The sequence below is a fragment of the Camelus dromedarius genome, chromosome 1, assembly GCF_036321535.1.
Source record: "Camelus dromedarius isolate mCamDro1 chromosome 1, mCamDro1.pat, whole genome shotgun sequence".
NCBI classification, from domain to species: domain Eukaryota; kingdom Metazoa; phylum Chordata; class Mammalia; order Artiodactyla; family Camelidae; genus Camelus; species Camelus dromedarius.
The window spans coordinates 105,065,773-105,317,914 of NC_087436.1; the positions used below are offsets into that span (position 1 = coordinate 105,065,773).

The window sequence follows — 252,142 nt, forward strand, 5'->3', positions numbered from 1 at the left end:
AAAATTAAGAAATGGAGCCCAGGAGTTCCAGTTTTCAACCTTTGGACCAAGCTGCATGACCACAATCAAGGTCAATGAGTTCTTGGAACTGCCTTACTGGTCAGATGGCAAGACCTTCAGATGTCTCTGCCAACTAAGATTTTTTTTCAGATTGGCAGCAGAAATATTGAAAGAGCTCTCTTCCCTCTGTTTCTAAGACCCTTCAGAATATCTTAGCAAATGTTTTGACTTAGATGATTTGCCAAGAAGGACTCTTTCCTTGCGATTTCCCCAACACTAAATATTTGAATCGAACCTGAAGAGAAATTGAGATGTTTAGGAAGTTAGGAGAAAACTTGAGATGTCTTGTTTCCGCTTAAATTCTCTTGAGGGTCAACTCTTTGACTTATAAAGCAAATAAATCTGTATTTTGTAATGTATTATTCTTATGTAACCTCTCTAGACTTCCAAACTTTAAGAAAAAACGCTGGAGATAAGTTAAACGGTTTCTATTTACTGTAATTTAGAAATACAAAGTTTGACTAGAAAGAAATGAGAATGACTTTCAAACACTCCAAAGCTTTCATAATGGAATGAGTGTTAGCTTCAGAGCAGTTACCTTCAAAGAATATATTTCAATTTCAAAAGTGTTGTTATAGCTCAAAACACGTTCGGTAATTCCTCTTTGATGACTGTCTTCAAGGCCAATTTATAAGATATAAAAACCTGCTTTTGACCTCAAGTAGCATTATACAACTTGTCCACTCTGTATTAGTCTTCAGACTTGACCACAAATGGTTTCTGTCTATTTCTAAAACTCAAATCTACCTTTAAAAGATTAAGATTTGCCATCCCCAAGGATATATTGAAACTAAAAATGCACTCCAAACTTGAAGATAATTCCCAAGAAAGGGTTTCTAAAATGGGAATAAGAGAAGCATTGTTTGAAAATAAGGCTTTCTATAGCTGTGACTTTCAAGACCACATACCTCATTTGTATGCACCGAGTCACAAAACACCAGACCTAGAAGAGGCCATGAGGACAAGGCTGGGATTAGGGTAACAAATCCCCAGTGAGCACCCCCTTGGAGTCTGTATGTACGCCAGGTACCTCACTCTCCTCACCCAAGTCGCGTCCCGGGGATCAAGGTATCTAGCGTAAGGTTAGGCTGCCTCCCTCTGCCCCATGACTTTGTTAAAAGCATCAATCATGTTACTTTATACTCGCATCTTGTGACTAGGGTTCTGAACAATGATAATAGAAACTGAAGCAGAAAACCACTGTGCAGGCTTCTGTTGGATTTAGTGCCTCCCACAACCTGGTAGATGCTCAATAATGTTGACTGAAATGAACTGGACTCAAGATGCAACTCTAAGAAATGTATTTTGACTAAGAAATACACTATCCCTCTTATCATTGCCAGTGTTAACCACCGGTCTCACCGTTCTGCATTGCCAGCTGTGCTGAGAATTGCAAATGCAATGCTGTGAAACTGTCACAACTGTGTGCTTTGTGAATTTTTTTCAGACTTAAAATGTCACTAGTATTGATTTTTCTGAACCCTGGACCATAATCAAACACTGTAAAGTACTCTGCTCAGTAGATTACCATTGAAATCCAATCCCTGCCAAGTCACAGGGAGAAGAAACAAGAAACTGTGCTTTGCCAGAGACTAGTGGAAGTCAGGGGAGGGAAGAGTTTGGGGCAAATCTTAGAGTTGAACGGACCAGTAGCAAAATTGTCAACTTTATGTTGGCAGTGAGTTGGCCGTCCTGGGAGTATTCAAGTGGAGGTGGGATGACCCCTTTAGGGGGAGGGCAGAGGGCCTCTGCAATGAGCTCCAGAGCCCCCTGGCCCCTCATAGTAATTGGGTTTCTGGAATTCTATGACAGCAGCTTGTCGGATGAAGATCTTCATAATATACATTCCTTGAATAAGTCATTATACTCTGCCTTTTTCCTGTTTTGATAAAGTAAATTTTCTTTGGCTTTTTTTTCAAATCAGAACTCTAAGCCCTCTTGCTGTAAGGAGTCATCCTGATTTGCCAAGGAAGGCATTGACTTCATATCCATTTCCCGCCTCAGTCGGGACAGTCTTTGCCTTCACATCAGGATTTCTGAGCAGCGGGAGGCATTGCTAGGGCAAGGAACTAGCATCCTGGAAAATCTTCACAAGTATTCTGTGAAGCAAAAATTCCAATTTGTGTTTTATAAATGGGGAGACGGGGGCCCCCGGGGGGTCTGGTGGTCTGCTCAAGGTCTCACAGCTGGCAGAAGGCAAGGTGGGCATTCCTATCCAGGTTGACTGGCCCCAAAGCATACGTTCTTTCCATTAGACCAGGGTATACACTGTGTAGGTGTGCGTATAAATACTGCATTGAGTCATCAGTCCATGTATTGTTATTTCACTTTCCGCGGCCACATCACCAGTCTTCACAATACGTTTCAATAAAAACAACTAAAGCTTATCAAGTGGTAGCCATGTGCCAGGCATAATCGTGGGAGCTTACCCTTAATAGACTCACGTTACCCTAGGGAGAAGGTGCTATAATTATCCCATTTCTTCGATAAAGAAACTGAAGTATAGGGAGTTGAAGTGCCTTGTACAAGTCACACAGCCTGTAAACAGCAAAACCAGGTTTTTAAACCCAGAATTTCTGTCGTCAGTAAACATCTCCCGCCCCCCAACCCTTAAGCGCTCTGATCTACTGAAGGGTAAAGAGTTCTTTAAATCATCCAGAGCTGTGCGCATACTTCTATGTTCACAGTAGGAAATTCGTAAACATTGTATGAACTGGTAAATATGGGAGGGGTTATGAGAGGGGAGGAAATGACCAGTGTCTAAATGGGCAGTTAACTAGAATGGCCTTGCAGATGGTCAGAGATGGGCGATGTTTCAGGGCCATTCAAAACCAATGGAGGGTCAACATCCTTTGAGAAAAAGCTGTAGTTATCCAAATGCAGTGCTGCCTTCTCATGTCCAGAAACCCGGGCTCAGGGCCTGGAAAGAGGGAAGGTCCCTTAGCAAACCCACCATCTGAAAAACTGGTCCTGCCTGTTGGTTCTGATGCCTTTGAGACATTGAAGCTGTGTCTTTGTGTTTTTTCAAGCATTCATTCAATAAATATTTACTGAGAGATAACTCCAAGGCAGGCACTGGGGACAAGCAAAGGCCCTGTCCTAATGGAGCTTACATTTTGGTAGGGAGAATCAGAGGAGTAATGAGCAATATATAATATGTTAGGTGGGGTTAAATGCTATGAAGGAAAATAAAGCCATTTTAAGTGGAGTAGTCAGAGAAAGTATCTCTGATAAGGAGAGCTTTCAGCAGAACCTGAATGAAGTGAGGCAGCAAGTGATGCTAATACTTGGGAGAAGGGTGTTCAGGAAGCTGTGCAAAGGCCCTGGGGTTTGTTCAAGCAAGAGTAAGGAAGCCTGTGAATCTGCAGCATGAACACTGATTATTTTGCTGAGACCAAATCAGAGTCAAAAGAAATTTGAAAGTTCCTGTGTGGCTCTCCAAACTTCATCAGGGCAGACCCAGTCAATTTTTCTGCCTTATTGGGAGAGAAACATATACATGATTAAGAACAGCTTATATCTATATAATATTTATAGTCTTAAAGTGCTTCTGCATACACAATCTCATGAGTCCTCACAACCTGATAAAGCAAGCATCGTGCTCTTTTAGAATATTAAAGACACTGAGGTGACTAAAGTTTAAGTGGCTTGCCCAAGGTCACACAGGTATGCAGCAGGTCCTAAGCCAGTGCTCTTGCCCGCAGTATCTTCCCTCTTCAAAGCCAGAGTGCACCTTCTCTCTACTGACTGTAACCACCATCCAACCTAGAGCCTGTCAGAGCCACCCAGATTCACAGTAAATGCCTCTTTATGCTGTTGCTGAAGACTGTCGCAAAGGGGGCCAAGGGGGGCTTCCTAGAAGAGACGAGGTGGCTAGAGCAACCAGAAAATGGCCCAGACGAAGCAGGGTTTTGAGTCTATTCTTGGCATCACATGGATGGAAATTCTAAGACCCAAAGGGAAAAATGACCTGTCCAATTTCCCAGAATGAACAGAGGTCTCAACAGTTGAAGCCCAGTTCCTCTGTTCATCTTCCTCGGAAAAGAATATAGATATAGATATATAGATTTATATACACACACATATATGTATGCTTACATATATAACACATTTCACATTTATATATGTATTTCACTTACTTGAAAAGGCATGAAGCAAAGCAATTAAGAATTTAGGAGCTTGATCCCAGAGTCAGGCAGCTAACCCTTCATCTGAAAACAGGCTACTTTCTCTCTGTGGCTCAAGCAGAAACACGCTGTTTTAAGACTTAGTTTTTTTGTGTTTTTTTTTTTTGGTGTTGGGGGGTTTTGGTTTGTTTGTTTGCTTGTTTGTTTGTTTGTTTGTTTATTATTCCCTTCCGCTTTAGCCTAGCTGAATGACTGCTTCTACACATGTTCCATTCTGGGATCCAAATGTGTGTGGAAGGCGTTCTTCATCTACCTTGTTTGGAACACGGTGTTTCTGTGTTTGGGAAGACAGGCCTACAGATATATATATATATACATGTATGTATATATATATGTGTGTTTGTATGTATATATATATATATACACGTATATATATGGGAAGGCATTCACCCAAACTCCGTTTTATAAGGCAAAATTCCTTGACCTTGAAACTGGCTCTAGGAAACAGGCTGAGAAATGGGGGTAAGTGTTTCTAGAGATTACCTTTCACTTGAGCCTAGCTGAATAACTGCTTCTGCACCTGTTCCGTTCTGGGATCATAATGTGTGTGAAAGTTGTTTTTCATCTACATTATTTTTTTAACATTTTTTATTGAGTTATAGTCATTTTAAATTCCAGTGTAGAGACATACTGCTTTAAGACTTAGTTGTTGCTTGGGTTTTTTCTTTCGGTGCTGTGGGGGAGGGGGGTTATTTATTTATTTATTTTGAAAGGAGGTACTGGGGATTGAACCCAGGGGATCGAACCCAGGACCTCCTGCATGCTAAGCACACGCTCTATCACTTGAGCTATACCCTCTCCCCAAGGTTCAGTTTTATTTTTTAAGAATTTTTTTTAAGAGCAGTTTTAGCTTTACAGAAAAATTGAGAAGGAACAGAAAGTTCCCACATCCCCCCTGCCTCCACACATGCATGGCCTCTCCCAGTATCAGCATCACTTACCAGAATGATACATTTTTTACCAAGGATGATCCTACGGTGACACATCGTAAACACCCAAAGTCCATAGTTTACCAAAGGGTCACTCTTGCAATTATGCATTCCGCGGTTTGGATAAATGTATAATGACGTGTGTGCATCATTATAGTACTATGCAGAATAGTTTCAGTGCTCTGAGAATCCTCAGTGCTCTACCTGCTCATCTCTCTCCCACCACCTCACCCCTGGAAACCACTAATCTTTCTACTGTCTCCATAGTTTTGCCTTTTCCATAATGTCATATAGTTGGAATCATATGGTTTGTTTAGCCTATTCAGATTGGCTTCTTTCACTTAGGACTATACACTTAAGTTTCCTCCATCTCTCTCTCTCTCTTCTTTAAATTTTTTTTTTATTGTAGTGTAGTCAGTTTACAATGTTGTGTCAACCTCCATGTCTCTTTATGGCTTGATAGCTCATATCTTTTTAGCGCTGAGCAATGCTCCATTATCTGGATGTACCATAGTTTATATCCATTCACTTACTGAAGGGTATCTTGGTTGCTTCCAGGTTTTGGCAATTATGAGTAAAGCTGCTATAAGCGTCCATATGTAAGTTTTTGTGTGGATATAAGTTTTCAACTCTGAATAAACACCAAGGAATGCAATTGCTGGATTTTATAGTAAGAGTATGCTTAAGTTTTGTAAAAAACTGCCAAACTGTCATCCAAAGTAACTATATCATTTTGTATTCCCACCAGCAATAAATGAGAGTTCCTCTTGTTCCACGTTCTTGCCAGTGTTTGATGTTGTCAGATGTTCTGGATTTGGGCTATATTCTAGTAGGTTAAGACTCAGTTTTCACATCTGTAAAATAGAACTAACAACAGTGGCTAATTTTTATATCCATTCATCCATCGATGGATACTAGATTTGCTTCCACCTTTTGGTTATTGTGAAAAATGCTGCAATGAACATGGGTCTACAAATATCTCAATTCTTTTGGCTATGTACACCCGGAAGTGGAATTACTGGGTCATATGGTGATTCTAATTTTAATTTTTTGAGGAACTCCCATAATGTTTGCCATAGAAGCTGCTCCATTTTACATTCCCTCTAGCAGTGCACAAGGGTTCAATCTTTCCACACCCTTTCTAATACTTACTATTTTCTGCTTTTGACAACCATCCTCACAAATATGAGGTAGTTCTAGGGTATTCTTGTTTTTAATTTTAAGGCTTTTTTTTAAGAGCAATTTTTAGAGCAGGTTCATAGCAAAATTGAGAGGAATGTACAGAAAGGCTGTAGGAAATTAGTCAAGAATAAAGGAGACTAAAGAGATAAGACAAGAAAATGCAATGGCTGATCCTTCATTGGCCTGGATTTAAAATGTTTTTAAAAATCTACAGTTTAAAAGATATCACTGGGACAATTGGAGAAATGTGATCATGGAATATCTATTAATGTTAATTTCATGAAGTGTAACCATTGTATTGTGCTTATGAGGGAGAATGCCTCTGTTGTTGGGAAATGCTTCCTGGAGCATTTCGGGTGATGTTGTCATGAGGTCTACAAGTAACTCTCAAATGGTTCAGCAAAAAACAAACAAACAAATAAACCAGGGTGTATACACATATGGAAAGAGAGCATAAATGCATGGGGAAGTGTTAACTCTTGGTAAGGCTAAGTGAAGTGCATAGGGGTGCTCATTGTCCTATTCTTGCAATTTATTTGAAGATTTAAACTTTTTTTTTAATGGAAGGTAGGAGAATCTCTGCCTATAAGTCCTTGCAGTGATGTCTCTCACTGTGTGACTTTATTGCCATCTTATATCCTTTTTGGAATAAAGAGTGTGGAGTGTAAATAATTTTTAAATAGCAGCTTCTTTCCAGACATTTTTAGTAGAGACAGTGGAAAGTGTGATTAAAAAATACAACAAAACAAAAACAAAGACCACAGCTGCCTTGTCATTTAAAAATAAATGTACCTAACTTTGTTATTTTTGATGCAATAGAAATGTTTATGCCAGTTACAAAATTCTGGTTTCTGAAGTGGGAAAAAAAAAGTGAATGAAGGGCCACCAATGGCAAAATGTCCTTTTTTCTTGTGGGTGAGCTGTGTTCCATCGCATATATGTGCTGCATCTTCTTTGTCCATCCAGCTATTGATGTGCACTTGCGGCGCTTCATGTCTCGGCAATTATAAATAATGTTGCTGTTAATAGTGGGGTGTATGTAGCTCTTCAAATTGATTCTTATTTTGTGGTTGGCTTTATTCCTTTGATAACTATGTAAGTTTAAAAAGCTAAAGCTCTAACATTCTTAGAAACAAGGAACAGTACATGCATGTAATTTTTTTAAATGTGCGCAGTATATTGTGCATATGTATTTAAATGGAATATACTGTGTATGTGAAGTCAAACTGTAACAATTCTACCTAATAAAACTGAAAAATGAAAAACAAAGTACCTATTCTAAAAAAAGACAAAGCTAAAATAAGGTAAAAATCTGAACAGTGGTTGCCAGGGCCAGGGGGCAGAAAGAAGACTACTCACAAAGGGGCAGGAGGGGACTTTGGGGGATGATGAAAATATTCTATACCTTAATTGTGGTGATTGTGGTCCAGCTGTACACATTTGTCAAAGTCCTAGAACCACAGACCTAAAAGGTGTGAATATTGCTGTGTACAAACTATACCTCAATAAGCATGACTTGGGAAAAAGAAAACACTCTGGTTTTTTAGCATCCTGCTCATATTCCTACTGGCTTGAAGGGAATTTTTCCTGCCCAGAGGTTTGTCTACTTGCCCCAAGCAAGAGAGAAAGCTGAGATTAGTGCAAATCAAGAAAGGTATCCTCCAAGGCTCCATGAGCCACAAACTTCTGCTCCAACAACCTCCCTTTGGGCCATCCTCCCCCCTCACCTGGGCTTCTGTCCCACCATTGGTCATGGTTTTGAACTGGACACAGAAAAGAGGATCCACTGTCAGAAGCCATCAGTGGGAGTGTTTATGCTTTCAGTGGAAGAGAGCTTCTTGCCTTTTTTCTCGTACATAGTCAATAAACATTTACCAAGTAACCTCCAGGCGCTGGGCAGTACACTCAGCATGGGAGGATAATGTGCAGAAACCCATCATAATAGACTACGATTTAGGAGAATCAGAGCATTTTAGAGTTACAGCCCTTTAGGAATCACCATTTGATACCTTCATTTCACAAGTTGGAAGACTGAGTGTTATGAACCGAATGCTTATGTCCCCTCAAAATTCATGTGTTGAAATCCTAACCCTCAAAGTGATGTTATTAGGAGGTGGGGAGTTTGGGAGGTGATTAGGTCATGAGGGTGGGGCCCCTGAGAATAGAATTAGTCCCATTCATGGGGTTAGACTCATGAATGGGTTTTATTGTCCCTTCATAAGAGACACAAGAGAGATGCTCTTTCTCTTTGTGTAGCAGGACACAGTGAGGCGACAGACATCTATAAACTAGCAAGAGGCTCCTCACCAGAACCCAGCCATGCTGGCACCCTGATCCCAGACTTCTAGCCTCCAGAACTGTGAGAAATAAATGTTTGTTTTTCAAGCCACCCCAATCTATACGATTCTGTTACAGCAACCAGAATAGACTAAGACACTGAGGCCCAGAGCAATGTAGGGATAAACTCAAAGTCGTGCAGAAGTCAGTGAGCCTCTCACAAATTTACGAATACCTTCACACACTCAGCAGTGAGAGGCAGAACCAGCTCAAGGCAAGAGCTGGAGCTTTCAAGCTGGATGCATTTAGACCCAAGCTCAGCCTCTTAGATTTTGGCATGGTAGCTGGCCTCAGCTCCTCACCTGTACAATGAGCATGACAGTCCCCTCATTGCAGGGTCTCCTGCAGAAACTGGTATAGTTTATGTAGAGTCCCTGGTGTAGAGTAAACCATTGTGGGAGACATGGGGACTATGGACCAGCCAAAGGACAACAGTCCTCTTTAAGATTCTGATAAGGAGATGGGGTAAGGAGGCACAGAGATGTCTGATGAATTCACCAGTGTCACAGCTCTGCTTGGAGCCGGTCATTGATCAAATTAACTCAATGTGTTGAGATGACTCTGTATTAGAAACATGTTCTAAATGATGTTTTACAACTAATACCCTTCTCAGAAAGGCAGAGGAGAGAAAACAGGGGGTTCTGATAGCAAAAGCATTTTCTGAATATTTGAAAAATGCACGCAGCCTAAATGGTACTTTATATCTGGAAATCGAAATTATTGGAAGGCTCAAATTCTTACTACATGACACAGGCAAGAAGGCGTTTTCAGATCCCTAGAGTCATTCAAATTGGACTCCACTGTCAAGGTGAGATCCTTTAGGGATCTGCTATAAGGAAGAAACAGGGTTATTTTATTTACCAAATCCATATGTTTGAGGGTAAATGAGTGCCCCTGGGGGGGCCAAAACCAGATTATTCTCCAAAGGAGCATAAAATTCATTTGCAGCCTCCTTCAGACAGTCTGGCATTGCACACCTCCTTCAGGGTTAGGCAAAATAGGTGATGAAAAATAGGTACTCTTTACTCTGGAGACTGTGTCCCGAATGGACAAAGGCTTACTCTCAGTTTAGCACATCCTCCCTGGCGATCCCTAGCCAGGTTCTATGGACCAGCTTAGCAGGTCTGGTCCTGGCATCTCTGAGCAAGTATCTGGACCCTGCATCCTCCACGCCTCTGCAAAGACCTCGCCCCAACTTCACTAGCCAGGGAAGTTGGTACCATGCCTGCCTCTTTACATCTAGGTGACAGGTACCTCTTCTAGTGGTTTGGGACTTGATCCTTAGGTAACGTTTCCAAAAATGCGGAAGGTATACAACATCATGGGTTAGAGGCTCAGCTCCAGACTCAGTGTCTGGGTTTGAGTCTTGGCTTAGCCTCCCACCAGCTTGGGTCCCTGTGCGCAAGCTAATGTTCCTATGCCTGCCTCTATTTCCCCGGCTACAAAACGGAGATAATGATAATAATAATAGCAAACATGTGCATATGTCTTCTCCCCAGCAGACGCCGTTCTGAACGCTTTACGTAGATCAACCAGCTAATCCTCTCACAGCAATAGTAGAAGTCAGTACTGCGGTTACCCTCCTCCTCCCTACCTCACCATGAGGATTAAATAAATTCATACCCAGGAAGGAAGGCACTGAGACAGTTCCTGACTCAGCACTCAATAAATCCTAGCTATTATTACATGAGATGATTTTAAAGGTCACATGGATAGCATGTTTAAGTTCACAGTGTGCATTTATAAAATTAAAAGTGTATTAGAAGGAAACTATATACTTTGCCTATGATTTCATTCTTATTATTTCCTAAATTAAGGATGAGGATAGTATTTAAGTAAAACATATACAGTCAATTTAAAAAGAGATTAAGTGAACAATCGCATAGACTTTAAAGAGATTACAGCAAAAATCATTAAGGTCGACCATAAATGCCCAAACACTGGGAAACACTGCTCTAGACTCAAAACAGCCAAAACACTGCCTGTTATTAGCAGGTGTCTTCTCTGTTCTTTCTTCCAAATGTCCACCTCTACCTGGTTCTGCAGTCAAGAAAGGAGTCCCATTCCCTCCCTGAAACCAGCCTGTCCTTTTCGGCTCATGCTGTTTCTCGGGTCAAGTCCATGGTCTCAAGAAGAGGCAAAGGGTGTGTTTCCCACTCTCTAATCTAGAGGTGGGCTGGGGGGAGCTCCCCCTAGACCACACGTCAGGCAGGTGATGATAACAGCATGGGTGAGGAGACACCACCTGTCCCACTAATGACAGGATCCCGCGCCCCTGGCAGCGCTAATTACTCCCCTAGTCTTTTAAGATCACTCCCTACCTAACTGTTAACAAGTCCTTTCTCCAGAAACTTGGAAACCACTTGAGCTGTTTGACTACAGCTCTTGGAGACAGAGAGAAGGGCTTGGCTGGGCTGGCTATACCTGCCTTTGGAGATATTTACAAATAGGTAACTCTTTAGCTTTTCAGTGAGATCTTGAATCAAGAGGGAGCTGCTGAGGCTCCGAAAGGTCTATGGAAACCTTGGTCACGGGTTTTGTTTTCCCCTGAAGAAAAGCCCGGGGCCGTCCCAGTCTGCCCAGACTTCCCGGTGAGCTTACCTGGGACGCAAGGCAGCTGGGTTTCCCAGAACCCTTCTCGCCGTGGAGCTGCCAGGCTGCTCTCTTTCAAACTCACATTCAGCATCACCTTCACAGGTTTAATTTCATTCCCAGAGGAAAACATGCATAGAGAAACAGAAATAACTTCTTTTTGGAGGTTACCAAACATAGTGCCACTGAGAACTGGAATTCCCAGTCTCTCTGGTTTGCGGTCTCCCCACGCCTTGTTATTGTTTTACCTTCTTCCAGGGACACTAACGTGATTCCCCAGAGTAATTATTCTGCCTTCACTAGTCCCTGCTGCCTCGAAATTCAGACCCATTTCTTGGCAGCTTACGAGGTACCAAAGACTCTGCTAAGAACTTTTCAAACATCATCTCATGCAAACCTCACAATGACCTTGTGAGTTTAGGTTTATTTTCTTCTGCGGGAAGCCACTTAGTAAGAAGTCTGGAGTCAAAGTCAGGGCTGGATCAATGGCTCCATCTGTCATCAGTCTTTCTAGGTTTCCATCTTTCCTCATTGCCATCTTTCTCCAGGGAAACAGAGGTTCAAAGGGCTTAAGCAACTTGCCACAAATCACAAAGCTAGTTAAAAGAAGGGATGGGATTTGAACCCAATCCTGCCTACCTCCAAAACTTCCTGCCATGCTGGATGGAATCTTTCTGCGGATGGAATAAAGGGAGAGGGGTGACAGGCAGGGATATGCCAGCCCAGCCCCAGGGGCACTAGTACTACCTTCCAGTACATCCCCAGCTCAAGTCCCAAACACAGGGAGGACTTGGACCAGTAACTAGGAGCTGGTGGATGTGGGAGGAAAAAGGTCTGGGACCCTCATCTCCTGGGCTTTGGCTCACACCTCTGCCTGATGCAGCTCCTGGTCCTTTCAACTCCTACAAACCTCCCTACCCTGGACTACAAATGCCAGACCTCCTCACACAGGGTTGCCAGACTTAAGGAAAAAACAAGACAAAATAGAACTCTCAATTAAATTTGAATTTCAGACACAAAAGAAATAATTTTTTAGTTTAAGTATGGATATCCATTCAACAGAAAAGCAGGAAGGTTAGCAGAGATGATTCATTAAAATAATATTATCACAGTTCTTTGGTCTCCCAAGAAAAACTATGTAAGCATAAAACTTTATGACCTTAGTATACTATTATTATTTTATGTTTACATTTGAGATCAACTTAATCTTAATATACTAAAATGATATAGGTGTTAACCAAAGACATTAATAAACATAGAAGGTAAGATCTTAAAGACAGATAACACAGATAAGTTATTTTGCCATGCAGCACTAAGAAGCGATGTCAAAGTCCAGGACTGGACGGCTTCACTGGGGAATTTTACCAAATATACAAAAAAGAACTCATACTGGTCCTTCTCAAACTCTTCCAGAAGATTGAAAAGGATGGAGTACTCCCAAACTCATTCTATGAAGCCACCATCTCCCTAATACCAAAACCAGACAAAGAAACTACCAAAAAAGAAAATTATAGAACAATATCACTGATGAACATATATGCAAAAATCCTCAACAAAATATTAGCAAACAGAATCCAATAGCACATAAAAAAGATCATACATACACCATGATGAAGTTGAGTTCATCCCAGGAACACGAGGATGGTTCAACATATGTAAATTAGTCAATGTGATACACCACATCCACAAAAGAAAGGACAAAAACCACATAATCATCTCAATAGATGCAGAAAAAGCAACTGATAAAATTCAACACCGATTTATGATAAAAACCCTTACCAAAGTGGGTATAGAGGGAACATGTCTCAACATAATAAAAGCTATTTATGACAAACCTATAGCCAGCATAGTACTCAATGGTGAAAAACTGAAAACCTTCCCACTAAAATCTGGGACAAGACAAGGTTGTCCACTCTCACCACTTCTATTCAACATAGTCTTGGAAGTCCTAGCCACAGCAATCAGGCAAGGGAAAGAAATAAAAGGGATACAAATTGGAAAGGAAGAGGTAAAATTGTCACTATGTGCAGACAACATGATACTACATATAGAAAATCCTAAAAACTCCACACAAAAACTACTAGAATGAATAAAAGAATTTGGAAGCTAGCAGGATACAAGACTAATGTACAAAAATCAATCGCACTTATTTACACTAACAATGAATCAACAGGAAAAGAAAGTAAAGAAACAGTCCCTTTTAAAATAGCACCCAAAGTAATAAAATACCTAGGAGTAAATCTAGAAAGACTTCTACATGAGAACTACAAAACATTGATTAAGGAAATTAAAGAAGACTTAAAGAAATGGAAAGATATCCCATGCTCCTGGATTGGAAGAATCAATATTGTTAAAATGGCCATACTGCCCAAGGCAATCTACAGATTTAATGCAATCCCTATCAAATTACCAAGGATATTTTTCACAGAACTAGAACAAATCATATTAAAATTTATATGGAACCACAAAAGACCCAGAATTGCCAAAGCATTACTGAAGAAAAAGAATGAGGCTGGAGGAATAACCCTCCCAGACTTCAAACATTACTACAGAGCTACAGTAATCAAAGCAGCATGATATTGGTACAAAAACAGACATATGGATCAATGGAACAGAATAGAGAGCCCAGAAATGAACCCACAAATTTTGGTCAATTAATCTTTGACAAAGGAGGCAAGAACATACAATGGAATAAAGATAATCTCTTCAGCAAATGGTGTTGGGAAAACTGGAAAGCTGCATGTAAGTAAATTAAGTTAGAATGCTCCCTCACATCATACACAAAAATAAACTCAAGATGGTTTAAAGGCTTAAACACAAGACAAGACACAATAAATCTCCTAGAAGAAAATATAGGCAAAACATTATCTCACATGCATCTCAGCAATGTTCTCCTAGAGCAGTCTACCCAAGCAATAGAAATAAAAGCAAAAATGAACAAATGGGACCTAATTAAACTTACAAACTTTTGCACAGCAAAGGAAACCATAAGCAAAACAAACAACCTACGGAATGGGAGAAAATTTTTGCAAAAGATAAGACTGACAAGGGCTTGACTTCTAGAATACATAAACAGTTCATATGACTTAATAAGAAAAAAACAAACAACCCAATCCAAAAGTGGGCAGAAGACCTAAACAAGCAATTCTCCAGTGAAGACATACAAATGGCCAATAGACACATGAAAAAATGCTCAATATCACTAATTATCAGAGAAATGCAAATCAAAACTACAATATAGTATCACCTCACACCAGTCAGAATGGCCATCATTCAAAAGTCCACAAATGACAAATGCTGGAGAGGGTGTGGAAAACAGGGAATCCTCCTACACTGTTGGTGGCAATGCAGTTTGGTGCAGCCACTGTGGAAAACAGTATGGAGATTCCTCAAAAGACTAAAAATAGATTTACCATATGACCCAGCAATCCCACTCCTGGGCATACATCCAGAGGGAACCTTACTTCAAATAGACACCTGCACCCCAATGTTCATAGCAGCACTATTTACAATAGCCAAGACATGGAAATAACCTAAGTGTCCATCAACAGATGACTGGATAAAGAAGATGTGGTATATTTATACAATGGAATACTACTCAGCCATAAAAAATGATAAAATAATGCCATTTGCAGCAACATGGATGGCCTTGGAGAATGTCATTCTAAGTGAAGTAAGCCAGAAAGAGAAAGAAACATACTATATGATATCACTCATATGTGGAATCTAATTTTAAAAAAGACAAATGAACTTTTATATATAAAACAGAGACAGATTCAGAGACACAGAATACAGACTTGTGGTTTCCAGGAGGGAGGAGGGTGGGAAGGGATAAACTGGGAGTTCGAGATTTGCAGATACTCACTGGTATATATAAAATAGATAAACAAGTTTATACTATATGGCACAGGGAAATATATTCAATATCTTGTAGTAGCTTATGGTGAAAATAATGTGAAAATGAATATATATATATCCATGTATGACTGAAGCATTGTGCCGTATACCAGAAATTGACACAACATTGTAAACTGACTATACCTCAATAAAAAAAAAAGAAGTGATGTCAGCATATAGCATATTATTAATTCTTTTTCTCATATGATTTACTGGAGCTAGAAGGATGAAACTAAGTGTTTGGAGCTATCTAATAAAACTTTCATAAATACCAAAAACTGAACAAAAAGATGTTAAAAGTGATCCACCTCGCTAGTAACAAAGAAATTAGAACAATAAAATATTACTTTCACTTATTAGATGTATCCATACATTAATCAGTTGAATAAACAATGCTGACAACAGCTAATGATGTGATACAGGTGGGTAGAAATATGACAGGGTACTCACATTTAATACAAGAAGGAGTAAAAATCTCTACCTTTCTCAAGAGCAATTGAGTAAATTAGATCAAAAGTCTTAGAAATGGGCATCTGTTCTGACTCAAAGGTACTTCTTGGAATTTGTCCTAAGAAAATAACTTGGGATAGGGGCAAGATTTCATTACAAAGATGTTTACTGCTGCATTGTTAGTGTATATATAACACTATGATATGTATCATTATGGTAATTATTAATATATATCATTATGGCATATATATTATGATATATGTCATTGTAATTATGATATATAATTATTAGTAATATAGACGCACATATATGTGGTGTATATACACGTCATACATCATATATACACCATATAAATATAAAATACACACACATCAATGGGGAAAGTAATAAATTTTGGCACACCTATTCAAAGGCAAGCATTTTTTTTAATTGAAGTATAGTTGATTTACAATGTTGTGTTAGTTTCTGGTGTATAGCAGAGTGATTCAGTCATATATATATATATATATTCTTTTTCATGTTTTTCCATTATAGGTTACTACAAGATGTTGAGTATAGTTCCCTGTGTTGTACAGTAGGACCTTGTTGTTTATTTTATATATAGTAGTTTGTATCTGCTAATCCTAAACTCCAAATTTATCCCTCCCCCCACATCCCCTTTGGTATCCATAAGTTTGTTTTCTATGTCTGTGAGTTTGTTTCTGTTTTGTAAATAAGTTCATTTGTGTCATTTTTTTAGATTCCACCTATAAGTGATATGATGTGATATTTGTCTTTCTCTGTCTGACTTACTTCACTTAGTATGACAACCTCTAGATCCATCCATGTTGCTGCAGATGGTATTGTTTCATTCTTTTTTATGGCTGGCTGGGTATACCCACCATGTATATATACCACAGCTTCTTTACCCTGTCATCTGTTGATGGACATTTAGATTGCTACCATGTCTTGACTGTTGTAAATACTGCTTCTACGAACACTGGGGTGCATGTATCTTTTCACATTAGGGTTTTCTTGGGATAGACGCCCAAGAGTAGGACTGCTGGATCAAATGGTAAATGTATTTTTAGTTTAGAAGAGCAGCCACTAGAATTTCTCTATTTTGCCAGATAATACCAAACTGTTACTCAAAGTGATTGTACTAATTAACACTCCCACCAGCAATGTATGGGAGTCCACTGATACCCCACATTCTTGCCAACGCTTGGTATTATCAGACTGTTGCCAGAATTTTTGCCATCCATATGAGACCAAAATGATATTCTCCCTTGGTTCTATTTTGAATGTCCCTGACTATAAATGAAGTTGAGAACCTCTTTGTAAGATACATTTATCTTTTCCTTTTCTTTTTCCTTCGTTCAACATTATCAGACCTTACTTGCACCCAGCAACCTCTGTTTTCTTCATTCATATGGATTAGCAAAGGAACAGGCATGCAAGCAATTCAAAAATAACTTTAATGGAATTTTGGAATTATCAGTGTTTTGTCTCCACACTTCCCCTTTTAAATCAATTTTGCTTAGTCGGTCATTAAATCTGATTTGGAATCAGATTTGAGAAGTGGAATTAGGAATAGTTAACCTTTGTTGAGTGTTTACTATGTGCTAGTCCCACAGCTGGGGGTTTTATGTATATAAAAGAACAAAAAACTTGCTATTTAAAATAACAGCTTCTTTATAAGGAGAAACTATGTCTTATCTGGGAAGCCCTGTTCTTCTGAGCACTTTGGCTTAGTTACACAAAGTGAGTGTGGAAATAAGTTTGGTGCTCAAGGCTAGAGAGAGCCCAGTGCCCTGCCTCATGAAGTGAGAGAATTCTGGGGTGATCGCTGGGAGACCCGATGAGGCAGAGAGGTGGGATGGCACGGAGGAGAGAGGGAGGTCAGTCAGTATGCAGGGTGGGTGAGTCTCTAGTTGCTGAAATGATCAAAGGATTCTCCAGTTTGGGGTTTGATGATGTCTTTCATTGTGTCTGTTATTCAACATGCAGTGCCTTATGAGTGGCTTATGTTTCTCGTCTGTGAAATTTTCTCATATGGAGTAACACAGTGTGGGAGGTAACACAGCACGCTCAGGATATAAAGGCAGTTCTCAAACAGAACAAATTCACCAGACACCGAAATTTTTTTAATACGTGGCCAAGCTTGAAAACAAGAAAAGAATATCCACAGGTTCCGGAGCAGGTACTAAAAGGAAACAGTCCACCTGGTGTATATTGCAGAGACTGGTGATAACACAAGTACCCAGGACCTCAGCCCATGAGAGGTGGGGAACCCGAACTGAGCCCCCTCCCAAGAAAAGCTGGAAGCCAGGAAGCCTCTCTGTCTTTGAAACAGACAACAGAAAAAAATGCGTTTATTGGCCAGGGATGCCAAAAGGAAGTTGACTATCTTTTAGGTCCACAGAAAGTCAAAGAACCACTGTAAAGAAAGCAGAGCACCAAGCTGCATTGGGCACAGGCGTCCGACCTGAAGCCAAACTACCAATGAGACAGAGGAACCCTTTCTGCACAACTACCCTAAAACTGGTCCAGAATCGGCAAAATCCCAACGTAGTTCACGTGTTTCATGGAAAGTCACTCCTACTGAAAAAAATGACTGATCACATGAACTAAACAGCTGCTGTGAGAGAAAATCAACCAACACAACAAATGCAACAATATCCAGAACCAAGAGCTACAGATACGAAGCAATCTCAGGGAGACCTTAAAATCATGCCATTCAAACAGACAATAACATAAATGAATTAAATGCAAGAAAGTAAGAAAGAAAATAGATGAAAGAACATGACAGTAAGGGAGGGACTGTGAAATTTTAAAAAGAATTCAACTGAACTTACAGAAATTAAAAAATAGTTATTAAAATTAAATATTCAATGGACACTCATCTGAAGAGAGAACTAATTACCTGAATGGTAGATTTGAGGAAAGTATCCGTAATGCAGCTGTAGCAATAAGAGGTGGGAAGAATGAAAGGAATTAAGAGATGCATAATATAAAATGAAAAGATTCAGCATAAATTTAATAGGAGTTCCAGAGAAGAGAGAGAGAGACAATAGGAGATACTGTTAGGAGTCCAGACCAAATCATTATGCAGGAGGGAGTAGATAAAGATATTTTAAGACATAAAAAGTCAAAGATAATTTACTGTAACATCCCCTTTACTAAGAGCAATATCAAAGGTGGTACCACAGCAAGAAAGAAACTCAGCCCAAAAGAAAGATGTGAGATGTGAGATGTGAAAATGGTACGACAAGAAATTGATGAAAAGGTTAATAAAAATAATACTGACTGTAAAATTATAACAACAGTGATGATGATCAACTGGGAGTTTTTTTTTTTTAAAGGTGGAATTAAAATATTACCCAACAATAACATAGAAGATGGGGAGAGGGGAGTTGGGAGTTAAAGCATTCTGAGTTCTTTGTGTTGTTTGAAAAAATGATAGGGATAGTAGATCTAAATCTTGAATCATGCTTGCTAACAATGAACCACCAAATGAATAGAAATCATATGTTTAACTTCTAAACAGTTGAAGGGGAAAGAGGTGGGTGGAGACACAAAGAAAAAACATGGTGAATAGAAACAAAACCATAAAATGAGCTAGTAAAAACAAGTCCACACATACCATTAATCATAACAAATACAAATGATTGCTGAGAAACTCTCCCACATATGCCCAAGAAAAAATAGACTAGAAGGTTCATCATAGTATTGTTTGTAATAGAAAAAGAATTAGAAACAACCCAAATGTACCATCTTTCAGAGACTAGATAGATACACTGTGATTTGTTTATAGACTGAAACTCTCTATTAGAGTTAAAAATGAATGAAATTTGATTTATATGTGAAACTGATTTTTATATATCAACATGGATAGGGCTGAAAAGTTGAAATAAGCAAGTTTCAGAATGGTATATACAGTGTAATGCCATTTATTTAAGTTGTTTAAATACAAACAATGCTCCAAAGTGTTGATAAATACTTAAACTATAAAAACATGGATGGGAGGGATACACACGCTTTTGGCAATGGAGGGAGAGGGGAAGGCTTCAAAGAAAACTTCAGTTGTACCTTTAATATTTTATTTCTGTAAAAATATCTGAAGCACATACAGCAAAAGTTTAACTACTATGTGTATATTCCAGTTGTTGATTTATAAAGCCTTCTGTGTTTTTCTGAATATTTAAGGATATTTCATAGTATAAAATGTATTTTTGACTCAAAAAGCTATAGAGCTGGGTTTTCCAATAATTAAATTAAATTTGCATTTAAATTTTAATTTAATTAAAAATTCAGTTCCTCGGTCACACTAGCCATGTTTCAAGAACTCAGGAGACACAGGGACTGTACTAGACAGTGCAATTTAGAACTTTTCCATCATTAGAGGAAATTCTGTTGGGAAGTGATAGAGCCTTAAGACCATCCTGGTTCATATTGCTTCTCATTATTTAATACTGTCAGTAGATATTGATGATATTAATATGCAAAATGTAGCCCTGAGCATAGAGCATAGCTCTACACCCCTATGGGAATTTGGTGAAGTTTTACTGTTGTGTTGTGTTTCATCAAATTACTTGAAGTTCCAGGAAGGCTGATGTCCAGTTAACTGAGATGTTCCTATAGTATTTCAGTTGAAAATAACGACAATAATTTAGAGCTGGTAATAATTACAAGGTGGTTTCAGACACTATATATTTGATTCCCCAACTATTCCAATTCCAACCAGTGCCTTTCCAAGATATAAATCTGGTAAAATTAGCACAAAAAGGGACACTTCTTGGATTTTCTCATTTAACAAAGTAAGTGCTTAAAACAGTTATCTGAGTGGCCAGTATTTCACTAGGAATTTCAGCATTAACAACAACAACAAAAACAGATTACAAAAGCATTGAGAAGGTTGGGAAAGCAAGAATTGGCTTCAGAAAGGGAGAGACTTGAGACTTTGCCCTCAGATCTCAGAATTACTGCAGGTCAATAAATGTTTTTCACTGGGGCTTTAAATGACTTTCTCATGGGCACAAATTTTCCCACATCTCCTCTATGTGTCTTACCAAGGGTGACCGGTGAAATACACCAAAGCAGAAATGAACTAGGTCCTGAATGTAGAAGGCTCCCAAAATATAGTAGTTTCACCAGCCATCATTAGGTTAACACATGGAAAATTCTTTGAGCTTACCGAAGGCTTTGGGGACTATAAAATCACTGATGACTCACAACCAAGGAAAAAGCCAAGTTCAATAATATGATTCCATGAATGAGTGAAATCTATTCAATCGTTCATTTTGACAGTTGTATTTTGAATACCTACTAGGCGTCAGGCACTGTCATACCAAATATAGAGACAGACGTGGTCTCTGTCCTCATGTTGCTGATAATCCACAGGGGAGAGCTACCATCCTGGCCTATGGCACTGGGTAACTCATGAGTTAATCCTAGTCAACCCAAATGCTAACACAGTGCTTTGAGGCTTGGCGAATTGCGGAGTCAGTCTCTCTCTGTAAAGAGAATTGGGGTGTTTATAAAAGGTGAAGCTGAACTTCTCCCCAAATTCCAAGTCTCAGTGAAGAAAATCTCTCCTTGGCCCTGTCACCCTTTGAGCCGTATGCATGGTTTTTATTAAACACCATAATCTCCCTAATCCCGCTGGGATGAATATGCAGTTAGCACCCTAGGGATTTTCTGAGAAGGACTCAAACTTTACTCAAGGGATATAACTAAAAGGAGAAATGAGATGTTTCACTGTGGTCCAAGGTTGAAGTTGACACTTCTGGAGCAGGACAGAAGAAAGCACAGTATATGTGTGTCCCTGTGGAGAGGGGGCTACCCTTTATTGAGCATCTCTTTGGTTTCAGAGGCCATTCAGTCATCACTCATTCAATCCTCCCAGCAACTCTGAAAAGTGGTCATTCACACTCCTATCTTTCCAGTGAAGAAAACAAGGTTCAGAGAGGCATAGGGTCCTCTCCAAGGCCATCAGCTAATGAACTGAGGTCAGAACCCGGGTGAAGTAGCTTCACTTTTGTGTACTTTAACCCACCTGTTCTGATTCACAGGTGAGGACAACCTCTAAGGTTCTTTCCAGTGTCTCCAGATCAATGACTGCACCCTGTCATTCAGCGAGAAGTTGAAGGAGTTCAAGAAAAGCAATTAAGCTGCAGATAATTTAGGCACTAGAATTGTAAACCACATTGAGCACTGTTTCATGAGTCTCTTTTTATTACTTTCAAGTTTTATTCACTTGATAAGGTAATAGGAGAGTAAGACCGATCCTGAAGGCCTTTGATTGCCCTCAGTACCCAGGAAGCAGCGAGATCTTCATCATTGTGTGTTGTGGACAGATTAAGTATTAAATTATGAAACTCAACTGCTCTGATATCAGGATTAATGTCAACTTTGATAAAGCTATGAGCTCTATGAAGATTGCTTTCAAAATGCCCTGATCTGATTCAATGAATAATTTAAGAATTGATTTTCTGGCAGAGATGCTTAAGAATAAAAGACACTGTCTCCCAAGATAATCTTGGGAGGAAAGATTTCCTTCTTCCTGAGACCTTAATTTCACCTTAGCTTTGATGGGGCAGATTCCACCATTTGGCTCCATCAGTGGCTGGTGGACCAGAGATTTACAGCTTTTCAAGTAAATGCGGTTTATTTCAGTGTGAAGATACATGTCCAGATCCCTGCCCTGGGCCTCAAGGGAGGGGATGCTTCAAACCTGAGCCAGGCACTAGGACCACAGAGGCCAAAAGTATATGGTCTTTCCCTTGGTAGAACTTAAGATCTAGGAACAGAGGCAGCAAATTGAGAATCCAATGCAGGGTAAGAAGTGGTTTCAGAGCCCAGAGGGACTCTTAGTTCACACTGGGGTGTCAGGGACACTTCTCAGAGAAATAGGGAGGCCTAAGGAGTGCAAAGTCCGGGCGGAGAGAGACAGCCTGGCACCTTCAAGGAATTTCCTGCATCTGCGCCAGCCCGGGGTACGGGCTAGTGAAGAGGTCAGCAGAGGCCACATCGTACAGGGACATCTAAGCATAGGCAGAGTCCTGGTCTTTCTCCTGAGGACTTTGGTTCGGCCCTCCTGGGATAGAGCCTAGGAATCTGAATTTTTAACAATCACCCTGTGGGAGAGGACTCCATTTTCCTGACCTCATGCTTCCAAGGGCATCTTCCACTAGGCCGACATCAGACGCAATGCCTCATTTTCAGAAGAAACATTTTGTAGCACTGCTTTTGCTGTCCTGATACAGAATGCACAGGTAATAAAACCAATTTAAGAAAAAAATATTTTAAAAAATTACCCTAACTGTAATGTAAGGGAGAAGAAGAGGGTAGTTTTAATATAAATGAATAAATAACTAAATAATAAATAAATAAAATTTAATAAAATGCATTTCAATATGTAAATATTTGGGCACAAAGTACTAGAAGCTGAAAGGGAGCCATCAGGTGTTTGTCCCTATACATGGAAACACAGAGACTGCATCAGCCACAGATACTGGCCGACACAATGATGACAATGACAATGTTGTATCAATAATGAAAACACTAAAAGAGTCATGGTCATCAGTAACATCATTTTCTGAAACATTAACAACCCTCATAAAAGTTCTCAATCCACCAAAGTGTAGTCAACACTCAATTCCCATCATAGTTGCTTCTTTGGAACATTTAGTGTAAAATGTATATCAAAACTCCACAAAAAGGACTTCCATCATGTAAGAACAGAGTTTTGTTCCAGATGTGGTTAACTAGAATCATCATTCACTTCTAAGAATGCCTGGGGCACATGGGAGTGCATGCAGAATTAAAAAGAGTTCTTTAATGCGCAGAATTGTTCCATGTATTGCCACGCCTAGCACCTCCGGCCCCCATCCACTAAATGTCTTAGCACCCCACAAATTACAGAGCACCCCACGGAATGGAACCACCCTTTTGGTGGTGGGTAATGTGCCTGGTAATATGCCTGTAATGTGCGGGTGATGTGTCTGTCCCCACCCCTGCCTGCCTCTTCCCCTTGGGAGGAGGTGACATTTTCTTCGGTGCCTTTGGGAGAATGTCATCCCTTCTAGCTTCTCTGGTGGAGTAGGCATACTGGAGGAAATGCATCCTGGACTGCTTTCAGCCAGGCAGAAATGCTTGCAAATGTCCAGCATAGCCCAGGAACGGTGGGTGAGTTAATTCTGCAAGCCCATTTGGCTACAAATTTAAAGCCATGTCCTCAAACCATCCTTGTCAGTAATAAAGCTGACTTTTTGTTCTCTGACTCCTGTATCTCATTTCTCAATTGCTTGAAAGAGGCACTAATGTGCTCTTTATTGGCACACACTACATTTGGAGAAGGAGAATAACTTCCTTCTGGGAAGGATGAGCCCATCCAAAGAGAGTAAGCAGAAGGAGCTGTGACGAGGCCAAGCCAGAGGCCTGGAGAACCTAGCATTCATGGCTGCGGTTTGCACACTGCGCTTCCCAGAGCCCCAGGGTCTGGAGAGTTGCCCTCGGGGCTTCCGAGAGAGGAGCCGGGGAAGGGAGTATCACCAGCCCCCAAGAACCACCGCCACCTCTGTTAAATCAGAGCAGTTGTGATTTTCCGCTTTTCATATGAGGCTCAGATATACATAAAATTTCATTTGTAAAGTTTTAAAAGTTTCCACTGGGGGAAAAAAATTGAAAACCACTGATATAAAGAACTGGCAGAGAGGGTGGGAAGGGATAGATGGGATTTCAAAATTGTAGAATAGATAAACAAGATTATACTGTATAGCACAGGGGAATATACACAAGATCTTATGGTAGCTCACAGAGAAAAATATGTGACAATGAATATATATATGTTCATGTATAACTGAAAAATCATGCTCTACACTGGAATTTGACACAACATTGTAAAATGATTATAAATCAATAAAAAATGTTATATTGTTAAAAAAAAAAAAAAAAAGAAAAGAACAACTCACAAAGGGGAGTGAGAAGGATCTGCCAAAAACGCAAGTGGAAGGAGGAACGCTTGCTGACCAAGAAGTCTCAGGAATGGAACTTTTCAAGAGGGAGGGAGGGGTGGCTGAAGGCACCAAAGGCCAGAGGGACGGTGGGTGGAATGGGGACAGAAGAGTGACCAGCGGGTCAGCTGACACTGTGATCCTGGCACGAACATGCTCAGGGAGGGCCAAGCACCAAGCCCAAATGGCAGTGGGGGAAGAGCTGAGTTAGGAGGTGAAGAAGGTGAGACAGGCTGGAGCACCCTGTGCAGCAGGGATGGAGATTGCAGGTAGCAGTCTCCCAGGGCTTGAGTTGTCAGAAGGATCCCAGCATGAAGGAATTTCAATCTCTGCGACATGCTGGACAATAGAGTATTATTCGTGGTGAAAATGGAGAAATCTCTCTTCAAATAAAGTGGCAGGAGGGGAGGGGCTCAGGGTCAAGGGGGAGTGAGTACACGGGCACATCCTGGGCTTCTTTCCTGGAAGGGGGCGCGGAGGGGGCAGTTATTTGTTTTTTCATGTTAAAGAGAACACTCATCTTTCTAGGAAGTGCAGGTGCGGTGGGAGCTGCAGTTAACAAAGCCTCCTCAGTTTCTAGCACATTAACGACTGTCAGACCAGCAGGAGAGAACGGCCCCTCCTCTCCCATATTCGATGTCCTGCTGGTAGCAAGGACATAAATGTTGGCAACTTGCTGCCTAATGGCCCATGGAAGTCACGGAGGTGACATCATTAGTGTTGGGGGCCTCAAAAGGGCCTCTCCCTTCCTTCTTAGAGAAAAGTACTGGAAAGAATTAGAAAGCAACAGATAGACAGGATGAAAACTCCTGAAGTGAAGAAACATGGCAAAAATGACATCTGAAGTGTCACTTTGCTAAATGCAGCTCTGACATTCGAATTATGTTTGGCCTCCCCCACACAAGGGCATGGTAAGGAGTCAGAAATATTTGCACGGCCTTCTGAACTCCACAAGACAAACTTCAGACCACTGGAAGGAATCAGGACCCGTGTTCTTCTAGTTTCAGCTCTGATCTTATGAGTGACCCTGCTTTTCCCACCACTCTCATTCTCTGCATCTTCCTCCATTCATCAGCAAAACTGCCCTTCTAGACCTCTGTGTGGATAACTCATTACAGCCCGCCACAGTGCTCGGCCGCTCAAGTGGCAATGGGAAAAAGTGCTTGTTACTTAATTAGGTTTAGTCCTTACAACAATCCATTTTATAGATGGAAAAATAGAGGCCAGGAGAATACAGGTCACTGGCATATGGTCTCTCAGCTGTTAAGTGGCAGAGCCAAGTCAAGAACAGAGATATACCTGGCTCTAAAAAATATGGAATGGTGAATGAGTGAGAGGAAATTGAATGGATGATACAGGAATAATGACATAACATTATTATATATTGTAGAAAAGTAAAGTCCCCCCTTGGGACTTTTGTTTCTTTCCCTGTTTACTTTCAGAGTCGCTTCTCTGTCCATAAACAACCATAAGCCAGACAGTCCTATTAATGGTGGGAGATTTAATCTTCAAAAACTGGGCCAGTTCTGGCACCTTCTTCCTGGCACACAATAAGCTGTGTAAGACTGGTAAATCTTAAGGTATCCAGAAAAAATTAAGTGGGAGGCAGGTGAAAAACATCATCTTGTGGTTAAATAAAATTTTATACATCCACAGAATGGAACGCAATGCAACCATTAAAAATATGATATTAAGGAGTTATGAGTGGCATATTACATACAATACAAAGTGGGAACAGATGTGTTCATGTATAGTATTAACAATAATTGACTTTCAGAAATGGGATTGTGGTTAATTTTCTTCTTCTTTTTCATACTTTCTAGTGTTTCCCAGATTTCCTTCAATTAGCATTTCTGATTTTTAGAATTAAAAAAATAAATCAGACTTTCCATTGTTATTCAGCACTTGCCAAAATCAGTCCACCAGAGTTCATCTTTGCAGGGCGCAGTGTGTTCAGAAACCTCAGGTCATCATCTCCTCCCACTCTCCATGGACACCCTGATTCTGTGGGGCATGGTTTTCCATCAAACCATTTTGCTTGTCCCTTAACTGGCCTTGGCTAGAGGCTCGAGGCTTCCAGGCAGCACCATGGATGTCAGATTTCTTCCTGCCTTGGTAATTTCCATCATCAGCGTTTAGAACTAGGAGATGAAGGCTCATTACACAAAACCAAGTTAAGAATCTCCCAGGATGCACTGGTTTCCTGAGGAAGCCTTGAGAGCCTGCCCCAGCATCCCCGAGGGGATGGCTGCCTCCATCTGCTGACCCCCACAGAACTGACTTAGAATTACCATCTATCCACAGTTTTACAGTGGTTTTTCTCCATGCCTCATTGGGGCTCCTCAACATTTCTTACTCTACTTAATTCAGAGCAAATTGAAGATTTGAAGGTTACGTGACCTCCCAAAGTCCTATGGCTAAAAAATGGCAGAAGTAAAACCTGAACCTTGGGTCATCTGCTTCTAAATCCCTTGTGCCTTCCGGGGAAGCACTCTATTGCCTGGGGGTTCCTTTCCTTCCAGAATCACATCCTGAGGCAATTCATGGGCCACCAGGAGCCACCTTAGGTTGGCCTTAAGGATCTGTCGCTCTGGTCACAAACTACCCCTCTGGTGAGAGCCAAGGTGTTAACAAATGCTCTACTCCTTGCAAGGAATCTAAATCGTAGAGGAGAGGCCAGTGCCTGCAAAGCTGTATAAGATCACCAGTAATTCCAGGAACAGTTTCTAAAAATGAATGTATTCCTCTCAGAGGAATAAACAACAGTCAAAACCCAGTAACAACTCAACATCATTACTTATCAGGGAAATGTAAATTAAAATCCTTATGAGGTTATTAATCCTTACACATCTATTGGAATGGCTAAAACTTTAAAGACTGACTGTACCAAATATTGACAAGGAAGTGGAGCAAGGGAACCCTCGAATATTGCAGATGGAAGGGTAAACTGGTTCAACCACTTGGGAAAACTATTTGACATCATCTATTAAAGACAAACAGGCATGCCTATCTAAGACCCAGCAAATCCAGTCCTAGGTATATATCCAAGAGGAATGAGCCCACATGTCCCTTAAAATAGATGTACATGAGTGATCATAGCAGCGTTACTAATTAGTAGCAGAAAAACAGGAAATTAACCCAATGACCATCCACAGGGAAGTGAATAAACTGTGGTATATTTGTGCAATGAAATACTATACAGCAATCCAAAAAGAAAAAAAAAAGACTGATACACAGAGTGACAGGAGTAAAACTCACAGGACATGAGGTTGAATGAAAGAAGCCGGATACAAAGATTGGTAAGTAGGAATGTGCCAGAGACATCTCATAATAGCTCATGAGAACTGATTGTTACATTTTCAGGAATTTTGCAAGCCAACTGTTAAATGTAGTCTTTATTAAAAATTAAATTATTCAAACATACAACTAAGTAAATTATATTTAAGACAAAGGTAATGAATACTCCAAACTCTTGGCTTCCTAATTCTTTTACTACATTTTTCCTGTTATCTATGTGACCGAGGCTATTTATATATATTGTATCAGTATGGTGGAAACACTGTAGAACTGCGTTCTACTGCACATCAGTTCCTATCTCTCTGTTCAGTGACCTCACCTTAATGGCTTCAAACCAGTGGTGGTGATTGCCAGGGAAATAGGCTACAAAGCAGGCTTTTTTCTTTTCTTTTTTTTTTTTTCTTTTAAATTTTGGAGAGCCTGTTGTCAAACATTTACCAGCACACCACAGGTATGATTCCATTTTTATGAAGCTCAAGAATAGGAAAAACTGATACATGGTTATTACAAGTCAGAAAAGAGGTTACCTGGAGGAGAAGCCCCCTGCCTGGGATGAGGCATGTGGGAAAACTTACAGGGTGATGGTCATGTTCTACATTTTGATCACAGTGTGTGGTTCCCTGGGTGTAAATGTATGCATGCATTTTATGTAGGTGATACCTCAGCTTAAAAATAGGGGGTGGAGGGCACAGCTCAGTGGTAGAGTGTGTGCTTAGCCATGGGTATTGGGTTCAGTCCCCAGGACCTCCATTAAAATAAAAAATTTTAATAAAATAAAATAATTTTCTAAAACAGCTATGCTCCTGGCAGCCTCTGCTGTAGGAAAGGAGGGTGGGTTTGGCATTCCCACAGTATCTCCTGTTCTATCTCCGTGAGACAACCTGAGTTAAGAGAGATCCTGGAAGAAGAAAGAGGCTCAGTAACTATCTCCTGTGACATCTGGAGAACAAGATCTGAACTGGGCTAATCTTTATAATTGGCCACAAGTCCCCCCAGAGTACAGATGATCACAATGGCTAATGTTTATTGAGCACTGTTCTAAGTGCCTTACCTGGGTTCACTCATTTAATTCCCTCAAAACCTGAGGGGATTTTATGATTCCTATTTTTCAGAGAGGTCAAAGAGGTTAAGGACCAGCTCCAGGTCACGCAGCTGGGAAGTGGCAAAGTCAGGATCTCCAAGGAACCTGTCTCCAAGTGCCTATGTTAATCACTCCACCCTCCTAATAATAAATTATCAAGATAATCTGTTATGTTTTTAAATAGTTAGCATCCAGATAACATGGCATGGTGCCCATTTCTACATCTCCATTATCTGTACCTGTGGGAAGAGATGGGAGACGGTCCAAACATTTGGCCTCAGTAACCTGCTTCCCTGCCCTTTTGGATGTGATAAGCGCCTTGCGGAACTTGTCTGATGTGAAATTAAACTCAAGGGCAATAAAGGTGGTCAGCTGAAAATAATCCAAAAGGGGAACCTTGACTGGCAGTTTCAGGAGTGCAACTGGGTTACCTGTGCCCAGTAAGGGCACTTGTTCCATCACAGAAATGGAAACTCAGAGATAACATATTATCACTGAACCTGCTAAGTTGAGTCCAGCCTCTCCAGCAAGAGAAATAGCGAAATCCTACCGTGCAGCCTGTTGCTTCTGGAAATTAATCATCCCAACTCCACCCTGTCTGAGCATGCAACTCTCCTCACACACAAATCTGCAGCACAACCCGTGCATCAGGAAATCCACTCACTTCTGAATGACTCTGGGTGGCTTGTGGGTTCATGGGTGGGCTGAGCTGGGAGCAGCTTTCTAAATCATAGAGCCCTTGCTTTTGTGGGTGGGAAGCCCGAGCTGCAGAGAGAGGTTGTGTACAGGGACCCCATGAAATAGGTGAGAGAATTCGTCTCTAGCCCATCATCTAGCCTGCTGCACGTCCAATGCATTTGGTGCCAAGAAATATTTCTCCGGTATCTCAGATCCCACCCTCTGTGTCGGGACATCTAGCCTCCCCAGTGGCCGGCTCCACCATGATCATTCTGTCCCAGCCATGATATTCATTGAGTGCCTATTTTCTGCCAGCATGGTGCCTGACTGGCTTGTCAGTTGCTGAATCTTACAAGTAAAAGAGCCCTGTGTAGTGCCAGACACAAAGCGGGGTGTGGAGAGAAAAATGGCCACGGGGAAGATTGCATGCATCCAGCTCCTGGAGCTTGAGCCAGGGCTGAGTAGAGGCAGGGCAGAGCCCAGGAGGAGCCAGGGTGAAAATCTCACCTCCTCTTAGCCTTTTTCGACACTCTTGTCGTCTTGGATCCTGCCTCTCCTCTTCTCTCTCTCTCCTAGTCCCCTCTCTCTTCCTGACAGAACAGAAATAAATCGGAGTGCCAAGGTACAAAAGGGGTGGGTGTTACACATACCTGCAGACATACACCTAAGACCCTGATCAGCTTCCCTCTTAGTCTCTAAGTGAGCCTAATCTACAAAATGAAGGGAGTTTCACAGGGCTCTCAAAGGGTTTGGAAGAGGCTATAAACATGCAAGTATATATACACACATACATTATTTGTTTTACTGTGATAGGCACACTAACAAAAAAAATGAAATGTTCCCTTTTATTATCTCCATACTCAACCTTCCCCCACCCCTAGAAAGAGAGATCAGGCTTTTAATTATGGAATTTTGCTCCTAAATCCAAATGAAAGGCATTTTGGACTTTTGGGGCCCTTGATCTCCCAGCCTTTACGTAAGATGGATCTTCAGCCTAGAACTACTGTCTCCTCCTCCTTCTTCACTTGGTCAATTCCTAATAATACATAAGACTTAGATCAAGGGTTCCTTCTTCCTAGAAGCCATTCCTTATCTCCCCAAAATATGTTCCCTTTCTCAGGGTTCCTGAGCTGACCTCTTTCTAGTCATGCCCGTAACCCTCAGGACACAGCCTCAGAACTGGGAGTTTCTGCTTTGTGGTCCTTTTCTGGGCCACATTAATCACTGCATCCAAGGTCTACACAGAGCAGGTGCCCAGGAAAGAATTCCCTCAAGTCAGTAGTGGGGTAATAAAATGCACTGATTCACACTAAAGTGTTGGTGACTTAAAATCACCTTTCCCAGGTGACTTTGCTTAGAGGAGGACAAAGAAAGGGGGACATAGAAAGATAAACTGCTAGTAGTGAAATTTCAGGAGGTTGGGGGTCTTTCCTAAAGCTCTTGAGAGAAGATGCAAAACTTTTCCAATGGAAAGGAACCTAGAAGTAAGTAAGTTTTGCTTATTTTCCAACTGTGCTCTGTGCCTGCCTCGAGGTTCCTGGAAAGTGGGGATGGAGTGGTGAGAAAAGATAAGGATTGGGGGATATGGCCTCAGATCCCCCTCCCCCAGTCAGGAAAGGAAGTCTGGCTAGTACGTTTTCCATGCTAGGTTTATGTGCAAGATTTTATTTAAAGAACACCTTCTACTGCAGGGGTAAAAAATTGATCTAGTCCAACTCACCCATTTTATAGATGAGGACAATGATGCTCAGAAAGTTAATGTCAGTTGCCCAGAAAAAAAACATCATGGGGACCCAGATCTTTTGATTCTCCCACCAGTGCTTATTTCAGTAGCTGCACTGGTCTCCAAAGCAGACTGTGCACCCAGCTGGCTGCGCCTTGGCAGGAAGGGGGCTCCCTGCATACTCTTGATTCCCTCCACCCCTTCCCAAACCACGCTCCCTTAAAGGAGGGGAACAGCTGACATGGTGAAATCACTCCATCTTACTATTCCCTTTTTCAGATGATAAAACCAGGGCTCAGATTCTATAGTTCATCCTTGGTGGACCCCAAGCTGATCCAAAGAAGGAGAAACATGACAGCCTTAATGAGCTCCAGAATCACAACAGCTCTTTCCTGAGACTCTGGGGGGAAAAAAGTCTGTGACCACTCGTTCCTACTGCTAGGACCGACCGTTTAGAATAATTCTCCTAAGTGTTAAGATCCTTCCGGATCCTTATATCAAATTAAATACTGCCTCCTCACTCAGGGCTGGCCGAGAGTGAGCCGAAGAGGCAACTCAAATAAAAGGTACAAAGGGTCCTGTCATCCTGGGAGATGTTTTCTTTATTTGTGTCTTCTGGAAACCAGCAGGCAGAAGACAATAGTCCTTTAAGGATTTACCACCAACTGGAACTGCAAATTACTGTAGGTGCCTCTTGAAAGCCCAAGACAAAACACACCACAGGGAGAAAACAAGAGCTATTTCATTTTATGTGGATTCCAACTCTTAAAGTGCCCTTCCCTCCTAATAAGATTTTTTACATTTTTTTTTCTGTGCCTCTAATTTGTCTGCCTTATTGTTACTGTGGGAAATGCAGCTCTGTGAACCAAACTCAAATCAGGAGCCAACCTAGACACGCGCAGGGAAAAACAGTATTAACAGCTAGAATGTATCTAATCTACACAATCATCGTGATCCCCATTTTACCGGGGAGGAGACGGGCACAGAGAGGTTAAAAGCAACTTGCCCAAGGACACACAGCTTGGGAGACGTAGAGCTAGACTTCCAAACCCAGGCAGCCTGGGTCGAAACCCACAGCCTTAGCTACTGTACTACAGAATCTTGACATCTTGCAAAACTATAGATCAAGGTCTCTCTGCTGGAACTCCGAAGGACACACAAAACAGCAAGACATCTGGGCATCAGGAACTTGGCTGGCCTGATTGAGAAAGGTAAGCAAACATTCCTCTAGGCAGGATCCTATATCATCTACATCATAGGACAGAGCCCCTGGGGTGAGTCAGAGACCAGTTGGGAGCACGGCAGGAGCCGTGCAGTCCAGCCACCGCCACGTGACAGCAGAAGGCAGAGACAGAGCAGGACTTTGCACTCAGGCAGATGGAATCTTGTTTCTCCTCTCACCAGTTGTTAACTTTTGGTAGAGTGTCTTATTCTCCGACTCAATTTTCTCATTTGCAAAATGGGGAAATCATTATTAAACTCCAAGGGCTGCCATAAGAACGAGAGGAGAAAACACAGGTCGTCACCCAGGTGCCAGCCTGGAGGTACTCAGAAGGCAGGACTATCTTTCCTTGCCCACCCAGGGACACACCTGCCACCCACCTTACACCACCTGGAGCCACTGCTCATCGCTTTTGGTTTGATGAGCTCATCCTCATCCTTACCATGCACTTTGTCCTGCTGTCTCCCAGACTCAGCTGGGTTTTGTAGAAAGGACGTGGACTCTTTAAAATCAAACCAGTACAAATGTGAAGCCTGGCTCTGATGTTTACGAGTTTGAGCAAATGGCTTTCTCTTGTTGAGCCTCCCTTTTTCTAATGAGCAAGCAGAGATGCCAGTAACACCTGTTCCCAGGGCCCTTGTGAGACTGAATGTGTGAGCGCACTGGGGGCCGTGGGATCCAGGAATCTCCCCTTTACTCCCAGCCCTCATTAAACCAAAAGCTGCTTCCTTAAGTCCCCACTGTTTGAGCCTACCTATACCCTGTGTTCACTTCCTAGGGCTGCCAGCACCTAGTCCCGCAGACCGGGCGGCTTACGCAGCACAAGTGTATTGTCTCACAGCTCTGGAGGCTGGAAGTGCGGGATCAGGGTGTTGGTGCAGTGAATTCCTTCCGAGGGCTTTGAGGAACAATCTGTTCCAGGCTCTTTTCCTAGTTTCTGGGTGGCCTCAGGCCTTCCTTGTGGATGGCCGTCTTCTCCCTGTGTGCTCACAGCATCTTCCCTCCACATTATCTGTCTTGGTGCCCAAATGTCCCCTTTTTATAAGAATACCAGTCATCTTGGATTAGGGTTCATCCTAATGACCTCGTCTTAACTCAGTCACCTGCAAAGACTCTATTTCCAAATAAGGCCACATTTACAGGTGGTGAGAGTTGGCACTTCAACCTTTATAGAGGGACACAACTCAGCCCATGGCACGCTCTATGGAATTATGCCGAAGTAGTCATCCCCCTGCTCCAGATCTCAGTACTTGGAGCACGTGGGCTCAGCATTCCTGTCTCCTCTGAGTCTCCCCTCCTCCTGTCCAGGCAGAACTGCTTCTTGGGCACAATTTCCAGATCATTCAGAATCTGCCCTCTGCTCCGGGCATTTTCAACTTTGATAGGATTTTTTGGTAGGATGCTTTTTAATGTGTTTACAAGGCCAAGCAACCATCACCACAATCCAATTTTAGAACAGCTTCTTCCTCCCAAAAGAAGCCTGTTGCTCATTCGAAGTCACTCCCTGCTCCCCACCCCACCCCTCAGGCAACCACTCATCTACTTTCTGTCTCTCCGGATTTGCCAAGGCCATTCCCAGAACAGAACAGGTTTCTCCATAGGCAATATATCTACACAGAACACAGTGAACCCATCACTTCCCAAGAAAGAGAAACTCCCAGTCAGTGCAGCCTGTCAAGCTGGTTTCCCTTTCTTGTTGGTCCACTTGAACTTTTGAACCTGGGTACAAGAGTTTATATTTAAAACTAATTGGTGAGAATCGAATGATTCTAAACAGCTCTGAATCTGGATTTTGTCTTCTGTTTTAGCCCCCACCTTCAACAGCATCACCTCATCTGAGTCTCACTAGCACGCCTTTCCTGCCCTTCTCTCCAAGTCATCAATAAGAACGCTGAGAGCCTGCATTCTCAAAGAGGATGACATCACCCCAAAGGGGCAAAATCATTACACTTTCTATGTATAAATCATAGACACGCATACAGTATGTAAACAAGTATATAGTATATCATCTGTGACGTTAAAATTTCATAAAAGGAGTGGGTGTTCAGGAAAGAGTGTCTAGTGAGCATCCTTAAAGGAATAATAATGAAAAAGTGGCTGAGAAACACTAGTCCAGAGGCTCAGGCTCAGAGCAAAGCAGCACCTGAGTTCCCTGGAGGTCCCGCCAGAGCTGTCAACATCCATCAGTATAATTAACCAACTGCAACAGAGCCCCTCCACACCAGTCGTGGCCCAATGGCCATTCTCAGACAGGCAGGAATCCAAAAGTTTCAATATGTTCTAATACGTGGTGCAATGATACTTTCTGTAGCTAACAAAGAGGCACGTATATTAACAAATCCCTCAGCTCTAAATGGTCATTAAATCATCCATCAATTCATTCATTTAACAAATATCCACTGAGTGCCTACAATATGGCAGGCAATGGCCTAGGAGCTGGGGATAGACCAAAATAGATAAAAATCTCCATTTTCATGGAGCTTCCAAACTAGAAAGGGTTGGCATGAGGGGAACATAGATAATGAACTAAAAAGTAATTAAACTATAGAGTTATGTCAGGTGGAGATAAAGTGCCAGGGAGAAAAAAAGCCTCGTAAAAGCTATGGTCTAAGGGTATTGTCAGGTTACTGAAACTATTCCATATGAAACGGCAATGATGGATACATGTCATACTGCATTTGTCAAAACCCATAGAAGTATACAACACAAAGACTGAACTTTAATGTAAAGTATGGACAGTAGTTAATAATAACATATCAGTATTTGTTCATTAATTGTAACAAATGTACCTCACTAAGATGCTAATAATAGGGGAAGTGTGGGGATGGAGGTAGAGTGGGTATAGTGAACACTATATACTATCTGCTCAATAATTCTGTAGATTTAACACTGCACTAAATAAATAAAGTCTACTTTTTAAAAATAAAGCTGCACTCTGAACCCATGCAAAAACACAGAGAAAAAGAAGAGGTCAACCCTAGGATGTTTGTAATTAGAAACCTTGACAAGAAGAAAGAGTGGAAAGGAAGATGAGGAGCAGAGAAGCTGACTTCTGTCGAGTGAAATGAATCCAGGTGCCGACAGGAGTCGGGTGAAATAGTACAACCAGGAAGAAGCAGGAGGGAATCGATTCCAAGAGATGATGCGGGACAATGGGAGCAGAGGAGCTCAAAGAAGCCACTCACAGCAGTTTTGAAAAGAGCTTTAATCATAAAATAGAAAAACCATAACTCTACTAGGAGAAGGAAAGGAAGCCAAGCTGTGATCAATTTTAAAGGGTAGTTCAGGGCCAGAAACAAGGGAGATGGTAATCTGTTCACACAGTAGAATTTAGGAAGCAGGAGTGGAAAAGAAATTGCATGCAATTTTTAATACCCTTCTCCTAGACACAATTTCCAGTTTCAAGCTAATTAGAATTAATTTTATGAGTTTTCCCAGCTACATTGAACTATGAAGAATAAAAATGAAAACGAGGAACATTTTATTATACTTAGATTAATTCATTACAGGAGTCCAAACATCTGATAAGTTTCTCACATAGGGACTTTAAAAACCACAAGCTTGCAATAAACAGACGTGTGAGGAAAGGAATCAGACTTTGTGGATAAGCTGACAGCGGAGCGTGATTTCATCAGCCCATGAGTCACACAAGTGAACATCGAGTCTACTATTTATACCTCTGGAAAATCACGGGGATTGTCTGATAGGCAAAAGAGGTGCACACCCCCTGCCCCTCTCCTTAGGGAGATTAAAGTCTTATTGTAAAAGCTAGACTTACACAAAATAAAAAGAGAATAAAGGTGAATAAAATACAGATCTGCGGAACAAAATAGAGAATGAGTGCTGTAGACTAAATGTGTCTCCCCAGAATTCATCTGTTGAAGCCCTAATCCTCAAGGTCATGGTATTTGGAAGTGGGACCTTTGGGAGGTAATTAGGTTTAAATGAAGTCATGAGGGTGGAGTCCCATGATGGGATTAGTGCCCTTCTAAGAAGTAGAAAAGATTAGTGCTTTCTCTCTTAGCTGTATGAGAACAGCAAGAACGTGACTGTTGGCAAATCAGGAAGTGGGCTCTCACCAAATCAGCTGGCACCTTGATCTTGGACTTCTAGCCTTCAGAGCTGTGAGGAATAAATGTCTATAGTTTAAGTCAGCCAGCCTACAGTATTTTTCTTATAGCAGTCCAAACAGAGTAAGACAGGGAGGAAAAAGGGAGGTCAGATTAGGTGGGCTCAGCTAGGCTCTAGTTTTCTCTTTATCAAAAGGAAGTTTGTACATTGAGCCAGGAATGGACACATCTCGGGGAGTTAGGACTGTGGCAGCAATCAAGGGACCCAGGGAGGTCACCAAGACAAGGACACTAGCCAGATTAGTAGTTCTCAAATGAGAGGCACCCTCGCATCACACACCCCAGACACAGAATAATGTGGTATGTATTCTTCTCTTCGTGTCCTTATTCCAAGTCTTCCCTTCTGCCCAGGGGCTCTCATCCTTCCTCTGCCCTTTAAGGCCAAGTTCAAATTCCATCTCTGCTTAGCCTAACATTGATCTCATTTTTCTTAGAATTCCATGGATACACATGATCCATATGGTTTCCTCAGTATCCTCATATGCAATATGGTGTGGTGGGCAACACTGAATTGGCAGTGATTGAGTTTCAGTGGAGACCCACCTCTCACTAGAGGTTATCATGGGTGGATTATTTAGCAACCCAGAGCCTCAGTTTCCTCATTTACAAATCAGGGGAAATGAGAGGATTCAAAGCATCTATCCTTGAGGATGTGGGGCAACAGGAACTCCTGTTCATTGTGGGTTTTGTGCAAACTGATTCAAGCCCTTTGGAAAACTCTGCCAGTGTTTCCTAAAGTTAAATCTATGCCTCCCCTCTGAGCTAGCAATGCCACTCCTAGGTATAAAGCCAATAGAAATGGGTGCTTATGTTCACCAGAAGATAGGAACAGCAATATTCACAGCAATTGGAATCACAATAGCCCAAAGCTGAAATAACCCCAAGTGCCCAACAGTCTCAGCCCCATAGAATAGGAGGCCTTCCTCCTCTACCCTTAACCCACTGTCATGTTCCCTTGTTGTAATTTTCTTTATCGCACTTACTAACAGAACTGGAAATTATTGCATTTTCCATTTATTTATTGGTTTAATGTTTGTCCCCACCCTTATGGGATGGCAGCATCTGTCTGAGTGATCCAAGCCCAGCAATGAGCCCTAATTAGTTGGATGGATGCAAGAATGGATGGCAATGTGAAGGAATGCATGTCTGATACTGTGCTAGAAAACTAGGAATACAAAGATTAATGACACATTTCTCTCCCACAAGGAGATCACGGTGATCAGTTCTGTTGATTCTGCCTTACGAAGGTACCCAACACTCCCCTCTATCTGATCCCCATCATCGTTCTTCTGGCCTGTTCAGCATTTCCCCACCTGGTCTCCCTGTCTGTGGGCTCTCCCACCCCACACACCTACACACACACCTACACACACACACAGTCCCTGTATCACCATCAGCTGACTTACTGATTAATCAGAATTAATTCTGATCCTCATGTCCCACTGCTTCCAACCTCCTTTGGCTTCTCTCTCCAAGTCTGAACTGCTCAGAATGCCCAGCACCTGCCACCACTCACCTCCCAGCCCTGAGCATCCCTCTCTCCATCTTGTCTCCAAACCTCTCCGCACTCCATTCTCTACCCTTTCATGCCATTCATTCTCCGAACCACCCTCTTGTCCTCCTGGGCCTCTGGCCTCTTCTTCAGTCTCCCAAATGCCCTGGGTGATGCCTCTCTGACCCAGGAGTCTATAGCTTGAGGGCTAGAATCACTGGAGGGAGGCTGAAAACCACAGGACGCTCTCCTCAATTTGTTTCATTAATTTTTATTGTTTCTCTCCTAATTTTTCTCAAAATACACATGCATACTTTAGATTATTGAGAGAAGCAAAGAAAAGGAATCAGAAGTTGTATTTTCTATCCAGACATCACCTTTGGGTAACTAGAATGAACAAGTGACCCAAAGTCGCTGTCTCCGTGGCTGTGGTTTCTTCTGGGCAACTTGTCAATCTTTTTTGCCTCTGGGTGTTTATTTCATTTTGTTTTACCCCACAAAAGAAAAAGAACTGATTCCTGAAATCTTGTTTTGTAAACTGCTTTTTCTCCAAAACTTACAGTAGGATGTTTGATTTGAGGGTAGAAGTGTGCATAGCAGATATACAGCCCAGCCAGATCTTTGAACCTCAAGCCATTAAAATCTACATCAAGGTGGAAGATTCTACATGAAAATACTTTTCAGGGGCACTTCAAGAAGAATTAGTATTTTCTCAAAACATGGAGGAGGGGGCGAGATGGAATTTATTTATGGTTTTACTCTTTAGTCTTTATTCCTTCAGTATCTATCCCGAGAATTGAGTTCACAGCGTCAGGGTAACAGACGTTCTCCTTCCATCATCACTGTGACCCCCTCAGACTGACACAAGGCTGTCACAGAGCAGAGATAAAAATCAATATTGAGCTGAATAGGGTCGAATTAAACACAACTTCTGGCTAAAAGTCCCTGATCCTTCTCTTCTCCAGCTACTCAAACTAGAAAACTTTTTGACTCATCCCTTTCCATCACCATCCAGTCCCCTGAGGCCTGGTGATTTTCCTCCCTGTGTCTTCTTGCTCACCTTCTCTTCTGTGTTCCCATCACCGTGGCACACTCTTGTGAACCCAAGCCCAGATTTCCGCTCCTGCTCATGCCTGGCCTTTGGGGTCTCCTGACTCCAGTCCACAATGTATATTATGGCCACATAACCTTCCCAAACTGAGTTCTTCCCAGCACCCTCTGCAAAAGTCCGTGAGTGACCCCTTTGCCCAAGATACAGGTCAAATTCCTTAGGCTGTTATTCAGAGTACTACATAATCTGGATTCATAACCCTCTAGGATGGGAGCCACCAGCCACATGTGGCTGCTGAGCAATTCCAATGGGTCTGGTGAGACTGATGGGTGGTTTCACTAGAGGGAGAAACACTCCTTTTCCCACCAACACAGTTACTGTCTTGCTCAAACTACATTTCACTTAGCCATTGTATCGCACAAGATATGACTGCTGTCGTGCACATGAAACCCAGTAGGACTCTGCAGGGTGTTCCAGGGGACAGACACCGCCCCCCACCCCCCGCCCCCCACCTCTTCTGTGAAGAAAAGCTTTAGCTTCCTAAGCTTTCCTTGAGTTCTGATGAGTAAATTTAATCAGGGAAGTGAAAAAATACAGAAACAAAGAAAAACAATCAAGCAAGACAAAATAGTAATAGTTTAGCCATAAAACAAAGTCAAGGACATTTAGTTCCTCCTCAAGGGCTAGTATATCCTGAGCCATATTCTTGAGTTGTAAACCCCAGGTGGAAGAGGTCAACTGCCTGCGGACCACCAGCACATAGATCCCAAAGTGGTTGGAACCAGAAAACTGATAACTGAATTTTCCACAATACCACCCTGTTACTTCACCATCAACCAACCAGAGAATTGTGCAGAAGCTGACCCTTCACCCTGCGACCTTCTCCCTCACACTGTCTTTAAAAACGCTTCCCTAAAAGCCATCAGGGAGTTCAAGTCTTTTAAGCATGAGCTGCCCCTTCTTGCTTGATGCCCTGCAATAAATGCTGTCTACACTCTCCTTCACCACAACCAGCCAGTAGATTGGCTTCGCTGCACATCAGATGAGCAGACCTCAGTTTGCTTCGGCAACACGTGTAGGGCACAGATGTCATTTTTACCTGTAAACTGAATTGCTTCAGTTCAATTTTTTTTCCCTCTATGCACCTATGTAACATTGCAGTGTGTCTACCCAAATATTTTCTGCAGATAATAGGAAGTCCAAAGATATCTGTGTCAATGATAATTGGTAATTAAATCAAAACACTTATTTTGTAAAACTATAATGTAATTAAGTTTTTCTAGTTTAAAAAACTATGGGCAAATTTTAAAATTTTAAATGAAGCTATACTAATGATGCAGAATCAAGTGAAGACGCAGAAGCTAGAACTATAATCAGATGAGTAAAGCAAAAAAAAAAGATAATGAAATGGAATTGCAATTTCCTGTAGCAGATCAATGTGTAAAAAAAAATTTTTAAGATGATAAAGTGGATGATATTGAGACATTTTTCTGCAAATACATAATGGATTTAATAAGAAGTTTCCTTTCAGTGGTCAAAAAGTTTAATAAAATTAGGTGCCTAAAAACAAGATTAAATGTTCAAAAAGAAATTTGTAATTATTTTTCAATTTTTAAAAAATTTTAAATAAATGTAAATAAGATCTGTGCTTATAAATTTGGCCAGCTATAAAAAAGCTTGGATTCTTTCACAAAAGAAAAACATTTTTAGATAAAGAAATTGTAAAGGAAAGTATTTTTCAGTAATGGAAATATTTTTAGAAAATACTGAGGAAAAGACTGAAAACAAGATATTTTACAAAGAGTGAAAGCTCTTTAATTAAGTCACTAAATAATTGCCCATAAAATACAAGCCTTTTCTAACAATAGCAAAGACCAATCAATAAATTTGAAAAACTGAAAGTACTTTTCCCTAGCTTTAGATGTGTCCTGTGCTGTAACAGACACTGCCCGAATAATACTTTGGAGACATTTCATCTCAAAGGACCTCGAATTTACAAAGAAATATCGTCAATTTATAGCCTAAAAAAACTAACATATGGCAAAGATAGTTTTTAATCTTTTATATATGTCAAAGAAGAATTCCAGCTAGGTAAGAAAAAATTAGTTTCTATCACTACAAATGGTAGTTTGGCAATGCTAGGTCAAAAATTTGAATTTAGGAATTTTCAAATTAAAAAATCATAATTTTCCTTTTTGCTTAGTCCATTGTATAATACTTATCAAAAATATTTGTACTTAGTTTTCTGCAGCAGACTCTATGAAAAGCATCATGGGTATAGTTGTCAGAATTGTTCATCATATATATTCAAATGCTGTGAATTATCTCCAGTTTATGGAAAGAAATAGAAGATGATGGCTTTAATGACCTTGTGATCTTTGCCAGTGCTCTTTGTTTGAATCATGGAAGAGTTTTATAAAGACTTATTGCATTTTTAACTTCAAGATTTTCTTGAAACAAAGGGAATACTTGCCAAGTATTCAGTAATCAGAGACAGAAAGTGGCAGTGTGTCTTATGTTGTCATTAAAATCATACTGCACACAAATGAGCTAATTGTGAAACTCCGAGGTAAGAACAGCTTATCTGTTACCCAGCTAGACAGGTGTGAGGATTCGTGTTGAGACTGAAAGTTTTATTGTATAAATCAATAATAATAATTTTACACCTTTTTCTACCATAAATCAATATGCAGATTATTTTCATCCCAACTGACAGGTGCTGTGTAAATTGGCTATAGAGACAAAAAAAAAAAAAAAGGAAAGAACGTTTCATTATCACTGACCAATTTTAGGTTGCTCTTCAGTTTATGCAACATGCTTCTGAGCTGACCCAAGGGTTGGCAAATTTACTTAGCTTGGAAAGATGTAGTTTTGAAACTCATATGCTTTTGCTCCAAAGTCAAATAAATTCTAGAAAAGATGAACAAGTTTTGTCAATATGTATGCATATATTAAAGAAAAATTATTTAGGGGTACTTTTTTAGATTAGTGGAAAACTTTTAAGAATGTTTGAACTATATTAGGTATGAAAAATTGCTTTTTTAGCTGTAAATTTTATCCAATGAAAGTTTTGTGTTTAAATAAAGATGCACTGTAAGTAAAAACAAAAGACTGAATTTCCAAGACCTAGTATGAAAAAGTATGTAAAATAGCTCATTAAAAATTGTTTATATTAATCACATGTTGAAATAAGAATATTTTGAATACATTAGGTTAAGTAAAATATATTACTAAAGTTAATTTCACCTATTTTTGTTACTTCTTTATAATGTGGATACCAGAAATTTTAAAACTACTTATGTTCACATTATGTTTCTATTGGATTGCTCCACTCTAGAATGTAATTGCCGTGATAATATGAGAAAAGTGACATGGCCTTTGTCTTGTTCATTGTTGTATTTCCAGAGCCTAAAACCAGTGCCTGGCACATACTAGGTGTTCAGAAAACATCGACTAAATAAATGAATCTAGGTGTACCTCCACAGTATCAGTAAGGGTTTGAGGCAGGAAATAGAAACCACTCCAACTATTGCAAAAAGAAAGGGATTTTAAATGAAGAATTTAGAATTTACAGCAAAGAAGACATATAAATGGCCAACAGGCACATAAAAAGGTGCTCAGCATCACAAATCATCAGGGAAAAGCAAATCAAAACCATAAGTAGATATCAGCTCACACCTGTTAGAGTGACTGGTCTCACAAACACAAGAACAAACAAGTGTTGGTGAGGATGTGGAGAAAAGGAAACCCTCGTGTACTGTTGGTAAGAATGCAAATTGGTGCAGCCACTATGGAAAACAATGTAGAGATTCCTCAAAAAATTAAAAATAAAACTACCATATGATCCAGCAATTCCACTCCTGGCTATATATGCAAAGAAAATGAAAACATTAACTTAAAAAGATATCTGCACCCCTGTATTCACTGCAGCATTATTTATAATATCCAAGACATGGAAGCAACCTAAGTGTCCACTGATGGATAAATGGATAAAGAAAATGCGATACACACACACACACACACACACACACACACATATACGTATATATAATCATACACACACACACACACAATGGGATATTATTCAGCCACTGAGGAAATAAAAGGAAATCCTGCTATTTGCAACAACATGGATAGACCTTGAGGGCATTATGCTAAATGAAATAAGACAGATACAGAAGGACAGATATCATATAATCTCATTTGTATGTGGAACATACAAATTTTTTAATTAAAAAATTAAAAAAATAAAACTGAGCCCATCAATAGAACAGATTGGTGGTTGCTAGAAGAAGGAAATGGAGGCTGAGCAAATGGGTGAAGGGGATCAAAGGGAATAATTCCCAGTTATAAAATAAATAAGTCATGGAGTGTAATGTACAGTGTGGTGACTATAGTTAATAATACTGTATTGTATATTTGAAAGTTGCTAAGAGAGTAGATCTTAAAAGTTCTCATCATGAGAAAAAAATTATAACTATGTGTGATAATGGATATTAACATCATTTACTGAGGTGATTATTTCATAATACATACAAATATTGAATCACTATGTTGTATACCTGAAGCTAATACAATATTACATGTCAATTATATCTCAATTAGAAAAGAAAAAAACCTTCTAAATCTATATTTTAAAAAAAGATACAAATATCATTAGACAGGCTGGAGCAGTGAGCTCTGGACCAGACCCCCAGGAATGGTGCCAGGACAACACTGCAGAACCAGCCTGCCAGGGAGCTGCCACCTCTGCCTCCATCAGGAAGGGAGGGCTACAGAAGGCAGTCCTAAAGCTACTGCCTCCAGCAACACACCTCTTCAAGCATCAAGTGTTAGATTTAGAGCCACATCACATCTGAGAGATCCAGTCTAGTGAGAAATACATGGCCTGTGCCCTGCCTCCAGACTCCCAAGTAGCTGGTGCCTGGACACTGGAACACACTGCAGAAAAACCAGCAATGCTATTCCATGCATGACACTGTGCAGATGCCTTTGAATTCTCATGCAAGTGCATCTAAGCTATGAAATCTAAATCACAACCAAACGCCACTACAAGGAAGTCTCTCCTATCTCTTCACTGTCCTTACCAGGTAAACTCCTTCAAATTAAACATCCCTTCCACCAGGAAGCCTTCCCTGACTTCCCCAAGACTATGCTAAGTCAACTCTCCATGTATTTTGTATGCATTCTTGGCTCACTTCACTAAATTTTTTACTCTAAGTGTTTAATTGTCTTTCTCCTCTGATAGACTGCTAGCTCCATAGATAGGGATATGTCAGCGTATTTACCATCATGTTCTCCCCACCTAGTGGTAGATGCTTAATTCACATGTGTTGAATGAGTGAATGAACAACCAGGGATAGGATTTTAACCCATCTTTCCCCACTCTACAAGCACTCTCATAACACATCCTTGTGCCCCAGTGGATGTCCAGCACCTGCCAGAGGAAGACTGTGGTTGGCTCACCATCACCAGGATGCACACTTGCCCACTCAAGGAGGATGGCCTGGGGCTGTTTCTAAGAAACCAGGAGGAACTGTTGTCTGTGCAATGACTTTCAAGGAAATGCTGCAGGCTCTGGGATGCTGGGCCCCAAGCCCAGGCTCCAGAACAGCCAAGGGAAGATCTGGCCAAGGGGTTATGCTGGACACTGCACAAAACACTCCCAGCCACTCTCCTGTCATCAAGGAAGACATGTGAACAATTAAGTGAAGGGCCCAGAATAGGATCCAGGTCATGCAAACAATGAGACTTTACACAAAAAAAGCATTTTCAGCTTATGAACCTGCTTCATGAACATTGTGTTTATTATTACCCCCTCCCCCATTTTACAGATGAGGAAACTGACACACAGCAAGATGAGCAATGTTTCCAAAGGCAAGTGTCAAATCCAGGTCTCGGGTCCAAGCAGCGCAGCACTGTGGTTACAACACACACTTTGGAATCAGAAAGAGCCAAGTTCAAAGTCATCTTGTGCCACACACCAGCCAGGTTCTTTGGGCAAATCAGTTTCTGAGCCTCCATTTTCTCATACATAAAATGAAGGTGATACCATCTAACTCATGGGGTTTTTGTGAAAATTAAATAAAACTCTTATGCAAAGAACCTAGTTCAGCACCTCGTGCAGAGTAAGGATTCAGTCATTTGTACCTGTTTGTTATTACTATTCTAAGTTTGACTCTTTCCACTATTTCAGATTGATTTTTAATTGTACAAATCTTATTGTTAGTAATTTACTTTAAAAAATGCCAGCAAAGCCAGAGAGATATGAATGAGAGAGGAGTGTTATTGGGTATTCATAAGGGGCAATCGGTCACCTTGATTAGGTATACACACTCCAGGCCTGGTGCGCTATTATTACGTCCCAAAGACCCCACCCCAGAAGGCACGACTATAAGCACTTAGTCTACTTTTACGTCCATCAAGACATTGCAATATTTGGCTCTACTGATCCACTTAATAAAACGTTAGAAAAGAGTTTCTATTGGGGGGAACTTAGTGATTTCTTAGCATAAAGAAAGGATGTATATCAAGTGGGCTCTATCAATAAAAGCAGAGGTATTCAATATACGGAGTGATGACAGTCAAGATAAAGTATTTCAGCATAGAATATTTCAGCAACACTTCTTGCCTTTATTTGATCTTTCACCCTTAACCCTCAGGGATGGTAACAGAGGTTTGATCCCTAAAATATCCTGTGCCCCATCCCTGGTACAGAGTGTTGTGGTCTCATCAAGAGAACACTCGTGAAGGTGCTTTGGGATCCCCAAAAGAGACGGAGGGCTGGGGCTTCACAGAGCTTACGGAACTGCTGTAAGATCATTCTGTGAGCTTCCTCTAAGCCCATAGGCTAATACATATCTATCCCTATAGTAATTTTGGTTCTGATACTGACTTCCTTTACTCCCTTTTAGTATCAAATTTTCACTTACGTCTGACTCCTAAGGGCTCTCCAAGACTTACCAAAAAGAGCCTAATATCTGAGAATGGCCAATCTGGCTTAGGCCATTTGCAACAATGGTTCTACTGAGTTTCTCTCAGGATATCTACAAAGCTCAAATAACTAAATGTCAAAGTCCCTACTGAATTTTAAAGAGCCATAGAGACGAGAATAATAACAGAACTGCACGTATCATTTGATCAGTTTCCTCCCCTGGTTCTTCTCTAGGACCCAGTCTTTAACCCAGTCTTGTTCTTTCTAGGTGGTCTGGTCTAGTCCTCCAGCCCTAAATATCCATCATATGTTGAGGACTCAGACATGCTTGTCTCCAGCCTTGGCCTCTCGACTGAGCTCCAGATTATGTACATCCAACTGTCCACCAGACACCTCCAGTTGAAGACTCTGAACAGATACCTTAAGTCGCCATAGCCAAAACACAACTCTTGATGCCTTCTCTCTCAACATCCCCTTCACCACCACCTTGAGCTTTACCCATCTCAGAGGATGGTGCTGCTCAGATCAAAGACCTAGGAGTCATCTCCAGTTCTTCTCTTTCTGGCACAGCCCCACCCCCTCTCCCCATCTAATTCATCAGTGCCCTTCTACCTGTCTCTGAGGATACCACCCTAATCACCATCATCTCACATGCTCCCTCCAGAAGCCTCCTAACTGAACTCACTGACACCCCTCCCTCACCCTGGACAGAATGGCCTTTTTAAAATGAAAATGGGACAATGTGACTCCCTGTTTCAACCTTCCAGTGGCCTTCCATCACTCCTAGAATAAAACCCCAAATCCTTTTCCACCACATCTGCTTCTACCCTCCTCCTTTCTCTCTGTCTCCTACCACCTCTGCCCTTAATAACTTTATTCTAGTCTCACTGGCTTGTTGCTGTTTCTTCAACACTGATGTGTCCCTTTCAGTCCCTTTTATGGTCTTTTCACCAACTGTTCCCTCAGCCTAAACACTCCTCTTTTGGGTCTTCGCCTGGTCATGACCTTTGTATCGCCCCAAGGTCATCCAAGTCACCCCCTCAGAGGGGTCTTTCCCAGCCCCCCAGTCTAAAGAAGACCCAGTGTCCTTACATACCACTTTCATGCCATCACTCAGATTTACTACAATTCACAGCATTTCTCACTAATATCTTGTTCATTTCTTTGCTTATATATTGTTTGTCTCCCCACTAGAATAAAAGCCCTGTGAGGGCAGGGGCTTCATTTTATTCCCCAAAGCCTCTCAGCACCTCCAACAGTGGCTGGCATAGAGAAAGTTCTAGAAAACATTTGCCCAATGAATAAATGAGTGATTTATTTATTACTGCCTCTACATGACTTGTAGAAGTAAAGTTTGTGAGGAGGATGGATAAGCAAACTGTGGTGCATTTATATAACAGAATACTACTCAGTAATGAAAAAGAATAAACTGCGGATACACGAACAACAACATGATGGGACCTCGAACATGTTCTGTTGAGCAAAAGAGAACATATTGTGTGATTCTGCTCCTACAAGACGCGAAGAACAGATAAAATAAATTTACAATATTAGAAGTCAGAACAGTGGTTAGTTATCTATAAGGATGGGGACTGACCCAAAGGGGTGTGGGCAAACATCCTGTAGTGATGGTGCTACTTTGATCAGCGTATAAGATACACATGTTTATACATTTGCCAAAACTCACCAAACTGTACACTTTGTATTTGTGCATTTCCCAGTATGGAAATTTGTCCTCAAATTAAAAACAAAACCAAACAAAACCTACTCTTGCAAGTAGAATAACCAACTTCCTATTATCAATCCATTTAAATGAAATGTCAATTTGATTTAGTTCTAGTTCAGAGACTATTTTGGAATCCTAGGTTTCAGTCATTTTAGAATATCTACCTAAGCTTCTTTAAGCTTCTTTTATTGTTTTGATGAGAGGAAACAATTTGGCCCTGTTTATCCTTCCATAAAAAAATAACAGTAACATTTAGTGTGGTTCTGTTCAGGGACAGGCCTCTTTTGGTTTTGATTGTTTGCTTTGTTTCTTCCTGTGCAAAGTAGACTTAGCCTTACATCCTTGCTCCTGACATGCCTTTTTCAGGCAAGCAACAAATGATGCCAAAGATATGCCTATCACCCCACACTTCTAAGTGTCACTCTTCAGGATCAAAACCTAAAGGAAGTGATTATCTTGAAAATGTCCATCAGTTTGGACCATAGAAATGAATCTGCTTTAGTCAACAGTTACCACACTTTATCCTTGTCAGGGTCACCTTTATCTCAAACTCTTCCATTGGTTGCCCCTTCACCACCACCATGGGAGGTAAAACCTCTCACCCCACAGCTGGCTTTATAGACAGGCAAACGGAACTTCAGGGGAGCTGGTGGCTGCTGTGAGTTAGTACCAAACAGCGTTCTGGGATTGGTTCACTGTTCTAGTCCAGGAAGAGTATGCTGGGCAGAGCTGACGTGAATTTTCCAACAAGTACTGCACCCCAAAAGGAAAAGTCCACAGTCTAACATCCTCATCTGATTACTGATTTCCTTATGCATGACCTTAAGCTCCAATCTTCAAAGCACTTCCATATCTCACATTCAGTTGAAAAGAACCTGCTTCCACCCTTTACAACTCCGGCTAAAATAAGAACTATCTCAGACATTGAGAGGCAGGTGGTTGGGTGTATGCGTGGTGGGGCTGGCAGGATTTTTGTGGGTGACAACCTGATGTCCCTTTCGACTCAATTCAGGAAAGCTTTCATCAGGGCGGCTGGGCGGGGGGTGGAGAAGGAGTATCTGTCTGAGAAGTCACACAGGCCCACCCAGCTCCACAGCCTCCATGCTAGAAGCATGGCTGCCCCAGGGCAGAAACTGCTGCTCCAAAGCCAGGGAGGCGCTTTCTCAGTGAGATTCACCCAGGAGCCACTCCACAGGGAAATGAGTGGCAGGTGGCCCCAGTTTGTCAGGGAGAACAGGGAGAGGACAGGAGGGGATTCTACACTGGTCTTATGCCAAGCCAGCAAGCAGCTCAAGAGCTGTAAAGTCAACTTTTCAAAGGAGGGTTGGAGCAGGATGCGAATGAGGAAGATGTAAAGTTTTCCCTGAAGGAAGTTCAAAACTCTCCTGCGGAGTCTGATGAGGATGAGGTAAACTTTGGGCATCCATTCTGTGTCCCAGAGCATTTAGCTCTTGCCTGAATAGGAAAAATTCCAAAGGCAAAGGGAGATAAGTCAATAATTAAGAGGAACCAGCTGCAAGTCCTCTTTTCCCCTCCATTATATAAACCACCAGCTCGGGAGACAATGCCACGGTTATGGACATGTCGACTCTGGAGTCAGACGGACCTGAGCCCAAATGCCAATGTGCCACTTGCTGGCTGAATGAACTCGGGCACTTTCTTAACCTCTCTGAGCCTCGATTTCCTCACCTGTTAAATGCAAATAGCACCAGCAGTAATCTCGTAGAATTTGTTGTAAAGAACTAAGTGCCTGCAAATCATTTAGCACAGCAACTGGCACATAAAAAAGGCTCTATGAATGTTATGCTTACACTAAGTAAATCTTTTAGCAAGTAGCTCCCATAGCACTGGTGACTAATTTAAATAAGTGATTTAATTAACTAGAGCCAAAATGGCTCTTCCTGAATTACTAACCCTGGAATCTGCCTCTCCGATTTTGCTGGAATATAGCCATGCCTATGGTGATTTTTGGGGACCTTGCTTATTCATAAAGGGACTTTCTCAGTAGACAGTGTGTAAAGAAGCCTGGAGTTGAGGTGTGGAGGAGGGTGGAAAAGAGTATGATTATCTGAAATTATTCAAAGGGCTGGTCTGCTGATTAGGGATTAAATCTAACCTGTGGGCTCCCAAAGAGAGGAATTAAATCCAATAGGAGAAAATTGCAGAGAACAGATTTCTGTTCAGAGTAAGGAAGTTCTTTTCGCTTTATTCTGTTTTGTTTTCATGATTCAGCCAGAATTTATGGAGCTTCAACTGTGTACCAGGCACTGTTCCAGGTACTAGGGACACAAGTAGTGAACACAGTCCCTAACCCGATGGAGCCTGCATCCTAATAGGAGGTGGATACTGAGCCAGTAAACAAGGAAATAAATAAGATAAATTTAGATACTGAAAAATACTGTGAATAACATAAAACTAAGTGACCTACACTGTTGGTGGGAAAGTAAATTGGTGCAGCCACTACAGAGAACAGTATGGAGGTTCCTTAAAAAACTAGAAATTGAGTTGCCATATGACCCAACAATCCCACTCCTGGGTATATATCCAGACAAAACTCTAATTCGAAAAGATACATGCGTCCTAATGTTCATAGCCACTCTATTTACAATAGCCAAGGCATGGAAACAACATAAATGTCCATCAATAGATAACTGGATAAAGAAGAGTGGTATAACTATACAATGGAATACTACTCAGCCATAAAAAAGAATGAAATAATGCCATTTACAGCAATATGGATGGAGCTAGAGATTATTATACTAAGTGAAGAAAGAAAGAGACAGATGGGCAGGAGGGTATAGCTCAGTGGTAGAGTGCGTGCTTAGCATGCATGAGGTCCTGAGTTAAATCCCCAGTATCTCCATTAAATAAATAAACCTAATTCTTAATTACCTTCCCCCCAAAACAGCAACAATGAACAAACAAGGAAGAATTACTAAAAAAAGACTAAATTTTTTAAAAAGCAAAAAAAACATTGCTCTAAAAAAAAAGAAAGACAAATACTATATAATATCACTTATATGTAGAATCTAAAAGGACACAAATGAACTTATTTACAAAACAGAAGCGGACTCACAGACATGAATACCAAACTTATGAATACCAAAGGGGGAAGTGGAGGAGAGGGACAAATTAGGAGTTTGGGATTAGCAGATACAACTACTATATACAAAATAGATAAACAATGAGGTCCTACTGTATAGCACAGGGAACTATATTCAATATCTTGTAATAATTTATAATGAAAATGAATATGAAAAAGAATATATATATTTGTATAATGAGTCACTGTACTATATACCAGAAACTAACACAACATTGTAAATCAACCCTACTTCAATAAAAAAAGAAACCTGAGTGATAAGGAGGTTTATTGGAGATTGGAATACACTTCTGTCTTTTTTTATTGAGGTATAATTGACATATAACATTACATTAGTTTCAGGTGTACAAAATAATGATTCAACATTTTTATATATTTTGAAATGATCACCACAATAAGTCTAGCTAACATCTGTCACCACATATAGTTATAAAATTTTTTTTTGTGATGAGAAATTTTAAGACTTACTCTCTTAGCAATTTTCAGATATGCAATACAGTATTATTCGTTATGGTCACCATGAGAGCCCCTTCACCCATTTCTCCTACCCTCCACCTTCACCTTCGCAACCACCAATCCATTCTCTGTATCTGTAAGCTTGGTTTTTTAATTTGTTTGGTTTGGTTTTTTGTTTCTTAGACTCCACATATACGTAAGATCATGTGGTGTTTGTCTTTCTCTGTCTGACTTATTTCACTTAGCATAATGCCCTCAAGGTCCATCCATGTTGCTGCAAATGGCATGATTTCCTTCTGTTTTATGGCAGAAAAATATTCCACTGTGTACATACACCACATTCTCTTTATCCATTCATCCATCAGTGGATACTTAGCTTGCTTCTGCATCTTGGCTATTGTAAATAATGCTGCTATAAATATGGGGGTGTATATATCTTCAAGTTAGTGTTTTCATTTTCCTCAGATAGATACCAAAGAACAGATTTCTGCTCAAAGTAAAGAAGGACCTTTGGTCTCTCAGAGCTTCCCAAAGTAAAAATGCTTGTCTCTAGAAATAATGAGCTCCCTGTTGCTGGAGATGACCAACCCTAGGCCAGATGAGCCATCAGCATGAGTCTTTGAGACCTATGTCTGTGTAGCATTTTACAAGTTCACAGGCACAAGATCAGGGGAGTTCATTGTCCTTATTCCCTTTTTGCAGATGAGGAAACTGAGGCTCAGAGACGATACGTCCCTTGCCCAACACCACACAGGTGGGAGGTGGCACCGCCAGCATTGGACCTCTGGTCTTTTGGCTCTAACTCCAGTGGCCAGGCCACTCAGGCGTATCTCAGTGCTAACAGGCGTCATCCATTCCAGCCCATCACCGGAGGTACTTTCTAAAACTACGGATTCCTGAACTTTATCCCTGACCTACTGGGGCCAAAGCTTCAGAGATGGTTTTTATTTTTAAAATTTTCCCTAATTATAATGATAATCACCAAATTCAGGATAAAGTTGCCTCAGAGTTGAGGGAGAGGGAAATCCACTTGGGGAAGGAGCCCCCACTGATCCCGTAAGCAGCCAGGCTTGGGATCCAAAAGATGATCTGTAGGGCCTTTCCAGCTGTCAAATTATCTGACCTAAAGCAGCTAGAACTGGGGGGGCAACTTCCGTAGACCCACTGAGATCCCTTGTCAGTGACTAGACCCAGTCCCCACGAGGTTTACTCATCACAGCTCTTCTTGCAGTGCCCACCAGCCTTTCCCTGGGCAGAGTCAAAGGTTTCACTCCCCATGTGCCAATCCATCAACCAGTCCTGATGAAGCCAGCTGCTTTCAGCATTTCCAAGGCCATCAGCTCCCTGGCTGCTGGAGCATCTGTGGGGACCTTACCAAGTCTCGGGGTTGGCCCTGTGTCAAGAAGAGTGGCCGCTGGCAGCAGGGGACTCAGTGTGTGCCTGCTACAGACCTGTCTTTAGGCAGTTCTGCTTTAATCAGCTGTTATCACATTTGGTTTAAATGATGGCTGGTTTCACAGCACAGACTGACAAGCCACTGTCCCCATGGGCCATTGTTTCCCTGGCTTTGAGCTGATTGCAAGTTTCTTAAGCTGAGAGTGGCACATGGAAATCCAGGCGCAAAGCCCAGGCACTGCTCCATCCAGACTATGATTAGGCAGGACTGGCCAGGAGGCCAAAGGCGCCCCAGCCCCCATCATCCTGACCTGATTACTGTTTACAAGAGCAAAGCCAGGAGGTTTGCATAGAAATGAGAGCGCACATAATCCAGGTGTGGGGAAATCCACCCACAGTCCTCCGAGCTCTACAAGGTCCCTCCAGATTCACAATACTTAGGGACATGGTGTGTTCTTTTCATTGCCAAAGCCAGCAGTCTCCAAAGTGGTAGTGAACACATCCCAAGGTTCACATGACTGTTAAGGGACATATTAGACCTTTTTGTATCTATTTATTTTTACCTTGATCTTAACATTTCTTTATATTTTAGAATATATCTATTTTATTGCAAAGTTGTCATGATAAATAGATGTTATTGAGTTCTTATTCCATGCCAGGCAATATTCTAAGAGCTTACATATGTCGTCTCATTTAACCTCTACAACAAACCTGTGAGATAGGTATTATTATTTGTGCTTTACAAGCACAGACAGGTCAAGTGATCCAGTCAATGTCACACAGCTGACAAGTGGCAGAGCTGGGATTTGAACCCTAAAGTCTGGCTACAGCATTTACATTTATAACTACACTATTCTATCTCTCCTATATAAATATAATTTACAAATTTTAAACAAACTTATAGTGGAGTTGCGTGCATAAGTATTTGTTTTGTTTTTAACTGAAGAAGGTATTCACTCAAAAAAAAAAAGAACCTTTGGAGAAAATGTTGATAAATTCAGATAAAAAATTAAACTATTTCCATGGGAACTTCTGGGGCAGAAGGGACAAAGTCTTAGGGTGTCACCATGAGCTCAAAACTGACTAGAACTCTGTCTTGCAAGACCAGTCCTTTGTACACCAACTTCACAAGTTTTGCCACGTCTTCCAGCACTTTTGTCTGATTCACATTTTTCTTTAAGTCAGCTTCCTTCTTCAAACTTAAAAAATACATTTTCAAAATAAACACTGTGTCACCACTACAAATAGAGAATCAGTAGCCCTTGTAGAGATACCACCATCTCATTATAAAATATTACGAAAATTCTACTCAAAAGGTCTTGCTTTTAGGAAGATAAAAATAGCTAACATTTTATAGTGCCGGGTATTTTAGAGGGCTAGGGGCTGTTCCGAGTGTTGGAAATGTACTAACTTTACAATAGCCCTACTAGGCAGGCATCAGTATTATCCCCATTTTACAAATGTAGGACAGGGATTTCCAGTGACTCGTGCGAGTTGACACGCCATTGAGGCAGAGGATTTGAACCCAGGCGCCCCACCGCAGGCTCGGGTGCTTGCCTGTTATAAACGCAGTGAGGCTGCTCATAGCACTTCATGCACCAGGGAAGGGAGGGCCCTCCTACCCCCGACCTGGTTAGGGACCTGCAGCTGGGTCTCCACGACTGCCCAGCTCCCTATGGCCAGGTCAGAGAAGTCGCTGCACCCTCCCCCTCCCATGGTGGGTCAAACGTGGGAGCGCACGCCCCTCTAACACCAGCACCGGGCATGAACTTGCAGTAAGAATCTGGCCTGGGTCTTGGTTGGTTTAGAAGGGTCTTCCCAAGTTGGCAACCTACAGACAGAGAGGACCTGCATGTTAAGAGGCTGTAGCGGGAACCTCTGAGGGTAGAGACCGAGGCTGGGTGGGGAGCTGCCAGGTGCAGGAGAAGCACTCCCAGCCGCCCCAAATTGTCGTTGAGCAGGCCAAGCACAGGAGTCCCGAAAAACCCACAGAAGTGCCCACAAAGACAGATAATTTCAATAATCTCCCAGGTCTGGAGCGCACAGGGTTAAATTATTCCAAACCCAGCCAAGTTAGATGTGCCCATCCCTTAACGCTCCTCCCACATCCTGCTTCCAGCCCTGGGAGAGGGGTGATCACAGAGAGAGGAGCTGGCCACCAGCCTCCTCCCAGACCAGAGGTCTGGAGACAATGGGGAGAAATGTCAGTCCTTCTTCTTTCAGAGAACAGGGGAAGGAGAATCCCACAACACATTTTTAAAAGAGACTTTTATGATTATAACCTAAATGTCCTGCTTGTTCCATTTTCAAGAATCCTTTCTCAGCTACATTCTGTAGGATGGGAGGGAAGGAGCTTGGAAATCCATCCATGTAACCAGACTCATGGAAAGTATTTCCAATAAACTGAAAGTGTGTCTTCCTCTCTTAGCCCCTCCATATTCCGCATTCCCCACCCAGAGCATGATTCAGGAAACCATGGACAGAAGGACCAAGTAGGGGCCCTAGAGACAATCACTATATTAGATACATATCACCAAAGCTGATTTTTTCTCAATTTTTTGAAATACAAAGAATATATAAAGAATAAATAAAGTCTAACATTTCCTTCCTAGTCCCCAATATAACATCATTTTGAAAACTCACTGGGTTACTATTACAAGTGCTTAAGCAAGAGAGCAATGTGATAAGATCTGTGCTTATAGAAGTTGAACTTGACCTTGTCGTGGCAGGGGACTAGGAGTAAGAAGGCACTGGAAATTTGAGGGGAAGGGGAAGAGACCATGACTGAGATAGATTTGCTAAACCCCTGATTCAGCTCTCTCGAGTCAAAGGGGAGATTTACCAACCCAAGGGAATTGGGTTCCCTACTCACTTCTGAGCCATGAGGTTTGGGCAAAATGCTTAACTTCCCTCTTTCTCAGTTTCTTCACCTGTAAGATGGAATCAGTCATAGCTACCTCAGAGACTTGATTTGAAGGTTGAATGAGATGACGTAAGTGAAAGTATGCAACCCAGGTTCTCACACATAATGAGTTCTCAAGATCTTAAATACTATTATCCAGTGTCCCTGATGTAGTATTTTCTCTGTTTGTTTGTCATACAAAAGTTTTAAATGCGCTCAAATCTATCAATCTTTTCCTTTATGGTTTTGGGATTTTATGTCTTGCTTTAAAACACACTTTCCCAAATCCATAATATGAAGTCATTCTCTTATAAATTCTTCAAATATTTTTTATATCTTGTGTGTGTGTGTGTGTGTGTGTGTGTGTGTGTGTGTGTGTGTGTGTGTGTGTTGGTGTATGCTGTGAAATAGTAATCTGACTTTATTTTTTCTAAATAGATTGTTAGTTGTCTCAACATCATTGGTCCAATAGGTCAGCTATTTCCCACTGACTTAAATTACGCTTTTATTTACACATATTTCCATACATGCCTACGTGTATTTCCAGATTCTCTATTCAGGTCCAATTAACCTATTTGATCATCCCTGTAACAATACCACGATGCTATAATTACAATAACCTTGGAGAAGGTTTTGATATATCCAGGGCAAGTTTTCCACCCTCTCATGATACTTCTTTTCCAGTAATTTACTCGAATTCTTCTGTATGTCCCCTTCTAGATGAATTTTTGAACCCATTTATTGAATTCCATAAAAATTGCATTGGCTTTTTTTATTGAGAGGATAGTAAGTTTATATATTATTTATGGAGTGCTGGTTTATTCACAGTATTGAATATTCCCATACTGGAGCATATGAAGTGTGTCTATTTATCCAAACGTCCTTTTGTGTACTTGTACATTTCTTGAGCTTTGTTCCTTGGTTTTTTGTTTTGGTTTGGTTTGGACACTTTTGTGGTTGGGATTTTTTCATAGCATTTTATAACTGATTATTGGTGGAATATAGGAAAATCCATCAATAATTTTAACATTGATGTTATATCTAGCAACCTTATTGAATTTTCATTAGTTTTAATAGGCTTTTTAAAATTACCTGGGATTCTCATCAAATAATCATATCATCTGCAAATAATGACAGTTCTGTTTCTTTGTTTGAAATATTTTAATTTTTCTGGTTTTATTATAAGGGCAAGAAACTGTCTTCCTTCGGCTAGACTGTAGAATGTTGAATAGATGCAGCAGTAGTGGGCATTCTTATCTTATTCCTGAATTTAACAGGAATGCTAACAGGTTTTCACCATCAATGTGATATTTGGTGTAGGCTTATGGAAGGAAGATCCTTTATCAAGTCAAGGTAGATTCTTTCATTTCCAGACTTTCTAAGGTTTTTAACCAGGTATTGGTCTTAAATTTGGTTGAATACTTTCTTTTTCAGCTTTATTAGGGTATAATTGATAAGAATTGTATATACTTGAGGTAGATATGTTTTGATATATGTATACATTAAAGTGATCACCACAATCAAACTAATTAACATATCCATTACCTTTCATAGTTTCTATATTTTGTTTGTGTGTGTGTATTGAGAAGACTTAAGATACACTCTCTTAGAAAACTTGTTACACAATACAGTAATACAGTATTATTAGCTGTAGTCACTATGCTATATATTAGCTCTCTAGAACTCATTCACCTTGTATAACCAAAATTTTGTACCTTAGATGTTAAATACTTTTCAAAAATTTTTCAGATGATCACAAGTTTTTCTCCATACACTGATTACTGGAAAGAATTTCTTAATAGATTCCCTAATGTTGAGTCATGCTTGAAACCTTAGAATAAACTCTACTGGTTTTTGGTACACAGAGGATTCAATTTGTTAATGTCTTGTTTAGGATATTTGCATATCTGCTCATAAAAATACCAGTTCCATAGTATAGACAATGTTCTCTATATGTTCTCTGTCCTTTTTCTTTTGTGCTATCATCATCCTGTTTTACTATGTTATCAAGTAATGCTAGCAAAGTCAAATGAGTTGAGAAGTTTCCCATCTTTCCCTATGCTCTGAAATAATTTATATGATATATGGAATAGCTTAAAGGTTTGCTATAACTCAATTCTAAAATTGTCTGAACTTAATATCTTTTTGTCAGACTGAAGGGAACAGAATGAAGGTGAGATAAATTTTCAAATAACTTTTAAATTTCTTCAAGGATTATTCAACTATTATTATTCTTCAGGTTTTCCATTTTTTTCATGAGTCAAATTAAGTTTTCCTGGAAAACCACCTATTTCATACTTTTTATAAAACTGCCTTATAGAATATAATTCACATACTACACAATTCACACATAGGAAGTGTACAGTGTGATGGTTTTTAGAATATTCAGAGTTGTGAAACCATCACCACAATTTTAGAACATTTTCATCATCCCCCAAAGAAACCCATACCCTTAGCAGTCATACTCCATTTCCTTCCTTCTCTAAACAACCCTAGCCCTAAACAACCACTAATCAACTATCTGCAAAAAAAAAAAAAAAAATGTCATCTGTCAATAGCGATGGTTTTAATTCTTCCTTTCCAATACAGATGCTTCCTATTTCATTTTCTTACCTAATTGCCCTGGCTAGAACCTCCAGCACAATGCTGAACAGAAGTGCCAAGAGGGGATATCTTTGTCTTGCTCCTGATCTTAGGAGGACAGCATTCAGTCTTTCCCAAAGAAGTACTGAGACGCGCGTCTTCTGTAGATGCCTTTCATCTTGAGGAAGTTCTCCTTTATCCTTGGTTCACTGACTGTTTTTTCATTATGAAAGGATGTGAGATATTGTCAAATGTTTTCTCTGCATCTCCTGAGATCATCATGTTGGGTTTTTCTCTTTTATTCTATTAATATAGTCTGTTATATTGATTGATTTTCAATGTGGAGCCAACCTTGCATTTTGGGGATAGATCCCACTTGGTCACAGTGTACAATTCTTTGTATATATTGCTGGATTTGGTTTGCTAGTATTTTGTTGAGAATTTTTGTGTTTGTGTTCATAAGAGATATTGGTCTGTAGTTTTCTTTTCTTGTCATGTCTCTGTCTAGCTTTGGTATCAAGATAATACTGGCCTCAGAGTGAGTTGAGAAGTGTTCCCTTCTTTTCTACTTTTTGAAAGGGTTTGTGAAAAATTGGTATGAATTATTCTTTATAATTTGGTAGATCTTATTAGTGAAGTTACTAGTGAGCTTTTGTTTTCGGAAGTTTTTAAATTACTAGTTTAGCCTCTTGTTATAGGTCTATTCAGATTTTCTCTTCTTGAGGCAGTTTAAGCAGTTTGGGTCTTCCTAGAAATTTGTTCATTTTATCTGCATTATCTACCATGTTGACATACATTCTTCACTCATTTCATCTTGATTTTCAATTGTGAGGATTGAGCTTTTCAAAAGGTTCTCTCAGTCTTCAAATTCCTTTTAAATGTTTAAAATATTTTTCATTGAAAAGATTTATATCCTTTAATGCATTTTATATTAGGAACCATTCCTACCACCCTATTTTATGTGCTGCAATGTTTATGCTTTCTTGTTGTTTCTTTTTCTCTTTCTCTTTCTATTTCTCCTCTGGTTGAATTAAGTTTTTCATGTCCCACTCTACTCCCTTAAATGTTTAACACTCAGTTTTCCATAAATGTCTAAAAATAATATCTACATCATCACTTTGAACAGAATAGTAAAATTCACAGTTTCACATGAGCCCACTCCTGCCCACATTGTGATCACCTCCCATTAGATCTAGATTATTAACTCTTTTGCTTTTTACATTATGTATCACATTTGGATTTAACACTGACTTTACAAGCCTCTCATAACCTTCACCTTCTTGCTTCTTGTATTTGTTTTTTACTTTGCTGGGCTATATCCCCAAGTAATCCTTTCAAAGAGGATTTTCTGTTCTTATATGTCCTTACATGTCTTGAAATATCTACTTTGCCTTTCTAATTGAATGCTGGTTTACCTGAGTATAGAATTCTGGGTTCAAAATATTTTTTCTCTGAACTTTGATAATATGTCACTGTTGTCTTCTAGCCATTGGGGTCACCATTAAGAAGACTGATGCCAATTGGATTCTTGCTTATTTGTAGGAAGATTGCACTTCACTCTTGAAGCTTTAAGAATTTTCTCTTACTCTTTGGGATTTTGAAATTTTTCCAGTATGTTAACCCATTTATGCTTATACATTTTGCCCTCACCACCAGCCCAGATATTACTACTTGCATGTAAATTTTTTAAAGAAAATTATAAGTTCTCCATCCTTCTTCCATGTTATGCTACATTCCTTCTGCTTTAAGATATAAATTCCTCCTAAAGGAAAGTCGTCTGTTCTTAGGGAAGCAAAGAGATAATTAATCTAAATTTCAGCCACCTGCTTGTCACCAGCACCTAACAGGGTATCTGGCACTTAGCAGACATAAATAAATGTTTAAAGAATTAATGAGTGGGCTGTGTTGCTGCAGACTAGATATCCTGAAGCATCTCTTGCTATTAAAAAAAAAAAACACTTAAAAAATGCTAGATTAAAAAAAAATGTATATTTTAAAATGCATAACTGAGATGGAAAGAAAGGGAGATACCCAAGAGCTGAAGATGAGATGGCAGCCAGATTCCAAATAAGTCAGCAAGAGCTGGAACCAGAGGCACCTCCTGCTCCCCTGAGACCTAGAACAAGAGTTTTAACTGGTGTCATAAGGGAGAGAATGCATAATGTAGGGGTTTGGCAAGATGAAGTTCAGATTAGAGACCATTGTACAAAGCTCAGATCCCCAATATCAACATTCTCAGTGAAAAGATGGTCTATCTCTATATGTATATATTCTCTGCTAAGCAAAAGAAGTAACATACTTATCTGCCTTTGACTTGTGGATAGAGAATTTCTCTGAGAATGAATAGCCACAAGCTAGACTTTATGCATGTTTTTACAGAACAACGTACACTACTCCTGTAGTGTGTTAAAAAAAAAAAAAAAAAAAAGTTACCTTGCAAAGCAAAAGTAAATTTTCTAAAGGAGATCCCAGACTTCATAGAGTTCCAGCAAAGTTCCATCAAATATCAAAAATTACAAAATACACCAAAAAAAAACAAGATGCAAAGAAGAGCAACAACACAGTTCAAGAGAGAGTGAGTTAGAAGATAAATCTGAGGACAGAACATAGAGAGAAAAATGAAAAAATACCAGAGATTATAAAGCCTGGAGGATGAGCTAATAAGGTTTAAAGTACATTGAATTGGAGTTCCACAAGAGAAGAATAAGAAAGAACAAGGAGACACAATATGGGAAGAGATGACACCTGAGATTTTTCTGAGAAAGAAAAAATTTCAGAAGCAGATAAATGAAACGGAGTAAGTATACAGTAACAAAATGAGAGAACACCAAAAACAAAGAGAATATCTTTAAAGCAGCCAGAGAGAATAGCCAGGTTATCTTCTCTACAGCCAGAAGATAATTAAACAATATTTTCAAAATTCTGAGAGACAATAACTGTCAGTCTAGAACTGTATGTACAACAGAGTCACCTTTCAATAATGATGAAAAATAGACAGGTTCAGATCAAACAACAAATTCCTACAGAGTTTGCCATGAGACCCTTACTAAAGGAACGTCTGGGTTATACATCATATGCAAAAGTGAATGAGGAGCAAAAAGTAAATGAAAAAGTGAACGGATTGGGAAAGGAAAAAGACAACTGATTGCCATGATTATCCCCCTACAAACTTCCTCATTTCTTATTCCTTTCTTCCCTCTCCCTAGCAATGACTTCTACTGAGTGCTTCCCTAAGGATGAGACCCGGTGCTAAGCCCTTGACACACATCATCTTACTAAGCTTTAAACACTACAAGGAAAGATTATTGTCCCTATTTTACAGACAAGGAAATGGGGACTTCTTTTGCCTGAGGCCAGAGAATGTTCAGCTAATGTATAACCAGCCAGTCTAGAGAGAGAGTCAAGGCATACAAGCTTGGGCTGAAGTTGTACCCTAGTCCCAATTCACTTGGAATCAAATGCAATAAGATTTAATCCCCAAATATAAAGAAAATCCTTTATTTAAAAATTCTAAGAATTTAAGAACTAAGAGAGAATAACTGAGGATCAAGAAAAGTAACTATAGAATAACAGACATGACTTTCATTTCTGAATATAATGGAGCAGAGTGTAGCAGACCAACCTTCCCATAAAGAACAACCAGAGAAGCCAATAAAACACAAAAAAACATCTGCTTGAGGCTTTGGAAGAATATTGAGGCCCTAGGACTTACTGGGTAAAAGTTCTGGGGTGGGGGGAAAGTAGCTGCAGAAAGATGAGTTGACATTCTACAGTCTTTTTTTCCCTCAAAGTCTTTACCAATTCTAGTTACAGTTATAGGGCAGGAGGCAAAGACTCCAGGTGACACCAGTCAGGGACTTCCGTTAAGAGGTAAAAAAGGAGTAATTCTCATGGCAGTCTGTGGGGCTAGAGAGATAAAATTAAAGGCACAGGGGCCAGGACCCCAGTGAGAAAGAAGGAGAAGAGAACTGAGCCCAGCACTACCAGTCTTCCCAGAGGACACCCGCTACCTTCTGACGCTGTCTGGGCAAGAGGCTCAGGAGCCAAATAGAAAGCCTCAGAAACTAGAAGCAAGCTTTTGGCAGTCTCCCAGTGGTGAGGATGCAAGCGTAAGAGTTCAAATCCTACTAAAAGGAAAGATCACTGCTCCATACCCCAGATTCATAGCTGGGGCCCCTGGAGAGATCTACCCTAAAAGCTAGGGGGAAACAGAGCCAGGCAGAGGCTTTCCAAATCTGCAGCCCAGCCTAATGCTGTCTTGGTCTCTGATTGTCTTAAGATGATCAGTCCTCACTCTCTCTTGCCAGCTAAGGAAAGGATAACTTCCTCTGAAGGAAGACAACATCATTTACAGTCTCAACATTTTTTTCAGACACAGTGCTCACCATTCATTCAAAAATTGCCAGGCATGCAAAGAGATGTAAATAACCAAAAACCAAGAGAAGAAAAACAGCTACAGGTGACTCAGATGTTGGAGTTAATTCAGACAGCTAAAGTTTTCTTTTTATATAACAAACACAATGAGTCAACAGATAATGAGGGATAATTTCTCAGATAATGAGAAATTATAAAAAAGAGTCAAATGAAAATGTTAGGATTGAAAAATACAATAAGTAAAAACTTGAAATAGGTGGGCTTAAGAGCAGATTTAGACTCAGAAAGGATAGATTAGTGAGCTGGAAGACAATAGGAAATATCCAGACTAAAGGAAAAGAGAAAAAAGGATGGAAAATATAGAAAAGAGTATAAGAGGCAAATGGCACACAGTGAAAAGGGATAATACATGTGTAACTGAAGACATGGGAAGAGAGAAAAGGGCAGAAGCAATATTTAAAGATAATAAAAAAGAATTTCCTATAACTGATGAAATATGTTAAAACTCAGATTCAAGTTCACTGAATTCAGTCATGATGAAAATAAAGAAAACCATATTGAAGCATAACATAAAAAAAACTGCTGAGGGGGAGGGTAGAGCTCAGTGGTAGAGTGTGTGCTCAGCATGCATGAGGTCCTGGGTTCAATCCCCAGTACCTCCATTAAATTAATTAATTAATTAATTAATTAATTAATTAAACAAAATAAACCTAGTTACCCCCCCTACACACACAAACACACAAAAGAAAAAAAAGAAAAACTGCTGAAAATCAGAGATAAAAAGAACAGCATAAAAGTGGGGAAAGCATCCACAAAACCACATTACAAGATGATTTTCAACAGAAACAATAAAACTCAGAAGACAAGGCACTGAAAGAAATTAACTGCCCACCTAGGATCATATACTCTATGAAATTATCCTTTGAAATGAAAGGTCCTAAGACAAGCAAAACTGAGAGAATTCTTACCTGGTAAAATTATAGTCAAAGAAATACTGAAGGGAGTACTTCAGATAGAAGGAAAATTATCCCCATTAGAAATACAGAAATGCAGAAAACCCACAGAAAGGGTAAATAAAAATGAATATTGACTTGCAAAACAATAATAGAAATGCACATGCCTTTAAGCCAGGATTCCCATTTCTACGAATTCCCATAGATACATTGTGTATACGTTCCACTCCCTCCCCGGATCCATTTACTGTTCCTCAGTGCCCACCTTGGGGCCAGGAGGGAGGGTGATCACTCTGGTCACCTGGGACCCTTGCCTACTGGCCTCTGTGGTTGGGTTTGGCCAATGGGAGGCACTGGTAAGACTGCCGAGCAAGAAGAGAGAGTGGCGGAGGTGTTCCTTCCCTGCTCCGTCGGTCTTGATGCTGTGCTTCGGAAAACACACAGGTCCTACTAGGTGACCTCTCCCCCACATGCCGGCTTTCCCGAGGCTCCAGTGGTACCATTTTCCCCTTCAGGCCAAGGGGAGGTACCTGCTTCCTGCTGTTGTCAGCTCCTCAGTGCCTCAACATCCATCCGTGGTTTCCTTAACCCTGCCACATCTCTGTAAAGTTGCCCCTGTCATATGTCTCTTAGTTTGAACCTTCTGAGTTTCAGTGCTGTTTCCCTCCAGAACCCTGGCTGATGTAGATTCAAATTTCACTGGTGTCACTGGAGCATTGTTTGTAATAACAAAATACTGGAAACAGCCTAATATGTATGAGTTGGGAGACTGGATGCGTAAATGATGGTATTCATATAACAGAATGCCATTCCACATTTCAAAAGAATAAATTAGCTTAATAGGACCTCAGAGGGAATGTTCTCTAAAATATAATAAGTGAAAGAAAAGAAGAAGCAAAGGAAGAGTTTGTCATTCATTCTCATTCATATAGCAGAAAGTATGTATTTATTTGTATAAATATGAATATTTCTGCAAGAATATACAAAAATGTGGCATTATTAGTTGACTCTTTTTGCCCTATTTAAATTTTGTTTTACCATGTGGATGTATTAGTTTTTGAAAAATCACTTTAAACATCTTTTTAAAAAGATTCTTTATTAGACAGAATACTATTTAGCAATCAAAAGAAACATACCTCTGTTACGTGCAACACTATGTCTTGAACTTCGTATAAATGCAATAATGCAGTATGTTAGCTAACTTTAAAAAAAAAATCCTCTACTAGAGTCAAAATCACCTTTTAATCATTTGGCAAATCAGATTCCTCTTCCCATCTCACCTGGTTTCACTCTTAGAAACATACCACCAGCCAAACCAAACCTCTCACGTAAGTGGTACTTCAAAGGAGCATGAAGAAATTAAAAGAAGAGAGACAAACAGAAGATCCAGAGTTAATTGACCTTTGCAAGATTTCTTTGAAACTTTCCTCTGTGTCGGTGGAGATAAGACTTAGAGGTTGACATTAGGTGCTGGAGGGGACAGAAGGGCAGGAACCATCTATTTACATTCCTCTCCCACCCAATCATGCCCTTGGGTATCATTGGATAAATTTCTGGTCACTTCTTGGGGTGTATGAGTGAGGCTGAACACAAGACTAAGCTCCTTCCAAAACAGCTAAGGGATTACCACGGAGTCACCCCACCAAAGAGAATGAAGGCTAAAGCAGATGCTCTCAGTGTCATCTTTGTCCATAAAAAGGATCCAGGACTGCTTCTGAGAAAATGTAATGTTTTGTCTAATGAAGACTGTGGGTCTCATAGTTGGTCATGTTCCCCTTTTTACCTTGGCTGTCAGGAAGCTCAGACATGAATTTTTTTCCTATCTTGAACATTTTAGTGTACTCCTGTGGCACCCACATCTGCATACTGATTTTCTGTGCTTTCTCATCCTGTTCCATGCTCTTTTTCCTTTAGCTCTGATTCATTTCTTTTCTTTTTAAATCGTTCTATAGTGTATGTATTCCTGGAGCCACCTCCAATGCTTTTTAGAATGAAGTAAGTTTAAACCATAAATGAAAACAGAGGCTGATTGACCATATTGCCCAGTTGATATACACAGTCAGGGGGAAGGACCTCAAACTTATGTTACTTATTTATTTTTTTAATTGGTAAATATGTATCAAGCACCCCCTACTGCATACCAGACACTGTTCCAACACCAAGGATGTAGCTAAGAATAAGACAGAAGCCCTGCCCTGATGGAACTTCCATTCTAGGGGGAGAAATAGATATAAGCATATAAAAAGTAAATATATATTATGACAGACGGTACCGATGCTAAGGATGAAAATATAGGAAGTTAAGGAAAACAAGTGAGGTGGGGTATATGAGTATTTCATACAGACTTGTCAAACCAGGCCTCTCCAACAAGGGGACATTACTGATGAGGAGGACACTTTAATCCCTCTTCTCCTCTCCCTTCCCCTTGTCATCATCCTCATTTACTCTACCCTAGCCTTCCCAGGTGAACACAATAAATGTCAATAACTGTTCTCCCCATGTCCTGCTTCTTAAAGTCAATTGCAACCTCCCCACCAAGCCAGAAGGATCTGATGAGGTCAAAACCCTGATAAAGTTCACATTTGCCATTTTAGTACTTAAGATCCTTCAAGCTCTGGCTCCATCCTGCCTCACCCTGAATGCACAACTCCCCAAACATGTCCCAGACTTGCCACTTCTGTGTCTTGCTCATGCCATTTCCTCTGTCATCATTCAGGGTCCAATTCAAGCATTACCTGCTCTGAGCAGCCTCCCAGAGGATCCCAAGTGGAGTTAGTCAGCCTTTCCTTTGAAGACCTAGAACCTTGTTCACATGACCATCACAGAACTACAGACATCATCTAGTGGTCAGTTACCTATCTGCATGTATGTATGTCTGTTTCCCTCCAGGATTTTGAGTCTCTGGAAGGTCTTGAATGAAGCAGGCATTCAATAATTGTTAAAATTAATAACAAATGTTGGTGAGAATGTGGGAAAAAAAGAAACCCTGTGCACTGTTGGCAGGACTATAAATTGGTGCAGCTACTATAGAAAACAGTGTGGGGGTTCCTCAATAAAATTTTAAATAGAACTACCATATAATCCAGTAATCATCCTTCTGGGTATACGTCCAAAAGAAACAAAAACGCTAACTGGAAAAGATATTTGCACCCCTGTGTTCATTGCAGCATTACTTAAATAGCTAAGACATGAAAGCAACGTAAGTGTCCATTGACAGGTGAATGGATAAGGCAAATGTAGAATATATATATGAAATACTATTCAGTCATTTAAAAAGGAGATCCTATCATTTGCAATATCATGGCTAGACCTTGGGGGCATTATAATAAGTGAAATGTCAGAGAAAGACAAATACTGTATGATCTCACTTACATATGGAATCTTAAAACAAAGCAGAAACAAATTGATAGATACAGAGAACAGACTGGTGTTTGCCAGAGGTGAGGGGTTGAGGGTGGGCAAAATGGGTAAGGGTGGGCAAAATGGGTAAAAGTGGTCAAAATAAGTAAGTCCTCCAGATGTAATATACAACATGGTAACTATAATTAATAACATCATATTACATATTTGAAAGTTGCTAAGAGAGTAGATCACAGGAAAGATGTGTAACTCTGTATGGAGACGTATGTTAATTAGACTTCCTTTGGTGATCATTTCACAATATACACGTATTTTGAATCATTATGTTGTACACCTGAAACTTATACCTCAATAAAAAATTAATAACTTTGCAACTCACGTATATTATCATTTTTACCCCCACCTTGACCTTATGAAATAGTAAAGGCACCTATTTTTTCCTATTTGCCAGATAAGGACACAGGGTCAGAAAGGCTAAGGGATTCACGGCTAATCAATGCAGAGCTCAGTCTAGAAACTTGAATCCACTTCTGGACCACATGAACTGGCTCAGTGTAAGCAGAAACATTACCAAGAGGCAGGAACTACAAACCAAGAAGGAACTGCAAACATGGCTCCGAATAACAGTGAAAACTTCGAAGGTACCAACAAAAAAGCAAAGAGGCACGAAATCCATGTTGTCCTCCAGCAGCAATGCTAGGAGCCTGTACCCACAGGAAGGAAGCTAAGAAGAGAAACGCCCGTATTATTGAGTCACAGGAACAAGGTCAAAGTCGTGTTACCTGGAGGAATATGCCTGCCGCATACAGGGTGACCAGTCACCCTGGTTTGCCCAGGAATGCAGACTTTCAGTGCTAAAGCCGGAAAGATTCCCGGAAACCCCAGACAGGTCGGTTACCCGCAAATAAGACTATCTGTTGTTTCTGGGAAAAATCAAGGGTCACTTTGTGAAGTTTGCTTTAGAGGTTGCCTTCCAAGCCAGCTTATGATCCAGGCATAGTCTTGTTATATTAGTGACACTTTGTTTTTGAACAAAAATGGTAAGACCTCAATGAAATCTGAGTAACTTCCATGTCTTTTGAAAAACTTACATCCCCTTTAAAGGAAAAGATTCTTCACCAGAGAGGATATCTGAAAGAAGGTGCTAAAACCTAGGAAGGCAATTCTCAAAAAGATGTTCCAAAGTGTTCAGAGCATCCCTAAAGGTGTCCCAGTGGCTCTTCCAAATGGCTCATTCATTTGAATGCTTGTCTCTGGAATATTTGTTTACTAAAACTAAAAAACAAAAACAAAAACAAAAACTGCTTCATTAACTTATAGCCAATCCTCATAAATATTTAGTAGATATGAAAAGTCTTTGCAGTTACACTCAGTTATTAAAGCAACAAGCAAAGATGGCAGGCCGCCAGAGGCTCAGTCCCTTTGCTGGTGTCCTGTGAATGTCAATATTTCAATATGCATATGCATCCATTTACAATTGAGAAAGATCAGAGCTCCTGTCAGAGGCATCCCGAGAAAGGAAGATCTACAGCCAGATTCACTCACCACGACTGGTTTGTCTGACCATGGTCAAAACCAATGGCTTACGCGCTTTCACAAGTGAAGGAGTGGATCTTGATTTCAGCCCTGAGTCACAGGTAAACGGAAATGTTTGAAGAATTTGCATTTCCATTGGCAGTCTTCAGTTTCACAGATCTTGCATTTCAAAGCAGTGACTCTTAGATTTGGGCAACACTTTTATGTCTTGAAATTTGTAATTAATGCCAGAGATCTTAAGTCCTTCTTTAAGGAGCCTTCGTGTATTTGAACGCAACTTTGCCTTCCACGATAATACAAAAGCCCACGTTTGGTGTTTAGTTGTAAACTATATGTGGAGAAAGCTTCTATGATGAGCCCCCAAGTAAACGAACCCTTTGATTGGTGAATTTTAAGAATAGCTTTTTATTGAGTGCTTGCTGTGTGCCAGGCATAATTCTAACAGCTACATACCTACAGCTTCATTTATTCTCCAAGGCAATCCAATGAAATAGATTCTGGTTTTCACCCCCTTTTTAACAGAGGAGAAAACTGAGGCAAAGAGAGATTATGCAACAGCCCAAGGTAAATAAATTCCTGGTCAAGCAGTCTGACTGTGGGGCCTGTGTGCTCAAACACTGCACTCAAAGCTCTGGCTTTTTCAGGGAGTCTAGACGCTCCTTCGACTCTAGTCATCGCTACCACCCCCTCCTCCAAGTTTTTCTTTTATGTCCGTCTTCCTGACCAACATCTCAAGGCACCTTCAACTAAACACAGCCCAAAATGAACATATCACCTTTTCCTCCAGACCTACTGGTCCTCTTTGTCCCGTGCATCTGTGTTGTAGTTTATAATTCCCCATCACCCAGCCCCAAACCTGCAGTGGTTATATTGTCTTCTCTCCATGGGATATTACATCACATGGACCATCCCTCTACTGCAGCATCATTCCTATCTACCCTGCCTCCTGCTGTGTACCCCTGTCCTCCTCAGCAGTCCTTGTCCATGACCACCACAGTGACCACCAGCATTTGTCCCAGCTCCCTTGGGTCTCCACTCCAACCCAGCCTACACCCCTTTGCCTGGTTAATCTTTCCCAAAGGGACCTCTGATGGGTGAGAGCACCAAATAACAGTTTTGCAGTTTACCGAGTACTCCAGCACACAGGACTCCCCAATAGTCCGTGAAAGGTATGTTGTTCCCATTCTACAAAGAAGTCTGGTGTCATACCGGGGGCCACACCACTAATGAGACCCAGGCTTTTTCCACTGCAGTTACACTTCTCCTGTTCAGAAAAAATCCAGGCTTGTCTATTGTGCACAGAATTAGAGAGAAACTTGGTCCCAACCAACCTTTCCAGTGCCATCTCTCACTTAACCCCTGCTTAACACGTTCTAAGACAAAGGTAGAGAGAGGAGAGGGAGGTCAAAAAGACTTTAAGTGGAAAAGCTATTATTTTACCCCAACACAAGGAGATTCTGAGTCAAAACTCAGTAATATTTTTCCTCCCAGTGAAGAAATACATCTGAAAAGGGTCTTCTTTCTGTTCTGTAAGCAGGCTGAGAAAATGGAAGTTTCAGTTCTTTTCCTTCTTCCCCTTGTTTTCTCTAGAATGATTCCTTAATGAGTCCATTGAATGAGACATCCACTCCGTTCTTATGAGAAGATGCACCAAAGCTCTCTCTCCTAAAGGGGCCCCACAAAGGAAGACCTCTTGCCAGTGAACAAAGTTAAACCAGGTACTTCTGAGCCCCAGAGCTGATGTACACTCCCTCCAAGTCGGGGGCGCGGTTTGGGCAAGTGTTAGAACAAAGCTGCAGACTCCAGGGTGTAGATTACCAGTCAAGGTTGTATTTCTTCTCCATCACAGTGAAAAAGTGTTCATTATGCTTTAAATGGGTGTCAGTGTCTCTAAATTCTGTTATTCCTGGGATATAAATATCAAATGTTTGTTAAATGGAGGAAGTTTTGCACTCCATGCTCAGTCAGGGCAAACTAGCTATTGTTCTAAATTGGGCATCTCTGCCTTCAGGTAATGGTCCTTTCCCAGTGCCATCCATCACTTGCTTAATACTTTCTAGACTTCCGCTCAGCACTTGGCAAAGTTTCCTCTGTGCATTTTTTTATTATTGATAATAATAATAATAGCCACAGACCTCATCTTATATAATTCCTTAAGAACTCAAGCAGGGCTGTTATATTCCCATTTTACAGTTGAGAAAATAGAGGTTCAACAAAGGGAGGCAGCTTGCCCCAAATCCTACTGCTGCCAAGTGCTGGAGCTGGGATGGGAAGCTTGACCTGCCTGACCCCAAGTCCCTTCAATCCAAAGAGCCCTTCTTGAAGGATACTTTTTTTTTGAGTCCTGATCTTGGACTTTCCAGCCTCCAGAATGTGAGAAATTAGTTTCTGTTGTTTGAGCCACTCAGTTTGTGATTTTTTTGTTATGGCAGTAGGAGCAGACTCAGACAATGCCCAAACACCTTTTTCTTAGATATGCTTCTCAAAATGCCATGACCCCAGTCTTGAGATGCAAACCCTTCACATTCACAGTAAAGACTTTCAGAGACACTCTTAGACGTGGTGCATAGAAGCCTATAACCATTTTCCACGACACAAACTAAGCATAAATCTAGTTAACTGGCCCCCTATTGACAGAACTTGAGCCTATTCAATTGTCTCTTTATGCTCAATGGATGCTGGATATATTTTCATTCACTTTCAGCTCTCTTTATCCTCTGAGATGGGTAAATAGTGTTGAGAAGCAGGATGGCTTCTGTTAAACTGTGTTTTACTTATAGAGTAGATTTCCCTTTTATGCCAGCTTTGACGCTTGCTTAACCTAGAACTGCTAAATTTTTTTAAAAACTATTTTTGTTTGTTTGTTTGCAAACATGAGCTTTGCTTTATTTCACAATGGTTATATTTTTTCTTTTTAAACAAATCACTCATTTTTGAATAGTGTATTAGATTGAATTGTGTTCCCCCCAAATTCATGTCCACCCAAAACCTCACAATATGATGCTCTTTGAAAATAGAGTCTGCTGCTGCAGTTAGTTAAGGATCTCAAAAGGAAATCATTCTGGATTTCGAATGATCCCTAAACCCAATGACCGATGCCCTTCTAAAAGGATAGTATGTAGAAACAGAGGAGAAAATGTGAAGGAGAGTAAGAGATTGGGGTGATGTCATCTATAAGCCGGTGAACAGCTGGACGAGGCAAAGAAGTCTCCCTCCTAGAGCCTTCAGAAGGAGTGCTGCCCTGCTAGCATCGGGCCCCCAGAACTGTGAGAGAATAAATTGCAGCTGTTCTAAGGCCCCAAGTTTGTGGTCATTTGTTACAGCAGCCCTAGGAAGCTACTACAAATACATTAATACACACATGGTTAAATGATGCACGAAGGCATAAAGTGGAAATCTCCCCCAATGCCTACGGCCATGTACTTAATATCCAACCTCTGCCCCCTCCACCTCTGGGAAACCAGTGTTGTTAGTCCCTCGTGTATCTTTTCCGAATTTCTCTCTCTATGTATATGTATGTATAGACGCAAGTATATACACATATGACATGTGTTTGTATCTGCATATATGCAAATATGAACATGTATTCTTATTACTCTCATTTCCTTAACCAAAAGTTAGCATTTTCCAAAAGATATTCTTCTGCACCTTGTTTTTTCATGTAGCAATACATTTTAGAATTTTTTCCTTGTCATCCCATAGTGTTCTCATTCATTTTTTCAGCCAGACAATATTCAGTTATATGAATGAACTGTCATTTATTTTACCAGACTCTAATACACAGTTTTGTTGTTTCCACTCTCTTGAAGTTTAAACAAGGCCACAGTGAATGACCTTGTACATACGTCATTCTGTACGCTCACAAGTATCTGCAGCATAAATTCCCAGAAGTAGAGGTGGTGAGTCAGATGGTCCAAGCATCCTATTTCCACATGTCCTCACTCAGGGACTGAACCCATTTACCTTCCCAACAGCAAAGCATGAGAGTGTCTGTCCTCCCCCAACCTCACCGGCAGAGTGCATGACCAAATTTGTGATGTCTCGCCAATCTGAGAGATGAAAAATGATAGCACATTATCATTTCACTTATTTTTCTTTATTACAAGTGAGGTTGAGCATCTTTCCATTGATTTAAGAACCAACTGTCCTTTCTATGCGCTAAACTACCTGTTCTTTTGTTTAGTTAGTTTTTTGCTCATTTTTTTCAGATGAACCTTGGGTTTTTGTTGCTGTTGTCATCATCAATTTCTGGGAGGGTTTATATCCATAAGGGAGATTAGCCCTTCATTTATGCTAAAATTTTGCCTCATTCGTTGTCTTTGTTAATGATATTAATAACATTTTAAAATTAGAAATAAATGATTCCATGTTTTCTTCTACATTTTTATGATTTTATTTGTATAATAAAATCTTTGATCTCTTTGGAATTTATCCTGTCATATGGTTTTTTTCAGGTAAGTGTTTTTTGCCTGTTAACTGATTTTGCTTCTCTTTTCCAGATTTTTTTTCTCATAAGATCTTTGTATAAATGCTGTGCCAGTTCTTCTTTTTTAATACTAATTATGTAATGGGCTGCATTTTCCCAGACTACCCATTGGGAAGGGGCAGGAAGGGGTCAGGATAGCTCTGCAGGCTTCAAAACACAAAAGTTCTCTGCTGCCACAAAGACAAACTTCTTCCTGCAAAAATGGCTTCCAGCGTATTTCTACAATATTGCTTCCACTGTGTCTCTGAATATAGCTAGGTCTAGGAGAGCTGCTCCCAGCAGAGCCCAGTTCCCTCACAAGTGGTTGCAAAGAAAGGCTACGGCCTTTGCACTTTAGGGTGAGCCCCTTCCCTTCAGGAAGCATATTTTTGCTGGCACTTTCTGAGGTGTGACACCCCTGGGCCTTCTCACTAGACTGGCTGCTTCTTCTGTACTTGCTTCCAGGCAATTCTTATCTCAGTTGTTTGGGGCAGTCCTTATGGGTTAGAGTTTGCGGATTATTTCTACCTCTTGCTTTTCTGAAAACAAGAATTATGAGAGGGATTCAAGATAAAGAGAGGGGATTATTATTATTATTATTATTATTATTATTATTATTATTATTATTATTATTATTATTATTATTATTATTGCTTTTGTATAATTTCCAGGAGGAGAAAGCAAATACCCAATGATCATAGTGGAAGTCTTCCAAATTATTTTTCCTTGTCAGCCATCAAAGGGACCTTTATCCTTTGCAGCCTCATAATCTGAGCTGATGCTACAATGCTGAGCAAAGATATGAGCTGCTTGCATCAGACAGGAACAGAAAAGAATGAGGTGAAAACATTTTGGGTTCTAGCTCCAGTGCCTAAGTTCAAATCCCTCCTCTTCCCCTTCCTGTTTGTGTCAACCTGAACCAATTCATCTCTCAGAGCCTCAGTTTTCCTATGTCAAATGAGGAAGAAAATGCCCACTTCATACAATTACATATGGGAATGAATCCTATGACAGGTATAACACAGTGACTATTCAACAAAGGCTAGTGCCCTGGGACTCAATGGCTTCGGCATAATTGGTAGCTTCTGAGGGTGTGACCATCTTCAAGTCCCTTTCTAAAGAAAAGAAGGTGAAGGCAGATTGTAATAATAACAGTACTGTGCATTATGCATCGATTACTCCTCAGATAGTGTGTGAACTATTTTACACCCTTTGCCTTGTCACAATAGAATTTTAGGTCATCCAAAGCCAAAATCAACAACAAAAGGAAATTAGGATAATATGGATCCTGAGATGGCCAAGCACTGAAGGTCCACAGGGCACACCAGGCTTCCCACGCTCCCTGGAGCCCAGCATTGCCGTGGGATCTGCCTTGACATCTTGTGCAACTGCCTCAGGGCCATCCCTACCAGGAAAAGTGCCACCCACCCCTGGGGCTGGGCTGCCTGGCTAACAGATGAGGAAGGAAGGCAGACAATAACAACAATAGTCTACTCAGGCTGCTTCTGTCCCGGGTTTCCAAGCTCCCGAGCTCAGGGGGAGGGGGAAGGAGGTGAAACGGAAGGCGGGCTACTGGAGGAGCAAACCTGCAGGAAAGGGGCTGCAGGTAGAGCGAACCCAGCCTTTTGAGCTTTAAGTGAACCAACCAACCAGCACCAAACCCCATCCCAGGGTTCGGGGGTCATTGTTATGGGCTGAACTGTGTCCCACCAAAATTTCATGGGGGGTCCTAACCACCCAGCACATCAGAATACAGCCGTACTTGGAGATGGGGTCTTTAAAGAGATAAATAAATTAAAATGAAATCATATGGGTGTCCCGAATCCAATACCACTGATGTCCTTGTAAGAGGAGGAGATCTGGACACAGAGGGAAGATGATGTGAAGACGCAGGGAGAAGAAAGCCATCTACAAGCCAAGGAGAGAAGCGTGGGATAGATCCTTCTCTCGGAAGGAACCAACCCTGCTAACACCTTGATTTTGAACTTCCAGCCTCCAGAACCATGAGATGACACATTTCTGCTGTTTGAGCCCCCAGTGTGTGGCACTTGGTTATGGCAGCCCTAGCCAACAAATACAGCCCTCTCTTCGGAGGATGCTCAGGAAGTGGGTGCCCTCCCAGCAGGCTCACAAAGGCACAGGAGAGCAAGACAGCCTCAGACAACAGGAGCAGAGCATCTGAGACTGCAGTTTGCATTTATCCAACCCCAGTGATCTGTGACGGCCAACCCCATCCACCCTCAACACCAACAAAGGGATACCAGCCCTGCCCAGCCCTGCCCAGCCCCACCCACCCACCACGACCACTCAAGGGGTCTGATTTCCCTCCTCTTACTTGCCCCACTGCTACCACCAGCCCCATGGGACCACTGCAATATCTCCTACCTGGCCTCCCTGCTTCCTGTCTCATCCACCAGCCCATCCTGTACCCCACCTACCCTCCACACAGCAGTCAGAATGAGCCTTTGGCAACCTAAAGCCCTCCAGTGGCTCCTGTCCTGCTCAGAACAAACCCCAAATTCTACACATGACCTAGAAAGTGTTATGGGGTCTGAACCTCTGGCCTCACGCCTGCCCCTCTTGCTTTCCTCCCAGGCGTGCTGGCTCACTGCCTTCCTTGCTGCTCCTTGACCATGTCAAGCACATTTCCATCTCATAGCTTTTCACTTGGTGTTCTCTCTGCCCAGGAAAGAGCTTCCCCACTATCCACATGGCTCCACGATTTCACTCCACCGTTCTTCCTCCTTGTCTGACACAAGAAGCTCATCTCCTGGATACCTGGAGACATTCACATCCTCAGAGACTATCAATTCCACTAACATCATGGAGTCCCAGGGCAGCAGCACTTGCTGAGTAATTGCTGTTATATACATAAGCTGACTAGCACCCACAGGTACCTGTGCCCTGTGCATCCACGCGGCCCCCTCCATCCCTGGATTCAGGTCTCTGCTCCAGTGCCACCCACTCAGAGAAGCCTTCCCCGGCCACCCTGGCAGGATATCCTTTGCTTTCTACTCCCCTCCTCCTCCAGTATCTAGTTTTTCTTCCAAGCACTTGTCACCATCTGCAGAGTTATTTGTTTGTCTATTATCTGTCTCTTCCTTTAAAAAACAAGCTCCTTGCAGGCAGGAGCCCAGATGCCCAGGTCAGTGCCCTGCACGTAGTTAATACCCTAGTGCGTGGGCTTCCCGAGGGCACGTGGACCTTTATTCACTGACTGAGAATCTGAAATGACCTTTAGTCAGAATCCCCCTGTGTGAACACTGACTAATCCCACGCTGTGCTGCAAAATGGCTTCCTAGAAAAGTCGAGCCTAAAATTTAATGGGTTGTTGAGTGCTTAATTAATCAGTGTTTTCTGGTTAAGCTGGAATTTAATAGTAAATATACGTAAATATATCTGTAGGATGAGTGAATTTGTAAATGATTGAGGCTGGGGGTGAGACTGATTGCCAGTCCTGCACCCACTGGCTCCCCAGACCTGTTCTAGCTGAGAACGTGCCTTGCTGCAGTGGCCATGGAGATGACCCAGCTGGCACCGCCCAGCATGACCCCTGACCTCTGAACCCCAGAACCCCTCACTGAGCAACTTCCTGTGCTGCCCTGGGTTAAGGGCTTGACACTTGTGCTGCATTTAACCTGTCCTACAGCCCAGGTATTATTGTCTCCATTTTTTAGATGAAGAAGCTGAGGCTCAGAGAGATGGGGCCAGGCACCCCAGGTCACCAAGCTAAGAAGGGGCCTGCCTCCCAGCCCACGTGCTGCACCGGACGCTCCCCTGCCTTTCCTGGCACTTGCTCAGTCCAGCCACTTCTGGTTGGTTCTGCTCCTCGGCACTGCGGGCACCCAGGCGTCTTCCAGTGTGTACAGGGCTCTCCTCTCTGCAGCTGGACCAGGCTCCTTGCCTTCCATCTGCGGAAGGGGCACCAGCAAAGCCTCAGTCTTCCACTGGCTGATGGCCCGGCTGTTTGGGGGGAAAAGGATGCTGGTCTCATCACGAGCCACGATTCAACTCATTTTACAGCAAAACCGAAACATCACACGATTCCAGGAGAACATAAGCCCCTGGCAGGCAGGAACTTTGTCTGCCTTATCTCCTGCCGCATCCAGAGCTCCTGGAAAAGCATCTGTAAACTTCTTAGCGCTGACAACGTGCAGCCCAATGGTGCAGCAGCAGGAATCTGGGCCAGTGGGCTGTTCTTACAGCATGAACTGCTGATGCCTGTCTCCTCCGTTCAATGGTGAGTTTCCCCAGGTAAAGACTAAGCTTATGTGTTTTTGTGCCTCCAAAGTCCAGCATTTGTCCCTTCAATTCATTGGTTCATTCAACAAATATTTATTATGTGCCAGGCACCATTCCAGGCCTGAAGGATACAACAGGAAAACAAAACAGGCAAAAAATCCCTGCCCTCATGAGACTGGGCTTTCAGCCAAGGTTTACCAGAGGTTTCCTCTGTGCCAGGAACTGAGCTAGGCCCTGGGGACATGGCAATGAACAAGGCAAAGGGGGCCCAGCATGGAAACAAATAAACAAATGAAATCATTACTGACTATGACAATGGCTAACCCAGGGCATTAGAGAGGCTCAACCATGTTTGAAAGGGAGAGGTCTGGGGTGCTTGCTAAGAGGACAGATTCTGGGAAGAAAAAAGCCAAGGCTTGGAACCCAGCTCTGCCTTCCACCAGCTGAGTGGCCATGTGTGGCCAGCTCACCTCTCCAGGACCAAGTGTTCTCATCTGTTGTGCTTACTGCATGGGGTGGCTGTGACGATTACATGAGATGAGAATGGAGAGGGAGGCAGAGAGAGAAGGAAAGCCCCTAAGGAAGCAGGAAAGCCTGTCCTTCCTGAGTCAAGGCGGAGGGGAAGCCAGGACGGAGGCACATTAAGTGGCCAAAAGTTAACAGGGACTACTTGTGACCTACACTCATGTCCCCTCCTGGGCCTGACACCAGTCAGAGGCAACAACTCTGGGATACCCCACCCACCCCACCCCGGTCTTCATGAAACACCCAGGACTGGTTCTGCAGGAATTTTTCCTCCAACATTCAAATGTCAATTAACATTAACGTTCGGCTGAAGAAGTTTGGCCAGCCCTTCCTGCCCCAGATTCAGCTGGGCTCAGGCAACCCCAGTAGCTCCCTGGATCAGCCAAGCTCACACACAGCCCACTCTGATAACATCCAATGCAGAACTCAAGGAGCAGGGAAGACCTCACCTTGGAGAAGGAGGGAGGGAATCAGACTTCAAATCAAATCAGATTTGTGTTTGATCATTCATACATCCGACAGGTATTTATCCCAAACCTCAAGGGACATGGTGGTGTTGGACTTGGCCAGCAGGCCACTCTGCTTTTGCACATGCTGGATCCTTTCCCTGGAATGTTCTTACAGCGCCCACCACCATCACCACTTCCCCATCTGCCTACCTCCCCTTCAGCTCATGAATGTCATCCCTCAAGGCTAACTTCAGGCGCATCTCCTCTTGGCCACCTCTCCAATCCGGATGCCCCTCTGCTGTGCTCCCATAAGGCAGGGCTGTGACTAGCTCTGCCCTGCACATGGCCTGCTGTGAGGGAGCCACCCACCTACCTCCTGGTCTTCCTTTCTCATAGACTGTGACCTTCCTGAGGGCACGTATTGGCCTTTTCTCTGTGTTGACACAGGGCCAACCCAGTGCCTTAAAATGGAGTGGGAGTTTGATAAATATGTGTTGAGTGTGTATTTTCAACCCCATTTCTCCACTACAAATTTTTTTAAATGCTAAATCTGAAAAAAAATTGGCCCATAATAGATAGAAAAGAACCCTTGCTATCTGTCCGGAAATCATTCAGCCAAAACCCACCATGCGAAGCACGTGGCAGGAACTGAGTAAACAGCTGCTATTATGGTTCTATTGCTGTTACCACCCTGATGATGCCAATCATGGCCATGATAAAAGATACTTAAATCTGTCTGGAGGAGGGAACTGGTGGTCAAAAATCCATGACTTTCAACGCAGCACCCTGACCTTGAGTAAATCCTGTTGACTCCAGCAGTGTCATCATCTGTAACTTGGGAGTGAGCTCTGATTAGTCTCTGAAGCTCTTCCCAAGATTCTCTGAGTGACAAGTGACACAGTCTAAACCTATAGCTCTCATCATTCCCCCGTTGCAGGTCCAAGCACCGATTTAGCTCAGTTTTGAGCCAGGCCCCAAATCTCAGGCTGTGCAGGGCTCTCCGTGATGACATCTTGTTCCTCTTCCAGGGTATGATGTCCAGACACTTGTTTTCCTACCATGAATTTCTCGAGGCACAAGAATAAGCAAGGCTTTTGGTTCTTGAGGAGGACAGAGGCTATGTATTCCTTCCCCGGATGTCCGAGAGCCCAGCACACATCTACAGAGCACGTAGTGGGTCCTGATTGATGCTTGGTGGGTGAGATGAGGTGATGCAGATGGACCAGGGGCCTAGGATATGGCAACACAGACCACTGGCTGCCCTTGCTCTTTGGGATTCCTTCAGGCCACAGGCCAGGAGAAATGGCCGAGAGCCTTTCCATTGGTTCAATCAGCCAAGAGCCCCCGTGGACAAGCTGGTGTCTCCCACCCGGGAGCCTCTCCCCCATCTCCCCCTACCCAAGCCCTCCTGGATGAATGAGTCCAGGTTGTTGAAAGAATCTGAGGTGTTTGTATTTTTGTGTAAAGACTGTAAAAAGACGTTCCCCTTCTCCTTTTTACCCATAAGGAAACCATGAAGTTCCCTAGGGCAAGTTAAGCATGCCCTTCATTGACAAAGCCATCCCCTCCTCTCAGGATTTTTTTAAAAAGAGGGAAAAAAGGTCTTTTGAGTGAGTGGCAAGACTCAGTGTGGCGCCGTTCTTCTCAGCCTCTGTTATCCCTGCTAATAATTGTGAACACCCCGTTGAAAGCAAGTTGCAAAGTTGCGAGGATATCTGTGTCTTCCACTGACCTGCCTCAACGTAATATAATGGTTCCCATTTCTCCAAAAAAAGAAAAAAAAAAAGAGGAGAAGAAAGAAAAGGAACAGAGTCGGGGGGAAGGAAAGAGTGACTCATGCATGGGCTCAGAAACACACCTGGTGACAGTGGATCATTGGTTTCTTCTTTCTTTTTATTTGTGTTCATTTAGTTGGTTCTTTGTGTTTTCTAACTTGGTACATATAGGGGAAAAAAAACTTTGGAGTTTCATCTGTTTTGTTTTATGGCATAAACAAAGAGGGGAGGGAAACAGCAAGGAAGACCCAAGGGAAATTCACCAGAACATCAATCCTGGAGTTCGCTGGGGAGCCCGGGGGCAACCTTCTCCTGCATTTCCTCATTTATGTTTTCTACTCTGTCTGCAATGACCATTCTTTGCTTTTGTAATAACAACAAAAATCCCTATACACAAAGCAAACACCAATAAGGGTTCTGTCTTGTTTTTTTTAAAAAATGAAAGAGGCTAAACGACACGAAAATAAAAACAATGGTTATTTCTGAATGATAAGATTCGGGGTATTTTCTTCCTTTTTTCTCATCTCTGATTTCCAATGTCCACTATGAAAAGCTCTTACTTGCATAAGAAGGGGGAAAAAAGGCACTTGTGTTGCACACCCTCCCTTCCCCCACTCCATCACACACAGAATGTCCCAGCAGGGCCCCCAAATTTCAGCAGGAACTAAAAGATTCCTTAGTTTCTCTCTCTCTTCTCTCTTTCATCGTCTAGGGGGATGAAGAAACAATAAAATGACGTCTAAAGAGGACTTCACCTTTGCTCTTGGTCAGATTATAAATCGCGTTGGGGAAAACTTTCTTCCGTGGGGTTCTTAAATTCAAACCAACATATTCACTTTCCCAGTAGATTATAGTTTCTTTGAGAGAAATGACTTTTTCCTTGTCTTTTTTTTTTTTTTTTCAATTGAAGTGTAGTTGATTTACAACGTGTTAGTTTCTGGTGTACAGCACAGTGATTCAGTTATACATATATATATTCTTTTTCATTATAGGTTATTATAAGATATTGAATGTAGTTCCCTGTGCTCTGCAGTAGGACCTTGTTGTTTATCTATCCTTGTCATTTTTATGTCCCTCATAGTGTCTATTAAATCACTGGTAACAGGTAACTGGTGCTTCATTATTCATTCAACAAACCATCGATCCAGCAGTGTCCTGGGAAGTAAAGACGAGGACATGTGTCCTGCCCTAAAGGACCCCCCATCCTCATTGGGTGGAGGACAAATGTGTCCACAATACTTATAACTCAGAGTGACAATACTTATAACTCAGAGTGACAACTCTTAGCCTGCTCAGGCTCTGAAGGGTCACAGAGGAAGCCTGACATTTGTTGGCTTGAATTATTTAAAGTTGTGGGGCATGGGTGTCTGGAATGGAAAATTGACCCACCTGTTCACAACGTCTTAAGAATCCATGGATGGATGGATACCTCTTTGTCCCATTGACTTGCCTCAATCTAATCCCTGCTTCCAGAGCCCTGCTCTATACAGAGCTTCCTGCATCCACACTCCCCTTGGCTCTCTGGCCATCCATTGTTGAGGACCTTGATCAAAAGGATCCAAACGTCCAAGCTCACCTCCTTCCCTCACATTCCAGGAGGCGACTGATGGGAAAAAAGCAGAGGGGAGCAGAGAATTGCCAATCTAGCAGAAATACAAAAAGCTCCAATAACATCCTTGTTGATCTGGGGAGCCTGGTCAAAATTCTAAACAAAGCTCCACCGAATCAACATTACTCCCTCATGTGCCACGTGGGAACACTGGAGCCATGTCTCAAACACTGGGGACCCAGTTACGGGAGCGCCTCCATCATGGGCCATCCAGTCACCCATGTTTTCAACACATATTGATTTATGACTTGCTGTGGGCCAAGCCAGACCTGCCTCTGGGGGGTTCACAGGTGAAGAGCAGTGGTCTAGCAGAAACCAACAAATACAAGCAAACACTTATGCCTTATGGAAGTCCCTAGAAAGCAGGTGCATGTAACATCAAGGAGACCATCACAGAGGTGCAGAGTCCTCTGACCCACGGGGCCAGCACAGAGTCTAGCACACAGTAGGGATGCAGTAAACACCTGTGGGAGGAAAACTGTAACTGAAACTGGAAAGATGCAAAGGAGGCAGGGGAAGGAGAAGGCATCCCAGGCAGAGGAAACCATATGTGCAAGGAACAGAGATCAGAGGGGATGTGGCAAGTCAGGAAAACCACAGGGGCTGCAGAGAAGTTTAGGAGAAAGAGGAGTAGGGAGGTGATGGTTAGCAGGAGGCAGGAGCCGGATCAAGATGCAGCTGGTGTCCCAAAGGTGCTAGAGTCAATGACGAATTTTGAAAAGGGGACATATCGAAAGGGGGACGCTTCAAGTAAGAAGTGATCAAAAGAATGATCCAAATAAAGGAAGAGCTGAAAAATTCCCAAACATTGGATTTGGAAAGTTGGAGGTGATTTTGTCGTGCTGGCATCTATGGAGGAGGAAGGAGTGTTTGGAGAGGGGAAAGGCATTGGCAGGGAGAAAGTTAAAGACGATATTTAATACAATAAAGGTGAAAAGGGGCCAGGTCTGAACCAGCACTGGGGCAATGGGGATGGAGAGGAGGCAGACAGATGGGACGGAGATTTAAGGGGCAGAATTGACACAATTTGGTGGCTAACTGCACGTAGGGGAAGGCACAGTCAGGACTGAGGATGAGCCATGGGTTTGGCCATGCAGAGGTCACTGGGATCCTTGACCAGAGCAGTTTCTAGGTAGTGGTAGGAATGAAGGATAGTTTGGGGTGAGTTCAAGAGAGAAAGGGAGGACCAGAAGTGGAGACTGTTGCTTCCAGGAGTTTGGTGGGAAGGGAGCAGAGGCACAGGGCAACAGCTGGAGGCTGCTGTGGGTCAAAGCGGGGTCTTTTCTTTAAAGATGGGGAGGTGACAGCATACAGTACGCTGCTGGGAATTACCCAGGAAAGGGAGGGAAACTAGAAAAGCAGAAAAGAGAAGACTTCTATAGGGCGAGGCAAGCAGGATTGGCCCAGGGAAGTGCATGAACAGGTCACCTACCACAGTGGGAGGGGAGGCAGGAAGGACGGGTGTGCTGACACAAGCTTTGCCCAGCCCAGCCCTGGCAGAGGAAACAGGCACAAGCATCCCCCTAAAACAATAATGCACCCCCGCGCTGCAGGATGGGTGCCCCCCCAGTGCTGCAGGATGGGTGCCCCCCCCAGTGCTGCAGGATGGGTGCCCCCCCAGTGCTGCAGGATGGGTGCCCCCGCCATGCTGCAGGATGGGTGCCCCACCCCAGTGCTGCAGGATGGGTGCCCCCACCCCGTGTTGCAGGATGGGTGCCCGGTTCCTGGTTTTATCAGCAAAACCCAGGTGTCCTTTTGCTGCTTGGCCAGGTGATGAAAGCCAGGAAGAGAGTCAGTCCTGCTTTACAATCTATTGAGCGGCTTTGGAAAGAACCGTCGCTGGGTGGTTGTCTGCAGCCAACACTTAGATAAGGTTCCTCTGCTGCTGTTCTGCTAGGCTGGGCGAGGCCAACCTAGAAGAGGGTCAGAGGAGTCAGGAAGAGTGAGAGCTGAGAGGCTTGTCCTCCACGCAGCTGGACACCCAGGCTCTGCAGTGGTGGACTTGAGTTCGAGTACTCACTGTGCCACCTGTGCGACTTCGATGCTGAGCAGCGGTTTCCCAGCGTCCACAATGGGCTTGCCTGCTGCGCCCACCTACCCGCCGCTCAGGGCAGGTGTGCGGATTCCACAGCTAAAGCAAAGCAAGTTTCAGAGCCAAAGAGTGATGCTGGATAAATGCCAGTCTCCATCCCTTTCCCAAGGAGGTCTGTATTTCTGATGATTCTGAATATCGCTGATGGAACTCCAGGCCCAACTGAGCTGGAAGTAGGTTTAATATAAGGCATCTCTTGGAACATAGGAAACAGGAAAGAAGGCAATGAGCGGAACCACTCCCCAGACTCACCAGAGGGCTCCTAGCAGGCTAAGATCTGCCTGGGCCTCCTACACCCTAACTAACTAGGTTCTCCTAAACGTCTGTGTTCTTTCATACCTCTGGGCCTTTGCACATGCTGTTCCATCTGCCTAGAAAGCCCTTCCTCTTCTTCTTCATCTGGACACCCCCAACTCACTCTTCAGAACTAAGCCTTCCCGGCCCCCAGGCGGGTGGGGCTGGGTGTTCCCTCTGCATTCACTGTGAACATTTGCCCATCTCCCCACCAGACCAGGAGCCCTGGGGCCAGGGACTGGATTTCATTGATATGTTAGTATTTCCAGTGCCTGGCACCTACAAGACACCCAATACATTTTTATTCATTCATTCAACAAGTATGGACTGAGCGCCTGCTCTCTGCCTGGTGCACAGACACCATGGTTAACAACAAGTCCAACACCTGCCATCACGAAGCCAGGAGACCAATGATAAAAGAGTTAATCAAATAAGCATATTAGAAGTCAAGTGCTGAGAAAAACTAAAGCAGGGTAACAGGATGGGGACTGTGTTGGAGAGGGGACGGCTGTGTTACGCAGGATGGGGAGGGAGAGTGGGGAGGTGGGTGAGCACTCAGCAGAGCCCTGATGCCAGTGAGGATGGACTGCGTGGCTGTTTAGAGGAAGCAGACTGGCTGCATTCACCTTACAGATCTATCATTTATTGCCTGTGTAATTTTAAGAAATTCTCCTAACTTCTTTGTGCCTCTGTTTCCTCATCTGTAAGATGGGAATCATACCAACTTCAGAACATTGTCAAGAGGTTTGTTTTTTTTTTTAATTGTGACAAAATACACATCAATTACATTTATCATCTTAACTATTTTGAAGCGCCGAGAACTGCTTTCTTTTTTATTTGTGTATTTATTTTTTTATTTTTTGAGGGGGGAGGTAATTAGGTTTACTTATTTATTTATTTTTAGAAGAGGTACTGGAGTGCTTTCTTTTTTTTTTTTTTGATAGTTGCCATCCTCATAGTTGTGAAGTGGTATCTCATTGTGCTTTGGTTTGCATTCCCCTCATGATTAGTGATACTGAGCATCTTTTCATGTGGTTATTGGCCACTTGTGTATCTTCTTTGGAGATTGTCTTCAAGTCCTTTGCCCATTTTTCAATCGAGTTGTTCGATTTTTTTTTTTTTTTTTTGCTGTTGCTTTGTAGTTCTTTGAAGTTAACCCTTTATCAGATACGTAATTTGCAAATATTTTTTCCTGTTCCATGAGTTGCCTGTTCAGTATGATTGTGTCCTTTGACACACAGAAATTTTTAATTTTGATGTAGTTCAATATTTCTATTTTTTCTTTCATTGCCTGTGCTTTTGGTGTCATATCCAAGAAATCATTGCCAAATTCAATGTCGTAAATGTTTCCTCTATGTTTCCTTCTGAGAGGTTTGCAGTTTTAGCTCTCAGGTGTAGGTCTCTGATCTATATATGCAGTTATTCATCTCACACAATTTTCTGTATGATGTTATTTTCCCTTTAGGAGATCGGGTCTGCATCGCCCAGAATGTCTAGAACAGTGCGGGAAACGGAGAAGGTGCCCAGTAAAGGAAGGTGCTGATGACAGCAGTGACTATTGGCCAGAAGCCTTCCTGTCTGAAACCACCCCCCACCCCCATGCGAGGACTAGACAAACACACCCCCTTCACATCAAACCAGCCCACCCCCAAAAGTTTTTAAACCAGAGTTTCCTCTCTCAATTAATTAAAAGGCTGGGCCAGGAAGGAAGTCAAAGTCAGCTCGAGACCACTGGGTGGGCTGGCTTTTTGAGCATCTTCAGAACCACATGGGAGTTTACCATGAGGGATGTGCTTTGGTGTGTAAATGGACCAAACAGTCCCTGGGTCACCAAGCTTGCTGCTGCCATCGCTGACCAGCGGCTAGTTATGTAGCCCATCAGACCCCCACTCAGTCTCCGGCTCTGGGCAGAAACAGCCGCTCGACCTCGGCAAGAGGGATAAGGCAGAAGGGTGGTGAGCATGAGCAGACAGACACACTCCCACAAGGGAGCAAACTCACAGTAATCTTTTGGGGCAAAGCAGGAAGCCTCAGCCTCCAGACACATCAAAGAGGAAATGGCAGTCTAAAAATTGGACCTGGGAGGAGGAAGGGGGGACCAAGAGAGAGATTAGACTAAAACATCAAAAGAGAAAAGTTACACACCAGTGCAGCCCAGCCAACTGCCGGGACCCACTCCTGCGCTTTGGTTATCAAGGGAGGAACTCAAAGGAACACAGAGTCCACTCAGTCAATCACATGCAGGGCCATTACTGTTCACATAGCGTCCACTCTGCTACCAGAGTCAGGCATGTCCTAGGCCGACGGGGACTCAGAGACAAAAAGCAGCTGTCACACTCCACAAAGATTTTAAAGAGCCTATGTGATCATGAGTTCTCAGTCTCCTCGCCAATCTCCCATCACCATGGCAACCAAATCACCTGACAGAAGGGGGCAGAAGGGGGGATTCCATCTCATCCAGTGGCCTTGTCCATTGGTGGTACAAGATTTTACCACCATCAGTTATGCTGCACTGCATTTGGAAGATCTCCAAGCACCTGCACGTGTATGCCTGTCTATTCACACCCACGGGGTTCCAGAAAGAGCAACGGTGTTCTAAAGCAGTCTGCTTACTACCAACCAACGACCCTGAGGAACTCTGGCAAAGAACAAAGGAAGAGGTTGAAAAGCAACCTGGATATAGTCCTGTCCCTGCGGTTTTATTTACAAATCAAATTTTACAGTAGATCACCTTTGATGAACTTACTACCATTTCTCAACAATAATGAGCGGGAATTCAGTAACTCTTGACTCCCCCTTGCAAACACTGGAAACACTAACTCTGGACTGGAAGCGAGCCCAGAGCCAGGCTGGCCGCACGCATCCTCGACTGCGTGTTCGCCCACTGCCCTCCTCCCACTACTGAAAGCGGTTCACCCCAGGTGTCTAATAACCAGATGAAGATTAGGGCTATGACAATCAGGCTTCAGTTTCCTCATCTACAAGAGGGAAACAAATAGCATGACCTCAAAGAGTTTTGGGAGCAGAACCTGAGCTTTTATGGACACAGCTTTCATCTGTTAGCTGCCACCACGAGTATCAATACATATTCAGGTGGTCCCCCCAACCCCGCCCCATACACACCCCCACACGGCAAGACTTCCCCAGAGAAAAACAACCATCCACTCCCTGGAGTGCCTTAAGGTCATGATCTGGATGTCCCACACTTCCCCCTGGAAGGAAAGGACAGAGGGGGCGGGGGAAAGAGAGGAGGAAGGGAAATGATTCATTCTGGGAGCCCAGGAAGTCACCTCCTCCCTCCCTCACTACATTATTTCCTTGCCTCCTGATGGCAACTCAGGTGATCATGTTTTATGTTTCATTTTTCCCACTTAACAATGAGAAACTCAAGTAAACCCGAAGTCTAGAAAGTTTAAGTGGCCCAAGGTCACAGAGTTTGTGTGATCTGGACAAAGCCGGGGACCCAGCAGAGCTCTGAACCAGGACCTGTCTTTCCAGAGACCTCCAGTGCCTTGGGGATCAGTGAGAATAAACGGGGTGGGGTGGGGGCTGAATCAGCTTCTAAGAACATTCTAAGTCACCTTCCCTATGTCTTCCCCTTTCACTCTTTGGGTGCCCCGGTCCCCCAGAGCTGACACCTGAAACTCCAGGTCCTGCTTTTACCCAATGGTCATGGGGAAGGACTTCCATCAGCGGTAAAGCATTCGAATCTGTGAATAGTTACTCGGGTCTTTTTCTAAAAGCCACGTCTTAATGCTATGCTCATAAAGTGCTATTTTATGGGACTTAAGACTATTTGCTCCCCATTTGTGATTGAAGAGAAGATCCTTAGATGTGTACACATCCCAAGGAGAAGCACCAATAGGATCCCCTCTGTTAAAAGCTAAACTGTATTCATCCCCCAAAAAAGATACGCAGGAGTTCTAAGCCCTCGTCAGGGCCTGAGAATGCGACCTTATTTGGAAACAGGGTTGTTGCAGAGAAGTTCCGATGAGGTCCTACTGGAGCAGGCTGGGCACTAAATCCAACATGACCCTTTGGTTAAAGGAAGAGAGAGACGCCCAGGAGGAGGACGGCCGTGTGACGACAGAGACAGAGGTTGGAGAGAGGCGTCAGTAAGCACAGGGACTCCGAAGATTGCCAGCCAACTCCAGGAGCGAGAAGAGGCAAGGTTCTGCCCTGGAACCTTAGGAGAGAGCCTGGCCCCGCTGACACCTTCATTTTGGACCTCTAGCCTCAGAACTGTGAGAGGCTACATTTCTGTGATAGAGCCACTTTGTTTGTGGTACGCTGTTACAAGAGCCCCAAGAAATGCCCTGCATCGGTCAGCAGCCTGTCCACACGGCCACTTGGGCCAGGCCACAGCCACCGCAGTTCCGGGAAACTCCCGGCCCCACCTCCGGCCGCCTCACCCACATCCCACCGCAGCTCTGAGTTCTGCAGCGCCTCCCACGGCTCTGCCTGGAGGGGCAGCTCCCAGCCCCCCCCCCCCCCCCCCCCGCCAGAGACCTGGCCCTGTACCCGGGGGAGCCACACCAGAATCACTCCATCAGAAACATTCTCTCTCCAGCTGTGGTACCCCAGATCAGACCCACTGCAGACAACTGTATAAAATGCCCAATAAATTGACTCAGTATCTGGGGCCCAGAAATCTGAGTATTTAACAAACACCTTGCGGGCCTCTGAGGTACAGAAAGTTTGAGAAAGAATGGGTTCATAAATATTTTCTGAAGGAGCCCATCTGCCTCCCCAGAAGATACCCTGAGACCCTGTCAGCCAGGTGTCTGCCTGCAGAGAATGTGGTAAAGGAGAAAAGGGCCCCGAAGCGGGCCATCTCAGGCCTGGGGAGGGAGCAAAAGGGCAAAGGTAATGGGTGAAATGGAAACAATTTCAGAGGGTGGCCAGCAGGCCCTCAGGGCAAGAGGGTGTGAAAGTCAGCAAGAGACAGCAGAGAAAACTGGTTCAGAGAGCACATATGAGGTAAGATGGAGCAGACCTGCCTGGGGAGGAACGGACGCTGGAGTTACTACGAGGCCTCGCCATGCCCCGGGAAGAAGGGTGGAGCGCAGCCAGAGGAACTGCCTGCAGCTTCAGCTCCAGCCTTACCAGCTGTGCCACCCTGGGTACGCCCTGTCCCTCTCTGGGCCTGCATTTCCTTATCTGTAAAAAGGAGGTGATAATGGTGTCTGTGCTTCCTACTTCGCAGAGCACCAAGTGAGATGAGGGATATGAAATAATAAAGGGCTTTGGCAACTATAAGACTAGAGAGGTAATAATGGAGATGGTGGAGGTGTTTTTATCAGCGCCTGAACATAACCAGAGACCTGGGGAAACCAGAGGCCAAAAGGCCACTGGGGATATGGTCACGGGCATAGACTCTACAGCCAGACCGTGGTTTCCATCACAGTGTCTCTACATACTGGCTGTGTGTTCTCAGGCAAGTTAGTCAACCTCTCTGTGCCTTTGTTCCTTCTGTAAAATGCTGCTAACATAGTTCTTACTTCATAGGATTACTATGAGAATTAAATGGGTTACTCTGGATAAAGTACTTAGGGTCTGATGCACAGTGAATGTTTGTTAAAATATCTTGTTGGGCAGAGAAGCCTATTGGTCAAGGAAGCCGTGCCAGGCTGGGTTGGGGCCGGCTGGGTGGGGGGAGGGGGTCCCAGGAGGAGAAATAAGCCAACATTTGCAGCTCTTCCTGTATATTCCTCTACCTCTCAACTCCGTGCTCAATAAACTGCTCCAGTTTGTGCTGTTACTGTGGCTGTCCACTGGAGGGAGCCACTTCCTCCTCTCCCGTCCCCTCAACACACACTGGCTGCTTAGGAAAACCCTCATCTTTCTTCCACAAGGCTTTGATCTTTCTAATACAGTGTTCATTAAGAAACCAAGTCATCTATGTGATTACACAAGTTCGAACCAATTTTACAAAGTGTGGGGCTTCACCTTGCCCAGATGCCACAATGAATCAAACAGCTACCCAGCCAAGAGGCTGCTGACAGGTGAGGCACCGTGTGTCCTCGTGTTCTCCCAGAGTCCCAGCCCTTTCCTTCCACTGCCCTCTCTGGTGACCTTGACTGACCCCTACTCCGGGAGCAGAAGATAGAATCTGGGTACTCCACGCACCCCTGACCCCCTCACTATCTCTTCCTTCTTCCCCGAACTCTCCCTCTAGGGCAGAGGCTGAGCAGGGCCCGGGCAGGGCCCAGGCAGGGGCTGGGGAGGCCATAGGCCTCACTGAGGGGCTGAGTGGTCATTTCTTTCCAGAAGACCAAATGTCACAGTGAGACCAGCGATCCAGGGAAGCTGTTTCTCCCCTTAGACAGAGGCCTCCTCGTGAAAGACCCCTCTGTCCAGCCCAGCAGTCAGCTTCCCCCCGCCCCCGTGACCTGTAACTAACAGCCTTGGGCAGTGGGACTGAAGTCCTTGTACTGCTCTGGGCCCCCAGGCAGCACAGTTCTCCAATCCCTGCACCGAACACCGAGCACCCACCACGTCTGTGCAGCCGAGAGGCTGTTCAGAAGAGAAAGAGGAGGGAGGAGAAGGGGGAGAGAGAGGGACAGAAGGATGGGGAAGGAAGGGAGAGAAGGGAGGAAGGAGGGGAGAGGGGTGGAGAGAGGAGGACAGGAAAGCAATTTGGAGGAAGGAGCCAGACATTAAGAAGCAAAAGTCATGGTGTCAAGGCTGGTCTTGGAGTGGAAAACTGTCTTTTGGGTAATTACAGCAGGAGGATTTCAGAGGAGGAAAATCATCTCAGAACACCGGCCCCAGATGACAGCAGCCTCCTAACATAGGCGCCTCCCCAGGGGGACTCTAGATCCCACCTACAGGGCAAAGTGGGGACCACACTGATTGCAAATAAGAGTAACAGCAACTAAGTCAGAGCAATAGCACTCGGTGAGCACCTACTGTGTGCCAAACGTGGTTTTATACATATTACAGACATTTTCTCAGTTCAGTCCTCACTGCAGCTCTCCCAAGTAGAGGCTGCTTGTACACAGCTTGAATACATGAAGAGTTTAGGGGACTCATTGATGGGCCATAGAACTCCCTGGGGTGGACTAGGAGATAGACAGGACTCGAGTCTAGATCTGCCTGAATCTGGGATCCACTAGACTGTCACCGCTATCGGGTAAGGGCACTGGGTAAGGACTTCAGCAGGGCCCTAGCATACCGTTGAATCAGTTGCGGACTGCACAAAGGCTCCCCACCAGGAAGGGCTCTGCCCGCCAGACCCCCTCCCCTGCAGAGCCATGAGTGCCCAAAGGGAGGGGTACTTTTTCCTAATTCATCCAAAGGAGCTGATGAGCCACTAGCTTCTCTGCCTTTGACCCAGATGATCTCCTCTTATTCCCACAACAACCCTTTCAGGAAGGTACAGCAGCCCCCCAGAGTTCACAGACTTAACATGGACAGAAGGGCCCCCCACAACAGGTCTGTGGTGTGAAAGCATTGGTCATCTTGCTGGAGCTCAAATCTGAATGCTCGTGGGATGGTCACTTGGCAGGTGAGTGGCCTGCTAGCTCACGGCCTGATTCAGCTATCAGTGTCACCTGGTTGTATCCCAATGTTTCCCCTTTTATGGGAAAAACTAGATGGAGGACAGTATTCATAAATATTAGAACTATTTACGAAATCCAAAAGTGTATCATTTCGGGAAGGATGGAGATGGTACACTTAGTGACTGTTTATAACAGGTGGGCTGATTTAGGGAGCCAGTGAGCTGGTGCAGCCCCAGAGACCAGCGTCAGTGGGGAGGGGCGAGGTGAGGGGGAACAGCATAGCTGGAACCAGGGGGAGCCAAGGCTGGCCCAGGGGGCACTCAGACCAAAGACCTCGGTCAGGCGGGGAGTGGCCAGAACAAACACCTTGACCTCTTGCTCCTCTCATCCTCTGGTCTCCTGTCCCAGCCTCTCTCTCATGTCAAAGCCAAGGGGAAGGCAAAGGCCAGAGAACGGGGATGACTCTATCCATAGAGATCAGCCTGCCCCACACAGAGTTCCAGGGTGAAGGTGGAAAGGGCAAAGGCGAGGGAGGAAGGGACAGTATGGCCCCTGCTTCCCTCTGAGAACAGAACAAGCACTTCCCTCCCTGAACTTCTGGAAATGTTGCTGGTAGACCACCCTCTGCTGTCAGCTTGTGGGGGGCCAAGGCCTGGAACCCTCACCTCGAAGAGAGGAAACACTTGGGCAACACCAGAGTTGGTGAGGATGCAGTGTGACAGGGACTCTTGCCCTCTGCTAGTGCGCGTGTAGATCATACTGACCCGCTGGGGACCAGTCCCGCAAAAGTAAGTGAGGCTGGATATTTGCAGACCTCTTGAGTTAGCAGTTCTGTTCGTGGAAAAACACTTTAAAGAAACTCTAGTAAGAACAGGACACCGGTAAAAAAAAATGTTCATTGAAGTATCACTTGTAAGAGCAGAAACTTACAACATCCTAAATGCCCATCGACAGAAGAATGGATAAATAACTTGTGGAATGTTCCACAGACTTGAAATGACTGAGCTATGGCTCTGTGAATCAACATGGGTAAATCTCCAAGCATAGTATTGAACACAAAAAGGTACGTTGCTGAAGGCTGTACATAACCGTGTAACAGTTTATAATGTATGTCCATACATAGTATATGTTGTTATATAATAAAAACTTTATATTATAAATGATCTGTAAACTTTAACAACATATACAATAATAGAATTTTTTGTGGAGACAATATTTGTGTTAATAATATGAAAACATGCCTGGGATTAACAACCAAATTCAGAGAGGGGGGGAGGAGACGTAAGGGCTCCAATTGTGTCTATAACGTTCTGTTTTATTTTTGAAAATCTGGCAAAAGGGTAAAGTTTTATAATCCCAGTAGCAGATCCATGGCTGCTCGCTACATTACTCGCCATGCTGTTATATTTGCTGGCGTCCTGCGTACATTCTCAAGGTCTCTGATATTTAATGAATTTCATTCTGGGACCCTTGGGCTCAGTATTTCAAATCAGCCCTTTAATTAAAGAACTTCACTCACGTGTCCCTTAACACTTGGAATCTCCTCGAAAACCCTGCCCTCACGGCTCTGTGAGAGAGCTCCTGGTTCTCCCCCCAACTGCCCTGGAATATTGGAGAGTGCCCTCTCGGTAAATCCAGCACCTGCTTCCGTTTGTTTTAAGAATCACCTGGTACACAGGCTGCCTCCAAGAACACTTGACTGCTCTCTGCTTAATCAGGGAGCAGCTTCAAGCACCGCAGAAGGACTCAGGAAAACACTGTCTTCCTCCCCAGGGAACTCTGCCCAGTCCCAGGTACCAGGAATTCTGAGGACACACGTCCAGCAGGAAAGGCTTTTCCCATATTTGTCACACCCATGGGGGGCCTGGTTTCCCCTCAGAGCCCTCGGCTTACCTGCACCCTCAGGAGGTTTCTGGGGGTTGCTGCAAAAAACCATTCATAAGGTTTCAAGAATTTCACCATGGGTGCAGAGAGCAATGGCCCTCTGAGTTGTTTTCCCAAGTCCACATTCAAAGGCCTTTAAGGAAATATCTGATCAGCTTGGTCTTGTGTCCTGACAAAAACCCCAGTCACCTTCCGTTTCCCTGCATCAGAAGTCCCCCACCCCACACACATGCAGTCTCTCTGCCTCCTTTGACCCCTTCTAAATAGAAGAACTCAGCAACTCCAAGGAGACTTGGGGAGGAACCGGCAGAACCCAGGAGTACGGGGAGGTGGGCGAGTCCGTCCGGCCTTGAGACTTCATCGCCCATCACCATGCTCCCTGAGGACACCTTTGCATGGGTGCTGCTCCCCTTCTCTGCCCCTCACTGGGCACCAGTGGGGCTGCTCCATGTGCCAGGCAGGTGGCCGCAAATCTGGCCAAGAAGCGGTGCCTGGCAGAGCTTATCTGCTAGTGGGGGGAACAGGCGGTTTACAAGAAAACTAACAGTCACACAGTATAATTGCAGGTAGAGATATGTGCTAGGTGGAAAAGCAAAGTGGGAGAATGGGGTGAGGGGTAGGGGGAGTCAATGCCTCATCGGCAGGGTTGGGAAGCCTCTGTGGGAAGGTGACTTCAGAACACAGTGGACGTCGGAACGTGAGGTGGGAGCCAGGCATGGAGACATCTAGGGGCAAGTGGGTCTAAGAAGAGGGACCAGCAAGAATGTGATGGGAGGTGCAGTGCAGGTGGTGAGACAGCCAGGGCAGACCTTGTCCAGTGCTGTGAAAGAACAGTCATGGCGCTGTTTTACAGATGAAGAGACAGAGGGTCCAGAAGGTTACAAGGCTTGCCAAGACCGCACAGATAGTACTTGCTAGCTGAAGCCAGGCCATCTGACTCCAAAAGGCATTACTCCCCACTGCCTTCCTGCATTGGACACACCCAGATCCACGGCCCGTATCCAAACCCTGGGTCAGCTGTGAGTCGAAATCCAGAAGATTCCAGTTTAAGAATGTCCATGCAGTGCAGTGTGGCACGGTCTGTGATGCCCCCAGGGAGTCTGGGACAGCACACAATTAAACATATGAACATAGCATGACACAATTAGACATATTCCTATTTCTGCACCAAAACATACTCATCTTCACACTTATGGGCTAAATACGAGCTATTAATAGCCTCAGTTCAGGTGAGATTTTGCCACCAAATTCGGGTCACAATTTAATGCCAGTTTAGTTACCAAAATAAATAACAAACAACTCGTTTTTCAGAGCCTTTAGGATTTCCACTAAAAGCACTGGGGGCACAAAGTTACAGCTTCTGAAAATGACAGCTCTGTAAAGACAGGAGGTGGGGAAGCCAGCTGGAAACAAGGTCACCCATATTCCCACCTCGGCGCGGCTCAGACTGTAGGAACTGTCGCTAAGGGGGCCGAGCGCTCAGGGTGCAAACTTCCTCGATGGCAAAGGAGCCAACAGCAGCTGGAGGGCAGCTGGCAATGCAAGGGAGAAAGGTGAAGCCAGAGTCCAGATCCGGGTGAGAGAAGGCAACTGGAAAGCCCAGCTTTACCAGTAAGGGAACAAAATGAAAGTTAGCTTTTCAGCCCTTCTTTTTGTGCCCTTGCAAGACTGGGTTGGGTTTGAAAATGAGACCAGAGGCAGAGAAGTTAAAGAAGGGAGAGACAGAAAAGCATCTTTCTTTAAATTAAAAAAAAAAAGTTTACCCTGGTGCCTGAGTCTTGGTCCTCCTGCCCCATCCCTACCAAGAAGTGCAAACCCATCCTGGACCCCTTCCGGGCTCCCCCTCCTCGCTCTGCCTTAGCCCCCCTCTCCTCTGCTCAGCCCCTTAGAAGGGCCAGCACTGGAGCGAGGCCAAGGGTGCCGGGCAGAGGAGCCAGGCTGGAAGAGGTATTGGCCATCGTTCCCCACCCAACATCAGGTTGCAACTCAGTCTACATACGGTTTCCACTTCTGTCTTAACCAGCTTTAAGAGTCACTGAGAATCAAATGGCAACAGAATTAGGAAATGATACAACCCCAGGCTTTCCTTGGGAAATTGGGAAAATATTCATTCATTCAATGATTCTACAAAGTTTACTGAGCTCCTACTATGTGCCAGGGGTTGGGCTACATTAGCAAACAAAACAGCAAGAGTCCTTGCCCTCACTGGGGAGGGGAGTCAGACTTGGATCCAAAATACCATCACGTATGTTTTTCAAAAAGGTTAAGAAAGGCCTCCGACAGCTGCTACCAGCCCCTGTGGCATTGTCTCATGAATGCCCTCAGTGGAGAAAAATGTCCATCCTTTGAGAGTTTGAGGGCGTTCAAAGCCAGAGCTGATGTCTGAGGCAATACTTAAATGGGGAAATTTTCCTTGACCAGAAAGAAACATGTAACCAAAGCAATGAAGCGACGGTGATGACCATCTGGAATTAACCACATAAGCAAGGGAGAGTCACCACGGCTGAGTTCGCTGAGTGTGGGTCTGGGCCAGAATGCGTCAACCCCTTCCCGGGAACATTATCTCCTTTGCCCTCACCTGGACCCCAAGCAGGATAGGATCACTGTCCCCATTCCACAGGTAAGGAAGATGAGGCTTCGAGACGTTAAGGAGCCTGGTTATGGTCTCATGGCTACTGAGTGGCAGAGTGTGGGCTCGGAGCTGCTATGTCCGCCCCCAAGCTTGTTGTTGGGACTAGGGCAGGGAGAGGGGGAGGGACTACTCCAAGCTGGGGGGGTCTCTGTGCAGGGAGGTGAGACAATGGCAGAGGGATTGGTCCTCAGGCAGGAAGGGAGGGAGCTAGCCCCGCAGGGGTTGGTGTCCACGGGAAATCTGGGACAGGGAGCAGTGGGGATGACAGCAGTACAGAAAAGCCTCAGCACTTCAGGGCAGGGCTTGAAAAAGATGTGATTTTGCAGTGAGCCCCCAAATCGCAAATCATTAAAGGAAGACTTCATATTCTTGCTTTTGGGTGTTTCAGGATGCCGTCTCGAGGCTACATCTGCAGGCCTTGGGCTGTGAAGCCACTTTCGTGATAATTGGCTCCTGGATGGAGCATCCCTGGGTGGAATCTGAAACTGGGCCAAACAAGGGAGGGCAAGGAGAGACCAAGAAAGAGGCAGCCGCCCCAGATTGGTTGTTGGCAGGTTTAATAAGCAAAGGAACTTACAAACGAGACTTGTTTGAGGTGGCCCCCAGATCTCCACACCTGCTAGTCAATCTTAAAAGTTTATGCAGACGCCTTAAGTGGGTTCAGATGGTCTCAACGACACATTATTTCAAAGCTGCATCCTTGAAACAGCTCCTAGTGTGGTCATGGTGGGTAGAACCTAGGTTCCAAGGGCAGGGGACGGGGTGAGGAGCCTCTGATTGCCCGGGTCCAGCTCACAGGTTAACCGGTGGTCACGTCCTCTCAATGACCTCCTCTGACACATAAACAGCAAACTATGCATTGAAATTAGACTTACAAGGTTTCTCACTGGTTTTGTGTAGCAGTGCTGATTAGGTCCTTGAAATTTTTGCTCTCCACAGGTTAAATATTGCCCCCCTCCCTGCAAATGTTTTGCACAGTGTATTTGCTTAGCAAATCTCTTTGTCATAAAATATACCAACACTCCATTTTAAACGAACAGGATCCAAATAAACGAAATTTGACCCAACTTAGATGTTTGTTTCAGCCCCAGCTCACTGACACCCACACTGTCCAGAAGACCCAGGCCATACCAAGATGGGAAAAACACACAGGAAGATTTGCAGGCTTGAGAAAGACACAGACTCCTCAACAGGCCCCAAGGACGTTCTCCCGGGTGTTTGAACTGGGTTCTACCAGGAGGCCCTCAGCACCTGGGGACAGCACAATCTCAAATTTTAAATAAAACTTTGAAAACTGCAGCTAGATCATGAATGTGTCCTTGGTCATGAGTCCAAAAATGAACACAGGACTGGTTATGCCATTTGCAGGACCCAGTGTGGAATGAAAATACGGGACCCCTTGTTAAAAATTTCAAGACGGCGACAGTGAAGTGAGAGACTGAATATGCAAATGCTCAACAGCCAGACCATATATAAAAATGGCACTCTGACCCACAGCCTGCAGCCACCTACCCAGGAAACCAACTCCTTATCTACAATAGCCAGCCCAGGAGGCCAGCCTGCTTTAAGTAAGTCGTTCTTGCAGGAAGTGAGACTGCCATCTCCAGTGACAGTCCAGGAAACCAAACCAAAATCCTTGTAACAATCGGCCCCAAATGGCCAGGACTTGATCAATAACTGACAGCTTCCCTAATTTTTGTCCCTGCTTTCAACTTAGGACCAAGCAGAGAAAGCCAAACATGCACCTCTAACCAGTCACACAGGACGCCCCGCTTCCTTCCACTCAGCCTCCTCCAGCCTCCCTGGGCCAGCAGCCTCCAGTCAGGGCACGCCTGGAACCGTCCCTTTCCCCCACTATAAAGCGTCCCCACCCCTTCTGCCTGCCTTGGAGTCTCTGCCAAAATGCAAGACTGCCTCCCTTGCTCAAGGAAGCTCGGAATAAACAGCTTGTTCTCATTTGATTGGTCTCTGTTTATCTCCACAGAGCATTAAAGTGAGCCTGGGCCCTTCAGAGCACGAGGCCACGCATGGTGAAGCAGACCTGGCGTTAACAGCCCAGAAAAGCAAACTGCTGCCCTCTGCAGGGGCTGCCAACCATCCTCCCACTCACAAGCCGAGACCATGTCTGAGACCCCTGTCTCCTGATGGGGACTCTTCCACACAGTCTCCCTCTCTGGGGTGTCTCTCCCAGGCCGCTGAGCCTGGCAGAGGAATGCCTGGTGATCCAGCGTCAGCCAGAGAGGCCATGTAGTGCCTGGGCTTCCTGGATTGAGGCATTCCCACAGGGCAGCCTCAGACACCGGCCTGGGTTGGCCGAGGGGAGCAGCTCTTTCCTACCTTGGGTGGCTCAGCTCCGCCGTCCTGGCCCGAGCGCTGGGAACCTTCGGCCCTGACAGGCTTGGGGCTAGAGCTAGGCTTCTCAGGCACCAGGGGGCGCTATGGCTTCCTGAACAGGGCTCTGGGTGCCAGACTCCATCAATTTCAGGGGCAGGGCTTCCCGCAGGGCACAGAGCTTTAGTGAGGATTTGCAACCAGGCAGCAGGGGTGCACGCCCTTGAGTTCATGGGCCAGAAGGGGAAGGTACGTAATTTATAAGTTAAGGGAGGGCCTGACCCCTCATGACCTCTGTGTGACCTAATCACCTCCACTCTGAGCCTCTCTGTCCTCTTCCATTTAAAGGGATAAACAATGCTTCCTTTCCCATGGGTGATGGGGTGGGGGCAGCTGAACAAGTTAACACCCATAGTGCATGGAGCCTGGGTCCTCGCCTATGATTAGCGCTCAGAAAACACAACGGTTACGGTGAGAACTCTGTTGGAGCAGAGATGCCAGCCAACCTGGGGCTGGGCTGCTGGGGCCTGGAGCTGAGGTGTGGGGCTTGGATGAGTGAGGGCAGCTTTGGAAAAGCATTTGATCTGGACTCTGGGCCCCGCCAGAGGGACAACAGAGCTTTATTCTTCTAAATTAGGTGGACACATTTCGTACACTTCTCCCCCCAGAGCAGCATCGCTCCTTTCTGTTCTGCTTCAACCCATAAACCATGACTGTCTTCCTTTCCTTTTCTAGTGACTTTGTGTGGCATCATCTTCTCAACCGCTTGGCAGCAAACCGTCACCCATCCCTCCAGCTTCTGGAAATGGGCTGGGAAGTGTCACACGCCCAATGCCCGGCCCAGAGCCAGACTAGCTGTAAATCAGCATATATAATTATATACATATTTTTTATATTTATATTTTATATTTATAATTTATATATATACATATAATTAAGCATAAACAGGCTATTACCCTAATTTTGGAACGACGAGGAGTGAAGAGTTAGAAATTTGAGATCTAAGGCTCACGTTTTCACTGAATTGCTGAGCCAATTTGCAAATCTGTTCCTTCAACTCCCATTTCTCAAATGCAAACTACACGATTACATATCCTGCTCCATCCCAAGACCCTCTCACCCCATCAAGTCCCTTTTACCTGTTGGATGAGTAAATAAGATAACCGTTTGTGATCCTCTGAGCTATTTTGTGGAAAAACACAAAATGTAACTTATTTTCCTGACACCACATTATCACAGTTCCTAGCCCACAGCTAATGGGCCAAGTATGTTTCTGGTCTGTATCTCGTGGGGTCGTCAGTCTTTCTCGCAGCGTTCACAACCGAGCATTCCGTGTTTTGCAGTTTCCCTACCACAAACTGCAAACTCGCCCCCTTCCTGGCCCACGAATTTATTCTGAAGATCATTTCTCCGCCTCTCACCGGCTTTCCATTTCCCGTGGGAGCCTATACCCACTGAAGTCTGTAGACCAATAAAATGCAAAGTAATCTTGATGAATTGGGAAGTGGGACAGAGAACATTCACAGCACAAATACTGTGGGCAGCTTTCCGGGGAGAGCACAGCTGTCTCTGTGAGCCCTGAGCACGCACACACACATACACGCACGCACACATACACGCACGCACACGCACAGACACACACGAACCTGTTTGGGAGGCAAAGCAAGAGGACATGGTAACTGGCGTGGGCAGCACTGTCTTGGAGGAAACCACACTGACATCAGGCGGCAGAATTGGGGGTTCTACCACCTACTGCTCCCATGTCTGCAGGAAAAGCAGCATTGCTCCCTCTCACAGCCAGTCTCCTCACCGTTGGTGATTCTGAACAAAGGAGTTCTGAGAAGCTTGGGCAGTCAGTCACGCCCCACAGACACCACGGTGGCCATGCCCCTGCAGGAAGACTGTGCCCAGGGAGTGTGGCCAGGGCACGGGAGGGAGAGCGGGGTCGTGGAACAATACAGACCCCAGAAAGGCAACACATGCAGTGGTTACAAGCAAGGGTGCTGCACCAGACTGCCTAGCTTCACATGCCCATCCTGCCCTTGCTGTCTGTGCAACTCCAGTGAACAAGTGAGAAGACTTACCCTGTGCTTCAGTTTCTTCATCTGTGAAATGGGGATGATGCTAATAGTAGTACTTACCTTGTAGGACTGGGGTGAGGCTTAAATGAGTTATTCGTGGGATGTGCTTGGATGGTGCCCAGCTTACTAAGTACTCAGTCATTCTAGCAATTGTTGTCATCTGGGGTCAGATCATGTTTCGCATCCTAGCCCTATGGCTGACTAGTTTTGTGACTGGGACAAATCGGACCTCTCTGAACTTTTCTTCCTTTTCTGTAAACTAAGGATAGCAATCCCTTTGTTGAACAGCTGTTCAGAGAACTACATGAAATAATGTTTCTGAAGCACATGACACACTTCTGCATAGGAGAAACTTGAAAAGTCAAATGCAGACAGAGACAGGGGACGGGAGTGGCACATGCAGGTAGAGACCTTTTGATCACAACCAGCCTCAGGTCTGGCCTGGCCCCGCAATGTCTGTGACCCCGAGCACTTGGGATTCTCGTGGACAGCTTGGCAGATCCAGAGGTTCCCAGGTCCAGCTGGGTCAAGGCCCTCCTGGGTCTGCTAAGTAGCCAGCTGAAGTCTGGTCCATCTCCTAGGGGCCTGGGAAATGCCTGATTCCCCAAAGAGTCAGCTCCTGGACTGGGCAGCTCCCCCTGAGGAATGCTTCAGATGACCCAGCAGAGGACCCAGCACTGGAAGGCCCTGAACCGTGGCTCCACACCAGGGGAAGGACTGATGCTTCCGCCCCTGCCCCTCCAAGCCCCGACCTGGGCCTCTGAGCAGGGGTCACTCAGGCCACTCTCCTGGGTGGCAGTGCTGGGCTGCCTCCTCTCCACACATGACTGTCTCCATGACCAGGACTGTGCTCAGGACAGGATCAGGCAGGAGAACCACCAGAAACACCTGCTTCCAGAGCCCGCAGGGAGAGCTGCCGAGTCCAGCTGTAAAAATCAAGTCAGAACTGACCTCCACCTCCGTTATAGGCTTTATTCTTACCTCCTGGATGTAAGTACTAACTCCGGCGGGTACATGACTGGAGAACACTGCCCACACTCACAAGCTGGCTTTGCATTTTCATCCCACACCAGGTCCTCCATCATCCTGCATGTCTGCTTCCAGCTCCTCAGGGCAGTCAGTGTAGGGCTTAGGGGCCCGGCATCAGCCCACCTAGGTTCAAATCCCAGCCTCACTACTTACTAAATAACTGAAGGAAGTCATGGACCCCCCTCTTGGCCCTTCAAAGCCCTGTGAGCCTTAGACACACATGCAGCTTTTCTCTCCCATCACTGCAGTCACTTCAGTCTCCTCATTCACTGGTGACCTCAGCCCCCAACTCAGGGTTCCTTTCTCCACCACTGTTGCCATCATCTTTCCTGGTGACTTTAACAGCCACACGGATAAGCCAGCCAACCCGGGCACTCAGTTCTTGATGTACTGAGCTCAAGTGATTTTCTCCTTGCCGGACAGCAGCCACCACGGCCCCAGTGACCCTCGTCCTCACCGACTCCACCCTGTACCACGCACTGCAAGCGGCCCTCTCTGGCCACCACCTGTCTCTCCATCCTTCTGATTCTAAAACCCCCCAATCCTCCACTCTACCCCGCTGGCCCTGTCATTGTTTTACTATGTTCTCTAACCGCCTCACCTGTCTCTGCCTTGTTGCAATGGTTTGACAAAACCCCGATTTAGATTAAACCCATCACTCCACCCAACCCAGCCCAAGCCCTGAGCATCAGGAGAAAACGATTCCATTAACTGGACTCACTTGGACTTTACAGCACAAATCTCCAGCAGACCCTCAATACTAACACCTCCTTGGCAAATTTACTTTCCCATTGGAGTTTGACAATTTCACCTCTCTCCTCTCTCTCTGCTGAGACCTTAACACCTATTTCCTGGGGAAAACTGTTGAACTGCCACAGTACCACCACCTGCCAACATCTGTGCCCACACTCTCCTGTGAGCAGAGGGGACGTCACGCTCCAACCCAAGGCCAACCTTCCTCTGGTCATTAGGTCTCAGCCTCTTGCCTTCTCAAGGGTTTCACACACATATCTCCCCCTCCCCCTTCTCTAGAATTCTCTAGAATGGTCAACGTCTTCCCCTCAGTGGGTAACTCCTGTGGATGTGTAAATATATCTTCTGATCATCCACCTTTTTAAAGGAGGCCCTGATGCCGTCTCCCTCTGGCCACCACTCCATTCTTCTCCCCTCTTCAAGCAAAATTCTTCAAGAGTTGACTACCTCCGTGGTCTCCACTTCCTCACCTCACAGTTCTTTCACACCCACTCCAATAGGGCTCCGGCTGCCAACACTCCTCTGGAAACATTTCCTGTGTCACCACTTTTTTTTTTTAATACTAAAAATCACCTTTCTAATCCATCATCTCTCCTAAGTTAACAAAAATGAAGGCCTTAAAAATTATCTGCAGCCTGAAAACTGGAAATCTTGATTTGGAAATCAAGGCTGGTGTCTGGATAGAGGGGAGCTTGCAGATCTGTAACTGCTATTTCCAGTGGGTGCAGACATGGACTGACAGTGATGGGTCTTCCACAGAGCAATGGTAACATGAGTGGCAGTCAGTTTGCAAATTTTGGAATATAGCCCATTTTGTGAACAAATTCAATACACTGTGATGTTGTTAAGATTTCAGGATAATTTATCATATTTCAAACCAAAGTCCACTTTGCTGTATGATATCTGGTAATCCAATCAAGTATTTTTTGAGCACCTATCTCTTGAGTGTGACAGACACCATGCTTGGTGCTGCGTGTAGGGAGGTAGAGCAAAATGGGCATGATCTCTGACATTACAAGGTTTATAATTTAATCAGATTATAAGCACCAAGTTAATACATAACAACAAATTGTGACAACTGACTGGAAGGGATCAGTAACAGAGACTCAAAATCATAGTAGGATCTCTAAGGAGACATTAAGCTGAGAAATTAAGAGTGAGTGAGAATTAACCTTGTGAAAGGGTTAGGAAAGGACAGCACTGGCAGAGCTCTGGGGGAGGAAACAATTCCATTCCTTCAAGAAATGGCAAGAAAGCCAATCTGAGCTGGTAGGGGAGAGCCCCGAGACGATACTGGGGAGAATAAGGAGGTTGAAGGTCATTTGAAATGCAACCACCCCTGACTTGCAGTTTTTCAGAGATGATAGCCAATTCTCCACCACTCCTTTTCTCCATTTCCTGGCGGAGTTTGACATGGCTGACAGCTCCCGACTGGGCTCCCACTACGCCAGTCACCTGGGTCTCCTCCTGCCATGTGGGCTAATCTTTCCAAGTGTCCTTTGACGGCTCCTCCTCCAGCAGGGAGAAAATGGCACCCAGAACAGCCTCAGCCATTTACAGCCAGTCATATGGCTATAACCCTGCCACCTGGAGATCTTGATCTTACACCCCAGGAAAGCAAACCAAACCTCTCTTTTTATCCTTCATACGTCTTCCTGCAACAACTGGGCAGGACAAAATTAGTGGAAAGGTAAAAGGGAAGAAACGTGTTATCAATGTTAGGAAGTTTTGCAGCATCACCTAAAATGTTGACAATCACTAGCATAGTTTAGAGCAGCCAGCCACACATCTAGCTGAACTCTTAATTTTATTATCTGAATAGTGGAAAATGTAATTTAGAGTAATAGTGTTCCTTCTGCATTAGGAATCAGGAATCCAGTCTTGGGGGCATATGAGAACACTGGAAGTTGGAGACAGGAGGCATAAACTACAAATTTATCTCGTTTTAACCTTTAAAACATCTATCAAGCCAGTAAACAGTGTCACTTAGTCACATCACAGAACAGTTTTATCATGAGCACAGAGGTAACCACACAGTACACTCCGTGTCTGGAGTCTGACTGCACACACTGAGGAAAGGCGACACTTACGAGCTGAAATGGACCAATTTGCACGGCCCACACAGACCCAAATCAGCATCTACTGCTTGGCTGAATGTCGCCCTCCTAGTGCTGAAAGGTGTCCTTAAGGGCTTCATTTCCACACATCACAGTGCAGAGAGAACTGGGGTACAAGTAGGCCCACCATCATCTAAACAGCCTTATGGAAGTGTGAGCACCTTGTAGGTGATATTCACCACCAGTTAGTTATCGTTAAAGAAAAAATACATCAATTTCCAGTGCATCTAAGGGAGTAGTTTTTAACCTAACAACTAAAAAATGATAAACAGCTAATTACTAAAAACTAGCTTCTGTGGAAAATAATGGTTCTCAACCTCAGTGAACATAGGATCAGGTGAACTGGTTAAAAATGCAGGCCTGGACCCAATCTTCACCTTCTGATTGAGCGGGCCTGTGGTGGCCTCCCAAAATTTGCATTTTTAATCACTGGCCCACGTGATTTTTGATGTGGCAGTGTGTGCTTTGTGGAAAATCCTATATCCTGTTCTAGTTCACCCAGAAAGTGAAAAACATTGATTATCTACCATATCAACAATTCACTCCTTAGCACTAACCCTTTAACTACTGAGAATTTCTGATCTGAAAATTCTTCACAAGAGTTGAAATGCTACTTTCTGCCCTAATATTATTTAAATATTAATATCTTACTCTCACATTATAAGGTTTTTGTGATCTTGACTTAGTATGGTTCGAAGTACCATCTCCCTCTGGCTCAGTGAGAACTAAAGATGACATGAACCGTCAAAATGTAGAGTCTAATAAATGCAAAGAGTCACAATGTTAAGAGGTGCCAGAGAAACTGATTTGCTCCTGGTGAAACCAGGCAAACCATGATTTCAGGTATAGCACCCTCTAGAAGTATTTAGCACTCTGAACGCAGAAGACCTACACAAGCAATTCTCCAAGGAAGACATACAAATGATCAATAGGCACATGAAAAAGTGCTCAATATCACTAATTATCAGAAAAATGCAAATCAAAACTACAAGGAGGTGTCACCTCACACCAGCCAGAATGGCCATCATTCAAAAGTCCACAATGACAAATGCTGGAGAGGCTGTGGAGAAAAGGGAACCCTCCTACACTGCTGGTGGGAATGCAGTTTGGTGCAGCCACTGTGGAAAACAGTATGGAGATTCCTCAAAAGACTAGGAATAGACTTACCATATGACCCAGAAATCCCACTCCTAGGCATATATCCAGAAGGAACCCTACTTCAAAAAGACACCTGGACCCCAATGTTCATAGCAGTACTGTTTACAATAGCCAAGACATGGAGACAGCCTAAATGTCCATCGACAGATGACTGGATAAAGAAGAAGTGGTATATTTATACAATGGAATACTATTCAGCCATAAAAAACGACAACACAACACCATTTGCAGCAACATGGATGTCCCTGGAGAATGTCATTCTAAGTGAAGTAAGCCAGAAAGAGAAAGAAAAATACCGTATGAGATCGCTCATGTGTGGAATCTAAATAACAAAACAAAACAAAAACATAAATACAAAACAGAAACAGACTCATAGATACAGATACAAACTTGTGGTTGCCAAGCGGGAGAGGGGTGAGAAGGGACAGACTGGGAGTTCAAAATTTGTAGATACTGACAGGCATATGCAGAATAGATAAGCAAGATTATACTGTATAGCACAGGGAAATATATACAAGATCTTGTGGTAGCTCACAGTGAAAAAAATGTGACAATGAATATACATGTGTTCAAGTATAACTGAAAAATTGTGCTTTACACTGGAATTTGACACAACATTGTAAAATGACTATAACTCAATAAAAAAACGTTAAAAAAAAAAAAAGAAAAATGTTTTAGCATTTTGTGAAGTACTTTACTTTGGAAAAAAAAAACTAACAAGGAAACAAAAATCTAGAAAGCCAGAGAATTAAAAAGACTACTGTCACAGTCCATTAAGTCTGACCAAAAGAAAAAAAAAGCTATTTTAAACTTCTAAAATACCAACACAATTTATCCTAGAAAAGAGCAGCAGAGAACACTGAACTCAGAAGTGCTAGTCTCTATCAGGTGTCTCCTGTGTGCCAACCACGATGCTCTACAGTAGTGCCCTCGTTCAGCCCTCACACCTAGGACAGGTTCTCTCATCCCCACTGTACCAGGGTAGGGGTCCAGAGTTCCACACACAGCCAGTAACTGGTGGAGTCTTAATGGCCCAGCTTCCTCACGTCCCCACACTTTACTTGTCATTCACTAAAGTCAAAACTCAAATTCAGTATCTGCTGCTAATTATACTAGTAATAAAGTGATAATCTATAATGATCAAATTGGTTCTAAATATTAAAGTTTCTAATGGTATGGAAATGATAGCATATATCTAAAAATACAATGATAAACAGGAAATTATTTGTTTTATACTTAGTAAAACTAAGGAGATATATGCAGGTATCAGTTTAAACGTTTTCATATTAATGTAATACAAACCCAGTTCCGACATACGTGATTTACCATATTACCCTAAAAGCATTACTAATTTAGCTCAGTGTTAAGCGATAGTTAGGGCATCAATAGAACTATTTCTGATCCCTGGTTCAAGATGAGGGCAGGGTCTCGGTGTCTCCGTTTCAATATATATCCCTATGCTGGAACCACAGGAAGCAAATGTTCACCTATCAAAAAATCTTTATAAATTTAATGAAGTCAATGAGAGAGATTACAGTCCAACAAAGCACTGGTTGCTTACTGTGAAAATGCAATTCATTCCAAGAACAAGCTGTAATTATTTGTCCCTAAAATCCATCACAGTTATTTAAATGTTATGTAGTAAATCTGTGCAATGCACTCACCCTAATTTGCCCCACATACCTACCACCTATAAATTCTCTGAAATGTCATCTAACAGTTCACCTTTCTTGCTCACAAAAGTTAATTCAAGGCATTCTGCAACATGCTACAAACACTGATCAACCATCAATAAACATTTATGTAAACTGTATATGAATCGTATTTCAGGCCTGTTATGGGCAAGGCTGCAGGGTAGCATGGCTGGTCTCCTGAAGTCCACAGTTCTAGACTCGAAGTTTATCCACACAACACTGGCTTCCCTTAAAAACCAAAAAAGATCAGACCAACTGAGGCACCTTCAGCATCTAAAGAGTGATATACCTAAAACCCAGTGTTACAGCTCCCTGTGTCTTTCCCTGTCTGTGTCTAACAAATGACAGCAATCCTGCAGTTACCCACTTACCTGCGTATAGTATATCTTCCTGCCTAAAGATATTTAAAGCTTTAAAAAGTGATTCTCTCATTTATCAGTGAATTGATATTAGAAATTACATATAAAATGGACACTCTTTGAAAGTCACATGACAGCACCACAATACTTTAGGAGTGAGCATGAGGAAGTCAACGGCAGCTCATCTGCACCAGTGCTAAATTATGTTTAGTTGATCATGAGTTGATTTCTCACGTTCCCAAGGAGTCAACCACACAGCCACCGTATGTCCCTGACCAACACTAACAGAGGAAAAAGACACTTCTAAACACTGCTGACTCAAAGGATTCAGAGCTCAAATACAATTAACAATGAGAAAAGATAATCATACAGGTGTCAAGCAATATTCTTGCTATTTAAATTTTAAAGATAGCATCCATCTTTTGGCTTATTTAGGATTACAGTAAATCAGTATAATTTATTTGGAAAACAAAATTTTCAAAGCATTCTAGAGATCTAAAATGAACTAGAAGGAGAAGATGGAAAATAGGAAGAAATGTTCTCTGCATTTAAAGAATACTAAATGCATCAAAAGTTCCCATGATGAATGACTATCTAACTATAATTTCTTCTTGATATAGGAATGATTCCTGATATCTATCTTTTGACAGAAAGACTGAACTTTTTCTTCATATTCAATTGATATTTTCTTTAAACACTAGTTCTGCACACAGTATTTAAAAGAAGTTTTAGCAAAGAGAAAGTCTATCACAGTGGCTATCCCACTGAGAGAAGATGAAGCAGAATTTAAAAAAATAAAATTTGCGGTTTATTTCTGCTTATTTCACAAAGAAAATTAAGTGATTCAACACATCTCAGTCCACCTCCTATGTCCTTTCTAACATAAGACATAACAAAGTAACAGCAAGCTAGATCATGAGTCTAGCTCAGGGTCAACTTTCTCCACTTTAATGACCATCTCTGGAGCTAAAGCAGCAGTACCAGCTTGCTGGTTCTCTGCTTCGGACTCAGACAACACTTCTTCCTTTATTTTTACAGGCTTATTACCGGCCTCCTCCTCTTCATCTGAAGACTCATCAAGCTCCCATTCATCGTCTATGTCCATTTCAAATACTCTCACATGACGGAGGTTCGAGCTTAACTAAAGAAAAGGCCAAATAAAGAAACTTAAAAATGAGATAACTAATATAAAAAATTAGAAATCAGAAATCAAAGCAAAGAGTGGGTTTAAGGAAAGTTACATTCCCATCAATTTACAACAGTCACTAAATCAGGCTTTCATTTTGTATAAAAGGATCTCCACATACAGTGACAATTACATGATTATTAAAATCTAAAACTATTATTAATTACTAAATAAGCTTTCTCAGAACAAGAGAACTATACAGCTAAGGCCACTACATGCTCATGATCAATAAATGCTTTACATCACAAAATGTTTACACTGAGAGGAGCTTAGAGATCCTAAGTCACTTCCTTCTGTTACTCTTGGTAACAATCTGTAAATACTTACCACACAGGACACTTTTCGAAAACCATTCCCAGCCACATACTGTGCTTTCATACTTTCCAGTAACCTCCAGTGCTTCTCGAAATGCATGGTACGTGTGGGAATAGCACTACACTGCTCATCTAGCCTAGAGAGGGAAGAAAACAAACCCAGGCGTGAAATGGGGCTCTGCTGCCCAGCTTCCTAGGGGTGGTATCAGGGTTTGATTTCTACCAATATTCCCACTTCCAACATAATCTACCAGCCACTCTATTAAAAAGCTGTGTCACTATATTCTATGAAAATATTGCAATTCCAAATATCTTATTAAGGCAGGAAACTTACTTAGCTTTCTGAGCAAATGGACACATTTTAAATTAGAGAAGAGATCTCCTTACTTAAATCTCGATCTAAAGCCATCTCTTGGAATTGACCATGTATCCTCCACATGGCTACCTAGGTCTTAATCCTAAAAGGAAAACACTAAAGGCAAATCTAAAATAATTCCACTACAAACTGAGATTAAAGCTACCCTTGAAAATAGAACAGAAGTTCCATTCTCCACTCCAAATAATTCCCCACCTTGCTCCAGCAAATAATTCTTCATTTACTAATAATAATAAACAAAAGGACAGAAGAGCTGTTGAAGCCAGTAATTTTTCAGTTAAAAAATAGGAGTGTTTCTGTTCAGCTGACTTTATGATTATCCTTAGTAACCATTATCTATCATACCTAAAGAACTAGAATATACAAGATACGTTAAAAAAAAAAAATTTAACTGTTCTACCAGAAAGACCGCCTTACGGAGTTAGTTACCTTGTAGAGTAAGTCCCAGTGAATTGATATTCTGCAGAATCTTCACTGTTATACACTAAAGACAATGGCAGCTGGACCAAGAGTCTGTCTCTTCCTTCACGTCCTACAGTGTCTTTAAGAACTACTGTTACAGTTTCATCATCATAAAACTGTGCATCTAAACAACTGTAGGTGCTAGAATTAAAATAACTTTTGTTATATCAAAGATGTTATCATGACTGAGAAAATACTGCATATGTAACATTATACTGATACCAGGCAGAGAAAACTGACAATAAAAATAGCAAGTGACAGTCTACATGGTAACATTTAAAATATATCATTAGTTTACACTGAAGTCACAGTTACCTGTTGTACTGATTATACACAAATATAACTAGGCCCTGAAAATAGGGAAACATGAAAAGAAAAAACATCTGTGAAGCTGGCTCACAGTTCCAGAACACCTGTGACCTCAATGGTCAGGACTTAAGCCTGTGGAAATTCCATGAATGACACCATATATATATTGAGTAAACAGAGTTAACTAGAATGAAAAGTAAAAATAAGATCTACATATGAAAAGACACAACAACTTCAAAGACACTATCATAAAAAACTTCCTTTATGTAGGGAAAAGAGTGAGAAAAAGGTCTGTCTAGGATTAGTGTCAGCTCTTTCCCCTGCAAAGCCTCAGGATAACAGAGGTATTGTTACCCTTTGTGCCCTAAGAAAACCCCACAGCAGTGAGAAGGACACCACCTCACATCTCTGTTGGTCATAATGACACCATCAGCCATCTGCCCCCTGGAATTACATTACTGTCTTAGCAGACAGAGAGCTCAGAAGTATTAATTATGGGAAATCACACTACTTAAATTCCTGCAGGGCAGTAAGGTTCTATTCAACTGTAAGTCAAATCATCCTCTAAGTAACCAACCCAGCCCCACATGGCGCAAGTGACAAAGGCCTTCTAAGAATATCATCACTGTAACTGAGGCTAACCATATTCCTGTAATTGTATTTACTATATATACATCTCATCCAAACAAGATTCAAGCTTTACCTTCTCATATGAAAATGAATATATGTATGTATATGTATGACTGAAACATTATGCTGTACACGAGAAATTGACACATTGTAAACTGACTATACCTCAATTAAAAAAAAAAAAAAAAAAGATTTACCTTCTTCTTACTTTTTCAGTTGTGGCGTATGTGAAGCTCCCAAATTTAATAGCAATAAGTCCATTACTTACAGATCTTGAAGAAAGAAGAGGGGGAAAAAAGAGACTTTGTGGATCAACTTGGATAGGGAATAATCTAAATATGCTTGAAAGAACATGGTGGTCAGTGATGTACATTTCCCTAATCACCAAATCCCAGGCCAAAATACCATTACACTCACTCCAGAATTCTGATAATTAATTTAAACCCCTGATGGATAAACCTAGTATCAAAATTACAAATTGGTTTAAAATCTTAGTCACCAAAGTAGCAAGATACCTTACAAAATGAGGATGTCTGGGACAACCAAATTATTTCTCTTTGGCTACACCTTGGTATCAAAAATTTCCTTCAAATTTAGATGTAAAAGTATTTAAGATACTAGTAACATTATGAATATGATTCATCCTTAAGAATTTTTATTTGGATTCTCAAAAAAAGTCTCTATCGGCCAGGCCTCTTTCTTAATGAAAGGCATACTTAACCTGAGGTAAAAACTCTCTCTGTAAGGAACCCAAAATGCAGTTTTGAACTTCCACAAATTCATGAGATACAATCCTGAGTTTTTGCTGTTATATTTTTCCTAACTCTAAAAAAAAAATTCTACATGTAACAGCTATTCACCAGTACAAAAATAATCTAGAATTAGAATGGATAGTGTATCTTCCTAATTTGGTAATATCATCTTCATAATGTGAAAACTGAGACTAAGAACAGTTAACAAGCCTAAAGTCATAAAGGAACTTAAGTAAAACTTGAAATGTAGGGAAGGGAAGCTATATGTTTTATTATTAAAAAATAATAAAATCTTATCTCTTTGATTCAAACTTCAGATTAATACTTACTGGGAAATATCAGTATGTCTTCTTAAGATGCACATTTTATAAAGTGAATCTTCTAAAATAGTAAAAATAAGATAATGTAGATTTGACGTTTTATTATTCCACCTAAGGAAAAAAATTAATGTCAAAACATGATATTTAGCTATCAATGCATGGAACAAAACTGTACTGTTCACGAGATAGGGAGAAACACACACTTACAGAAAAGGAAATTTGAACAGTCTACGTGTGGAGTCCTCACTAAAACAAAAGAAAAAAAAAGTGAGAAAAATTTTAATTGGCTGCTAATTTATACCACCCAAAAGGTAAACAGAATTACCTTCTAGCATCTCTATATAATGGAATACATATTGCTTGATTCATCGATTTTCCAATTACATCCTAAACAAGATTTTAAAATATAATTAAAGCATGTACATACACACAAATAAATACTCCACAGAAACTGACTGATCATCATTATTTAAGTCTAGTAAAAAAATCATCTATATCACCAAACTTTCACCTAAGAAACTTTAATGACAGTCATGACAGTAAGGAAGAGAGAAAATTCTGAGCTGAAAAGGACCTTGGAGACAAGCGATGGCAGGTTAAAAACTACCTCTTCTGGTCTCACAGCATCAATCGTCCACTTTTTGGTAGTAAACAGACACATCAGCTCTGTAACTAAGACCATTTATAATAAATTTGTTCTGGGAACAAATAAAATACTAAAAGATGCCAACACTTTCAATAACCTTGCACTTATTTTTTAATTTATACAAGAAATGATCAGTAAGAGGAACTATTAGGGTGAACCTTATGAAACTGCCATTTTTGTCAGTCAAAACAGTTGAATATCAGCATTCTGATATGGTTCATCTTAATAACTATGATCGTTTACATAAGTGAGCCACATATTGTAGGTATTCTTGCTCCTACACAAAAACATGCATTTCTTTCAAACTTACTGCTGGCTTTTGCAAGCACTGATCAATAATGTTCTCCATCCGCCTTTTCACAAAATGCAATGATTTTCGAGGATAATAAGGAAACAGCAAAGGACTTTCTGGTTTCAAACAAAAACAAACAAAAACCAAAAAAAGCTATAACAAACCAGGCAATTAGGAGAAAGCAGTCTACTCCTAGAGCCAGCCCACACAGCTTATCTGACGGTGGAATTCTCCCTGGCCACTACAATATACCTTCACACGACCTCATTAAAAATGACCATGCCTCTGTCTTTCATCATCCCCTGCTGCCAGCCCACTGAAAACCACCACACTTACTACAAGCTGAGTCCCAGCAGCTTATTATTCTGTATTTTACTTTTCCCACCAAAATCCAACAGTGTGCTTCTGTTGGCTGTAAGAAGAAAGGGATGATCTGGGAATCATAAGACATGTAATGAAATAGAGTTCATTTCTCTCTGTTCTTTGCCACAGTGGAGTAAAAGCAGCAATCCAGTATTGTTTTCGGAAGACTATGGCAGTGAAAACAGAAAGGACAAGAAACGGGTACCATGAAAATAAGCTCTTTACTTTTGAAAAGGCTACTTTATCAACAGACAGTAATACATAATTTGTCATTTAGTGACAAAGTATACTAGGTTCTTTTTCTGTCTGTTATTTCTATTGTTCACAACAGCTGTATAAAGTAGGCATCATTCTATTTTTATCGATTAAAAAAAAAATGAGGCTTAGGAGGTTTAGGCAATTGGCCAGCATGAGAATGACTATGAATCTAGACCTATGAATCAAATCCAAGTCCAACTCCCAAGCCCACCGTCTTCCGCTGTGCTCTGTAGGCCCCTCTCACAGCACCTCATGGCTCAGCTATGCTGGATAAAAGCAATTTTAATCATGCTAACATTTTAATTGGTTTCATAGAAGATAGTTTGGTCTTTGTCCCCAGTTCCTGACCCAGAGCTCCTTAAAACTCTTGGAATTTCCTGAGTGACAAGGATGATAAGGGTACCCTCTGTTTTAATGAGGCCCCTAGACAGCTTCAGGATGGGCGCTGGTCCCCATGAAGACCAAGCCTTGTTATTAGAAGCTTGGAACTTTCAGCCCTACCCACCAAGCTCCAGGTAGGGATTCTCTCTCCTGGAGTTGAGTCTAGTCCCCAACAGTCAGTGAGTTAATCATGTCTACATAATGAAAACTCCATTAAAAAAAAAAAAACATAACCAACAGATCCCAAGGCCTCCGGGTGGAGGAACGCATTAAGGTGCTGGGAGGGCAGTGGGCTGGAGAGGGGATGGACGCCCCAGGCATCCCCCATATCTTGCCCTGTGCATCTCTTCTACTTGGCTATTCCTAAGTTGTATCCTTTATAATAAACCAGTAAATGTAAGTTAAGTGTTTCTGAGTTTTGTGAGCCATTTTAGCAAATTACTAAACCTAAAGTGGGGGGGGGGGTAGGGGAACCCCCAACTTTGTAGCCAAGTGAGACAGAAATGTGGGTAAACTGGGGACCTGATAGTCGTGACTGAACTCTGAAGTGGGGGCAGTCTTGTGGGACTAAGTAATTAAACCCGTGGAGTCGGGTGCTAACGCTGCATAGTTAGTGTCAGAATTGACTTGTAGGACACCTAACTGGTGTCAAAACTGGTCTCACTCAGAAGGAAAAACCCTCTCATTTTGGTGTCAGACGTGTTTTGAGTAAAAACAGCTCAGACGCATACTGACTGCTTACATGTTATGTGCCAGACACTACCCTACATGCTTTATCTAGATTAATTTATTCAATCTTCACAACAGCTGTGTAAGGGAGGCACTATTATCATCCTCCTTTTACAGATAAGAAAACTGGGGCACACAGAGGCCAGCCAACGTGCCCTCGGCCCCACCAGCAGGAAGCAGCAGAGCACGACTCCAGCCCAGGCAGCCCAGCTGCCAGCGCACCCACCTTTGCCCACATACCACACAGACTCTCACGTCCCCCAAGAAGGCACGAGCATTTAAGTATTTAGCACTTGACTTCTGCAAATTGCTAGAAAGACGTTTTATTAAAGTTTCTTAATAGTTTCATGATGATAGTCGGTTTTGCTTCATACTAGACTAAGAAACTGGGAGATTAATGAGCTTGTCCAAATACACATACTAGAAAAATCTTAAGTATCTAAGAGATGGAATTAATCTAAAGTGAATCCTAGTTAAACATGAGGCCTGTAACTAAGATTAGGTCTTTCTATTCAGCCACAGATGACGTGGGGAGAAAAATGGGTAGTATCTATTTTTAGCCCGAAGTTCCCAGGGTAGGTATTATGCCCGATGCAGTGACAGGGTCCAGGTGCCACCACTCCTGGCACACTGCCGTCAGCCCTCCCCAGGCATCCTTCCTTACTCCTTGGGCATCCTGATCAAATACAGTGAGTGAGCTGAGTCAGCTGTACTTTTATTCTCCCTGCATTCAACAGCTAACCTACATCAATACTTCTCTCTAGTGATCCTAAGACTCTGAAGCAATATAAAATATGTTCTGCTGTGAAGAAGAATTTGGACTTCTAGGCTAAAACAAAAGAGCAATAAGCAAGCAAACTCCTGGGCCTGAGAATTCTCTGCCTCCCCCTTCATTCACTCATTCAGATTGAACAGCCACCAGAGAGAAGCAGAGTCCAGTTAAAAACTCAGGCTCTGAAGTTAGCAGAATCCTAACTCTAGCTTACCATCTTGCGCCTTCTCTAACTTTCAGTTTCCTCATTAGCAAAATGAGGAAAACAAGTACCAACTCCACAGGTTCCTGGGAGGATTCAAGGAGGTGATCATGCATGTCTATAGAACAAACAGCTAAACTGTGGTCGGACGACTTTGAGAAAGCAAAGAAATAACTGCTTTAAAAACATTTTCATCTAAAATGGAGAAGTTCTGACATATTTAATTAATGGTTGCTATTTTGAGCTGCATCCCAATAATGTTGGCTAAATAAAGTCTGTATCAACATCCTAGAGAACGAAAGGTACAACACATAAACAAACAAAAAAATACAACCTCAGGAGCACACAGCCATGCATTATTACTGTAATAGAGTTATAAGCACTATATACTCTTTAAAGTTAATAAATTGGAACTGGCAAAATAGACTCCTCTGACTAATAGTCTCTACAGTTTTCTTCCCAATATTCTATTTTTTATAGGTTGCAAAACAGACAGTACAATACTTAAAATAAGCAATGTTACTACATCACAGTTAACAACAGCATTTTTGATCATGGTAATGTCATACACTTATTATTTTACTGTTTCTCTAATCAAATAAAACGAACACAAAAGATAAATCTAAAGAACTTAGTTAAGTATTCAGCAAGCACACTTGCTGATGTACTGGTTTCAAATAAATATAAATATGGCCACAATCCACTTGGTTCATGAAATACCTTTAAGGTGGCTGCTGTTTTGAAGAAAGTCATACCACTGGTTCCCTTCTGTGTTAGGGGGGGACACAAGATCGTCATCTTCATCTTTCAGGTACTAGAAATACAGAATTAAAAATTTAAGTTTAGTACACCAAAGAATTAGGCTCCAAAATTGTTTATAATTAAGTGATTCTACTTAAGTTTATTTTGTTGTACTGCCAAGTGCAGTAAACTACATTACTCTGTGAGATGACCAAAATTTGTTAAATGCCAAGCAACTGAACAAGCGGCAAACTACTACTAAAAGATTACAATACTGTAGATGTAGAGACCATAAATTGTGCTTAAATTTCATGCTCTATTTTTCATGAAGCACATTTTAAACTTATATATGTAAGTTTATAAATTAATTTGAAAAGTATCAACTGTCAATCTACTTTATGGCAGTAGTTCTTAAAGCTTCTCTGATAGTCTGCAAGATGCTTTCAGAGATCCATGAGCTCATTACTATTTTTATAATAGTACCAGGACGTTATTTGCTCTTTTCATTGTAATGACATCTGCACTGATGGTCAAAAGCACAGGTCAGGAAAACTGCTGGCACTGTCACCAAGAGTCAAAGTAGTGGCCCCAAACCACAGTCACTGTATTCCTTTTTGCCACAAACAGGTTCACTAATCTCTGATGAGACTATTAAAATTATTAATTTGATCAAAAAATCTACAAAATCTTTTCAATATTCTGAGTGACAGAACTGGGAAGCATAAATAAAGCACTCTTGCTGCATACCAAAGCATGACAGTTATCATGAGGAAAAACATTTATGAAAATGTAGTTGTGAGTCAAGCCAGGCACTTCTTTGTTGTTAATGGAATTCCATTTTTACTCAAAAGAATGACTGGCAGACTAATTATGATTATTCATTCTTGGGTATTTGGCAGATATTTTCTTGAATAAGTAAAATGAGCCTGTCACTTTAAGCAAAACAACTGACAGTACTTGCTGCCAAAGATAAAATTTAAACATTCAAGCAAAAATTGAAATTTTGAAAAACCTGTACCTGCTACTGTGTGCTCGGCAGCCTACTGTAGTTAAAGACTGTCTGATGAGACCGGAGATGATATGAATGGAATGGAATCTGACTTTTGGATAATGTATGAAGAAAGGTGTCAGCACATGGAAGATCTTCATAATTCAGTGAATATTTTCCAAATGACCAATAGTGATATTACAAAATCATGCATGGGGTGAAACAACCAAAGTGAAGGTAGATGAATGAATTTTAATGTATCAGAATATGAAAAGTCCACTGATGCAATTTAGATTACACATTGAAACTAACATAAGATACTATCATCTGTCAGAATTTGGTGTTGTATCAAAGAATATTCACAATTATAGAAAAAGCTATTAAAATACTTCTCCCTCTCCAACTACATACCTGTGTGAAACCAGACTTTCTTTATACACATTACCCAGAACAATATATCACAACATATCAAATACAGAAGGATGAGAATATAGGTGCCTTTGCTTAAGCCAAACATCAAAGAGATATGCAAAACTATAAAACAATGTCACTCTTCACTTTGTTTTGTGAAATATGTTACTTTTCATTAAAAATATTTATATTAGCATGTAATAGAAAGTGGGTTTGTTGTTTTTAAGTGAATTAAGAAATAAATAATTCTTTATTCTGTTTAATTTCTAATACTTAATAATGTCTATTATTGATAGATACAACCCACATAAATGCTCTCTGAAGCCCTCAATAATTTTGAGAATGTAAAAGGGTTCTGAGACCAGTAAGTTTAAAAACTGCTACTCTTTGGTTATTTTACTAAAAGGGCAGGGCTACTATATAATTTGCCATTAAATTACTTTCAAAAAGTTTTCTATAATAAAGACTAACACTGCTAAAGTTTTAAAATTAGTTTTTTAAAAATAAAATAATTAGTAACTAAGTTCAATCCAGAGCTCATACCTGACCAACTTTTTCAACGTTGAAGTATTTTCCTTTTCGATTATAAAGGTCTGGAGCCTAGAAAGAATAAATAGAATTTAATTCTTAAGTCAACTCATCAAAGAAAAAAAAATCTTATATTTAAATCAAAAGCTCCGTTTTTTTAAGAAAGCTGTTGGTGGCAGATACTCTTTTCTTTTCTGGATGGTAAGACATACATACAATCAAAAGGTCAATTTATATACCTTACATTTAATAAACAAGTACTGCCATTAATTAGTTTAATAGTTTAAAAAGCATACATAATTGGTTAGAATGCCAATTAAATTGTATTAAATTCAATTACTTCTTACCATTACCGAGATTTACTGTAATTTTTTTTTAAAAAAAGCACTATGTAAATATCAATTTCCTACCTCATTGAAATGTTCAGTAAGAAATTCAGCAACAAATGTGATATCTTTTTGAGTCATCTATCAAAACCAAAAGGAACAAAAAGAAAACAAATCAACATAAAAGAAATCCTCCCAATAAAATATTATGTAATAAAAAAATGTGACTTTTAAAACTATCTACTAAAAGCTACAGGACAAGCAGGCAAAGTTCCTTCAAAGAAAATGTCAACAGAAATTCAAATTAGGCAACTCTGAAAATATGAAATCCTAGGCTCTGAGAAGCACATAATTAAATCCTTTAAACCCATTTTCCAATCAGTGAATTCAATAGCTACAGAACGCCTTATGGCCTAAAGCTGATTATTATTTTATGCCTTATACTAAGACTATGTGTGTGGAGTCCCTCCTTTGGGAGGAGGGGACTATCAGTCCAGATAAACAGCTACAACCTGAATAAAGGGCTGTAACCCAACAGCATTGCTTGCTTCAGTATTGGCCTCTGCTTCTTTCGATGATCCTGCCTTCTCCCTGCCCCAGTTCTTCAGCCCTCAAAAAATTACACATTGAAGTTTCTCCCAACAACTAACATATTTTATCTTCCAAAATAAAGCTAAGATTGATGTCAGAGGCACAGCTAATATGAACTTCTGGGTTTGCAAGGCCAGTCATTCACAGCACAAAAGATCTACTTCGTTTAAGAGCTGCGATCCCTAACTCATCTGGTCCACCAAGGCTAATTTTAATGCTCCTCATTTTTTCAGGCTTGAAATTACCCATTCTATCTGAATCAGACAGTTTGGGCAGGGGTGAGGTTGAGTGAGCAGCAGGAAACCAATGGGAATTTTCTCCTATTCTGTAAGATCTTCCTAGAAGGTGACTCCACTGCTACTTGTAACAGTTCTTACAGTCAGAAAGAAACTGGTGCTTACTAGATGTCAGCATAGGCACTAATATCCAAGAATCAGATTTCCAAGGAAAATAAAAAGCATTTAAGATTTAAGGATGTTTAAGTAAAGAATCCAAACACCTTATGTTATATAGATTATAAAATCTTACACAAACATGAAAACAATAAATTTAGGTAGCCATAATAAAGTCATTCTGTGAGATTAAAAAAAAAATCAAACATGCAAATTTTTAAAAAAAGGCTTACTAGGATTTGTCTTGTGTCTAGAACCTAACATCCTATTAACTAATAATTGCATTAGACTACCAAGATGATCAGCAAAGCTGAGCTCAAGCAGGGCAATATAAACACATTAGCAAAAATACTACTATATACTACCTTATTCAGCTCAGGAAGTACGTGGTCTTCTGTCATTCTCAACATTGCTGGAAACACAAATTTTAAAATTATCTTTAAAGGGAAACTACAAACATAATTTTAATTACAGATGCATTCCAAAGACTAAGTGTATCTCACTGGACTAAATTTTCCATTTTTCAACAGCTTCTTTTCACCAAGGAAACATTTTTCTTCTCAAGGGTGAAGAATTCAAATTTGATTCATATTTTCAGGTTCAAAATGCTTGGTCTAGCCATCTTAGGAAACTATTATTTTTCATTTTCTCCTCAATTCAACCCATTGCCACTCCAGACAAAGAAACCTAACTGTTGCCTTGGGCTAAGACTACACGTGCAGGGATTCCTTCTAACCTGGTGATGTTTCTTCTCTTAAAATGTGTAAGCAATTTTTTCTTCTGAGAGCCTTAGAATACCAAACAAATGCGTTTCTCTCTCTTCGACTTTTTTACTACATGAAGATATTTGCAGTAAGATTTATACGTGTAGACACACACTTACATATGTCCATATACATATTTATACACTTCCTTTAATATCTGTGGTTGACTCTTTTTGTCCTTTGCTAAGGTTGTCTTCATCAATACTGTGTTTTCTATACATATTACATTCACCGAAGTCAAGAAGTGTGCTGCGTGTGCTTTTGCATAGTGTTTGACCATGCTTATGCTTGGTCAGGAAGAAGTATGTTGGACATGCTTCTGCAAATACGGATTATTTTAAGAAATAGTTTTTAATCCTAACTTCCAAATGATCTGAAAAATCAGCCATAATCTAGTTCCACACATTCATCTATCCATCCAAAAACTACTTATTGAGCATAATACAGGTACCAGGGACACAGCAGTATAAAAGCAGTCCTGCCTTCACAGAGCCTGCATTTTAAGAAAGAGCAAACCAAGGTCAGAGTGCCAACTAGTGGCAGGGCCTGATTGCAGTGAGGTCTCCAGTTCTTCAATCCACTGTGCTTTCTGCAATGCTCTAAGGATGAGGGCTGAGTGGTAATTCATTTGTCTTCTAATCCAGCTTCTTATTACAGTTAGGACATGCAATAAGAATATAATTTGCCCGATTACTCCAGTAATTGTAAGTAAAACCAAGCTACTACTTCTGTAAAAGAAAATCACTTCTAAGGTTTCATTTAGTTTTAATATTGTAATTTGTTCTAATTAACTCTGATATTAAATGGGCTGGCCTGATAAACACTTTGGCTCCCCATTCTGGCTAGTGTTGGTATGGTTTTGAGAAAAATCTAAGAATTTTAAATGTTAACATCTGCAGATCACATTTTTTAAAAATTAAAACAATTATATTAGGCTAACAAATATACAGTCTTTTTTTAAAAATCTCAGATATAAGATTTGGGCATTTGTTTAAGGGATGTTAGCACATTACAGGTAATTCTATTTTACTCTTTAGAATTTTAACAAATATGGGATAAATTCCATTAACAATTAAATTGTGCATATGTTGGAGGGAAATGTACGCTAAATTATTTCAAAGATATTGAGGGGTCACAAAAATAGTAGTAGAAATGTGCCCAAATAAAATATGCATGCCCTGTAGGGTGAGCAGAAAAGTATTTAATATCAACTCAACAACTGTTTTTGTTTTTGGCGAGGGGTGTCATTAGATTTATTTTATTTATTTTTACTGAAGTACTGGGGATTGAACTCAGGGCCTCATGCATGCTAACATGCACTCTGCCACTGAGCTATACCCTCCCCAATAGCTATTTGTTAATTACCAAAAATGCAAAGATACTGCGGAGACACAAAGAAAGGCCAGAAATCGTCTGCATTCCACTTAGCTCAGGCATCACTGTCCACTATAAGTGATAATGGAGATGTCCTAGTTCTGTGTTGTCCAACATGGCAGCCACAAACCACATGTGGCTAGCGTGACTAAGGAACTAGGCATATAATTGTATATAATTTCCACTAATTTAAATAGCCACACATGGCCAGTAGCTACCGTAATGGATGGCACAGATCTACAGACAGAAGACCAAAGTCTAAGACAGGAGTTAAGTTATTCACGGGCAGAGGCTATGTCTTATTTTTTTCTCCTCCCCTTGTCCTCCAAATATAACACCTAACAGTGACTAATACAAAGTAGAGATTAAAAAATGTTATCTTAACTGAAGGAGACATTATAAGGTAAAAAAGGATTAATTATCAGTGAGTGATAGAGACAATCAATGCTAGAAATTATATTTACAGGGGATGGAGATGGGTGGGTGTAGACAAGAAATAAGACTGGCCATGTGTTGAAAACTGAAACTGGGTAGAGGGTAGAAGAGGGTAGAACTGGGGAGAGGGTCATTTATACTATTTTCTCTACTTCTATAGGCATTTAAAATTTTCATAGAATAATTGAAATATTCTAAATTGATACTCTCACAATTTTTTAAAAAATATTAAAAAAAAAGAATGTTTCATTCAATTAACTTACCCACATACAGCCACCGAAAAAATGCTTTGAAGTTTTTCATACTACTATCTATAACTCTAAAAGATAAAAATAAAAGAAATCAGAAGTGAAATTATTACATGGGGCTCAGGTATCATTGTTCAATTGTTGTGGAATGTAGTAATCCTTACTGTTCTATTATTATATCCCATATGGATGACATTTAAGCCTTTAGAACAGATTTTACAAATCAAACACAAACCTAAAAATAGAACTTCAAAAGAGCAAATCCTGATTCTTTTCAAAAATAAAGCAGATAACTCAGATTCTAACTGATTACAACACCCTTGACACAAACTGTGTAATAGTCTTTCCTAGCATTCAGTAAAGCATGAAATCCTTTTCTAGCTTTGGAAATTAAAAAAAAAAAAAAAAAAAAAAGAACAGAAAAAAACAGCTTTCAGCATTATCCTCAGTTTAAAAAAGTACTCACTGATCAGTAAGAAGAAAAAAAATCAACCACAATAGAAAATCATTATTATAAATCTGTACTATGTCACTATCACTATGTCTTATATCAAAAGCCATTATTTTTGGAAGATGATTCTTTTATCCTACAATAACAGACTTCAGAAATTGAATTTCCTTGGGCTTTACACAAATGCACCCCCAAAATTAAATGTTATAAGTGGAAGTCATCTTCATTTTGATGAAACTGTTTCTGAATATAGAGATATATATCATTTTATAAAAAAATCTCTGTAAGCTCCCATTTGTTAAGATAATTACTCTAAGCAAATAATACATGCACTTTTTGCCCCTAAATCTCAAAGTTCCTTTAAAGCATTAAGTCTCATAATACTGCTGGAGAAGTAGGTCAGTATCATTAACCTGTCTGTATACAGTGAAACACCTGACATAAAAGACTGTGACATCTCTTGTGCTACCAAACACTATGATCAAAACTCTTGCAGCAAAAATGAAAAAAAGGAAAAAGGTTCCTTTCTGCCTTTCCTAATCAATACTCGCACCCCAACCCCAGGCAACCACTGATCTGCTGATCTGTTATAGGCTAACATCAAAACTCTCACTGCCTCAGTTTCTCCATTATAACCTAAAATAACACTATATTCTACTTATCTCAAAGGATCAAGAAATTAAATCATCTACCTTTCATTCATATTAAAAGGTGATCATAGACAGTTTAATATTTTGTGTTTACTGCCTGCAAATATGGTGAACCAAAAAATAATTCAACATACAGGAAAAGTAATGTCAATTCTCCTCCCATTTTGTCCTTTGAACATATCTATAATAAGCTCTACCTTCTAAAACCTCATTAAAATGATGGTGGATTGGTGGGGAGGGTGTATGTGTTATCAACTCACACAGAGAAAGAGGACAAGAGATAAAAATTAAAACAAATTTCAGAAATGTCAGAAGCCAACAGAAGACTTGTGAAGCTCAACAGAGGCGGCCAAGTGGCAGGCAGTGAAGAGGGTAGCAAGGCATCATCCGCCCTGCAGAACCCGGGGACACTCAGTCCTTAGAAACGTCAAGTTCAACAGAAGACATCAGGATGATTTGTGGGGCTGAACAAAGGAGGACAAACCGAAATACAGAGTAGCCAAAGTGTTCTTTCCAAAACAAATGAACACCTGGGCATTTACTACCTTCCACACTGAAAAAGAGTTCTTCGAAGAAGCTGAATAAACTGGGATGAGCTGAGGCAGATCTGGGCGGGCCCTGGCTGCCCAAGCACAGGCCCGCCTGTTCTGGCACCCGTGCTGCCTTTGGGCTGCCCCTGCACCCAGCAATTGCAAGCAACTTTAAATTGCCTAACGAATAAATATAAGCAATGAGGCACCAGGTATTCAAAGCAAACTTGCAACAACAGACCAGCATAAATAGTAAAGTGACACATGAAGAGGAGATCATTCAGGGAGCAGCAGAGACTTTTAAAAAAATCTAATTAACGTCCTTAGAGAGCTGTGAGAAGATGACATTCACAAAACAAGAGCAGAGCTTTGAAAAATGATTCAACAAATAGGAAAACACTTTGAGAAATTAAAAGACAGAACTACCATAATAGAAAATTCAATAGCATGGCTCAGGTTAACGACCTCATCCTCCATCTCACCTTGGCTGTAATTCCAAAGTTCACACCCTAGACCGTCATTACCAACTTGAACTTCCTAAATCTCAATTTCAAGCATCCTACTTGCTGGCAACCACCAACTATCTTTCCAGTGACTTCTCTCCAGTGGCCCAACATTTGTCCTACCAAGGCTACCGTCTACTGGTTCTACCTCCTTTCACTGTCTCTCACCCACTCCGTTCTCACTTCCCTCCTAAACCAGTACAGACTTGAGGTTTATCATTTTAATCATGTCCGTGCTTCAATTTCTTGCCTCCCTTTTACTTCCTTTTTACTCATCAAGGCTAGTAAATCAAACTGCTCACCTATCCCGTGCTCCCAGTCAAGCAGGGTAAGCAGCTGACCCTGACAGGAGAAAACCACACAGCCATGCTGGCTGGTCTCACTTTAACACTCCCATGAACGCTCATCAAGTGGCCCTTAGCACTACCCGCAATGCTCCTGCTCCATTAGCCCATTCACCCTCCTACTGTCCTGGACAACTGGCTCATAGCTCTTCCTTACTCTTTGTTTTTGGGGGGTTTTTTTTGAGGGGGGTAACTAGGTTTGTTTGTTTGTTTGCGTATTTTAATGGAGGTACTGGGGACTGAACCCAGGACCTTTGTGCATGCTCAGCATGCACTCTACCACCGAGCTATACCCTACCGCTGCTCTTCCTTACTCTTGAAGTTCAACACCACCCCCCATTCTTACCTTCAGTTGATGACAGAACATTTCCTATTTCCATTAAGATAATAAAAACAACAGAAGTGAACATCCCCAAGCCCCCGTCTGCTCATACACGGATGACCCTTTCCTCGGCCGTGTCCCTTGTAACTGTGGAGGAACTATTTCCCCAGCCCCTTCCCTGACACACTAAGTCCCACTCCCTCTTGTATCCTCTTGCTGTAGCCATCTCCCTTCTCTTTGTCATCTCAACTGTTCCCCTTCTAGAAGAACATTCTCATCATATATAAACATGCTCTAATTTCTCCCAGTGTAAAAAGAAAGAAAAATCCAACAACTATTTCTAACTGCTGGCCATTCCCTTTACGGCAAAACAAGAGACTACATCCTTTTTCTTTGCAATTGTTTTCATTCTGCATCATATCTGCTCCCATGATTCCACAAAAGTGTCTCTTACCAAGGTCACCAATCATCTATTCTGATCATATTCCTACAATCTATTCCATTCTTGGTCCTCACCTTACTTGACTCAGCAGCATTAGACAACCAATCCCTCATTCCTTTTTGCAACACTTCCTTCACTCAGCCTGCAGGACACTCACTCCCTGGTCTTTCTGCCTCTCCAGGTTCTTTCACTAGTGCCCCATCAACCCCATTTCTAAATGCTGGAAAGCCCATCGCTCAGTCCTCAGATCTTTCCTCTAAGCACACTCTACCTCACCCAGGCTCATGGCTTAAAGTAACAGCCATATGCTGATGGCTCCTAAATTTACATTTCCAGCCTGGACCCCTCATTTGATTGTCTCATACAATCAACAATGTGCTAGACAGCTCCACCAGGGTACCTAACATGTTTCAAATTTAATATGCCTAATACACTAACCAGGTGATCAAAATTAACATCAGTAAGAAAAGGTAGAAGAACATCGTTGCCTCTGGATGTGATACCTTGAGAAGGCCACTCCCCCAATTATGTAGTATTCTGGCCAAGGATGCATAACCTGAATCTAACCATGAAAAGTATCAGATAAACCAAATTGAGGAACATAAAATACATATATACTTCTATATACTCCCCAAGCCTTCCCTACTTCAGTAAATGTCAGTTCTACTCTTCAAGATGCTCAGGACCTAAACTCATAATTATCCATGACTCTCTTATTTTACCATCAACACAGTCGTTCAGCATATCTTGTTATTTCTACTTTTAAAATATATCCAGGCTCTGACCACTTCAGATTCTGACCACCATTTTCTCCTGGCTTCTGCCCTCGTCCTCATATAATCTATTCTCAACACCAAGTAAATAACAAAAGGGATCTTTTTAAACCTAAGTCATATCCTGTCAGTCCACCACCCGTAAGTCCCTAGAGCTTCTTATTATACCCTGAGTAAAAGCCAAAGTCCTTACAACTGCCTACAGGCCCTACACAACCTGGCCCATCCTCCATGATGTCTCTTAATTCATCCCCTACCTCTCACACTGTCCTTTAATTCACTTTAGCTATAGTGACTCCTTGAGGTCCCTCAAATTTGCCAGGCATGTTCCAAACTCAAGGCCTTTGTACTTGCTGTCTCCTTTGCCTCCAAATATCAACAGGGTTCACTCCCTCCTCCCTTTCCAACATCACCTTCTCAGTATGGCCTTCCCTGACCAAAAAACTGTACCCACTACCCCCAGCTTGCCCTAGATCCTCTTCCCCAATTAGTTTTTCTCACTTCTACTTATCACTATCTGACTTGTTATATATTTTAATTATTCATTTCTTTGTTGTCTGTCTCATCATGTTAGAATATAATATCTATGAAGGCAAGATTTTTAAAATCAGTTTTGTTCACTGCTATGCCATTAGCAATTAGAATAGTGTTTAAAACATAGTTAAATGGATATAATATCTATGAAGGCAAGATTTTTAAAATCAGTTTTGTTCACTGCTATGCCATTAGCAATTAGAATAGTGTTTAAAACATAGTTAAATGCTCAGTGTGTGTGATGAATGATAGTGTTGGATAATTAAGTCAAGAAAATTTTGCAGGAAACAGAAAACAGATATTTTTAAAATGAGAGAAAAAAATAAGAGGCATAGAAGATCAAATCTAATATTTGTCCAACTAGATTCTAGAACAAAAATCTAGTTTAAAAAAAGGGGAGTAAGAGGATACTATCAAAATACTAATACAACAGAATTCAGGTTAAAATGGCATTTTCTTATTATCAGCATAATAAATGAAAAAACCCACATTTAAAACATTACTATGAAATTTCAATATATAAAGGTTAAAGAATAAAGCTTTTCAAGATGAGAAAGAAAAAACACACAAAGGGATGAAAATCAGAAGCATGAGAACTTCCATCACAACAAGGTCAGAATACAATAGAGCAATGCTTTCAAGTTCTATGAGAAGATGAATTCCCCTTCACAACCAATGCCCAGTCAAAACCATCAATTAAGTGTAAAGGTAGGAGAAAAGACACATAAGGACACAGAAAGCTTACCCTTAACACATCTGTTTTCTAAAGGATAAACGTCCTTTCTTTACTGAAGGATGTTTTCCAGCAAACGATAAAGTGAACCAAGAAATAGAGATCCTGGAAGTCTGAATCTAACCCAAGAAAGCAGTGAAGAAAATGCCTAGACGGCGGGGCTGGCATGAGAGCTGGAACCAACGCGCAGGCTGGAGCAGGGGGACGGAGGCAAAGGAGGAGGCACCAGGGACAGGGGGAAGTCCACGGATACAATACTACCCTTGAGACAGAGAAAGAACCGAAGGATGTGGAAAAGCCAGACAATGCAAGGAAAAAAGAAAGCAAATAGTCTAGGAAAAAACATAGAGAATAACTTCTAAGAATTGATAAGTAAAAGAAATGCAGTACAATCATATAATTTAGAAATACGAAGTAGCCTAAAGAAGTAAAAAGAAACAGTTACACCATTAAAAGGATTCCCTCTGGAGAGCAGGCCTGGGGTGAGGGCGCCTGAGACAGGAGAAGGCCACTTTAATTTAGGAAACTCACTATGCTAAGGCTTGTTTTAGCTATGTAAAGGTATAATTTTGATAAAAACTTAAAAATTCATTTTAAGAAAATCATGACAATTTGCTAGGTTTCTTTATAAGTAAAAAGTAAAATAGTCTCAAATCAGTGATTGCAATATTCAAGTATTCCCAATACTTACTGAAGTAGTTCATTTGCCTTGAGTATGAAAGAACCCACTGCAGTAATAGCATCTAAAAGGAAGCAAATAAACATAAATATCACCTGTCAAATAAGTAAAGTGGGCTTAATGCATTCTACTGAGGAATTAAATTACTACCTTCAATCCCTGCAGCATCAAGTCCAAGAGGTTCATATTTTTGCTTCCATGAAGCCATTCCTTTCAGTTCACTCAAATGGTATAATAAAGACTCTGAGCCACTAACAAAAACAGAGCAGAAATAAATCAGTATCATCGTCATCATCACAGCAGCAGACAGCTACTAGCTTGGTTAAATATTTCTAAGTTTTCAGAAATAAAAACTGAAAGTAACTTTAATTTTCTATGAGAAATAATTATTTCTCAAAATTATTTCTCAAAACTGTAGCAGAATCATTTTGTTGTCATGACTACTGAGATGAATACATGATCACAAGATTAAATTCTGTAAGATCAAATTATGTTTCACAGTTAGTCCTGGCACTTTTAAGGTAATCATATGGTCATCTTGTTCATCCAACAGCTGTGTATTTAACATTCAACAGATACTTAACTCCAACTTTAGGTCAGGCACTACGCTAGATACTGGGGATATAATGATGAACAAAATGAAAGGGTGCTCATGACACTGACAGTCTCATGGGGAAGATAGTCATAACCACACAGTCAGACAGTATATCATCCCAACTACCATAAGTGCCTTAAAGGAAACACACCAGACGCAGGTATAACAGAACGTGATCTAATCTGGGGATTAGAGAAGGCTTCTCTGAGTAAGTGATATCCAAGCTGAGAGCTGGAGAAAGCAAGTGAAGAACAGGGTGGGAGTGTTCCAGAAGGCAAGACGGATGTACACAAGCCCTGGGCAGGAGAAAAATACGTCAAGTTTGAGAAGGCCACCAGTGTGGGTAAAGCAGAGAGGCTGGTGTGCTGCAGGCCATCCAAAGGTCTTGGTCCTAAGAAATGGGAAGGCACTGGAAGTTTTTAAATAAGAGTAACATGATCAGATCTACTATGGAGAATACATTTGAGGGACACAATGTGGACTGGAGGAGATCAGGCCAGAGGGTACTACACTGATGGAAGGGGGATATGATGTAGTAAGGGCCAGGGGTCTCAGCATAAAGAGATTTATCAAAATTTAAGTCAAACACTGAACAGCTACCTGCAAACTACTTCACTGAGGTAGGCTTGCTAGAAACAGCATGAGACTTGAAGAGCTGGGGCAGTCCTGGCTCTGACACTAAATAACATTGGCCAGCCATATGACTATTCTGAATTTCAGTTTGTGTACAATGAGGATAATCATAACCAACATCTTGCCAAGGAGCTAAATGCAAAAATATATAACACGCTTTTATATAACATGTACAACGATATACAAACACTTAATTTCACTGCTCAAAAAAGGTTGTATGCCCTATTCAAGTTATACTTCATGGCTGTCTGGGTGAGAAAAAAGCCCAGACAGGACCCAGGGTAGTTGAAAAGTTGTTGAAAAGTTATTTCATAAAGCAGAATTATCAGTATTGATTCTTTAAATCCGGCACTCCAAGGTTCCCCTCAAATGCTAATGCAGCAATTTTAGCTGGAAGAGGCTCAAAAAGAGAGTGTTAGATGACCAAAAGAAGGCTGCAGAAAGAAAACAAATGCCAAGTACACATAGATGCAATATCAAAAAACTCTACATCCCCTCATACCTCTGTAAGTGACTTATAACCAACTTTTGTATACTGGAGTATGATGACTCTATAGACTGGCCAAGCTTTTTTAAGCCCTGATTAAAAGAAAAAATACATATTTAGCATACAAGTAAGATACTGTATGGCATTCTAAAAAAAATTAAGAATGTGTTCACAGCCATTTAAATACAAAGAGATTTTAACTGCACCTTTACTGTTAGCTGGTTCATTAAGAGGGTCTGAAGTTCAGCACTAGAATGAAAAAGAAAATATTTTCAGTCTTTTCTACTCAAAATCTGAATGCATCACTTAAACTGCTTAAATTTCAAAGTACAAAAAAGATTTTTTAAACAAAATAAACAAAAAGAAATAGCCCAACAAAAACTAAGACTTTGTTGCACTCACAAAGGAATGGACAGAAACAGGAAACAACAAAGTCCAGGAGCAGATCGAAGTAAATATGAGGATATAACACTAGATGCTAAAATGGTATTTCAGATCAGTAAGGAGAAGGTGTAATACTCAACAAATTACATTGGGCAATTATCTAAACACTTAGAAATAAAGAAGTTAGTCTTCCACAGCATATAACCAAATAAATCATATCTGGAACATGCAAATGGAATAAAAATATAAATCACAAAAAACCTCTAAAAGAAGATATAGACCTCTAAACACTCTCTCTTAAGGCGAGAAAGGTCTTTTTAAGAATAGCACTAAGGCAAATATTATAAAGGAAAATACTGACTTGGCTATATAAAAATTTTATTTTTTATACATTTAAAAAGTACATAATATGTATACACATATTATACATACACACAAAATGATCACACTTACATAAAAATAAATGTTAATAAAAAAGCCTAGAAAGACATATACTACTCTTCTGTTTTTTGTGCACCAGAATGTTCTATTTTTTCTTTCACAATGAATATGAATTGTTTTTGAAATAAATTACCTTAACAAGAGAAGGAAAAGCATAAGTACCTAATATGAGTTTATTACCTTGCTTTCCCCCACAACAGCAAGTCCATGAATTCATCTTGCACTGACGTGGTTGTGTTCTTTTCCTAGAGAAAGACAGGTAAAATCATGATATATATTGTTTAAATTGTAAGCATTTTTATTCAAAAATTACATGAACACAACTCCCTTTCTTGCCCTTAACCTCCCCTCAAATGCATGTTTAAACTGATTATCTGAATCGCAGTTACTGAAAAACAGCCAGTTAGCTCTTCCAACACCTGTCAATTCCCCAAGCCCTAACAGCTCCATCTCACAATCCTAGAAGAGAGCCCTCTCTCCCTCTGAGATGATAGTTTGAGGTCAGAGCAAGCCATCTGAAAGAAATCATGGTCTGAGCCTTTTACATCTCAGACCAATTTTCCTTATGTACATCATGTGGTAAATAAGGACGTTATGCAGTCTTTAACTCCTTCCGCAGGAAACTTCAGTTACGTTACCTGCACAAACTTGGTGAGACGAGAATCCATCTGCATCAGTATTTCTTCCCAGGCTTCACACATACATGTCAGTGACAAATTTATATACTATTAACAAGAAGAAAAAGATATTAAAGTGGCAAAAATATTTAAATCAATATGCTAACTAAATAATACAGGCTTCCTACTGTCAACCGTCTCAAAGAAATCCAGAATTTACTTTCCATCACTTTTAACTCAGTTAAGCCTTAGAAAGAGAAGACCATAGCTAACACTTGAACTATCAAACATTCTTAAAGTTTTTATCCTACAAAACAGGTATTTTCTACTTTTTACATATAAGACGTATTTTATTTACATTAACTGTCAAAATGCTGGTTTGCTCAACCATTCAGTTTTCAAACAGTATCCTTTTAAAAAGATACTGATCTCCAGAAATCTTTGACATGAAGTACATAAGCGACTGTGGGTGGTCGCCTGAAAGAAGGCCCCAGTTCTTTGTAGCTCCTCTATCCAGACAAGGAGTCAATTTCTCCAGTCCTTCGATCTGAACTGGCCTCATGCCTTGGTATGACCAAAGCTGCAGAAATGACACTGAGCCCAAAGCTTCAAAAGGCTGTACACGCTTCCACCTGCACTCCTGACACCCCTGCCACCATCACCACTCCATGAACAAGCCTGGTCCAGCCTGCTGGGTATGAGGAATGTGAAGCCCAAAGCCACTACAGCTAAGGGACACTTGGACCAGCCAGCTGGCCACCCATGCACGACCAAGCCCAGAGCAGCTGAATCTCAGCAGAACAACAAAAACTTCCAGCTGAGCTCAGCTCAAACTGTCAACTGACTAACCTACAGAATCATGAGCTTATCTAGGGTGCGTTTATTACATACAAAAGGTAATTGATATGATGACTGTTTTCCATAATACTTTATTTGCAATAAAACTTTTAAAATTCCAAAATGTTATTTTATTTATGAGAATGTTTAAGAGTTTAAACTATTTTTTCTTTTTCTTTTTTTTTTTTTGGAGAAATAGAGATGGGTGGGAGTAGATTTTCAATTAAATTTCTTTTTCTTGCTCTAATGGACATTATAAAATTATTTACCAGACTAGACACCTCTACCACATATAGTTGGCTTTAAAAGGTAAGATTTTCAAGTTTTTATTTACAGAACATTAGAAACTTATAGCAAACATTCACATAAAATAAGCTAGAAATAAATACCTGTAAAAGAGCTGAAATGTGAGTAAACTTTCTGGCCATTCTAGTTACTTCAGGTAAGAAAGAGTACAACAGATTGGTTTCAAGCTGTAAAATCAAAATAATAAAGTGAGTCACAAGCAGACATGATTACTTCTTTTAAAGATAAATTAAGTCCCTCTCAGATCAAAAAAAAAGAAGTCCTATAATTTAGAAGAGTCAAGGTCTAACTATATATCAGAAAGACTGTCAGAATTCTGATCCTTTTGAGCATAACAGTTTGGAGACTAACAAAATACAACCTGAGGATTTTCTAATCTGCAGTGTTTAACTGTGCACATATCACTTTCTCTAGGTTAGCAATCCTCTCTACATAGTTAGAATAAATGTAATAACCTATTTTGCAACACTACTATGAGGAATTATCTGTAAGAAACTTTAAAGGAATTATAGGCTACTGATAAATACAAGTTAAGTATCTAATACAAAGTGTATTATCTCAACAAAACTGTCATTAAAAGCATCTATTACAAATTTAAAAGAAATAGTGAATTGCTTTATTACAGCACCAAATGCAATCCTGGAAATCATATTTTCACAGAACCTTAAGATAAAGAGCTAATATGAACAACTGTCCAGCAAATATCAAAAAGTGAAAGGTTGTCTAACATTCTGAATACAGCAAACGTTGGAAGGCATCACACGCATCTTGCGTCTTTTGTCCTACTTTTGTTTAAGAGTTCATGCACACTTAGGCTAAGTGGCTGGGTTATTTAAGAACAGTTTCCAAACAGTTTCCACAATCTATAACACAAATAGCACACAATAAGAAAGGTTTTCCCAACATTAAGTAATCATCTTACCCAAGAGACAATGTGTTAGTTAAGAGCACCACTATGGAGCCAGACTGCCCAGCATCACTTTCCAACTCTGTGACACCAACCATATTACAGTTTCTCTGTGCACCCATTTACTCATCTATGACACGGAGATAATAACAGTACCTACCTATTGGGTTACTGTGAAGATTCAAATGAATTATTCTAAATCACTCAGTATGTGGCACGTATAAAATGATTAATATTAGCTTTTTTTTCTTTTTATTTGGGTCAGAGTCCTAAAAACACACTTGGTACAAAGATGAACTGGTACAGCAACGAAGTAATATGGTCATTAACAGACCATCAAAACATTGTTTTGGGGAAAATTATGCTGGATCACTGGAATAGTACGGTGTTTACTACAATAAGATTCTATATATAAGAAGCTCCAAGTCGATTTTCTTGCTCTTTTGTTTTAATGACCATTAGAATCCAATGATATGGATAATTAAAAACTATTAAACCTTTAAAAATATACATCTACTCTCTGCTGCTGTCAGGTTCCTATACTCACCTGAAAGTAGGAAACTTCTGAAGCACCACCAGCAGACACCTCTGTGACCACTGACAATGATTTCAAGTCACTTGACAGACATAATGCAAGACAAGTACCAACAATCTGTAAAACAGTCAAGTCCCCAGTACATTTAGTATTATTGCTAGACCGCACCTGCTTACAATACAGGAAGTAAGAATTCAGAGCTCTAAAAAGTAGAAACACACACGCCTGGCTCCTGCCACGTATGTGTAGCAGATGAAGGCATGTGTCCACTCATCACAAGGACACCCCCCGCAAATGGGGCTCAAGTCAAATGCTGGATAACCAACACATTCCACATAGTCTACAGTATTTTCTACCCCTTTAGGGAATGGTAAGAATAAGAATAAAAAGCCATGGAGAAGGCCACAACTGAGCATCAGATGGCTTCCGATGACTTTCATCACATTCCAATCACAAATTGTACCTCTTAAACACTACAAGGCCAGAAAAACATTAAATCATAATCAAGTGTATCATATCAATCTTTTTGTTAGGGAAAAAACGTGCCTAATTCCACTAAGAGCCCCTGAATTTCATGGACATCATATCACTATTTTATCTTAGTAAGAAAATTATACTTTTAATATTTAAGAATAATTTCAATAACTGAAATTTTTTAAAAAGTAAAGTCTTATCCTTTTCCCATAAATCAGTCAGCTGCTATATTCTAACAGAAAAAATAGAAAATTTTAAAGAAAAACTTACCCCTGTGACTCGAGCAATTTTGAACATTCCATAAGCATAAAGCTCAATAAATCCAGCGCTTCCTCCAAGGACAAGAATATTAAGCCTAATTTAAAATAATGCACAAGGTGAAGACAACAGAGAGGACAGAGTTCTTAAACCAAGACCTGAGTTGTTCCTGCTCTCATATACTCTGCACGCTCAAGCTCCCTTGCAGGACAACTGAATCACCAAACAAACTCACCAAGACTCAATCACACTGAGGTTATTCCTTCTTTCAAAGGAAAAACATAAACTTTATCCAACCTAGAAAACATCAGTTTATAGTAAAATAAGAACATATTATTTTAATGATAACTGTATTTATATATTCTCAATAATAAAGCATCCCTTTTTCAGCTAATACAAAGCATCATCAGTTTTGATGCTAAATATATTAAATGGGCTTAAAGAATTTGAATATTTAAATTTAAATTTTAGAAACTCTAGGACTTCCTTCCTCCTTTACTTATTAAAATAAAAGTACCCCATAATATTAAACCAGACACAATCAAAAACCATACAATAAAGACAAGTAAATAATAGATATTATCTGTTTATTGTTCAGAGGTACTTGTCAGCAATGAAATAACATGACAAATAAAGAAACTGTCCTTGAAACTTTAGTCTAAAAACTGCCTCAAATATCAAGCATCAAATTTAAGAAAATTAGACTTAATAAGATATCTGAAAGACTTACCTGACGTCTCCCAAAAGCTTAATAATTTCATCAGAATTTTCTTCACTAAAATACAAAAATAAATTGGATTACCTTTCAACTATATATTTCAAGTAGTAAAAGATTATCTTACTTGAAAACAAAAAGGGTATTATCTTACCTAAATATTTTTGAGGTGTTGCTATAACTAGAGAAAAACAGAGATTAGGATAAAAAATATTCTTAACAAAAATACAGTTTTTAAAAACAGACGAGAAAACTGTTACAGTGTTAAAAGTAAAGAAAAGAAATCTGCAAGATTAATCCCAATGAAATTAAACTCTGATACTTACTTTTTTGGCAACGTAGGAAGCTTGGGTAAGAGAAGATTTGATTCATCCTCAGCATTATAAAAAGATGTTAGAACACTAAAAAGGGGGAAACAAAACAAAACAAAAACAAGCATTATAAAAACAAAGATTTTACTTTTTTTCTATTGGAAAATACTAATTTTTTTAAATGCTCGGTTGTATACATTTTACATTGCCAACTAAACAGATGTCACACAGTTTACCACTATAAAACAGTCACTGTAACAAGAAATAGAAAAACTGGAAATTCTTCATTTACTTAGAACTTTATTTCTGAAAAAAGTCAGTTTACATTTAGAAAGACAAATATTTATAAATAATTTTCTTAGTATATGAAATGTATTCAAAAGTATTCAGTATCAGATACTGAGAATTTATGATTTCTTAACTCTCCTCTAAGAACTGACACTGAACATCTGAGTACCAGGAGTAATTTTTAAAAACACCGCAATTATTATATAATTTAATGATGCATTCTATGGCTTACACATATCTGGAGATTTAACAACCCAGCAGGTACATAAGACGCCACCAGGCATTTTGAATAGTTTTATTTATTCCACTTTATTTTTCAACTCTACCTCCAAATGTGGTTGAAAATAAATGAGTGAAAAGGAGAAAAAGTGGTGTCATGAGAGACCCTGGAATCCCCATGTAACATTTCTGATTTCTCAGTCGAGAGTGTTAGAACACACTTGGAAGGCAACTGGGCAGGGATAGAAAGTCCGTGGTATACTCTGCTCCTCTAACCATCTATGAATTCACATGACCATTTGCCACCTTTGATTATTTTATGATGGATTAATCCCTGTTTTATCTATAGTGAATTCAAACCCCAGGCTAGATCCTTGTTATCCAATTCTTTATGGCCCCCAACTTAGGAAATCTGTGAATTAATAATCAGGATTTACAAATTAATTTGATATTTAACTTACAACTTAATTAGAATAGAAAAGCTAATGTAAAGAAAATGATCACATTTCCTCAAAAAGAAACTTTATTTTCCATATTCACTAAACCCACTGATCTTTAGGCCACCTTTACCGCAAACCTGGCAAAATATTTGACATCAAAGACTAAGGCAAAATTATCTTCATGAAACAAGGAAACTACTGGGACCACGAACACAGAAAGAACCAGTTTAGCATCAAAACAGAATGCTCAATTCAGTACTTTTCATATTCTAAGAATATTTACCAAGACACACAAAAAAAAAAACAAAGCTCCAGATGAAATACACGCTGAAAAGAAAAACAGAACCTCAACTTGCTAATCATTAATTTTAATTAATATTACTTGAATGTATAAATCACTGCTATAAACTACTAAAAATGACTGAAAAAAAAATCTCATCCATTCAGGCATTATTACTTCGATAAGAAAATAGATTTTCTCAGAAGAGAAAAAAGTCTAACAAAGCATTAAAAAAAGTTTCACCTTGATTAACTTAAAAACCAAAAGTTAAATGTAATGGACACACATCCAACACTCAGACACTCCTAAGCTTCCATTTTTAAAAACTGAAAATTTCACAACATGTGATTGTGACTACTGGAGTTTATTACTCTACCTGCTTTCTACAGTCACTTCCATCCAATGCATACAAGAAACTGGAGCCTCCACAGAAAAAGAGTGCAAACTTTCCGGTTTCTCCACATCACACAAAACAATTTTCTTGGTGTCGGCAAGAGCGAAGGCCAAAACTAGAACAAGAAAAAATAATTAAAACAAATTAGTGTAACATTCGAGAAAAATGGGTATTTCAATTCTCACCCAATTATACTAATGATTTGATCTCTAAATCTTCCCTTTAAATAATTAAAAAACTAAAAGATAGTTATGTCATTATTTATGCATTTTCAAAAGCTCAAACTTTCATGAGCGATCTACTACTTTCTCGTGTATTGTACTTAACATCTTACATACCAAACTCTCTAGACAGGAACCTTGATGTCAAGCAGAAAACACTGAACAAGTATCAACAGATAGACAATGATATGGTATCACCAAGACATAGTGATCCCCATCTAAAAGTTAAAAAGTGATTCCATCTGCTTGCTTCTTGGAAGTTTTTTATTCCTTTTTTATTTCTAACCCTCCGTGAACAGGGCCATCAAATATTGCTGGGTCTTCTTCCTTTCACTGTGGCTGAATCATCTAGTATAGTTTCTCTACATAAGTTATTAACATCTTCCAAACATATCAATTTAAGAATTTCTAAATAGAGGGCTGTGAGTTTTACTGTATACCAACACATGCAACTTTGCTAGATATGAGGCAATCTAAGTCTCCTCTTCTTCAAAACAATTTAAAGCAATCTTGAAATAATCATTACCAAGCAAAACTCTATTTTACTGTCCAAAAACAAGACTTTTTAATGATAAAAATATCATCTGCTTAAATACATTTTCACCCACAGTGACTTTCCATGATTTTTGAGATCCCGGTGCTTTTGGATGTATAGTGCAAGATCTCAAAATATTACTTAAGAAAGTCCTCTAATTTTACACATACTATTTTTTTAAGTAAAAGACAAAACAAGAACTGAGCAAAATGAGTGTAAACAAAAAGAGTTGTCTGTAAGCGGTAGGCTTTCAGGGGATTTTTTACATACTTACATTCATCTAGGAAAAAAGTAAGCAGTGAGAAGTACGTATCATTTTACAAAAACAATTCAGCTTTTTTTTTTTAAAGCATCAAAGATACAGATGAACTTTCAGCTGTATGATTTACAGCACTTTCTTGTACTGACCAGATATGGACAACAGCTCAAACATCAACTGTCACTGCAGGGCAGCACGTGGAAGAGCGGAGTTCAGTCCTCAGAGCCACTATGTAACAAGCCACAACATACAGGGCACCAGGAGGAGACAGAGTACACTGAAGCCGAAGGAATGGGGTCAGAGCTGACAGTCCTTCCGGTGAGGGAAGCACACATGCAGAGAGAACACTCAGGAGCCACACACTTAATACTAAAACACATTTCTGGGAGAAAAGGGCCATGATGGCACTGAACGGACTAGTGAGTGGCAAATGAAGCCTGGGGCAAACAACAGGACAAGATAGGGAAAGAATGAAACCAAAGTTCCCACCAAATCTCTTTTTAGACTTATCTTTGCTAAGAAGTCAGATTTCATTTTAGAGATCCTTTTGCCAAAACAAAGAGAGTAGAATTAATCTGAGTTCTACGAAAACACTGTAAAGCCTTTGAAAAAACAAAGTTCCCAAACTGGTATTTAAAATTCTAACATCTAATAAGAACAATCAATTCTTTCTGGAAATAAGCTCTCTTTACAAAATACTCTTTCTGAAAAGCAAAAATGTATTTTTTAACAATACTATCATTACGTTTGCCATCTGGTCTCCAAGCCAGACAGGTCACTTCCTTTCCTGTGTTTTCATTTGGTGGAAAACTCCAAACTCGATGAAAACTTGCAAGACGATGAAGTAAAACCTAAGACAAACCAGATATAATAGCAGAGAATTAAACATCCATTTCAAAAACAAAATAAACCTAGACACTCACTATAAAATTTTTAAAAATCATGTTGAGAACAATACTTAACTATCAGAACAAGTTAGAAGACAACAGTGTCTGAATGAACTTAACGTATTTCCAAAGAAATGGGTGAAACAAGGTCTAATTTAACTCTGTATCCTATACATTTTATCATTTATGTCAACAAGAGACTGATCTTTTAGAAAGGAATAAGGCTGCCCAAGAAGATGACAAAAAAAGAAATAAAGGACATCAAAAAAAAAAGAAAAAGGTAGCTATATATAATCAAATAACACTAAACTTGGAATCAGCCAACTTGGGATCTAATTTCAGCTGTGTCACTTACTGGCCATAGATCTTGGACAAGTCAGAGCCATTCTAAATTTCCATTTCCACACAGGTAAATTCTCACCTTGAAGGGTCAAGATGATGCCCCAGAGCTCCTCGTGCTTCAAAACTACACTGTCCCTACTCTGTCCTCTATACAATCATTGGAAATGGAATGAAAAGGCATCAGAACTGCCTGTGCTCCTGAAGATCCCCCCCCACCCCTCCACACACACTCTGTCTCAGTTCCCCACACTCACGGCTGTAGCACTCCCTGCCTTATCTCACAGCATCCTTCATTCCTGGTTACAGGGAAGCCAGGACTCCCAAGGAACCGCTCACCACCCAGACTCCATGCTCTTTTCTGAGCCCATCTCTGCCTTTTCCTTACTTCTGAAACCCTTCCTCTCTGCCCTCTGGAATTCACAGTCAGGTGAAGATACAGATCCCCTGTATCTTCATTCTCTTCTCTCAAATGTGCTTCTCACTTGAGGACACTGCTTCCCTACAGGATGCTTGTACAGTGGCCATTTTGCATACCATGTTCCCAGTACTACTACTGGGCTAGAAGAGAAAGTAGGTTTCCTCCTTGATGAGTGATGTCATTTCTGGATGTTTTTCTTCTCTTCTTTAAAATCCTCTAACTCTGAATCATATGCAGTCAGACAATACCACTTGTCATCCCTCTTAACTGCAGTCACTCATAGACCCCTCGGCCATCCCCCACCATTCCTGGGGGGTCTGGACTCCTGGCTGGCTCGCTCATGTTTCCCAACACTACTCATTGTCATTCTTGGTGATTTTAAGAGCTAAAATGTCCTGACTTTTCGGTTCTCAACTATGTCTCCTTCAATGATCACATCTTCTGCCTCACTTTGGTCACTCCCAGGGTCATGCCTGTGACCTTGTCATTACCAAAAACTCCAGATGCTCCCATAATCTTAACTTCCAAACCTCCCACTTCCCATCACCACTTGTATCTTTCCTGCTCATCCCTACTGATACCCAACTTCAACTCTTCAACCTCATCAAAACATACAATCTATTAATTCCACCACCTATTCATTGTCCCTCACACCACACATGCCCTCACTTTCCTTCTTTATCAGGTTGGAGTCCGAAGTTCATCATTACAATCATTCCTCTTGCATATAACTTCAACTCCCTTGCATCTCTCTTGCTTTGTCACACTTTGGCACAACAACCCCAGTTAAACCCAACCATGCCTGCCTGCACTCACACAAGTGAACAGAAGAGACACAACCATGCTCATTAGTTTCCTTTAAACTACAAAACCACTAAACTTGTGGGGCTCTTAATACTGACCAACAATCCTATTAGGTTTCGTTAGTCCACTTGCCTTGTCATCTTCTTCATATCTCTCTTTTCTCCTCCATCCTCCCTCCTAAATAGCGCCCTTTCTTCACTGAGAAAACAGAGGCAACACGTGCCCACAATTACATCTACCCATCTGACCACACGATGCGTCAGTTCTCTCCCTTCCCTCCTACTGCTGTGGCTATGGTACCTGGACTTCTGCCTAGAGCCACCACAGAGTTCCAAAGCACCTTGGCAGTGGAGGCAGAGTAGATTTTACAGCAGGCCCTGAGAAAGCAGACATCAATACCCTGGCAACGAGGTCAGGACAGTCAACATGGCTTTGAAGGCTGCTAAGTTTCACTTGCTGCTAAGTTCTTTTACCACCTAGTTCCCAAGCTTAGCCAAGCTGGGTCACACAATGCAGCTCTCACCTGGCCAGATAACTCTCATGAAACCTGCCAAAAGGCCACAGGAGCAAAGATGCACAGGTGAAGGTTTCCTTACAAAATGGCTGTCAGGTAATTAAAAACACTCAGCAGAAAGTTAGGTACAACCGGGTTACACTTGATGGAGGGTAATCTAATGTGAACTAGAAGTGGTAACTGACAACACTACCCACACTGCATCAGGAACCCAGTGAAGCATCACTCCTTGTTTAATTTAAAGGTGTCAACAGGAGGTGGCTCTCCAGCCTGGTGCAAAACTTGGACAACAGAATACAGATTCTCAGACATATCCTCTGTGGCAGCTACATGCATGCATATTCGCAGCTCAGGTCTGACCACAGCTCATCTTTCTTCTGCCTAAACTCTAAGTAAACTTAGGGGAGAGTCTGTGGACCTAGTACTATGTCTAACTCAAGAATGACACATCATGAGCCTTTTAAAAGCCCATTTAACAAATAAATGACTAAAAGAGTGTGCGGGATGCTGTACTGTGTAACTGAGTTCAGCTGAGTGAGAACTGTTGTTTTGACCATAAGATTTGGGCAATGGGCGTATAAACGACCTTTCCCGTCTGGTTCAGCGGGACTGGAAGGGACGGGCGGGGTAGACAGGTGGCGCCCACAGCAGTGGAAACCGAGGCCGGGCTACGCGCCGGCTCACTCACCTCGCCCGCAGTGTTGGCCAAAGCAATGAGATCCCGCTTGGGTGACCAGACCAGGAAAATTATCTCCTGCGGCAGCTGCTTCTCTCCCACGACCCGGAAGGACGGGAAACAAGTCGGGAAACGCAACATGGGGGCGGCCCTGCAATGACACCCCAGTCGGAGGCCGGCAGGGACCCCCTGGGCCGCCCGGCCCTGGCCGGGTGCCGCTCCCGTCTCTGCCCCTGGCCCTTCCCGCAGAGCCCGGACAGCGGCGGTACCTGCGAGCTGCCCCACGGCAGCCAGCACGACCCGGGTAGCCTCTCTACCTGTCTCGCAGCACCGGAGAGTGCGCTGCAACCTCCCCGCCGCAGCGCCGTCGCCGCCGCGCGCTCCGGGCACTTCCGGTTCCCGGGCTTCCTCGCGAGAACACGGCGGCGAGGTCTCCGTGCGCAGGAACCCCTTCGGCAGCCTCTGGACCGCCGGTCCTCAGCCCTGGCGGCTCCACCACCAGTGAGAAGGTGTTTTGTTTTGTTTTGTTTTGTTTTGTTTTGTTTTGTTTTGTTTTGTTTTGTTTTGTTTTTTTCAAAACTCTCCTGCCCAGGCAAAACCCCAGCCCGATTAAATGAGAAGTAATACAGGATGGGACCCAGTATTTATTAAAACGCTCTAAAGTGCTTCCAATTTGCAGCCAAGGAAGGAGAGCCCTGATCTAAAACGTCCGACACAGGCAAATATCTTGATTCTTTACCCCATTTAAGCCTCCCAACTATTTGATAGTAGCAGCCCCACCATAATGAATGAGGACCGTGAGCTCACCCAGGATTTGTCCCATAGCTATTGGAGCATCTACTGTACGAAGGAATCTACGCTTCACAGATGCACGGGACATGGGCTCAGTCAGCCTGACAGGACGTCAACCAGAATCCATCTGATGCTTCTCGCTACAGACACATTTAAATGTGTTAACTTGTTCAAAAGTTCCCACAACCAGGGTAAGAGAATGTGAGAGTATCATCTTGAACTTAAAATCTGTGGTAGAAAGTCATCTATACCTCTCACTTCTTTCACTTGTTCAGAGGAGAAAGGCGGCGGGATCTTCAACTTTCAGCATGCCGCACCTTCTCGCCTTCTATCTGGATGTAGCCCCTGGGAGGTGGGTGATAGAGGTAGACTAATTCGTTCAGCAGCAAATATTCGAGCACTGCTTTCTGCAAGGCACTGTTTGTAACGCTTGATACTCACCCTGCTCCCTTTGAGAGCCTGGCTTTTTCCCTTGAGTTTGCTGCAAACAGTTTAGCACATCTCCCAGATTCTTCCAGAAGCAGTATTCTAAAGTGAGAATGGCCTTGCCTTTGTTATCATGAAATGCATTTTGGATCATTATTTAACGTTCTGGGGTGGTGTATGGTTGCTAGCATAACTATCGCCACCTTGGGCGAGTACAGTTCCTCCTGTCCTTCCACTGACCCTACCTAGGACTGTGATGTGTGGTAAATCACTTCTCTGTCCTTAATGGCTTTGTAGCTAATAGATATTGGTTAATAATCATTAGGACCAGGTGGCCTTTATGCTCTGTTAGTCCCCAATGATGAAGACCTTCCCTGACTTAATTTTGGCACTCACAAGACTAGTTACCCACTCATAAATCTTCACTTAGGAATGCACTTCCTGTTTCTCTAGGTGAACTATAAAATTGTCCCAGTGGTCCCTTCGAGGTGCTAAGTGCAGCTGCAGATGCTTCCAGATCATTGTCCACCGGATCCCACCCTGTAAGTTTCCCTAAAATAATCAGATCCATTGATGATACAGAGCTGCCTGCCTCGTTTTCCCGTCTCAAGACACCTTCTCCATCCTCCAACAGGCGGCAATAGATAATCTAAATGGTGGGGGACTAATATCTAGCTGCTTAACAGTCTTATCAAAACTGAATGCCCATTTTCCTCAACTGTGTCCTGAATATGAACCTTCATATAACACATGAAAAGGACTGTTGTTAGAGCTATACACTCACTGCTAGGAGACAGAGAACAACTACCTGCCTATTATGAAACCTTCACAGAAGAGTATGAATTTCCCAGAAAGTATGTTTAACACAGGAAACAGCATAGGTGTGGAGTTGCAGATGTGGCCAGGACACTACAAATAATTTTATGTGGCCATAGCACCTCATTTGTGTCAGTGGGAGTGACTGTTACTGGAAAGGTTTCAAAGTAGCCATAGGACAAGAGCTATGAACACAGTGTTTCCAGCCTTTTCTTTTTCCTACTGTCCCATAAAGGAGAGTTTTGGCTTTACCCACTCCGTTTCTTTGTTCTCCCCATTCTCTAAGGAAAACACTGCTTTGTCAAACTGGTTTAATGCACTTCTGTGGCACAGAATCTAGAGAGAAGGGGGGAAAGGCCCAGGGATCAGGCACGGGTGGTTTTTAAGGAGGCAAGGGCAGGAGGTATAAATGTACAGAGACTGGGAAGTGGGGAAGCGGGGAGGGAAATGAAGAGAAAACAGACTTTAAGAATTCCTATGCTGTGTCTCACCTTTTCCTAGTGCTTGGGGGAAAGTGCAAAAACTAGCTGGTTTGAAATAACTTTTTGGTAGCTAGGCTGTTTCTTTAATCACTAGACCCCTTGGGCTAGCTCATGCTGATGGCATCTTTCCACGTGTTATAATGACATGGGGTTGGATTTTGAAGGGCCCGGCAGCTGCCAACAGAGATTTATAATTTGCAGAGGGGCGTGTTGGTGACAGCATCACATTGGTTCACTAGTTATTCAGGACCTTAATTCTTGTGATGAGGCTGATGTTGGGTTAGAAAGGAAGGACTGACTGAAGGTGTAAACATGGCAGGAAGACTAGTTGGGCAAGGGGGTGGGGGTGTGGGAGGCAATTCCAGACACATTTCTGAAGTATAATACCAAGAACAGATTATTGATCAGATTGGGAGAATGAAGGCAAGGGCATCGTCAAGACTGAGGTTGTATATATGGGTGCGCAGACTCAGGTAGCAGAGAACTGGTTGCCGTTAGGTGGGGTGGGGTATGAGGGAAGTATGAGGGGGGAGACAGGGAGAGCAGACCAGAACGAAGGGGTGTAGTGAGGACCATGTTCAGGTGGACGTGGGTGTAGAAATCTATCTGTGACGGCCAAAGGCAGCTGGGAAGGCAGGTTTGAAGAGCAAAGGTCAGGGCCTGAGCAAAGATGTGGGACTCAGTATACAGAGATGGAAGTTGGAGTTTTGTGGGGTGTGACTAATCTAAGCCGTGTGAAAGACTGTTAATTTGAGAGGTCTATTTTGAAGTCATAAAATAAGTGAAACACACAAAATAAACAAATTGACTGAATTTTCTGGAAAAAGAAATCGTTAGTGTTGGAATCTCTCTACCCTACCATGGTTGCATTCATTAGGCCACAGAAAAAATCCAACTCAAAGTGGCACAAGTAATAACTAGAATGTATTGGCTCAAGTAAATTACAAGTCCGGCAGTAGGGCCAGCTTCAGGGCAGGCTAGATCCAGCAACTCGGTGTCACCAGGGACCCAGCTCAGGGTGTGCATCACCACAAGGCTGGCTCCCCTTGTGGTCACTGGAAGACTGCCAACAGCACCTGGAGCTACAGGCTTCCTCATTCAGAGGAAGACCAAGAGCCCCTTCACCAATCACATGACTAAAGTGCTGAGCCTCATGTGATTAGACCAGCCCCTATTCTGAGCCTCGCTGAAATCAATCACAGTTAAAGGGGATGGAATTATGCCCCATAGAAAGTCCTCCCTAAGAGCAGAGAGGGAGACTTGGGTATAGCTCAGGGGTAGAGCACATGCTTAGCATGCATGAGGCACTGGGTTCAATCCCCAGTACCTCCAGTTAAAGAAAAAGAAAAAAGAGCAGGAGAGGATGTCAGTCAACTCTCCCCCAAATCCCACAGCAGACACACAAAGGAGAGGTTGGAAATGATGGTGGCGAAGCAACCCATCAATAATATTCAATACGGCAATCAATCATTACTACTCAAAGGGTAGTTTTAGGTACGAAGTACATTTGGGAGATACGGGTCTCAACTGTATCAGTTCATGTTTTGCTTGTCTCCCGTGACCACTTCTGTTGCTGTTCAGAGACCAACTCATGTGATTCCTATCTGGGAAGAAAAAAAGTTCTACTAAGAGCTACAGAACTAGTATTTATACGTATAGGAATTCATCCTAAGGAAATAAGATTTGGTTCTAAGTATGTTTATCATAGAGTCATTTACAATAGTGAACAAACCTTAATTGTCCAACCATAGGAGGCTGACTGGTTAAATACAGTACATCCTGAAGAATAATACTATTGTTTTAGGTATAAATTGATGTTCTTGACATGTTTATGAGAGAGGATTACAAAACAGGATGTTTTTAGAATTCCATTTTTGTGGGCGAAATTTCAGAGTGTCTAGCCATTTATACAAGAATCTACCTTTGGAAGAACCTACATGTAAGCTGTGACAGCGGTTACCTGAGTGGTGGTGTTAAAAGTAACTTTTCATTTTCTGTGATTCACCTAGCCCGTGTACTAATTGTAAAGTTAATGGGCAGCAACTTTTGTTTCCTTTTGTCCTCTGTAAGCATGCAGAATGTTTAGGCTATCTCTAGTTTTCTCCCACTCCTCGCCTCCACATTTGCAGATGAAGAAACTGGCCTTGTCTATTCAGGCTGAGTTTCTTAGAGACCACCAATGTCACATTTCCAGTCTGCAGGGGCATCAAACAACACAACAGTAGGAGAGTCTGTGACTGTCCAGCTAATGGGATAAAACTCACCCCTCAGATCCCTGAGATCTGCTTGTTCACTTTTGGTGCTTTTTCCCCTCAGTCTTGCTGGGTTAACATTTATACTAAATCTCCTGAAATCAAATAGTAGAGGTCTTATGTTCACTTCATTGCAGTGATGACCTGACTGACCCTCAAGTAACGTAACCCATGTCCTAATGTTCCAATTAAAATCAAAGCAGTCAAGATGGATTTTCCTTTGCCTTCTGTTTGAGCTTTCCTTCCTTAGGCAGCTCTACGTGTGTCAGCATCTTACTATCAGGTAGCACAGTTGGGTCTGAAGGCCTAAATGGCCATTTCTAATCACTCCATCTGTATTTTTGAGCAGCTTCTACCTGGAGGGTGGAGAACGGAGTTAGACCCGGCACCTGCTTCCCAGGGTGGTGGGAGGAGGGATGGGGCCATGAGTACTGCAGCGGGTCATCCCTGGTATCACCGTGGGCAAGATACAGCCTGGGAGCCAGTGGACACTCACAGGGATGTCCATCCACAGCCCCCTGCAATCGGCGAGCTTCTAATCTACACGGGGAAACAAGCACAAGAAGTTCTAACACAGGGCTTGATTTAAGTACCTGAAAAGAAACCAAAATAGAAAGACACACAAACACATGCCTATTTTTATTTCACTGGCAGGAGATGTACTATTCCACTGGGGACACCGACAAGGACATCGTGCAGGAGGTGGCATCAGACCAGGACCTTTTATAGGCTGATTTTATATTTTAAAACGATAGGCGCCCCTTGTTTAATTGTGCTTCACAGACACTGTGTTTTACAAACTGAAGGTCTGGGGCAACACTGTGTTACCAGGTGACGGTTAGCACTTTTTAGCAACAAAGTACTTCTTAATTCAGGTGTGTGGGGTTTTTTTAAGACAATGCTACGGCATTGCTTACTTAACAGACTACATACATAACAGACTACAGTGCAGTATAAACATCACTTTTATATGCACTGGAAAACCAAAAACTTCATGCAGTGGCCTTCACTGAGATACTGGCTTTACTGCAGTAGTCTGGAACCAGATCCACAATATCTCTGAGGTCTGCCTACAGTCAGACTTCTCCCAGATGCCTAGTATTTTATAGATTGTTTTGAAGGGGGCAGAAAGCAACTTTTGTGTTTTTCTGAAAGTAACCTTGGAAGCTGAATTATTCTAAGTTTAGAAGCCTCCAGATAAGGCTGCCAGTCTTGCTCACACCACACATCCCAACATTTAAACCCTCAGTGTCGGGACTGCCCTCCTGTTGGCTCTGAGCTCCTCCCAATATTGTTTAGGTCTGTTTTCCTTTTCTTTTCCAGTCCTTCTGAGAAAGAGAGAAGAGCAAGTCCTCTCCATATCTTAGGCATGCCTACTGTTAGGGACTGAACTGTGTCTCCCCAAATCCATATGCTGAAGCCATAACCCCCCGTACCTCAGAATGGGACTGTATTTAGAGACAGGGTCTTTTAAAAGGAGACAAAGGTAAAAGGAGGCCATTAGGGTGGGCCCTAATCCAATGTGACTAGTATCCTTATAAGAGGAAATTTGGACATACATGGAGGAGAGACCGTGTGAAGACACCCTGGGAAGGCAGCCATCTGCACGTTAAGGAGAGAGGCCTCACAATAACCAAACCTGCCAACACATGGATCTTGGACCTCCAGCCTCCAGAACTGTGAGAAAATAAACTGTTGTTTTCACCACCTTGTCTGTGATTTTTTGTTATGGCAGCCCTAGAAACAAATACATCTACTGTCTGAAAATCTCTAGAAAATTTCATGCTTTCATCAAGTTTTTAATGAGCACCTATAATACAGAAGAGAGACATAAGATACGAAGTGGGTACTGACAGTAAGAAGCTGAAACCTTTTGGAGAAACAGAATCTGTAAATGTAATCATGGAACAATACATGAAAAGTGCCTCAAATGTGGTGCAGAGAGGAAGGTGCTGGCTGGTATCAGGGACTCATGTGGGACTTCCCAGAAGAGAGTGGGGCTTGGGCCAGGGCCTGAAGGCTCCTTAAGACTTTAATGATGGCCATATGGAGGGAAATATTCCAAACAAAAAGAAGAGAATGGGATGAAAGATTGGGGCATACTGGAGAAATAAATTAGTCTAAATTTCAGACTAAATGTAGGAAAAAAAACAAATCTGATCATTCAAGGCCTACAAAGTAACTTTGTATTTCACTACATTTTGTAACATAAGCAAGAAGTAGGATGAAATTTAGCTGTAGTTATTTAAGAAAAATGTCCTTTAAAAAACTTTGGAAAGTTTATCTGTCAAATTTCAGGGATTTTCTTCTATTGCTGTTTCAACTAGGTATCTTAATGTTCAGATATGTCGATTTCTGATTAGAACACATGACCTCATGTCCCATCACACTGTATACCTTCCAGAGACAGTTTTACATTCTATTACTTTATTCTCTGAGAAAAGAAAGAGGTTAAATCCTTAAAATTAGTATTAATTGAACACAAGATCAGAACCACCAAATTTCCTATTTTCAACTCTCTTAAGAAAGTAAGAAAGTTTTAAAGTACAGAATTCCTGATTATAAGTAACACCCTATATGCTCAATTCTAAGACGGACTTTTTTTCACATTTCAGTATTTCTGAAATAAGATACATCTAAAATTTAATATGTACATTAATGAGATAGAGGTGTTTGTTCCCCAAAAGCTATGATTACATCGGTAGTGCGTTCTACAATTGAAGGTATCTTAAAACTAAGAAAATATGGTGATGATAATGACCACTGGCCATCAGAACTCAATTCTTCAGCAGTCATGGTCCCCCAAGTGTCTGAGTTTCTGGGAGATTTCAACAGATTTTACCACAATATCATGGACATCATGATAGTCAGGCAATGTCCATGTGTATGCCTCAATCAGAGAGGGGAATCTCACAACGATTCTACGAGGTTCATACCTCATCCATGTACCTGGAAATCTGCCCTTCCTATAGCAACCCATGTTAAAAGAGGGGCAAGAGAAGAGTTTTGTGAGACTTGTTAAGTCTAGAAGCTTAGCTCATCTTTTGATGTCGCCTGATCTACCAGAGCCACATTTGAGTATTCCACATCAGGCATCAAACCACCCTAACATAAAATACCAGATGGAATTTCAATACCAGATGGAGGCAGTTCTTCTACCTTTATTCACAGGGCTCTGGGTAAGCCCAAGGAGAGATGCCTCCAAACCTGCTCTCAAACAGGTGTTCAGAGGAAAAGGAGAAAAGTTACTATGCAAATGCAAGCCATTCAAGACTTTATTCAAGCTTAAGCAGATAATGTCAGATACCTAGCAGAGAAATAGGGAGATGAGCTGTTTGTCCAAACTACTCCCTTCAGCACCATGATCCTGGACCACCCAGGGACCGGTGATTAACACCAGTGCTCCGTGGACATCTGATTCACTTCTCACCAGTAACAGGAGAACTGAGAACCAGGCACATGCGCCCCATTTAATTTAATCACAAAACAAACCCAAGTGTGAATATTATTGTCACCATTATAATAATGAAGAGTTAGGGGCTTCTAGAGAGTGAATGACCTGGCCAAGGACATACAACCAGGAAGTGTGAAAATCAGAGTGAAGAGTCCCAGTCACCAAAGTATCCTGCCTCCTGCTACCACTTTTACAAAGAGAGAAATGCACTGCCTAGCTTAAAAGACACTGAGATGTCAGAGCAGGTCATAATTCCAAACACCTCAGTCATTCAACAAACATTTAGGTGATTCTATACCATCAAAGGACAACTGCAAAAAGTATTTGAAAAATAAATATTTAATAATAATATAACCATAATCATAATCTTTATATCTTTAGACTGCCTTTGTCAAAATTCTTTCCATCATCTTCAGATTCTGGCTAAAAAATTATATATTATATTTCTCTTTACAAGTGGGGCTTAAGCTATTTTACAATATTTTAATATTTAATTTAAAATATCTAACTTAACCTACTCCTCTGTTCAATACAAACAAAGCTTTAGGTTTTCATCTTCATTTTCTTCTTTCTGCAAAAGAATATTCTATGCCCATTCTTCATATAAAAGAGGCTAAAACAATACAACTGGAAGAGATTTAAGAAGAAGAAAAGCAGAGAGAGCTAGTAAACCAGCTAAGGATGGAACAAGTCCCCAGGTCTCCCGAGGGGCTGCTGGGGGGTCTATAAACCAGCAAATACCACTTGCCTGTTCTCAAGCTTAGAAAGGTGCATACCTTTGAAAGCTACAGAATTTAAGTCCGGCGTGGCACTTTCAGAAAATGGCATCAAAGGTTGGACTGTAAATCTTTCTTATTCTCAAGTCACTGGACATTTAAGAGCAAAGATATTGATGGGCTCTTTCTCTCCTTTTCTTCCTCCTTGTAACAGATATATGATTCATGGACTGTCCTTTAGTGGTCTCCATTTTCATCTTATTGCTTTTTCTTTGCTTCTGCTTTCTGACAGCTCTGAAAAACAAGGTGCTAAATTATTTTGTAGAATGAGCACAGTGAATTATGTAATTATGTTGAAGTTTAATTAACTAGCTAACCAAATTAAAAAAAAAAAACAGAAGGGAAAGAATGTACTGTATTATACGCATAAATCCTCAGAATCCTAACCATAATAACAAGGAGATAGAGACCTGACCAAGCAAAATGTTTGGGAAAAGAAATTCCTTTGACAGATGGCTACTACAGATTTAGAATAATCTATTCAGGACAAATACACCACAGAGGTAAATAGTCAAGTCAATGAGTTGGGAGGTTTTCTGTTGTTGATAGTTTTTTGGGTTTGTTTTTGTTTGTTTGTTTGTTTGTTTGTTTGTTTTGGTACATCTGTAATGCTCAACTCAGCAGCACTTCAATCTCCAAATCCCTGAATTACATTTTTCAGAAAAAAGACCGATACACTGGCAGTTAGCAGTGGTAGAAAAATGCAATAACACAATGGGAAAGACTGACGACGCTTAAAGAGGCCCGTCTTACAGTCCTAAAACTAATTTTCCCTTCCTCAGGAGATCTAAGTCCTGACAGGTGCCATAGAGAATGTCCATGTTTTGTGGTCTCTGTCTTCTTGAAGACTAGCTTCAACATGAAAAAGCTGGAACTCACTCTCTAAAAAACACTAAACCACACCAGGAAAAAAAAACAGATCCTCTGCTGCTGGTGCTCACTGAACTTACAGGCAATCTGCAGCTGAGAAAGATCACTGGTCTGTTGACTCACTTTCTCCAAGCTAGCAGAATCATGCCAGGTACCATACCATGAACAAAGGGATGGGCCGGGCTGCCGGCACGGCAAACCTGGACACCTGCCATGGCTGCCCAGCCACATCAACCATTAGATTCACTTCTCCTAAACTACCACAGGTCCTCAGGAAAAACTTCTTGATCTTCCCAGGACCAAAAGCCGGGAAAGAAGCATCATAACCAAGATATAATCTCCTAGTGGACCAAACGCAGGCCTCACTTTCTGTTCACTCAGCATCTATGTTGAGTGTTGGGAATGCAAAAATGAATGGGTACAATCTTCAACTTCAGGGAGCTGGAAAAGCAGATGTCACCCTTCCCTTTCTTTCCCCCAAGTTTTCTTTAGGTTAAGAAACTGAGGCTATGAAATCATCCAGTGAGGAAGCAGCAGAACCAGCTTGATTCAGGGACTTGTGCTCTAATTCCCTCGATACTACGTACTCTACTATGAATTATTCACGTATGTACAATGCTAAGCATGTAGTAATCATTAAATAACTATTAGCTATTATTAGCAGCTACACATGACTAGTATTCAGAATTTTGCCTGACAACTTTATACTTTTCCATATTTAAGGTTCTGCACTATGGTCTGGGGCATCCCATCAGTTCAAAATAAAACAAATAAAACAGTCACCTTTATAATGTTTTGCGCATGTTATTTAAATCTCCTTTCCCTCCAGCCATTTTTTAAAAGCAGGAGAATATCCTGGTTAGTGATTATTTAGCAAATTTAATTAAGTATAATCTCTTAATGGCTAAAGTCCTTCAACAGTGATAAACTGAGTAAATCAATTGTTTTATTTTGCCTTAAAATTAAACTGACCTAGTATTTGTCCTCTAAAGGATATGTATTTGTATAACCGATAAAATGAGCTCTAGCCACAAGAGGGAGCCAGCATCATTCCAGTTCACAACCAAAAGAAAATTAATACCAAAGAAAAACAAATTATCGTAAGACTATAAAACACTTAAGATGAAAAGCTCTTTTACACCGTATATGCTAAAAAAAAAAGCTATTAAAATTATTTTTTACTATTATAAAGAAAAAATTTTACCTTGTCCATTTCATTAAAAAATTTTTTTGAAAACAACACCTAATGATAACTGTTAACAGAAGTTTAGGCGTCTTCTCTGAGAGAAGAAAGTAATGCTATTTAAGAATTATCAGGTATACCACATCCGAAGGGGTTTGCTCTTTGAATTAAACTTGAAAAAAATCTAAAAGATACTAGCTGACTTCCCTCAATGAAAACAATGTATTACTAACAAATAGACTAGCCAGGGCTATTTAACAACCAATGAAGAGCCTACAATATATTACCAAAATGCAAATTCAGTTTCCATGTGTCACAAGATCACAGAATCAAAGACTAAGCATGTTACTAATTCCTTTTTGCAACCAGAATTACACTGTAAATAGTGCAACAAACCCAGTCCAACACTTTATTGGGTTGTATTCTATTCCTGAAGATTCATAAGGAAAAATATTTTCTGAGCCTTTAATATACCTCTTTAATTAATTTTTTAAAATTCCACTTCTGCCCTGGATTACTTGGTGGAAATAATTATTTAAAGTAAATCTGATAAAAAGTAATGGAAAAGGCAGTTTTAAATAGTAGGCAGGATTCAAATGGCTGGGCTTTAATGGAAAAAATAATTTCCACTGACCAAAAAAACCAAAAATAAACAAATAAATGGAAAAGAATCCTAACACAATCATAAGTATTTACTAAAGCATCAGACACTCCTAACACTAACAGATGTTTTTTCTTCATCACAAGTCATATGATAGCTCAAAACTTACATCCTGATCTCAATTTTCATACAATGTTAAACCTGGATACCTGGTTTTCACATGAGTAAAACAAGAGGACACAGTACCTATCATCCCATTAATTTAAAAGGTAAAAGTGCAATCATTCAAGTTAGCCCAGTTGAAAACAGCAGTGGTTTTTCTAAGTATGCTGTTGTCATTGGTATAACTTTGCTTCGAATTATACAACTGTATTATATAAATCATATTATATAGGAAGTTAGACACTTTCTACCTTGTATTTTGGTTATCTTCATGTCCTCTCTGTAAAATTTTAAGGTCTTTGACTCATCTTCATATCCTCCCTCCCCCATCTATGCAAATAATACATAATAGGGAAAGCACCAATTAATTTAGCACTCCCGAATCCTCCAATTATTGCATACTTCTTTGGATTGCTCTGTACAAATACACAAGGAAAATGTTTCTTCTAATAAACAAAAAAATTCAACTAACTTGTCCGCTTTCTTAGATGTAGAGATGTTAGGACAAGTACTACGTTTATGATCTAATTCACCACAAATAAAGCAGCCATCTTTAGGACCTTCGCAAGAATGATCTGGAAGAGCACAGTGATTGCAAACGTCACAGTGGATCCAAGCTGTAAAATAAAAATTAGGTTTTAGAAGAGGTTCATTTAATATAATTTTTCATTTGATTAACCTTTATGATAAGGAAGCATGAATAATGTTTACCTCAAATACTGTGACAGCTTTGCACAGCTAGTTATAATTTGGCCAAAGAGGCCAATGTTATAAGGTTGGAATCCCATGTAAACCAGCTAACTTCTTTCTGATTCATGAACAAATTCAGCCCTTCCTCAGTGAGTCCTGAGCTTAGAGCCACCAAAACAATGGGGACCAGCTGAATGATACAAAACCCTGTTAAAATAAACCAAACCAAATGCCACATTGCAACAGGGTAGCAGTCATGTCTCTCACATACGTTTTGGTAATTGTAAAAATTAAAAAGCTAGTTAATTAATGCAAGTCTCTATATTAATTTTTTCTTTCATAAATATAGTTACATAAAAATCCTGTTTAGCTGAAGAAAAACAAATGTTTCCGTAAGATCTCAAACACTAAAGCTTAAATACTTACAAGGCTTCACACACTTTTTGCAGAGAAAGCAATGGTTCCATTTCCTGCCATCCTACAAAAACAATTTTTAAAGTATGTTTAATTTGTCATTAAAAATCAAGTTCCACAATTAAAAATTAAAATGTCTTATTAAAAATCTGTGTAAATTATTCATTCCTTATTTCTCACTTTCCTGGGCTTTACAATTAAATACTTTGATTTTAATTTATGCATTTCTCCACTCAACCCAAATCTCTTCTTGATGGGCCCCAATTTCCTTAATGCTAAAACTGGGGGATTTAGCTAAATGATCTTTAAAGTCCACTCCAGATCAAGGAACACAATTTGCATAAAGGAGGAAAAATTTCAAGAGAATTAATGATTCATAATTTGTATGTGTCTATCTGGCATAATCCTTTGTAACACTCATACTTGAGAACTTATTGTAATTTAGAAGGATAGAGATTACAGGTTACTATTTGGGTAACTTTAAAACTGTGAAATAAAACATACTTAGAGAAGTGCATGAAACAGATATATTCAAGGGATAGACAGGATTTCAAAATTGTAGAATAGATAAACAAGATTATACTGTATAGCACAGGGAAATACACATAAGATCTTATGGTAGCTCATAGAGAAAAAAATGTATACTGAAAAATCGTGCTCTACACTGAAATTTGACACAACATTGTAAAATGATTATAAATCAATAAAAATGCTTAAAAAAAAGATATATTCAGTTTAATGAGTATTATAAAGTGAACATGGATGAACCCAATAGGTCAAGAGACAGATTACCATCAGCCCCTAGACATTTCCCCACACGCCCCTTCCCAGTCCAGCGTTCCTCCTTCCTTACTGAGAAACACCGATCCTGGTTTGTGTGATGGTCACTTCCTTGCTTTTGTTTATTTTTACCACTTATGTGTGCATCTCTAAATAATAAAACTGTTTTCCTCATTTGAACTTTGTAAAATCTGGGCATAATTTTTTTTAAATGAAGAATAACAGATTAATTTCTAAACCAATTGGAAATAAATATAATCAGATGTGTTACAATAGTTAAAAACCAGTATAACCAGTAATGAAATTATAAAGTTATGAAAAATGTACTTTCCAATAGGTATAAAAATACAGCCTTTTCTTTGGAGAATATTATGTGCTTATTAGTCAACTAAACTTCACATGTTCTTTCTGACTAGACTTAGTTAAAATAACAGAGTAACCTGAGGGTGATTCCACCTTCCTAAAAAATGACTAGGAAGTGTGTCCCCTGTGGTCCTTCCTCATCTGTAAAAAGCCCTACCTACCAGGGCTGTGTGAGTAAATAAGTTAGTCCATGAACAGCTCTGAGGATAGGGCTTGGCACATAAAAAGTGCACGGAGCATGTTATTAATTATTACTTCATCAGAACAGTGATGGTATCAAATAGTTCAATGCCTTATTTGAAAACATCTTAATTTTGCCCTGAACAGTATTTAGCCCTCATTTAGTGCCTTATTTGAAACACTAATAATTTTAGCAGTCATACAGTACCGTATAAAAATAACTCAAATAATTGTTAATGATGAAGGCAACTATGTATTTTTAAAAGCTTGCTGTGCTTTATAATTAGAGAAAAAATATTGTTTTAAAGGATAATTAATAAACAATAATACATTAACACAAGTTATAATGTTAACAAAACAATAGGAAACAAATGCAATGAAACTAGTAAACTAAAATAAAACTGATATATTTGAGTAAAACTAATATATTTGAGTTAATTCTAAAGAAAACTATACCTTGGATGTGCAAGAATTACAGTGTTCACAGTGCTGATTCTCTCGAGAAACGTATCGCTGACAGAGAGAGCAAAATCTAAGGAGAAAGTAAAGATGTGGAGAAATCAGCTGCATGTACTTATTGAGATTCACACAGTAGATAAAAGTTCACAAGGGATTTGTTAGAAAAATTGGGTGTAATTCAAATTAAATTCAATATAACATTATAGGCCAAATTTAAAAGTAACAGAAGAATTAAATGAGTCAATATTAAAAGCATTTTGGGGTTAGATATATGGAACTTTATTTTCAGGGACTTATGTATTTCAAGGTCCCACTGTGATCTTACCTGTACCCTTCCTCAATAGGAAGGATTATTTTGTTGGGTGGAATATTGGTGAAAATACGCACAGGAGACTGTTTCCGTCCTGTCTTTCCATGTTTATAAAGTGCATGATTATCATAATCTACCTAGAAAGTTAAAAAAAATTTAAAAAGAAACATTTCTCAAAAGAGTCAACATTTGTTCAGACTCTTTAGCCAATAAATGAACAAAGTGATGCCAAGAAACAAATCAAATCAAAGTATTGAATAAGAAATTCTTAAAAGCAAGAGTTTATAGTCAGCCTTGGAGAGGCCTCTGTGGGCAGCCAAATTTCATTATAAAAAAGGTAAAATTTGTTATGACAAATTCATGCTACCCCTAGGTAAGAGAACAACTCTAATCTTTTATCCAACGCAATAGACTCTGCAATAAAGGCTATTATGTAATTAAGATTTTAGCTATCGGTGTTTAAAAAAACTCCACCTTTGAAGATCTGTGACAACTTGGTTAGGGCTTCTCATTTTTGTGTGTGTGAAATTCACTGCATGTCAGTTTTCTGCTCCCCAAGGCTCAGTGCAGCCTCAGTTTGGCCCTCCAACATTACTCTCCAACAGAGCCAGATTTGGGGGCCAGGCAGGGGCTCTCTGTCACTCACTTGTTATGTGACCTCAGGCAAGTTTGCATCATTTTCACCTGGAAAAAAGAGGTTACTGATACTTACCTTAGAGCTGCTGTGAAAGTTACATGAGACAACGTATGTAAAGCCCAGAGTTCAGGGCCCAGCACATCGTAGAGATGGAAGGATGGAGATGCAGAGGGAGACTCGTAACCTATAGCTGTTCTCCCCACCATGACTATTTCAAATGTTTACCTCTCTCCTCAAGACCCCTAACTCAACTTTCCATTTCAGCAGATTATCTGGAAAGTAAAATGAAGCCAACAAGCATGATTTCTACTAGCTTCTTGCTCCCGTCTCCTTTCCCACCCTATCATCTACACACAGTCTCAATCTGGTTTTCAACCTGCTATGAACCCATCTGGCCACTAAGTCCGTCTTCCTTCAGATCACTAATTCTCACAGTGTGGTGCCTGAATCAGCAACACCAGCATTACCTGGGATCTTGTTGGAAATGCAAATTCTTGCCCCACCTAGGGCCTAAGAACACAGAAACTCTGGGGGCGGGGCCCAGCAACCTGTATTTTTAACAAGCCCTCCTGGCACACTAAAGTTTGAGCACCACTGATTTAATTACACACAGGACTATCATGAGATTTTTATAAGGTTAATACAGATAGATCCCAACTTTCCAGTAAGTTGTTATGAATTGTTTGGATTCTAAATCAGATTACTCTTAAGAATTTACAACAGAACTGGCTTGCAAGCTAGCTATTTCATGAGAGAACTACAAAAATGTAAGGATTTGGTGGCAATGGAAAGAGAGGACTTGAATGGGAGATTCCGAAGCTCTCCCAATGGCCATGCCAATGCCTGCTAGATTTACAGGTGAACAAATTTAGGAAGACTCATTAATAAGCTTCAGCAGTGGGGAAAAAACTCCGAGGATGTTCTGCACAATGAACACGCACAGGTCGGCATGGTGAGTCCGCAGTCTAGCATAGCGATGTAACAGCTCAGTGCTTACACAGAAGTGTAGCATCAGAACGCGGAGAGGAGAGGAGGTTAGAGCACATCCGAAGCCTTGCATTCAGTTGCTACATTTTAAGAGAATCATTAATAAAACCAGTTCATTTCTATTGAAAGTAATGGGAATAAAAAGGATTGATAGTTTAACAGATTGGGAGTGTTTATTCAGAAAAGAGAAGACAGGGAGGATCTGATGGCTATTTGATAACAGAAAGCGTGTCACGTGGAATAGAAATTAGACTTACTCTTTTATTGCTTCGGAAAATAGAAGTAGGTCCAATGGTTAGAAGTTAATAGGGAGCATATTTTATCTCCATATGAGAAAATTTTCTAACGATTAGAGCTATTAAATAAATTGAGTTGCCTTGTAAGGCTGTAGGACTTTGCTCACTGAAAGCATTCAAGTGAGGCTGGGTGACTGCTTGTCATGAATTTAGTGGAGAGGATTATTACACTGGGAAGTTAGCCTACGTTACCTCTATGCTTCTTTCCAAATTTAAAATTCTATGAATATATGTTACCTATTACAGGCTAAGATACAAAAGTAGATTTTACTACAAAATCACCTTTAAAATAGTGCCTTAAGTAGTTTTCTTTTAAAATGACAAATTCATAATTTTCCCTAATGCACCCCCTCTATGTACTCAGTAAATATATAGCACCTTATTAAATTTAACAAAGATATTTTGAACATTTATGAGTGTCATAAGAAAAAAATTCTTCCCGAGAGAATCTTATAAAGATTTTCAAATGCTGGAAAAGAGTATCTTAGAAAGATTTTTAGTAAATGGAATATTCCATGCAATATAATAGATAGCAGATGGAAGAGAGGGGGAAAAAAAAGAACAGTTTCTTTATGGTTACCCAAGGAGTCAGAGAATGCATGTGTCAGGAAGGTGGTTGATTACTTGATTTTGCATAACCTAATTGAGATTATTATTATTTTTAAATGTGGGTTTGTTGTGCTAATTAACTATAAACATATGGTATGTAAAATGCATGCTGCTAGGGTAAATTAATGTACCTCTAACATGCATCCATATTTCATAGCTTCATCCACACAAATAAACCTCCTATGGAAGTGCTGTAAAGCAAACACAATTTTGCAAATTGCATATCACTAGTGGTAGAGCTGATACACCATTTTCCCATCATTATCCCTGACATTTCACTCACGATGATGATGAGAAGCATTTTCAAATAGAAAATTTCTCCCATGGAACTGATTAATGTGATGAAGTACTGTATAGAAATGAGGGAAAGCACAAAATCTCTGCAATTCCTAACTTTTAATTTTATCTATACGCAAATTACTTCTGCAACACGAGACTGAAACTAGTTATATGGAAACCAAGACATTCAAGCCAACAAACATTTATTCTGCGCCTACTATGCTCCAGGTATCATGCTGGGAAGCAAAGATTAAATAAAAGAGAGTACATACTTGTATTTTCATAACTACCTACATTGTATTCTGTTTAATTTCAGTATATTCAAAAGATCCCAAGTGAACTTTTCAGCTCCATCGACCAACTTCTACCATAGCAATAAGGTCTTTTAGTCACATTCCCCATATCCCATGTAACCTCTTATTTTAAATATCATATATGCATATACACACACATACATAAATGTGTGTGTTATTCCTCTTGTTACTTCAAATCATTGTTTTATGTTTATTAAATGTTTATTATACACTGAGTTTTGAGAATTTCACTTGTCATCTTATAATTTACGATCATTTCTCAGAAATTCTTGTCAAAATATCTTCATTTCTGAAAATGAAACCAGCCTCAAAAATGTTTTCTAAACAGGATGATTTGTTAAAAGATAGATTTAAAAAAAAAAAAAAAGCAAAGACCTCTAGTTTTAACAATCCAGATAAATGGCCCAGATTAAGTAGAAACAAGAGATCATAGTGTGTTCAAGGTGGAAGAGAAATGATGAGCTAGTTCAGATATGGTAAATACAGGACCTGAATGCCACCATTCCCTGACCCTGACCCTGACCCTCTGGCAGACATCACTAACCAATCACACTACTCTCTGCCACTGAACCTGGGGTTCTCAACAAATTCTCCAGAAAGTCATTACCAATTTATCAGGCTTAGCTGTAAAAGTGAAACTTATCTGCCATCCCTTTTCTGGTTCAATCATTTTATTTTATAGGTAAGGAAACAGAGACCTAGAAAGATAAAGTGACTTCCCTCAAGATTAAATAGCTTCTAAAAGGCAGTGTCAGGACTCAAACTTCTTCTGATTCTAAATCAGAATTTCTTTTCATTATCACACCCTTCCTTTCTAATCCACCCTTAATAAAACTCTTGGTTTTCTAGCACTTTGATAACTATTTTATTCTGTACTTATCAAGTACTTTATCACTGAAGAGTCTACAGGATTTGTATTTTATGAAGATTTGTAGTATCTCTGCCTTCCTCTTACCTGAAAAGTATTTCCCAAAAGAGATTTAGTGACTTTGGCTTTTTTTTTTTCACTGTATTGTGGCATGGGGGCTTATAATCATCTCAGGCAATGTCAGAAAGAAGGCCTAACTGAGGTCTGGGGAAAAAGATCAGTGCAGGAGGAGAGGAGACTGTCACTTTTTTTATTTGATGAAAGGAAATAAATATAAAAGGAAAAAAATTACCACAAAATGAAGTTAAAGTAACAAAAGAAAGAAAAGAATGCAAAAGGCTCAGAAAAGATAATAGTAATGAGTCCAGAGAAATTTTCAAAAAAAAAATAGTAGAAAAGTCATCAAAGGGGAGGCACAAATAAGGTTCATATATATCCTAGGAGACACAGCAAAATCCGTTTCTCCAACTGAGCACAAAATGGGCCGTAGTGTCCTTCTCTTTAGTAGGAATCTTGAAAAACAAAGATTTGTTTTGTTTTATAGGTTTTATTCTAATTTTTCTTTTCAAAGTTTGGCTTTCTCTGTATTGAAAAGGCTGCTGTTTTCATCCTGATACACATGGCCTAATTAGAATCTTTTTCACCAATGCACTGAATTATATAATTATTTTCAATAAGCTTGGACCTTGGAACTAGTCTCAAAACTAAAACTCCAATATTTCCAAAAGTTCTTTCCTAGTAACACAGGTTGCCTTAGCAAACGGTAATAGGTTACTCCACGTTAATCTCCCTCATCTGCTTTATTCTGGATCTGCTTCTTTTGCCTCCTCGTCATTTCAAACTCTTGACCACAGTGAAAACTCACCTCTAAATGTGGATGAAACAGTCTTCTGAGGGACAGACAGTGTGTTTCCTAATTTTAGTGTCCCAGATACTGTACAAAAAGGGTTTTACCCCTACTCTGGGACCAACTGAATGGTAACAAAAATGTTACAAAAGAGGAAGCAGTGCCCACTTGGTGACCCCACGTGGTGATGGTGAGAACAGGGTTAACCTCAGAACCTGGGGAAATGAATCCAGGAGAGTGGACATTAAGCAGGAGAGGAGCTGAACGGCAGGAATGTGAAGGAGGAGGTCTAGTCGGTCTGCCGCCAGTCAGCACACGCACACTCACAGACAGATCTCAGCATCTCTGCTTCCCTGACACCCCACGACTGTGGGCACACTCGTCCTTAGAGCTCCGTGCATCCTCTGAGCAGCAGAGTAAAGCGTACATGACATTCTACCCACCAGAAAAAGCGACTTACTTCTCTACAGCGTCCGAACAGAGAAGACCCACACCCCTAACGATGCTCCTGGGACACCACAACTTTCCAGTGATGGTAAGAGATCAAGTCATTTGGTCTAAAACCTGCTGCACTTCACAACCACCTGGAATGCTTGGTAAAATATTTTCTTCTTGGGGCGTTATCCCCTGATTTGATTTAGCAGGTTTATTTTGCCTAAGAATCTATATTTTTAATAAGCACCTTAGGGATTATGGACATTTTAGGAACCACTGCACTAAGTTCCATGTGATACAGTTTTAGAGTTTCATACAGCTTATAGTGTTTGCATTTACTAAAATTGATGGATATCTTATCAGAGTATTTATTTAAGCAGAGTATCCATTCCCAACCGTGCCAGAAAACAGAATATTTACTATACCTGGTAATCCAGCATGCAGAAGCTTGGGAAAAACTGACAAATTCGGGATTCAAAAAAATAGGGGAAAATCCAGAATATAGGTAGTTCTTTGCGATTGTTTTCTAATGGATCACAAAAAAAGAGAAAAGAAAATAAAAGACTATTATTAGAGAAAAAATAAATTAGATAGCTATAACTGAAAAACATCTGGTATTGGGAGAAATTATAACCTTTCAATACATTTAAATCATACAAAGGAGAGACTATTAACCAGAATGCCATTTACAACTTGACCTCTGCCAAAAGTCAATGGAAATGTTCTTTTATACCTAAACACAGCAACACAGGGTATATAGAAGTGATCTTTACATGCATATCACTATAGTCTAGGTAAAGGCAAAAGATATTAGGGGGAGGGTATAGCTCAGTGGTAGAGCACATGCTTAGCATGTACAAGGTCCTGGGTTCAATCCCCAGTACCTCCATTAAATAAATAAATAAACCTGATTTCCTCCCCCTCAAAAAAAAATTTAGAAAAAAGATATTACAAAAAAGGTGGGAAATTAAAAATGAGCATCACTTGGAAACACAAAGGTGGTCATGATGTGGTGGCAGGAATCCTGGACCAGAAGGCAGAAGGCTTTAGGTCTGAATCCTAGCTCTGCCACCACTCATCATACCAGTTTTCAGGGATGAAACCATCTTTTCTGAATCATGGAAGATTCTTATGAACAATTTTATCAAAATTAGTTTTTACGAGAGACAGGGGACACAGCTATGACTAACACAGCACCTGGAATAGACTGAGCACAATGCTAGGCACTTTCTACATGTTATCTCCTTACAATAACCCCTGGAGTTAGATAGTAATACAGTAATCCCATTTTACAGATGGGGAAAATGAAGATGCAAAATTTAAGCAATTTGTTCAAATTCATGCAGCTAATAAGCAGCAAAATTGAACACAAGCCCACAAAGCTCTTTATTGCTTCCCCAACAACGACTTTATCCACTCTGGTAAGTAGACTTCAGAACCAAAAATAAGTGGGATACTTAACACCACGAGTCGTGTTTTAGATTTCATTTGCATTCTGTCCCAAAGCACACTGTTTATGTGGCACAATTAATGGAGAAGCTTGATCACAAATTCCTGACAATCTTACAATTTATTAACTTGCAAACTAGAAGCTAAAAAATGATCGTACCGACTAATTAGATAATTACATAAAATACTTCGAAGTCCTAAGCCACTTTAAACTGAATATCCCCCAGTCATTAACCCACTTCTAAGGTCAGGTATCCACGTGTCACTGATAACCACTGTTAGGTTCCCAGACGTGCAACCTTCCCACACAAATCTTGGCACAGTTTAGAGCTGTGGCCCAGAAGCTGGGTGTCCTCTTTGAGTTCTGGGTAAGACTTAAGGAAGAGGGAATATAAGGCCCATGAGAGCAGAGATGAGTGTCTGTCTTGTTCACTACTCCATTCCCAGCACCTAAACCGTACCTGGAACATAGTGGTCATTCAGTAAATATTGAATAAATGTCAACAGTTCACTATTATTCTTCATATGCCCACCAAAAACAAGTATTTTACCTATGAGCCATTTTAAGAAAACATGATTAGAATAATATGAAGTGTACCATGATGATAAAGTTTGCCACATCATCAAATAAGCCTATTTTTTAAAAAGAAGAGAACCTAAGACATACTATATTTTATCAGTGCTCTGATTCACTGAGCTCTGCTAATATTTGACAGGAAGCAGATACATAGATACATGTTTATTTTGCAGTAAGTAATAAATTATACACCTTGGCTTTGACCTTCTTTCCACATAGCAATTAACTTCTTGAATGTAACAGCCAGAGGTTCAACCAAGCCACCAAAAGGAGGATCTGTCACCATAATGACTCCTTCACCTTTATCTTCCTGTAAAAATGTTCTGCATACTTCAAGGGCAGCCTGGAACAAATAAAAATTCATTTCTAAATTAGGACTAGAGGAAGGCACTTCATCCTATTCGGAGGAGAATGCATTAGGTTCACACTTCACACTGAAACTTCACCCAGAGTCCCTCAGTGACATCCCAAAGCCTCTCTCATTCAGCCCCCATAAGATTTTATCTTTGGGTTCCATGATAAGTGGGTTTTTAGAATTGCAAATTCAAACACCATCACTATCAGAGGACTACACATTTCAAATGGTTAAATTAGCAAACTAAATTTAGTAACCTAAAAAAGAGAAACTCATTACCCATGAAGACTATCTAAAATGCTAAATTCAATTCAATAAACAGAAACAGGGGCTGTGCTGAACACTGGAGACACAATGACAAATAAGACATATTTTTTCCTATCTGGTTTGTCCACCACCATAAGTTCTGTTTAATAAGAGCTACAAATTACCAGTTAAACATGCACACGTTTTGGGGTACCAGGTAAAAGTCAGGCATTTTTGAACATGCAAAGTAACTAAATGAAAGTTCACAAATAACAGCTTATCCAGGCCATGCGACCATGCTATTAACACACTTTCCCAACAAACTGATTGAAGTGTTTTTAGTAACTACAAGGTTAACATTAAAAACTATCCAGGATATTTATCACTTTCTGCTTTGGGAGAAATCAGTAAGAGACAGAGCTATAATACTAGCTCCAGTATTGACTGATTTTGTAGTTGCTTTCAAGTACTTATCTATATAAGCAAATCAACCCTACGGTATACAAAATGGCATAAGATTTTAAAGCTTAATAGCATCAAAACTTTAAAAGACCTGCATGTACTTTATAATAAAAATATATTGTTCTAGTAGTAAATCAACTTAAAAGATCCAGTTGATGAAAGGATAAATCATAAATAACATCCTAATCCCTTTTCTCTAGGAAAGTCTTTATTAACTTCCTGCTGGAAGTCCTACAGCGAAGGATGGTGTCAAGAAGGTTAATCATTTTTCAAGTGCTGCCCGGCACTTCCTTAACCTGCCTACACGAACAAGGACTAAAAGTACAGATGATGTTATTGAAAAACCTTCAAATTCCTTAGAGTTAGAAGTAGAAAAAAGAAAATAAATAAGTAAGCAAGGCCTGAACTCTTAACCAAATTTATAAAACATTACAGAATATCTTTTCCAGGTAAGAATCAATGGCGGAGGGTCCCATCCTGAGTGCTGGGGTCCTCATGCTGACCACTTATGAGAAACAGATGCTTGCTTATGCCACCAGTATTGACAGTAACTTAACTGTTTTCTTCATCTCAGTTACTATGAAAAAAGTGCTTGGTATCTTAAATAGCCACCATCTCTACACACCTTAACCACCTTTACCATTAAGTCATGTGGCATTTTTTATTACCTGAAAGACTGTATTATTTGCTATGAAAAAAAGTCCTGTGCAGAAAACCCCTGCTTTTTAATCCAGTGGACTGTAAAGAGTGTAGTGGCAGAGGCTAAATCCTCAAAGGCGCCTGGTACCTCAAAGGCTCCTATACCTTCAAATGTGCCTAGTAGATACTTAAATACTTCAGTGATTGATTGGTAGATGGTAATCTCTACTGAGAACCTTGACTCAGGAAGTAGAGAGAAAAAGGGCTGATAGTAAAATCACTAAAACGATAGTTTTCTGTAGGTCATTTTCTACCGCGGCAGTGCTATTTAGAGACTGCCCCTAAAAAATAGACAAAGGAGAGCCTGGGCTGGATGACTATTTCCTTCTGGGAAACAGTACGTGGAACTCAGTCGTGGCACCTTATTCCAACCATTTATTCTAGAAACCTATAAATTCTCAATAAAAGTTACACAGAATTTCATAGAAAAAGGTCATTTATATGTTACTTTCTTAGAATATATGAAATTGCTAGCCAACTGTTAGTTATTTAAATGTATTTTTACTCTTGTTATTGTTCAAAATCATTGTACAGTATTAAAAACAAATACCTGACCCATTACTGCAGCATCAAGCAATAATATAAACTCAGTTACTTCCTCATTTGTGTCCCAGCACCAACTGCACCCCTCAGTTCAAGGCCCCACAGTTTCAAGAGGCTACACTGGACACGTGCATGTTGATATTCTGCCAGCCCCACAAACCCAACATTTACAAACCTCCCTTCCAAACGTCCCTACTCCGTTCTGAAGAATGAAAGATGAATCCAGGCCACGCCCCCAAGTTATCTTTGACTTCTCTTCCGGCACACTTATCACCAAGTCTTTTTTTTTAATTGATGTATGACATATGACATATATTAGTGTCAGGTGTACACACAGTGATTACTCCAAGTCTTTTTGTTTCCATCTGTGAAATGCCTTCAGAATCCACGTCTTTCCTCTTTTTCCCACCGTCACTGTCCGAGGTGATTAACCCCTCATCATTTGCTGTCAAGGGATTTTTCAGCTCCTTGGCCTCCTTCACGCTCATCTAACCAGTTCTCAAGTCGTGGTGATTATCAACCACAGAAGCCCATTTGGGAAATAGTGAGATAAATCTAATTCTAACTGCTAATTAATTCAATACTTAGTTTTTACGGCATTCACTGCTGAAAAGTATGTATCCAAATGCTAAACTGATGGATGGAAGGAGTACATTACTGGCTACACTTACTAAATCAGAAGACTCATTTTTCAATCTCAACCAACAATTTAGACTTAGTTTTTTAGCCTTGCTTGGTTTTCATTCTATCATTAGCCAATATCTTAAAGCACAATATATACTTAAGCGTGGTTCACAATTCTTTAAAAATTGGTATATATGCATATATGTATGGACATGCTTCAAGTAATCTTGATACTTTCAAATATTTTTGGCCAACCTCCTGCCAGGTGTGATTACTTGGTTGGTTACAGATTTTACTTTGTAATAGGACTGACAAAGAGCTCAAATTAGGAGTAGAAATATCAGTTTTGTTATGTTGTTTATTCACAATGACACTATTAACATCATATTGAAAGAAGTTTTTTTTTCCAGCTACTCTTTTTTCAAAGATTTTTTTTTAGAGCAGTTTTAAGTTTATAGCAAAACTGAGAGGAAGGTACAGAGACATCCCACATAACCCCTGCCCAACAAATGGATAACCTCCCCCATATCAACATCCCCCACCAGAGTGGGACATTTGCTAAAAGTGATGAACTTATACACTGATACATCATTATCACCCAGAGCTCATAGACTGGGGTTCACTCTTGACACTGTCTATTTTTTAAAGGATTAATTTAATAAAACCATAAATCCCCTTAACTGGGACATGAAATTTATCAGAAAGGCAGTCAGCAAACTAACCACAAAATTATTTAATTACAGTTTCACAAATCTACAAAGGAGAACTTGACCTTGTCTGATGGTCAGAGGAGGCTGGAGAAAGTGACTTGGAACAGGGTTCTGAAGAATGAAGTGAAATGAACAAGGCAAAGAGAGAATGGAAGGTGGAGGGAACAGCATGGGCAAAAAAAACCCTTTGTTAGAAAGGCCAGTTAGAGATGAATGTCCTATGTCCTGAAAACAAACAACAAAGCAGGAATGGGGAGAGGACAGGCTGGACAGTGGCAGAGATCATATCACACAAAGCTATGTGGGCCTTGGTGAGAAAGTGGGTCTCTACCCAAAAGCAGTGAAAAGTCATGAAAGATGAATAACATTGACCACCTATAGATGCTCCATACACACTCAGTGAATAAACAAAAATAAATATTGATAGATGGTGGGACAGCCACCATTTGTTCTTCAGGGATTCCAGAAAAACAATGAAGGAAACACAATAAAAAAAGAGAGAAAACGGTCATAATTCTTACCTTTCCATCAAAGAAGTGATGGTTAAACATGTTATAATGGCAAAAACTATCTTCCATATAAAACTGTGAATACCTGTAAAATAATTTATTACTGTAGTTACTTGTCCAGTCATAGCTATGCAGTAGATAAATATAAACTAAATTTTAAAGCTATGAAATCACACTTTTAATGAAATCAATTTCATCATCCTTTAGTTATCTGAAATAAAGAATACTTTCCCCAAATCTTAAGAAGTCAGTAATAAGGCAGAAAGGGTATAGCTCAGTGGTAGAGCGCATGCTTAGCATGCACAAGGTCCTGGGTTCAATCCCCAGTATCTCCACGAAAAACAAAATAAACCTAATTACCTACCCACACCAAAAAAAAAAAAAAAAAAAAAAGGCAGTAATAGTGGATGAATAACTTAATTTATAGTCCCAAGTTTAATAAGCCAGTGGCAAAACTACGGAATACTCATATATATAAAAAATACACAAGTTCCTAAGAACCAGAAGATCATACATAAATAATCATATGCCTGACAGATTATTAAGCACGTTAAGCTTGAGATGGGTTGGCAATTAAAATACATCTCTCATAGTTAATAATTTTGAGGAAAATACTGAATCAACATTTCTGCTCAAGAGCCGTTAATTATTTTCTTCTGTGGTTAAAAAAAAGGGTATTTAATACAGAGTTTTTCTTATCTGCTGCACATTAGCTTAATAAAATATGCTTCTTAATATGTAAGAAAAAGAAGTATATGCATTTCATATTTACTGAATTAGTGCCAGGAAAGCGGATATTTATTTACTGATTGGATCATTTTATTCTTCTAACATGCTACTTAAAAATGCAATCAGTAATGAATGAGAGTGCCAGCTTTGGGTATTAACATTTTATAAATTTTTGCTAATTTACTAGGCAAAATTCATACCACATTATGCATTAAATTTGCATTTATTTGATTTCTTACAAGACTGAATTTTCTTTATCCCTTAATTGTATTGGTACTGTCTGTCTCTGTTTTCCCCATTTATGTCTTTGGGCCTTAATGTTTTTCTTGCTGATTTCTGAGCTTTTGGTCTAATATAGAAACCCCTTTTATCTCAATAGGATTTTGAACTTCCATTATTTTGTCATAAACAATTCATATATGAACCACATCATCCTCTACAGAATTCATAATCTAGTGGAAAGACAGAAAAAAATCAGGGACACATCCTTCCGTACACAACTTCTTCAACCAAATCATGACAGCGGCACTTCTCTGCTGCTACTTCTACTTGCAGTTACTCATTACTGTCCACAACTGAGTCACCAGCCATGCTGACTACTTAACGTGGTGGACAAGCCTAGTTTATCCCTGTCCTGTTACGCTGTGGCTAATAGCACAGGCGCTACAGTCAGGCGGTCTGGTTTCAAACTCTGGGTCGCTTCACTTATTAGCTGTATAACCCTAGTAAGTTATTTAACCTGTCTGAGCCTCAGTTTCTTCATCTACAAAATAGGAAAAATAATAGTTTCTACCTCACAGGATTTGGTAAGAATAAATAAGATAATGTACGTAAAGTGCTTAATACAATGTCGGTTGCATAGCTTATACTGAAATGTGAGGTATTATTTTAATAAACACCAGCTATAAAGATTTATGTCTTAATGTCTCTAATATTAGAGAATTATGTTTCTCCTCCTATAATCTAAATCCATTTCTTCTTGTTCTGTGGAGATGGAAGAACAGCTGTTTGCCATTCTCAGTACACTATCCCTTAATATCATTTAAGGTACTGCTAGTACACCTGCTGATTTCATAAAATATAAATGTGCACTAAAGAAATAAACAGAAAGTTTAGATAACTGAAAAATATTTAAACTATATACTGTGATCTAAGGAACATTCCAAAAACTGTGGGACAATGTCAATTATCATTAATAAACAAAAGTGTTCCTATTTAACAAAATTCTAAATAGCTGATAATATATCTATATCAATTATTTAATTTATATATATATCAATACGACTACAGTTGTGGATCAACTATCATTTGAGGGTGTTCTTATCTCTTGCATTGCTTTGTGCGAGCAAGGAAAATATAATTCCTTTTTAAAGATATTTCCACCCTCCTCCATTTTTTCACTGCTTCACGACACAATAGTCATTTTTTTTAATTAAAAATAAAAATTTTATTTACATAAAATTCATCACAGCACACCTGTCCAACGTTCTGGGCAGCAGCGGGCATAGCCAGAGAGAAAAAAAAAAAGCCAAGATTTCAGCTAAGTTTCCATCAAACACAAACAAGATAGCAAAATTATTCATATTTAAATTATGAAAAATCACTCAACATTATCCTCTTAAAATGAAGTCAGCCACAAAGAATTATTCTCTCCAATGAATAAGGCAAACAAAACCAATCAGAAATGCATGCACTTGAAAACTGCTCAAAAGGACATTCATTTAATTTGGCCATTCATTCTCCTTAAATGAGAGTCAGTTTCCAAGTGTGAAACATGTTCTACACACAGGAAATGTAATCAAGAGCTGAATAAAATTAGTTCATGAAATGAACCTAAGAAATTCATTTTTTTGATATAACTTTATTTGGATGATAGTTTACCAAACAGTTTCACATCTTTCATGCTAAAATTAGAGCACATAGAAATCCATCTTAGCAAATGCTAACTTCATATCTTAGACCCCCTGAAAAGGACATTTATAGCGCATCTATATAGAACACTGGAGTTGAGAGCTCTCTGCAGCCTTGCACAGACCTTTTGCAGGGCAACAAACCAAAGTCAAAGTGCCAAAAGGAACTCTTCACTGCCACTCTACACCACACAGGAATTTTTCCTGATTTAATTATGGTCCTTGTGAGAAATCTGAACCCATCCCACAATCCATCATAACGTAAATACAGGCAACAGACTGAGTTCATCCTGGCTACTAACGTATTTCAATAAACCAGCCCTCTCTTAGCACCCAATGCTGATTTTCCAGAACTGACTCAGAAACAGAGTATGCTACCAAAGAAGCTAAGCCAAGACATTCACAATACAATACCTTCAGCTTTTATTTGCAACACACACACAGAAGTTTATAGACATGGAAAGAAAAAAGCATCTGTGTATTCCACATGTGAATTTCATCCACATTCCCTACTCCCTACTCCCTACTCTGACCAGGGAATTTCAACTACAGGCTCAAAAAAGGTAAAACTACAAGGCACAGCATTTAAGCAAAAGAGTTAAAGGGCCATATAAATCTTTCAAATTAAAAGTAAAGCAGTTAAGATGCAAAGAGTTCTAGAGAATGGTGCACAATGATGTGAATGTACTTCACTGAACAGTACACTTTAAAAATAATTAACAGTAAATTTTATGCTATGTGTATCTTATCACAATTTTTTAAAAAACAAGTAAATCAGGGTATCAGCCATGAACAATACAAAATAAAATTAAGATGAGAGGATACAGCTCAGTGGTAGAGTGTATGCTTAGCAATCCCCAGGACCTCCATCAAAATAAGTAAATAAATAAAATTAATTCCCCCCAAAACAACAACAACAAACACAAACAAAATAAAATTAAGAAAACAATTTAATTTACAATAGCAACAAAAAAGAATAAAGTGTTTAGGAATAAATTTAACAAAAGAAGTACAAGAAGACCTGTACACTGGAAACTACAAAATATTATTTAAAGAAATTAAAGAAGATCTAAATAAATGAAAAGACACCTCATATTCATGAACCAGAACACTTAATATTAAGATGTAAATACTCCCCAAATTGATCTTCAAATTCAACACAATCCCTATAAAATCCCCAGCTGGCTTTTTTGTAGAAATTAACAAGCTGATTCTAAAATTCATACAGAAATGCAAGGAACCCACCATAGCCAAAACAATCTAGGAAAAGAATTAAATTGAAAGATTCACATTTCCCAATTTCAAAACTTACTACGAAACAACAATAATCAAGACTGTGTGGGACTGGCATAAGGACAGACAGTTCAACGGAATAGAATTGAGAGTCTACAAATAAATCCATACATTTATGATTATTTGCTTTTCAATAAGGTGCCAAGAGAATTCAATGGGAAAAGAATAATCATTTTAACAAATGGCACCATGGTAACAGATATCCACATGTAGAGAATGAAGCTGGACCCCTATCTCATACCATATGCAAAAATTAACTCAAATCAATGAACTAAATGTAAGAGCTAAAATTTAAAACTCTTACAAAAAACAAGTGTAAATATTCACGGCTTTGGGTTAAATAATAGTTTCTTAGATATGACACCTAAAACACAAACAACCAAAGAAAAAAGAGACTTCATCAAAAGCAAAAAGACTACCCACAAAATGGGAGAAAATATTTGCAAATCACATATCTGATAAGGGTCCAGTACCCATAATATATTAAGAACTCTTTCAATTCAACAATAAGACAAATAACCTATTAAAAAATGAGTAAAGAATTGTATAGCTATTTCTCCAAAAAGATAAACAATTGGCCATAAGCATATGAAAAGACACTCAACATCATTAGCCATCAATAAAATGCAAAACAAACCACAATGAGACAGGACTCAAAAAGATAGACAGCAACAGTGTTAACAAGGATGTAGAGAAACTGGAACTCTCCTACATTGCTGTTGGGAATACAAAACAGTGCAGTCACTTTGGAAAACATTTTGGCAGTTCCTCAAGAAGTTAAACATAAAATTACTGTATGACCAAGCAATTCTACTCATAGATATATACCTGTTATGGCCTTAACAACATTGTGTGAGGCCCAGGATCTCAACTGGGCTAAAGCCTGCTGTATCCTAGACTCCAGTAACGAGAGCCAGTACATGCTCTCTGACATAAACAGATGTCCAGGCCTCTAATGAAAGATCCCTGACTACTGTAAGTGCCTTATTCTAAATATATGAATAATCTGGAAACCAGTTATTAACTCATTGGAAAACTGCTGTAGATGGAGAAAGGGAAAGACAGAAGGATGACAAGAAAGAAATGAGCTATATAAGAAAGGCTTATATACACTTTCAAAAGCAAGGTTATTTCCAGAGGACAACTTAATTTTTGGAGCCAGACTGACTGGCCATTTATAAACTGTGACTGTGGTCAAGTTATTTAATGTCTTTGCACCTCAGTTTTCTCCTCTGAGGAAAAGGAGAATGGTAATAGCATCTACCTAACAGGGCTATTATGAGGACCAGGTAAGTTAGAACAGAGTTTGACACATGACAAACATTCACTAAATTTCAGTTATTGTTAATAGTTATTGTTAATAATGGTATTAAAAGAACCTAAAAGTTAAACTTCTACCTTTAAAATAATACATTTGTGATAATTTAACAATAATATTTTAGGAAAGACACGTGGTAGTTAAAAAAAGAAACTACCATATTCATACAATGGAAAATTATACAGCTATTTTTTAAAAGTACACTTATCTGCTAAGACATGGATGAACCTTGAAAACATTATGTTAAGTGAAAGGCCAGACAGAGGTCACACATTGTATGATTCCATTTGTATAAAACAACCAGAACAGACAAATCTATGGAGACAGAAAGCAGATTAGCAGGGTTATTAGGGGAAGTAAGGAGTTTCTTTTCAGTGTTATTAAAAACGTTCTGGAATTATGGGGGATGGATGCAAAACTTAGTGAATATACCAGAAACTGCTGAAATACTCACTTTAAAATGGTAAATTTTAAGTGAATCATACCTCAGTTTAAAAAAAGAAACTGAGTTTTCTTGAAGAAGTCTGTATTATCACCTAGGGGATTCGATTTCGCTGAGGATCGCTCACATCAAGCAGGTATTTGTAAAGTGTGCTAGTTCTGTTAATATGAGATGAAAGTTACAGAAAGTGTGGCTTATTTCTGAGAAATGTACCTGCTTATCTTAGATAACCTAAAGTTTACTTGGAAATCTAAAGAAAAATAAAGACGAAAGCTATACTTTTTATTGTGAACTTTTACACTTTAAAAATCTGTCTGCCTTGTTATTAGGAAGAAAAAGTATATATCATTTCATAGATTCTCTCCAGTAAATATTGGAATATTAGCCAAATAGACTCTATCAGGTTAAATAAAAAGAAACTCAAAGCATGATTCCTTCAATACACTCAAGAACAAGTGAAATATACTAAGAACACGGTGTCTTACACACTCACCATGAACTCCTGGAATTCAAACAATTACAGAAACTAGGAAGAGTACTTCAAGTTTACAGAATCAGAGAGTCTATGGATGGACACGTTTGCCATTCTGTGTTGTAAATCAGAAACCCGTATCTTCTCAATTATCACCACAGGGGAGTCAAGGTATGGTCTGCTGTCTCTTCTGTTTGTCCAACATATCAGGTGTCATTTAATTCTGACCCTCTCCCACAAAGCATATCTGTTTGCTTATCCTCTGCCTGGGGACCTGTCTGTTCCACAGTTAGCACTCTCTTCACTTCAGGCTATGTCCAGTGAAAGACAGAAAGCACATCATCTGGTAAAAATATTAAAATAAATGTCATCACATTTAAAACATCATGACAAAACAAAATCCTAGAGGTAATTCAGAATTACCTTTGAAAAACAAGTATATGAGAAGAAATTTCATTCAATAAAAATGTATCTCTAAATTATAAGCCAAAGACAGCTGGACCCATTCACAGAGAAAATTTAGGAAGCACACTAGCAAAAAGAGCAACCTACCGCCTCCCTGTCTGAAATATGGAAGAGTCCATGTTGAGTTTCTCTGATTAACATGATGCTTGTAACACATTACTGCTTCTCAATGTTGGGTAAAGGATTGTAACAGGATTAACAGGAGGAAGCCATTAAAAAGAAACAGGAGACAATGAAGGAGAATAAATATACTTTGTAAACCTACCGAAAATCAATATCCAATAAAAGGCTTTTAATGTTAGACTTCTCGTCACCTGATGCTTTCAACCTGATCAGCTCATGCAACCTAAAGCAATTAGTGAAAGCAAATTTAATAAGAAATTACACATGCCACAGACAACAAGCAAACAAATAAAAACCCACCCATGTTCTCCTGATCTTTCTAGTGTTTCAATGAAACACTGAAGAAAATTTGACAGATATAAGCGTCATTTCAATTTTGCAGATATTTTTTAAAGAGTAGAACTTATCTGAAACAAAGAATTCTAAAGTTATAATAAACAACTTAAGAATCAAATCAGAAAGCATCTCCTATCACATATCAGAAATCTGTAAGGATTTCTCTCAGACGGAATAAAGATTACAAACTTTCACAGAGGGACCATGCTTTATGCTTCCTTTGCACACCTGAAGCTTCATGTTGTACCCTGCACATAGTAAATAACTACTTAAAAATTTTTCTTACACTTTCAATAGGGGTGATAGAAGTGTTTAAAATACCACATAACATACCTTGGTGTTCCAACACACAGTACTCTTCTGAACCCAAGGGTAGAGAGCAGGTCCACTAAGAACAGACAGCTCCTATCAGCAAACAAATACTGGGCATTTGTCTTCTTGTTTTCCAAGGGACAGAGGAGCTGACTGGGCCTTTTTAACTGGGTGATGGAGACGTCACCCACTATCTGATGCTCACGGTGCTTCTCCCCGTCGTCTGGCAGTACCAACTGCTGACATCTTTGACAAAACTTCCTCTGAGACAAGGGCAACTCAATAAACTTCAAGTACCTGCAAGACACAACAAAACACAAAGGAATATATTTTAAGTTTGTTGCTTTAAAGACAATTGATCTTTGACAGTTTTAATATGCAAAAAGTATTATTACTTTCCAAAGACTACCGCGTAAAGAAGCAAAGGTACCAAAAAAATCTGTGGAATGTTGGCTTGAATTTATGTCTGGCTGTATACCTACAAAGTGGAAAAGAATCAGCGATTTCATGAGAATTGAGATGCTGCAATTTAGTCACTGGATGAAGATCAATATCCATTTAAAATGTGAATATAATATATTACTCAAACAACTTAGTAGTAATGGAGACTACTATCACCTTTAAATTTATTGACAAATCCATGTGTTCTAACTTGGAAGTGTTAAACAGTCTGGCTCGGTAAGACAGTCATTTTAAAATGAGAAATTAAGATCATTCTTCAATTTCTTATGGCATACTTAGCAAGAAAAATTACCTCCTAAAAGCAAAAATGTTCTTACAAAGTTCCTCTATTCTTAGCAGTACTGATGGAAGCAGTTCTGAGACGCTCACCCCCAAAACAGCAAAATAATAATTAAAGCCTAAAAAAAATACAATACCAGATACCCTATTTGATCCCTTACAAGTCACCCTTATATCTGATTTCAACATCACTACTTTTTTTTCTTTTCATTTTATTATTGATGATTAAAAAGAGAATATGATCACAGTTAATATGTTTTAAAAACTGATTTTGTACATGCAATACCAGCTAAGAAACCAGAGTAAGAAAACAAAAGGAAAATAAGTAAGATTACTGGGGCTCATGAAGGGTCAGAAATGTCTCCATCTAAGCATGTCAAACAGTGCACTAAAGGAGTCTTAAGAGTTTGAGAAGAGTCATATGGTTTCCATAGAACTGAACTCTGAACTGCACTATAAAAACTGGAAACTTGACATAGAATCAAAGTGGGTTTTAAAACTTTTTGTATCTAAGCACAGTTTCACTTCAGAGCACCGAAGGCAGTGACAAATAGATGTTCTGAATGGGTTACAGCAAGAAATAAGCTTATTGTGCCAGTAATTTAAATGCTTCTATTTCTATGATAACTGTTTTTTTTTTGACAGCTTTATCTATGACTGGAAAGAAAAAGGAGAGCGCTATTAGAAGAAATCTTAATAGTAATTCACAGTAAGAATGTCAGCAGAGCCATGAAATGCAAGTGGAAAAAACCAGTACCCTCCTCAGCAATAGATACACTGAATTTACTACTATTACCGCCCATTAGTAACTGTTCATTGTTGAAGATGTCCACATCTAGCCATGAGAGAGCAACAGAGACCACATTTACCATCCTGGCCCTCAAAAAACAGATAATATATGAAATCAGTTTCATGTGGCATGTGTGGACAAGTGGCAGGTCAAACCATGAATGAGAAGAGAAGGGAGCAGAGGCATGAGTGGGAACAGCTGCCCGCTTCCTCCTGTGGACAGATGGCAGCACAGGACGGAGACCCCAATGGAGCACACTGAGTTGACCATGCAGAGTTAGAACTGGTGGCGGCCAGGGAGGCCAGAGTCACAGGGGAGAGCAGGGAGACCTTATGCACAGAGCATGCGGAGGGCAGATGGCGAGCATGACACTGAGGGAGCCTTGGAACTTTGCTGAGGTTCCCCTCCAGCCTGTGCTGAGGACTGACTGGCATGTGCATGAGAAGACTACCCACCGAGGGGGAGCAGATGAACACCGCCGGGCAGAGTGAGACACCTCCGCGTCCACAAGCATCAGGTGGAGAGCTCTGGAGGGACAGCCTCAGGAGTGGGGAGGAACGAGCCCCACCCCAAACGCTGCTCTGGTTCTGCCAAAAGGCTAAAGGATAAACCTTCAAAAGCAAGGGACTATAAAGGATCAGACAGTAAATATTTTTTGAACAGCCATCTGTTCTTTCTGTCACAATTATTCTTCTGTTGTAGCACGAAAGAATGATATCACATTTCTCACTGGAAACAAGAAAACAGTGGAGCAATATCAATTCCATATGAAGTCTTCCAGAAAACAGAAAGGAGGGTATAATTTCCAATTCATTTCATTAGGCCAATGTTACTCCAATGCCAAAACCAAAAAAAAAAGTTGTAAGAAAACTAAAGACCACTATACTTAATGAACACAAACTCAAAATTAATAAAATTTTAGTCAATCAAAAACACATACATAAAGGCAGTAATACATCATGATCAAGTGTAGTTGACCCCAGGAATGCAAAGTTGCTTTAATGTTTGGATTCAGTCAGTGCTATTCATTATATAACAGTCTAAAAAAATTATCTTCTCATTAGATGCAGAAAAAAAGGCACTTGACAGAAATCAAACATCCATTTGTGATAAAGATTCTCAAAAAACTAGAAACAGAAAGGGACTTCCACAACCTGATAAACGGCATGCAAGAAAAATCTACAGCTGACACCATATTAATGAGAGACTGAATGCATTCCTCCTGAGACCGAGATAAAGCAAGGCTACCTATTCTTAACATTTCTACTCAACACTGACTGGGAATCCTAGCCACTTTGATAAGGCAAGAAATAAAAGGCATAGATTAGAAAGGAAACATTAAAACCTCTTTATTCACAGGCAACATGATCATGTATGTAGAAAGTCCTAAGGAAATCTTCAAAAAAGCTGCTAAGACTAGTAAGTAAGCTTAAAAAGGATAAAAGATTAATATACAAAAATCAATTGCAATATTATAAACCAGCAATAACTGAAATCTGAAACATAACAATTTAAAACAGCATTAAAAATATAAAATATTTAGGGATAAATCTGACAAGAGATACATAACCCCACTACACTGAAAATTACAAAATGTCACAGAGAAAAATTAAAGATGATTTAGCAACTGGAGAGATATACCCTGGCCATGGACTAGAAATCTCAGTATTATTAAGATGTCAATTCTCTTGAATTTTACCTATAAATTCAGCAAAATTTCAATTAAAATCCCAGCAGGGCTTCTTGTAGATACTGAAAAAAATGATTCTAAAATTCATATGAAAAAGATAAGGATATAGAACAGCCAAAACAGCTTTGAAAAAGAAAAGCAAAATTAGACTTTCAACACTACCTGATTTCAAGACAACTTACTATAAATTCACAGTAATCAAGACAATGTGATCATTGTATAAAAATATACATATGGGTCAGTAAAACAGAGCAGAGAATCCAGAAAAAGACCCACATAAATGGTCAACAGCCTTTTGACAAAGGTGCTGCAGCAGGCTGAACAATGCCCCCACAAAGATGCCCATATCCTAATCCCTAGAACCTAAGAATTTGGCCAAAGGGACTTTGCAGATGTGATTAAGTCAATGATCTTGAGATGGGAAGATTATCCTGTATTAACTGAATGGGCCCAATGTAATCACAAGGGTTCTTTCAAGAAAGCGGCAGTATAAAGTTAGGGAGAAGACAATGAGATGACAGAAACTGAAACTGAAGTGACGTACTTTGAAGATGATGAAAGGAGCCACAAGTCAGGAAATATAGGCAGCCTCTGGAAGCTGGAAAAGGCAAGAAGACAGATTCTCCCTTGATTCTTCGGAAGAAACACCCTCTCCTGCCAACAGCTCAACTTTAGTCTAGTGAGACTGATTGTGAACTAGGGACCTCCAGAACTGTAAGAGAATAAATCTGTGTTGTTTAAAGCCACCAACTTGATTACCAAGTTTGTGGTAATCTATGACCGCAACAAAAGGAAACTAAATCAGGGGCCAAGTCAATTCAATGTGGAAAGGATAAAACTTTCAACAAATACTGCTGAAGAAGTTCAAAAGCCTGACCCTTATGTCATAACACATTGAAAAACTAAGCCAAAATGGATCATAACCTAAATCTAAGAGCTAAAACTATGAAACTTCTAGAAGAAAACACAGGAGAAAATAATGATTGAATTCGGCAAGAATTTCTTAAATAGGACTTAAAAAGCACAAAGTATTTAAAACAACAATAAATTGGACATTCAAATTTTAAACTTTTTTCCTCAAAATACACTCATCAAAAGCAATAAAAGAAAAAAAAATTGGACTTAATCAAAATTAAAAACTTTTGTGTTGCAAAGGATACCATCAAGAAAATGTAAAGACAACTCAAGAACGCAAAAATGTTTGCCAATAGTATATCTGGTAAAGGAACTGCAGCTACAATACATAAGAACTCGTAACTCAACAATAAAAAAAAATTAGCCCAATTTAAAAAATAGCAAAGAAAATGAATAGACATTTCTCCAAAGAAGATATACAAATAGCCAATAAGCACATGGAAAGATGCTCAACATCTTTAGCCATCAAGGAAATGCAAATCAAAACGTGTTACCACATCACACCCACCACGATGCTTATTAACTAAAAAGACAGATAATTGTATTGTGGAGAATGGAGACAAACTGGAACCCTCATAAATTGCTAGTGGGAATGTAAAATGATGTAGCTACTTTGGAAAACAGCTTGGTAGTTTTGTACTGTTAAGCATGTATTTATCATATGATCCAGCCATTCTACTCCTAGGTAATTACTCAAGAGAAATAAAAACATGAGTCTGCAAAAAAACTTATACACAAATGTTCATAGATGGTTTATTTGATAGGCAATAACTAGAGGCAACCTAAGTGTCTAAAAACAAGTGAAAATATATCGTTGCAACAGAATATTATTCAGGAATAAGAAGGAATGAATTAATGATACACACACCAACACGGATGAATATCAAAAATAGTTATGCCAAGTAAAAGAAGCCAGACACACCTCCCCTCAAAAAATAGTATATATTGTATAATTCCTTAATACAAAATTCCAGAAAATGCAAATTAATCTATAGTGACAGAAAGCAGATCAGTGGTTGCCTGCGGTGTTTGGGGACGGAGGAATACAGGACGATGGCAGAAGAGGAAACTTCTGGCAGTAATGATATTCTTAATTGTGGTGATGGTTTCACAAGATACCTTCATGTCAAAACTCGTCAAAAAAAAAAAAAAAAAGAGTATTTCCACCAGAAAAAAAAAAAAGACTAATGTAGGTAAAGGAGGGGTTTTGTTCCAGAGAATCTGATCAAAGAGTTTATTAAATGGATTCTAGTTTCCCAACTTAATTTTCACTCCTCCATGTAACTATGATTTCAAAGCAATGAGTACTATGAATGTTTGTCTCTTTGTGATGATTTGATTTGATTTTAAAAACTAAATTAATTGGACTTAATAGTAGAAACATTTGACTAGTATACTTGTTAAAAAATGTTTTAAGAACCTAAAGTTTGAATCAACACATTGAACTATTAAGTATATTTAAAAGTATCTTAATGGACTTAAAAGTACCGTACGTTCTTTTACCATGTGTTAGCTAATAAAAAACTTTCAAGAAAAAAAGAACAAAGGAGTTAAACAAACATATAGACTTGGAAGAACTCAGGGTATATGGTTATCTAACCTTGATCCTTCATGAAGAACCTGTTGAACAACTGGATGCCAAGCAGAAAGGACAACCATCCCAAATAGGAGCACTTCTGAAAGCTCTGGGACAGATTTCTCCAAGAAGATGAAACTGATGGATGATGCTACATCTGAATGTTCTAAAAGGATTCAAATAATCCTGGCAGAGTCTGCAGTTGAATCAGTGATAAGTGCATAAATAACTAAGCAAACAGCACTTTAACAGCAAAAAATTCCAAAACTGCTATTAACTAGGAGGAAAACAAAAAGCAGTGTAGGAAAGACGTCATTATGAGCTATACATTTTTTATATAAATGGAATCTTATGATAGCCATATAGATATCTTTATTTAAAAATTTTTGATTAGTAAAAGCTTTTAAAAAAATTAAAACTGCTAGAGGATGAATTTCAGGCAAATAGGAGATAAGCGAAGAAAGTACAGCAAAGGGGCTGTCAGTCAGCACTAAATCCATTTAACCACAGAATAAAAACAGAAACAAATATGGGTATTATAGGTAGAGTACAAAATGTAAATAATATAAATCTAAATAAAAGTGGTAGGAGAAGGGGAATAGAAAGTGGGAGGTAGTGGAAGTATACTGATTTTCTCATGTTTTAGAGCCAGGGGACAAAAGATATCATTTAAAACTGAACAATCAAAAGAGCTACAAGCACTATTGAAAGACATAAAAGTTAACCCTAAAAAGAAATAATCAACTAAAATTGGATAGTAATCGTAGAAAAAAAGAGAAAGGAAAAAGAAATATACTAAGTCATCAATTCTCATTTTTAGATGAAGACAATCTTTAAAAAAAAAAAAGGATTAAATATGGTATAAAAAGTTACAAAAGCAACGATTAGAACAAAAATATAGAAGAAACACACATTAAAAAAAGAAAAGCAAACACAGACCAGAACGTGAAAGAGAATAAAAAGAGGCAATAAAAACAGAAAGCATAAAACAATACAATAAAACTAAGACCAAGCATATCCGTCATATCCACTATGAAAACAGGCTATATCCACCCATTAAAAGAAAGCCTGTCAGACTGGATCACAAAGCAAAATCCAATCACCCCATTTCATCACTTCTAAGATGCATACATTTTCACATTTTAGCATCTACAGTATTGAGATGTGATTTGTAACTGCCATCAGCCAGACCACAAGTGGAGTGTCACTGCCATTACCCTATGATCCAGTCCCAAAACACAAAGTTACTACACATGCAGTCAGGAACCAGAACAGAGCAATGAAGGTGAAGCATACGTTTCACGTTAGAGAAGTAAATTTTCATCGTTGGATAAATGATGAAAACAATCAAGGGCTTTATAGGAAAAAGGAGAAAGGAAGCTCCCCAAATAGATGATGCTGTATCAGGTCCTGTTGCTTAAACGCATACAAAAGGACTGCCTGTCACATACCAAGCAATGCCAACTGAATGCAGGAGAAGCTGCAGAATCACCAGGAAGAGATGAAAGTTCAAAGCAATGAGGAGCTAGTGTGACAATTCCCTCACTATATAGGACTATCTTAAGGCACTAAGTTTATTTTAAAAGAAGGAAAAGAAGAACAACGTAAAATGAAACTCCACTGATGTATTTTTTTGTGCCTTGTCAAAACTGTCCTTCAGAAAGCTTTTATTGCTAGTTTATTAACCTCCTCTTGACAAAGATCAACTGAGATCTTGTGCATATTTCTCTCTATTCAAAATCACATCATAATCATTCAACCATATGGCTTTAAATTTAACATTCAGACACAAGTTTTTTTTTTTAAGTTTGGTAGGAAGAACCTGAGACTCTCCAGAGCTAAGGATTATTCAGCGCACCCTCCTTATTTGTACTTACAACACATAACCCAGGGTGTGAGGAGAAGAAATTCATTCTGCTGCATGGCTCAGCATGACTCACAAATTGCAGGCTAGCATTCTGAAATGTCATTTTTATTGATCTCCATTTGCTGTTCCATTTGCCTTTCCGGGAGTAGACAAATGTTTATGGCATTTCCCTAATAGCAGACCTTGAATATTTGAGTTTAAATAAGCCCTGAAAAAAACATAACCAAATGAAACATCAACTAAACAAAACTATCTGGATGCACATAAATTAATGCTGATTTTAGCATTAAAATATATCTTCCCTAAGACTTCATGGGTCATGATAAAGGTGTCAATATACCACATAGTAGAATAACACATTTCAGGGCATAACAGGCAGCTAAAAACTATGTAGAAAGTCAAGTCTCAGGCACAAAATGTAAATCTGTCAACTGAACGCATGTGAAATACATAGCATGGCTCAAAGAGTGAGATTAGAAAAATGAGTATCAAATCCTGTTCTGTAGAACCTACAAATCCGTGCAGCACTGCCAGGTCCACAACAAAAATCAAACAACAAAGGTCAATTTACTTCAACAGCTACCAGTCTTCCTCACTAACAATTTCAAAACTAAACTGGCCAATGAAACGCTATTGCTGTGTCACAGCAACAGATAAAACGTTTGCTTTTTAGACTAGGGATAATGTTTAAATGCATTTTAACCCTTTCAAATATAATTATTTAATAAGATAACTTATGAGTTGTGCAAAGTTAAATTAGAAAATAATTATAATCTCAAGTAATAGTATGTCACCCTTAGGTCTGTTTACATGCAAGAATAAACTGCTAGTCTCAAGCTACAGCACACTAAGGGAATAAGTAATTAATAACACAGAATAGGTAATTTAGTAATCCCTTGGTTTGAAAAGCCAAAATTTTTAATTCTGAGGAATGATTGATTTCAAAGCATTTAAGAAACCATAACAGCTTGAATTATCAAATGATGCAGTGAAATCAATGATACTACATTTCAAAAAGCTTACACTTTAACCCGTCCTCTAAAACCTGTTCAAATTCCATCTCCTTAAACTGTATTGATCAGCTAAGATACAAGTGAGCTGTAAAGCTTCTGACTTTCCAGAGTATTCAATGCTGTCTATGAATACTGTCGACACTTAACACATTCTTCTTTTTACTGTATCATCTTTTTTTTAATAAACTTTATTCTTTTAGAGCAGTTTCAGGTTCACAGCAGAAATGAGCAGAAAATACAGAGAGTTCACACACAGCCCTCCCCACCCACACATATATACTCCCCTACCCTCAACATCCTTCATCAGCGTGGCATATTTGGTACAATTGATGAACCAGCATGGACACATTATTATCAACCAAAGTCCATAGTTTACATTAGAGTTCACTCTTGATATTGTACATTCTATGGGTTTTGACAAATGCACAATGACATGTAGCCACCACTATAGTATCATACAGAATAACTTCATTGCCCTAAAAATCCCTTGTGCTCCATCTATTCATTCCTCCCTCCCTCTCCTCAAACCCATGGAAACCACGATCTTTTTATTGTTTCTGTAGCTGTGCCTTTTCTAGAATGTCATTTGGTTGGAATCGTACAGTATGTAGCCTTTTCAGACTGGCTTCTTTCATTTAGTAATATGTCTTTTAAGTCTCTTCCATGTCTTTCATGGTTTTATAGGTCATTTTTTTTTACTACACATGCATTTTTAACTTACATATATCTACTGTTCACTGTTTCTAAGAACATTTAGAACTTTATCTTTTAAAACTTACATAATTATCAAAGGAATAGAGCCAACCACAAAATTAGAATTAATTCAAAAAGATACATATACCCCGTTACTAACAGCAACATTATTTATAATTGCCAAGATATGGAAGCATCCTAAGTGCACATCAATAGTGAATAGTCTATGAAGATGCAGCATATATAAATATATGTGATGGAATACAACTCACCCATAAAAAAGGATATTTTGCCATTTGTGGCCCTTCATTCACTTTTTTTTTTCACTTCAAAAACCAGAATTTTATAACTGGCAGAAACATTTCCATTACATCAAAAACAACAAAATACCTAGAAATAAACTTAACCAAGGAGGTTACCTATACTCCAAAAACTGAAACGACACAAAGAAATGGAAAGATTTCTTGTGCTCTTGGATTGGAAGAATCAACACTATCAATATGTCCACACTACCCAAAGCAATCCACAGACACACTGCAACCCCAATCAAAATACTCATGACATTCCTCACAGAACTAGAGCAAACAATTCCAAAATTTATAAGGAACCACAAATGATCCAGAACAGCCAAAGCAATCTTTTGTAGGTCTCTTTTTTTTTTCTTTCTTCTTTTTGTTCTCTTTTCTTATGGTTTGACAACTAGAGAAGGTCCTTTAACGTTTGTTGTAAAGCTGGTATGGTGGTGCTGAAATCTTTTAGCTTTTGTTCATCTGTGAAGGTTTTGATTTCTCCATCAAGTCTGAATGAGAGCCTTGCTAGATACAGTATTCTTGGTTGTAAGTTTCCCCTTTTCATCACTTAAATATATCATGCCACTCTCTTCTGGCCTGTAGAGTTTCTGTTGCAAAATTAGCTGATAACTTTATGGGAGTTCCCTTGTATGTTATTTGTTGCTTTTCTCTTGCTAATTTTAATATTTTTTCCTCATCCTTAATTATCAATTTGATGACTATGTGCCTTGATGTGTTGTTCCTCTTTGGGTTGATTCTGTGAGGTACTCTCTGTGCTTCCTGGACTTGGGTGACTGTTTCCTTTCCCAAGTTGGGGGACTATTCAGTGATTATCTCTCCAAAAACTTTCAGGCCCTTTCTCTCTTCTTTCTGAGAACCCTATAATGTGAATATTAGTGCACTTCATGTTGTCCCAGAGTTCTCTTAAACTATCCTATTTCTTTTCATTCTTTTTTTCCTTTTTCTGTTCTGCAGTAGTGATTTCCATTAATCTGTCTTCTAGCTCACTGATCCGTTCTTCCGCCTCATTTAGTCTGTTCTTGGTTCCTTCTAGTGTATGGGTCATTTCAGTGATTTTATTCAACTCTGGATATTCTTTATATTTTCCAACTCTTTGCTAAAAACTTCGCTCTGTGCATCTATACTTCTCTTGCATTCTCTGAACATCTTGGCCATCATTACTTTAAACTCTTTCTCAGATAAATTTCCTGTCTCATCACTTATTTCTTATTCTGGGATTTTATCTTGTGCCTTACCCTGGGAGATATTCCTTTGCCAACTCATATCGTCTATCTTTCTATGTGTCTGTGGATTCCTTCCACAGGCTTTGGGATTATTGTTTTCTTAGTTCTAGTATATGCCCCTGGTGCATGAGGCTGGACTAGAGGCTTATGCAGGTTTCCTGGCAGGAGGAGCCAGTGCCTGCCCGCTGCTGGGTGAAGCTTGGTCCTGGACCTCTGGTGGGTAGGGCTGTGTCTAGAAGCCTTTGTGGCTTAGGAAGTCTGATGATGATGGGTGGAGCTGTGTTCCCACCCTGTATGTTGTTTGGCCTGAGGCTTCTATACAGGCTGTTGGGTAGGGCTAGGTCTTGATGCTAATGATCCAGTCAAGATGTCAGCCTCCAGGAAAGCTCATGTAGATGAACACTCCCAGAATGTCTGCCACCAGCTTTTATGTCCCCTGAGTGAGCTGTAGCCGTCCCCCACATCCCCAGGAGACCCTCCAAATCCAGCAGGCAGATCTGGCCCAGGTTCTTATGAAATCACTGCCTCTGCCCTTGGACCTGTTGCATGTGACCTTCCGTGGGCACTTCCCAAGAGAATGGAGTCTCCATTTCCCCCAGTTCTATGAGGCTCCCAGAGCCAAGCCCCCTGGCCTTCAAAACCAGAGGTACTGGGGTCTCCTTCTCTACCCAATGCCGAACCCGGGCTGGGGAGCCTGACGTGGGGCTTAGAGCTCTCACTCCTGTGGGAGGGCCTCTGCAACTTAACAAATCTTCAGTTTATGGGTCACCGACCTGAGGGGTATGGGGCCCAATTATATTGCAAGCACACCCCTCCTACCAACCTGCTGTGGTTTCCTCTTTATGTTTCCAGTTGCGGATCTTTGTTGCTAGGTTCCAGTCTTTTTTCAATGATTGTTTAGCATTCAGTTGTGGTTTTGTTGCAGCTGCGAGGAGAGGCAAGCTCGTGGTCCTACCACTCCGCCATTTTGACTAGAAATCTTTACTGTATCATCTTTAAATATAGCTCAACTCCATTACTAGCCTTTTAAGTTCTTTTTGAGCCCTTAAAAAAGAATGAATAAACAATTGGATGAATGGATGGATGGATGCAGGAAGGGAGGAACGGAGGCTTGGGCAACAAAACTTGAAGTTATAGGTCACAGATGATTTAAGATGATGAAAATTACTTTATCAGAACATGCTCTCAAAAACCAGCACTAAATAACAGATAAAATTACAGCCTCCAAGAAATAACTTTAACTTAAAAAAAATTTAATGCTTCATATTTTAGCCAGTGCTTTTATATTCTAATTAACATGAAATATGAATTTCAGGAATTTTTTAGTATCAAGAACCATACTCTGGCAGGACAAAAATTTGAACTGTGGTTTAGCTCCAGATTAACATTTTATCATGTAAGGAAAGAAGAACGTCTAAATTTTCTTATGGAGTTCAACTGAATCACCAATATCCTTATGTAATAAAATGAACTACATGCTTATTAGACAAAAGTGGTAAGGCAAAGGACAAAACCATGTACACATGATGACCATAACCTTGTAAAACAAACCTTTGCATATTAAAAAAAGGTCAGGAGGAGGTACTACAAAATGACCAAGGTCCTGGGTTCAAAGAGAGAAACCATGGGTGATATTTTTCTATTTCCTACTTTCTGCTTCTTCAATATTCTATTTTATCTCATTAAGCTATATAGTCTCATAATAATATATTTCTACAAAATTCTTTATGTCTAAAGCCTTATATTTCCTTAAATTAAATTACTATACATCATATATTAATTACTATCTGCTTTTATGCCTAAAAACACCACTTCAGAATCAAAGAGGCATAAGTCTGAATCACTGCTCAGTCATTCTAGCAGTATGAAGTTGATGAAGTTACTTGTCCAAGTCTCAGTTTTCTCCTCTAAGTAAACCACCTTGGCAGGATTAAATAATATCTCGTGGAAAACAGCTAGCATAGTGCCTAGCTCAGTGGTGCTCAATCTACATTAATTCCCTTTTCAACATTTTTCATTGTTGATTCAATTCCCATAAATTAAGCAGACATCACTGATTAAGTTCAGTAGTTAAGGAGCAATCAAGTTATCTTAAAAGCCTCCTCCATCAAAGGGCCTTAAAATCTTAAACTCAGAAAGACATTTTTAACAGATCCCAGTACTTCTTTCCTCTTACCCTGGCTAAGATCTCAGAAACCTCTTAAACATAGGAGCCCAGGTAACCAGAAGGAGCTGTCATGAGAGTGAAAACCTATGTCATCAGCAACCTAGACCACAGGCCCCTTCGTGAGTTTCTCCCAGTGAACAGAACACGACGCCTACAACACAGGAGGGGGATGAGTTCTTTTCACAGGTTTGCCAAAAAATTAATCTCTGACTCAATTCCAGTTCACCCAATAAAATATTTTTAAATGCAGATTTTTAAAAATAGATGTATACAGCTTTTAAAAATTTTTTGTGGTTCTTTTAATATTTCTAAAAGGAAAATTACAGTAAATCTTCATGAGATTGGATTGGGCAATGAATTCTTGGCTATGATACCAAAAGCACAAGCAGTAATATCAAAAGAATTGATGTTGGACTTCATCAAAGTTAAAAACTCTTATGTTATCAAAGGACATCACTGAGAAAGTGAAAAGACAGCCTACAGAATGGGAGAAAACATTTTCAAATCATGTAATAAGGGTGTAACATCTAGAACATATAAAGAACTCCTGCAACTCAACAACAAAAAGATGAACAACCTTATTAAAAATGGACAAAGGACTTGAACAGACACTCCCCCAAGAAGACATACAAATGGCCAAAAAGCATATGAAAAAATGGTCAGCATCATTAGTAATGAGGGAAATAAAAATCAAAACCGCAATGACATACCACTTCACAACTGCTAGGATGGCTATAATAAAAAATACAGAAAATAGCACATGTTGGTAAGGACATGGAGAAATTGGAACCCTCATGCATTGCTGGGGGGAATGTAAAATGGTGCAGCCACTGTAGGAAACAGGTTAGCAGTTCCACAAAAAACTAAATATAGTATTATCATATGATCCTGTAATTCCACTCCTAGGCATGTATGCAAAAGGAATAAAAAGAGGGACTCAAACAGATATTTATACTGATGCTTTGAGTATTAGTCACTATACCCAAAAAGTAGAAACACCTGAGTGTCCATTGACAGATGAACAAAATATGGTACATGTATACAATGGAATATTACTCAGCCATTAAAGGGATAAATTTCTGACACATGCTACAACATGGATAGGCCTTGAAAACATGCTAAGTGAAGTAAGCCAGTCACAAAAGGACAAATATTGATAATTTCACTTATCTGAGGTTCCTAGAATAGTCAAACTCATACAGACAAAAAGTAGATTAGAAGTTACCAGGGACTGGGGGAAGGTGGAATAGGGAGTTACTGCTTCATGGTGACAGAGTTTCCATTTAGGGTGATGAAAAAGTTTTGGAAATTGATAGCAGTGATGGTTGCACAACACTGTTAATGTAATTAAGGCCACTGAATTGGCAAGTTTTATGTTATAGATATACTTTATCACAATAAAAATAAATTAATTAAACTTAAGGGCACAGGGGAAAAAAAGGATAGTAAATGAAAAATGACACTGCATCAGTACCTTTCCACACATTGCGATCGGGATAAAGGAGGCTGACATCTTTGATTATGAGCTTCTCGGGCAGCAAGTCTAGCTCCTGACAACTGAAAGAGTGCAAAAGTAAAGCCACTTAATAAACCATCAAATTTGCTACTACCCTAGAAAAACTAGTATCACATTCTGACATTGAGAAGCCAGAAATTCAAGCAGCTCAAAGTTGTAAACAAACATTCATTTCAGGGGAAAACAAAACAAAACATTAATCTGGGAAAATCCTAGAGCGGTTTGAAACAGTAACCAACTATTAAAGCACTGAGAGGTTAATCACACTTGGTGATTTTAACAAGTCTGCAGAAGAGGCGCATACAAGACTGTTTTCCAATAAACCTAACAAACCTGAAAATGTTCTAGTTAAAACTTTCAGAAACTTTAATTGGAGCTGAGTCCAAGAGGATACCAAGCTCATAACTATCTCTAAGTGCCTTCATCGGTCATCCGACAGCTGTATAAAGGATGTTCAATGCATACTATTATATATAAAACTGTTAAACAACAAGGTCCTAGTATATAGCACAGGGAACTATATTCAATATCTTGTAATAGACTATAATGAAAAGGACTAGATATATATACATGTGTAACTGAATCACTCTGCTGTATACCAGAAATTAACCTAACATTGTAAACCAACTATACTTCAATTTAAAAAATAAATAAATAAAAGGATGTCCAATGCAAATGTTCCCAAGAAAGTGTTTTGCTAAAACACTTCCTTGAATGACCATCACCTATACTCTTTTGGGAGAAATCTGTATTTGCAACTCCGTAATAACATCTCAGAAAGTCTTAAAGGGAACTCAGTCTTTGAGATAGTAGTTTAAGACATCAGTAATCAGAGTAAATTCAGAGCAAATATAAACACCAGTCTCTCCAGCCAAAAAACATGGTTATCTTCATCTCTGAAAAGATTTATCTATACATTCTCAATAAAATATCACGCACATCAAAAATTTTAAAATAGGGAATTCTTCATTTCCATGAGAATTCCGTGTGCCCATAATAAATTTGATTTTCCCCTGTTAAAAAAACATATATATATATAGCCAAAAAGTTTACATACCTTTTCATCTTCCCACTGAAAAAAATTACAATCTTTTCTATCTCTACACGCTGAGCAGGCATAAAACCTCCGTGTTTCTTCTTTCCCTTGGTTCACCTTTACAAACAGAAGAGTGGGTCCTAGTTTTAGAATAGGAAAAAACATGTCAGTTCCTAGTTTCCACCGCCCTTAAATAAAATTGGTTTTAGTTTAATGCACAACTTATCATAATTAAATGTACTATTCTAAGTAATTTTTCCCCCTAAGGTCACGACATTCAGGCCCTGACTACTTAAGAAATTAAAAGTTTTCAAAACTGGTCTCTCCAGAAAGAAAATGCTATCGTCAGTTTAGTTGCGGTCCACATGGTGAACGGCCTGTGTCCTGACACAAGGAAGGGTCCAACAACTGAGAACTTTGAAACCTCTGCTCATCTATCCTTTCAGTGAAAATCTGAGCTTTATAGTTGTACATACCCTTTCTCCCCAAGTTACAGAAAAATTGGGTCTGGTTTCTAAGCAAGAATTCATTCTATCTTGCTCCCTAATGTTTTTTTAATTGAAAAGATGGCAAAGCAACACATGAAATCTCCAAGTACTTGGCAATGGGAATTACTCAGTAACATGCATCCTGTTTGTCTAGCCTCTGCCTCGTCCCTTCAAAAAGATGTAATAGCTGTGGAGCCAAAACCACAACTGTGGGGACTTTCTACGACGGTTTCTTAAGTGGAAAACCACAACTTCCAGAGAAAGGCATCACACACGGTGGGGAAGAGAGGCAGATAAAAAATCCGGGAGTCCTAAAAGCCCATGGCACCTTCAGGCTAACCCACGCCCCTTGGCGCCTGACAGCCAGCCTGAGCCCAAACGCGGACCCACCGTGAGGGCACAGCGGGGCGGAGGTGGCGGGATCGGAGGGAAAAACCACCTCGACTCCTGAGCTCCCCTGGCGACCCGAGCCTCCCTTTTCCTCCACGGCTCCAAGCTGGTCCCTGGAGGCCGCCATCTTCCCGCCGCCGTCCCGAAAGCCTCGGTCCGAACCAACGAGGCTGAGACAGAGCGCCTCCATGACCCGCAGTGACTCACAGCGCCCCCGCGCACCTAGGAGGATCTTCGGCCGCTGAGGCTGAGGCTACGCCTCTAAACCCTGTCCCAGGCAGGCCAGAGGCTGCCACCCAGGGGTCCCGGGCCAGAGGTGGAGTAGGCTGGGATGAGGTGGGGGCGGGGGACGACTCCCAGGCAACTCGTTGGACCCTGTACAATAAGCTCACCTATTTTCTGCCTCAGCCTTAGCACCTTAGCACCTGTCAGTACCCTCCTAGCGTAAGAGTTTAGCCGGGAGATGAGATGACCCTTCAGTAGAGCAAAGATTTGGTCTGGTTGTAAATATATGTATGTTTCATTGCATATGTTGGATCTTTGCTGAAGAGGTTATAAATATGAGCAATAATTTATGAATTTTTTATTTTATTGTCTAATAATGTTTTTAGTTTGTACAACAAAATCCTTGAGCAGAGAAAAGCTGGGAGACACGGCAGGACTGTCTGAGACAGACCCTTGCCACACTCCCATCTCACAGAGTATAATTGCAGATGCTACTAAAACATGTTCGAATTTGGCGCCTCCTCCCCAAAATAGCAATATCTGTCATCAAGCAGAGGGAGTGCTGGATTATACGAGAAAATGAACACAAGAGTTCTTTGTCAACAGTCAAATGGTATGTACATATCATCACTCTTTTACAGCTGTGTTCAAATATATAGAGGTGCTACACTACGGAAGAGAATTCCATTTATCCTGGATTACTCAACACGGTAGAACCTGCGTGAGATTATAAAGAGGCAGATTATGGCAGGAAAAAAGAACACACTGTGGGGTTCCTAGAAGCAGAGCCCAGGTTGATTCTTACGCAAGTTTTTTGTTTGTTTGTTTTTTGGTTTTGTTTGTTTGTTTGTTTGTTTGTTTTGAAGGAGAAACCTGGAAGGAAGGAAGAGAAGCAGGAGAGTGAGGCAGAGACGTGGTTTCAGCTGGAGTCCAGCCTCAGCCTGATGCTCAGGGAGCTCGGGTGCACGACCAGCACAGTGGTGTTGCCTGCTTTACAGGGAGAGGCGGGGCTGTGGTACCCCATCATCAGTGTGTCCTAATCCCAGACTAAGCAGGAGTCCTTCTTGAGGGAATCAACTCAACTGGGAGGTTTATCTCCTATTCTTTCCCCCTGCTCCTTCCTGCTGTGGAAGGCAGGTACAAAGACTGAAGCTCCTGCAGCCATCTTGGACCTTGAGGTGAACTTGAGAGAAAGTAAGGAGAAACTGGACTGTCAAACTCAACTCCTTTCACGTGAGAGTAAACCCTTGTCTGTTTAAGCCACTTGTTTTTTGTGTTTTCTCTTACATGTAATCAAACTTAATTTTAATATACATTTTCTTTTAATGGCACTTCAGTTTTCAAAAACATGATTTGTACAAGCTAAAATCACGTACACTGTATGCTCTCCAGATTTGTAACTAAAATCACGCACACTGTATGCTGCTCCTCCCTTGAAAATGGAAGGATCAGAAGTTGAATCAACTGTTTTAAAAAATATTCTACCAATGTGCCTGGTGCTTAAATATATAAACATTTCATTTACATATCAGCTTACAGGAGCTGCTGTTACACATACCACACAGCTGAGGAAACAGGATCCCAGGTTAGGCTGTGCAGGGAAGAGGGGAGGAACGTTGGCTCTACAGTCAGATTGTCTTGGTTCTAATCCCACACCACCGCTTGCTAGACTAGGCAAGTTACTTAACCTTTCTGTGCCTCAGTTTCTCATTCTGTAAACAGAGGGATGATAATAATAGTACCCACCCTTTTAGGTACTGTTGGTTGGGAGGATTAAAAGAAGTAATCCACAGCGTGCACTTACCAGAGTGCCTGGAACATAGCAAGCAATTCGTAAAGCTTAGCTATGAAAACGGCTCAGGGTTATAGCAGCGGTCAGATTTGAACCGAGATCCCTCCAACTCAATGCTCGTGCTCCCTCAACAATCTCCGCAGATAGGTCATCCAGGTCCTTGCTTCAGGGAAAGAGCATGCTGCCTACTCCTTCCCCTCTGTTCACCTCTTACTCCTATTTGCTTAATTAATAACCAGACCTCTCTTATGACTGCTTAGACATCACCACCTCTGGGAGAGCCTTTCCTGAGCCCCAAGATTAGGTTAGATGCTCCTCTTATGGACGTCCTCCTGTAGCATCCTGACCATCCAGCCCTGGTACCGCTCATCGCTGTACATGAGAATTGCCTGATTGCTGGTTTGTGCTTCCCTCTACACCGTAAGCCCTTTGAGAGCAAAGGTTGTGTATTATTCTTACATCCACGATGCTGGCACATAACAGACATTTAGTACATATTCACTGATTGAATGACAACTAAAATCAGACTCAGAAAATCTGAGAATATTTGAGCTGGAAGGAAACACTGAGTCATCTCATCTAGTGATTCCAACAAGGGCTGTGCCACCTCCCAGGGGCACATTTTGAAAATGCCAGGAGGTGTTTTTGGTTGGCACAGGGGCTGGGAGGCACTATTGGAATTTGGAGGACAGGGGCTGTGTGCTAAATGGTCTGTAAGTGTTAGGACAGTCCTGTGCAATGAAGAATTAATTACTCTAGGCTCTGCACAACTTTTCTAATCTGGAAAGACAATTTATATAGATGAATAACCTGTTTATAGTTTTTAAATCTAGACTCTAACTTTTCACAAAGTAGTTACTTGCAGTTTTCATATATCTGAATATGACAGGTATGCAACCACTGTCTGTATTAAAGAGAAATTATACTGTGCGTTGTCCAGGAAAAAAAAAAAAATTGTTCACCATTGTGGAAAACTCACGTGATCAACAGCAACATGGCTCATGTTCCTTGAATCCCCAGTACATCCCATCTGTATCCACCTTTAAAGCCGTTACCTTCATGATGATTGCATCTGTCAGCAGTTTCTTCACACATAATAAATCATTCTAAAACACGGTGGCTTAGAACACATCGTTCTCCCCCGCACATCTGTGGGTTAGCGAGGGGTTGGCGGATGCAGGCGGGGCTCAGCGGGGCAGTTCCGCTTGACGCCTGGTCAGCGGGGCTTTCTCCGAGCGTGAGTTGGGCTCAGGTCTGCTCCCTGTATCTCATCATGGGCCCAGGCTGGAGGGGCAGCATGAGAATGGCAGGGACCCAGGTGGGCAAGGCCCCCTGCCCAGCGCATTTCACACCTTAGTTCAGCCTTGCCTGCTGCTATGCCACTTGGCCAGGGCAGACCACACTGGCAAGCCCAAGGTCTGGGGGGTGTGGGGGGGAGGAAAAGAACACTCTCCCCACGGAGGTGGCGGGGAGACGGTGAATATTTGTGAGCAAAACCTAATCTACCTGAGTGATTCTACATGAATATCCGAATTTAGCTCTGATTTCAAAAAGTCATATATAAAGGAAAAAAAAACAATTTTGTCTTATTTATCTTAAATCCAAGTGTATTCATGATCATGAAGGTAGGTGTATCTGACAGCTTCATTGTAATATAATAATGTGGTCATGCTGAGCATTCATATGTGAAATACATGTTTTATTGTAACTATCCTTTTATTTTAAAATATTTTGTGCATCTTAGTTGAAATGAGGTGTTTGGATAGATTACATTATTAATGGATTTCATTTTAAGAGACTCATGCGGGTTGGCAAAGTATTCTTTATGAGAAGAGGACAAAGGGGAAAATTTGGGACCCTGTGGCTAATTCAGTGTGCTTCAGTCTGGTGAAGGGGTCCCTGAGTCACGCACACCTCCCTTTGAGTCCTGCCCCTACCATTTACAAGTTAATTATGTAACTTCAGGCCAGTTGTTTAGCATTTCTGAGCCTTTCTCAGGTGTACGAAGCGGGTAATAATACCCATCGCTTCTGGTTGGCAGGAAGAATGAAATGAGATCACACGTGTGACATGCAGGATCCTGGCAGGAAACAGATGGTGCGCTCACGTTGGGTAATTGAAGAAAGTTTTGTGAGGGGACAGTTTACCAGAGTTAAGTTCAATTACCCAGGGAATGTGCATTCCCTGAGGGTGATTAACGGTAGGAAGTTATTTCCACCCCTAAGTCTACAGAGCCAAGGGGAAATAGAACTTACTGGAAATCCAAAGAGAATAATTTTACAGAAGGGGTCGGAGGGTATAGCTCAGTGGTAGAGTGCATGCTTAGCATGCCCGAGGTCCTGGGTTCAATCCCCAGTACCTCCACTAAATAAACAAACAAATTTAGTTACCCCCCTCAAAAGATGAATGGGAAACCATCCCAACAAACACATTTTAGAAAAAAAAGGAGCAGTGTCCTAACAGCTACATGGCAGAGTAAGAACTTTATAAGTTGTAGCACTTTTAGCTAAGTAAGTAAACACACACACCTGCACATACATACGTATACATATACATACACGCACAGATACATTAACTGGAAACACAAATAACCTCCCCAAAGTATGACTAGAACCTCCACTAGAGTCTACTTGATCTTGCAGGGAAGGAAGAAAATTCTCCTTCCTCTACCCATCTTGGGTTCTCCAACTGAAGCCCTACAAAAAATAAAACTAACAAGCAGACATTTATAAACGTGTATCAGGCATGCACATGGGAGCACTCGGAGGGGGGCACCTCAAAGAGGTGTTAGAACCTGCGCTTATACAGCATCTTGATAGGAGAACAGCACATTTTTAGAGACATGACAAAACATGAAAAGGACTTTGAGCTCCTGTGAGGGACAAATTTGGGGAAGGCAAGGATATGGGGAAACTAAAGGTAAATAAGGGTCTAGAATCGAAACTAGGGATTAACTTCTGTTCTTCTTGGTACAGAGGGAAGTTGGGGGGTGGGGGAATGGGGAATATCTTTACAGATTATGTCTTGCTTTTTAGGCAAATAAGGGGAGGGCAGAGAGCTTTTCTTATATCTGCTGATTCTCAATTGCCATTATCTCCAAATCATTCTTGTGCCCAACTGGCATATTTGGGAGTGGCGTAGTCTGCTGCCTTTTCATCTCTTCATTCAGAGTCAAAGGCTTTTTCTACCGTGTTCCTCTGTAGATTATTTCAAATTTCCACGTCAGCGATGACAACTTGCCCTCTCTGGGCCACAGACTTTCGAAACTTAAGGGTAGTAATGTTTGCCCCCCCAAACATATTAAGGAGGATGCTGTCCTCGCAGATGAGCAGCATTTAAGCTAGAGAGTCAGGGACTCCTTCATTTCCAACTCACCGACAGCACGGAGAGCAAGTGTAGCTGGATGGTGAATTGCTTAGAAACTGTACCAGAGCAGCGGTGACCTCAGTTTAAACCAGTGCCTGGGTTTAAAGGCAGTTTCTGATTGCCTGTAAGCGCTGCAATTTAAAACAAACACGTGAAAGTTAGAACAGATTTCTGGATTGTTCCCAACGCCACACTGAGATTAAAGGAGATTATATTTACCCTGACAGGCATCTGGGCATAAGCATCACCGAATCTGGTTAAACCAGTTCCTGCAGCCAGGGGATCAGCCCTAAATGTTTATTCAACTTTATGACTCTTGGGGAAGACAAGGCTACCCGATTTTTCCACTGTTTCTGAAAGCCTCAGTAGTTCCAGAAGCCTTCACTGTCAGGTGGAAATTGTGTAATCAGAGCTGAGGCGCAGCCAGGGTTCCTGGAGTCAGAGGAAAAATAAACACATCTCTTTGCATACAGAGTAGATTAGCTGCTTCTTTTTGATATCACATGCTTTCAATTTTCAGGTCTAAAAAAAAAAAACACAAGGCGACCTGCAGAGGCCCCAGCCACCGACTGCCAGATTAGCATTTCACTGGCTGGAACTGGATGTCAGGATTCTGAACAAATACCTTTTGAAATGTCGCTTAGTTTCTCAGGGACTCAGGTTTGGATAAATCTCTTACTATTACCCAGTGACCTCAGGTGCCTTTTCTTCTCAAAGCCAGATCAACCCCTCGGGTGTCACACAACAGAAAACTTTAAAATAGCCTTTGATTCCAAATCTGGCACCCTGCTCCGGGAAAGATGATATCCAATCTAGAAATTTATGCAATAATCCAAACCCATAAGCACAGATGTACGCTTTATTTCATCATCTAAAACCAAAACTCCCAAAGCGCCATTAATACACATAGACAGCTGCTCGGATAGAAGCTGAATCTGTAACTAACAGAATTTGTACCGCACTTTTCACAAAATACATACACGTTATTTCGCCCCTGTCATAAACCTCTGAAGCTGGCATTATCACGTATTTTACACGTGGAGAGAAGGCTAGTCTGGGAGGTTGCAAGATCCGCCCAAGGACATGGAGAGGGGCAGAGTCAGGACTTAAATACAGGTCTACTGCAAATACTACTTAAATACAGGTCTACTCAAACTCTTAGTCAAAAGAGAATTTTGACCCACCTTCTATTTATTAAAAATAAGCAATATTAGGACATAAGTAAATTTATAGCCAAAAGTGACATCTGTTGTCTTACTTAGTGCTAGAACAGAAACTTTAAAGCTTAAGGATTTATTTCCTCAAAGAACTCCTTACACGGATTCTGAAGCAGGTTAAAATCTACTGGATAAAATGATTAATAATGCAACTTGCTTAGACAAATGTATTTTTGTTACATGCTTTCACAGTTCAAGCCGTGGTTCCACTTAACACTTAGCGACCTTCTCAGCACTGAGTGAAAGCACAATTGCTCGCAATGAAGGAAAGCTCGCAGGAGTCAAACATGACTTTGTTCCAAGTTAAGTGTTTTGTTCCTGAGACTTCGTGCTTAATTACTACCATCTAGGACAATAATCTTTTGATATTGTGACAAATTAGTACATTTGCTTGATGGAAACCAACTCATCATCATCATCAACAAGGAGGCCTAATTAAGAAAAACTCACTGATGAAAAACGTGGGACAAGAATTAGGTTTTCAAAGAAATGCGGGTGATCTAACCACACTCTGTAAATGAGGATATTTTCTGATTTTGTGAAGAGATTTCCTGCTGCCACAATTCTCTGGCTTTTTGGGGACTTCCTCCTCTACCATGATGAATTCTTCAATAAAAATTAAATCTCTCTTATCTGACTTCTGCTGTAAACACAATATGAAGTAGGTATGAAATATTCTTGCCAAAAATGTTTAACCTGAAACTGTTCAAGCTTTTAGATCTCACTCCCAGTTTATAGGAAATACAGGGGATAGAGGATGAAATTGAATACTAAGAAGTCTTATGAGACAAATCCAGAATGGCGGATATCCCCAGGGTTAATGTCACGGGAAAAGTGAAGGAACTGTCCCAAATTAAAAGATAGAACAAACAAATGCAATGTATAAAACTTGGTTGAATCTCAACTCAAAGTGGTATAGCTGTAAAATATATATTTGGTGAAAAACAGAAGATATTTGAAAATGGTTTATATAAGTAGGGTTTTTTGTTAATTTTCTTAAGAGAGACGATGCTGTGGTAAGTAGAATGACCTTATCCCCTCCTCTCTTTCAATGCAGCCTCTCAACATGGCTAGCCTGGGCGTCCTCACAGCATGGTGGACTCTGGATAGCTGGACTTCTTACTTGGCAGCTGACTTCCCAGGCTGAGTGGGGGCTACCAGGCTTCTTAAAGGCTAAGCCCCAAAATAGCATCACTGCACGTTCATTACATTCTGATGGTCAAAGCCAGCTGCAAGGCCAGCCCAGACTGAAAAGGGCAAGAGGTGGATTCCACTTCCTGATAGGTGGAAAAGTACATGCTTACAAAGAGGGAAGGAAGTGAGGACAACCATTTTTGGAGACCAGTTACTCCCTTTCCTCCAAAGAACAGATTAAATATATTAAGAGGTTGAATGAAAGCCACACACTCCACAATGCAACAGGAATCTAGATATTGAAAATATGCTTCTATTATACATAAGAAAAATGTTGAGAGCTCACGTCAAAGTCAGTGAAGCATTTTGTTTACAAAGCATTTAGTTTCCCTTCCCTGTGTGCAAGGAATTTACAGTCTAAGAGGCAAAGGTAGAAATGTGCACACATGAAGATTAAGACATTATTCCCTAGAAAATACTTTATTTTGATCTGTTATCATTTCCCGATTTTCCTTCTGCCTTGGAGCAGTATCTAAAGAGCGAATCCAAGACCTAAATTGTATTTTACTGATTTTTGTATTCCTACTGCCTTTTGGAGAATCTGGCATGCAATGAGTACTCAGCAAATGTTCGTTGAACTCAGTGAGTGATTTATATCCGTCACACAAACTGTTGTCCATTCAGGAGCTGGGATTTTAGGAAACAATAAAGGGCTAAAGCAAACTCATGTATTTGCCGTGACTGAGGAATGGGCTGTTCCAGTACATGACTATGTGGAACAGAACCAAGAGCCCAGTAGTAAGCAAGACATTTATCTCAGTTATCAAAAGAATTATGACAAATCCAGGTTGAAAGGTCCTACACGTTAAGAAGAATGCCTCTCAGGCCTCACTACAGGAAATATTTACAGATGGGTGTTCCTATTACTTCAGCCTTCCATCTGGGATAAGACCAGGAGGTGGCTGGGACTGCAGTAATGGCTGAGGTAGAGGCTGGTCCTGGTCACATTCAGGGAGAGTAATGCATCTGGGGGTGCTTAAAAGCCTTTTCTTTCGGGTAGTGTTTTGGTCTGAATTGTGTCCCCGTCCAAAATTCATATGCCGAAGCCCTAACCCCCATGCGACTGTATTTGGAGATACAGCCTTTAAAAAAAGGTTGGTGAAGATGGAATCACTGTGATTTCTCTTTTGCTATCCTAGCTGCTTGATGGGGACTAGGGATTAAAAAAACTATCCACTGCTGCTGCCATCCAGCCTCCTATGATTGGTTTTTGATTTTTTGTTTTAAAATGGTTTGTATTTTTATATTTACACTATAATGCTCAGGATAGGCCTACAGAAAGTTTTAACAAATAAATGCAAAAAATGTTAGTGACTAAACACAAGCACCTGTTTCTTGCTCACGTCACAGTCCAGCGCAGTCAGCGCGCTCTCCTGGTACGTTTCCAAGCAGTGACTCATGTGCTCTGGCTGCTTCCACTTTGCAAGTTCTTTGTTTATAGCCAAATGGGAAGGCAAGAGAGTGGCCAACCATGACCACTGGTTGTGATGCAGTGAGTTTTACTGCCAGGTCTGGAAGTCACGTAGATCCCTTATCCCCACATCTCACTGGCCAGAACACAGTCACGTGGAACCAAACTAACCACATGAGAGGCTTGGAAACAGAGGGACAACACGGGAGAATCTTCCCACAACTCTACAGCTGCCCGAGAAACTTTGGGAAAGAAGGTCGACTGTAAAACATAAAATGCTGCCTGTCCCTTCATGTATCTGTGGAAGGATTTAAGATATAATCTGATCAAAGAACTGGTCACTGTTGTTTTTAATAAGGTTTTAATTCCTTTAGTACAAAACTTCAAATTAAAAAAAATTTTCCTGAATCAAACTGTTTTCAGAACTGCAAAAACATGTTTCCAGAGTCGTCAACTGTTGACAAATTTGGGGGAGAATAAGGCAGCATATATTTAAATAAGAATTAAAATGTCTCTAATTATAAAGATTCCAGTTAACCATGTCTTTTGGAATGACCAAGAATTAAACTATACTAATACATGAAGTAAGAAAATGGTGGTTTGGCATCATTTATAAACATAAATGTGTTCACAAGCATTCTAAATATTCCATAGACATACTTCAGGAGAAGTCTAATCTTAAGGCAGTTATTTTTATTACCTTTAGTCTACCATGTTTGACACTATAAATATACTCGCTGAAAAAATTAACACAATATTTAAATAAGAATGAAGCTCATGAAAATTTACAAAATATAAGCAATGTACTCTGACTTGTAATCACATCTTAAATATTTCAACTTTACCCTTTTGGCCTGGTCAGGCCATTTAAAAATATTTCCACACTATTTTAATTTTAGGATATAAAACAGAAGCAACTCACTAAGTTTCCACTATAAAAATTAATATAGCAATCCTCAAAATACTGAAAAAAACTGATGAAAGCAGTACCCACATCATAACAACTTATTTCAATAAGAATACACCCTCAAAAGGCACGTTTTAATTACTAGTATTCATCTAAAGATAGTAGCTTGAGTTTTGAATTTCCAGTCCATTTTCCATCATCTCAACATTAAGAGCACGGAGAGTCAGGGAGGGAGGCGAGCACGGCATCTGGCGGACATCTACCAGGACGGCAGTGTTCTCACGCATCACATCCACGAAGGCCAGGGGAAAGGCGTGAGGGGAGAGATGACGGCACATCTGACTTCCATCCTAATTTCAACTTCAGGAAATACTTTCTACACAAAAATAACTTTAAAAATTACAGGACAGAATGCTTAAAAAACAAAAGGCCAAACTGCCCAGTTTAGTACATGGGGTGATGTTATTTCTTTGAAGCGGAGAAGAGAATGAAGCTTCTTTGGGATCAAATCTTCACACTGGGCTCATCTCAACTTAAATCACTTGATGAGTTAAAAGTGCTACAGATACCCAGGATGTCAGACATACTGATACTCAAAATCAAATTAAAATGATTTTATAGTTAGCTCTGTCATGTTCCCCTTTGATTGGGGCTGATACTCTAAAAGGTGACTGTAATTATAATAACATCAGTAATTTCAAGTACCCTACAATACTACTATTATTTTTAAGAGGTTATGTCCTAGGACTCCAAAAATGCAATCCAATATACGGTTTGAGTTACGGTTTACCTTTCAGTGAAGTTGAACGCTAACGGAAATACTAAGTTGAACCAGTCAGTACTCTGAGGTACTAACTGACTCCGCATGAGGTACTGATTCCATGCAAGAAACAGAAGGGAATTTTTAACGATATTTTGGAATTTCAAAATATTAGGGATCTATCTTAATTTCATATTATTCCCCTCAAGTCTGTTTAGTGTTTCCATTTTTTTTTTTAGAAAGGGAGATAACCTTAAGATTTTTTCCCTCACTATAACAAACTAATTGACCAAAAATACTTTGAAGTACAAAAAAGAGAAAATGGTCATCTGTAACTTAAACAAAATGTAATTTTCTGGTCCCTAATAATGGTTACTTTAAGAGCATTTATTCAAGTTCTAAAATAGCAGCTTTTAAAATTAAGGCAACATTGCTTTATTCTTACCTATTTTTCTATTAACTACTCTATTAAAGTTTCTAAGAGCAGTTTCAACCTGAAAGGCCTTATATAATGTAAGATGAGTTAACATGAACATTCTTCTCAGTGTTTAAAAGGTACATAAAAAGTTACTGTATTCAAAGTCAACACACACCTCATTTTTTGGTTTGGGATTCTAAAGTAATTACAGTCGTTTCAGAATGTGTAAACTATGAAATCACCTCTTCAACTAACATCAACAACATAAAATACAATTTTTCTACAAAAATATGATGTAAGAGATACATCACTTCTTCCCTGAAATAGAAATTTAATATTTGGACAAAGAAACTGTAAACTTTGAGTACTGTTAAAATGTATTATATGAGGTTTTGGCAACTGGAGCTCTTAACAGAGATCACACCACTGTCATGTTTTAACAACATGAAAATGCCAAATAGTTTGTTTTTCTCACTCGTGCATCTGCTACCAGGAGGAAAAGAACGGCTTCCTGCAGTGGACAGTCTGGGTGAATGAGTTGCTGAGGTGCACAATCCGGCCTTGACTTCCACCTTGACTGCGTTCCACAATCACACAAGGCATCTGTACCAGCTGGACAGGGCTCTTCCCGTCTCTCAGTGCCTGAGTAAGATTTAAGATCTGTGCAAAGAAGAGATTTTCACCAGCTCAAAAAAGATCAAAACATTCGGTTCACTGACATTATTTTAACCATTGTTTCATAATTGTAATTTTTATTTCATCCATTTATGCCCAGTAGAGACTGTGATGAGGAGTAACTGCTACAAATATCTATTATGTGAATGTGTATGCTTATACATACACAAACACATAAACACACAAATGCACAAACTTAGAATTAATGATTTTTGCCAGCAGGTAACTTTGCAGTATTTTAGAATGCACGTATATCCAGGAGCATTGGGGTTAGAGATGGAATAAAGTGACTGGTTCCACACAGTACTCTATTTGACACTGGATCCAACAAATACTGGTCTAAAAAGTTTGGTTTTAACTAAATACCTGCCTTACCCACTTATTCAACAAATATATTTATTGCATACTTACTACGTGCTAGGCTCTGTTCTAAGTGCTGGAGATATAACAGCAAAACAAACAAAAAAAGAAACAAATTCTGTGCCTTCACTGAGCTCACATTTTAGCAGGGGAGGAGTCAATAAACATCATGAACAAGTCAACTGTACCATGTATTAGAAGGAAAAAGTGCTATGGGAAAGCACGATGCAGGGCAGGCGGGTTAAGAGAATTTGGGAAGGTAGCATTTGAAATAAAGTTTTATTTAAGAGTTTACTCTTAAAAATAAATAAAACAAGGAATAGTAAAATGCATTACCTTCCATGTTTAAATATACTATTGGAATTGCTACTTGCACATGTAAATAAGGTTATGAAACTCAATGCACAGCTTACAGCCTACTCTGTTCAAATAAAAATTTAATAATCCATTTTCTTTTTTTCCCCTGCATATCAAGTAGAAAATTCCCTTAGTTGTATACTTTAGAAATAAGGTCTCCTTTAGGTTTCTGAAAGTTATCTTATATACAGATGGTGGGCATATTACTGGTTATTGTAAAGACCATTTAATAGTGATAAGCATAAAGATTTCAACACAGAGCCGAAAAAATAAACTTTGTAACATTTTGAATAGTGTCAACTAGATGGTTTAGGTCCTGGAAGATCTGAAGTATTTAACACATCAGGGAAATAAACCTTCACTAGCAATAGTAGTTACTCATTGTATTTATGTTTTAAGACCACTTAATTTAAGTTCTTCCTTTAAAATCTTCTAGGCTGGTTGCATTTGGATAACAAGACAAAAATAACTTATAAAATTTACATTTATAAGCATTGCTTTTGCCATGAAAATAAAATGTGGGTACCACTATGGCTAAGGAATGAAATATTCTGGTTGGTCTCCTCTTTTGATTTTAAAAATTCTATTCTAAATATGTTAGTATAAACATACTAATTTAACTAATATCCAACATTTTCCTAACTCTAAAAATAACACATGACTGTTGTAGAGAATCTAGAAAACAAATGGTACAAAGAAAATGAAACACGATTAAAATTTTTCAGATATATAATAGCAAAAATTATTCAGTCTTAATACTACCCTAAATATTAATATCTCTTTGGAAATTGATGAGATACTTGAAATCTTGCATTTACTTACTAAAGAAACACTGACTAGCATGCACTGTTGGGGAGGGGAGAAGAGTGAATAGGAGGGAAGAAAACCATCTGAGCTCATAAAGTACTCACATTCTAGAAACAAACAGCCACACGAACAAACAGCTGGAGTGGAGAGTGACAGATACTTCAGCAACAGTGGATCTATGCTCTGACTGTAAAATCTGATCCCCTCCTGTACATACTGCCCATTTTTTCATTTCTCAGAGAATAAATACATTACTATATATTTAAATCAAAGAAGATTATTTTTAGAAATAGACAAAACACTGCAGGCAAGGAGAAACACTTCAGAATTCTCCATCAATGCCACGTTTGATTACGTGGTAGGGATGTGACACTTAGGTTGAGGGCAGATGGTGTGAGCTCACAGACTTCTGCATGTAGACTTTGCTTTCCTCTAGACTGGTTCACTGGTCCGCAAATTTTAGTGGGCATGAGAATTACTGAACTAGCTACATAGAACTACATATATTTTAATTTCTTGTTGGTTTTAAACTATTTTTCAATAGTACTACACCCAATGTGCTGTTTTAACATCAGATTTCTGAATGAAATGTGACCCTGGTACTCCCAGGGTGTGCTGTGGAAATCAGAATTCCCTGAGCGGCGGGAGGAGCCTAGGAACACAGAGGTGGAGCTTGAAGGAAAAATACCGTTCTCCTGACGAAGAGGAAAAGGCACTGAGGGGAGATAACAGTGCACACAAGGGCCCCACAGGGCAAGGGGAAATGGGACAGGACAGTGACAAATGGCTAGGCTTAGGGGAGGCTGCCAATGAGGGGTAAAGGCAGGTGTGGTGGATGGAGGCAGATTGTGACGGTAGAATGCTCAAAGTCGGGAAATGAGCCTGCACCTAGTGCGAATCAAGGGAGCTTTAAATCACTAAAGAGGCGATCATATGTGCTTTTAAAGAGATGGTTCTAGTCTAATGTGGAAGAAGGACGGGCAAACAGGTAAGGATATAAGGACACCACTTAGCAGATCATTAAGTTCAGAGAAGAGCTGATAAGGGCTCCAGGCAGAGGCAATGCCACACGTGCCATTTAGCCAGACTCCCTTATTAAACAGATACAACATGTTAACCCTTTTGAGCCTACTTATAAAATGCAGATAACTATGTAGAGATGTTATGAGGATAAATAATAACAAACTTAAAAATACCTAATAAAGAATCCAGTACTCAGGAAGTATAAAAGTGTTAGTTTCATTTTTTTTTAACATCAGTTTTTATTGAATCTTCAAATGAGCTTCTGGTTAAAACCACTGAATACAAGTTCACTGTGGATTAATAAAACTATTATTTCTGCCATTTTTTCAGATCATGTGTGAAATACATCTCATATAAATAAGTACCTTCTGAGGTCCCGTGTTCCAAACAGGCACAGGCAGAGTAAAATGAATGCTCTTACTGAACCTGTCCATGATCCTACTGCTACTTAATGTAAAATTCACAATCTTTAAATTAGTAAACATCACTAGTCAAATTTTAAAAGAAATGCCTTCACACTAGTTCCTAATTCCCGTCTTCATCGTTATATGAAGAATCAGAACGTGTCATTGATTATGTATGCAAAACTAAAAACTTCCTATAAACTAGGGCAAAAGACTTGGTTGTACAAGCACAAATCATGACGGTAATTGGCAAAATTAGAAGGGAGAAGGATTTGAGGGATAATTATAAACGATAGAAATAACACAAGTATTTTGACTCAATTAAGGAATTGGCTAAATAATGAATTCCGTTGCTTAAAACACGGGTTATTTGTTTTTGTTTGTTAAGCTTCCGTTTCAAATACTGATTTTTTACTTTAGAATATAAAATAATATGTGATTTTTCAGACTAGCTTTTCTTCTTTTTAAAGGCTAAAACCAGAGAGTTACACAATCATGTACATGGTTAGGGTACCTTATTCTTTTTGGCTATCAGAAAGGTCAAAACCAAATTAAAATAAAAAACCAAAACAAAATCAAATTAAAACACATAGCCAAGGTACTATTTTATTTTTTATCTCTCCAGATCCTGATCCTGTCAGTTTTATATTCTGTTACACCCATTTGTACAATACCTTATTCCTTTGTAGATGAGACAGGATATGAATAAATAAACCTTAAATAGCAGATAGCCACTGGTGTATCTTTGTAATAGACCTCAGAACTGGAGCATCCCCGTACCTTTTCAGATAAGCATCTTAAAATTTAAATTTAAATTCCTCATGTACTAACTTTAATCGACAATTAAAGCTTATAAAATTATTTACAGCTTTTATTTTTAAAAAACAAATATTCCTAAGGTAAAGATACACCTTTAGGGATACGAGAATTCCAGAAGATGGAGCATACTGCTAAAGTCAAGCCAATTTGTTTCAAGCAAAAATGTCGGCTTAGGGCATAATTATCTATGCCTGAAAATTTAACTCAAATATAGTTCAGGGTAGTAACCCTCAACAACACAATTACAGTCATCCAGCATCTGAGCCCCTTGTTCATGCCTGAATTACTGAAAACACCTCCTCACAAGGCTCCGTGGCTCTAGACACGTGTGCTGAGCCAATCCGCACCCTACTGTCCAGTCTGCAGTGGTTCTTTGTTGGGTTAGGGATACCTTTTGCTGAGCTATAAATTCTATTGCCCACTCCATGTCCAAAAAGTACACATAAACAGAATTTAGCACAAAATTTCAGGGAGTTCGCAGAGGAAACCCAGGGTAAGGTCTCCTCTCCAGAAATGTCAGTCTCATCACAACTCCCCCCTTTAAAAGACATTCTGATTCCTTTTTTATTATACACAATACATAAGCAGCTATACATACCATTAGTTATTATATATTTTTTAACATAATATGTTCTGGAGATCTCTCCATACTAGTAAATAGAAAACTTTGTCATTATCACAACTTTTGAAATTGACGTATAGTTGATTTACAATATTGCATTAGTTTCAAGTGTGCAGCATAGTGATTCAGTTTTTTTTTCTTGCAGATTATATTCCATTATAGGTTATTATAAGATATTGGGTATAATTCCCTGTGCTATATAGTAAATCCTTGTTATCTATTTTATGTACAGTAGTTTCTATCTGTTAATCCCCAAATCCTAATTTGTTCCTCCCCTTTCCCTTTCCCCTTTGGTAACTATAATTTTGTTTTCTGTGTCTCGGTCTCTGTTTTGTATATAGATTCATTTGTATTTTTTAGATACAAGTGGTATCACACAGTATTTGTCTTTCTCTGTCTGACTTATTTCACTAAGTCTAATATTCTCTAGGTCCATCCATACTGCTGCAAATGGCAATATTTCAGTTTTTTATGGCTGAGTAATATTCCTCTGTGTGTGTTTGTGTCTGTGTGTATGTGTGTGTGTCTCTGTGTGTATCTCACAACTTCTTAAGTCAATCGTCTGCTGATGGGCACTTGGATTATCACAACTCTTTTTTGGTGGGGGGTAGTTAGGTTTATTTATTTCTTTATTTACTGGAGGTACTGGGGATTGAACCCAGGACCTCATGCATGCTAAGCGCGCACTCTACCACTGAGCTTTACCCTCCCCCATCACAACTCTTTTCTATGCTAGCTCTCTAACTGCTCCAGTCCCTTCTCTGTGGAGTCTGTACTCTGGCAGTTAGGGCCCTCCATCACCTGACTCTAGCTTGCTTCTCCAGTCATTTCACTTAAAACTTATGATTATTTAAAACTTATGACTCCAGCAGAGTGCTGTGTAAGTGCACAGAGCACAGAGAGGTGAACAAGCTAACAATCTGCCCCTTTTCCCTGACTCCTGACCTCCTCACTGGAGAAAGAGCTCCCTGAGGGGAGAAACTCGGTTTCACTCACTGCTTCATCTCAGTCACTAGCACAGTTTCTGGCACTGGTTCTTTCAATAAATATTTGATGAATGAATGATTATCTAATTTAATTTTATATATTTGTTAATGCTACATAATACACAGTGCAAAAACTAGACTTGTCTTCTTTGCCACATGTTTGTAGCAAATAGCTACCTTAAAAGAAACGCATGTTTTAGGAAGAAAAAATGAATTAGTAAGTCACTAAGAAGACCATGTTTGCACTACAGTTTATTTTCATTTCCAGTCTTCCTTTTGGAATCTAAATACTATTAATAGAGTAGAAGAACCAGATGTCACCTGTAGGTCAGGCCAGCCTGCAGGTCCACACCAGCAGATGGAATTAATACCTTGTATTTCTAATTACAGGAGGTGAGAAGGGGTGAGAGGACTGAGTTACAAACAGCACTTTGATGTCCCAATTAGTGCTCAACTTTGCTGACACGGTTATTTACTGATTGCTCTAACAAAGGCCAAGCCATGAGGAAAATAGTCAACAAGAAACAGAACTTGGTATTGAAACATTCAAGCAAATGGATTTGAGGAGAAAAAAGATACTAATGCCCAGGAAAAGTTATCAAAATGAGGACAAAGAATTCACAGTAGGAGCAAACTGGCTAACTGAACAAGACACGAGAAGATAAAAAATATCTAATATAGAAGACAACAGAGAAAAAGAGTATTGAAATCAACTTCATCTCTAATCATGTGAGCTACTTTGGTTCAGAATAAAGGACAGTATTAGAGTTGCATTTTGGGTCACAGTGGAGAAAAAAACTTGACTACTGTTTCAAAGAGAGATTTTTTTTTCCTTAATGAACAAGACCTTAAAAAGGTGACCTACCTGACCCCTCATCACAGACATCTGCCTTTCAAAAGTGGCTTTGTCAAATCTTTTGTCAATCTATCATAAAAGGAAAGAAAACAGTATTATAATTCCAAAATTAAGATCTTTGAAAAAAAGTCTGAAAACAAAAGGACTCTTCAGCTTAGCACGTGAGGTCAGCAGAAAGCATTCCTAACAGATAAAATAACATGAAAAGATTATTTTTACTTAATGTATTTTTATACACCTCTAGAATGACAACAAATAGTTTATTTATACTCCAACTTGTTCCAGAACAGATCTAAAATTACTTTCCAGACAAAAAAGTTTAGGTTTTTTTTTGAGAGAATTAAATCATAGCAGGTCACCAAACGTGTATTATAATTTATAGAGCAATTCTGTAAAATTCAACTTTCAAAGAAAACAACTTCTCAAGTTTTAATGTAGTCTCATTTCAAAGAATACTCATAGTGTAATGTCACAAACATATGTTCCTATAAAGTAAAATTGCTAATTTCTTTGTTATATCGGGTTCTACTGCAAGCAGTGATACCAGAAGCAATAAATTGCAAATTAGCTCTATTAGGAAAATATCTCTTAAGATTTATTTAATTTTCTGCAAAAAGTAAAACTAAAAATTTATTTACCTTAAAAAGTTCATAAAGATCTTCACATAAATCTTGCACAAAGTTCATGTCAGAAATATATGGTAGAACCAAGTTTCTTATTTCTTCAGAAAAAGGAACTTTTGCTTGAGGAAGCCAAGCCCAGTGAAATGGATCTAATAAAAAAAAAAAGTAGTCTTATAAGTGGGGGGAAATGGTTTATTTCGATCCACATTACCCTGTTTTTTTCCTACAATTCCTAGATTAAAAAAGAAAAAAAAGGAGAAAGGTTATCAGAGAGAACAATTATTCTTTGCCATCTAAATCATTCAGATTTCTAAGTTTGGATGGTTAATTCAGATAGTAAAATACACTAAGGTATTAACTGAACTAGTTAGGTTTCTGAGTTTTAAACAGTAAACAGTTTTGATAATGAGTCTATCTCAAACAGCCCTATATCAAAAACTATATCTGAATCTCTGGTTTCTGTGTTTGGAAATTGAGAGGTACCCATAATTTATTCACATCCCCAGATCCCCAGATGACTGGTCTCCCTGCCTTTCCAGCCACAAATTATCAAGAACTGACCACTCATTTGTGTCTGTGTGTGTGTATGTTCCAAAATTTTAAATCATTAGTATGTAAATAGGGAAGTGGCTTTGAAGGGTAAAAGATCCATGACTCTGGGCTAACTTAGTTCTCTCCCAAGAAGACCATTAAATCTACACAGTGTCAGGACTACAAAGATTTATAAAGGAGTAGGATCTTCTAGACAGAATGCAGATTCAGATTCCTGCAAGAAAGTGTAAGGTTTCTGACAATATGATCACCCATAGAACTACAGTGGATACATCCAATGAGAACTTCCAGATTTGATGGCTTCTACCACTTAGAAAGCCCTGAGGGGAGAAAAAAATCTGCCTTTAGAGTCATTCCTTCTTAAGTCTCTTTTATCTATCTCTTTGAACACTGTGGGAAGTAGAGTCCATTCCAAAGAAAGCCTTTGCTCTGGGTTACATCTCCCTGAAGCTAAGAACAAGTTCCTTTTATCTTTCCCTGACCAATTACATAAAAGAAAAGCCTGTATGCTATGCCTGCCTCTGCTTCCAACTCCTATCCCTCAACTTTGACTATCACCTTTCAGACTCTCCCCTAAGACCACCGGTCTTCTCTCCGAAGGCCCATCGCAGTCCTCATGCTACCTAATGTCTCTGCAGCAACACACTGCTCTCTATCACCTCCCTCTGGGAAATTCTCTTCTATGTGGTTTTGGAGATATTGCTCTCAAAGTTCACTTTCTGTCTTTTAAGCCATTTCTCTCATTTCCTGACTTTTCCTCTGGTTTTCAACATTACCATTCCCTTACTCAGTCCTTTCTCGCCTTCATTTACTAAATGTTCACGAAACATTTATTGAGTACCTATGTACCTCACATTGCCCTAGTGATGTATTTGCTCACCATCATTTCCCCGGTGATAGCAAACACTGCATGGCTTCCACTTACCAAGGTGACATTTTAAAATGATATCCTTAATACCAATTCCTCTTTCAAGTTCCAAACCCTTAATCCCCAACTGTATGCTTGGTAAAAATTTCCAGATGTACTGTAGGCACCTTAAACTTGACACTTTTAAAATGCAATTTGCATATAGATTCCAAACTATTAGAGGAAAGAAGTAAAAGAAAGACATTTCAAGTCAGCTCAATTAAAGACAAGAAAGGAAAAAAAGAAAAAAATGAAATTCATGGTAAATAGAAAAAAAAGATAGCAGGAAAAGTTCAAACACATCAGTAGTTTATTGAGACTTAAACCAGAGTTAAGTGTACCTATTAAAAGAATCTCAGAGAAGTATATAAATAAGAATTTCTGGTAAAGATGGCAGAGTAGTAGGACCACGAGTTCGCTTCTCCTCAAGACTACAACAAAACCACGACTGACTGCTAAACAACCATTGGAAAAAAAAAAAAAAACTGGAACCAAGCAAAACAGATCTTCTTCAACTGGAAACATAAAGAGAGAACCATAGTGGGATGGTCGGAGGGGTATGCTCGCGATATAATTGGGCTCCAAACTCCCCGGGTGGGTAACCCACAAGCTGAAGAATAATTAAGTTGCAGAGGCCCTCCCACAGGAGTGAGAGTTCTGAACCTCACATCAGGCTCCCCAGCCCAGGGTTCTGGCATTGGCAGAAGGAGGGGACCCCAGGACATCTGGTTTTGAAGGCCAGTGGGGCTCAACTCCAGGAACCCCATGGGTCTGGGGGAAACACTTCATTCTCTCGGGAAGCATACACAGAGTCTCGCGTGTGCCAGGTCCAAGGGCAGAGGCAGTGATTTCATAGGAACCTGGACCAGACCTGCCTGCTGGTTTTAGAGGGTCTCCTGGGGAGGTAGGGGATGGCTGCAGCTCACCCGGTGGACATAAAAGCTGGTGGCAGGCATCCCGGGAGTGTTCATCTACATGAGCTTTCTTGGAAGCTGACATCTTGATTGGATCATTCACACCAAGACCTAGCCCCACCCAACAGCCTATAAGCTTAAGGGCTGGGAAGCCTCAGATCAAACAATATACTGGGTGGGAACATAGCCCCACCTATCAGCAGACTTCCTGAGCCACAAACACTTCTAGACATAACCCTAGACACAGCCCTACCTACCTGAGGTCCAGGAACAAGCTTCACCCCACAGTGGGCAGGCACCAACACCTGCCAGGAAACCTGCATAAGCCTCTAGTCCAGCCTCATCCACCAGGGGCAGATGCCAGCAATGAGAAAATAATAATCACAAAGCCTGTGGAAGGAGTCCACTAACACAGGCCAGACTCTACCCTGGGACAGGCTGGACACTGGCCCTTGGGTGACAGAGAGAAGCATACTGCTGGGACACACAGGATGTATCCCACAGAGAGGCACCTCTCCAAAGTCGAGGAATGTAACTAACCTGCCTAAAAATACCAATAGAAAGGTAGACAACATGAGGTGGCAGAGGAATATCTCCCAGCCTGAGGCACAAGATAAAATCCCAGAGGAAGAAATCAGTGATGAGGAAATACGCAATTTACCTGAGAAAGAGTTTAAAGTAATGATGGCGAAGATGTTCAGAGAACTCAAGGGAAGTATAGATGCGCAGAGTGAAGTTCTTAGCAAAGAGTTGGAAAATATAAAGAATATCCAAACAGAGTTGAAGAATGAAATCACTGAAATGAGTAACACAATAGAAGGAACCAAGACTAGACTAAATGAGGCAAAAGAATGGATCAGTGAGCTAGAAGACAGATTACTGGAAATCACTACTGCAGAACAGAAAAAAGAAAAAAGAATGAAAAGAAATGAGGATAGTTTAAGAGAACTCTGGGACAAGATGAAGCGCACTAATATTCACATTATAGGGGTCCCAGATAGAGAAGAGAGAGCGAATGGATCTGAGAAAATTTTTGAAGAGATAATGACCAAAAACTTCCCCAACTTGGGAAAGGAACCAGTCACCTAAGTCCAGGAAGCTCAGAGAGTTCCACACAGGATCAACCCAAACAGGAACATACCAAGGTACATAGTAATCAAATTGACAAAAATTAAGGATAAGGAGAAAATATTAAAATTAGCAAGAGAAAAGCAACAAATAACATACAAGGGAATTCCCATAAGGTTATCAGCTGATTTTTCAGCAGAAACTCTATAGGCCAGAAGAGGGTGGCACGATATATTTAAAATGATGAAAGGGAAAAACTTACAACTAAGAATCCAGCAAGGCTCTGGTTCAGATTTGATGGAGAAATCAAAAGCTTCAGATAAACAAAAGCTGAAAGATTTCAGCACCACCAAACCAGCTTTACAGCAAATGTTAAAGGAACTTCTCTAACCATCAAACCATAAGAAAAGGGAACAAAAATAAGAAAGAGAAAAAAAAAGACCTACAAATGATTGCTTTGGCAATTTGGGGTCTTTTATGGTTCCATATAAATTTTGGAATTGTTGCTTATAAAAAAAAAAAAAGAATCTCAGATTGGGTAAAAAAAAATCTCCAGCTAAGAGCTGTTCATTTGTAATACACTTAAAACAAAACGATGGAAGTTAAAAATGAAAGTATAGAACAAAACAGGTAAATGCTAATAAAAAAGAAATGAGGTATAGCAATGTTACAACAGATGAAATAAGAAAAGCAAAAAACATTGTAAGGGATAAAGTGGGATATATTCTACACTAATAAAAAGAACAAGCCACCAGCAAGATAAAATGTTGGGCCTTTATGTATGTGAAATACAAAGCAAAAAATGCACAGAAATGCCAGAAGAAATTGACATCACAATCACAATGACCTTTCACTGTCTCTCAAAAATTAACAGATCAAGTGGTCAAAAGTAAGTCAAGAATATGATTTGACTAACAACTAACAAGCTTTAATTAGTAGAGATACAGAACTTTGTGCCCAAACACATTCTTTTCAAATACAGTTCTCCAAATTGGCCATATATAAAATTACAAAAGAATTATTAACAAATTTCAAGAAGCAGAATTCATATAGTTACATTCACAGATTATAAAGCAATAAAACTTGAAAATAACAATGGATGGCTTTTTTTAAAATAAATCGACTGACCTAGAAATTTAAAACCAAACAAAATACTTCTAAATTATTCCTGTCAAAAAGAAAGTCTTAAAATATGAATATGTAAAAGTAGAACGATAGAGTAACACCTATTCAATCTGTGGTTTTGCAATGACACCTAGAAAAATATGCACAGGAAAACAAAACAGGATGAACACAATAGAAGAAAAGAATAATGATGGAAGACATAAATCAATGTAAGAGAAAAAGCAAATAAACAAACTGCAAACCTGATCAATAAAAGGCCAATTATCTGATAAAAGCAAAAACAAATTTTATAAATATATATACGGGCCGATTCTTTATAATAGACAAATCTTGGCAAGTCTATTGAAAAAAAAATCCACTCATAAACAGTAGGAATTTAAAAGAGACATAGTCATGAATACAGAGATTAGTTTACAAATCTATTACACATGTTTCAAACATACACAAAATTAAAAACAACTAGTATGAACTTCCATATTCTGAATAACCTAATTCAATTATTCCCAAAATTTTCACAAAACTTGTTTCATCTATTTCCATTTTCCCTCCACTTAAATATTTTAAGGCAAATTCCAGATATCATTTCATTTCACCCCTAAATATTTTATATGCACAGAGGGTATTTTTGAGGATATTTTTTTAATCATAAGAGAATTCTACAAAAAAACTTTATAGCCATAAATCACAACTCAAGATAACATGGGTAATTTTAAGTAACATAATAATGTCTAAAACTGACTCAAGAAGATGTAGAAAACCTGACCATTAACCATAAAAGAGACGGATAAGGCAGACACAGCACTACTCACTATTAGGAGGAGGTAGGCCTAAATTGTTTTAGAAGTGACTACTACCCAGAACATTAAAATAAAATTCTACCAAAATATTAAAATAGATCATTCCCATGTTACATACATTTAAAAACTGAAAAGCTATCAAACTTATTTACAAGACTAACACAAGCCCAAAAATTAAAACCATAGTCATCCAAAAATAAGGAAACAACACATGGCAAGACCCACAGAGTGCAGCGCACATCCCTAGTGCCTAGAATTGAGCCCTAACGAATAATTAGACTTCACTCGGTAACCTTCCCTCTGCTGTTTTGATATCTATAAATTTCACTCCCTTCTTGTTCTGGAAACGGGGTACCATAGAATCTAAGGAAGGTTCTAAATACTCACATGCTCTCCACTCATCAGGATGTTTAAAAGGAAATGCTAGACCATTATCAATTGCAGCTATTTTAATAAGCGATTCTTTATCATCAGTCCATTTTGTTTCCTAAAAGGGAGAAAAATAGTCTGTTGATAAAAAAAATTTTTATGAACATTTCTAAAAGATAAATTTACAATAATTACTGAGGTTTAAACAAATTTTATTTGAAGAGCCTATAAAAATTAAGTTGGCAGAAAGAATTTACCCTTTAAGGGAAGAAACTGTCTTCAGTAAAAATTTCATAATCACTTTTTTTAAAATTTGGTATTACACATTTATACAGTAATAGTTTTAAGTTTTTTCCTCTTTGGGGAAGAGGGTTTGGAATTACTAAGACAAAAAAATGCTGTTAGATGTATTTCTTAAGTGTATATTTGCAAAATGCTGGTATTTTTAAGATCTCAACAAAGTTACCTTATTAAAATCAAGTATTTCCTCAGGTCTCATAGAAATAATTAGTTCAAATACAAAATATTTCTAAATAAAACTCCCCAACAACCACAGCTAAATATAATAAGGTCCAGTAGAAGGAACCTCAAGATACTCTTGATTACAGGATGTAGGCCAATTCTAACCTCTAAATTCTTCTCAGAAACGAAGACCTCAGGAGTAAGAGAATTTTCACTCCTTCCTACTATCTATTCCTATTATCTAAAAACAGATGCTTGCCATTCTTAAGTCGCCTAGACAAAACAACAAAAGGTGAAAAAAATAATTTTTAAATTAAAAGTATTAGAGTGAAGGACCATGTGATATATGCCAGGATTGTTTCTGCTAGTTTATATCAAATATTTTATCTTACTGAAAATGTATAAAATACTTAGAGCAAAAGAACAAAGTTTTCAGTAAAGTCCAACTGCTTAAAATATACCAATAAAATATATTTAGGAACTATTATAAATGTGTATATTTTTATGTGTATTTTCAACCCATTTCTGCTGTAACTGCCTTTTATTTTTATTTCTATCTTTTTTTCTATTTACAACTTTATTGAGGTATAATTTACAGACAGTAAACTCTATATATTGAAGTATACAATCTGAGAAGCACTGACAGATGCGAAACCACCCAGAAGTTTCCTTGTGTCCCTTAGCAGTCCCCTCCCACCACAGGCAACCTGGCCGCTTTCTGTCACTAGGGATTAGTTTGCACTTTCTAGATTTTTGTATAAAAGGAATCAGATAGTATCTCCTCCCCTTTTGTATAGCTTCTTTCACTCAGCAGGATTTTGAGATTCATCCATGTTATCATGTGCATCAAGTTTGTTCTTTTTTTTATTGCTGAGTACTATGAATATGTAACTTTAAATTTATTTGATGAACACTGAAAACTACAAACTTTTTACAGGGATACAATAGCTTTAAATTATTAGAATACACAGATTGTAAACATGTCAGAAATTTTTCTTAATTGGTTAAAACTTTCTCAAATGTATAAACTGCTTTAACTAGTAAAATTATTCTGAAAGTATCTTTTATGTACATATCTGAAATTTGAACTTGGGGAGTCAAAGTTCATAGGAGTGAATGTAAAATCTATCATTTTGACAGCGTTAAGGGTCTTTGAAGCCTATTATGTGTGTGAAAACCTGCTTCTTATAAACAGAAGTATATTTTTTTAAGTTCAGTGGATATGATTCACAGGTAAAGCACACGTATTCCACTTTATTGGGTAATTCTGTCATAAGACTCAGAAAGAAGTGAATTAGCAAAATATAAACACTTTGGCAAAAAAATACTAGAAGCCTTTATTACATAAAAGCAAAATAAATCTGGTGGTTCTACAACAAATTTCCAAGCCCTAAAAAAGAACTGAGCTGATATCATTCTTCTATTCTAATACAACATACAAATTAAGGCTGCACAGAGATTTTAAAAATAGAATAAAAAATGCAATGTGAATAGGGGGAGGAAAGAAAAAAATGATAAAAACATCAAGAGAGATAAAAAACCAAGGATCTAAGTGAAGGAAACGAGGAAGTAGTGAAGAATAACTTAACTTGAAGGAATGTTTTACAGAAATTGATAGTGTGTGTGTATTCAGATACATACATATTAATTTAAAATTTCCTTACCTTAATTTCCTTTTCATGTTTCTGCTTTTCATATTTGATTAACCAATTGTCATTTCCCCTGTCTTTCAAAACAAACAAACAAAAAATCTGTTACTTCATTTTTTATGGACATCAAGCTTAATATTAAGGGAAAAAATCTAGTCACCTCTTTACTGTCAAGACCTTAACTTGTTTTTTGTAGCATGTTGACACATTAAAGGCTCCAATTTAACACATACAGATTAAGAAATACTCAATAAATGTTAGCTAACATTTATTGAGCATTTATTCTGTGCCAGACATTGTTTTAAGTGCTTAACATGTATTAATTCATTGAATTCTTATAACCACTTTGTGAGGTAGGTACAATTACTGTCAAGAACTATTAAGTCAAGGTAATTAAAAAGGATAACTTCTCTTCACCTTAGGAAGAAAAAGCATCTACCCCTATTACCAGGCAAATTTCCCAATGGGCTTTACCTAATATCTATATAGAAGATAGATAGAGTCTGCACCAATTTTTTGTTAATTGAAGTATAGTTGATTTATGATATTGTATTAGTTTTAGGGGTACAGCAAAGTGACTTGGTTATATAGACATATCTTTTTTCAGATTATTTTCCATTACAGGTTATTACAAGATATTAAAAATAATTCTCTGTGCTATATAGTAAATCCTTATTGCTTATCTATATTATGTATAGTAGTTTATATCTGTTAATCCCATATTCCTAATTTGCCCCTCCCCACTTCCCTCTCTCCTTGGGTAACTGTTAAGTATTTTTTTCTATGTCTGTGAGTCTGTTCCTTTTTTGTACATGGATTCATTTGTACTATTTTTTTAGATTCCACATCTAAATGATACCATGTAATATCTGTCTTTCTCTGACTGACTTCACTAAGTATATTCTCAGGTCCATTCAAGTTGCTGCAAATGACAGTATTTCACTCTTTTTCATGGCTGAGTAATACTCCATCAGACTCCACATTAATTTTAACATTAACCTAAGACTATATGATTTAAAAAGGTAAATCTAAAAAAGTATATAATGCTTTTTCAGTAACTAATATAAATGAAAAAATATTTCAACTAGTGTTTCTCAAACTTCAGAGTGCACCAGAATTACCTGGAGGACTTGTTAAGACACAAACTGCTGGCCCCACATTCAGTAGGTCTGGGGTGGGCATTTGTAACAAGTGCCCACATAATACTGACTCTGACTGTCCAAGGACCCACATTTGGGAATCATTGTTTTGGATTACCTATGTCATTGCTCCCTTCCAGCACAAAAAAAATTAAGAGTTTAATGTATTTATAGACTATATTAACAGTCATTTAATGTCAAAATAAGCATTTAAAATAATTTATACAATCAAGTTTTAATTATTCATATTATGCAGATAATATTTCCAATTTCCAGCAGGCTTTGTCCTGCTGCCAAGAAACTCCCCTCTAGGGACAGGAACTGACCACTAGCACCTGGACAGAAGCCTACTCTGAGTCAGAATCCCCATAACAGGATTCATTCTGCCCAGGAGAGTCAGTACTACATCTCTGTTTTTTCAAGCAGGTAAAGAAAAAGTGGCCTCAAATTACTGCAACAAAATTTTATGTCTTTGATTCGGATAAACAAGAGTTCAATATAGTTTAAAAGTTAACAAGATGTGAGTGAACAGATGAGAGAACTTCAGTACCTGTGTTCCTGATGATGTAATCCAAAATAACTAATCTTTCAAACTGAGACTGAAACTGTTTTCTAACATTCTCGGGCAAAGGGTCAGCTTCAAATTTCCTAAGCCAATATTCAGCCTCCTTGTAATCTTGAACAAATAACTGAAAGGAACCAATCTATAATGTTAAGAATTACAGTTAGAAAAAAAAACACACAAGAACAAACGGATTACTTTTTATATTTCTCAGCACTGTTATCACAAAATACTTTATTTAGACACAATAAGAAAATAGAAGTTAACACTAATTTAGATAAACCACATTTATCAGAAAAAGATTTCTATACCCTAATTTTACACAATCACATAAAGAATACATAGCAAATAAAAAATGCTCAATCTTAGACTTTCAAGGAGCATAGAAGCTATTTTAGGATAATTTAAAAAGAAAATACACATGTGCCCTCAAGGTGAGAATCTCAACAAGAATGTTATTTTCTAAAAATATTCATTAAAATTAATTTAATTATAAAGACCAAATTTTACACCTATCCTAGTTATTTAATAACAGTACAATGTTATCTTACTGAAGTAATACTTCAGGATTCTTTTTACAACATAAAATATAGAAAATAGTTTTATTTTTTAAAAAATTAATTCTTTAATCATAACCTCTATAGTGTTTTTTTTTAAAAGTCCTTTCCTTGAAGATATATCTGTTTTATAAGGCTTTCTATCACTAAAATGACTAGTTGTTAACATTAAACAATTTTTTAAAGAAGGAAATACAAATTTATACAGCACAGGACACACAGGTAATGAACGGGTAACCTAGCTAGCCTCATAAAAAATCACCACAAAGAAAATCTATCTCTTATCATAACACTTTACGTCCTTGTTGGCATGAAATTTTAATGATTTCCTAAATGTCTTCTCTAAAGCACTTATAATGAAGTTCTAGTACTCATAAGTACGGAAATAATATACTTCTTTAGTCACACTTATTTCAGTGTAGCTAAGGAGTAAGAGGCCTTGTAAATTTTTTCAAACTTCCTACTTACTTAGAGGACAATATTAAAGACAAGTTAGGTTAACTATGTATTCCTACTCAAATTCTTTTATATAGATAAATGTATAGCGACAACAACACAACAGAATTGAAGGTCAAATATATTTTTTTAAATAATAATACAGCCTAGATGTTTATCTAGAATGCTCTTCTCATTAACCCTCCCCATCCTTGCTTAGCTAGTTGCTAATCATCCCTTAAGTTTACTTTAAAGTGATAAGAAAAAACAAAATCTAATATGCAGTGAGTAAACTTAATTACTACCATTTACTATGTGCCAGGTACTATACGTACCAAGTACTTGTATAAATTTATTCATTTTATTCTTGCAACCCAAAGACGTAGTTCTTCTTATCTCTGTTTTATAGAAACTGGGGCTTGGAGAGTAAGGGACTTGCCCAAGGTCTCAGAGCTAACAGGTTTGGAGTAAAACCTAGTACTTTCAGACACTGCTTTATGAAGCCTTAGGAGCAACCTCTTCTTGGAAATTCCCTAGCCCTCCAAACTGGGTTAGACCACCCTCCTCTAACCTCTCTAAGCTCCCTGCACATGACCATCCTGACAGCTTTATCACTGCTTGCTACAATAAGCTCCTGAAGATGGAAAGACTGTTCTTACCAGTACGTCCACAGCCCACCACACAGTGCCTAGCATGCAGAACTCAGGTAACGTGTGATGAACTGCCCTGCAAGTAAAGCTCATCACAGTAACTCACCTTAGGAGGAAGTCCTATCCGATGAAATTTTCTACCGACTTTTGGCACTTTTTCTAAAGCATACTTTTTGCCTCTAGATTTTGCACGGTCAATTGCACTGTAGTTAAATGTCTCACTGACAAGCCAAACCACCTAGAAATGAACAGTTTAGAAAAGTGGCTATTAGAATTTGCATTATAGTATTTCTAGTCACATACACCATGGAACTCACTCTAGTGCTGTAAACTAGCAAAGTTTAATACTATACTAAATGCTCTGGAGAATCTAAAACAGAAAGGATAAGGGATTTTGCAAAGTTGCTTAAATAGCACACGTGTATTTCTCTCTCAGAGAGGCAGCCTAAAACTGACCAATGGAAGAAAGAAGCAAGTCTTGAAAGAAGCAAGTGGCATTAGGAACGAATATTTTGAGGCGATCTTCAAGTAAAAATGTATAAAGGCCAAACCAGAAAAAGATAGCAGTCTTCTGAGCATATTAGTTATCTCTACCTTCAACAGAATTTCTAGATCCTTGATTTTTTTTTTTTTCTGCTTTCTAAATGCTAATTCCCTCTCCTCTTTTCATTAGCATCACCTCAGCTCACACGAGCAAGAGATATTCCCCTGGACATTTTGTGGATCTATACTAGAATCAGCTTACTAGGCATTCTTGACTCTGGTTTACCAAAAAAAGGGATGCGACTTCAGACTCTGTCATTACAAATATTACTGAAGTGTTCACAGGGAAGGCAGCTGTAAATTAGAAGTACATGACTGAAAACAATTTCTCCTTTACCCTTGTTTTTGGTACAATGCCCAGGTGAAGCTTTTCATCCACGAGGGAGGCGCCAGCTTCGGAAAGGTATCCCTGATTAGGAAGCAGGCAGCCTCTGCCGAAGCAGCAAGGGCAGCACACCTTGTGAACATATTTGGTCCATTTCGGATTCAGCTGACCATAAGGCTCTTCCGATTTAGGTTTAAACACACCAATGATGTTCTATAGGGGAGAAAAGGGAGAAATTTTATTAGACTTTTAATATACAGAGATAATAATCCATAAAATGCATTCTGATCTTTTTCTACTTTTTTCTACCACAGATTTGGGCATAACCCTTAACTATTAAGAGGTTTAGTTCCAATTACAGTTTTACACTCATTCTCATTCATAACCTAAAATCAATAATCCTCTGGCCTAATGGTTTTCAAACTGTGCTCTGAGAAACCCTAGGGAAGGTGAGAGAAAAGGTGTGAGCAGGGCTCTAAGACCCCATGCCACTTAACCAGATCGACTCTGATTTTACCTGTTTTACGTTACTGGACTTCCTAGTTAAGAAAGGGTTCCACTGATTTTAAAATGTTTGAAAACCCACTGATCTAGGTCAAACAGTATTATTATTCAATATCTATTAAATATCTAAACTCTATGTTTATTTACTGTCTACTTTCCCCAGTAGATGTACATTCTAAAAGGGCAAGGACTTTCTTTGGTAGGGCTATATCCTGAGTACTCAGAACAGCAGCTTGTACACAGTAGGCATTCAAGTATTTGTTAAATGAGTAAATCCAATGACAAAAAGTCATCTCTAAAATACAGTCATAATGACAGAATCTAGGGACATCTATGTTGTCAGATTCTCCCACCCTAAATTTTTCCAGTTTTTTTTTTTTATGAACTAATTTTAAATAAACTCCTCTTTAAAAAACTGCTCATGGATGTCTAAAGTCTATAATCTTTATTACTGATCTGATAAAATATATTCATATTAAGTTTAGAAGCTAAATTATCCTCAGACAAGAAATAAAAATCTTATTGTAAGTATATGATTGTTTTATAAATGCAATAAAGTCTGAGTCACTAATGAAAAAGTCAACAAAAACAAATTAAGAAATCAAACTTGGAACTTAACATTATCTCCATATATATTTAAATTTCAAAAAAGACTATGTTTTAAAATACAACTTCAGTCTTTGCAAAAAATATTTGGATGAAATTATCATCTTTTTTCTCCTGAAAAAAGAACTGCTGGCTATGCATCATTCAGAAAGCTTTTAGAAATGATAATACATATTTTTGAAAAATTCTAGACAAAGTAGAACAAAATCCCATATCAACTTTTCCTTTCTGCCTTAGAATTATACTTTGGTTCATTTCACTTTGTCACATTCCAGTGCCTTCAAACTTCAGACTGCCCAGGCTCCTTCTGTTATAATGCTGGGAAAAAATGTTCTGAAGGTAAAATAAATCTTTGAAAAAAAAATCAAGCACTTTGAAATGATATTAAAAAGGTTCTGAAAGTTTAAACTTCTACTCTGCTTGGTTACTGTAAGGAAAGGACTTGTGAATATAAACCCAACAAATCTACAGCTGAATGTTAACATTCAATAAATACTTGAAACCATATTATTAATGAAACAGAAAACTATGACTTAAAATGAATAGCTCTATTTTTAAACAGTAGAGTCCTTTAGTTAAAAATAAACTGACATTTATTTCTGAAAAGAAGGTGCAATCAGATTTATTAGGAAAATATTTTCAGAAACTCACAATGACTTCACATTTAAATTAGTGTTTTCCAAAATGTCTGTTACATATAGTAGGTCTGGGAAATTCTCACCCTCTTAGGATCCTTCACAAAGTAACTTCCACTTGAACCTTGAGAGATTCTTTCTGGAAAAACTCCAAATTCTATTGCTTGCTCTGCTTTCAATATAATATCAGCAAATTCTGGATCATCCAAAAATGTATTCAACTCTGAAGAATCAACAATTATTGCATTAAGAAAATTAATGTTAATACAGAACATGAAGAAGAAAGACCAGTTATGAGAATGCCCGTGATATGGACCTGTGATATTGGATTAGGTTATTAGCATTAAGACATTTAGGTACAGAAAATGTATTGTTATGGGCTGGTTTGATGCTCCTTTTTTTTTCTCTAACCCCACTTCAAGCTTCAAATAATGCCACTTGGGAAAGAAGATCTCCTCGGTTGAAATAATCACACTAATACCCTCCCAGTGACTGTGTTCTTCATCCTGCCTCAGCCTCTGTCTGTAGTCCTTCTTCAGACCTGTCATTCCCAACACCTGCAACTTCTCCATACTTTCCATTTCAAGCACCTTCTATTTTCCTACTTCATTCCCTCTCACACTCAGAGTCCAAAAACTCTTCCATCCCACTAGCACCCATAGCACTGATCTACCATATGCCATCAGGGTCTTCACCTACTTTGTGTCCCTACTTCCCTCCTTGGCCAGCTTACATTATGGTTAATCATCATACAGTCACTCTCTCCCCTCACCACCCTGCATCATGGTCACCTGGAAAAGCCCCATACCTGGTAAAAACCAACCTTCTGCTGACTCTGCCTGTGCCCAGAGAGCTGAACCTGACTAGACAAACACCCACACATACACACACACACACACACACACACACACACACAATATGCCTCGTGTCTCCCTTTCAGTTCATCACCACAAACTTCAGGTGGCCCCTCATGTTGCCCAGGAAACATACCACATTCCTGTTAGAGACTGTTTATGACTCTCCAAAATACACCGAAGCCTTAACCCCCCAATGTGATCATACAAGGAGATGGATTCTTTGGGAAGTAATTAAGTTTAGATGAGGCCAAGAGGGTGGGGACCTCATGATGGGATTAGAGCATTCTCTCTCTCTCTCTCCCTCTGCCAAGTGAGTAAACAATGAGAAGGCTGCCAACTGCAAGCCAAGAAGAGAGCCCTTCCCAAGAACGTGGTCACCCTGGTGCCCTGATCTTGGACTCCTCAGCTTCCAGAACAGTGAGAAATAAATGTCAGTTGTTTCAGCTACCCAGGCTAGGGTATTTTGTTAAAGCAGCCTGAGTTATAAATAGACTGATAAATAGATATTCCCACTCTTCCAGAGAACTATCCCATACCCTCTCTTCTCCTCAAATTCCTAACCTTTCTTCCCTCTCAGCAGATGATCCAGCTTCCTATTTCAAGAAGAAAAGAGAAGCAATCAGAAAAAACTACCATCAGCGCACAGCACCGTAACCGCCCTTCCACATCCTCTGCCTTCTGCCAAGCTCTGAGATCAACTCCACTTTGCTGGTATACAGCAAACTGTCTCTTCCTGACTACTCCAGGACATTTCTTCAGCAATTCTTTCCTGCATCACTATTTCCCTCTCTGCTGGAACATTTCCATTACCACATAAAGCATGCTGTAATTTTTCTCATTTTAAAACAAATCTCTTTTAGCCCCCAAAGTTCCCCTAGACACTCCCTCATTTCTTTGTTCCCTTTTATAACAGAAGAGCTCTATAATTACATTTACCATCTCCAATTTTCCTTCTCCCACTTTCTTTTGAACCCATTTCAATCTAGCCTCTGACCTGATCACTCCACTGATTTAATTTTTGTCAGAGTACATAGTGACCTCCACTTTGCTAAATTCAACCTCAGACCTTATCCTCCTTGACCAACACCACCATTTCATTCTGTTGGTTACTCCCTCCTCCTGAAAATATTTTCTTCACTTGGCTTTCAAGATGTCACTTCTCCAGGTTGTCTTCCCATTTCATTGGCTCCTCTTTTTCAATCTCTTGCTGACTCATTTTCATCTCCCTGACTGTCTAAACTTTGGAATGCCCCAGGCTCTGTTCATGGTCCTCTTCCCTCCCTTATAAGCACTGACGACTCCCAGATTTGTACCTCAAGCCTGGATTTCTGCCCTGAACCCCTGACTACTGTACTCAGCATCTCAACTTGGATGTTTTAGTAGACAACTCAAACTTTACTACCCCAAACTCCAGTCCGCATTTCCTCTTGACTGCTTCACTCCCAGTATCCCTATTTCAGTTACTGGCAACTCCAAATCTCCAGTTGCTCTTGCCAAAAACCTTGGAATCATCCATGATCTCACTCTCTTCTCCCACATCCAATCCATCAGTAAGTTGTGTGGCTCTACTTTAAATAGATATCCTAAATCTAACCACCTCTTGCCATCTCCATTCCTTCTGTGTGATTAAAGTCATTATCAACTCTAGCCTAGATTGTTGCCAAAGTCTCCTAACTGGTCTCCTCCCTATACTCAGCCATGCCCTCCCCATACTCAACAGAGAAGCTATAGTCATCCTATTCAAATGTAAGTCAGATCATGTCACTCTTTTGTACAAAACAGCCCAGTGTTTTTCCACCTCACTCAGAAAAAAAAGTCCAAGTCCTTATACTGGCCCCCAAGACCCTACCCAATCTTCCCTAGCCTGCATTTTATTTTTCTGGTTAGCACTTATCACCTAACATATTAAATAACTTATTTATTTTCTCAGCTCCAAGAAGATATGGATTTCTTTCACTGGTATATGACCAGAACTTTTACAATTCCTGGAACATAAGAGGCACTCAATAAACATTTGTGGAATTAATAACTGATCATTTAAAGTGGTAGGAAAAAAGTGGTAGACAAGCCAAAAGTTATTCACATTTTACTTTGAAAGGCATTTAAATGCTATTACATGTATTCAATCTTTTGAAAATTCAAACTATAACCTTTCCTTAATTTAAAATTTGCTTTAATTCAGACATAAATTAAGACTACTATCTACTAACTTTTAAAATTTTGTGGTGAGAAAAATACTAGAAAAAAGGCCCTTGGGCATACTTAAAAGAATAAATAACTATGTCTATACAACTGATACGCTTATTCCAAATCATTATTATCTATTCCATGGAAATTCATAAGAATGAAGGGAGAAACTCTGTCTTTCTTGTTCACTGTGTATCCCTAGCACCTGGAAGAGGGCTCAGCATTTGGCAGGTTCTTAGCAAACATTTAAATGAATAAATATAGTATTATTTATGTGCCAAGTTGTGCCAATAATCATCATCATTAGTCAAGTGATAGTTCTTCTAGGTCAGGGCTCTTAACGCCAAGGAAGAATCTGAAAAGTTATTTATTTCAACTTTGCTCCCAGTTCTGGTACACTTTCTATAATTCACCATCAGCAGGTGGTCTTTGGGCCAATGTTTAAACATTTTCAAAGAGAGATCACTCCTTTTTTTTTTTTTTAACATTTTTTTATTGAGTTATAGTCATTTTACAATGTTGTGTTGATCACTTTTTTAATGTTTCGCTTGTTTGAAAACAAATATAAACTTGTTTCTTCTTCAGAAATTGGTTCTCCTGCAGTTTAAACCAATGCCCTAGACCTGCCATCTGGAGTAAAACAAAAGTACTTACTCCTCTCTTCCCAGGGATGGCCCTTCAAATAGCTGAAGATCATTTCATGGTTCCCTAAGTCTCCTCTATTCTCTGCCTCCTTCCATATGGAAGTATTTTCAGGCTTTTCAGCATCCAAGTTGCCCTCCTGTTTCATGCCTCAGCTTTTCAATGTGCTTCCTTAAAATACAGTCTCCAGAATCAAGCAACCCATTGCAGAGAATAGAGACATCTCTCAGTCCTGACACTATACGAAAAAAAGAGCACTCTAGCATTACACTTGTCGTTTAGGAGTCCTGGCATACTACTAACTTATACTGAAATGGCTAAACTCTTGGACCACTCTTGGCCTCTCCCAACATGCACTTGGGCAGTTCTTTTGGAAACTACGTGCAGACTTTGACGTTAGTATCAGATGTTATCAAATTGCTTTATGGGTTAAGCTTTATGAGTTCATCAGAGAACCTGCCTTTGTTACTCTCCTGGAGCCCAGGATCATACTCTGAATACTTAATAATTCAGCTTCAACCAAAATCAGATCAGGACCATTCCTACAAAATCAGTCAGGATGTTCTCAATCCCTTTTTCTTTACCTGGTCCCTTATTGAGCAACTCTTTTGGATAAATGAAAACTGGCATTCTCTGAAGATAGCCTGGATTTACCATCACAATCCAGAAAGGCAATTAAAGGACAACTGTTTCTATCTAATTACAGCCAGAAGACAAAACAAAACTATATACAACTATTCTAAAATCCAAGTAATTATTTTTCAGTAGATGATTCTTCTTTCTGACTTTTAACTCACAAATACATTCTACAGATTTCTTTGTTTTAGTCACTTAAATGTACATTCAGCAATGAGTTTAAATTTGGAGAACACATACTAAAGTTATGCCACTTCAGGACACAAGTGCTGTAGCAATCTGGTTTGAAGGTTTGTTGTCATTGGTTTGGTTTTTAATAGCTGAGGGGCTTAATTACCTGTATTTTCTTTAACATTTTTTCAGTTAAAATTAATTTCACCCCTTTTAAGAAATAAACTATGAGATTTTGATTTGACTCTGTATCAAAAAATATTCAAATTTTCTAAGGAGAATCTCAGTTCTACCTCTGTAAATATCCTTTGGGACTCCTCTCAGAAGCAGCAGTGGCCTTCTAGTCAAGTTCCAGTTCTATTCAAGCTCCTCTCTTTTCACAAGACATCCAGTCCACCCTCTGAAACTTTGCCCATGCTGTTCTGATATATATGCCAAGTTTCCTTCCTATGGCTGAGTCTTATCCATCCTTCAACTCCATCTGAACACTTGCAATGCTATAACAGAATGATCTAAGTACCAGGAGGGCAGAGATCTTTGTTTTGTCCCGTGATATATGCCAAGTGCTTAAAACTGTACCTGGCACATGGTAGGCCCTCAATAAATTTGAGAATTACTTATTAACAAAATTTTAACCACACTTAAGGATTATTACTGATCCTTTGGTAAGTAGAAACTGAAAATGGATTGAGAACCCACTTATAACCTTTTATATTTAATTTTATAAAGTTGCATGGTAACTTATCAAGTTCTCATTTCAAATAAATAAATCAAAATGAATAAATCTTACCCACTGGCCAAAATATTTTCTAAAAAGAAAAGTAGCTGGCTCACAAGTCTGGTGATCTTAACCCCTGCCTCAGGGGTTCCAGTGCTATTCATTTTCAAGTCTCAAATTGGATACTTCCTCTGCTAAATCTTCCCTGGCCCCCAGGTCCACAGCACAGCTCAACGGAACCTTCAGCTTTCCCCATCCAAGCATATATATCCTCTATTAGAACTGTTTGGTTACAATGTTACGTGGGGACAAGGCTGGTGACTGGACAACCATTTGACATCTGGCCACCAGTTTCCCCATGGCCTCGATTTCCACTAGCACCAAGTAGGCACTGAAACATCTGCTGAATGATGGGTCTCTGCAGCAGATGGAAAACAAAGAATACGTGTGTCCTAATTACTGCTTGAGGAATAATCTCCATCACACTGCTGCTCACTACCTCTCAAAAGCTCAGCTATGGAGGACTGTCAAGATCCATGGGGTATCTACTTGTCTAGTACTTCCCTCTAAATTTAGCCAGGTTATCAGCATATTGAATCTAGACCCAGCAATACTGACAGCACCACCCACTAGAATTACTTCTACTGAAATGAACTTCAGGGAAGTTTTAAGAAAAACTCCTATGAAATTCATCACTTGTATTACAAATATATTACCTAGCATACAGTCTCTTCTCCAAAAGGATACACAACAGGTTAATCTCAGTTTTGTTTTTGTTCAAATAATCAGTCTGTTTTAACTTTAGGAACACAGTGACTGTGTTTCTCTCAAGTAGGCTGCTCAGTAATCTTAAAAGTCAAATTTGTGGGCTGCCTATACCAAGTGTGTGATGAACATTTTGTGCACTCTTATTCTGGCCTCCATCTCATTTATTCCATTATCCTAATTTCCCACTCTCATCTTTCTTCCTTACTTTTAAATGATTTTATTTTGTTTGTACATTTTTAAGCCACCATGAATCAATAAATACACACTTTCTTTTACTTTGGTAGCTCTTTGTGAATTCTAATGCCATTCTCTAATTGTCAGGCTCTCCAACAAAATTGGTAAGTGCTTCTGGTTTGTATTAACTGGGACCTTGAAGAAGTCACTTCACCTCTCTGCACTTCGTTAAAGTGAGAATAAAAAACAGTGCTCACTTCATGGAGTTGGTTATAAATTAATACATGTGAAATGCACAGAACTATGCCCTGCAGGTACTGTTTTGTGGGTATTAACTATTATCAACTTCACTACCCTCCAACTCACTGATTAAAATGACAGCTAGATCTAGAAATGCCACTAATCCTTCTACTTTGACACTGATCCAACAATACTATGGTTTATGCTGGTTCTAGACTTTGTCACATGCTTTGTTCAAGTAAAGATAACAGACATGACATTCTTCCACTGGCTAAAGTACATATAGCTCCTGTTCACATAAACAAAATAGTTAAGCATCGTAAATGATGTTAGTATTAATCGAAAGGTAAGAATTTCTTGGAACTAGAGAAGTTGGCTTCATGGAAATTGGTGGTAAAGGACAAAGGAAGTTAATGGACTCATTAAAAAATAACTAAACTTAATTATCAGGTTAAAAAAATCATGAAATTTTAGGAGAATGGTTTGAAATTTTAAAAATAGTTTTACAATTCAAAACTATTTTTAAATCCATTAAAAATAAAGCCTCCATAATAAGTAAACAGAAGTTAATTTTGAAACACTTGCAGATCTACAGCAAAATGGAAAAAATGCAGGATGTGAAAGAACAAAGCTCAGTCCAGGCTTTACCACTTCCTGGATCTTGACTTCGGTTTACCTCTTAAGTTTATCAGCTACTACTTATTACAGTTTTAGTCAGTTTTAATCCTCATACCCAGCATAAGGGTGAATAACAGCTAACTTGCTGTGCTGTTGTGAGAATTAATGAAATATATGAAAAAAGATCTTAGCAAACTGTAAAGTCTGATATAAATAAGTTATCACAATTTTAAAAGGCTGGAATTCTAATAAAATCCATTTTGTATTCTGAATATTATATTCTACCCCCCCTTTTACCTTTTCTAGCCTTAATATCATTTGTCTACAAAACCCAACTTTCATAGAATAAATGCAATTTCAAGGTTTTAGACTCTTTTAAAATCTAGCTACATAGGTAAATTTGGAGTAGCAAAGGGCAAGCTAGGATCTTAGTTACTTCACAAACCAGAATTCTAGGTAATACAAACCCAGATTATCGATGTAGCTAGGTGACTGTGGATCTGTTTGTGATCTGGTTCCATCTTCATGTTAAATGTTGTACTGTCTATGCATCCAAAAGCTAACATTATAATGGTAGCTAGCCAACCTGTATGTCAGACCAATTTGCTAAAGCTTTATTCATTAAAGTCCACTTCCTGCGGGCCTCTCTGGTTTATTCACTCTAGAATGTTTGACTGTAAGTCCAACTACAACTAGAATAACTTATTCTACCCAAAGTTCTTTAAATTGTAGAAGGCCTATTAGTGTACTAGTAGCAGAACATGTAAAATCTAAGGACTCCAGAAAAACTAAGCAGCATTAATGGAAACTACATTTTCTGTGCCTTGTCTTTATGCTGTCATGCATGGACTGATGTTCCAGGCACAGTGCACGCATCACCTCATTTAAACCACCCTTACCACCAGCAAGAAGGTGTTACGATCATTTTACATCTAGCCTGTTTCATCTCTACCTAGGACTCTTACAACGCTATTCTATTTTACTATCAAATTAGCCTAATTGGACTCCACTATGCCAAATAAACTGGATTTATCAACAAATATCCATGCCTGCAGTCAAATGCCTAAATTTTACTCTCAACATCATTTCAAATACCCTCTTTTTCACCTGATATTGTCAGTCTGCTCAACAGTGAAAAGGTTTTTCCTTTGTAAAGTATAAAAGTATAAATGACTCAAGAAAGAAAACTTTGCAAGAGAGAGGGCAGGTACGGAAATTTAACTGCCTCTGCCCGCTCTGGCTAACGTCACTACAACATTTTATTTTAAAAGTTTTTGAAACGTGTCCCAGTGGCAACCGGATATTCTTGCTTTCCCTCTCTCAGCTGGCATCCACCTTGCAAACTCTCGGGGAACTTTCTTGATAGTTCAGTGTTCTTAATCCAAAACTCAAGTCCAAACTTGAGCAAACAACTTACGTTATTTTAGTGTTAAGTTTCCTGTCTGATCCCAAAAGTTTAGGCTCGCTTTTAGGGGAGGCCTCAAGGATCAGAGTTTAATGACAACCCTGGGCCTTGGGTGAAGTGGCATGTAGCCCCCGGAAAAGATGCGAGTAAACCCGGGAGCAGAAGAGAAAGGCTAGGCGTCCAAGGTGTGAGCAGGGGCTGGCCCCTGGCCTGTGCGCCGGCCGGGATACCTGGCGGACAGCCTTTGCCAGCAGGCAAGGGCTAGCGGAGACGGAGAATGGAGCAGGGGGCAGGGACTCGAGGAGGCGCGTGAATGGGGGGCTGAGCGGCGGCGGCGACAGGCGCTCAGGAAAGGCGCGGAAAAAGGGATGAGCCGGGTCGCACCTGAACCCACGGGGCGGTTCCGATCCAGGTCGGTGGGCGAGCTCCGGAGGCGCCCCAAACCCAGGGAAGGGGAGGGAGACGCATCCCCAGGCCGGAGCAGCAGTTCCTCGTCGCTGGCCTGGCCACGGGAGGCCGCGCCCTCGTCCCCGGCAGCCTTCACCTGCCTCACGGCACTCCCCGGCGCGCTCTTCCGCGGCTCGGCCCAGGCGATCCGCGGCAGCAGCGGCTCCCGCTCCTCGTCGTCCTCCTCCTCCAGGCTCCCGCCGCCCGCGGATGCCTGCCTCCCGGGCTCCAAGGGCTCCGCCATGGCCTCCCTCGGTGCCCTCCGGGACGAGACCCGCTCAGAGAAGCCGGGCGTACGGGTCTGGCCTCGGCATCACGGAGGACCGGAGCCGCTGGGTCCGAGCGAAGGCCCCTCACTTGCGCGCTGTCCCGCTTGGCGCCCGCGGGGCGGTTACCCGGCCCGGCCGCCAGCCGCGCCCCACCTCGCGCCAACCCCGCGCCTGCGCGGAAGGGCCGGGGCGGCGGGGGCGGGGGCGGGGTGGGAGCGGGGGACGCGGCGCGCAGGGCGGGGGCGCACCTGCCTTCCAGGGACCTGGAAGACGCGGGGGTGCTGTTACTCCTCGCGGAGCGCTAGGGTGGGAGAAGTTAACTTACCTCTGCAGAGGTGTCCCTCTCCAACCCAGGTCGGCCCCTCCCTCCCTGCAGAATTGTCTCCTAGTTTACCACAACCTATGCCTATATATTTTCTTGTATGACTGTTTAACATTCGTTTCCCTGTCAGAAGTTCATGAGGGCCAGGACCTTGTCATTTTTCAGACATTCCTGATACTGGGAGTTTGCATTTTCTTTCTCTTCTTCTGACTAATCTAGCTAGAAGTTTACTCAAATTTTTAATTTTTTCAAAAAGCCATCTTATGATTCCATTGATTATCTGTTCTCTACTTAATTGACTTTTGCTCTTTATTATTTCCTTCTTCCTACTTATTTGAGATTTGATTTCGTCTTCTTTTCTAGTTACTTGGAGCAGAAGATTACATTATTGATTCTGGTCTTTTCTATTTTTTTTTTTAATATAAGCATTTAAAGCTATGCATTTCCCTCTAAGCCCTGCTTTATCTGCATTCCACAATTTTTGAAACGTTGTGCTTTCATTTTCATTCAGTTCAAAATACTTTTAAGTTTCCCTTATGATTTCTTAATTTGACTCACTTATTTGAAGTGTTTTTTAATTTCCAAAAATTCAGGGGTTTTTCTATATATTATTTTTTATTGCAGTATAGTTGACATAAAACCTTATATTAGTTTCAGGTGTAAACACATACACAGTACAACACAACACAGTGATTAATATTTATGTGTACTGCAAAATGATCACTAGATATTATTACTGACTTTTAATTTAATTCTGTTGTGTCCAGAAGAGACACTATGATTTCAACCTTTTGGAATTTATTGAGACTTATTTCATAATCCAGCATATTATCTGCCTTAGTGAACATCCCATGTGCATTTTTAAAAGAATGTGTATTCTGCAGATGAGTGGTTATATAACTGTCAATTATTTCTATAAAAATCAGTTAAGTATTGATAGTGTTATTCTAATCAACTATATCCTTATGGATTTTTAAATTTAGTTCTATTACTCACTAAGAGAGAATATTACACTTACAGTGATTGTGGATTTGTCTATTTCTTCTTTTAGTTTAGTGAGTTTTGCCTTTATGCATTTTGAAGTTGTGTTACTAGGTGCATATATGTAGGACTTTTATGTCTTCTGTTAGGCTTTCAAGTCTTCCTGATGATTTAACCCTTTCTTTCTCCTTTTTTTCTTTCTTTCTTTCTTTTATAAACTTTCCCTCCTTATCTGTCTTAATACTCCTGGCTTGAATTCTACATTATCTGATATTAATATAACCACCCCACCTTTTTTAATGTTTACTGTTTGCCTGATAAATCTTTTTTCCTTTTCTTTTTATTCTATTTGTGTCTTTAATATGTCTGTATCTCTTGTAGAACACTTGTAGTTGGTTCTTGATTTAAAAAAAGAAAAATCCAGTCTGATAATTTCTGCCTCTTGGATTTTTTAGTCTATACATTAAATATAAGATTAATGTAGTTGGATTTAGGTCTACTGTTGTTTGCAATTTGTATTCTATTTGTTTCATCCCTTTTTTGTTCTTCTGTTCCTCTTTTCTTGCTTTCTTTTTGAATTAATCAATATTTCCTTATATTTCATCTTAATTCCTCTATTGACTTTCTGTGAAACTTCTTTACATTAATTTTTAGTGCTTACCCTAGCACTTACTCTATGCATCCTTAAATTGTCTCAATGTACATGGATCTCATATTGTAGTAACTGATGTAAAGTGAACATTGCAAAAGTGTATTTCTGTTTATCCTCCATCCTTTATGTTCTTGTTGTTATATATATATTAGACTTATATATGTTTAAATACAGTGAATAATGTTTGCCATGAACAATCACGTCTTTTAAAGGAATTTTTTAAATGTGTATTCTTTTCTATTTACCCACATATTTACCATTTCCAGTGCCCTTTATTCTTTCCCATAGATCCGAGTTTTCATCAACTATCATTTCCCTTCCCTTTGAAGAATTTTTTTAAAGCATTCCTTGTAATGCATATCTGCTGGTGATAAGTTCTGTTTTCATTTATCAGAAATTATCTTTATTTCACCATCATTTTCAAAGAATATTTTCTCTGGATACAGAATCTGGATTGATGTTGCCCCCTGCCCCCACCTCCAAGTTCGGCTCTAAAAATATGATTCCATTGTCCTCTAGACTTCACTGTTTCTGAATCATGTCCCTCTGCTGACCCACCCAATTTGTATTATGTCATTTTTCTCTAGCTGCCTTTAAGAGTTTTTTCATTATCTTCACTTTTTAAAATAATTTGACCATGACGATCATCAGGTGAATTTCTTCTTATATATCCTGCTTGGGTTTTGCTGGGTTCCTTAATCTGTGAGTTCATATATTCCATCAAATTTGGTGAAATCTCAGCCATTATTTTTTCAAAAAATTTTCTGCCCCATTCTCTCTTCCCTTTCTTTCTGTGATTCCTATTGCATGTATGTTAAGACTCTTTACTATTATCCTAAAAGTCAGAAGGGCTCTGATCTTTTTTTTCAATAGTTTTTTCTCTGTTTTTCAGATCGAATAATTTCTCTTAATCTGTTTTTAAGTTTACCAACCCTTCAGCCATTTCAAATTAGCTGTTAAGCCCCACCCCATGAATTTTTTATTTCAAATATTCTACTTTTTAGTTCTAGAATTTCCATTTGTTTCTTTTTTTAGAGTTTCTATATCTCCACTGAGATTTTCCATCTGTTAATTAATTGCGACCATGTATTTTTCAAAGACCTTAAATACATGTAAAATAATAACTCTTTAAAAGTCTTTGCTAAAGGGAAGGATATAACTCAGTGGTAGAGTGTGTGCTTAGCATGCATGAGGTTCGATTCCCATTAGAAAAAAATTTTTTTAAATAAATAAGAAAAATAAAAGAAAACAGGAGATACGAGGCAAGCAAGGATTTTTTTTTAAAAGCTGTGCAACAAGCACAAACCACAAAGGAAAATATGGATATATTTGGCTGCATTAAAAACAATTTTAAAAAATTTTTAAGTCTTTGCTAATTTTTACATCTGAATCATCTTGGAGTCACTTTCTATTGACATATTTTTCTCTGGACTATAAGTCATACTTTCCTATTCCTTTATATATATGTTAATTTTTATTGTATTGTTATCTTCCTCTGATGAATGTTGATGTATTCTAGTAAGTAGTTAATTTGTACCCCATGCACATAGAGTTCAGGTGTGAACCAAGGATTTAGGTAGAGTGTATGTGTAGATTTTGGAGTGCTTTGCTTCTATTACTCCTTTCTTTCCAGGATTTCCATCCTCAACTTCCAGCTGCTCTGAGAACCCCAGGCTCCATCCTTTAATTCCTGTCCATTAAGATTGTGGCTTTCTGAATTCCAGCTGACTTTCACAGTGCAGACTGAGTAGTGCCCCTAGATAAAAAGATGTATGAACATAAATCATATTCAGTGCATTTCAGTTCTTTGCAGAGTGTGCATCCCTTCAAATTCTGCCTGCCTGCCAGCCTTTGGTTATATTCCATCATCTTCAAATAATTGCTTTTATATTTTATCCCATTTATAACTTTTATCTATAAAAGGATTAGTCTGATATAACCTCCTATGGCATATTTTTATGGAAATGTATCTTTTAGTGAGATGAATGGTGCTATTTTTTGTCTATAGTTCACATGTTAGTAGAGGAATATTAATTATTGCTAGATAAGTCATGATTCAGCATTAGTTCTATTTGTAGTTTCAATTTTTATAGACATAAACACTGAAAAAAATATTTTCAAATAAATAGATGATTATGGTGAATGCTTTGTAGTAGCAATGCCACTCAAATCTTTGATCTTTCAAAATATATGCTAAAAGTCATGTAGTACTCTATTATCAAAAATTATTTTTTATGATCTATCATCAGGCAATTCATTTAGGTCCTCTTTTGTTAGAGTTATTCACTTTCTCAATTTCTGGGAAGTATACCAAAAAGGCTCTTTGGAAGACTTATCAGTTGTTAATAATTGTACTGTAACTCTTTCATTTCAAGGCACTTTATTTTTTAACTCGGTGTTGACAAAATAAAAATATTAACATTTCTATAGGCCTTTGGCAATACAATATCGTTTATTAAAATGCTTTTATCTTATCATGAGCTTTAAACATATTTTTGAGAGTTAAGAATTTTACTCTGCAGATTTGGCTCATTCGATGTATGTAAAACATCTAACTTAAAAGTTGATTGGTAAAGCCAACGTTCATTATCAAGTCAATCAGCGAAAGCAGACTTTTTTTCAATTCACATAAACACGTTAAAATATATACCAGTGTCAAGATAGCAGTTTTAAATTCTAAGGCTCTGCTGCCTTCACTATTTCTCAGATCTTTCTTAACTTGTTCCTGTGGAATACTTCCTTAGGAGTCCATTCTTTGAAAGTAGTCAGGGTTTAAAAGATGCAAGATCTTTAAATGAAACTTGTCATCACTCTTACAACCTCACTCTATGACACCTATGTATTCAGAACATCCTAACACAGGCCTAAACGCGCCATGTCCAATGTCACCATCACCTTTGAAATAATGCTCCTTTAACAGGAAAAGACACGAAGCACTGCTGCTACCTTCTGAGGCTTTTGTTAATGGAGGATTTGCCAACACCTGTATTTCTTTGTTAGTAGGCTCAAGTTTTTTACATCCCAGAACAAGGAGCTATTGGAAGATTCAAGATAGTCTTTCCAGTTCCAACAAGTGTACTACATTTCAGTTCTGCCACTAACCACCCAGAGTTAGCACAGATGCCACAAGTTAAGGGGTCAGTCCTCTGTGAGACTGCCCTTACTCCAGATGCCAGATGCATTTTAAGGGGTCCCCAGGCCAGCCCCATTTGTGACCAACTGGCTATAACTGGGGGTGGGGGGGGAGGACGGGGGTTGTGCGTGACCTCTTTGGGTTCTATAATTTGTTAGAATGACTCACGGATCTCAACAAAGATCTCAAGGTTTTTGCCTTAGTAGAGATTATGATGAGATGGAATTTACAGATAAATAGGCAGTTGTAATATGTATGCTAAGAGCCATGTGGAGGAAGTACAGGCTGCTATAAGAGCATATAAGAGGGGCCAAGATCAGAAAAGGGGGTTAAGAAAGCGAATAAAGGGGTAGGGAAGCAGCTTGGCTGGAGTAAAATCCAATCTGAAATTTCTGATCTCTTTTTTTTTCCCCTAGCAATCTAGCTGCTGCTTTTGGCTGGGAAATAGACATTCAGGCAAGGCTTCACAGGGCAGGCGAAATTTAGGTGGATACTTGAGGGATGAGAAAGAGCTGTTTATGGAAAGAATGGGGGGAAGAGCAATCCTGGCAGATGGGAAAGCTTGAGCAAAGGCCCTGAGGAGTTCTTGGTGCATATTAGGCACTGGAGAGCTCCCACAAGCAGAGTGGAAGAGAGTCAGTGGTGAGACAGGGAAACAAGACACTGAGTCCAAGAGGTGGTCCAGGGCCTCACTGTGTGTTGTCTTTCAATACAAATCTCATACCAAGAGTTCCAGCCCTTTGCTGAAGGTCCTGACCACCTCTCCACTCTCTGGCTAGAACCCAAGGAGTGGAGAATGACACAAGATAAGATTAGAGGTTTAGGGGATTTATGAGGCTGGGCTATGTGAGATGGAGTTGAGTTTGGCTTTAATTGGAAAGTCAGTGAGTCCATAGCCCTCCTGAAACAATAAGAACTTTTGCTTTAAAGGGACATTTTAAACAAATGTTCAATTCTTCTAAGAAATGAACTCACATAACCATATAACTCTTGAAGATTAATCTTAACCTTAGATGCATGTACATGCACTGAATGTTTTTGGAAATATACATAGAAAAGTGGTAACAGTGATCAACTCTGGAGAGGGAATGGGAGATTGGAGATCGGGGTGGGCATGAAATCTGCTTTTCTCTCTATATACAGTGGTGGGACCACGGGGTGACTTGGTGATACTGGTTGGGCTCCATTAGCAACCCTCCCTCCAGGGCACCCCAAATGATCTTTATTTTCACCCCCCTAAGTAGCATCCTTACTTAGCGAACTTGGATTTAAGAAAGTTTCCTGGTGTTGACTGAAAAAAATAAGCATAACCTAAAGTTGAGAATTATGTTTTATTTGGGGAATTAATGAGGACTTAAGCCTGGGATATAGCCTCTCAGAAAGCTCTGAGAGACAGTTAAAAGAGATAAGGGAGGAGCCAGGAAATATGTGAGTTTTTGCAAAACAGTCAAACAAACAAAACCCACCCCCCAAAACAAAAACAAAAACAAAAAAGTAGTCGAACATCAAAAGATTACTGCTAATTAAAGAAAAAGCAGACATCTCGAGTGAGTGAATTTAATGCCTTTCTATTTATGGGAAGATGCAAGAGTCTCCACTTAATGAAATTATTCCTTTGATGTTCACCTTAACTGTGGCCAGTATCCTGTTTTTTTCCATCCTTAATCCCCTCAAGGTATACCTACAGAGGTGGCTGCAGTGGCTGATGGCTTGATGGCTGCAGTAGTCTTCGTTTACTGATATGGCAGGCAGCATTCTTTGTCCACACTAGTTCCTCCATTCATTCAACAAACAAATGGTGCCAAGTGTTATTGTAGTGCTGGGGAGAGAGGAGAGACTACAACTCTGTTCTCATGAGGCTTCCATTCTCATGGAGAAGACAAAAAATAAAAAGTAGCCAGTGGAATATTAGAATGTGAAATAATGACAAACGTGAAAAAGAGTAATGTGGGATGAGGAGTACAGAATGATGTGGTGTGAATGGGTGGGTGCTATTTCATACAGGGTGATTGTAGTGGGTTGGATGGTGGTCCCCCCCCCCACCAAAAATATGTCCATGTCTAATCCCCAGAACCTGTGAATGTTACCTTATTTGGAAAAAAAAAAGTTTTGCTGATGTAATTAAGTTAAGGATTTGGGGATGATATCATCCCAGATTATCTTAATTGGCCCTAAATCCAATGACAAGAATGATTATGAAAGAAAGGCAGAGGGAAGTTTGAGACAGAAGACACATATGGAGGCAGATGTGAAGATGAGACACAGATTGGAGTGATATGGCCACAAGCCAAGAAATCCAAGGAACGCCAACAGCAGCAAGAAACTACTGCAACAGGCAAACACTCAGAATTGACAGGCTGGAGGGTGACAGGGACAGCTATTAGGCTATCTGAGAGAAGACTGTTCCAAATACATGGTTACTTCTAAATCCCTTCTATATGAAAATTCTAGAGCTTCTACTTCTGTATATGTTTCTGTACTGTTTTAATTTTGTGTGTGTGCTTTTACTAAAAAGTGACTAAAATGATTTTAGTACATTACAAGGTTTTTACCGCAATGGGGAAAAAATAGAAACAAGAACTACTTAGGTGAAAGTTTTAATTAGATGTGGTTGATTTTCAAGGTTATGATTCAACTGAAATACCACATGTAAGTATGGAAAACAGAAAGAACACTAGCCTTTGAGCAAATCTGATAATAGCCACTTAGATGATAATCTGTATCGCCTTTGTTTAGCTGGCTGCAGTGGACTTTTGCTTCGTGGGTAATCTATTATTGCCTGGAGGAAACACAAATATCCTCTAGATGAGCCCTCCGACTTTGCATTCTGCTCCACTTCAATATGCTCATGTATATGTTGTGACTTGAATACAGATATATTAAAATAAAACTTAATTCCCAGTTTTCTGTCATTTCCCAAATTTATCTCATAGTAGTACGGATCTTGCTTTAAGCAGAACCTGTTCCCAAAAACTTATATGCATCTGAAATGCTTGTGAAACAAATGCTGCTTTAATGCGGTAATAATGAAGGCTACAGTTTATTGAGAACCAGATGCTATTCCACATGCTTTGAGTTTATTAGCACACACACCCTCACAACAACCCACTGTGGTGGGGGTTCTTATTACCCTCTTTTTGCACATGCAGAAACTAAGGCCTATACAGGTGAAGTGATTTGTCCCAGATCACCCGGATGTCAGTGGCAGGGTTAGTGTTGGAACACTGGCAGCCTGGCTCCACCCTGTTAGCCGTTCTATCATACAGCCTTTCTTCACTTAGGAAACCAATGGAAGGTTCTTTCTAAATCACAGTTCTGATTATTGTTACTAGTTTCTAATGTCATCCCATTGCTCACCAAAACCAAAATAAACCTAAAAATTTACCATATAATAATTGTAATTTACCATGTAATTCCTCCCACAGTCTGGGCTCCAACCTCTGACATCAACCCTGTATTACACCCGTCCCAGCTACAGCCATCCTGAACTTCTCCCTATTTCTAGAACCAGTTATTTCATGCCTCTGACTTTATTCTTGCTGACAGGATATCCCTACCTTCTTCATCACTTGGTCAACATCTACTTGACCTCTAAATCCCAGTTTAATGTCAATTCCTTTGGAACATTGTCTTCACTTTCTTAAGCAGAGATCATCATGTCTCTGTCCTGTATTCTCCCCAGATCCTTGCTCTGACTTCCTCCGATGGCGCCTCTCCCACTGAGGTTTAATTATTTCTCTATTCAAAGGTGCTGTGAAACCGTGAGGCCCTTGTAGGGAAGGATGTGATGTTCTTTGCTTTTCTCTCACTCCCTCCAGTTCCTAGGAGAGTGACTAGAACATGCTGTGTGCTTGACAAAAGTTTTATAAATTCACGAACAAATGAATGAATAGGTAAAATTATACTTAAAGGAGTTCTGTAAACAAATTTTGTAATGAAAGCCATCAGCCCCCCAACTTCTCTTTGGTAGGATTAATATTTGGTAGGACAAATGTCACTATGAAAGTCTGGGTTGGGAGGTCCCCAAGGGCATCCCCAGGTTTGATGATTCACTAGGAGGACTCACAGGACTCAGCAGATAGTCATATTCACATCTGTGATGTATTACAGTGAAAGGATACAAAGCAGAATCAGCAAAGGGGAAAGGCACCTGAGACGAAGATGGGAGGAAACCGGGCACTTACTTCCAAGAGCCCCCTCCCAGTGGAGGCAGACGGGATGTTCTTACCTCCCCAGACTACACATTGTGACGACACATGTGAAATGTTCTCTACCAGGGAAACTCCTTAGCGACTCAGTGTCCGTGGTTTTAATTGGGGCTGGTCATGTAGGCATCCTCTGCCTAGCATCTACTGAAATTCCAGATCCCCAGAAACAAGGCAAGAGTTCAGCATAAACCATATGGTTTGCACATTTCAGGCACAGTGAATTACTCTTATCTGAAAGGGTGGGAACCCTCCTGAAATCCAGGTTCCCAGGTGTCAGCCAAAGGCCATGACGACCTCTTCAGCGATGATCAGAGCTGCCAAAAGAGAAGAAGAGCTTCCAAATGAAAGGACACATCTCAGCAAGAAAAGAGGGAAAGGGCTGGTCAGCCCCATGCTTCAGAATCAACAGGAAGGACAGTAGCCTAGCTCCTCAGGGGACACCTCAGAAGAGAGTTAAGCCAGGAGTTGCCAGATTTTTCTTTTCCAAAATTCTGGCTGGGGATTGGGATGGGTTTATGTGACACAAGGCTACGGTGGTGGTTAAAAATAAAGGTACCTGATTAAAATGTTTTGGTACTTCCAATTTGTGCAATTTATATTATTTTTAGGAAACACTGAAAAAAAATTTATAATTGTATAGAAGTATACAATTCAATTTTTCTTTGTTTTTTGTTTGAACAGATAGAAAACAAACAAACAAAAAAACCCCAAGTGCCAATTTAATTGCACGCTCTAAATAAATCCAGGCACCAGAGAGAGTACAGGAACTGTGGTTTAAGTGTCATGAACCTTGTAATTTCCCCCACACTCTTAACTTGTGTGGTTGCCTGTCTGTCTGTAGTAATCACTAAAAAAAGTAATGAAAACAAAGAGAGGACTGTGAGCTTGTGAGCAGGAAAATGGGGAGCTGGGAAAACTGGGTATCACTCTGCTGCTGGGCTTGGGAGAGGGGAGGCGAGTGGGTGGTCATAGCTGCTGAAAAAAAGGGAAATAGGTCAAATCATTAAGCCCCTGGAGGAGAAGTGGGGCAAGCAGGTGCAGGTCTGCAGGGGGATCTGGGGCTCAGCCTTTGAAGCCTGAATTAGTTTCCTGGAACTGCCCTAACAAACCATCACAAACTGGGTGCTTTAAAAAAATAATTTATTCTAAGGCAGTTCTGGAGGCAAGAAGTTTGAAATCAAGGTGTCGGCAGAGCCGTGTTCCCTCCAAAGTCTCTTGGGGAAAATCCATTCTTGTTTTTTCCAGCTGCTGGTAGCTCGCAACCATCCCTGTCCTTGTGGATAAATCACTCCGATCTCTGCTTCACCGTCAGAGAGCCTGCGCCTCTCTATGTATCTCCGCTTGTCCTCTCCTCTTCTTTAAAGGACACCAGTCATTAGAGTTAGGGCTCATCTTAATCCAGTATGACTTCATCTTAACTAATTACATCTACATAGACCGCATCTTCAGATAAGGTCAGATTTTGAGGTTTTGAATGGACGTGATTTTGTTTTTTTACCAGGGATGCTATTCAACCCACTGTAAAACCTCATCACAGTAACTTGAACCTGTCATTATCAGATGGAATGTCTCCTACCGAAACCTCAGTGTGTCTAGTAGCACAGCTTTCCTGGAATCTGTGACTAACAAAAAAAGGAAACCATGGAACAAACCTAAGAAGTGGTCACAAAAAAGATAAGGAAAATTGCTTTCTGTATGTGACCAGATTTAATACTTTTCCATGTATGTAAAGACCATGATTCCAAACCGCACAATGAAAGCTCTTTGTTGAAGGAAATCTGCCAGAAAATCTGCCTATGAAACACCATATGCTGTATGTGGTTTCATTAACGCTTCAGGATGTCTTGAATGTACTCTGAACTTCCTCACACAGTCCCCTCCTCGCTGGGTGTGTGATGGGTCCACCTGCAAGGATCCAGGTGCAGTCAGATGACAGGATGCACACGCTTGTAAACATATGCAAACCTGTCCAAGCCACCCACGAAGATGCCCTGGCTATGCTGAAATGACCTCTGGCCACTCCCTTCTGGAGGCTGCTTTTCTTCTAGGCTTTCCCATCAAGCTGGCCTCAGAATAAAGGAAAACTTTATTTGTTCAAGGAAGCTCTGGCAATTGGAAATTGTCACTCACAGCTCCGAGGAAACACTGGAGAGTGGCTGCACGGTAGTTTCTGCTCCCAGAATTAGACATTCGGACTCTGACATAGACTAATAAACAAGCTTACATGTTGAAACTGTTTTTAATGTCTACCTCAGAGTTGGCACACTCGGCCAACAAATGAGATGCAAAAGAACCTCAGATGTATAACTGCAGTCATTTCTGGTCCATAAGAAATTTTCAAATGACATGTTAAGCTATTACATAATTGCCATAGACTGTGTTCCCCTAAAATTCATATATTAAAATTTAATCCCCTGTGTGATGGTATTTGGAGATGGACCATTTGGGAGGTGATTAGGTTGTGTGGGTGGGAACCTTCATAAAAGGATTTAGCACCCTTATAAAAAAGATCTCAGAGCTCCTTTACCCTCTTCTACCATGTGAATAGTGAATAAATGGCTGCCTTTTAACCAGGAAGCAGGCTTCCACCGCACAACAAATCTGCTGGTGCCACAATCTTGGAATTCCTAGCTTCCAATAAATTTCTGTTGCTTATAAGCCTCCAGCATGTGGTATTTCTGTTACAGCAGCCCAAATGGACTAAGATAGTCATTGTAAAAGTGGCACAGTACTTCCTTAGTGATTTAATCTATCCATCCTTCCATCCATCCACCCCTTGCCATATTGATTCTCCTTCTGAAAAATCTCTTGAATCATTAACTTCTCTCTCTATCTGCACCACTACCACCCTTGTCGAAACCATCATTATCTCTGTCTTGACTACTTCAGTGATTTCCTAACTGGACTCTCACTTCTTCTCAAGTCCCCAAAATAGTTAAGAAGTCATGGGCAGCAAAAACAGAAGTCCCAACTCAAATTGCCTTAAAAGAAATTCATTATCTAGTGCTAACATCATACAATTTTGTAATAACCTGTAACTTGAATATAAGCCCAGGGAGCAAAACCTGTGCTTAGTTCACTGTTAGGTCCCATTAGCCATGACAGAACCTGCCACACAGCAGGCACTCAATACACGGTTACCAAGTGAATGCGTCTGGTCCAATTCCACTTTATGGTTGAAGTAACAGGTTTAGCGATGATAAGCCTCTTACTTATGATTACTCACAAATTAGTAGCGAAGCTGGATTAGAACTTCTGCCTGTAACTTCTTGCTTCTCTCCACTTTGCTACTCCTCTTTGCAGGAAGGTTAAGATCCAACAGATGTGGCAAGGTTCTTAGAGGAGTGTGTGTGTTCAGCTATTTTGTATTAAAAAAAGAAGCACGCTCAGGTTCCTGCAGTTGTGTTTTGTGTGTCTTTTTAAGTACATACACGATGATAGGAAGTTCATGTGCCATCCAGCTGAACTTGAGGGAAACTTGATCAGGAAGTGGCTTCCCTCCTTGCCTCGCGGCACAAAGCGTCACCCATTTCCTGGCCATTGTGCTGATGCAGCTCTGTCCCATCTCTTCTGCTTCTCTCCTACTAATAACCCACCAGCAGCATCCTGTCCCGTCACGCCTTCCTGCCTTGTGGTAGCTGTTTATGGGTAACATAGGCTCCCTCCTGCCTTCTCTTTGCAACTTTTCAGAGTCACTTCTTGAACCCAATGGATTCTCTCCATATGTTCTAAATCTAATTTCTGACCGAGGGATCCTGGTTGGCTCCTTTTCTTACTATCTCTCCTGTCTGAACAGAGCTTGTCATGCCTGGCCACTTCACAAGTTAGCCCACAAACTGGCTGCTTTTAGGTCCAACTGACTGTGACAGAGTTGGTCAGAAGGCAGGCAGAGCACATGGAATAGAACATTCCAGAGGCTGTGGGAGAGGCCTCCTCCCAGCCACCACCAGTGACTGGGAGTGAGACAGGTGCCCTCACCGACCTGTCCAATACAGCAGAAAAAGGATGACCAGAGTTTCTGGATAATAGTCTGAAGTGTTATCTCGTGGCAAGGTATAGTAGTATTTTAAAGCGGCTCCAGCTTCCTCATTTCTGGCATACGGCGGCTCTCGCTTTACCTTTTCAGGTCAGGAGGCCAGGGGTAAAACATGCTGGGGACGGTGTGAAGAAAATGGGGGGAAAAGAGTGTCAAATGGAAAAAAGTAAAATAACCCTAAGATTATAACATTATTTGACTTGGACAATAACAAGTGAATTTAAACGAAGCTAGATCTCAAAGTGATTTCTATGAAAACAGACAACTGAGTTTTAGTCTTCTTCCTTTCTTTCTCTTTTTTTTTTATATCAAAGATTTTAATCTAATCTGGTCAAGTAGAAGGAAATAACTCAATGTTCTGAAAATAAATTTCCCAGAGGAGACCATTAAGGCGGCCCTTTTGTTTCCTGTCATACTCGGAATAAGTTACAAGGACAAACTCTATTTGTTTGGGTACATTAATTTTGCTCAATGGCCTTTCTATAAAATGAGCATCCAATTGATGGGACTGGACCTCAGCAAAGAAGAAGTTCCAATTTTCTCTGGATGGATTGTTCTGGACGTGCAGTGGAAAATTATTATTAATAGCAATTCATGTTTACTATCCAGTGAGCACAAAAGAAAGACAGAGTTAGAAATGCAGCTGGATCCAACTAAGTGCTGAGCATCACAGGACAAATCACTGCGGAGGGATGACCCCAGTCTTTGGCTCCTATGTGGCTAATCTATTTGTATCACCTTTGGTGTGTTGGACCACAGGTGTTTTCTGAGTGCAGCCATGTGTTTATTTCAGTCATTCAACTGGGCACATGGAGAGGGGCTGAACAGACATGCTCCCTTCCCTCACGGAGTTGATATTCTAGTAATTAAATCTGGTTCCTAAGGTCTCCTGATTTGGACTCAGCTTTCAAAGTTCAAACAAGCAGAGGCACATGGTGGATCTAGATTTTCTCTATCAGGTTACCGAGTTGGGGGTAAAGCGTGCTGAAGGTGGGTATGAAAAAGGAAATATAAAGGAAAAAGGAAATATAAAGGAGGCAAAACAACTTCATCTTCCTAGGGCTTAATCAGAACCCACTAGTCCTTGTGATCAGTGGGATACAGAGAGTTGCTATACTGCTCATTCCTTGTAAATGTATTTGCCTTTGTCATTTGCAGTCTGTGTGCTAAGCTCATTCCCAAGTTCATTTCTCTTTCTCTTCTGTGGAAATAAACGAAGACCAACCAAATGAAAACAGGCAAGGTGTCTTTATGTAGAGTTTGCTATAGCAAGGGAGTCAGCCATCATTACTTGCAGAGACTGAAGGGCAGTCAGAGGAGTGGGGATGTTTTACAGTAAAACAAAGGGAAGGCTTCAGGTGTGCCCTCATTGGAGGCTGTTGGCTTGGAGAAGCTGGAGGTGGGCTGAGTAGAAGTGGGGCATCCTACGTAATTGGTTAGGGGCACATATTGTGCTGTCTCTGGTTGGTCCTATGTTCAAAGTGAGGACAGAAATTAGAGAAGCTCAGTTACTAGCAAAGTCCTGGCTGTTTGGGGCCAATTGCTACAGAGATTATTGTTTGGCTTCCTGGGCCGGTTGATAGATATAAATCTGACTTACAGATGGAAGATTGGCTTCCCAGGCTGGTTACTATAAATAATAGATTGGTTTCCCAGGCTAGGTGTTGCAGGTTGTGGGTCAGAGTTCTGTTTTTATATATGGTCTGGCCATTATCTGTTTGTACATCCAGTGTCCCACTTATTATTTTACCTAGGTTGCTTCATCTATTTTTAGCTTTAAATCCTTTATCTTATACATATCTTCTAGTATCCATCAATTCTGCAAACTTCATGGAACATTTTCAAAAAACGTTTAATTACAAAAATAACATATGTTCATTGAATAAAAAATTTTAGAGTAGAAATAAACAAAAGGAAAAATAATTTTATAAACTCTCACCAGCCATGTTCCTACTGACAATTTGCTGTATGTTCTTTCTCTGCATATACAGTATATCAATAAAATCCCACAGCACTTTGTACAATCGTAACTTTCTTGTAAATAGTAGTTGGTTTGTGTTTCTCCCAGTGGAGATTTGCAGAAATGGGGAGTATTTCTTATTCAACCCTTACTCCCCAAATCTGGTAGCATGTTCAATTAAGTATTAACTGAATGTTTTATATTGAACCACATGAAATTGCTTTTCTCGTAAGTCAAAAATGCTCAAATAATGGCAATTTCATGTTGTTAAACTTAGTGGGTGGATAGATGAGTGGATGGATGACTGGATGAATGAAAGGACAGATAGATGATGGATGGATGAATTGTAATGCCTTTTACAACTATCAGTTCTATTCCATATAACTAATGATTTAAGCATCGGAATTCTGTGACCTCTTAAAGATGATGGAGAAAATTCTGACTTCTGCTCTCAACTAGGTTATTTCTTCCATTTGTTTATGACTATTATTTAGCCAATTACTAAATGGCAGTGTCGATCCTTTTCATCCATATATGCATTCAGCTTTTTTATAAGACTGCAATCTCCCTGTCATGAGTAAATGGATCATTTTCATTTTTCAATTGTTTGAGCTTCAGTTTAGGACTTTGGTTAATGATTTTGCAAGACATTGATTAGAGAGATCTTTTTCTTTCCTGATTAAAAGCATGTATGATATCTTCTCTCCAGATCTCTTTTATTTGTATCTAGTAATTGTGGATCTAAATATATGACTCCAGTGATCTGTCACATACTATATTATGTGAATTTTTCAGGAACAACATCTTTTTTATTTTTTTAAAAAATCATTTCAGAAGGTTGTCATTAATCAGACTAAGGATTTTGGAAGTAAGACTTAAGTAAAATGAATTGTTTTCAATTAAACACTAATAGCAAATCACTGCTGCCAATTCCTATTCAATATTCCTCCTATTATAATATCTTTGTATAATATCTAGAGAAGAGTTGCCACGTAAATTGTCTCTAAAGGTTTGTCCTTAGGGCTTGGTCTCTAAATACTACAAAAGTTGGTAGTTTAGTATGGTGGGTAAAAATGCAAGGTTGGCTGTCCTGAGTTCTCCTTCCTTCTAGTTCTGTTTCTTATAAATTCCATTGCCTCAGGCATGTTACCTTCCCTTTTGGAGTCTCAGTTACCTCCTCTGTAAAATGGAGCTATAGACTGAATATTTGTGTCCCCCTCACAAATACATATATTAAAATCTTAACTATCAATAGAAATGTACTAGGAGGTGGGGCCTTTGGGAGGTGATCAGATCACGAGAGTAGAGCTCTCACAAATGGGAATAGCGCCCTGCTAAGTGATACCCTGAGATCCTCTCACCTTGTCTGCCATGTGAGGCTACATCTACAAACCAGGAATTGAGCCTTCAGTGGACACTGACGCACCAGCACCTTGACCTCAGACTTCCCAGCCTCCAGAACCATGAGAAATAAATGCCTGCTGTTTATAAGCCACCCAATCTGCGGCGTTTTGTTACAGCAGTCTGAAAGGACGAAGACAATTGGGGATAATGCAATCTGGAAGGATACAGTCATTCACTCTTTCATTCAATACAACTTACTCATGTCCAGGCCCTGCTCTCAACAGTGCTACTGGGTTGCACAATTCCATGTAAAATACGTTCACACAATACAGGCGGCCCCTTCAAATCTCAGGGCTCCGAATCCTTGGATTCAGCCGACCGTGGACCAAAAATATTTTGGAGAAAAAAAATCCAGAAAGTTCCCCAAAGCACTTGAATTTGCTGCACACTGGCAACTATTTACATAATATTTACATTGCATTACAACTATTTACATAGCACTTACGTTGCATTAGATATTATAAGTAATCTAGAGATGATTTAAAGTATACGGGAGAAACAACAAGGTCCTACTGTATAGCACAGGAAACTATATTTGATACTTTGTAATGCCTATAATGAAAAAAATATAAAAAGGAATATATATATATGTGTGTGTGTATAAATGTATCACTATGCTGTACACCAGAAATTAACATAACATTGTAAATCGACTATACTTCAATTAAAAAAATAAAGTATACGGGAAGATGTGCTTAGGTTAAATGCAAATACTGCATCATTTTATATAAAAGACTTGAGCATCCTTGGATTTTGCTATCTGTGTGAGTCCTGGCATCAATCTCCCATGGATACCAAAGGGATGACTGTATGTTTACTTTGCTTTCCAGGTCCTGGGGATGCAGTGGGAAAGGATGAAGACAAGGCTTTTTCTGAATCATCTGTCCTAGTGTAATATTATTGGCAACTCAAAAGTATAAGCCAGTTCTTGAAACTAGCATGTTGTGGTTGGGGAAGGTACTTGGGTTCAAGTCTACTGTTAATTAATCTTGGGAAATTTCTGAACTCTTTCCTCTCCATTCTCTCCTGGGCAAAATGTAAATAATGGTTTTTGCCTTACTTTCCTCCCAGAATTGTCTAGACAGTTAAACCTGTTAGGACTTTACATACATTATCAGAATTCAATGAGATTATCAAATAAGATTATCTTAGCTCCCTGATGACCTTTATAAACTGTAAATTAGACATGGTGATTAAAATTCTTAAAGAAACAAAAACCAAAAAAACCTCAGGTTGGCTTGAAGAAAGCAGTATTTTTCCAGTTTTTTGGCTA

The 252,142-nt window shown here is 39.9% G+C and overlaps 3 protein-coding genes and 1 long non-coding RNA gene across 7 annotated transcripts; 1 reads left to right on the forward strand and 3 right to left on the reverse strand.

Annotated features, from left to right (window-relative positions):
* Positions 1-108,405: 108,405 nt before the first annotated feature.
* Positions 108,406-142,530, reverse strand: ANAPC4 (anaphase promoting complex subunit 4). Of its 2 annotated transcripts, none has more exons than XM_031436474.2 (29): positions 142,466-142,530; positions 142,161-142,299; positions 139,253-139,358; positions 137,475-137,607; positions 135,887-135,961; positions 135,715-135,741; positions 135,576-135,620; positions 134,858-134,942; positions 134,126-134,230; positions 132,755-132,838; positions 131,550-131,636; positions 131,092-131,156; positions 130,293-130,335; positions 130,102-130,178; positions 128,522-128,622; positions 128,384-128,435; positions 122,426-122,481; positions 119,955-120,001; positions 118,691-118,747; positions 118,296-118,352; positions 116,333-116,426; positions 112,926-113,023; positions 112,295-112,356; positions 112,177-112,215; positions 111,979-112,080; positions 111,095-111,169; positions 109,926-110,099; positions 109,134-109,257; positions 108,406-108,761 (listed from the first exon to the last, which is right to left on the reverse strand). In XM_031436474.2, the coding sequence occupies exons 2-29, from the start codon at positions 142,287-142,289 to the stop codon at positions 108,534-108,536; spliced, it is 2,427 nt and encodes an 808-aa protein (XP_031292334.1). In that variant the 5' UTR covers positions 142,290-142,299; positions 142,466-142,530; the 3' UTR covers positions 108,406-108,533. The 2 variants fall into 2 exon arrangements, with proteins under 2 accessions (XP_031292334.1, XP_031292340.1); XM_031436480.2 differs by having other exon boundaries at positions 142,418-142,513.
* A 47-nt stretch (positions 142,531-142,577) lies between these two features.
* On the forward strand, positions 142,578-148,637 carry LOC105098370 (uncharacterized). 2 transcript variants are annotated; one of them, XR_010381747.1, is made up of 4 exons: positions 142,578-142,657; positions 142,974-143,131; positions 143,820-143,908; positions 147,571-148,637. It is a non-coding gene; the product is annotated as an uncharacterized LOC105098370 (long non-coding RNA). The 2 variants fall into 2 exon arrangements; XR_010381746.1 differs by having other exon boundaries at positions 142,584-143,131; positions 147,571-148,636.
* A 2,056-nt stretch (positions 148,638-150,693) lies between these two features.
* Positions 150,694-192,650, reverse strand: ZCCHC4 (zinc finger CCHC-type containing 4). Of its 2 annotated transcripts, XM_010991057.3 has the most exons (13): positions 192,421-192,643; positions 191,564-191,682; positions 190,465-190,547; positions 176,026-176,301; positions 175,499-175,579; positions 168,617-168,689; positions 164,649-164,799; positions 162,856-162,956; positions 157,174-157,295; positions 156,846-156,921; positions 155,079-155,130; positions 154,435-154,579; positions 150,694-151,380 (listed from the first exon to the last, which is right to left on the reverse strand). In XM_010991057.3, the coding sequence occupies exons 1-13, from the start codon at positions 192,608-192,610 to the stop codon at positions 151,245-151,247; spliced, it is 1,605 nt and encodes a 534-aa protein (XP_010989359.3). In that variant the 5' UTR covers positions 192,611-192,643; the 3' UTR covers positions 150,694-151,244. The 2 variants fall into 2 exon arrangements, 1 of the variants encoding a protein (XP_010989359.3); XR_004131672.2 differs by lacking the exons at positions 150,694-151,380; positions 154,435-154,579; positions 155,079-155,130 and having other exon boundaries at positions 156,894-156,921; positions 157,174-159,878; positions 192,421-192,650.
* A 9,319-nt stretch (positions 192,651-201,969) lies between these two features.
* PI4K2B (phosphatidylinositol 4-kinase type 2 beta) lies at positions 201,970-234,312 on the reverse strand. Its single transcript, XM_010991056.3, has 10 exons — positions 233,842-234,312; positions 225,128-225,264; positions 223,309-223,509; positions 222,535-222,666; positions 220,775-220,928; positions 219,101-219,162; positions 216,993-217,092; positions 211,258-211,391; positions 210,629-210,688; positions 201,970-204,370 (listed from the first exon to the last, which is right to left on the reverse strand). The coding sequence occupies exons 1-10, from the start codon at positions 234,146-234,148 to the stop codon at positions 204,197-204,199; spliced, it is 1,461 nt and encodes a 486-aa protein (XP_010989358.2). The 5' UTR covers positions 234,149-234,312; the 3' UTR covers positions 201,970-204,196.
* Between the last annotated feature and the right edge of the window lie 17,830 nt (positions 234,313-252,142).

Coding starts and splice junctions, on each gene's coding strand:
- PI4K2B (XM_010991056.3), bottom strand. CDS start 234,148: ATGGCGGAGCCCTTGGAGCCCGGGAGGCAGGCATCCGCGGGCGGCGGG. Junction 220,929..222,534: donor GGATAGGACTTCCTCCTAAG/GTGAGTTACTGT, acceptor TTAACATTATAG/ATTGGTTCCTTTCAGTTATT. Junction 217,093..219,100: donor AACATGAAAAGGAAATTAAG/GTAAGGAAATTT, acceptor TCTCCCTTTTAG/GAAACAAAATGGACTGATGA.
- ANAPC4 (XM_031436474.2), bottom strand. CDS start 142,289: ATGTTGCGTTTCCCGACTTGTTTCCCGTCCTTCCGGGTCGTGGGAGAG. Junction 134,943..135,575: donor AAGCTTTTGGGAGACGTCAG/GTAAGTCTTTCA, acceptor ATTTTAAATTAG/GCTTAATATTCTTGTCCTTG. Junction 112,081..112,176: donor CTGTTCAAATTTCCTTTTCT/GTAAGTGTGTGT, acceptor TTTTTTCCTTAG/GTGGAATAATAAAACGTCAA.
- ZCCHC4 (XM_010991057.3), bottom strand. CDS start 192,610: ATGGAGGCGCTCTGTCTCAGCCTCGTTGGTTCGGACCGAGGCTTTCGG. Junction 191,683..192,420: donor CGCCCCGCTGTGCCCTCACG/GTGGGTCCGCGT, acceptor TTCTAAAACTAG/GACCCACTCTTCTGTTTGTA. Junction 176,302..190,464: donor CGATCGCAATGTGTGGAAAG/GTACTGATGCAG, acceptor TGTGTCTTGCAG/GTACTTGAAGTTTATTGAGT.